Source organism: Trichosurus vulpecula, chromosome 6, assembly GCF_011100635.1.
Source record: "Trichosurus vulpecula isolate mTriVul1 chromosome 6, mTriVul1.pri, whole genome shotgun sequence".
NCBI lineage: Eukaryota > Metazoa > Chordata > Mammalia > Diprotodontia > Phalangeridae > Trichosurus > Trichosurus vulpecula.
Window position 1 is genome coordinate 76,735,567 of NC_050578.1, and position 288,358 is coordinate 77,023,924.

Here is a 288,358-nt window from a genome sequence, read left to right on the forward strand (position 1 = left end):
TCTCTTCTCTAGCTTGAAAAAAGTATCACACACATAATACTTATTATTGCTTTTCTTTTTGAATTCACTATTTTATTCTGGACGCCAAAAGAAAAAAAATTTCAAGCTTCAAACCCATGAGCATTTTCCATGTGCAAATTAAATCGCCAAAGGAGAATTGTCTATAAAGCTGTGAATCTTTATTCTATACCATTTGCTTTTTAAAAGAAGTTTATCATAAAGTACTTTCAAAACTGTCCTGATTAGCTTTGATTTCTTCTGATTTTTCTTTTCTCCTCTAGGAACTTTAAAAAAAATTTCAGTGTCCTTCCCTTCCCTTCCCTTCCCTGCCCTTTCTTTCCTTCCTTCCTTCCTTCCTTCCTATCTTTCTTTTTTCTTTCTTTCTTTCTTTCTTTCTTTCTTTCTTTCTTTCTTTCTTTCTTTCTTTCTTTCTTTCTTTCTTTCTTTCTTTCTTTCTTTCTCTTTCTTTCTTTCTTTCTTTCTTTCTTTCTTTCTCTCTTTCCTTCCTTCCTTCCTTCCTTCCTTCCTTCCTTCCTTCCTTCCTTCCTTCCTTCCTTCCTTCCTTCCTTTCTCTCTCTCTCTCTCTCTCTTTCTTTCTTTCTTTCTCACTATTTCCTTCCCCTGAAGAAAAACAGGAAAAAGAAGCCCTTGAAATACATAAACATAGTCAAGCAAAACAAACCTACACAAAGACCATGTCCAAAAATATTTCCATTTGCACTCTGAGTTCCTTCTCTGGCAGTAGGTGAATAACGCTTCATCATTGTCCTTTGGAGATGTGGTTATTGCATTGATCAGAATTCTTAAGTCTTTCAAAGTTGCTTTCTTTACAATATTGTTGTCCATATATAAATCATTCTCCTGGCTCTGGTCACTTCACTTTGCATCGGTTCATACTCCTTGGGATTCTCTGAAATTGTCTCTTTTGCCAATCCTCAAGTCACAATATTCCATTACATTCATATGCCACTTGTTCATCCATTCCTTAACCGATGGGCACTCCTTTTCTCACCTAATCCTCTTGTTAAGATTCAGAAATTTAGTTTTTCTTTCATAGGTGTGTGAAAAGAGTGCTAAATTTGCTGTCAAAGGACTCAAGTTTGACTCTCAGGTCTGCCACTTATGACCTCTCTTCTCTGGGCCTCAGGTTCCTCATCTATAAATAAAATGAAGGTGTTGGACTAGATGACCTCTGAGGTCCTTTTAAGTTATAAATCCATGATCTCATTGATTCTACAAACTCTGGGTATTTGGGGGGAGGGATGGTATGGGAGAGTATAGAAAAGACAGTTTATCTGTTCTGTAAAAAAGGTTCCATATCCATCAAGAATGTCTCAGTTATTTCTAACTTTCCATTTTAGCGACATTCTTGGTTTTGAGGTTGAAGAATTTAGGGGTAATTTAGGGGACTGTTTGAGAGAAAAATAAATAAAGAGCAACCCTTTAATCCAAGAGACACAAGCTGCTGTTCATTCCATAGGCACATTCTTGTCTTTATTGTCAGTAAAGCTTCTTAAAATGTCAGCAAGTGAAGAATCCCACTTAATACTGGTAGATCATTCTAGGCTAATAAACTTGGAAGTATCGATCCATTAGACACCACTGGCAAACACAGCAAGAACAAAGGTCAACTGAAAGGTTATTTTGTGGGACTTTAATCTTCTGCTGGTGATCAGTGACTGTTCTAAACAAGGATGCTGATTGTAAGCTGACCAAAAAAGGTGACAGCTTAAATTTCCTTGGCTGGTGTATAGTCTGTTGAAAGGAAGAAAATAAAAACAGTAGAAGCAAACACAGCCAAATATATCAGATCATAAAGAAGAAAACCTTGTTACCAGTTCAATTTATAAGAGAAACAAAAAGTTTTCCTAAGATTTCCCAAGGAATCTGAGTATCAGTGCCTTATGCTCAGAGCTTGTTTTCTGTACTTTCAGCTCCTAAGAATGTCAGTATGGAAGGCATTTGTTTTTCTGGAATGGTTATGAGCTTAGGAATAAGGGAACAAGTATTTATTAAGTGCCTACTATGTGGTGGGCATTGTGCTAAATGCTTTACAAGTATTATTTCATTTGATTCTCACAACCCTGTGAAGTAGGTAGTTTTATCCCTTCACAAGTTCCCATCACAGTTTCAGTATATCAAGGGTTGGCATAAGAAATTAAATGGGAATTTTTTGAGTTCTGTAGAAGCTGCACCCATGACTAAATACTTAACCCAAATTTTACAATAAGGTATTGTAAACACCCAGTAAAGAGAAAGAAAAAATTCAGACTTCTTCTCTTGTACAAGTAAAGGGCCAAAAATTTTTATGCAGATTTTCCCTAGATGTGGAAGGGATAACTGTACTATTATGATCTCTGTTTTACAGTTGGGGAAATTGAGGCAGACACGTTCAGTGACCTACCCAGTGTCACAAAGCTAGTAAGTATCTGAGGCTAGATTTGAACTCAGATTTTCCTGGTTCTAGGCATAGGAACCAGAAACATAAACTGGGCAAAAGCTTTAAGGGATAATGAATATAGCATACTCTTTGGAAGATGTTTCTTTGGTATCACCAAATTAGGAAATTCTTGTATCATAGGGGGAAGGAAGAGAGGGGAAAGAAACTGTAATTCCACATATGTATTTTGTGGAGTGTGACATTCTGGTCCCTCAAAAATCCTATGTAGTGGTTATCATAATGATGAGCTTAAGAAATGCTTGTTGAATGGAACTCTAAAATCATATATATCAAATTTGTTCATTAATCAGCCTTTCACAGTTTTCTCCTATACCCACCTTGGAGAAATATCTATTTTGAAAAAATAATGGCATAATATCCCTTTCCTGACAAATACTCCAGTGAGGTAGCTCTGAAGTGTAATACCATGCCCTAAGAAACATCAAATAACTCCGAGTAATCCAGAAGGCTTTTATTGGGGTCATTGGCACAAACATCCATCAACTGGGTGTATTTGCTAAAAGAATTCAGAATATGGGGACTGAAGAGTGTAGCTTTCCGAAACAAAGGACCATTTTCCTCTCCTAAAAATGGGTAACTGTTAGATTGATCAGGAGAGTTAATGTCAAGAGGACACATAATCCAAGTGAAGGTGATGTAAGATGGAAACAATGTAAACCAAAGCTAAGCAACAGGAGAGCAGGGATTCTTGGATTGTTATCTTGCCAGAGGTATGAGAAAGACTGTGGAGTTTTCACTGGTATACATTCAGAATGAAACAGTACATACAGGTGACAATAATTAGGTGCCTTGACTTTACGGGGTGCTGATAGGGGATCTAGTAGAAATTAGCTCCAGGCACTCCTCACTCTTCCAGACTAGGGCTTAGGCTCCTCCACCCCTCTTCTTCCCCCAATCCCCCCCCCAAAATTCCCTTTCTGAAAAAACACCTCTCAGCTCCAGGCCTCATCTCATATGCTCCATGGGTTTAGCTGACACTGTTGTTATTGGGTTGTTTCAGTTGTGGCTGACTTTTTGTAATCCCATTTGGTTTTTTGGGGTCAAAGATACTGGAGTGGTTTGCCATTTCTATCTCCAGCTCATTTTACAGATGAGGAAACTGAGGCAAACAGAGTTAATGACTTGTCCAGGGTCACACACCTAGTAAGTGTCTGAGACTGGATTTGAACTCGTGAAGATGAGTCTTCTTGATTCCAATCCCAGTTCTCTATCCACTAGCTGATAAAGCAGAACATATAAAAGTGGGAAAGGGCATAGGTATGACTGAAGAGGTAGTTTGCCAATAAGATGTGCCAATTTTCTTTGAAAAAAATGAAGGGTCCACAAAGCAGGAAAAATCAATATTTTATCATCTCCCGCTCCCTTCCTCCCCACTCCCATTTATCTTTTCTAAAGAAAAGAAAAAACTATGGTCACTTTCTCTGAAAGCTGGCATTTTCTCAAATTGGTAAGATGCAAAATTAATTTGTAGTTTTAAGAGCTGTTTATTACTTCTCCAATCATATGAAGTCAACTTGACTGACTCCATGCAGTTTGAACAATACTGACCTTTCACAGCATGGCTGGGGGCTTCCTACAGCCTTCCTGGTCTGTATAAATTATAGAGAAACTGTAGCATTCAATTCGGTTCAGGGCTTCTTCCCTAAACTAATTCTGACTGCAAAATTGGATTTTAGCCCTTAAACTCTCCCTGAGTCTCCACTTTCCAAGAAGAAATCAATAAACTAACCTCCTCACCCTTACCCACTTTTTCTTTGGTTAAACAGATGTCAAATCTGAGCCAAGGGAAATCCTAACCGGCACACAAAGCACATGACTACCAGGGATGCTTCAAAGACTTAAGTTGGGATACTGTGCTCTCAAAGGGTTAGTTGTGGCCAAACTAAAATCAATTCAGTGATAGGATAACAGGATTCTTTTTCACACTATCACCGGGGGCAAAAGGCTTTCAATTTGTTTGACTTTTAAACAGCCTATGGGGAGTAAACAGAATTACCCTCTATGCATAAAATGGGAATGATGATAATAATGAGGTTAGTTTGGAAGACTAAGTCTTTATAGGGCATAAGAGAGGCTACTAGGTGGTGCCACAGTGCACAGAGAGCTGGGCCTAGAGTTAGGAAGACTCATCTTCTTGAGTTCAAATCTGGCCTCGAACCTTTCCTAGTTGTGTGACCCCAGGTGAGTCACTTAACCCTGTTTGCCCCAGTTTCCTTATCTGTAAAATGAGCTGGAGAAGGAAATGGCAAACCACTCCAGTGTCTCTGCCAAGAAAACCCCAAAAGGGGTCATGAAGAGTTGGACACAACTGAACAACAACAATCAGGTATAAGACGTAATGATGAATGTCCTTTGCAGACAAGAAGCTGGGTTTATTTTTAATTTGTTTTGGTTGAGTTTCTTGAAGGTAAGTAGGGAAGTGGGGCTGCCAAGGAATATACCTGGTCCCTACAGATATGATAACAGATCGGCCACAGTTTGATATTCATAAAAGAGAGGCAATCTGGAATAGAAGAGAGGGATGTCTTTGATATCCCAAAGAGCTGGGCTCAAGTCCAGCCATTGCCTGAGTGAATTTGGGCAAACTGGGAGTTTAGTCAGTGCCCCTAGGCAACTCTCTCTCTCTGAAAAAAGATAATCTGCAGTTAGGGGTTAGCAAACTGCATCTTTTTTTAAAAAAATATTTATTTTTATTTTTAGTTTACAACAGACGGTTCTACATAATTTTGAGTTCCAGATTTTCTCCCCTCCCTCCCCCCTCCCTCCCCAAGATGGCATGGAATCTCATATAACTACCACGAATGACTTTGCATTGAATTAATTTATACACTAGTCAAGTTGCGGAGAAGAATTATGACCAATGGAATGAATAATGAGAAAGAAGAAACAGAACCAGAAAAAAAAAAAAAGAACAACCCAAAAACAAAAACAAAAGAGAAGAGAAAAAGGTGAGCATGAAGTGTGCCTCAATCTGCATTCAAACTTCATAGTTCTTTCTCTGAATGTAGATAGCATTCTCCATCATGAGTCCTTTGGAGTTGTGCCTGCACCTTGTGCTGCTGAGAAGAGCGAAGTCTGTCAGGGTTTGTCCTCACAGAATCCATATATCTGTGGTTGTGTACAGTGTTCTCCTGGCTCTGCTCCACTCACTCAGCATTATGTCATGTAGGTTTTTCCAGGTTGTTATGAAGTTCGTATCATCCCCATTTCTTATGGCACAATAGCATTCCATTACCTTCACATACCACAGTTTGTTCAGCCATTCCCCAATTGATGGGCATCCCTTTGATTTCCAGTTCTTGGCTACCACAAAAAGAGCCACTATAAATATCCTTGTACATATGGGTCCTTTTCCCGCTTGTGTGATTTCTTTGGGATACAACCCTAGAAGTGGTATTGCTGGGTCAAAGGGTACGGACATTTTTATAGCCCTTTGGGCATAGTTCCAAATTGCTCTCCAAAATGGCTGGATCAGCTCACAACTCCACCAGCAATGTAACAATGTTCCAATTTTCCCACATCCTTTCCAGCATTTATCATTTTCCTGTTTTGTTATTTTAACCAATCTGACAGGAGAGATGTGGTATCTAAGAGTTGTTTTGATTTGCATTTCTCTAATCAGTAGGGATTTCGAGCATTTTTTTCATATGCCTATAGATAGCTTTAATTTCTTCCTCTGAAAACTGCCTGTTCATATCCTTTGACCATTTCTCAATTGGGGAATGGCTTGTATTCCTATATATTTGGCTCAGTTCCCTGTATATTTTGGAAATGAGACCTTTATCAGAGATACTAGTTGTAAAGATTTTCTCCCAATTTTCTGCTTCCCTCCTAATTTTTGTTGCATTGGCTTTTTTTGTACAAAAACATTTCAATTTAACATAATAAAAATTATCCATTTTGCATTTTGTAATGCTTTCTCTCTCTTGTTGGGTCATGAATTCTTTTCTTTTCCATAAATCTGATAAGTAAACTATTCCTTGCTTTCCCAAATTGCTTGTAGTATCAGCCTTTACTCCTAAATCATGAATCCATTTTGACTTTATTTTGGTGTATGGTGCAAGATATTGGTCTATGCCCAGTTTCTGTCCTACCATTTTCCAATTTTCCCAACAGTTTTTGTGAAATAGTGAATTATTAGCCCAGAAGCTGGCCTCTTTGGGTTTATCAAAGAGTAGATTGCTATAGTTGTTGACTTCTCCATCTTGTATTCCTATCCTATTCCACTGATCCACACCTCTGTTTCTTAGCCAGTACCAGGTAGTTTTGATGACTGCTGCTCTGTAGTACAGTTTAATATCTGGTATGGCTAGGCCACCTTCTCTAGCATTTCTTTTCATTAATACCCTAGATATTCTAGACCTCTTGTTTTTCCAGATGAATTTTGTTATAATTTTGTCCAGCTCAGTAAAATAATTTTTTGGTAGTTTGATTGGTATGGCACTGAATAGATAGATTAATTTAGGTAAAATTGACATTTTTATTATATTAGCTCGGCCTAACCATGAGCAACTGACATTTTTCCATTTATTCGGATCTGACTTTATTCGTGTGAAAAGTGTTTCATAGTTAAGTTCATATAGGCCCTGGGTTTGTCTTGGCAAATAGACTCCCAAATATTTTATAGTGTCTACAGTAACTTTGAATGGAATTTCTCTTTCTATCTCCTGCTGTTGGGCTTTGTCAGTAACGTATAGGAATGCTGAGGATTTATGTGGGTTTATTTTATATCCTGCAACTTTGCTAAAGTTGTTTATTATTTCAAGTAGTTTTTTACTTGATTCTCTAGGATTCTCTAAATAAATCATCATATCATCTGCAAAAAGTGATAATTTAGTTTCTTCTTTTCCTATTCTAATTTCTTCAATTTCTTTTTCTTCTCTTATTGCTACAGCTAACGTTTCTAGTACCAAATTGAATAGTAGGGGTGATAACGGACATCCTTGTTTCACCCCTGATCTTATTGGGAATGCATCTAGCTTATCCCCATTACAAATAATGCTTGTTGATGGTTTTAGGTAGATGCTATTTATAATTTTAAGGAAGGTTCCATTTATTCCTATGCTTTCTAGTGTTTTTAATAGGAATGGGTGTTGTATTTTGTCAAAGGCTTTTTCTGCGTCTATTGAGATGATCATACGGTTTCTGCTAGTTTTGTTGTTGATATGGTCAATTATGCTAATAGTTTTCCTAATATTGAACCAGCCTTGCATTCCTGGAATAAATCCTACCTGGTCATAGTGTATTATTCTCGTGATGAGTTGCTGCAATCTTTTGCTAATATTTTATTTAAAATTTTTGCATCAATATTCATTAGGGAATTGGTCTATAATATTCTTTCTCTGTTTTGACTCTACCTGGTTTGGGTATTAGTACCATATTTGTGTCATAAAAAGAATTTGGTAGGACTCCTTCTTCACCTATTTTCCCAAATAGTCTACAAAGTATTGGAATTAGTTGTTCTTTAAATGTTTGATAGAATTCACATGTAAAACCATCTGGCCCTGGAGATTTTTTCCTAGGGAGTTCACTGATGGCATGCTCAATTTCTTTTTCTGAGATGGGGTTATTTAGAAATTTTGCTTCCTTTTCTGTTAACCTGGGCAGTTTATGTTTTTGTAGATATTCATCCATATCTCTAAGGTTGTCAAATTTATGGGCATACAATTGGGCAAAATAATTCCTAATCATTGTTTTGATTTCCTCTTCATTAGAGGAAATTGAGGTTTTTAAAGACAACCCAGGATTTGCCCTGGCCAGCTTCTGAACAGTCTCGTGTTAGAAGATGGTAGTCACTCATCCTTTTCATTTTTGATACTGGTAATTTGATTTTCTTCTTTCTCTTTTTTAATTAAATTGACCAAAGGTTTGTCAATTTTATTGGTTTTTTCATAAAACCAGCTCTTTGTTTTATTTATTAATTCAATAGTTTTCTTGGTTTCAATTTTATTAATCTCTCATTTGATTTTCAGAATTTCTAATTTGGTATTTAATTGGGGATTTTCAATTTGCTCTTTTTCTAGCTTTTTCAGCTGTATGCCCAGATCATTTATCTCCTTTTTCCCTATTTTATTCATGTAAGCGTTTAGGGATATAAAACTTCCCCTAAGAACTGCTTTTGCTGCATCCCATAAGTTTTGGTATGTTGTTTCATTATTGTCATTCTCTTGAATGAAGTTATTAATTGTTTCTCTGATTTGTTCTTTGGCTCACTCATTCTTTAGAATTAGATTATTTAGTTTCCAATTAGTTTTTAGCTTATTTTTCCATGGATCTTTATTAAAAATGATTCTTATTGCATCATGATCTGAAAAGGATGCTTCGACTACTTCTGCCTTTCTGCCCTGGATTGTGAGGTTTTTATGCCCTAGTACATGGTCAATTTTTGAGTATGTGCCATGTACTGCTGAGAAGAAAGTATATTCCTTTTTATCCCCATTCAGTTTTCTCCAGAGGTCTATCATATCTACCTTTTCTAAAATTCTGTTTATCTCCTTAACTTTTTTCTTATTCATTTTGAGGTTAGATTTATCAAGTTCAGAAAGGGGGAGGTTGAGGTCTCCCAATATTATAGTTTTGCTGTCTATTTCTTCCTGTAACTCCCTTAACCTCTCCTCTAAGAATTTGTATGCCTTACCACTTGGTGCATATATGTTAAGCAATGATATTGCTTCATTGTTTATGGTTCCTTTTAGCAGGATATAATGTCCTTCCTTATCTCTTTTAATTAAATCTATCTTTACTTTTGCTTTGTCTGAGATTAGGATTGCTACACCTGCTTTTTTTACTTTAGCTGAGGCGCAATATATTTTACTCCAGCCTTTTACCTTTACCCTGTGTGTATCCCCTGTTTCAAATGTGTTTCTTGTAAACAGCATATTGTAGGATTATGGTTTTTAATCCATTCTGCTATCCGCTTCTGTTTTATGAGAGAGTTCATCCCCTTCATGTTTAGAGTTATGATTTCTATCTGTGTCTTTTTCTCCATCCTATTTCCCTGTTTATGCTTTTATTTCTCCCTTTCCCCTTCTCCTCCTCAACAAAGTTTTGCTTTTGACCGCCACCTTCCTCAGCTTACCCTCCCTCTTTATTCACCTCCCTTATCTTACCGTTTCCCACTTGCTACTTCTCCCCTCCCTTCTGACCACCCCCGTCCCTTTTTTTCCCCCTTCCCCTCCTACTTCCCATAGGTCAAGTTAGATTTCTAAACTTATCAGGGTATGTTATTCCCTTCTTGAACCAGATCAGATGACAGTGATGCTCAAATACTGCTCTTCTCCCTCCCTTCTTTCCCTCTACTATAATATGTTTTTGTGCCTCTTCATTTGGTGTAATTTACCCTTTTCTACTACCTCTTTTCTCATAGCCCTCCCTTTACATCTCTTACTTATGTTTTTTATCTTTACATCAGTTAAATTATACAGGCATTCACAATCTATGTGTATCCCTTTCAATTTTCATAATAGCTGTACCATTCTCAAGACTGACATATATATGTATATATATAAAACATACATATGATGATATAATCCCACATAAAGATACAGACAACCTGCCCTTATTGGTTAATAAGGTTTGTGGGGTTTTCCCCCCTGGTTACCTTTTTATGTCTCTCTTGAATTTTGTATTTGGAGATCAAATTTTCCATTGAGTTCTGGCCTTTTCATCAGGAAGGTCTGGAATTCCCTTATTTCATTGAATGTCCATCACCTTGCCTGAAAAATTATGCTTAGTTTTGCTGGGTAGTTGATCCTTGGTTGTAGTCCCAGCTCTTTTGCCCTTTGGAATATTATATTCCAATTTCTCCTGTCTTTTAATGTGGAAGCTGAGAGATCCTGCGTGATCCTTACTGTACTTCCACAATATTTGAATTGCTTCTTTTTGGCTGCTTGCAGTATTTTCTCCTTTAGTTTATAGTTCTGAAATTTGGCTATAATATTTCTTGGTGTTTTCAGTTTGGGATCTCTTTCAGGGGGTGATCGGTGAATTCTTTCAAAGACTATTTTGCCCCCTGGTTCTAGGACCTCTGGGCAGTTGTCTTTGATAATTTCTTCGAAGATACTGTCAAGGCTCATTTTTCAATCGTGGATTTCCGGTAGACCAATAACTCTTAAATTGTCTCTCCTGGATCTATTTTCCAGGCCAGTTGTTTTCCCAATCAGATATTTCACATTTTTTTTTTCTATTTTTTCATTCTTTACATTTTGCTTTACTACTTCTTGGTGCCTCATAGATTCATTAGCTTCCACTTGCTCAACTCTAATTTTTAATGAGTTAGTGTTTTCATTTTGCTTTTGAGTCTCCTTTTCCAATTGGTTGATTTTGCCTCTCAGGGTGTCATTTTCTCTCTCTAGATTCTGAATCTCTGTAGCCATTTTGCCAATCTTATCCTTTACGGACTTGATTTCATCAGTGGATTTTTTTTTTCCATTTTTTCCATTTTTTTCCATTTTTTTCTTTTAGTTCCCTAATTTGGTTTTTAAAATCCTCCTTAAGCTCTTCCAGCAATGCTTTTGGGGCTGGAGACCAGTTCATATTACCTGTTGAGGTATCCGATGTATCTACAGTGTCATTGCTGTCCTCTTCCATATTTGTATTTTGATCCTGCCTGTCTCCATAAAAAGAATCTATTTTCCTCGTTTTTTTTGGGTTCTTCTTCATGTTTGTTGGTTTGCCTTTTCTGGGCTTTACAACAAATTTCTGCCTTTGGGGCTCAGGGCTCTCTGTTCCAGCTTTCTTATTCTGGGGATTGTGAGTCTAGAATTATAGCCTTCAGTTTCCTGAGGTGTGGGGGAGGGGTCTGGCTCCCTGACTTCTCACTCCCTATGGGTGCTCTCCAGCAGTGTTGCTTTTCAGCAATGGTCTCAGCTGTTTGTTGTTTGAGCTGATATCTAGCACTTCCCCTGGGGGAGCAAGATTACGTCTGGGCTTCTGGTGTTGACCCCTGCCAACTCTGCCCCTCTGGGACTGATGAACTTCTACTATTTGACCACTGAAGCCCCACTTATTTCTCCTCTGTTCCAGCGTTCTTTTTTTTTTTCCTGAGGAATTCTCTGGGTGAGGGGGGAGGGATTAGAGCCCTTTACCTGGCCATTATGTCTCCCGGAAGCTCAAGAAGCTGCGTTCCATTCCTTCGGGCTGCAAGCCTCAGGGCTCGGTGTTTCCCAGCCGGTGGCATTGCGCTGCCTCTCCTTGCTTCCACAGACTGCTGTCCTGTGTTGGGAGGCCTGGGGATCTCTGCCAGTTTCGGGTGCCCAGATTTCTCCCAGCTTGTCTCCCACGTGGATTTCCTGGTCGGCTGCTTCTTCTTTGGTCTGGAGCAGCTCCGCACACCGAGCATTCTCCAAGCCTACAGATTCGTGCCTTCAGCCTTTCAGACTCTCCCGGCTTGGAAATTTGCCCCACTCAGACTGCTCGCGGTTTCTGACTCTCTCAAATCTGCTCAAATTCACTTTTTTATAAGAATCTGACAGACCTTGTGAGAGAGCTCCAGTAAGACGCTGCCTTCATGCAGCCATCTTGGCTCCGCCAGCAAATTACATCTTTTTATTGTTGTTATTCAGTTGTTTTCAGCCCTGCCTGACTCTTTGTGACTCCATTTGGGGTTTTCTTGGCAAGGATACTGGAGTGATTAACCATTTCATTCTCCAGCTCATTTTACAGGTGAGGAAACTGAGGCAGACAGGGTTAAGTGCCACACAGCTAGTAAGTATCTGAGGACAGATTTGAACTCAAGAAGATGAGTCTAACTGAGTCCAGTCCTGGAGTTCTGTCCACTGGGCCACCTATTTATACTTTTAAATAAAGTTTTATTGTATTTAAAAATGTAAAAATCTCTCTTAGCCATCTGGGTGGTTGAAAATACAGCTGGCAAGGTTCAAGGTGTAGTTTAACACCCAGTGTCTACAGAGAAGCTGCTGACCTGTATCATCTGTGGTGGCAGTTTCAACACAGATAAAAACATAGGTGAAGAGCAGTCACTCCCCAATCCCTTTCAAAGAATGCCCAGAAGAGGTTTTAACTCATAGCAATGTATTCGATAATGAGTGAGAGCTCATGTTTGAGTGTTATGAGAATAGCCACTGCAGTCAAGACCAACATAGACTTCGCAATGAGATAATGGTTCAGGAAAGCTCCCCAGAGAAGGGAAGGAGGTCTGAGGTCTTTATGACCTTTGCATCCACTATGGACTCATTGTATGCTTTTAGGTGAAATTATGGTCAAGAGGAGGGGACAATTGCAGCACCCTTTTCTGAGGTGGTAAGACAATAGTTAATATAGTGGTCAATCTAGAGTGGGCAGCTAGGTGGCAGTGCATAGCGCCAGGCCTAGAGTCAGGAAGATTCATCCTTCTGAGTTCAAATCTGGCCTCAGAAGCTTACTAGCTGTATGATCCTGGGCAAGTCACTTCATTGTGTTTGCCTCAGTTCTCTCATCTGTCAAGTGAGCTGAAGGAGGAAATGGCAAACCACTTCAGTACCTTTGCTAAGAAAACCCCAAATGGGGTCATGGAGAGTCAGACATGAATTATCAACAACAAACAATCTAGAGTAAAAGCAATAAGAAATTCCCCTTTCCCAAAAAGTCATACCTGGTGTTATATTGCTTCCCTCAGTGAGATGTATAAAAAGGGGAAATTTTTTTTTCTTGGAAGCTCCTTTTTTTTTTTCTTTGTAACATGGGGCCCTTTGAGGGCATTCACTGCTGCAGCTAAAAGAGCCTACTGCTTATCTTTGAGTCCCACCTCTGACTACATCTGGGACCAGGATGAGTGAATACCATCTTCTAACACGAGACTGTTCAGAAGCTGGCCAGGCAAATCCTGGGTTGTCTTTAAAAACCTCAACCTCAAGCACACTCAAGATTAAGGGGAATTGAGCTGGAGAGAAATGAATTTGGAGAACACAAATATCAATTTAACCTTTCCCCAGATACAGGAAAAGCTTCAGTTGCTCCTTTAACTACACATTGAAAGGTAATTCCTAATTCAGAGCATGTGTAATAAAAAAAAAGTTCAGGTCATCTTGGTCATTCTCTGCTCTACCCTATGTCACCTATCTGTTAATTATTGAGGTGTGAAGAATGGAGAAAATTGGCTTGTTGTGATATTGGTTCATAATAGGAATCTCTCATTTTAAACTCTTACTTTAGGAGTGCATGTAAGTCCTTCAGACTTGTTTATTTTCCTCTTTAGAAACCACTTTCCCAATGATCAACATACAGATCTATGGAACAGAGGAAAGAGAACTGGGTTGTTAAGTGTCAGTGAGCGAAAAACAAACAAACAAGCAAACAAAAACCAACAACCTGGTCAACCTCTGTCCTGTGCCTCTGTTGGACTGGCTTCTCTTTACTTTCTTTGGTCACCAGGCATACCTAGAAACAAAACACCGTTAAGAAAAGTTGCACCAATCAAGGGGAAAGAACGTTGTTCAGTCGTGTCTGACTCTGTGACCCAATTTGGAGTTTTCTTGGTAAAAGGTATTGGAGAGGTTTTCCATTTCCTTCCCCAGCTCATTTGACAGATGAGGAAACTGAGGCAAACAGGATTAAGTGACTTGTCCAGGATCACCCAGCTAGTAAGTGAGGTCACATTAGAACTCAGGGCTGCCTCCAAGGCCAGCACTTTATCCACTGCACCACCTAGCTGGGTGAGATCTTTCCATGGAATCTTAGGAGGAAAAGTTGTCTGTCATGGAGATGGGCATTCCAATAAACATTAGCATTGCCCAGAGTTTCATAGTACTACAAAGCGATTGGGTAACTTTTATATTATTACCATATGGGATAAAAACTATCACGACTCAACTTGAGCCTTCCCTCAGCATCTGTGGTCTTTTCACTCTGGGACATCCCTCTGGATGCTGGTCCCCTTCTCCCACTGGTAGGTTCCTTCTAGTGTCTCCATTTTGGAAATGAGCCTAGGCTAGCCTGGCAGTGCTTCTGACTCTGAAATTTGTCACCATGCACCCAATATGAGTATACCTCTACCCTTTTCAGCATTGTCTTCCTCTATTAAGAATGTAAGCAACTTGAGTGCAGGGATTGTCTTTTTACTTGTAGTTATATCCCTAGCACTTAGCACAGTGACAGGCACATAAGTGCTTAATAAATACTTGTTATCTGAGACAGACAGGAAGAGTAACTCCCTGAAGATGAAAATTGGAAGGTAGCTCAACAGTGAACAAACGTGTCTTCAATGAAACCACCTGTTACTGAAATATCAGGTCACGCTTCCATGGTAATGATGGAGGAAATGGAGGCATGCTTTTTCCCCTGTCAATTTTTGGTGATGGAATAGGAGTGTAAAAGCAGAGAGAGGGTGAATATAGGCATGAATGAAGGAGATCTTTTTCTAACTAATGGTTCCTAAGAGTAAATCAACCAAAACTTGATATTATAAGCTTTTCCCCCCTTAAACTTCCTGGCATATTAGTAAAACCTGTATAACAATTAAAATTTTAAGTTTGAATTGGTTACTTATTTCAAGCAATACTTAATACAGCAAAATTCCTTTACCACAAAAGAATTAGGAAAAACTGTTGGGTGATCACAAGAGAAGTCTTTTTAAGGTAATTTCAAAATTCATTCACTATGGGATATTTTGCACTTAGAAATTTAAAAAAATCAGCAGGATTTACTGGACTATTAAAAAAGAGGCTGGATTATTTAGAAAATTTTCTTTAATGAATAGAAACCTAGGAAAAACAAGTTATGAATTAGTGTTGGCATTTCTGCCCCAACAACACCGCTGAACTTTAAGATGGATAGAAAGAATTGGACATTGAGAGGATGCCCATCAATTGGGGAATGGCTGAACAAGTTGTGGTATATAAACGTAATGGAATACTATTGTTCCAGTAGAAATGGTGAGCCCGTGGATTTCAGAAAAACCTGGAAAGACTTGCATGAACTGATGCTGAGTGAAGTGAGCAGAACCAGGAGAACATTGTACACAGTAACAACAACATTGTACAATGACTGACTGTTAAACTTAGCTCTTCTGAGCAATACAATGATCTAAGACAAGGCTGTCCAACCTTGGGTTATTTTAGGGCTGCATTAAAATAATTATTTGAGGGCCTCACCCAGAATAAAAAATACAGTATACTAATTGTTCATTTGTAGTCTTACCTTAGTTAGGTTTAACAAGTGCTATGAAAAGTCATGGTACTTCTAAAAGTTTTTATTGAAACAATAGACAATATATTTTGATTTGACATTTTAGTGAGAGCTCTGCAGTAGCTTGGCTTCATTTACTAAAGCATTTATGTCAATTTCTATGCTTGTAGGCAGGCCATATAAAATCGCACTGCGGGCTGCATGCAGCCCACGGGCCGTATTTTGGACAGCCCTGATCTAAGACAGTACCAAAAGACTCATGATGGAAAATGCTATCCACATTCAGAGAAAGAACTATGGAGTCTAAATGCAGATTGAAGCAGACTATTTTCTCTTTTATTTCTGTTTTTTCTTTCTCATGGTTTTCCCTTTGATTCTTCTTTCACAACATGACCAATGTGAAAATTTGTTTAATATGATCATACATGTATAGCCTACATCAGATTGCATGCTGCCTTGGGGAGGAGGAAAGGGGGAAAATTTAGAACTCAATATCTTATAGAAGTGAATGTTAAAACTAAAAATATATATTTTTTAAAAGATGGCTAGCCAGAAGCCCATGCCCACCCTTTCCCAGCAAAACATGCAGTGGATTTTCTGGAGTCTTCCTCCTGTAATTTCACTTGGATGTTCAAGTTATCTTTACTCTTTTTAAACTATGCAGTTTTTCTATTAAACACTCATATCATCAACTTAATGTCTATGGCAGGAGCTTTTTGCATGTAATTTCATAGAACTGAATAACAATAGAAACTAGTATTTATACAGTACCTACTATGTGCCAGGCACTGTGTTGTGCTTTACAAATATTATCTCACTTGATCCTTCCAACCCTGCAAAGTAGTAGTTATCATTCCCACTTTACAGATAAGGAAACAGTCAGAGGTGAAGTGAGTTGGCTAGGGTCCTACAGCTAGAAAAGTGTCTGATGCCACATTTGAACTTAGGTCTTCTTAATTCCAGATCCAGCCCTCTATAAACCACCTAGCTCTACTTTCAATTCATATACTTCAAAAACATTAAAGGCCCATTCAGTTTTAAGTCTATGACTATGAAAATAATGGTTACCTTGTGGGGAAAAAGTCTTAATGTCATTTTTTTTTAACATCAAAAATTGCACAGAGTGGAAACTTCCAAGTGCAAATCAATACATTTCGGTGACCTTTGAGTTTTTGTTTTATTAAAGTTTCAGGTGGATGCATGTGTCCGGGAGCAAAAAAAAAAAAAAAAAGTGATTGTCTTGTTTTAGAGTCCAAAGATCATGACACTTTTTTAATGAATGGAATACTATCAAGAATTTAAAAATATCACCACTTAATCCCCTCCCCCCCCCATCTCAAATAAATTAATTTAACTCTTTCAGCTCTCTCACTTCTAACCTGTGTCCAGTGATGCTTTACTTCTGGGCAACCTGGAAAATATGGTAAGGCACAGAAGCAAGGCCAAAACCGTGTCTGGTGGGCCACCAAATATGAAAGGCTTCAGCAAATGAGCAGCTGACCCAAGGAAAGTAAATCTAAAACAATGACTGTGCATTACCCCACAGTACTAATTATAGCTAGCATTTATATAGTGCTTTAAGGTTTGCTAACATTATTTTACTTTTTCATCAAAGCAACCTAGGGAGGTGGTGCTGTTATTATCCATATTTTACAGATGAGGAAACTAAGGCATCAAGGCCCTGGGTCACATAGTTAGTGTCTGAGGCCACATTTGAACTCAGGGCTTCCTGACTCCAGCTGTATTCATGGTAACACCTAGCTAGATAGTCCTCCAATGGAGTAATCTTGCCAACCTAGTTATTACTAATTGATTTAAGTAGGTTAAATTTATATTATTATAATTATATATTTACATATATAAATTAAATTATAAAAACAAATTTAATTAATTTAATTAAGTAGGTAGTTAATATCTTTTACTTGATTCAGTGGTAAATTCACTAAAAATGCTGGGGTGGCCAGAAGGTCTTGGTCCTTTCGCTTTATTTCCATCTTTTCTTGATTATGTCAATGGCATGACACTGTTGGGAGTATGAAATATCCTCTCTAAAAAAGACAATGAAAATAAAATTCTCTGACATAAGGAAGGGATGTCAGAAAAATGTTGCTGGAAGGTTCCACCATTTTAGAAAAAAGCAAACAAAAAAGCCTCCTTAAAACATTGTGCAAACTTCATTTGGGAGTTAAAACCAATAAACACCAGAACACCAAATTGTCAGGTCGTAGACATTCCAGGAGTGTGCTGGTAAATGTTTAACAACTGGCTCTTCCTCCCATGACACTTTAACATTTTCTTCATCACTTTACAGTGAAGTCTAGACAATCAACGGAATAAAATGAAACCCTACCATGCTGATTTCTGAGATGTAAATGCTTGGACTGAAAATTTAACACTAGGTCCTTTTAAGCCATTTTGAGCTGGTTCCAGCATGCTCCTGATTTGACTCCAGGACCTGAACTAGGGATCGGGATAGTTCTCCACTTTGAATTGGCTAGGGAAATGATCTCATTTCCATTTTGAATTTGCCTCCTCCTTTAACAAACTGTGGCTGTAACCTGTGCGACTAGAATGAATATTAGGAATTGATGAGATAATAGGTTAGGAACTGGACCTTAAGTGGTTAGGGAACTCCCAGTGAGGAACTTCCCTCCACCAGGACAGATCCACACATTCTCTCATTTAGAGTTGCCTTGAACGGTGCTGTCAGATTTAAATAGAAACTGATCCCTGGGGGCGGCATATTGACTTAAGAAAACCACACACTCATGTTGTATTTTAATTTATTTTTGTTAAGCACTTCCCAATTACATTTTAACATGGTTTTGGTGGTGCAGCTCTTGTGGCTGAGTTTGACACCACTCAGAACTGAAGTGACTTCCCGAGGAAACTGGTGTCAAATGTGGGACTCAGACCCAGGGCTTCTTGGCTCTGATGCCAGCTCTATCATGACACGGTGAAGAGATGGCAGCCTGCGAACATTTTCTACTCAGGGTAGCCGAAGCAGAAACAGAATTTTTTCCTTGCCACTGTGTCCCTTAGATCACTTAAAACAAAGAGACACAGAGAGACAGAGACAGAAGAAAGAGGAGAGAGACAGAGACAAAAAGGGAGGAGAGATAGAGAGAAGGGGAAGAAAGTATCAGAGACAGACAGAGGCAGAGACAGAAGAGATTAGAGACAGAGAGAGAGAAGAGAGACAAAAATGGGAGCAGGGAAGGGAGGGGCAAGGAGAGAGAAAAACGGAGAGACAGAGAGAGTGACAGGTTGGGTAGGGAGACAGAGTACAATGGAGAGAGAGACTGGGAGAGGCAGAGACAGAAGAGATAGAAGAGAGACAAAGACAGGGAGAGATAGAGAGGGGGTGAGAGACAGAGACAGAGAGATAGAGAGACAGATAGACAAAGATGGGGATTGGGGGGAAGACAGAGAGAGAGACAGAAAAAGAAGAGACAGAGACAGAAAGGGAGAGAGGAGAGAGTGGGAAAGATAGAGAGAGAGAGAGGTTGGGGGAGGAAGCACAAATTCCCATGCTGGTACAATGATCTTTGGGCTTTTTTGTCTCATTAAAGATTTTTCTCAAAGGCATCACTTCAACAGAATTTGCTGTGTCCATCATAGAGTCAAGTAACTGATTAGCATATAAACAAACATTTACACATCCTCATTCATTTAAAAAATATAAATAGCGACAATGTTTAGGGCTTTTCCCCCTTTCTCTTCATATTTTTTAGAAGACTTTATGTTACAGATCCTTCTTTATTGCATAACTCTACTCTAATAGATAGGGCACTTTGCCCAGGAGAAGGCAGACCAGGACACATTCCTGACAGTGAAACTTATTTAATGTTGACCCAGTCTGGTTAAAAACTAAAGAATCAACCACCCTTTCACCAACCCGAGTTTCATTACTTTTCTTCCTATCATGGAAAAACAGAAAGGGTTATATTTTGGGCAGCTTTGAGAAGAGAAAAAAACAACCAAACAAACCTAGAGTTGTGTATTTTTTCTGTTGTTACCTTCCCCTCCCTCCATCAAAAAATGCCAAAACCCCACAATTTTTTTTAGCAGACTATAATTTGAAAACTGATCAGTTTAAATAATTTTGAGAATAAAGAGAGTTTTTCATTGGGTCTTCTAGGAGAGGCTAAAGTGAAGAGGTCAGTGCTGGAAGCACGCTTCTGAATGTACAGCCCTCGGTTGGGGTCGCCTTGGCTTCGGGAGGTGGAAGGACCGCTGGGTCCCTGGCTGTGGAGAGGAAGTCCCTGGGAAGACTTTCCAACAAACAGCTAAGCTGCTCTTGGCCAAGTTTGATCTTGTCGTCCAATTTCCGCTGCTCGATGAGGAGCGTCGACTTCATCTTCACAAAATGTTGGTAGTCTTGGAGTTGCTCATCGGTGAGGTAATTGGCCAAGATGTCTAAGACCACACGCTCTCTACGGTCCAGGTTCTCTTTGAGCTCACGAGCATCTTCGTGCTGGCCAGCCAACACCTTTTTCTTCTCATTTAGAGAGCTCTGCCACATCAAAAGAAGTGTATTAATGAATAGGGCAAGAAACAGTAAGGAAGGAGCAACTTTAAATGTCCTATGAGAATGCTGAGGCAGAGTTGTACAGGAGTCACTTTTCATATAAGCAACAATACCTATAAAGTACCTGAAAAGCATCCCACAAAAGCCTGGCTTGTTAATATTATACCTGCCAAGCTAGGTGGCACTTGAGACAAAGTACCAGGCCTGAAGACAGGAAGGCAAGTCACTTAACCTGTTTGCCTCAGTTTCCTCAATTGTCAAATGGAGATAATAAATAGTACCCACTTCCCAGGGTTGTTGTGAGGATCAAATTAGATAACATTTATGCTGTGCTTAGCATAGTGCCTGGCATATTGTAGGCTCTATAGAAATGCCAGGCTATCATCATCCTCAATTACTAATATATTTATTAATTTTATAGGATACCTACAATTTATTTGTTGTTATACCAATAATTTTTACTAACTTAGAAAGAATCATAAAATATAAACCACAGTAGTGAATATAGTAAATCACAATTAATAATAAATATATTAATCACACCACAAAGTATCATAATATATTATACGTACTTATAATAAAATAATGTTAATAAATTAATGATAAATCATAATTAATGATGGTGATGATGATAAACCTTGTTCATTAGGAAGCCTCCTTTTAGGCATCCACCAGCTTCAGTCTGAGGAGGCCATTTGAAGTCAGTTGAAGCTATGACATCTTAGCACTTTTTCTTGGGGAGAAGACCTAAAGGTCTTGCTAATTAACAACTGTGATAAGATGACTGAATTATCCAGAATTGCCTTCTCTCTCATCTCTGAACCTTGCATGAGGGCTTTGCAAAGACAGAACAGAAGAGAAGCAGATCCCAGAATGAAAGTTCATATATTCTGGTTAGGATCTGTGACTTCATTGATGTAGGGAATAGAGAGTGATGAAGCTTCCTCTATGGAAGCCAATCAGCAGACTCTCTCCAAAAGTTGCCCAGCCTGGGGGCACTGAGTGGTTATTGTCTATTATATAGCTTATTAAATCATGCTGCCTTCTTACCAAATTCTTTGGTTTACTAACCAAACTTTGAATATTTTTTGAACAAATTATTTCTTATATTTTTGAGACCTAAAAAGTTCATCTTGTCTATTCCTTCTCCTCCCCACCAAAAAGACATTATCTATATTCTTTCAATTATTTTGCATAGCACAGAGTAGTGGATCTCAAATTTTCTGATCTCTGGACTCTTCCAATCTTAAAAATTATTATTTAATTACTAGGAATTATAAATATTAATATTACACAGTGTATTTATGCCATAATTTATAATTAATGCTAATAAATAAAATTATTAAAAAATTTAAAAATAACTTGTTTCTGTGAGTTATATCTATCTATATTATGTTAGAAATTTATCATTATCATTATGGGGCAGCTAGGTGGTGCAGTGCACAGAGCACTGACCCTGGAGTCAGGAGGACTCGAGTTCAAATCCGACCTCAGACACCTGTCTGTGTGTCTTTGGGCAAGTCACTTAACCCCAATTGCCTTGCCTTCTCCCCTCAAAAAAACCCCAAACAAACAAGAATCTTAGCATTATTTCAAAACAATGCTGATCTTGTGGACCAACCACTGAAAGGTACTCAGGGACTCCCAGACTATACCTTGAGAACTACTGGGACAGAGAATAAAATAACACAAATTGTGGGATGATCAGTGAACTTTTCTAGATGAGATGTGTGATTTATTATTGGCCATAACAAAGGATGAATGTGAAGGATTCAAAGAACCCTGGGAAAACTTGCAGAGGGAACAGAACCAGGAAACCAAAACCACTCAGGCCAATTCTCAGCCCCTGGAGGTCCTATCTTTTCTGAGGTCCACTCAAGTTATCTTAGGAGGACAACTACTTTACCCCCTTATTTTTGCTGTTTTACGGTCGTTTTGTGGCAATTTTCTGTCCGTTTTCGGAGGAAATCTGGAGAGCCTGGAAATTTCTGACCTATTCTGCCATCTTCCCAGAAGGTCCCCTGCTTCAAAACCACAATGACCACAATGTAATGGAAGGGAAGAAGAAATGGAATAAGCATTTATAGAGCGCCAATTGTGTGCCAGGTGCTGTACTCATCACTTTTTGCAAATATTATCTCATTTGAGCTTCCCAACAACTCTGGGAGGTTGGGGTTATTATTATTCTCATTTTACAGCTGAGGAAACTGAGGCAAACTTTTCTAGAGATACAAATCTAGTGTCTGAAGCCAAATTTGAACTCAGGTCTTCCTGATTCCAGGCTCAGTGCTCCATTCATTAAACCACCAATTTTCCTAAAGAACAACATCCCCCCCCCCCAAAAAAAAGAAACAACATTGTGTAGGACCAAAGAAGAAAAAAAGAAATGTACGTTCCTCCCTTTGTTTGCAAAGGTGCTTGCCAGTGTCCAGCACATAGTAAGTGCTTCATAAATGCTCAATGACTAGGGAATTATGAGTGTAGAACATTGCATACACTTCCAGACTCAGTTGATGTCTTGGTTAGTTTTGCTGACCTGCTTTATTTCATATTTCTTTTATGTTACAAGGGATGGCTCACTTGGCAGTTGAGTGAGGAGGGCACAATTAGAAAGTGAGGTGATATAATAATAATAATGATAGCTGGCACCTTTATAATGCTTTACATTTTTGCAAGGTAGTTTATATACACTATTTCATTTCGTCCTCAAAACTACCCTAAAAATCGGTGTGTGTGTGTGTGTGTGTGTGTGTGTGTGTGTGTGTGTGTGTGTGTTTTTGAGGCAATTGGACTTGTGACTTGCCCAGGGTCACACAAGGTAGCAAGTATCTGAGGCTGGATTTGAACTCAGTTCCTCCTGGCTCCAGGGCTGGTGCTCTATCCACTGTATCACTGAGCTGCCCCAGTAGAAGTTATTTAAGAGCCCCATTTTTAAAGATGGGGAAATTGAAGGGCCAAGAGGTTAAATGATATGCCCCCACAGTTAGTAAGTTTTTGAAGCAAGATTAAAACTCAGGTCTTCCTGACTCCAAATTTAATACTCAATCTACTGTGTGACCTAGCTGCCTAAAAAGAAAAGATTGATAAAAAAATTTTTTTCTTTAAATTAAGGTATCGGACAATGCCATTACAAAATCAAGGCAGGCTAATTTTCCTAAGTTTAGCATTTGTTTTAGGGATATTAGGGAGGTAGCAGGAAAACCCTGTGGGAACCTTGCCCTTCAGTCAAGTAAGATGAGGAAGGGCCTGGCATTTTTGAATGGCCAAAGTTCTATTCCTGGAAAAGTTTGGAATGTCTGTGTTAAACACCAAGCTTTCTCTTTTTGTCTTGCTCCTAGGAACACAGAAAGCTAATTGTATGAAGGGTGATAAAATCGAATTTTCAAAAATTAGAACATGTGTTCAAAAATAGCTAGCACTGATACAGCACTTTAAGGTTTGCAAAACAGTATGTGTGTGTGTGTGTGTGTGTGTGTGTGTGTGTGTGTGTCCGTTTGAACCTCATAACACCCCTGTGAGGTAGGCACTGTTATTATTCCCAGTTTATGGATGCAGAAACTAAAGCACTTTCTAGTTCTCTTCATTATCTCTTCCAAAAGTGCCAGAGAGAGAGATGGGGGTGTGGGGGGGGGGGAGGGGAAGAGGAAGGAAGAGAGAGAGAGAGAGAGAGAGAGAGAGAGAAAGACATTATATGAAAGTAAGTGGGGGGTGGGAGGAAAAGCCCAGTATGGTGTGTTTATATCCCAGTAGATTTATTAAGAACCTTTAATAGGATTTGGCCCAATGTGTGATATACCAAGGGATGGTTTTAATTTATAATTTAAAGTTTAATCAGAGGGGTAAAAAAAGATTTTTGACATTTAGGAGAAAAATTCTTTGCAAAAGTTAAAATAGAAACAAACCCATCCAAAGGTTACAAAGATCTACTCAAGCATACACACATTCACATGGGGTTCCCTGAAGATTAATTAATGCCTCCCTGTCCCAAATCCCCCAGATCTTTTCCCTAAAGACTTTATCTAATATTTAGAGAAAAACGAAAACAGGAATATTTTAGAACAAATCAAGAAAACAATTCTAAAACAGTATCAGCAACTTAGACCATGAACTTGAAAAGTGAGACCCTTCAAAACACCCTTGATATTTAAATTTAACCCATCATCTATTTCATTCTCCTCTTTTCAAATGTGATAGCCATTTTGTAACCCAGATCAAGATGGCTTCTTTATACGACTCCCACAAATGGGACATCTCTATAGCAGCTGAACAAGTGGGTGGAGGGAGGAGAAAGATTTGGAAGGAAGGAGAAAAACACTCTTCTCAGGAATGTCCCTTAGGAGTGGTGAACAGGGGAGCATCCTCGTCTCCCAGGTGTTCACAGGGATAGTGAAATCGATCTAGGTTAGCAATCTGGTGTGTGTATTTAAGCCTCTGGATTTCTTTTCAAATGAAAGTTTTCCTTTGGGAAGAAACAAGAAAGGATTTTGAAAAGATTATGTGGGAATCATTCTACACTCCTCCCCATTTGCCACGTTGACTCCCTTTATGTCTAGCTGAAGGAAAGATGTTGGAAATATTTGGGGGAGGAAGGATAAAGAGAGGCCCTGAAAATAATGTTTTCATCCTATACCTGTAATCCCAGTTGTTTGGCATCTGATAATCATAATAAGTGACATTCATACTAGTCTTTAAAGTTTACAAATTGGTGCACCCTTTTGGTCCCTGATACCAGGGAGGTGGAGGCTGGTGGATTGCTTGAATTCAGGAGTTCTGAGCAGAAGTAAGGATAAAGGCAAATGGATGGTCACACTAAATCTAGGACCAATGTGGTGAGCCCTAGGGAGCAGTGGGCCACCAAGCTGTTTAAGGAGGGGTGAGCGATAGGTTAGGATGTGTAGCAAGTCAAAATTTTGGAGCTAATTTGTTGTGGGATCAGGCCTCTGAGTGGCTGCTGCATTTCTAGACTGGGTGAGTTAGGGAGACCTAGTCTCAAAATAAAAAGGGTCATGTTTGGTAGCCTTGGACAGCTTCTAAGTTTTCCCTGCTCCTAAGTTGGCCCTAAACTGCTCTGAGCTCAAAATATGTAGCAGCATGTACTGATATTTTGCAAATTTTCTAAAGTTAAAAATAAAATGTAACTTAAAAAATCTTCACAACAGGAAGAAGACTCTTGTCGTAGACATATAGGAAATTCAGGGACATACCATTTATAATCACTATGCCATGCCCTATTTGTTTAATTAAAAAAATTTAATTTACGGAATAAAACAAGCATTTCTGTATATAGTACAATAAAGAAGATGATTGTACACAAAACTGCAGATCTACTATGCACAATTTGCTATTTCTTTTAAATATGCAACAAAAATACTATGTACATTTTTTTTCTTTAACCGCAACTTTGAATTCTAGTCCAAGTGACAATATTAGTTTGCTGTGTAATGTTGGATAATTCATGTCCCCTTTACAGATCCCAATTTCGTCATCTGGAAAATGGACAATCACCAATGTCCTTTCTAGCTTTAACAGTCTATGATTCTAAGACAGAAAGGGCACAAGGTTCCCTTCTGGGTGCCGTGCTGGAATGGCACATGCTTCTGGCTTCAATGGAGCATGATGAGCGTGATGGCAGAGTTTGGGCAGGCTGCTAGGAGACCCCCCCAAACAGTAAGAGGCTTCCCAAGATGTCAGATTTGGGGCTTATTGTTCAAATTAGTCCTTTACTGGAGTACCTGCCCCAGCTTTCTTGCAACGAATGCAACAAGGGCCCAAAATCAGATTCTCCATTCCAATACCCCCTTCTTTCCTTTCTCCCATGGTGCATTTCCACTCACTGAGAAGCAGCCAACCCATCTTTCCAGATGGAAGCCATATACCCTGACAGTTTCCATCCTGAAAACTTTCTTTTTTTTTAATGATCAATACCCAAAATAATACATTTTGGGGAGAGGCAGGGGGTGGGGTAATGAGGAAGGGCCACCTAGATCCTCAACACTTTCTTTTCTAAGTACTTCCTGGGCCAGCAGTTCTATAGATACGCCTCAGTCTGTGTGACACACATTTGGATCCTTCTCTTTTATAGGCACATACCCTGTCTCCTCAATATGCTTGAGGGTTAGGGAGCAGGTCTTAAGATAACCCAATTATTCTGTGAACTCCTTGAGAGCAAGGACTGTTCTTTGCCTTTCTTTGTATCCCCAGCATAGGCTTAATAAATGTGTGTTGATCTGACTTTTGCATAGGTGATAGGTACACAGCAGGCACTCCATAAATGCTCAATTGATGAGTTAGGATACTTACCCGCTCTTCACTATCAGCATCTTCACCCAGGCCACTGAGGACATTTTCTACTCGGGCCAACCGTCCTGAGAGGGAAAGCAAGAGGTTCACAACCTTGTCCAGGTCTCCTACGAACATCTTGTATTTGTCAAATTCATTGGGTTTGCAGAGTTTGCTGATCAAAACTTCGACCTCTTCCCCAAGGGCATTGTTGAGCTTGATGTCCATCAGCAAACTTTCCTTCGCTTCTTTCAGGGACTCCAGTTTAAGCCGAAGGCTTCCGATGAGTTTTGCCTGTAATGATAATGGAGTAAACACATAGGGATGTTAAAATCCAGAGCAAAAGGTAGGCTGGTGCCAGGCTTGGATGCCCTCTCCATGCCAACCCAAATTCCACACTGCCAAGGATCAGTTCAAGAGAGAGGCTGTGCATAATGAATGGGAAAGAACTGGACCCGGATTCAAATCTCAACTCTTCTGAGCAACCATAGCAAAATATCTCATTTTATGCTCACAGTAACCCTGTGAGTTAAGAACTATGAGTATTCCCATGTTACAAATGAGGAAAATGAGGTAAACAGAGTTAAATGACTCACCTAAGGTGACATAGCTAGTAAATGTCTGGATTTGAACTTAAGTTGTCCTGACTTCATGTCTGGTGCTCTATCCACTGAGCCATCTTGCAATCTCTTTTAGCCTCCCTGGTCTTGCTTCTTTGTCTATAAAATGAGATGTCTGATTCTGGAGAGCAATTTGGAACTATGCTCAAAGGGCTATAAAAATGTGCACGCCCTTTGACTCAGCAATACCACTTCTAGGGCTGTATCCCAGAGAGATCACACAAGTGGGAAATGGACCAGTCTGTACAAAAATACTTATAGCAGCTCTTCTTGTGGTGGCAAAGAATTGGAAATCAAGGGGATGCCAATCAATTGGAGAATGGCTAAACAAGTTGTGGTATATGAATGTGATGGAATACGATTGTGCTATAAGAAATGAGGAGCAGACAGACTTCATTACAACCTGGAATGACTTAACATGATCTGATGCTGAGTGAAGACAGCAGAACCAAGAAAACATTATACATGATTACGATATCTGTGATGACTAACTTTGATAGACTTGGCTGTCCTCAGCAATACAAGGCTCAAAGACAGCTTCAAAAGACTCATGATGGAAAAAGCTATGCACACCTAGAGAAAGAATTACAGAGTCTGAATGCATATTGAGGCAAACTATTTGCTCTCTTTTTTCCCCTTCTTTTTTGGTTTCACTTCTTCTTTCTCATGTTTCATTCCATTGGTTATGATTCTTCTTTACAACTGGACTATTATGCAAATAATTTCAATGTAAAGGCATATGTAGAACCTATAACGCCTTCTGGGGGCGGGGGAAGGAAAGCGGGGAATTTGGAAATCAAAAACTTGTGGAACTGAGTGTTGTAAACTAAAAATAAAAAATAAATTTACATTAAAAAAATAAAATGAGATGGCTGGATTGGCTGCCCTAAGGTTTTCTTCAGCTCTAAATCTAATGGTCATAGCCATTCACCTGTATCCTTGAATGAACTTGGGTTGGGTACTATGGGCTGTGTGGAACACATGATTTAAGGGACTCAGTACCTTTCCTTGAACAGTTTATCATTTAGCACACGAAACAACTACAGAATAAAATAAGGAAGTATATGGGATGGTTCTAGAGGAGGTGAGATATAGGGATGGATGACCTCTAAAAAGACTTCTTTTAATAGTATTTTATTTTTTTCTAATAACATGTACAGACAATTTTCAACATTCATTTTTTGATAAAGTCACTTAGGCCCTAGACCTATTATTTGTGGCCCAGTGAAGAACTTAGAAGATTGAGAAAAGTGAATGTCTCAGTTTCTTCCATTTCTACTTCCACTGGTACTCCTTTTATTCCAAATGTATTAGGATAAATAGGTATTAGTGGCCACCGTTAAAGAAAAGATGAAAGAGGATGAAAACTGCTGGAGCATCCGTGGAAATAGATGCCACCTCAATGATTAGAAATTTCATCAGGGAGGGCAGCAAGACCAGGCTATAGAATCCAATCATGTGACTCATTTCATGCCTTGCAGGGATGCCTGTGGCAGGTGTATTATTATTAGATCAAGAGCTGGAAGGGAGCTTTAGAGGTCATTTGGTCATCATCCCACCTCTTCCCTGCCTGTCTTTGCCCAAAATGTTTTCTACTTCCTCTTCCTTTCTACATTTACCAGTGGTACCACCCAATACAACATCAATCCTTACATGCTGCCTTATTTTGTTCTCTAGCTACTTTGTATTCTTCCCCAACTACATTGTATCTTCAAGGGATGAAACTGTCCTCTAATTTATGTATTCCCCAAAGCACCTAATCATTGAATAGACTTGGGGTTAGTGTTCTTAAAGGAGATATATATTAAAACTCTCTCCTATCATTAAAAGCGCATTTGGATATATAAAGGTTGAATTCTTTCTCACTACCTACCTCTCTACCTACACGGGTGGGTCAAGAGATCTAGCAACAGGTGCCCAGTATATTGGATGGACCCTTTGTGTAGGATTGATGGGAGGGCATGGACTATGGATTCACAGGACAAGAAGGCCTAAACAGATCACAAACCTTAAAGAGGTCACTCACATTGCTGAGATCACAAAGCCAAAATATTGAAATACCTACTTACCTATTCTAGGGGGAATAACATCCTGTTCCTTCTTTGAAGAAACAGAAACAGGCAGTTATTGTTAAAATCAAAGGAACTGTCCTATGTGACTGCCATCTGTATCACTACCTTATCACCTCCAAGATCAAATATCAGCTCATGTGTTTGGTATTTAAATCTCTTCACAATTTGTCCCACTCCTGCCTTTCCAATTTTACACCTGACTCCTCCCCACTCCAACTATTCTTCAGTCCAGCTATACTGAATTTGAATTAGGAATTTCCCCCTTCCTTTTTAAAGGCAGTCCTCTCTCCCTATAACGAATTTTATTTGATCTACTTTAATGAAACCCTATTCCCACAGGATCTCCTTTATCCCTCCATCAGATCTCTCCATCCCTGTGTGTAAACCTTTTCTTTAGTTTTAGAGTTTTGTTTAAGATCTTGGTTTATTTTAATTAGTTACCTAATTCTTTGACTCCCAAGAAATCCTCAAATGGGGTCATAAAGAGTTGGAATGAACTATTCTCCTCTTCCTCTCCACTCATTTTCCACCTCTGAAAATCCTTCTCTTCCTTCAAGGACCAATCCAGTTGCCATTTACATAACTACCTGTGCTCCCCCCACAGGTAAAAGGGATTTCTTCCTTCTCATGTTCATAAAACCACTTTGGACCTGTCCTTTGTACTGACCACTCTGCCTTATAGCATAGCTTTTGCACACATCTTTCCCCTCGAATTAGGTTGAGAGGACACTTTGTGTCTTATTCAATTTTTTTGTATCCTAGGACAGTGCCTTGTCGAGAAAGACTTAATACATGTCTGTTGGAACTTAATTCAAAGGTACATTTTCCAAGTAAATATCAAACTAGGGGAGGGGGCAAAAGGCAACAGGTAAACTGCCATCCTGGCATTTTAAGGCAGGCAACCCAACTTGAAAAGTCGATCTGAAGGCCCAGTTTACAAGAGACTTGGATAAAAAATGCTGAGGGTGGGGGAAGGAATTTGGTAAATTGGCTCTACTAGCCCCACATAGAACTGTTTTTATTTTTATCTTTTAAAAATTTATTTTATTTTTAATTTATGGAATAAAACAAGCATTTCCATAGCACAATATAATAATAAAAAAAAAGATTGACCATGAAACTGCAAATCTACTATGTACAACATACTATTCCTTATATATGTATGTATATAAAATGTATATATGTGTATATTTATACAACAAAGTTAATATGTAAATGGCTTTTTTTCTCTCCCCCCCCACTCTTGCCCTAGAGATGGCCACCATTAGACACAAATAGGTATATATACATAAAGTTATTCTATACATATTTCTATTTATCAGTTCTAGAATTGTTTGAAAAGAGAAGACCATATGAGTCTAACACATGCTTGGAAATGCCACATTTCCAATAAATGAATATGGGAGCCACATCCTGACAAAAACATCCAAACAGACCTTTAAGGGAGACTGCTCAGGAAGCAGCCTTGCCCCAGGAATATGCCATGCTGTGGGTGTGCTGTGATGTAGGTGTTAGAAAAAGGGTAAAATTAACACTCTCTAGGAGGAGACTATGTCATCCTAACCATGGAATCAGCTGAAGAGCTGCCAGCACTCACTGCTGGAGGGGGAAATAGCAGAGCACGTTCTTGACAGGACAGACCAGCCTAGAGACACCTCTGCCCATAGAGATAAATGGAGCTGTCTAAGAGAGAAACAGATAAGCTTGAGAGGGCTAGAAGTATGGGGGGTGGGGGTGGGGGAGAGTAGGGGGAGTTGCTGAGGGCAATAGACTCCTATTAGAGGAATCCGTGTCTCTGGAAAAATCACCAATAACCTGTACCCAAGAGGGAGCCAAAACTTTACAATGGATTCCCTCAGAGTGTTGGTGTCTGAGCCATGCAAGGACAGATGGCAGCCTCTGTGGGGCAGGGGGCTCACAGAAGGCATTTCACTGGGAGCTTTCCAGCTTAGGGATGGGAGTGTGGGTGAGCACCCTGACCTTGAGAATGATGACACAAACGTTTCCTATTGAACATTTATGCATGACCTTGATGAATGGATATTTACACAGGAAGAGAAATCCCATGACCAACATTTTCAGTTTTTGCTGCTTTGAACGTTCATGAGGGTCTGGGTTGGGAGATTTTGTAGGGTTAGACAGCTATGTATTCCTATAAAGAAGTACCTTCTGATAATTAGCAATTTGCAGAACCCAGTTCTAATTGTTGGCGGAGGGTGGCTTTAAGATACAAAAATCAACTGAGATTGTCTTGCACATGGTAATAAATGACATTTATATATAGCTCTAAACTTTATAAAGTCTCATTTGTAGGTAATGCAGTTATAATTATCCCCATTTTACAGATAAGGAAACTGAGGATCTGAGTTTAAGTGACTTGTCCATGGTCACACAGCTAGTGAGTACCTAGGCAAGTTTGGGACCTAGGTCTTCCAGCCTCCAAGCCAAGTACTTATCCCTTAAAACATATTTTTTTTTTAACAAAAAAGCTGTTGACTTTGTTCAATTAAGAAGAACCTTGGGGCTTTTTTGGACCTGCTAAATATTTTATTTCATATCTTAGATTTAATCTGCTGCAAGGGGGCCTTCTTCCTTAGAAAGGGACATGCATGTTGTTGTTATGTCTGACTCTCCATGACCCCATTTGGGGTTTTCTTGGCAAAGATACTGGAATGCTTTGCCATTTCCTTCTCCAGCTCATTTTTCAGATGAGGAAACTGAGGCAAACAGGATTAAGTGACTTTCCCAGGGTTACACAGCTGGTAATTGTCTGAGGTCAGATTTGAACTTAGGAAGGTGAGTCATCCTAACTCCAGGCTCAGCCCTCTCTCCACTGCACCACCTAGCTTCCTGGTGATGCCATCTATCTCTTAAGAGCATAAATACTTCAAGTCCTGATTCCCCAACGGTTTTTTTTTAAAATACACTGTGACACTTAGCTGCCCTTAGAAAGGGACCTTTTACTTTAAATGGCCAATGTGGCTACCCAGAAGTCTCATCATATAATATGAGTACCCTTGTCTAGTGAAGCCAACAGACCTCTTTTCAGAATGTTTTAAAATGAATAAAATAAAACACATGGGATTACAGAGGAAATCAGTGATACTATATTGCAGATATTAAAAGTATTTTTTTTTTAAATCCGAAGGCCCCAAGTTAAGAACTGTTATTCTACCAGAGGGTGTGGATTCAAATCCCACCTTTGGTCCTCAATTTTCTCATCTCTACAATGGGTGGATTGGACTAGCTGACCTTTGAGGTTCCTTCCAGTCTAGAAGGAAGCACCTTTGATCTTTTGTCACACTGAAGTTGGGCAGACTGACTATGGAACTGGTGTCAGGCCAGCCACTGCCAAAGTACCAGCCTAGGCTTGGGGATGCTTGTCATTAGCCAAGTAATGGCTGATTTAAGAGACAAAGGCTGTCTGCTGTGTGTGGAGGAGTAAGAACCTGCCCTGGTAAAGTCCTGGAGTAACATCTCGTTAGTGAGAAGTATTGGTTGTGTCACTGCCTCATCTCCACGCTCCAGTTTCCCCTCCACACAGCTGTCATAGTGATCTTCTGGTCTGACCAGCACAGTCTGACCATGTCCCATCTCCCCTGTCTGCTATCCTGCCCCATTCAATAAACTCCAGTGGCTCCCTATAACATCCAGAATCAAATATAAAATCTCTTTTGGGCTATCCACATCCAGAGAAAGAATTATGGAATCTGAATGCAGATTGAAGCAATTGCTCTCTCTCTCTTTTTTATCTTTTTTTTTTCTTTTTGGTTTTGTTACATCTTTCTTATGGTTCATTTCACTGGTTATAATTCTTCTTTATAACTTGATTATTGGGACAATAAGTTTAATGTGAAGGTACATGTAGAACCTATATCAGATTACATGCTGTCTTGGGAGAGGAGGGGGGAAGGGGAGAAAATTTGGAACTCAAAAACTTGTGGAACTGAGTGTTGTAAACAAAAAAAAAATTAATTAATAAATAGAAAAGGAAAAAAAATCTCTTTTGGCCAAAACCCGGCCCCTTCCTACCTTTCCAGTCTTCTTACAACTTACTCCCCACTACATTTAGTTTTGCAATCCAGGGACACTGGATGGTTTAGGTTTCATCTCCTGACTCCTAGCAGTTTCACTGGCAGTGCCCCATGCCTGGAATGCCCTCTCTTCTCATCTCTGCCTCCTTGCTCCCTTCAAGCCTCAGCTGAAGTCCCACCTCTGCAAACAAGCCTTTCCCAGTTCTCCTTATTCTTAGCGCCTTTTCTCTGAGATGATCTACAATTTATCCAGCATGTATCTTATTTGCATGTTGTCTCCCACATTAGATTGGAAGCTCCTTGAGAGCAGGGACTGTTTTTTTGTTTGTTTTCCTTTGTAGCCCCGTCATTCAGTGCAATGCTAAGCATAAATGCTTGTTGACTGACTAACTGGCCACATTCTTTGGTGTAAAGCAGGGGATACCCAGCTCTGAACTTACCTTCTTTTCATTGACATCTAGTTGGTCATCATCCTCATTTCCCTCTGCAGGCATGGATTTGAGCTTGTTCAGAAGCTCTGCCTTGGGTGCAGACACGTTATAGTAGGCAGGACAGTTGATCAACATTCCCACTCTTTCTTTCTCTATGCTCCTAAATCACAAAGAATAAATGCAATATGAACACAACTATGAAACACTTCTCACACAAATAAAGTCAGATCTAAATAAATGGAATAACATCAGTTGCTGAACTAATATAATAAAAATGACAATTTTACCTAAATTAATTTACTTATTCAGTGCCATACTAATCGAACTACCAAAATTTTATCTTACAGAGCTGGATAAAATGATAACAAAATTCATCTGGAAGAACAAAAAGTGCAGAACATAAAGGGAATTAATGAAAAGAAATGCTAGGGAAGGTGGCCTAGCCATACTAGGTATCAAATTGTACTATAATGCAGCAGTCACCAAAACTACCTGGTACTGGCTAAGAAACAGAGTGGTTGATCAGTGGAATAGCTTAGGTACACAAGACACAGAAGTCAATGACTATAGCAATCTACTCTTTGATAAACCAAAAGAATCCAACTTCTGGGCTAAGAATTCACTATTCCGCAAAAACTGCTGGGAAAATTGGAAAATGGTAGGGCAGAAACCAGACATAGACCAATATCTTACCCCATATGCCAAAATAAAGTCAAAATGGGTTCATGATTTAGAAATAAAGGCTGATACTATAAGCAATTTGGGAGAGCAGGGAATAGTTTGCCTATCAGATCTATGGGAAAGGGAAGAATTCATGACCCAACAAGAGATAGAGAGCATTACAAAATGGATAATTTTGATTATGTTAAACTGAAAAGTTTTTGTATAAACAAAAAGATTAGGCAGGAAGCAGAAAATTGGGAGAAAATCTTTACAACCAATGTCTCTGATAAAGGCCTCATCTCTAAAATATACAGGGAACTGAGCCAAATTTATAGGAATAAAAGCCATTCCCCAACGGAGAAATGGTCAAAGGATATGAACAGGCAGTTTTCAGAGGAAGAAATTAAAGCTATCTATAGGCACACGAAAAAATGCTCTAAATCACTATTGATTAGAGAAATGCAAATCAAAACAACTCTGAGGTACCACATCTCTCCGGTCAGATTGGCTAACATGACAAAATAGGAAAATGATAAATGCTGGAGAGGATGTGGAAAAATTGGAACATTAATACATTGTTGGTGGAGTTTTGAACAGATCCAGCCATTTTGGAGAGCAGTTTAGAACTATGCCCAAAGGGCTATAAAAATGTGCAAACACTAGGATGTTCAAAGATGCTATCTTAATATCCATGACCCTCATTTTTGGGCTGACACAAACAAGGTTAAGTGACCTACCCAAAGTCACATGGCCAATGAGTGATAGAACTGACTTTAGAACCCTGAATAGTTTCCAGGGCTTATTCCATCATACTATTTGCTTTTTCCCTTTGCATGGAACATTAGGCTGGATGGGACTCACAAGTCTTGACTACCCATCACTTATTACTGAAGACTGGACTAGTCATTTACATTCATAAAATCATGGAATTTTTCAGGGCTGAAAGAGTTTGCAGAAATCATTCAATTCAGTCATTTGATAGATGGATAAAGTGAGGCCCAAAGAAATTAAGTCACTTGCCCAAGGACAATTGCAAAGCTAGAACTTGAATCCAGGTCTATTGTCTCCAAGATTGCCTCATTCTAAGCAACCCTGACAAATGGCTAGTGTTTGTGGATCAGCATGGCCTCTCCTGAAGATAGAGTTCATCAGTGATGCTGAATTGTCCAAACTTTGGAGAGAGCAATCTAGAAGAGTATAATAAGAGCTCGCAAGGTATTCATATTCAACATTGGTATTTATTTTTAATATTTAATTTATTTATATTTTATATATTTTGTTATATATTTTATTTATCTATGTTTTTATTTATATATATTTAATGCCAACTATGGGCAATTAAATTTAGTCCTTTAGTTTTCTGATCCTATTTTAGGGAATAGACCCTCAAGGGAATAACCACCCCAAAGGGGAAAAAAGGTAATCAAGTTCTTTGCTTTATTTTCTCCTTCTGTAGCAAGGATAAACATAAGTCCTTTCTATCTTACAGAGCAGTTGAGAGGACATATGAAGCAACTGATACTGGAGTAGTTTGATATTTCTGTCTCTAGTGTATCTCCCTTTTACAGATGAACAGAGGCAAATAGGGGTTAAGTAATTTGTCTAGGGTCACACAGCTAGTAAGTTTCTGAGGTCGCATTTGAACTCAGATCTTTCTGACTCCAGGTCCACCTACTTGCCCCTAAGTTAGATACTTTTGGATAAATATGACTTCATTAGTCTTTTATATTATTGAAGGCCTATTTCATAATTTGTCCTTGAAAGGCCTTCTAGTTAATTCCCTTGTATTTATGCTGAACCAGGCCAAATTGACACAGATACCACTTAGCATGGCACATAGTGTTTAATATACTAGCTATTTTGTTAAATAGCATTTTTTGTTGAAAAGAGGAGAAAATGAACTCACACCCATCTGGTCTAGTTAAATTAAATTTTAAACCCAGGTTTTCAGATATTTTATGTGACTGAATATGGTAGATTCTGATTTTTTGATGTTTATAGAAGTTTATGTGGAAACATACAAAGTAAAATGCTTCCATCCACCAGTAGGTGGCGCATGCCAGCCTTTTGCAAATTTCATAGTCTCAAGTCCTTGAAACACAAAAATGCACTAAAATTTCATTTGGGTTGGTAAAATCAAAGTATGTCCTTACTAATTCACAAAATTGAAATTTTTACGGGGAAACTCCTTTAAAGGGACTTCTTTTAAAATAAAAATGTCCTTTCCGGTAAATTCTTCACATTGATAGTCATCATTATAGCAGTATAGGCTATATTTCAGAAGTCCTAAAAATGGGTAAATTTCTAAAGGATCACAATTATTTGGTTGCCCAAAACAATGTCTTTCTGTTTTAACCAAGTTCTTTGAGTTACTGGATAAGAGGACAAAATGGTGGTTATACAGGCTTAGCTCGAACAACTGCTTTCCCACCCCAACAGTAGCTGGTACTCCAAAATTATCTTGCATTTACTTTGTATGGCTATATCTATCCATCCATCCATTCATCTACCTACCTATCTATAAAAATTAATAAATACTCCCACCTTTAGTGAGTGGCATGTAGGTCTGCTATAACTAGCTAGTGTGTATCTGGGAAACAGTCTATTCTGTGGTCACAGAACAGAGGTGAACTCCCTGGCTATTATTAGGATGAAATCTATGACTGTCCATGTTCTAACTAGCATTTATAAGCTCATACAAAGCCAAATAGCCTTAGAAATAAGACATAGCTCTTTTCCAAGGGATTCATATTTCAGGGAGGGGGTAGATGGCTTTCTGAAGTTTCTTTTCACTCAAAGACTCTAATTATTTCCCTTTCAAAATGCTATTATTTCTGTTTGTCATTTAGAATGAATTAGAAATTTCTAATAAGCCAGCTCACATTTGAATAAAAGACTATCTGCTTTTATTTAGTCTGAAATGTTTGCTAGATTTGTGAAACTACTTGCTGCTAAGTACCTAGCATGTCAAGCGACATCATTTTCATTGAAAGATTAAAAAAGAAGAAAAAAACATTTTAAATTCCTAGTGCAATAAAACAGTAATGAAAGAAAACAGACAACAGAACATCTCATTATCTTGGAAGACTGGATTGATCTAAGTAAAAGAAACCAAAAGACTAAAAAATGAAAAGCAGGAGGTGTCAACATGATTGCTGGTAATGGGTTATGATGGGGTGCTGTGGCTCACTGTCTAATGCTGCAAAAGCACCTCATCAGCCGCATCAGTTTGCTCTCATTCAGAACTTCCAGATTTTCAGGATGAGAAAACACCTACATGATCAACTTGACCTTCCCCCAACTCTTTGGAGAAAACCATTGGTCTGTCTTTATTCCTTCCCTTCCTTTACCCATACACTGAAATTCTTAATCTAAGCCTTTGGTACCTCTTTCTTTCTGAACCCATCTGAAACTTTCTATCATGCCTTCCTTTTCCAGGAAACTCATCATTGGCAAATCTCACCATGCTGCAAGATTGAATCTGCCCCAAACTGACATCTTATCAGTATCCTCAGCCCTTATGACAGAGCCCTGAGCCTCTGGGGTGCTCACAGCAGTCTTCTCTCCATTTCCCACCAGCTACACTGCTCGGGACTTCACCACCATGGAGATGCTTTCTCTTGCCTTCCAACCCTACCTCCTGCCCTCCCTTCCTCTCTTCTTTTTTATGTTATCTTGCCCCATTAGATGGTAAGCTCCTTGAGGGCAGGGACTGTTTTGTTTTTATTTGTATCTGCATCCCTAGCACAGTGCCTGGCACATAGTAGGTGCTTAATGCATTTTTGTTGACTGACCCTGCATAGAGGAGGGGTGAACTCCCCATAGCTGTGGTGGAGCTGGCCTATGAAATGGATTCTTGGTTCCCAAAGGTAGCAGATCTAGGGAAGCTAAATCTGTCTCTTTCGTACCTTCACCTTTTTTTTTTTTTCCCTTTTTAAACTGGATTTAAGGCTCAATGATGGCAGGGACTGTCTTTTATTCTACTGCTGTGATTGATAAATGTTTGTTGAATGAATGAATCTAACAATACTTGGAGAAAATCTCCCAAGGACAAAATATCATTATGGTATTTGGGCAAGGAAGATGTCTGTGCTTGTAAGATCTGGGCCAGGCACATATTGATTGATTCTAGGGTCTAGGCCAACCATGTACCAATTTTCTCAAGAAACTGGAGTTTATTTGTAAGATCATAGGGTCCTAGCACATCATGCTGTCCAATTCTCCTCATTCCATCGATTAAAAACCCAAGTCCTGGCCCCAAATTCAGTTCTCTTTTCACTATGCTGCTCTCTTTTTTGTCAAAGGTACTACCAAAATTCCCATTTTTCAGATGAGGAAAATGAAGTTGAAAAAAGTGAAATTATTTGCTCGAGGTTACCCAGCTGGCGTAAGAGGCCCAATGTGGATAGAGGTCTTCCTGACCTTGAAGTCTACTACTTTATCCATCAGGCCATTTCTTTCCAGCATGCTTAGTCAATGGGTAAACTGTAAATCTAATGCTTAGTGGGGACTTACCTACTCCCTTCAGATACTGGGAAGCTGGCATTTCTCTGTATTGCCTTCCTCTGTGCATTGCTTTCCTTCAGGAAGCTCGGGCCCTGTGGAAACAAACCTTCCATCAGGTCCATGGTAGTCTTCATTCTGGAGTCTGGATCCAGAATACTTGCTAGGGATTTGTCTTGGTGAACAATCTGCTTAGCCAGAGTCTCTCTCCTGATGTCCTCTGGAGTCTTCTCAGGGCCAGAGCTGCCCTTTTCCAATTCCTCAGTTAGGTTGCCCGGCTTCTGGATGAGACTTTGGGCCTGGGTGGGAAGCATCTGCTCTGGGCTAGACTGCTCCCCAAGAGTTCCAGTTGTCTGGTGTTGAGCATCAGGAGTGGATAATAAGCTTGTCTGCTTAGCTCCTGGAACCTTGATGAAAAGGCTGGGTCTGGAAGCTGGGGTTGGGCTGCTCCTTTGAGAATCTGCAATCGTCAGCTTGGACAATCTGATGGAATTGCTGCAGGAAACCAAAGAGATAAATGGTGAAGGAAGAGGTGAGGGCAAGTGGCTATGAGAAGGTGGAATCTTTCATGGAAACGTTGAGAAGGGACAAGGAGAGGATCCCTAGAGGGCAGAGCTATGACAATTGGGTACAGGGAAGTAACAGAGAAATCAATTTCTCCTCAACATAGAGGAAGAATTTCAGACTTCACAATTGGATCTCTCCTCAAATGGAATGAGCTGATGTAAGTTCCCCACCTTAACCCACACCCTTTCCCCCCTCCCCTGACAAGTGTAGCCCCAACCAGATTAAAATGTAATTGGGAAATATTTAACAAAATAAGTAAAAATAAAAAACAAAACAGATAATGGTAATTTGTGGTTTTCTAAGTCAACATATGGTCTGTAGAAATCCTCTTCCATTTGAATTTGACATCACTTCACTAGGATCTGGAAGTTTATTAAAAAAAAAATTTTATACCAACTCTGAGGTTTCCTAAGCTTCTAGGATCAGGGCTGTTTGTTTTGATGAATTAATCAGCACAGGCTTTCTAACCACGGCCTTGCTACTTTAAATATTTTGATAACTTTTTAATCAGTTTTCTTTGTAATTCCACGTGTTTCATTTAAAATACAAAATCCTGTTTTCGTAAAACATTCTTTCTGAAAAGGGGTGTTAGATTGCCCAAAGGGTCCATGATATACCAAACAGATGAAGAAGCTATATGAAGCTAGCTGCTCAGATGACTGACTTTATTGCCTTAGGGCACTCCAAACTCCAAAACTCATTTTCCTCCTCAGTAGATAAGTTGCAAACTACCTAAAGGAAGTTAAGTAATCTTCCCCAAGCTGTGTCCATGAGAATATAGTTGTAGCCTTCTTGCCTCTCAATTTCCAGGACTCTTAGTCCGGTTAAACTAATGAGTGGTAGTTGAGTCAATCTACTGTTAATGGATTCATACTGGGCTTGGTTCTTATTTCAACTAGATCACCCGCCCAAAGAAAGAGAAATCACTCCATGGACTGTTTTTCTCTGATCTGTCCCTCTCTACAATCAGCAAGCTCTTGGGAAGAGTGGAGTTGGGTCAGTCTTTGGAAAGATTCCATGGGCAAAGAGTGGGACAACCCTAATGGCATCTCCCAATTTAGTACATTCTCCTCCAAATTAGGCTATCTTGTGGGCACTAGAAGGAACATTGACATGAGTTAAGACTCTGAGGAGGGCTTCACACAGTGTGGAAAATTTGTCCTAACCAGAACTCTCCTCACCTGGTATAGGTCTCTTCATAAGGCTCATTGCTCGGGGTCCCCAATACTTCATATGTAATTGGGGGAGGAGGAGGAGGAAACTCTTCCAGGTTGCCCCCCGGTACCTTCAGGTCCATTGGAGGAGGTGAAGGAGGTGGTGGTGGTGGAGGTAACATGGACAGAATTTTGGAAGTGGGACTGGAAGTGGAAATGGGTCTTGAATCCTGCACAAACACCTCATCATCACCTTCTTCCTGAGGGGATGGAACAGCCTGAAAGGCTGACTCAGATATTCTGAGGGAGGCCTTTCCAGGACTGTTGAAGAGTCCTAGGGGATTGTTGGGGTTGGATGTGGTGCTTAGGCTGGGCAGACTCTGACGTTGCTGATAGTGCTTCTGACTCAGTGCCCCATAAGATGAAGACTGTTCCAATGAGTTGTCATCTCTGAGTGAGTGGGCCCATTTCACTCGAGGGGGAGGAGGCCTCTGAGGTAGAGGGCCCTTGTTTTTCTTCATTCCATTTTCAGCTAAACTCTCACGGCAGTTGTCCTCAACATCTCTTGGACTCTGGGGCTGTGTCAGGATGTGACCATTACTTCGGAGGACAGCTACAGGTGTGTCCATTGGGGAAGGCTGCCTCCCAACCAAGACATCTCTTTCAGCATGTGGGTAAGGCTGGGGAGAGTAGGTAGAGTTGGCCCCAGAGGTCTGAGGTGATTTAAAGGAGTTAAGCTGTGAAGATTTTGTGTCTATGAAAGGACCTTGCCTTCCTGCTGGTGGTGGCCCAAAGGCTGGAGATCTGCTAGTAGGCCTCTGAGATTCTAGGGTCCTGGAAGATTCCATGAGAACAGGTGATCCATTTGGTACTTTGTGAGACCCTGGGTGATGTGTAAGGGATGCCACCTCTTCATAGCTTCTTTCTGAATAATTGAACTGCCTGGTGAGAGATAAGAGCACAGAATCAGCAAATGTGAAATGAGGAGACAAGAGCTGAGCAAAGGATGTACCTCACAGATGACCAATAGCATCCAATGGGTTAAGAAATCTCAGAGAAATGGCACCATTTCCTCTAATCTCTCCTAGCAAGTCAGCTATCTTTGCAAAGCCAGTTCAAAGATAAGCAACAGATAGTACAGAAGAACAGGCTGAGGAGGCATTTTCTATTAGGTCAGAAACAGCACTTGAGGTGATTCTGAGGATAAGCTACTAAGGAGAGAAGTAGAAAAATGACCCAGCTAACTCTTAGCAGGGTTTTAGAAAGTAGCTCTTTGGCCAAGAGCAGAGAATGGAACCATTTGGTGATTCCTCTTCAAATTACATATATGCATGCACGGGGTGTGTGTGTGTGTGTATGTGTATGTGTGTGTGTGTGTGTGTGTGTGTGTGTGTGTGTGTTTGTATCTATATATCACCCATATTGTTCATTGAGAAGGAAGGCTTGGATAGGAAAATATTTGTGTGGGCTGCTTAATTTAGAGCATTTATTTACAAGATTCTATTAAGTCCTTAACATTCTTATTCTAATATGAAGAAGCGAATTTTTGGTCTTTAGAAATGTATCATTGAAAGGTATTTGGCTGTGTGTGTGTGTGTGTGTGTGTGTGTGTGTGTGTGTGTAGGATTGAACTGGGAAAGGTCCAGGATAAGAGTGAGAGACAGAGAGAGAGAGAGAGAGCAAGAGAGCATGTGCTCCTAAATTGCTGTCTCTTCCAAAGTGTGATTTATGCCTGGGGTCTCAGATTCTAAGGAGGGAGCTATCAATGCTTTTTTATAACTTTCAAGGGCAGAGAGAAAGTGAGTGACAGGGTCACCTGCCATCTCACCAGCATAACCTATCGTACAACCAGCATTATTCAAAGTGGGAGATGCTCTGGGAATGAACAATTTCTTCTCTTTTACTGCTTATGGGACTTTGAATACTATAAAAAATGACTACTTTGAATAGTACTTTTGAATATTATCTCTCTTCCCATTTCTTCTTAAGCATGTTTCTCTGGGATGAGAAATACTTTCAATCTGAAAATGTGATTTAATGTCATTTTCCTTCGAGGCCTTTGAATTTGCAATTAATTTGGCTCTTACCTTTCTTACTGTTTTCTGAAAAGGATATGGGGAGATTTCATAATTTTGATAAATAATCTGAGAGACATTCCCCTCATTTTATAGTCTGGTTTTAAAAATCCAATTAATATTTTTTGGTTTTTATTTTTGGGAAGATTTATTTTTCTTTTGAATTTTTTTCCAATGTCCTATAGCTAATTCCTCTATAAGAATCAACGTACTGCATTTCTATGATGAATATAGATTTAAAGATCAGCTATTCAATGCTGCTAATAATGCAGTATGATTTTTAAAAAAAAAACCAGCCCTATATGGCTATGCTAGTGATAGTGAGTTTAATGTAGTGGCATAATTAGATCTGAATTACATTAATGTGGCTCTCCAAAAGTAAAAAAGGTGGCAAAGGTTCCCTTAAAGAGGTAGAGAATAATTACTTCTGGAAAATATGAGTAAGGAGCAGGTAATATATGGTGATTTGTAGAAGGAGTTATTTTATACTAAAATGCAGTATAGGAGTTAATACCAAGATTGGAGAGGAGAAAGGTTCCAGTAAATTCACAGATTGGAATGGCAAATTCCCTAAGGGTAGTAGAGTATCTCAGTGAATCCGAAGACAATGAGAATTTGATATTTACATACTTCGCTGGGAACTTCCAACAAAATGTAGGGTCTTTCCCCAATGAGTAGGTCTAGATTAGAGGAATAAGCAATGATCTTTAAAAATTATCAGATGCCAAACATGAATAATGCAAAAAGAGGCAAGAAGAAATACCATAAGAAGCCTCCAACTATATGCGATCTGGGCTTGTTTTTTTCTTCTTGTTTTTAAATACCATTGGTTGTCTACACATTTGTACGTATGAGCTCTGACAGATCAGGTGTTAAAAGCAAACCTCCTAAATCAATTTAATATTCTCTTTCATTGGATCCTTATTGAGTGAGAATAGCTTGTGTATTCCTACTGGTGGGTTTGAAAATTTACGCTAGAGGCTGAGTATGCTTTGTGGATGGTCTTTATTTTTGGACTGCCATCTTATCCCTCCTCTGACACAGATCCTCAGAGCTTTCCATACCTAACCTAGTTTTTAAAGTTAGATTTCTCCAGCAGGATAGTAATTGAAATTGCAATCTGATGTTTAATGATGCAGATCTTTTAATTAACTTCATTATGCTACTTGTATCCTGAGGCTTCTTAGATGTACCAGTTTAAAACAGGCAAAAAAAACCAAACACTAACATTAATCTTTCAGACATCCAGTCTAAGAAATGATAAATACAAAAATTTCAGGGAAGCATGAGAAGATTTATATGAATGGGCATAACGTCAAGTAGGTAGAATCAAGAAAACAATATACACAATGACTATAACAAAGAAAGTGCAAATTACAAAAATTCAGATATCCTGAAGATGTCAAAGACAGAGGAAAAAGACTGATAGTCACAAAAACACTTAGGCGATTAAAAAAATATGTATACCTTTGAGCATTTTCACTGGTTGAACCCCATGCCTGGAATTTTCTCCTTCCTCCTCTCTGCCTCCTGGCTTCCTTCAAGTCTCAGCTAGAATCCCACTTTCTGCAAGAAGCCTTTCACTTAATGTTAATACTGTCCTTCTGTTATCATCTCCATCTTCTCCTATCTATATCTTGTTCGTACATAGTTGCTTGCATGTTTTATTACCCATAGGACTGTAAGCTCCTTGGGTGAAGGGACTTTTTTCTTTTTGTCCCTAGTGCTTAGTCCAGCGCCTCACACATAGTAGGTGTTTAGTAAATTCCTGTGGACTAACTGCAATGATCAATCATGACTCCAGAAATTTGATGATGATAAATAATGGTTTCCACCTCTTGGCTTGAAGGTAATGGACTAGAGGGAGAGAATGAGTCAGCTAGGTGGTGCGGTAGATATGGTTCCAGACTAAAGATGAGCTCAATTTAAATCTAATTTCAGACACTTACTAGCTAAGGGACCCTAGGCAAGTTACTTGAACTCTGCCTGCCTCAGAGGATAATACAAACAGCCCCTACCTTTCATGGCAGTAAGGATAAAATGATATATATTTTTTAAGTACCATGTAAATACTAGCTACTATATTTTCAGACACAGCCAATGTGTGAATTTGTTTTTGTTTGACCATATTTATCTGTTACTAGGGAGGACGTCTGTTGGGTTGCTGGGTAGTGATAATGGTGGTGAAAAGAAAGAATAGAATGTCAATAGAATATTTGAAAATCCACCTAAGAGAACAGACATTCAGAAAAGGTGAGAGAAAGCAGGGCCGTTTTGTTATTATCATGTTATACTTAACAAACAAAAAACTCAGATAAATGCTCTTATAACTTAATATATACTCCTCCCTTTCTGTTCTTTGTATTTTGAAATGTTCAGGTTTGTTGATGTCTGTCTAGATCATAGTAAATTTTTTTTTAAAGAAACGAGGGTTATGCAAAATAAGATATTAAGAATTTTTAAATGAAGATTCGGCCTAATAAATTTATTATTTTATATTATCTATTATATAGATCTATTACATAGATCTATGACCTATTATTTTATATGATCATTTTAGTCTACTGCGTTTGTTCTTTACTACTGAGAAAAAATTTTAAATGCTTATTTTTGAAAGTGTCAAACAGCTTGGGCCAGAACTTTTCCTTGGTGATTACTCAGAATCTAGAGAAGGAAAAATAAAATTTTCATAATGGCCCATAATGGCACCTCTTGCATGCTATCAAAACGTCAAGGAGCCTGAGACCTGGAAGGATTTTTGTAGGTCAAGGAGTCTAGCCCTTGACTCCAGACAAGACGACCCTGAAATCATCTTTTTTTCCCTCGCTTCTCATTCTCCACCTCACCTCTTGTGGATCCCGAGAGACTCTCAGAGAAAGGGCTGAGCCTTCACCACGGAGGAAAGATTAGCTAGCACATGCCTCGCCCTAAGTACTGCAGCCGGAAAGACAGCTTTGAGATGAAATTAATCCTGGTAAAGGCAGCAAGAAGAATCTTGGAATGCTGCTCTTGGCAGACTAGCAGGTAATATGATAACATACTTCCTGTTGGAGTGCATTGCAGAAAAGACGAATACAAACTGGTTAAGGGAATAATGGCTGTTTGAAATATGGAACACAACTGTGGAATTTGGATATAAACCAAGAATAGAAGTGGCAAGAGGATTTTAATTAAGTAGCATGGAAATAAGGAAGGAAACAAACATTTATTAAGCACCTACTATATGGGAGGCACTCTGCTAAGTGATTTACAGACATTATGTCATTTGATCCTTAAAATCTGGCAGGTAGGTGTTATTATTATCCTCATTTTTTACAAATGGTGAAACTGAGGCAGGCAGAGGTTAAATGTCTTGCCTAGGGTCAGAGAGCTAGTAAGTGCCAGAGGCCAGATTTGAACTCAGGTCTTTCTGACTCTAGACCTGGTGCTCTCTCTATCCATTACGTCACCTAGCTGGCTCCCTGTGGCAGCACACGCCTGTTGTTGTTTGTCCTTCGTTCTCAAAGAGGACCATGACATCAGGGAGGTGATGCCATGACTTGCAAGTGAATTGGATTTAAGTGCAGGAGGGCTTTGCAAAGTCACCAGCCTCATTTTCTCCTGTGGAGCCATCCTGGTCCAGTGGCAAATCCCAGTTACAGGGGGAGACTGAAGCTAGAGGATGTCTGGAGTGGGGCAAAGTCAACGTCTACATTTAATTCAATATTAGTATGGCGAGCCACCAGGGTGCCTTAAGAGGGATGAGCCAGCCCAAATCATTAATGGAGCAAATCAAAGCTGCCATGTTGATCTGAGCAGTACCAGGCTTCTGCATTTCCCTCCTGGTTCAGATATGGACAAATTCCTTAACTTCTCAATGCCTCAAGCAACAATTTGAAACTCAGCTGACCTGCACCAAATTTCCATACCAACACTATCACAAGTTCAGACCGAAAGCCAAACAAAATCAGAGCTGGACCACATGGGCTGGCTCTGTTCTACAACACCAGAACACTACACAGGCAAATAAATTCCCTTCGGAAAAAAAAAGTAAATTCTCTTTGGAAATTTCTACTTAAAACATTATTTCTTTCCTTTAGGAAAAATCTCAAATATTCAGGGCTCATCTAGCTGTCTGTTATGCCTCCCTTCCAAGAATGGAGGTAGCTAGGTGGCGCCATAGTGCACAGAGTGCTGGGCCTAGAGTCAGGAAGACCTGAGCTCAAATATGACCTCCGATACTGGCTGTGTGATCTTGGGCAAGGCATTTAACCAGTTTACCTTAATTCACCGGAGACCTTAATCCACCGGAGAAGGAAATGGCAAACAATTCCAGTATTTTGCCAAGAAAACCCCAAGGACAGTATAGGCATGCTATGGTCCATACAATCACGAAGAGTTGCACGTGACTAAATGACTAAACAACAACAAAGACCCTGGGAAAGTCACTTAACCTTGATTGCCTCAGTCTCCCCAACTGTAAAATGGGGTTCAGTTGTGAGAATTAAATGAGGTAATATTCTAAAGAGCTTAGTACAGTGTCCTGTATATAGTAGGTGCTTAATAAATGCTTATCGTTTTCTTCCTTCTGTTAAAGGATAGCAATTTGGTAATTTGATAGCAAATTCCTCGAAAAACAAAACAACAATCTGCAAACAATATTAACAGATGCTTATTCTCTTCCCTTTTCTCATCAAAGGATCTTTAATAGTTAATTCTTTGAAAAACAAGGCCACATCCTCCAAACTCCATTATTCTAGGATTCTAGAAATTCTGCCTCTGGGGTAATTTTCCATTTCTAATTTTCCCATTCCAGTGTCTCATTTTATGGACTAGCTTATGAAGGGTTTCTTCTCACCCGATTTCCTTCAGTGTGATTTGATACTCTTGGCATAAAGTCAGTGAGTATGTAAGGCTTTCTTAGGCTAGACTGGAGAATAGGAACCTGCTCTGCCATCAGGACTCTGACCTCAAGGAAGGGAAAAAGCATTTATTAAGTGCCTACTTTGTCAGGCATTGTGCTAAGCTAATTACAAGTATTATGTCCAGGTTGATCCCCTAAAAACAAATTTTCTTCTAATGGTATCCTACTCAAAACCTAATGTGTAATTACTCATAGAAGAAGCATATTAAAAAGGCAAAAAGGAAAAGTACACATTTGTTTAAACAAGTTCAGGCGACACACTGGCTATTGTGTATAATACTGGCAAAATTCATGGATCCCATCTCATTTGGTTATAGAAGAAAAGTGAGAGAGAAAGACGGGGTGGGGGGGGGGAGGAGAGAGAGAGAGACAGAAAGACAGACAGACAGACAGACAAAGACAGGGGAGAGGGAGGGAGGAAATAAGGGAGATGGAGGAAGAGGGAGAGAGACAGAGACAGAGACAGAGAAGTGAGAATACCAACAGCTGCCCCGCAAGGAAAGGAGGCTGCAGAAAGAAATGTGCATACCTGGGTCCAGCCGCGCAGGAAGGAGCCTTTCCCAGAAGGCTGTAGTCAGTGTTTCCCCTAAGAAGCATATCCTAGAACACAGAAGAATCCCAGCATCACTGACCACCCAGAGGTTCCTTCACAGAGCAAGGTCGTTCCTTAGGAAGAGCCTGTACTAATATCCTGACTGCCAAACCACTGAGCTGAGTTAGTTGTGAAGTTCAGCTCAAATTTTAACCAGGATCTTTTGTTTTTTGATGCCTTTATGCTCTAAGATAATCTAAATGTCTGAAGAAGTAGAAGGGAAAGATGGGAGACAGGTGGGAGAGGCAGGTAACACAGATGTATTTTAAAATAAGCAAAACCTCTCAAATGAAGTAAGTTGGATCCAGTTTAGCAAAGTTAGGAGGGTTTTGGCCTGATCATCAGAGTGAAGGAAATTTCTTTTGGGGGATTCCCCATCCATTATCATTGCCCTTCAGTAACATGGTAAGAGACTTTAGACACCATTAAGCCCAACCCCTCCCCACCCCAATCTTTTTTTTACAAATAAGGAAACTGAGACACAGATTGGTTAAGTGGTTCGTCTAAGGTCACACAGCTAGTGAGTATCTGAGGTAAGATTCGAACTCAGTCCTTCCTGCCTCCAGGTCCAGTGCCTTTTCCACTGTACCACACTGCAGAGCTTGTTCATCAGGTGTATTTAGATGTCAGTATTTTGAAAACAGCGTGATTCGGTGCTTGGAATCAGGCTTGATTATAAGGATGTAAGGAAATATCATCCTTGTCTTTGACTTTGCTGAGATGAAAGTCATATAATGATTCCTCCTTTTCCCACCTCAAAACTTCTTTATTTACACATTACTGCACTTTCCTCATTAACTTTGGCCAAACTTCTGAAAAGTGGCTGAATCTTCAAAAGCTGAGAAAATTCTACTTAATTACTAATACTTACACTCAGGGAGGTACAGATTCATGGGGCTTAAAATTAAATTAGCATCCAGAAATGTGGACCACCCACTCCCTAATTTTAATTGACAGGCGGCTTCTGTGAGGTCTTATAACACACTCTTTATAACACAAGGGGCAGCTTGGCAGCACAGTGGATAAGGTATAGGGCCTAGAGTCAGGAAGACGTGAGTTCAAAACCAGCCATAGATGCTCCCTAGCTACGTGACCCCGGGCAAGTCACTTAACTTCCGTTTGCCTCAGTTTCCTCATCTGTAAAATAAGCTGGAGAAGGCAATGGAAAACCACTCCAGTATCTTTGCCAAGAAAACCCCAAATGGGGACATGAAGAGTTGGACATGACTGAAAAATGACAAAACAAAAATGACAATTTTAATGGTAATATGTGTCCCTTAGACTCTTCATAAAAACTTTAATGAAATGATGTCAAAGAAGCCCCTGGCCTAGCGGATTAGACTTATAATCAATGTACTGTGAATAAATAAGATAGTCATGTTGAAGAACACATTCTGCTTTTAAATATATTAGCCATGAGCAGAGGATCTGATAAAAGTGAATTTGAGGCTGGATCTCTCATGGTTTGGAGAATTCATAGAAGGGAGTATAGGTATCATATAAGTTCTTAAATATCCAGATACAATTACTGGTATGGGAATTGAGCTCTTTTTGGAAGAGAGAGTTGAATCAAAGTAGAATCTTTCATTAAAAATGACTTTTTTTCTGGCTATATATTCATGAAGTCATAATTTAAATGATATTGCCTTACTGAAGAGAGGCCAAAATATTGCTATCTTTGGCATCTGTGCCCGTGTTGTCCCTATGATGTCTATTCCTGGGTCTCTGGTTGAAGTTAGGAGGAATTTGGAGTCGTAAGATCTAAGTGTAACTCCTCTCTCTCTGCATACATCTGGGTTTCAACTTCCTCAATTATAAGATGATGGTGTTGGGTTGGATGACTTATAAGGTACCTTTCAGCTCTAAATCTATGATCTTTGTAAAAATAAATTTTATTTTTCTGTATGAAAAGTAAATGGGGGAGCAAAGTGAGAGAGGAAAGTGAGTTCACTAGCAGTTTATTCAACACAATCACTACACTTTCCCATGGGCATAGAGAGAGGTAGGGTTGTACATACCTGACATTTCTCATCTGAGATGGGGGATGACCTGGACCTTGAATGGAAAGGGACAGTCAGAACATCTGACCTGTCTAGCAGATCTTCGGCTGACTTGGACTTTCCTGCCCCCCTGGTTGTGGTTGCCAAGGCCAATCTCTTCTCATGGGCCCAGGTCACTTTCTGTGGATGACTGGGCTGGCTGCTGGCCTCTCCAAGCCAATCTGTCCTCGCTGGCTCCCTCTTGGGATGCCAGTGCCTTTCAGCATGGAGGAGGCTGCTGGCGAAGGAGCTACTTCGATCTCGTGGCACGCCTCGTGTCTCTAGGCTGCTTCTGTCCACATTTCTCATAAACTCTGTGGGCAGGGTGGCAGACCCTCTTCTGGGGAATGGGCTTTGCTCCTGTAAGGAATTCATACTTGGGGCTGTGGCGAGGCTGTGGCTCTCCCTTCCATGACTGGCCAAAGGGGATGGCCTCTTTCCGGTTTTGCGTTGAATGTAGTCAGCCAGGGCAGTCTGCTGTAACTGCTTCAATTCAGGCCTGGAGAGGTTAAGGGTGGAGCAAGCTTTCCCCTCCCTCTCGAAGATACGGCGCCTGTCTGCCACAGTGTTCTCTGGGAAGCCAAAGGGCAAGTCCTTCCTCTGTGGATAGCAGGCCAGTGGCTCTCCTGCCCCAGATACCCCCACTTCATTCATCTTCTCAGGCTCTGAATAGGAACGCTTCTTTTGTTCAGCAGTCAGTCGCTTCCGTCCTCCAACCCGGGCCACCAGGGCTGTGGAGTCTTCCCTGGGTGGGCTCCCCTCAGCTGGAGTGATGCTATGGCGCTCCTTGGGGATATGAGGTGAAGCAGGCATTGCTGTTATTTCTGGGCTCCTCAGCCCCAAGTGGGCAGAGGCTGGCCTCTGCCTTGCCCCCCGCCTTGACTGGGATGCTACAGGGGTACTCAGATCAAGATCCCGGCGTCGGAATGATGTGGCTCCCAGGACGCGTGACTGAGCATCCTTGATACTGTTCCGATAGGCCTGGTTTAAGGGGACCTCCAGAAGTGGTGATTCAGGACTATGAGGTCTATCTTCTCTCCACAGGGTTTCCTCCTCTGCCTTGTTGGAAAGCTGGAAGGTGCTCTGGCTGCGCTGGAGGACAGAAGCACTTCTCAGTGGCTTGGCCTCTGGGTATGCGGGTCCATAGCCACCATTTCCAACCCTCCTCAGTTGATGCTCAGCTAGATGCCAGGAAACCCCTTCAGGTTTTTTCTTACTCTCTTTGACCAGGTTCTCCCTGAGGCTTAGAGAACCAGTGGATGGACCTGGTTCCAGGAAACTTATTTCACTCTGGGTATCTTCAAGGCTGATCATGGAGCTTCTACTACTGGGTGTCTGTTCCAGCTTATTGGCCCTGTACATGTAGCTGCTCACGCTCGAGGGTCTCCGGGTCCCTTGTTCACGTTGCTCAAATTTACTGACCTTCTCCAACACAGAGCAGTGGGGTTTCCCATAATGGGAGGTCGGGAGGGCATTGCCTGAACTACGCCGCCTCTGGTTGGAAGCCTGCCCGTGGGTCTCATTCCTTGGTTCGGAATTATGGAAAGGTGGCCCTGTGGTTCCTCCCTCAGATCTTTCATGGGAAGCTTGCCCGTCTGAATGGTCCCATCCTTCAAGAGCTGCCTTTTTGGGCTCTTGCTCTATTTTACTCCTGTTGATCAGACAGGCTGGTCGACTGTCAGGGTTTCCCTCCAGAGGTCCCATTTGTATCTCCAGACTGTCTCGCCTTCTGGTGCTTTCAGAAAGAGTCTGGAGAGATAAAAGATTTGAACTTGTTTGACTAGTAGTGCGCCATGAGTCTTCAGCGAGGTCTTCTCTTTCTGGTCTTGGTTGTGGGCGGGCATTTTGAGACTCCTGGAATTCAGCCCTCCTGGGCTCAGAGGGTCTGGAAAGTGGCTTGCCTTCATTGACTTCCTGAGCCTGGATCTGCAGGGCCTGTGGGATGTGATGACTGGAGTTCTGCATGTTGTCACGTGTGCTTTCTCTCCCATTGGGGAGCATACGGTTGCCTTCCAAAATCCTTGGCTCATCTTTCCTCAGGGAGTTGCCCCTGAGGTTCTCAGGTTCTGATATGAAATGCGGTTTATATGGGGAAAACTTGCCTGTGGTTTCTGGCTTCTCCACCAGGGAGGGCGAGATATACTCTGGGGCCTGGTAGAAGATGGTGGCAGAATTCCTGGGGCCATTCTGATTGCCATTCTCAAGAGTCGCCATGTTCTCACAAGTGCTCATTGAGGAAGTATAACCATGTTCCTTGGCAAGTGCTGGGTATAGCGTCCCATTGCTGTTCACAGAAGGCTGGGGCATCTGGGCAAAGTGTGGTTCAGGTGAAGGTACAGGGTAGATGCTGGTAGGTAGCAGTGGCTGGCCTGCTTGAGTTGCTTTGATATAGTTTTGTTTGGGCTTCACTGGGGGACTATTCTCTGGACTCTTCTCCAGGAGAGTATGTAAATGTTCTTCTGGAAATGAAGTCTTTAGGGATCCAGGGAAGCTTGATTGGGGCCGGCCATACCTGTTGTGCTCAAAGCTAGACCAGGAGCTGGGCCTCTCATAATGCCTGAGAACTGCAAAGCTACCGCTCCGAGTTGGGGGCATGGGGGCACCCACTTTGTGGGGTAGGTTGTTGGAGTTTGTCTCATGGGAACTGTAGTATTGTTGGTTCCAAGACAGCAGTGGCATCCTACCACCTCTGGGATGACCAGGCCACCTGTCATAGTCCTGCCCATGCACTGATTCCTGGGATTCTCCACTAGGGACAAGCAATGCCGAAGAGTTCACCTCATACTCTGCTGAGATGCCTCGCCTGTTATCATAGACCGTCTTGACATAGCGGATGTCAGCCTGTCTCATCCCTTCCAATAGGCTGCCTTGGGCAGGTGTTGTGGCCACCGTGTCAGAACAGTCCTGGGCAGAGAGGCTGGTGGGGGGATACTCGAGGATGCTGGAGCTGGTGGAGAAGGAACTATAAGCAGAGTCTCTCTTGTTATGGAGGTGGGTAAGCTGGTCGATGCTACTGGTGGACTTGGCAGGGGAGAGGAGGTGGCATGGGGGGTAGCTCCCACTGTGGTCCAAACTCTCCATGCTTCCCTGGGAGCTGTACTGATCAGGGCTCCTTCTTGGATAAGTGTGGCTATAGTTAGAGACATCGCTTGTAGAAGAGCTGGAAGGGAAAAGAGAGGAAAGCAATTAGTAACACAGGAGATTTATGATTTAGCAGACTCAGAAGCCAACTCTCAAAGAGACTCTTTGGAGCAGGTAGGTGGCACAGTAGATAGAGCATTGGCCCTGGAGTCAGGAAGACCTGAGTTCAAATCTGGCCTCAGACATTTACTAGCAAGCCACTTTCCAGACCCTCTGAGCCCAGGAGGGCTGAATTCCAGCTAGTAAATATCCCTGGGCAAGTCACTTAAGCCCAATTGCCTCAAAAAAAACAAACAAACCCAACAACAATACCAGACAAAACAAAGATACTCTTTAATGTATATTTTTTGAATTGACTAGCCCATAGAAATCTTTCCTTATTGAGATAAGTGGTACAGGAAGTGGTAAAGGTACAGAAAAGAGTCAAAGGTACCTGGATGACCCCTGTCTCATCTTCTGTGAGTTATTTGCACTTAATCAAACTTTACTTAAAAAGGACTCATAACTCATACTGAGTGAAGTGAGCAGAACCAGGAGAACACTGTACACAGTAACAGCAACATTGTAGAAAGCCCAACTTTGATTGACTTCCCTCTTCTCAGCAATGCAAGGATCTAAAACAATTCCAAAAGATTCATGATGGAAAATGCCAACCACATCCAGAGAAAGAAACTATATGGAATCTGAATGTAGATCAAAGCATACTATGCTCTCCCTCTCTTTTTAAAAAATTTTTTTTTCTCGTAGTTTTTCCCTTTTGTTGATTCTTCTTTCACAACATGACTAGTGTAGAATGTAAGCTTCTTTAGGGAAGGGACTATTTTGGTTTTGTCCATTGCCTAGTGAAATACCAGGCATACAGTAGGTGTTTAATAAATGCTTGCTAAATTATTGAATCTTTGCATTGGGTCTTCACTTTGAAGCCCCTGGAAAGCACTTATATACTCATGACATACACAGTGTGGCATCAACTCTCATTTAAAGCGTTTTGGACATAGTTGTTTGCATATTGTCTCCTCTATCAGACTGTGAGTTCCTTGAGAGTAAGTACTGTTTTTTCTTTCCTTTTTTTATAGCCCCAGAACTTAACACAGTTCCTGAAACATAGTAGGTGCTTAATAAATGTTTATTGACTAACTGACCTGACAGAGGGAGTATTAAAGGATAATTTCAGTGAAATCCCAAGCATAACATAGCTTGAAGGCACTCAGCTTTCCAGTCTGAAGGTGTATTCTTCTCCCTATTGTCTTTAACATCCTGTCCTCCAACCCCCACTGCACCTTCCTCACCCCTTCCCCTTTCCAAAATCCCGGAGCCAGGGCTAGGGCTTGGCAAAGAAAGGATGATGAGCCTCCATTGACATGGCAGCTAGACCACTAGATGCCACTGGTGTGCCTTGGAAATGTGCCTGGCAAACACATACAGCTGAACCAGTCCTGGTGGCTGGGTTCCAAGCAGGCTAGGATGTGGCCACCTGCCAGAATTGCCGTTGCTATCATAGAAAGCCTTCGGCATGAAATGAATGGATTACAGGATGATTTGTGTGGGGTGATGGAAGAGAACATAGATTTCTACTGTAGCTTTTGAGGTAATGTGAGCCTTTCTTTCTCTAACCCCATCCCTCATGGTGCTTTTGAGCTGACAAGTTGTATCAAGAAAAGCTGTTCTAGAAATGGATAGGCAGCTCGAATGAGAAGGGGCAGAGGTGATGGGGAAAGTGGGGACAGGCACTCTTGTCAAATCATCTCCAGATTTTGGGGAAAAAGGAAAATGTGAAAAATTCCCCTCATGTAGAGCTGTGCCTTTCCTTTCCTTCTAACCAATCTGTAAAGGAAAAAAGTTGCACCAGGTCAGTTCTTAACTCGGGGTTCACAGATCCCCCCAGGAGTCCATGGATAGACTTCAGGAGATCCATGAGTGCGGATAGTAGAAAAATGACAAACTTATTTTGACTAGCCTCTAACTGCAATTTAGCATTTCCTTCAATAATTCAAAAATATTATTCTGGGAAGGGGTCCCTAATTTTTACCAGACTGCTAAAGAGGTCAATCACTAGATGAACTAGATTCAATTACTAGGATGAACTAGATTCAAGTCCAGTCTCTGATACATAGAAATCACTTAACCTCTCACTGCCCCAGGAATCTCCTAAAGACTGTAAGATATAGAACAGAATTATTCACATCTGTGGTGGCAGACAAGTTCCTTCAGGGACAATGGGGAAGGTGATGGATAGGAGGAGGAAATAGGGATGGCAAGGAGGGAACATTGTAAATTCTATTTTCCTGCTAACCAAAGGATACCCTGATAGACTGAATTCTCTCAACTGATTGAACAGTTTTTGGTCTTGGCTCCCATTTGAGACAAACAGGGAGGTGTGGGTGTATATTCAGTGCTCAACAAATACATTAGCTGAGGTATACCCCTAGCTTATGGCAGTTTTATGATTCTCATTTATCTGGGTAGCTTACGTGTCTGTTTACATTCCCTTTGTTCACAAACAAAAACCAAAAAATATTCCCTTTGAACTCCCATCTCTGGAATTTTAGGAAAGACCCCCTCCAGCCTTTGAGTCAGGCCCCCTGGACAATCAGACAACTAACTGATTCTAGAGTTCTCTCAGGTGACAAGTTTGTAGGTCAGAAGGAGTTCTGAGTCAGCTCTCTCTAATGATTTTGGGAGCTGGAGCTTGGTCCTCTCCTAAGTGACAAACAGATTAAAAAAATATTTTATGAAGAGGAGAGAGGAACAAAGAATGTTAGGGGGTAGGGAGTAGGAAGCTAAATCATCTTTAAACAAAATCACAGACAAACAAAAACCTCAAAGATAGCAACTGTTAACCTTTGGAAATCTCCCGCTGGACCCCATCACCCATGGAGGACTGTCAGAAATCATCATGATTTTACTTACAGACACTCATCAAAATGACTGTACTCCAAATGGGCAAGGCTTCCCTGCTGGCTTGGCCCTTTATTTTATGTGGGAATTTGGATTTATTTCTCTTTGGGAGGTGGCCAGTTGCAGAAGCAACAGAGATAAGGAATGTTGGCTTGCATTAAGCGTATCTTAGCAAGGAGGTTGGCATGGTTCTTGGATCACCCCTTTTCATGCCTTGCTCCCCCCTCTCCCAGAAGAACATGTGTTCAGTCCATCTTCTGCAGCTTCAGTTTTAAACTTGCTGGAAACTGGAATTGTCTTCTTATTGTATTTTTTTAAAATATTGCCATTAATATGACTAACGTGAAAATATGTTTAATATGAATGTATATGTATAGCCAATACCTAATTGCATACCATCTTGGGGGGAAAATTTAGAACTCAAAATCTTATGGAAGTGAATGATGAAAACTAAAAATAAATAAATTTTAAAAAATAAATAAAATATTGCCATTTAAAAAATCTACTAAAGTTCCTTTAAATTCAACAAATACTTAGAGACCTGTTCCATGCAAGGCCTGGTGCCAGGTTCTGGAAAGAGCTAGATGATGGTTTGGTAGAGAATGAAGTGGTAGCCATGTCAGGAGAAAGGTTTTCTACTCCAACATGGACTCCTGACTTGCTATGTGACAAACCTGGATAAAAGGCTTTTTTGTTAATTCAGTGGGAAAACATTTTTTATGCAAGTACAAATCAGGGAACAATTCAAGGTTTGTCTCTCTGGCTTTAGAGTCCTTTGTTAATAGCTTTGGGAAACTCATTTAATCGAAGAGGAAGAATCGTTCAGTGGTTAGAATGCTGGACCTGGAGTAAGGAAGACCTCTGTTCAAATCCCATCTCAGATACTTACTGGGTTTGTAACCATGGGCAAGATACTTAGTTTTTCTAAGCTTCATTCTCTGTTGTTTTTGTTCACCTTAGCTCTGTAAGATGACTTCCAGATGTAAATCTATGAGCCAATGTCTCTTCCTTCGCTTTTCCTAATTATTCAATAGTCTCGCTAGTAGCATCTGGCACATAGTAGGTGCTTAAATATTTGCTGCCTGACATAAAAAAAGAAAACCTAGCGTAGGATCCTGACTTATATTAGTAGGCCAACTACAAAGTAGGCAATGACTTGAAAAGTAGGGACATGAGAAAGGGAGAGAAGAAAAAACAAGAAATAGATGAAGGAGGATGTCTGTGCAGAGGGGAAAAAAGCAAAGATTAAAAAAAACATTCTAATAAAAAATGAGTGTACTTTTTACTCTAGCAGGCAAAGCATCTGTAATTTTCTCTTGGAAATAAAGAAGAAAGATGTCTTTACTATAAGCCAAAATTTGGTAGCACTCCCCTCAGCAAAAAGGCTTTGGCAGGGAGGAAAGTTCCTGTTTGTTTTTCTTTCTAGTATAGTTGTTCTTTCTAGAATAGTTTTAAAATGGTTTAATAGAGAAACAGCCAATCTGAAAATGTATAGATTCTGCAAATGAGCAGGCAGAGACTGGAATGATTCTGGATTCCCTGCCTCCTACTCTAGGGAGAGGTTTAACATCAATTTCTGCTCATGTATTAAGTTTTGGGGAGGGAGGGATTGGAGGAAGGAAAGTGACAAGAAGGATGATTTAATCCTCAGGGTTCATAAAGAAAGTATAATCTTAATTTTTTTAATTTTATTTTTTCCCAATACATGTAAAGCCAATTTCTAACATTCATTTAAAAAAATTTTTTTGGAGTTCCAAATTTTTTCCCTTCCTCCCTGAGACTCTAAGCAATTTGGACATATGTGGTCAATCATATAATACGTATTTCCATATTAATCATGTTGTAAAAGAAGAAATAGATCATGAGGAAAAAAAAGAAGAAAAAATGGAAGTAGTATGCTTAGATCTGCATTCAAATGCCATCAGTTCTTCCTCTGGGTGTGGATAGCATTGAGGAAGTATAATCTTATGGAAGACAGAAAAGGCCACAGGCTGGGAATGATGGAGAAAGGGAGACTAGGAGAGAAGACTAGAAAGGAAGTTTCCTTTCTGAAAACATCAATCTTAAGAACTGGGAACATCATGGGGAGAGAAATCAACCCTGTTGTCATTCTTTGTGTCTACTCAAGTCACAGCTGAGGTGCCCGCTACATACCTGGAATGATAATTTTGGTGCCAAGGAGTACCAATCGTGCCCTGAGATATTTGCATCATGCTGGCATCAGTCTGGTCCTTTCCAGATGTGGCTGAATGCCAGGAATGTGGTCGGCTCACAGATTCACTGCACCTGGAGAGAAAGATGGAAATGGCACCCTTCAATGTAGCAACATCTATAACACAGACTCTTCATGAAGGCTAACACATGAATTTCGAAGTTGAAGCTGGCATATTTTCGTGTGTCTCAAAGCAACAAGTATATACTTATAAAGGCTCTAGAGAATATTTCTACCAGTCATTCTCTTATTGCTCCTGCTCATAAGATCTTCGAATGGCCAAGCTGCCCTAAAGTTGTCGTTGCTATCATCATTAATCATTATATCTCACTTGGCTTCAATTGTTTCAAGGACAAAATATGTGAGATAACATTTGCTTCTTCTCAATCTCCTGGCCAGTCCTAGGAAGATGAATTATTGTCTACAGAGAGGTTGAGTCCCTCCTTTCTGCTGGATAAATAAAAATGTTATCATCATTTGAAATTACTGGCAAGAATCAGGCAAGGGTAAGCAGCTAGTTGAGCACCAGGCTTCTTTTCTCCTTGGGCTAATGAGAATAGATCTCATTCTGGTCCTCTGGTTTGCAAAACTGCCCTTTAACTGATTTTAACTTTGGACCATCTAAAATTAAAGAAAAAAAACCACTAACAAAACAACAAAGGGAGAAAATAGGCATGGCTGTAGCTGTAGACTGAAATGCAGAAGAATGAGTATGGTGAATGATGCTATGCCAGGCTGTTCATCTCTCTGAAACTCTGCCATCTGGACATCTTGGATGTGGAACTCTGGCAGTTTTCTTGGTCTACCCCCTGGACACTGGATGCCTCTGTGAATCTTTTGCTAATGACACTTATGTTGTGCCTGTTTGTGTCTCCCAAAGATAAGATTTTCTGCTTTTATATTTTTTTTTAACTTGTACCTCCACATTCCCTTTGGTAGAGTGACCTTGCTCTCATGTTTAGACCACCAGCCTTAAATGAAATCCAACTGGCCTCTTAATAATAAGCTGGTATTTTAATCGTGCTTTATGATTTATAGAACTTTTCTTACATAAAGTGCTTCTTTATGATTTAGACAACTGTATTAAGAAATAGAAAACAAAAATAGATGTGACAAACATGAAAAAGGGAGATCCTCAGAGAAAAGACATGCACTCGAAATAAAGATGCGGAACTATCATATTTCCCAGGATTTAAATAACATGTGAGTAACATTAAGGACTCTGAAGTTGATTGATGGGAAATCTTTAGTACCTGGAAGTGTTTTGTGACTATAAGACAATTATATATTGCCTAGTTGTAATCAAACTAATAGAAATGTCAGTTTTGGTTTCTTATTATAAGATAAAGGTGAGTCATGTGACAGAAGATACCTTGGTTTGGATTGGTAGGTAGCTCAGATGAGGAAAAAAAAACCAAGTAGATTTCTGAATGGGTCTGACAAAGAGTGTGACTAAATTAACTTTGAGGAAAGTGAGGTTGGGAGGGGGAGGTGCTATGCCCACCAGACTGTGTACCCATTCTCATTTGCTCTTCACAACTATACCATAAGGTAGCTAGAGGCAGGATAATTATTTCTATTTTACAAATGGCTAAGCTGAGACTCAGGGCAACTCAATAACTTGTCCACAGTTACACAATTAGTAAATGGCAAAGATGAGAATTGTAATCAGCTCTTCTGACTGTAAAGGTAGTGTTCCTCTAAAAAAAATTTTGGAGGCGGAGCCAAGATGGCAGCTGGAAAGCAGGGACTTGCTTAAGCTCGCCCCCAGGTCCCTCCAAACACCTATAAAAATGGCTCTGAACAAATTCTAGAGCTGCAGAACCCATGAAATAGCAGAGGGAAGCAGGGCTCCAGCCCAGGACAGCCTGGAGGGTTGCTGGGTAAGGTCTATGGCACGGAGCTGGGAACAGAGCAGAGCCCAGCATGCAGCTCCAGGAACAATCAGACCAGGAGCCAGGCAAAACAGGCCATAGGGCCCTGAATCATTTAGCTGTGTCAGTTACCAGACTTCTCAACCTGCAAATGCCAAAGACAACAGAGAAGGTTAGTGGGAAAAGCTGCTGGGACAGAGTAAAAGGAGTTTGTGGTTGGCCACTGGGGCCGGCAGAGGTGGTGCAGCTCTGAGGCTGCTTCCAGAGCTACAGCTGCAGTTGCTTAGAGCCCCAGGACCACCTGGTGGGAGGAATTAAGCGGTGGACTAGAGCAGGAGTGCAAAGCCTGTTTTGCCCCGCATGGATCTGGGCCACAATCCTGGTTGGCAGTTCTTGGGGGAGAAGAAGCGCTGGTGTGGCAGAGCTTGCTGTGTAGAAGTAGCTCTGAAAACAGCAGCGCATCCCCTCAAGCTTGGGACAAAGTACAGTCATACCCCAACAAAAAGCTCAAGGGTCAAGTAGTTGGCTGGGAACATCAACAGGCAGTGAAAATGGTCTGAGATTCAGATTCAGACTTTGGAATCTTCTTTTGGTGACAAAGAAGACCAAAACATACAGCCATAAGAAGTCAACAAAGTCAAAGAGCCTACATCAAAAGGCTCCAAGAAAAATATGAATTGGTCTCAGGCCATGGAAGAGCTCAAAAAGGATTTGGTAAAGCAAGTAAGAGAAGTAGAGGAAAAATTGGCAAGAGAAATGAGAGTGATACGAGAAAACCATGAAAAACAAGTCAAAGACTTGCTAAGGGAGACCCAAAAAATACTGAAGAAAATAACACCTTAAAAAATGGACTAACTCAAATGGCAAAAGAGCTCCAAAATGCCAATGAGGAGAAGAATGCCTTGAAAGGCAGAATTAGCCAAATGGAAAAGGAGGTCCAAAAGACCACTGAAGAAAACATTACCTTAAAAATTAGATTGGAGCAAATGGAAACTAGTGACTTTATGAGAAATCAAGATATTATGAAACAGAACCAAAGGAATGAAAAAATGGAAGACAACGTGAAATATCTCATTGGAAAAACCACTGACATAGAAAATAGATCCAGGAGAGAAAATTTAAAAATTATTGGACTACCTGAAAGCCATGATCAAAAAAAGAGCCTAGGTATCTTCTTTCAAGAAATTATCAAGCAGAACTGCCCTGATATTCTGGAGCCAGAGCGTAAAATAGAAATTGAAAGAATCCACTGATTGCCTCCTGAAAAAGATCCCCAAAAGAAAACTCCTAGGAATATTGTCACCAAATTCCAGAGCTCCCAGATCAAGGAGAAAATACTGCAAGCAGCCAGAAAGAAACAATTTGAGTAATGTGGAAACAATCAGGATAACACAAGATCTAACAGCTCCTACATTACGGGATTGAAGGGCTTGGAATACGATATTCTGGAGGTCAATGGAGCTAGGATTAAAACCAAGAATCACCTACCCAGCAAAACTGAGTATCATCAAGGCAAAATATGGATTTTCAATACAATAAAGGACTTCCAAGCTTTCTCAGTGAAAAGACCAGAGCTGAATAGAAAATTTGACTTTCAAATACAAGAATCAAGAGAAGCATAAAAAGGTAAACAAGAAAGAGAAATCATAAGGGACTTACTAAAGCTGAACTGTTTTGTTTACATTCCTACATGGAAAGATGATGTGTGTAATTCATGAGACCTCAGTATTAGGGTAGCTGAAGGGAATACACACACACACACACACACACACATATACAGAGGGCACAGGGTGAGTTGAATATGAAGGCATGATATCTAAAAAAATAAAATCAAATTAAGGGATTAGAGAGGAATATATTGAGAGAGGGAGAAAGGGAGAGATAGAATAGGGTAAATTATCTCACATAAAAGTGGCAAGAAGAAGCAATTCTTTTGGAAGGGAAGAGGGGGCAGGTGAGGGGCAATGAGTGAATCTTGCTCTCATCGGATTTGACTTGAGGAGGGAATAACAGGCACACTCAATTAGGTATCTTACCTCACAGGAGAGGAGGAAGGGGATAAAAAAGGGGGAATGACAGAAGGGAGGGCAGATAGGCGGAGGAGGTAATCAAAAGCAAATACTTTCGAAAAGGGACAGGGTCAAGGGAGAAAATTGAACAAAGGGGGACAGAACAGGAAGGAGCAAGATATAGTTTGTCTTTCACAACATGAGTACTGTGGAAGGGTTTTACATAATGATTCATGTGTGATCTATTTTGAATTGCTTGTCTTCTAAGGGAGGGTGGGTGGGGAGGGAAGAGGGCAGAGAATTTGGAACACAAAGTTTTAAAAGCAGATGTTCAAAAAAAGTTGCTTTTGCATGCAACTGGGAAACAAGATATACAGGCAATGGGGCATAGAAATCTATCTTGCCCTACAAGAAAGTAAGGGAAAAGGGGATGGGGGAGTGGGGTGACAGAAGGGAAGGCTGAAGAATGGGGCAATCAGAATATATGCCATCTTGGAGTGGGGGGGGAGGGTAGAAATGGGGAGAAAATTTGTAATTCAAAATCTCGTGGAAATCAATGCTGAAAACTAAAAATATTAAATAAATAATAAAATTAAAAAAGAATTTTAATCACAAAGTTTACAAATCTGGCTTGTTCTACTCCTTCCCACCCTAGTTCTAAAAGAGTGGGAAATGGATGATTACCTTAGGGTAAAGTTTAGGGAGCTTCTCTAATGCTTGCTGAATAATAATAGCTAGTATTTATATTTTGCTTTAAGGTTTTCAAAAGTCTATATCTATCCTTCCATTCTCAAAACAGCTCTGTGAGTAGATGACTATTCTCATCTTACAAGTGAGGAAACTGAGGCATAAAGTAAGTGACTTGCCTGGGTTTACACAGACAGTAAGTGACTGGTATTGGTGTCGGAAGACTCTGATCTTTTTGGATCGAGGTCCAGTCCTCTATCCACTGCAGCACCTAGCTGCCTCATGTGAAGAGCAACTCTATAGATTTCCACATATTGAACCCGGAGAAGATTTTGCCTTGTCAACTGCATGTTTAAGACTCATGTCCCCCCCAAGTCTTTTCTTAGAATAACTTCCCCTGGCCTTGCTTCTATGTTCAGATCTCAAACCTCACCTGACTCTGTGGGTATACTTACACTCTATGCCCTCTTTTCCTAGTCTAACCTGTTCGGTTCCACCTCAATCCAAGCCTCAGTTCTGACAAGAGGGAACTGAGGACCAGGGATAGATATCACAGAAGTGAGCACTGAAAGATTATTTGATCTTTTAAATTTGTGCCAAGCTCACTGAGTAACATGAGATTATACCCTGACGTCAACTGTACAAAGTTGAACCTAGAGATTGCCTCATTAACTCAGTAAAATTTTGTTTATGTACTCATACTGACCATGTGTGCTCAATTAGGGCACCCACGGGGAAAAGAGATGGCTTAAGAAAAGGAAATGGACAAATTTAAGAACCTAGGACCAGTCTCTGGAGGAGAAATATTCCTACTTTTAACCCTGGGGTGGTGAGAGAAGAAAGTTATGTTGTTTCTGATAGTAGCACAATAGTGGGCGAGTCCTCTGTTTCAAGAGAGGCTGCTCAAGGTTAGGGCATCTTGTTTTGTTTACAGTGGAGTGGACTGTTTACTTAAGAAAGAATTTGAATAAGGGTATAATACAGAGGATCAAAGAATATAAAATGAACAATTTTGATTATATAAAGATCTATATATACAAAAATGTTTTTAGCAGATCTTTTCATAGTAACCTCAAACTGGAAGCTAACATTCTTACCTACCGGAGAATGGCTACACAATTTGTCATATGAATATAATGGAGTACTACATAGAAATGGCATAGTTGTAGAGAAAATTAAGAATAACTATGATCTGAGGCAGAGTGAAGTTAGTAGAACTAGGAAAACAATGTACCCAATGACAATAGCATTAAAGAGAAAAACAACACTGAAAGACTTTAGAACTCTGATAAGATAAATCATGCTACCCTTCTTCAGCCAGACAGGTGTTGGAATTAAAATTTAGATTAAAAGCAAGCATATTTGGACATGAGCAATGTAAGAATTATGTAGTCTGGAGAGGGAGTGCACTAGCAATGGGATGAGAGAGGTGAGAAGCAGGAAAGGAGTAGCAGATTTGGGCATAGACACTTTGATAGGATCTAGGGTGGAAACTAGCCAGACAATGAAGGGCTAAGCTAGGTTAAGAGTAACCTAGTTTAGGGATTTGGGCATAGCAATAATGAAAGGTTTATGGCCTCAGGCAAATGCCTCATCTAGTGGGAAGATTCAAGGGAAGTTCAAGGGGGCTCCCACAATCTAAACCCCATCAGTCCTGCAGCTGCCATCCTACTCCAGTGCTACTGGTGGACCTATGAATTGGCACAACCATTATGGAAGGCATTTGGAATTAACACTCCAAAGAGACTACACTGTGTACCCTCCAACCTAGAGATACCAGAAGGTAGCATTTGAGGTGAATCTTAAAAGAAAACAAAGAAAAGGCAAAGGTGAAGAAGGAGAATCAGAAACATTCATTGCAAAAAAAATGGAGATGGGAAATGGGAGTGTTGTTAGAGGAACACTCCAAAAATACGAGGTACACTGGATCTCTGACCTCAAAGAGTTTATGTTAACATTCCTTTGGGGGAGAAAACATGGACAAACAGGAACTGATCTATGTTGGCAAAGGGAGTTTCCTCATTGAAACTTCTCTATACCAATGACACTAGTGGTCCAGTTCCAAATTCCTTTGTGATGTTCCTTGTGAAGATCTGACCATATCACTCCCCTACTTAATAAATCTCAATGTCTTCTTACTGTACAATGTATCCCATTACTTTTAACATGCCATAATTCATTCAACCATTCCCCAGCTGATAGGCATCCCTTCAGTTTCCAATTCTTTACCTCCGCAAAAGGAGCTGATATAAATATTTTTGTACAGACAGGTCCTTTTCTTCTTTCTTTGATTAACTAGGGTTTTGACAGAGTTGTGGTATCTCTAGGTTGGAGGGTACACAGTGTAGTCTCTTTGGAGTGTTAATTCCAAATGCCTTCCATAATGGTTGTGCCAATTCATAGGTCCACCAGTAGCACTGGAGTAGGATGGCAGCTGCAGGACTGATGGGGTTTAGATTGTGGGAGCCCCCTTGAACTTCCCTTGAATCTTCCCACTAGATGAGGCATTTGCCTGAGGCCATAAACCTTTCATTATTGCTATGCCCAAATCCCTAAACTAGGTTACTCTTAACCTAGCTTAGCCCTTCATTGTCTGGCTAGTTTCCACCCTAGATCCTATCAAAGTGTCTATGCCCAAATCTGCTATCCTTAAACTAGCCTATCCCTAGTCTGTTATTTCCAGGTAGGCTTCAGCTACTTCCCACCTTGAATTCTATTCCTGGAGTCTGACATCTAGTTACCCCAGTCCCATCAAGCTCCTCTTTAGACTCCTCCTCAAGACCCTCCCTAAACCTCTCCTCTCATCACCCCAGGACCTCTCTAGATCCCTCCCACAATCTTTGTGTATATAAATTTCATCTTGCCTCTATGAAGGCGCTCATATTCCATCTCTCAGATGGAATCTGGCCCGCTTGTGAAAAATGAGCATCACAAATAGTGAGACTTCTTAAGAAAACCCATTATGGCAAATCTGTAATAAACTTTGTTTTTCTCTTTGGCTGTAAGAAAGCTTGAGTCGAATTCATTTGAGCAGGACCCGGCATGTTGATATTTTGGGGTCTCGAGCACCCCTAAAAATATGATTCCCTGACCTCAACAGGACCATAGCCTCTTAGCCTGTGAACTGAGTCTCAGATCCCACCTTTTGGGAAAATGTACAAGTGTTACAGCCCTGTTCTTTGCCCCAGGGTTGAATTTGAGTTGTCCTCTTCTAGGTTAGTCTGACACTGAGGGTGGCTCCTGAGCCTGAGGGTTGAATCTTTAGTTTCAGATTCCTCCCACCTCAGGTGATCACCAACCAGTTCTGAGACTCTGTTCCCCTGGGGGCTGAGTTCGAGATCCCAGTCCTGCTATTTTGTTGGAGTCTGGCTCTGTCCTGTCCTGTGGAAGAACTATGTGCTTGTGGTTCAAATTTGTGATCCTGAGCTTGAAAGATGACCCGGTGTGGTTTGTCCTTAGATTTTTATCACCACTTGGTCTCTGACACTTGTCAGAGATCTTTGGTTGTAGTTTTCAGAGAAGCCGGGCTGCAATGCTTCCTCTAACTCTGCCATCTTGGCTGGTCTCTGGCTTGGTCTTCCAACCTCATTATACATTATTCCCCTTGGGGTACTTGACAACATAGCCTTCCTACCTTTTATTTTGTATTTTTGTGCATGCTTGTTCTGCACACCTGTCTCCTATGATAAAAGGTAAATTTCTTGAGAGTACAGATGATTTCATTCTTTCTATTTGTATTTCTAGTCCTAGCATGGTATCTGGCACATGGTAGATGATTACTAAAATACTTGCTGATTGATTGAAGAATTACACATGCCTTCAGATTTTGTGATATCTTGAATTTTTAGAATAAGGACATCTTTTCTACAGCACATTATACTGAGTATATTAAGAAAAACCAGAGTATGATCCATTCTCTTCCTCTATTCCATATTCTCTCTTTCTCCCTCCACTCTTCCTTTCTCTTCCTCCCTTCTTTTTTCTCTCTCAACAATCTAAATTTTCCCTCTACACAAAATTTGAACACACCCTTTTTTTTTCTGTTCTGTACCACAAAACAAGGAAGCCAAGACTACACAATAGGTGAGGTTGATGAAACTAAGATTGTTAATGGACAAAATGTTGCCCTGTCTGGACCTTCATTAGATTTACTGTTAGAACACGGTGACATTTGGGGATATTTTTGTTATACCTGTATCTTGGCAATTTCAATTGAACTCAGCTATCTACAGAGTACTTAGTACATTTCTTCCACCATGCTAGATGAGATCTGTGACACAAAAATAATACATGACCTAGCCCTTTCTTTCAAGGATGTCCTAATTTTGTTGGGAATAGACTCACTCATACAAAACAAGGAACAGGGCAAGACCATTTAAAATTATTGCCAAAGTGAAGAAGGTCAAAGGTCACGGTACATCAAATATAAGAGGTAACCAAGCGAGGAAGTGACTGGTCTTGCCCGGATCTAGCCTAAAGTCTTTCTAAAGGAAGAAACTTGAGGTGGGGTGATGACATGTTGATAGAAAAAGGCAAATAATGCTTGAAAAATGAACATGCTAGAATGAACATTCCTTTCCTTTAGACAGAACTTGAGTCTAAAGCTATGACCAAGCTGAGCATATTAAAAGCATGCTGACCTTTAACTGGCTAATGAGTACCCAGGAGGATTGGCCCAAGATGGCTAACATCACCAAATATAAGTGGGGTGATCCAGGACACCACTGTTTAAGTGTAAGTTGGGGTTAGCAGAACAATCTAACCATTTTCCAGCGTATGTTATACAATCTGCTTCCGTTTGGCCTTCATGTGGTCAAGGATAGCCTCCTGCTCAGGCTCACGGCCATGCAAAATGAAATCTGATGTGAACTCTGTAAATTAACATTACAGTCATTCAGTAAGTATTCGTTGAACACCCACCATTGGAACAGCATTGAAGTTGGCCATTTGTGTGATAATAAAAGAAAACTGTCTTCTATGGAATATTATCTTTGGGCATGAACCAATGGGGTACTTTACGAGCCAGTGACACTGGCCTCTGCTGTTCCTCAAACTAGACACTCTGTCTCTCCACTCTGAACATTCTCATCGCCTGCCCTCTGTGGCTGGAATACTCTCCCACCTCAGCTCCACATCCTGGCTTCTTTCAAGATTCAGCTCGTACCCCATCTTTTGCAAGAAGCTTTCTCCAATATCCCTTAATACTAGTGCCTTCCTTCCAAAATTACCTTGATTTTACCCTGCATATATCTTGTTTGTGCATAGTTGCTTGCATGTTGTCTTCCCCATTAGACTGTAAGCTCCATGACAGCAGGGACTGATTTTGCCTGTTTTTGTGTCCCTAGTGGACTGGCACATACCAAGTGTTTAATAAAGCTTTTTTTACTTGACTTGACTCAGGGATTACTTGGTATGTTAGCCTGGGTGACAGTGTCCGATAATCCCTTTTTATCCAAATGGGGATAGGGCTTTAGGGGACACGTTAGCAAGCTAAGGGTGGGGAGGCCTTGGCTTGGATTGGGCTGAAGGGCCTCTACTGTCTCTAGGCTGGATTTCACAGTATAATCTTATTATATTGTGATTATAATATTGCGTTATATATGGTATATATAATATATGCAATATTACATACACTACTGTATGATATATAGTATATTATACTACGATTAGTATAATAATATTATATTGTGATTATAGTAGATTATTATATAATCTACTCTGATAGATGGCTTATTGATCATGTTATCAATCCCTTGTCTCAGGAGCTACAAGGAAAGGGGAGAGGGTATCATCACCATTTGTTCAACTAGTAAGACAACTGGCTTTGTGCCTATTTTCCTACCATCCGTAGAGATCTTATTTGTAGCATGTGTAGAATTTGCCCCATCATTGATCTCCCACTCATTCACAAGTTGGTCTTCCCACAGTTATATATTGGACTGCTTTGTCTGAAGACTAATTGTCCTCTAGACATTGATCCTGGGGCTTGGTAACATATGGGGGTGGTAGTGGTGGTGAAGTACAGATCTATTCTATCAAACCCATTTAACTTTAGGAATTTCACCCACTCCCTTTCAGAATCTGAATTGGTAATTCACCTTTCTGAAGGCAGGTATGCATATCCCCTCCCAGAGCTACTTTAAAAGGGTTAGAAGGAGGTCTCTATGTGAAGCATATAATGGATTAAACTAGCTTAGCAATAGTAAGTCCTAGAGAGCTCCCTAAGCCCAAGGAACTCTACTGCAGAAAGAGGCTTCCATGTTAGTTCCAATGGACCATGCTTTCAGTAGCTATCCTGCTCTAGTGACTCATCAGGTTACTGGCTGAATTTCTCTTGTGATGTCCTAGTTCCTTCATGGTGAGAGGCTACCCAGTCTCTGCTACCTCTGTAAGAGAAATCACTCTCCTTGCATAATGTAGGACTTATATTAGAATGAAATTAATCACTCATAGGTCAATGAACAGTTTAACGAAAGGAGGTTTACTTAGCTATAGCACAGAAAGGATACTCAACAAGAATAAGGCACTTAGCTTGGGCAGACACCTTCTCCCCTCCACCACATACACTGGTTCCATATGGGAACATAAATGGTCAGCAAGGGTGGAATACGCTGATGAATTTAGGTTTGAACATCTGCCAAGGCTGAAGGATCCCCAACTCCACATGGGTGGGGAACTTTCATGTGTTTAAGTGACCAGGGCTCCCCAGAGACATGACTCGAAGTCACCAGGAAGCTGTGTCAACACTTTCGTGTAACTTGAGTGATAGGACAATCAATTCTTAGGGATGGATTTTTGCCTTTTAGGGAAAGAATAAGCACAACCTATGTGGCAGGCAGGGATTGGTTGGAGCACGGCATTGGAAGATAACGTTTTATCACAGATGGGAAGTTCTCTAGAACAAAATTCTGAAGACATACAAAGAAAAACAATTCCAATAAAGAAGAAATGGAATGGTTGTCTAAAGAGACCTGTGTGGGTAAACTAGGAATCCACCATCCAACCAACTGACATTTAAAAGACACAACTTCAGAAATGGAAACATGGGTAAATAATAGAAAACAAATATAAAAGTGTAGTGAAAAAATAGTTTGAGGAGGGGCAGTTAGGTGGTGCAGTGAATAAAGCACTGGCACTGTATTCAGGAGGATCTGAGTTCAAATCTGTCCTCAGACACTTATTATCCGTGTAACCCTGGGCAAGTCACTTATGTCCTGACTGCCTCCAAAAAAAAAAAAAGTAGCATCAGGACTGCTGAAGCTCAGAATGAGCCAGTGAAGGAAACCTTTTAAAAATTATATTGGAGAAAAGAAAAGCAACAAATAAGCGTAAATAAAAACAATTAATTGGAGCAATTGGAATGAGGGTTGATAACTGAGAAGTCAGATCTAATCAACTTTCACTTTATTTCTGTTTTCCTTTCTGAAAATTCTCTTTGGGTTGGAAAAGCAAGTACAGAAATGGCTGACAGGGCTTGGAAAATACAAGTATATTAAGAAAGAATAAACTGTACATGATAAATGACATCTTAGATTACTGAAAAGAACTAGAAAAAGTGAGTGTTGAGTCATTGTCAGTGACCAGTTGAAATTTTTAGAGAACAGAAGAGTTATTGTGAGATCAGAGAAGGGGAAATTCTCTAGTGTTCAAAAAAGAGAAGATAAAAATGGTTTGAACCCTAGAGGGTAAGCTTAATGCAATTCCTATTAAAAAAAAAATCTAAAACATTATCTAAAGGGATGGTTAGTGAACAGCTAGAAAAGGAAAGTCTCAAACCTCTGGTTAAGATGGCAGTATTAAGGTGACAGAGGAGCCCAGCTTATCCAAACATACTCCAGAAAATATCTGAAAAGGGTCCTAGGTTGGTTGGTTGGTTGTTTGTTGTCCTCATTCTCCAAGAGGAACAAAATGACATCACTATGTTGGGTTCAAGGTACAGTGTGTTGACTGTGTTGTTTGCTCTTCATTCTTGAAGAGGACCATGACATCAGGGAGGTGATACCATTACTTGCAAGTGAATCGAATTTAAGTGAGGGAGGCTATGAAAAGTCACGAGCCTCACTTTCTCCTCTGGAGCCACCTGGGTCCAATGGCCAGATGTAGAACAGGATGACTGGACATGTCCCTCATCTGACTGTGAAGGATCAGACCACTACAAGCTTGGAATGTTCTTCCACAGGTTGAGCAGAAACATTTGGAGTAGAGTTGTCTCTAAATCTGCACATCTCAAATTTCTTTTGAGCTACTGCAGTTTTGCTTTGCTCATAGAGCACAGAGATTTCTTTGATGTGGGCATGCCATACTGGGTTGTCCTGTGCTAGTGTCTTCCACATCTCCCAATCAATTCCAAAGTTCTTCAGAGAGACCTTGAGAGTGTCCTTGTATTGTTACCTCTGGCCTCTGGGTGAGTACTTGTCTTATGTGAGTTAATAGAAGTAGAACAAATAGAAAGCACATGAGAAAAGCTTCTAAGGCCCATTTAGAATGGCACCAAGGGAAGTGAGCAGAGGCTGGGAGAAAGGATACTCCTGGGAGCTGAGGATGAATTCAGATAAATAGACCTGAAGCCTGAGAACACTGGCAGAGAGCTGCTCCAGTGAAGCCACTCCAGTGAAGAGGCCAAAAGGCTGTGGGCGGTGGGAGTCATATCTGAAGCCAGCAGGTATTCTGAGTGAGGATGGCTCTAGGGATGCCACAAGGTAGTGTGAGCTCCTGTATGCAAGGTCTGAAGCCAGATCCCAATCTTGGCCTGGCAGAACAGAAGTAGGGGACAGAGCCAGTCCCCATAAACTCTCTATAGAGAGACAGTCACTGGCTGTGCACGTCACTGGTATTAACAGAAGAGTTAACTCAGAGACAAGGTACCTGCTGTGGTGTGAGTTAGAAAATGCATGATCTCTACCACTCAAAGGCAGCCTGTCAGGGCTACATCAAGGAATGGAACCAAGTTCTGATTGGAGATTTTGCAAAAAAGATAGAAACAGGTAGAGACTGAGACAAAAGCCAGGGACTGAGGCAGAGGGTGGGAACTCGCAGGAGCCAAGATATCTATGATGGCAGCAGCCACAGCATCCAGGCAACAGATGGGACAAGATGCAACAGGGTTTGGTCAAACCATTCAAAAGTGCTGAAGGGGATGGAGCCTGACACAAAGTCTCAAAGCAAGAACCAAGACTGGAAACACAAATAAACAGGAGAAACTTAAAACACAGTGAACATATCCTATGAGTTGAGAAGTGCAAGAAGTAAACCCAGAAGAATGTAATGCCAGGACAAGTACAAAGTCTCAGGGGAAAAATGTCTCAGTTACAAAAACTACAAAAGTGGCTGGAAGTAGTGGGGAGGAAAAAAGTAATTGGTAGAAAATGAAGAACTCATGGAAAAACAAGGAGCATGGCACAGCCCAGAATAGAGGGTGAATATCTTACCCAAGTAGTAGACTCCCTGGAATGATGCAAACCCAACTCAATTCATCAAAGACAGTTACACTGAAAACAACTGAACAACAACCATGATGTGCCTTCCCCCTCCTACATGTCTGGGGTTGAGGAAGACAGAGCACACCACATTCTCCCACTGCTACATAAATCCACAAAGGGTCTCTCCTCTGAAGATTTTATGGGAACACAAAGACCAATTTACAGATTAGCATTTTTAAAAAAATGCTAGCAAAGATAATGAAATTTTTCCAAACAAATGAAAAAAAGTGGATCTTGCAAGTCAGAGGCCTGGTGTCCTTTGTGATTTTTTGAAACCAACCACATTTACCAAATATTTTCTCTACTCTTTCACCAATCTACTTTATTTGAAACAACATCAGTTGCTTCCCTCCCCTTAACTTCTTTCTCTTCTTTTCTTCAGTGGAAAAATGATTATTGCTATAAGGAAGGGTTTCAGCTACAGAGAGAGGACCATCATGGAAGCCAAGCATATATTAAACACTAGAAGCCAGACACAATGACTTGGATACATATATTAAGCAGAAAGAAAGGCAGTCTCTGACCTCAAAAAACTTACATTGTAATGGACAAAGAAAACACACAGAAACAAGCAGAAAAAGTAGGGGCTATGATTATTCACGAAAATAAACCATTTCAATTCAGTTGAAACCTGAATAAAACATTCAGTCCTGGTAGTGAAAATTTGAAAACCCGGGAGTTGTTTAGAGTTGTGCAGCAGGAAGAGTTCTCACTGGCTTTAGAGTCAGAGGACCTGGGTTCAAATCCAGCCTCTTATACTGCTTTAACCTTGGATAATATGGTTCCCTTCTCTTGGCTTTGGTTTTCTCATCTGTCAAATGAAAGGCTTGGACCAGAGGGGTCCCTTCCAGCTCTCAATCTGTGATGAAGAATAGAAATTGTAGGTCTATAAGAGCAAGATTTCCATGGAAGAATTTAAAAAAAAATTTGAAACACACACTCATATATACATATACATTTATATGTACATACACACATACATACATATATATATATATATATATATGCCTGTCATTATAGTGCTGGGAAAGAACTCTAATGAGCATTAAAAGAATGCTTCCTCATTTACTTTCAAGTGAACAAACACCAAGCAAAAACTGGAAAAACCAGCCTCCGACCACTGCAGATATCCCTGAAGCTCTTATGCTTGGTAATCGAGTATACTTCCTTTTGAGAAGTAAAAGCATCCTTAGCTGGATGTGTAAAAAATAAATGGGTTTCTTACTTTGGGCTGCCTATAAACTTGAAAGAACTATCCCTGATATCACCTTCTTGTGAATATGGGGAGAGATAAAGACAAGGATGACCTCAAAGTTCGATTTAGTAAAAGCAACAGTGTGAGAAAGCAGTTCATGGGATTTGGAGCACAAAGGGACCTGGGAGATGATCTAGCCCAAAGCACTCTCATTTGCCCAGATGAGATCCCAAGGGCTGGGAGGTGGCTCATCTGAAGTCTCCCCGGTAACAAGGAGCAGAGCCAGGGGTCCTGACTCCAGCTCTAGACTCCCTAATACATCACAATCTGGAGTTGGTATCTAGTTTCAAGGTTCAACAAGACAGACTATTCCTTTCTCTTACAAATTTTGAGATGGTATCTCAGCTAGATTCCCTTTATTTCTACTGTAGGTGGCCATGCAGGCAGAAGGACTCGGTGACCTATGCAACAGCCTGGCACCTGTGAGAAACAAGATGATGGTTGGCTCCTCTCGGATTCCTCAGGGAAACTGTGCCAAAGTCTCTAAGGGAAATGGTAAAGTAAACATCAGACACTAAATTCAACTCCTAAAGCACAGGACAGGATTTACATGGGAGGTTCTGTTCTTAAGAGGGGAGCAAGGAAGGATAACTGCTTCCTAAGCAGCCTCACCTGAGCTGAATGTGCTAGCCTTAGGATGGATTGGAGAGAAGCTTGTCCCCAGCTGTCCCTTGAAGCTTGTCCAGTACTGGTTCTAGCTCTCAGTGCAGGAGAATGCTCAGAATCAATCCTCCCCAGGAAGGGTTAATCAGATGCTTGATGAGCCCACTCAGTGAAAAACAAAAATGTGCATCCTCTATTCTTATGGAGACAGAAGGGTCAGTCCAGGGGGGAAAGGAAAATCTCTGGTTAGCAAAAAGTCTGACAGGAAAAGCAGAAAATTGCTTTCAATGTGTTCCCCGGGCTAGGACCATAACGCCTCCACACACAAAAATGTCACTGTCTGAGGAAGTCTTCGGCTGGGGTTTTAAAAGCTTCCAACAGAGTTGGGGAGGCAAGTCTCAGGCCCCTAATGAGAAAATTCTATGAGCTGTGTCTCTCTCTTTCTGCTTCTACTTGTTGGGGGGTGCTTATACTTTGTCTGGGTAACACAGGAACCTAGAGGTTTAAAGGGAATTTTGTATTTCCCCTCCAACTAAGACTGACAATTTGGAATTCTCCTGAGGCATTGGTCTCCAGTAAGTAAGCTCACATCTTTCAGAAGCCAGTGTACCTGATGGTTTCCAGAAGGGTGCTAGATCTGTTGCCAAGGCCAGCAGGGCTACCTGAGCCACCTTTGATGACTGCTATAATCTTATGCTATATTTCCACGTTTCTCCTTGAAGGCAGGAACTGTTTTGTGCCCCTTGCACCAAGTCTGCGGCCTTGGCAGTCAGCGAGGATTGGGCCTCCCTCAGTGTTCTGGAATATTTATCAGTAAGCTATTATACCCTCCTATTGATTTGCTGGGTTGGCCCTGGGAGCTTTGGATTCTGAAATCTTGCAGTTTTGTAAGAGATCTTGCAGAGACTTTGGAAATAAAGACAATGGCGATATGGCAAGGGGAGAGAGGGTACTAGTTGGTGCAGTGAACGGAGTACCCAGCTTGGAGTCAGGGAGACCTGAATTCAAACAATTCACACCAAAGTTAAAACAAGCAAAGGAAGAATACAGCTTTGCTCCCAAGAAAGACAGTTAGTTGGTATGGTTAGATGGCCTGGAGTCTGGAAGATCTGAGTTCAAATCTAGCCTCAGACACTTACTAGCTGTGTGACCCTGGGCAAGTCATTTCACCCTGTTCTCAGTTTCTCCATCTAGGGACAATAACAGCTCCTACTTCCCAGGGTGTTTCTGAGGATCAAATAAGATGATATTTATAAAGTGCCTGGTAAATAGGCACTAAATAAATGCTAGCTATTAAAATTGTAATTATTATTATTAGATGAAGTAAATACACTTCACAAGTCACAGTTCATCATCTGTAAAGTAAAGTGGTTGGACAAGACAACTTATAAGAACCCTTCTAATTTAAAATCTATGACTCCTTTAACTTTTTTCTTTTTTTGGCAAGGCAATCTAAATTTTTTTGGGGGGTGATGCACCAGGATTAAGTGACTTGCCCAGGTTCACACAGCTATTAAGTGTCACATGTCTGAGGCTGGATTTGAACTCAGGTCCTCCTGACTCTAGGGCCAGTGCTCTATCCACTGTGCCACCTCACTGCCCCATCCTCTAACTTTTATTATCATGTTAAGTGTCTTTTGGGGGGGGGGCAGGGCAATTGGGGTTAAGTGACTTGCCCAAGGTCACACACCTAGTACATGTGTCAAGTGTCTGAGGCTGGATTTGAACTCAGGTCCTCCTGACTCCAGGGTTGGTGCTCTACTCACGGCACCACCTAGCTGCCCCCATGTTAAGTATTTTAAGACACACTATTAGCTGGAGGATACTGTTCAAAACTTGTCAATATTCTATTTTTTGTTGAGTGTGTGCATGCATGAATGTACATACAACCTGTATATTTTACTCTAAATTGGGTTGGATACAATCCTTTACAGTTTCTTCAGATCTGAAGTCATGCTAAATGGTTCTTACAAAGACTCGAAATGACTAAGTCTCACCTAGATGCTGAAAGGGGCAGCTAGAATGGTGGTGGTCCAGTGGATAGAGTTGGACCTGGAATCAGGATGGCCTGAGTTCACATCTGGCCCCAGACACTTAACTTACCAGCTATGTGACCCTGAGCAAGTCACTTAACCCTCTGCCTCTGTTTCCTTATATAAAATGAGCTGAAGAAAGAAATGGCAAACCATTCCAGTATCTTTGCTAAGCAAACCCCACTTGGGGTCACAATGAGTCAAACACGACCTGAATGAAAGTAAGCCACTGGTACACAAATTATAACTCTGATAACCTTCATCCAATAGTTATTCTACAAATATCTGAGAAAATTTTTTAAAGTCACAGATTGAGTTTAGTCCATGGAAACTCTGAAGAGCAAAACATTCTATCCTTCCTAGGAGATGGCCATTTCCCTCTTTGGACACATCATAGCAGCATTCTTAAGGAGCCTTCATTGTGCAGGACTTAAATTTTCTTCAGTAGGCAAGGAAATATAAACCCACTTTCCAAGCTAAACTTGGAAGTGTGAACATGGATTATTTTTAGGGTGGACATATGCTATATTCCCAGAAGACGATTACATCATGTCCGTCCTGACAATGCAGAGAGCGACATCTTGGGTAATGATCGGTACCACCAACAGGGATACAAGGTGAGCTATCTGTGGAGGCAGGAAGGCAGCATTTAGGCTTATAGAAGCACTTGGATAGCTCCTGGTACCAGCTACATCTGGTTCTCCCTCTGCCTTCTATAACTTTGCACAGTTATAAGGTATTTCCTCTCAACTTCTCCTCCCCTTCCTCAACCTACCTACCCCCCAGTTTTTGTTTTTGTACCTAGCCCCCAGGATCACAGCGGGAAGGGCTAAGATCCTGCCCATGCACACAAATACAAAAACTCCTAAGGAGGACAAGACTAGGGGCATTCTAATATAACTCCTAAATGGCCTCCAATTCTTCAGTGGGGAAGAATAGCACCTTAGGACTGAATTAAGCATGGGAAGGAACCTTAGGTGCCACCTAATGCAACTTCTAAATTGACAGAGAAAGACAAAGACCCAGGTGGTTTTGAAGACTTGCCCGTGGCCACACAGTAATTGTCAGAGGTTGGATCTAACTCCAAATCTAGAAGTCCACCAATGATACCATGATTCCTTTCCACATCAGTCCACTTGTGGTCTGTATCTGATCTCAGGAAGAAGACAGATGGACTAATTACTATTTCTGCAGAGAGGTCATTGGAACCACTCAAAGTTCATTCACTCAGAATGTAGGGGTAGCTATGGATCATATACATGAGCAGGTCATTGCTGTTCCCACTTTGACTATGAGTACACCTCAATGCTCAGTAACAGGTGATCTAATGTACTAGACAAACATACATGTGACTTTATATACAACAGCAGGCACTATTTTGTCTCCTATTCTGTAAGCAAATGTCATTTTGTGGCCTGACATTCATCAGCCCTGCTCAAAGTTTCTCTTATTATGACTCAGAAACATGTAGGGCTCACCTAGACATTGATAGTACTCAAATTATAGCTCTGATGGATCTTCATCCAGTAGTTATCCTATAAATATTTGAGAAAAGTTGTTAAAGTCACAGAATCATGAGAAGTAACCTTAGGTCAGTCAGCCTTGGTTCCAGGCCAAAACCCACTTGGTCACTGTATGGACCCAGATTGACTTAGAGTGAATATTAATAGGAATTCACATTTTTGTTTTAGCCAGAAACCCTGAGGGTCTTCCCCTCCAGGTTTAATTTTTTTTTCTCCTAGACTAAGTTAAAGAGGCCATTCTTTGCCTCATTTTTTACCTAGTCTTAATCACTGAATGAGCACTGCCCTAGTCAAACTGAGACCTGCTAAAGGTCAAGGTCTTCCACTTCATCTATGGCCATCTCTAGTCTTTCTGAAGTGTATCTGGCCACTGGACCCAGATAGCTCTGGGGGAGAAAGTGAGGCTTGTGACTTTGCGCAGCCCTCTCTCACTTAAATCCAATTCACTTGCATGTCATGGCATCACCTCCATGATGTCAATGGTCCTCTTCAAGAAGGAAGGACAAACAACAACAACCCTGTTAAACCTTTACTATTTGTTAGGCTCTGTCCTTTCTGTCAAAGAGCTCCCATTCTAAAGAGGAGGCTAACATACAAACAACTTATACACATATAAGATATATCCAAAGGCCAAGGAAGACAGATGATTTGCTCAAGGTCACACAAGTCCCACTCCATCTAAAAGTTTTTCCATGATAGTCACTTCCCATCATTGCCCTTTTCAGAGCTGACCAAGACATACCCTGATTTTAAATGTTGGGATCTAGTGGGATTTTATACCCAAACACCCATGTGCCTCTGACATGACTCCAGCTGTCTCTGGCTGGCTGTTACTCAGAGAACAAGAGGGGTGGAATGTGACATTGGATGGGGCTCTGGCTTCTTCAGGGCCCCTCTCTCATTCTTTCTTGTCTGCTTCAATTTCATGGTACTGTTCCCAAAGGGAAATGGAAAGCAGAGAATGGGAAAGCTGGAGACCTCTGCACTGGAAACTTTTGGTCTCTTTTTCAGCAAGAAATTGCCATTTAAATTTCCTCTTTGCTAAAAGGTCCAGGATATTTCTCAGTGCATGGGAAAAGAGGCAGCCCAAGTGTCTGCCTTTCCATCACTCACTGCCTTGCTTGTATGTTGCCCTTGGTTGTCATGGCCAAAAAATTCACTACTGAGTGGTTGTTTCAGTAAGCATCTAGGTGATGAAATGGGGAGTATTGGATTTGAAATCAGGAATCCTGCTTTGGATACTTTTAGCATTGTGGGCTTAGGCAAGTCACATGACCTCTCTCAGCCTCAGTTTCATCACATGTAAGATGGGAATAATAATAATAGGGTCTACCTCACCTTCTTGAGAAGATCAAATGGTAACAGAGGTGACAAATGTAAAACGCTTTGTAAATCTTATAACTCCTTATATAAATGCTACCACTATTCTCCATTATTACTACTATTCTGCCAGTGATGAGCTAGGTGGGTCCTGGGAAAGCTGACAGTTGGCTGCTGGGACCACATTACAAACTTGTGTGGCAGAGTCTACCAGGGCTTATGAACCACTGCCATAGCCTTCAAAGACCAGGGGTCATCTCCATGCCATGACAGGGCACTTGAAAGGGACCAAGAAAACAGTCCAGCTGATAAAGACAGTTGGCAGGTAGGTGGAGAGATAAGAATGGGGAATGATACTGCAGGTGGAAATGTGATAACATAGCACTTCAGAAGCAATACCAAGTATTAAATAAACACAATATTTTTATAAGTAAGAACACCTTGATAAAGAGTAAGCCCTTATTCAATTTCTAATACAGTTTGATTGGAGGGTGAAAAGGAATGTAATGAACTGTGAAGAGTGTGGTTGTGGGTCCAAGGTTTAAACCTGACTTTTCTCCAGGTTTAATTCAAACATGACTTTGATTCTCCCCAGCTGCTAATGCCTCCCCATTAAAATGACCCCATTTACCTGTATATGCCATCTCTGAAGATAGAATGTAAGCTTCTCCAGGGCAGATACTGTTTCATTTTTGTTTTTGTATTCTAGTGGCTAACATAATGTCTGGCACAGTGGAGCTCAATTAATGCTTCATGGTTGATAGTAGAATTTCATGCATCAGCACAAAGGACTTGCTAATTGTACAGGAACCTATGGGCGATTCCCTGGGGAAGGGTTAGGGACTGTGCGTGCAGGGCGCATAGTGAGGGGGCTGAGCAACGGAAGGCTGCTGGCCATAGGGGAACTATGCCTTCTGCAGACCAGAAGGAGAGGCCCATGAGAGACAGGTTAGCAGGTTTCCTTACATGTGGAAGCAATCGCAGCATCCTGATGAGACCAGTTTCCCTATATCCATGTCTTTCCTGTGCCTTCCAAGGAGGTGGGCAGGGAGGGCAAGTCAGCTCACCTGAGTACCCAAGGGATGTACCTGTGTCTCTGTTCCCCTTGGAACAGTGGTAGCCATTAGTTGCCAATGTTGCCTAGTCTGTCTGAGCTTTGGAAACAGTAGGTATGCACGAGGCCCTGAGCACCAATGCCACCCAGGGGAATATACATGTGCAGGCTGACCACAGCCCCAACTACATCTCAATTGAGGAATCCTATTCCCCTTAAAGCAATGACTCTAGCAGAGGTCCTGGGCTCTTGACAAATGAACAGAAAGTCTACTAAAACTAGAAGGATCAGAGGATTATAGACCTAATACAAACCCCTCATGTTACAGATGAGGGAACTGAATTGAATTCTCAGAGAAGGGGGCTCTATCCCCTGCACCACCTAGCTGCTGAGTAGAGTAGTACTTGCATATAATTTATAAATAAAAAAATGTATTGGGGGCACATGCTCAAAAATGTTTTACTGAAAGGGGTGCATGACTAAAAAAGTTTGGAGATCACTGGAATAAATAGAATGTTAAAGCTGGAAGGGCCTTTGAGAGATTAAATAATCTCAAATAAATACTAAAATAATAATAATAATCTCAAATATTTCTTGTTACAGATGAGAAGAGTGAGATCTAGAGAGTTGGAGAGATGTGCCCACAGAGGCATAAGAAGTTAAGGACACAGTCAAGACTAGAGCCCAGGTTTTCTGATCCCCAGTTCGGTGCAGAAAGTTCCAACTACAGCATTGCCCTGGTCCAGAAAACACCTGCAATGGCTCTGTATTCAATGTAACAAGCACAAATTTCTGCCTGGCACCATGTATCAACACTGCCAATGCTGTTAATGAAAAAGCCTGGCACATCCCTTCCTTGGGGCTCTGCATTCTGGTGATGACTCCATCACATATCAAGAGAATCATGCCGGGGGCTGGAATAGTTTGAAGTGAGTAGTGAATGGGGCCAGTAGGGTGAGTGGGATTGGCAGGGTATTGTTGAGGAGGAATGAATGAGTGGGCTACCAAGTGTCCGCCATTTTGGAGGACTCAGTTGTCATTCCTTAAGTGGGTAGTTTTTTCTTGCCTTTATAAAGAGTGAGGGAAGGAAAAGGGTGGTGATGGGAGAGAATTTGGAACTGAAAATAAAATAGAATTTAGCCTGCGGGGGGAGGGAGGAGGAAGTCAGAAGCATTACCTCAGCACTTATGTTTTCCTGATTATTGAACCTGTAGTCACTGCAGGAGGAACTGAGTGGCTGAGTGGCATTTATCTTGCATCTTTCAAAAATGTAATCTTTTCATTTGCAGAGAGTAAAGCGGTTTGTAACTGGATTTTATAGTTCATATGGAATTTAAGGCATGGCCTAAAATAAGTACTTCGGACTTCTTCCTACTCGTTTGCACTTTCATTTAGGGAAGGAAGAATTAGTGGTGTCACCAATTTTCAGTGGAGAAGTCTATGACTCTCTTAACACTAAATGGAACTGGGAATTCATTTCTTTCTTCCACCCCTTGTCCTCTAGCCCAACTTTCAAAATTCTGTTAATGGCACCATTGCTTTCTTAGGCACTTGGGAGCAAAATCTTCAGCTTCCCACTTGAACTCCACATGGGATCAGTTTCTAAATTATTTTTATTTCTGTCTCTCCTGCCTTAATTATCCCTTTTTAAAAATTCTATCTTATTTTTATTGATAGCTTGTTTTTTATATTATCATTTCTGAATAGCTCTTGCCTCCCCATTAAGCCAACCCTTCATAATAAAATTAAAAGCCGTATCAACTTTGAGAATCTATTTGATAGTCCATACTCAAAATCCCCCATCCTCGACTCTTCTCTGAGCCAGGTTTGAGCATCCTGATCATATAACACTTGGGCATTTTATCTTTTTTTGTTTTCTTCCGTAAGTCATTATGTATCTTGTTTTTCTGATTCTGCTACTTTACTTTGTAACAGTTAGAGGAGAAATCATAGGATCATAGATCAGGAAGGAACCTCCCAGGCCACTAAGTCCAAACCCCTCAAGCTCAGGGAGGGGCAGGATTTTGCCAAAGGTTATCCAGGCAGCAAGGTCAGTGGCAGGAACAGGAAACGTTCCGTTTCTATATCTTTATTAGTCTGTTTGCTTGTTGTCCTTTGTTCTTAAAGAGGACCAAAATGACATCACTATGCTAGAGTGAAGGCACAGTATGGGCAGCTAGAGGGCTCCACAGTGCATAAAGCACTGGGCTTGGGGTCAGGAAGACTCACCTTCCTGAGATCAAATCTGGTCTCAGACACTTCCAGCTGTGTGACCCTGGACAAGTCACTATTTGTTTAACGACTCAATCGTGCCATCTACTACGTTTCCAATTCTCTACAATGAAAAGGGCTGCTTCACGGGTCGTCTATATGCCTAACAACGGGATGTCCACTCCCCACCCCCTTACAAAAGTATAAAACTGTTCTGATTTTTTAGTATAATTAGACCAATTCACAGCTCAGCCGTCACTTGAGTACCTTTCTTTCCTCAGTCCCTCCAGCAGCAATAATACATTTTGCACATCATTGCCAGAGAAATCTTTCATGTCAATTGACCTCTTCAGTAGCTCTTCACTGCTGAATCAATAAAGTTCAAAACTAAATCCTGTCATTTTTGCTTCCACATCATCTTTCTTCTATGTCCCTTGTCTGTGCTCACACAGCCACTCTCTTATCAAGACACCCATTATTTCTCCCTTGGACTACTCCAAGAAACTTCTCACTGGTCTTCTATGCCAAGTCTCTTCCCACTCTCTTCCAAGTGCCACCCAGGTGACAAAGTAATTTTCCTAAAGTGAACATCAAGCCCTCTCCTTAATTCAGTAATAAACTCCAGTGCCTTCCTATTACCCTTAGAATCAAATATAAACTCTACTCTTTGGCATTTAAATCCCATCGTATCTTTCCAACCTCCCTATACTTTGCTCCCCAGGATCCAGCTACACTGGTCGTCTTGGTGTTCTTCCCACACGATCCTCTATCTCTTGATTCCTTTAAAACTCTCAGTTCAAATCTAACTTTCTGCGGGACACCTTTACTAGCCTCCTCCTCCCCTATCCTCCTTTCTTTCTAAGATTCCATTTACACCATATATGCCTTCTGATTTCCTTAAATCCCATCTTCTGCAAGAAGCCTTCACTCTGAGATTATCTCAAATTTATCTTGCCTCTCTCCAATGTACCTCACTATTTCTATGTTGCTTCCCCCATTTGAATATAAGCTCTTTCTGAATTTGTACCCTTAGTGCTAACATGGGGTCTTATATAAAGCAAAGACGTGATAAATGCTTTATAATAGACTGACACTGTGCAACCCCCCCCATCCCTATGTGTATTGCCTTATCTCACCTACTAAATTGTGAGCTACAAGTCTTAGGTATCTCCTTAGTCTCCGATGTACAAACACATCAATATTTTCAGAGTTAGGACGACAAAATATAAACTTCTCCCATCTTTCCTCAGACACCTATTAATTTTCTGCTATTTTCTATTGGGAAATACCTGTGTTTTCTGTTTAGACCATCAACTATATGAAAATCAATGCTCAGATCTGGAGTTCAAGACCATGTTTCAAGCCACAAATAACAGCTTATGACATAGTGAAATAGGTCATCTGACTTGTCTCAATGACTGACCTGGATTGCCACACTGTTGGTTCAGCTGACTGATCCAAGATCAATTGTTAAGATAATCTACATACAGTAACTGTATGGGTTACATGGTCCTGGTGGCTGGGATTGACAGTGATCTTTGGGCTCTATTACTTGGTTTAAGAAACACATTTAATTTTAGTGATTAAGGCAAACACATATGAAGTTCTAGTATAGATCACTTCAGTTCAATGAGAGAAATCATACAACCTTTCTGTAAAATGAGGAGTGTAGCTAAATGATCTCTAAGCAGGTGTTTTTAAGCTGGGATCTGTGCACTTTTAATTTCCTTAATCTTAGTGCCTTCCCTTTGTGGACTTTTTCCATTTTATCCTATCTATATCTGGTTGGTTCATAGTCATTGGATTGGCATCTCCCCTTTCTTTGTATTCATAGGGCTTTGCACATAGTAATGTTTGTTGAGTTGACTTATTGGACATTGGCTTTCTTATACCCTCAGAATTCTGGACTCTTTAATTCCATGGCCAGTATTCTGACCCCATTTCCTGCTCATTTTCTCTACCAATCGGTTAATGTGGTCCTCTTTCCTGGGGTGCACCAATAATATCTCTTTGGGTTTCTTACCTGTTTCTCAAAATCGGTTGAACTCTTCCATCTGTCGCTATCCTGTGCTGGATGTCGGGGGTGAAAGACCCTGAACTGCAAGGAGGAGAAACTTCAGGCTTCTGGTCTGCATCAGCATTCCTGGCAAAAGGAGAGAAACAAAAGCCTATGTAAATGCGGAGAATAGGACAAAGGAGCAACATGTATTTGTTTTAAGCACATACATTGAAATTTGCTATATGTTGCACAGAAGAAAAAACCATTGCTTTTGGAATTACGATCTTCCTCCTCCTTCCCAAATCACTAACAATTTGAAGAATCAATTGCACTTCTATGCTCCCAAAGAGATCAGAGAAAGAAGAAAAGGACCCACATGTATAAAAATATTTACAGCAGGGGGCAGCTAGGTGGCGCAGTGAGTAGAGCACCGGCCCTGGAGTCAGGACCTGAGTTCAAATCTGGCCTTGGACACTTGACACATTTACTAGCTGTGTGACCTTAGGCAAGTCACTTAACCACAATTGCCCTGGCTCCCCCCTCCAAAAACAAACAAACAAAAAAATATTTACAGCAGCTCTTTTTGTGATAGCAGAGAACTAGAAACAAAGAGGAAGCCCATCCATCGTGGAATGGCTGAAATAATTAGAGTATGTGAATATAATGGAATGCAAATGTGTTGTAAGTAATGAAAGAGATGGTTTCAGAAAAACTTGGGAAGACTTTTATGAACTGATGCAAAGTGAACAGAATCAGAACAATTTATATAATAGCAAAAAGAACTTTCAGATTTGATCAATGAAATGCCAACCACAGGAGAACCAAAGATAGTGTGCTACCCACTTCCTGACAGAGAAGTTACTAACTTAAAATACAGGTTTTTTTTTCATCCTAGGTCAATATCACTGCTTTATTCTTTTGTTTATTGTGGACATAATTTCAATATCATTAGTGAAAATTTTCTTAATTTGTATATATCCTTTGTCTAAATTTTATGTAGCCTTTTTAAAAAAATAATAACTAATTCTCCTATATACAATTTTGGGCACTATTAAATATAACCAAAATCTAAGTTTGAATCTGAAGTTTGCCATTTTTTCTGTCATTTTCATTTTTTCAAACACTGTCAAATATGGCCAATATGGGTGGGGATTTGTTTTAAATGAATGTTAGTTAAGTCATATATAATATATATGTTACAAGGACTTCCACCTCCCTTGGGGATGGGAGGGAGAAGAGCACTAAGGAGAGGGTAGTTTGAAGAAAAAAAAAGGAGAGAAAGAAAAAGTATCACTGAAGCATTTAAAATGCTCAGGGGAGAACAGAGGAAAGACCAGAAGGATCAATGATAAACAGTACAGCTCTGGAGGTTACATAGACAATCCTCTTTTCTGTTCTACTATATATATGGAAATGTCCGGTTTTTTTTTAAGTTCAGAATATTTTCAAAAAATACTTAAAATTTATTCTATGTTCTTAAAAGAAAATAGAGATCAGAGGTTTCACATGCCTCCCTTTTTCTGTTCTACTTTACATGTAGAAAATTTTTGTGTTATCTTCAGAATTAAAAAAAAACATAAATAAAAGATGTCAATAGCTCCCTTTTCTACTCCTTGTTCTTAGAGAAAAGTGTGGAGGTAACAATGTTTTTCCCTCAAAAGAGCAAATCACAGATCCCTAACCCAGAAGACAGAGAAATTAGTTATTCCTTAGAGGGTGGTTCACCTGTGATTTAGCATTTATATAAATAAATGTAAAACCAATTTCACTAACCCAAGCAACCAGACCTGTTACTGAGTAATAACAGACAAATCTGAATTTCTTAAAACCAGACTATGCTTCATTTTTTTTTTCTTTTTTGGTGAGGCAATTGGAATTAAGTGAGTTGCCCAGGGTCACAGAGCTAGTAAGTATCAAGTGTCTGAGGTGGGATTTGAACTCAGGTCCTCCTGACTGCAGGGCCAGTGCTCTATCCACTGCACCTCCTAGCTGTCCCATGTTTTATCTTTACTATTTAATATTGCACTAACCAGCTCTGTTGATCATTGCTTTCCTTTTTTTTTCCTCCCTTATTCTTTTTTCTCTTTCATTCTTTTTTCCTTATTCACTTTTCTCCTTTCTCTTTCCTTCTCTTTTATCTTTCTCCCTCCCTTCCTTTACTCCTTCTACCTCTCCTCACTTCTCTCCTAAAACTTTCCTCCCTGTCACTCGATGCCCTTTCTCTCTCCCCTGCTTCTTGCACCCATTCCTGCTGGTTACACCCAAGGAAAGCTAAAACCCGGAGGCAATGTATGATGGATCTTTGTTCTTTTCAATAGGGCCGAGCCCAGAAATCACTGCCAATTCTTGGGGTGAGCTACTTCAGACTGTTCAGATTCCAATGCTGTAGGACACAAGCCTTCTTAGCATCTATTTAAACCTACCCTTCCACCATTCCAGGGTGACACTTTTCTTCCATGTTTCCAACAGATCAGGCAAAGAATCTTAAGCTCCTCATGGCCAATGGGAACGAATGCATTTCCACCCACTTTATAGGATGGTGCAGAGCCAGCATTCCCAGATGCCCTGGTTGGGCTCCTAATGGACCTGGCCCTGATGGTCACCTCACATCCTCCTCTGACTTGGCCTTAGCCCAGGGAAGCATTTCCTGTTTCTGTCCTCATGGACTTTTCTATGGCTCTGAGTGCTAACAGCAAGTATTGTTACATAAACAGTGCCATGAGGAGGGGACGTGAATGGGGGCCCCTCCTCTTCCATGGATGCTATGGCTGAGAGGAGCTAGAAGATTGTGGGATAGCCCTTCATACTAACTCCTTCTCCATCTCTTTTAAATATTTATAGGCAAAGAGAATGGAAGTGGACACTTTCTTGAATGCAGTATTCCATTTAACATGGAGGGATATGAAGTATTGTAAAGGTACCAGGGATGCCAGAAACACTCTGAGAATGAAGTAATCTCCAAAGTAGATTATTGGGTCAGTCATGTTTCTCTTGAACTTCCTATTCACTCCCTCCCCGCCTAATCGGTATAATATTTGGGGATAAGAGGACTGGTAACCTGGGTACTTACTTCATCATGGTTTCACTGTCTTTTGCCACCTGGCTCTGGCTACCCTGATCCTACTTAGTAGCCAGCACCCAAAGAAGACCCTGAGCCTGGAGCCCGTGTTTCTTGTTCATAATGGCACTAACAAGTCTATTTGGCTTTTTATTCACATGTTCATTTAAGCAAGAACAATCAACCTTTTATGCACAGATGTGATATGAGGGTGGGCACTTGAGGGGATGTACATCAAGCATTTCTTTTTATGAGCACACTTTCTTTCAAAGGGTTTCTGAATACACTTTGAAGAATTTTAGGGAGATCAATGAAACCATTTAAAGAAGAAATGCTCCAATGGATTATTTTCTTCCAGTTTTTATTACCCAATGTTCACCTGGGTAGAATTTCTCTACAGAGATGAACTAAATTCATCCCCAAACCATTTGTAGATGAAATTGGAAGGACAACAAAGAAACATTACATGAAACAGATCTGTTAATGTTTTTATAGTGCTAGTTAATGTCTAGGAAGGGAAAACAGCTAGATTGCCTGGTGGATAGAGCGCTGGACCTGGAGTTAGGAAGACCTGAATTCAAATGCAGCCTCATATACCAGCTTTATGACCCTGGGAAAGTCACCGAATCTTTATCTGCCTCAGTGTCCTAACTTGTAAAATTGGAATAACAATAGTATCTACTTCCCAGGCTTGTTGTGAGGATCAAATGAGATAATATGTGTAAAGCTCTTAATTGCCTCCTCCCTTCCCCTAATTACAAAGATTCAATACGGTCATTACAAATTCATCATGTCATAGAGAGGGGGGAGAGGACAAGGGAGGGATCTTTAGAGGGGAGAATGAGGGAATAGGTAAAAATAGGTAAATAGGGGGGTAAACAGGTAAGAATGGGGTATAGAAGGGTGTTTAGATTAATGGGAATGGGAGGCTAGGGGAGGGATCCTTGAAGGGGGGTAGGCAAGTAATAGGAGGGCAATGTAACGGGCGGAAGTAAAGTAGAGGAGGAAGGAGAGATAGGAAACAAGAGATATGCACAAACATAAAAACAAAGAACAGGAGTAGAGTATGTTTGGGAAAGTATATGTCTATATACGCATGTATATATGTATAAGTGTATGTATGTATCTGCATGTGTATGCATATATCGAGAAACATACCTAAACTATATTGTACCTTCTGGGGTCTGGGGGGAGGGAAAAAAGAACAAAGTTAGAAAGTGCACAGCAGAGAACAAAAGAAAACACAAGAAAGTGAAGAAAAGATGGATAGTTCTCAACACAAGGGTGTATTATTTATCATACAGGCTTTCCTGAAATGAAAATTTGTTGTTACATATTTGGAATCCTCTCGTGTTCTGCTATGCACATGACATGCTTTTTTTTCTTTCTTACTTTGTATTTAAGTTTCAGATATGTTTTTGTTTCTTTTTTCTATTCTGTATTTGTGTTCTGGTAAAGAAAAAAAAATCATCATGCCAGACTAAACAGGCTTCATTTTTTGGCCAGGTAGATCAAGAAAATTATTATTGTTGTTATTGTCATCATCATCGTTTGCAGAGTGCTTTCCAAATATTAATTCATTTTATCCTAATAACTTTGGGAAGTAGGTTCTATTATTATCTCCATTTTGTAGATGAGGAAAATGAGGCAGACATAGATTTACAACACACAGCTAAATGAGGCTCTATTTGAATACAGGTATTCTTGATTTAATTTACTTAGATTTTATCTAAGCATTTGACGAAGTCTCTCAAACTATTCTTCCAGGAAAGATGAGAGGGTGGTGGATGAGACAGATGACAGTACAGTTAGGTGGAGTCAGAATTGGTAGAATGGCCAGCTCCATTACTCAGCCATTAGTCACTGTGAGCTTGGAAAGAGGACTCTTACAGACCACCCCCAAGCTTCTCTGAGGCTTTATAATTTCTTATCAATGACTAGGATAAAGGAGAGTATAGATGGTGATCTAAAAGCTTATAGTTGAAGGCAGGTCCCCTAAGAATCTTCCTTGCAAAGATTTTTTTTTAATATATTTTAATTTTTTCCCCAAATACATGTTAAAACAAATTTTAAACATTAAAAAAGTTTTGAGTTCCAAATTCTATCCCCACCCTTTTTAAAGGGCACCAGAAGAAGCAAGAATCAATAAAACCACCATAAACGTCCTCTATCTAGTCTAAGACTGTACAATAATAAAAGTAGTAAAAGCTAATAATTATGGAGCACTTTTTAATGTTTGCAAAGTGCTTTACATATTTGAGCCTTCCAACAATCCTGTGAAGCAGATGCTAAATTAGCCTTTCCCAGGGGCTCATAGCTATTAAATTTGAGTCAGAATTCAAACTCAGGTCCTCCTGATTTCAACTCTAGGACTCTTTCAACACTGCTTCCCCACCCTTGCTAAGACAAGTCCAGGTGTTCTGGTCAGGATCACGTGAAGGGGGCCAAACACACACCTCAAATCACACACTCACATGCCACATCACCCAACCTCCCTGGCTACACACAAGAATTCTTCCAACAAAGCAAAGCTGTTTCAAAGACTCTCGGGGTCATTTCATTTTTAGGTTATCTCAAACCAGGGAACACTTTCAAAAGCTCCCGGATTGTACTTTGACTAAAACAAGCAAACCAAAAAATGCAATTGAAAAATGAGAATAGCTGTTTAGTGCCTGCTTTTTCACTATCAAATCTTTATTAAAACATGTCTTTTGTATATCTCTTTTATGAAAACAGGAGAAGGGAATAGGTGAACTCACAATTTTTTTTTGAGACAAAAATATAAATAACAAAAGTAATACCACATAGTTGTTTGTATCTTTCCCCTTTCTTAAATGTTTAAGGAATGAGGAAGCCAGATTATCCAACTGGATCTATTAACCTCTCTACTGAATTAGTAACCACATTCATTCATGATCTTTTGTTTTTCCTTTAAGTTTTCATGGAACTCCTGAAAACTAACCTTGTTTATTTTGCCTGTTAGCTGCAGCTAAAGTCGTTTTAAGTTAAAGAATTTTAATAGTTAATTTAAAAAATTACCAGATGCATCGGTCTTAGTATCATCTCCACTTCTAAACAGATTGAGGGAAAGAAAAGAGAAAGACCTAAAGTGCTGTATTATTATGCATAATTTAATCCCCCAGCCTGTATTAAAAAGGCCAGCCCAGATTCCTTAAATGCCTGACTGACTTCTCTACATCTAAAATGCTTTCTACTTTGTCCACTACAGATAAATAAGACATGAATTGTTTTGCTTGACTACACTTATTTAAAAGGGGAGAGTGTGTGTGTGAGGGAAGTTAGTCAGTCTATATACATCAGGCACCTACTATGTGCCAGGCACTTTGCTAAGCATAGTGGGGATACGAAAAGACACTCCCTACCTTCAAGGAGCTGACAATCGAAATGCGGGAGACAACTTGCAACAAATGTGCACAAACAAGCTACATACAGGATAAATTGGAAATAATTCAATAATTAACAGAAGGAAGGCATTAGAATCAAGAGGGGTTGGGAAAGGCTTCTTGTAAAAGATGAGGTTTTAGTTGAGACTTTAAGATAAGGTCTGTGTCGATGGATCCAAGACTATGTGGTGGGGAATAAAGGACAGGTAGAAGGGGGCTAGACTATGAGGGCATCTCAATGCAAGATTTTTTTATTTGGAGGCAACAGGGAGTCACTGTAGTTTATTGAGTAGGGGGGGTGACATGGGCACCTGCACTTTAGGAAAATCCTTTTGGTGGCTGAAAATGGAGGATGCATTGGAGTAGGGCAGACAGACCCATCAGCAGCTACTGTAATAGTCCAGGTGTCAGGTGATGAGGGACTGCACCAGGAGGGGGTGGCAATGTCTGAGGAGAAAGGGGGCATATTTAAAAGATGTTGCAGAGGTGAAATAGACAGGTCTTAGAAAAATACTGGATATGGGGGGTGATGGATGGCGAGGAATCCAGGATGACTCCTGGATTGTGAGATTGGGAGTAGTGACACAGATAAAAAAAAAAAGAAAAGACTATCAGTAAAACACTCTAAAAAATAAACAGAAGCAATAAAAGGCTCCAAATTGGACACAAACATGGCAATTGTATTGCTGTTTTAAATTTTAATATACAATGAAAAAAAGCCCAATAGTAGAGTTGGACGTGATCTTGGAAATCACTGAATTCAACCCCTTTTTACAAATGAAGAAACTGAAGCCCAGGGAAGTTAAGTGACTTGACTAAGGTCACACAGTAAATGGCAATTAGGATGTGAACCCCCTACCTCAGACTTCACATTTAATGTCGTTTCCTCCATGCCACTGGACCTCTCAATTGATATGAAATCTTTTTTTTTGTTCTTTGTATAACAAAATTTTCATGTTTATTGATAATAGGCAGCTAGCTGGCATATTGAATAGAGTGCTAGATTTGGAGTCAGGAAGACTGGAGTTCAAATCGAACCTCAGACACGTATTACCTGTGTGACCCTGGACAAGTCACTTCACCCTGTTTGCCTCATTTCTTCATCTGTAAAATGAGCTAGAGAAAGAAATAACAAACCACTCCAGTATCTTTGCCAAGAAATCTCCAAATGGGGTCACCAAGAGTCAGACATGACTGAAAAATGACTTAGAACAAAAATGTTCTTAATAAAGATAAATTTTTTAAAAATACATATATGCATTTATATAAATACAATATACATGTATACATGTGTAAATATGCATATATGTATAAAAATATAAATAAATACATATGTGTACCTGTAAATCTCTCTCTGTATATATATCTGTAAATATAAACACACTTGTAAGTATATTACACATTAAACACATTAAAATAAACACATTAAAATGGTTTGAGCCCAAAATACTTCTTTATGGTCTTAGAGTAGCTTATGGTTTAATTTAGCCTATAAAACCAAGTAGGATTTTTCCTGCCTGTTACCAATTATGTTAGTCCAATAAGGAATTTTAAAAACCTGGAGTGAGGATTATAAAGGGGGTTGATTGATTGTCTGTGTGGGAATAAAGCCCTCAACTCAGGGCTCAAGAGGAAGGGATAGTTAGTTGGGGCAGGGGTGATTGACTGGGCTCTTTCCCCTAGGAAAGAAGATTGAGCTTGGTGGGGGGAAGGTGGGAGGCTGATGAAAGGGTTTACAAAAGACCTTGGGAAAGAGAACAGGAATTTGCAGTGGGAGGCTGTCAGATTCCTCTCCAGAGCCCAGCCTGGGCAGTGACTTCACCCAGGAAGACAGATGGCTGGCACAGCATGTAGGAGCTGCTCATGTGCAAGCCAGAGGACCAGGAGGCTGGGTTTTGTTCCTTGGTTGAATGGTGCTCAGTCACTAAGTGTGGGTCCTACAGTAGAAATTATAGGTGATGTCTGAAGAGACAGACAGATGTGACTCGATAGAAATAAGGACAATCTGATGTGCCTACAAATAAGTCTTCCTCCTCCCCTGCCCCCCCCCCCCGCCAAAACAGACCAACTTTCATATATTTATGGATTCTCCCTCTGAACCTATCCTTCTAATCTTCAAACTCCAGATCTTAGAACATGACCCTCAAAACACCCTGTCATGATAATTAGCTCATTTTGAGCATAGGAACCTAATGTACATTTAGGGGTCCATGTGGTTCCCTCTTCTATATTTCAGGTAGTTTCTACTGAATAAAAAGTTATGAATACCATTGCTTTGCACTTGGAAAATTTCTAACCTTAATAGACAAAGGTTTAGTTCTTCCTCTTAATTTCCATTTATTTATCTCTTGTTAACTCCTGACCACTTTATGCTTGTGGGGAAATTCCAGTTACCAAAAAGGTTTGGGTAAAGAACAGCAGAATACACTTAATGTCTGGGGATAGACAGTCATGGGGAGGGGAAGTCCAGGAAAGAGCAGACCTATTCTTGAACTGTCCGAAATTCTGGAGGAGGGACATATGATTGGAACGATAGAACTCTGGGCTTGGAGACAGGAAGATGCAAGTTCAAATCTGGCTTTAGACATTTACTTGTGACCCTGCGCAAGTCACTTTACCTGCTTGCCTCAGTTTCCTCAACTGTAAAATGAAGATAATAATAACAGCACCAACCTCGAGGGTTGTTGTGAGGCTCAAATGAGATAATATCTGTAAAATGCTTAGCACAGTACCTGGCACCCAGTAGATGCCATATCCTTAGTCCCTTTCTTTCCCTAGTGCCAGTTTTTGCTCCGGGGTGCCTATAGAACCAATGGAATGTTCTTCTTTCCCTTCTCTGCTATGGCTCAGTCCTTCCTCCTCTTTCTCCTTTTCTCCTTTTTCTGCCATTTGTCCCCGGGCTGCCAATTCTTTTCTGCTCAGTTCCAGATGTCCCCATTCTTTTCTCTCGGCAACCAGAGCTTGGAAATCTCTCCAGGGTTCTGAATTAGCTCCTCCCTCCTTCTTTATATAAGCTCCTTAGGGCATAACCAGGGCCCTCACCCAGTCTGAACAGACTTCCTGTAGCACTTGGTTGAAATGTCTTTGATTGACGTAGTGAAAAACTGAGATATATTCTCACCTGATAAATATACTGGGACTGAGTGTCATTACACTAACTTAGATGGGAGGTAGGGGTGGGATGGGGTGGGGTGATTATATTGGCCTATTCAATAATTTTTACCCTTATACCCTGCTATCAAATTTGCATGTAAACTGAAGGAAAAACGACAAATTACCAATCTATAGAAATTTTAGCCAATACATTAAAATAATAACAGTAATAAAGCTAGAAAGGTCCTTTGAGGTTAGGACAAACCCTTAATTTTAAAAAGAAGTCCAATAGCAATCCTTCTGTCCACTAAGATAAGTCTGAGATACACTTACTCCTTGGTAATGGGCTAAGAAAACACATAGCCCTAACACCAGAACATCTGGGCCATATGATCATTCCCCTTCCTTCCTCCTTCACTCACCAAGGCTGCCCAGACATTATGGACAGGAAAAGCCATGGATAGAGATGCCTTTTCTCCCATAAGTCTGCGAGCCCTGGAGAGCAGAGACTGTCTTTGTCTTTCTTTATATCCCCAGCACATAGCCAGGCACAGAGTTAGTCATTTAATAAATGACTATTGATTGGCCGACTTCTCTTTCTGACACAGGTCACACTATCTGGGTGGAAACAGCTAGGAGCGAGAGCCCTATTTCCTCCAGCTTCCCACATTATACCTCACTGTCCTTCCATTTTTTAGACTGAACACTACCTCCCCTCCCCACAACTCCTATCCCAGCAGGAGGGAACCCAGCATCCCCATTAACCTGGACCCTCAGGCTCACTCCCAGCTTTGCAATGGTAATGGGCTAGGCTCCTCCAGGCCTACCTTTTCCCCAAATTTCCAATCCCCTTCATCATTTTAGCTACACTTACATACATTTCTTTTATGTAAACAAATATTTCTTGTATCTTGATTTTGCTTCACCCCTAGAAACCTAAGGTCAATCATGAAGGCCTGTATAAAATCCTTTATTTGTGCAGAGAAAAGGGGAATGGAAGAAGCCAGAGGATAGCTGGAAATGTACAATATTTAAATTAGGTCACAGAGCTAAATCATGTCTCCAAATGTTCGGCATTTTCCTAGCTGAGGGTTTTGCACAACTGTAATTTTATTAATATATTTTCATTTTATAGAAACTCCATAAAAGAGCAGAGAAAGGGCCATGTGGACCAGAGGGTCATTTATATTGCCACAAGGCTAAAAGTGAGCTAACTGTTATGAGATCCTGTGACTAATTCTCCAGAGGAAGGGCAAGGAGGAGAGAGAAGAGAATAAGAATAAACACTTAATTAGCGCTTATTATAGACCAGGCGCTGACTGTGCTAAGCACTTTACAAATATTATCTAATTTGATGCTTGCAAAGACCCTGCACAGTAAATGCTCTTATCATCCCCATTTTAGAGTTGATGAAACTGAGACAGAGGGTTGCAACCAAAGAAAAGATGATACCTTAGACCCACCCACCCCTTACCCCACCCCTTACCCCACCCCAGAAGGAGATACGCTCAAGTCTGGAAAACATTTGGTTCTGTCTCTTTCCAGAGGGCAGGAGGGAGCAGAAAGGACCAAGTATCATCTGGCCAACTCTATACTCTGATGGCAGCCACATGGGTCTTCCCTGCCCCCACCCCCCCATACACAAGATTTCCCCCAGAGCAAAGAAAAAAAAAAGAATTTAAGTCCTTGAGAAGGAGATTTTTTTGGAAGTATTTTTAAGGATGACAATGATGATGATAACAACTAGCATGCATATAGTTTTTTTTTACAGGTACATTTGTTGTTCAGATTTTGCAGCCCACAGGTGGCACAGTTCATAGAGCACTGGGCTTGGAATCAAAAACACCCATTTTCCTGAGTTCAAATCTGGCCTCAGATACTTACTAGCTGTGTGACCCTGGGCAAATCATTTAACCCTGTTTGCCTCAGTTTCCTCATCCGTAAAATTAGCTGTAGAAGGAAATGGCAAACCACTCTAGTATCCTTGACAAGAAAACCCCAAATGGGGTCACAAAGAATCAGACATGACTGAAAAACAACTTAACAACAAATCTAACTACTACCAAACCAAACCAAACCAAACCAAAAACTAGCAGGTGAGGAACAGTTAAGTAAGGAGTCTTAGGTTTCACTTTGGATTCTCTATCAGCTGCTTGAGGGTGCTCCCCTGATCACATTTTTAGGGCAATCAAATCACCTCAAGCAAAGAAAGGGGACCTCATAGCTAACAACACTGAAATCTGCTGGAAAGAGCACTAAACTAGGAGTTAGGAGTGCTGGGTTCTAATTTCACCTATGTGAAATGTGGCTTTGACTAAATCACTTCATACCCTCTGGGCAACATTTTACTCTCACATAAAAAAAGAGTTGGACTAGATTTCTCTCTAACGTTCTTTCCAGTTCTAAAATTCAATGATTACATATATGACCTCAAACAAAACACAGCCTATATCTTTTTTAACTGTTACAACTTAACGTGATGACAATAATGATGGTGATGATCATAATGAGCTCACGGCATTTAGCTCTCAATATATTTTTAGCCTATTTGATCTGGCCTGGGATAGCTATAACCAGAGTCAAGTAACCTCCAACTCCTTTCAAACCTGCCAAATTAATATCATGCCACTATCAGCTCAAGGACACCTGGGTAAGCAACCCAACCAATGTCTTCACTCTCACCTAAGGAGAGCTAGATGACTTTGCTAGTAAGCTAGTCTTTAAATTTACTTTGTATACATTCTGTTTTTTTTTTTAACTTACATACATATTATATCTGCTGGATAGAGTACAAATTTCTTGAGGACAGGGACAATTCGTTTTTTTAACCTCCAGCACCTATAAGTGACACAGTGGATAGAGATCCAGCCCTGGAGTCAGGAGAACAGAGTTCAAATCCCAACTCAGACACTCACTAGCTGTGTGACCCTGGGCAAGTCACTTAAGCCTATTTGCCTCAATTTCCTCATCTGTAAAGTGATCTGGAAAAGGAAACAGCAAACCACTCCAATACTTTTGCCAAGAAAACCCTGAATGGGGTCACAGAAAGTCTGACATAACTGAAACAAGTCAACACCACCACCACCTACATAGTAAGTATTTCATAAATGGTTGAATTGAACATTCTCCATCTAATGAATACTTGGCATTCTAGTGGGAGAAAAAAAGTGACTAAGTAAGATGAACCACAACCCAAATTCCTGAGCTATCCTAGCTCCCACATTCACAAGATATGTGGTTTTCTGACCCTCAGAAAACATGACAGGATTCTCAGGGCACCAACATTCACCAGGTACATGATTTTCTGATCCTTGATCCTCTCTTCTGTATGATAAGGATGGAAATATTTATGTAACTGGTGGGTTTCACTGTGGATTAGGGGCAGAATTGGTTTAGCTGGTCCAAGAGCCTACCTGTGGGACTGGGGCAGAGCTGAATTATCCTCAAGCCTTTTCTTCCTGGGCGGGAGGTTTAAGGTGTGACCTTTTTTATAGTCTCTAGTTCTCCCAACCCCTTTCTCTAAAGGAGATTTACTCAGACACACCCAGTCATATCAATTAGGTCACTTTTAAATTAGAGACAATATCATGCCCTCAGGCACAAATAGGGATTCATGTTTTTTTTTTTTAACTAATATCAGACAGAAAGTTATTAATGCAACCATAAGAGCTCGGAGTCCCCAGTTAGGAAAATTCTCAACATTCAGACACAGGTTTCCCTCTCGACTCTAATTAAAATTTTTGTCTATCTCTAGCTAACCCCTGGCTTCTTTCTTTTGGAAGCAAAAATCAGGATCGAGGAAATATTTAGGTAAAAGAAGCAAGCAATGTATACTACAGGGGCTATTAGCTAAAAGGCAAAGGGAGGGAAGTTGGGGAAAGAGCAGACCTTTTTCCAGGACATCCCTCATGGCCAGGACCTTCAGGCTGAGTCTTCAGCTCCAAGAGGTCTGCAGGGGCCAGCAGGCAGTCCTCCATCTCTCTCCCCTTTCCTCTAGGAGGTAGGCTTTCCTTTCACTTTCTCCCTTCCAGCTTGGTGGTGTTACCAATTCTTTCTAGCCAAGTTCATTAAGTCTTGAAAGCAACTAGTGAAATTGTCTCCTCCTGGCTGCTGCAGATCAAAGTCCCAACTCCTTCCTCTTAATCTAAATCTCAGAGGCTATACAGTCCTCTCTAAGCACTCCCGAGCATGACTCAAGTCTGCCTTCGGGCCTTAAAGATCACAATAGTCACAAATCCCTCTTTGGGGCTGAAAGGGAATGAATTGCTGGTGCCTGAGAACTACAGATTTCAGGCTGACTCTCAGTTCCTTATCCCCTATGACAATTACACTAGCAATCCACCAACAAGGATTGATCAGGCTCCTACTATGTGGTAAACTCAACGTTGTGAGGGAAATACTGTGTAACCCCTAAAGCACTATAGAAATGTGAGTGATTACTAGCAATACTTCAGCACTGCCATATTGTTCTTGGTCTCCAGAAATGCATTTTGTACAGGATTGGTGCATGGAAAGAAAAGCTGGAAACGGAAGGGCACCTAGTATATGTCAGAAGCCAAGCGAGGAAAACTGACTTTAACACTCATATTCTCTCCTCTCTATTTAAAAAAAAATCCCCACAAATCAGAGAAAAAAGAAATTTAAATATAAATATGGAAAATAGGTACTTATCCATGACGGAAAACACAAAACGGAGCGAAATTAATAAGTATTTCTACAGCACCTACTATGTGCCAGGCACTTTGATGAGCACTTTACAAATATTATCTCATAACAACCCAGGGAGGGAGATGCTACTATTATTCCCATCTTAGAGTTTAGGCACAGACAAGTGAAGTGACTTGCCTAGGGTCACACAACTAATAGGTGTCTTAGCCCAAATTTGAATTCAGGTCTTCCTCACTCCAGGTTGAGGATTCTACCCATCATGCCAACAACTGCCTCTAAAACAACAGACATTTAAGTTGGGAATCAATAAATATTTTCCTAGCTTCTGCCAATATGAAGAATGTTGGCGAAGGTGTTGTTGTAGGTTTCGATACAAGGATGGACAAGACAGTCCCTGCCTTCCAGAAACACACCATCTTCTTAGGGAGATACAACATACACCCATGAAAAAATATGCACATAGTATTAAGAAATGTGGTTCATGTGAGAAAGGCAGATAATACAGTGCTCAAGCAGACTGATAATTATTTCCTTATGCCATTTTTCAAGCTAAAGAAAAGCCTTCTGAAAACCTTCATAATAAATGGTGCCCACTAGTAGGAACAGGAAGAGAAAAAACATTTATATATTGCTTCATATAGGCCAAGAACTGTGCAAAACTTTTTTTTTAACAAATATCTCATTTGGTCCTCACAATAACCCTAGGGTTGGGGAGAGAAGGAGACAATTCAGAACTCAATTTTTAAAAAAAATGTTGAATATATATAAAAAATTTCAAGTACTATATACAATCTGCCCTAAAACTCCTAAACTAAAAGAAAGACCCAAATTACTGACATATAAAGCTTCTGTGGTGCTACTGACAGAGGGAAACAGAAGGCAAAGTGTGGATTCAGCAAACAAATTCTAGAAACTCCTAACAGTACTAGTATTGATGATGAGATATTTGATATAGTGGAGGATGGAAAGGTGAAGCAGGAATCAATAACCTATTCCTACTCCACTGGCTCAATTGTATGAAAAGGGTGAACTTCTTCTGTTGAAGGATTGGATATTATTAAGGACATAAAAGAAATGGTGAAAATAGAGGAAAACAAATACAAGAAAGATTTAATGACAGTGGAATCATTCATGAGTCAATGGCGGGATGAGGACCAGAAAAAGAAAAATGTTTCTTGGTCTGTTAATTTCCTATGGATGTACTTCATGAGATCAGTTAGTCAATAGATATTCATTAAGCTCCTACTATGTGTAGGGACTGTGCTAAGCACTGAGGTTATAAATTGGCAAAAGACAGGCTCTGCCCGCAAGGAGCTTATAGTCTATTGGGGGAGAAAACATGAAAACAACCATGTAAAAACATGCTATAGACAGATAAATAGGAAATCATCAACAGAGGGAAGGCACTAGACTTAAGAGGGGTCAGGGAAACCTTCTTAGAGGCAGAGATGCTAGCTGAGACAAGAAGGAAGCTGGGAGGCTGAGATGAGCACTCCAGGCATAGGGAATAGCCAGAGAGAATGCCCAGAAACCAGAGACTGAATATTTTGTTCATGGAATAGCAGAGATATTAAATGTCTATATTAATTTTTTCCACCTCAAAATGAGATGCTTTTAACATCTCCAAATTCAATTAAAAATTAATGTTAAAAAAGGCAGGGTAGGTGGGGTTTGAATCTTGAACAAAGGATTCTGGTAGGTATTGGCTGGGTATGGGTACTGGCTTATCCAAAGAGTTACCCAACTATGGAGTACGATCACTGTCCATTGATCTTTCCTTTTAAGAAAGGAGTCCCAATAATCAAAGAAGATGAGAACCCCTCTTAATTCCCAACTTTTTCTTTCCCTATTTTAACTACTTCCTCTTTATCTTGTATATAGCTTGCTTTGTATATATGTTGTCTCCCCATTAGATAGTAAGCTCCTTGAGGGCAGGGGTTGTCTTTTGCCTTTTTTTTTTGTATTCCCCCCTGCTTAGCACAGTGCCTGGCACATAGTAGGCACTTAATATTGATTGATTAAATTATGTGAGGAGTTCTTATTCTAATGTTCCCTCTCCCACTGACAGCCTGGAAATATAGAAGAGATTGTGCCCTTAGGGAATATGGATTATTTTTTTTTGCTAATCTGTTTCTGGTACTAGATAGCAAGTAGCATCAGAAGGAAAAGAAATAAGCATTTATTAAGTACCTACTCTAAGTGCATTTCAAAAATATGATCTCATTTGATCTTCACATCTCTGGGTGGTAGGTGCTATGATTATTCCCATTTTACAGATGGGGAAACCGAGGTAGATCAACATGAAGTAACTTGTCCAAGATCAGACAACTTCTAAGTGTCTGAGGCTGGATTTGAACTCAGGCCTCCCTGACTCCAGACTCAGCACTCTCAATACCTCCACTGGCTGCTCAAAAGAGTAGCAGCTTATGAGAAATGATGAGTAGGAGGACTTCAGAAAAACCTAGAAAGATGTATATGAACTGATGCTGAGTGAGGGGAGCAGAACCAGGAGAACATTCTTCACAGTAACAGCCACATTGTATGATGACTGATTTTGATAGACTTGGCTCTTCTCAGCAATGCAAGGTGCTAAGACAACTCTAAAAGGCTCATGATGGAAAATGCCATCCACATTCAGAAAAAGAATTACAGAATCTAAAAGCAGATCGAAGCATACTATTTGCTCTCTCTTTTTTGTTTTGTTTTGTTTCTTCTTTCTCATGGTTCATTCCATTGATTATAATTCTTCTTTGCAACATGACTAACGTGAAAATATGTTTAATGTGAATGTATATGTAGAGCCTATATCAGATTGCATGCTGTCTTGGGGAGGTGGGAGGGGAAGGAGGGGGAGAAAATTTGGAACTCAAAAGCTTGTAGAACCGAATGTTGTAAACTAAAAATAAATAAATAAAAATTTTAAAAAAGAGTAGCAGCTTTATGGGGAAGCCACCAGCAGCTGTAGCAGGAATTTAATGGAATAGCAAATGAAATCCACTGGGTGACAGGAAAACTATCCAATGGAATTCTTATCAGCTCCCATGGAGGTAATAACCATTTCTATGCTGATGACTCTCATATCTACCTTTCCTTTCCCAACATCACATCTCCAATTGCCTTTCAGGTATCTCAAAATGTGTCCAGTGGACATCTTAATCTCAATATGTCAAAATGGAATTCATTCTTATTCCCCTTGAACTCTCCTCCACCCTATCTATCTTCCCTATTACTCTGGAGAGCAATACCATCCTCACTATCTAGGAGTCATCCTGCACTCCTCACTAGCTCTTACCTGCCACGCCCTTCCTCATCTATCAATTTCACCAGTGCAATATCTCTTTCCTCTGAAATTGCTACCACTCTAGTGTGGACCCTTATCACCTCATTCCTGGATAACTGTAATAGCCAGTGGGTCTGCCTACCTCCAGCTTCTCCCCATTCTAGTCCATACTTCATTCAGCCACTAAAGTGATTTTCCTAAAACGCAGGTCCAAATGCATCACTATCCCACCCCCACACAATCAATAAACAGTGGCTTCCTATTGCTTCCAGGAGCAAACACGAAATGCTATTTACCACTCAAAACCCTTCCTCACCTAGCCCTCTCCTACCTTTCCAACCTTACTTACTCCCCAACACATACTCTTCGAGCCAGTGACACTGACCTCCTGGCTGTTTGATAACCAAGATACTCCACCTCTCATCTCCCAATTTTCTCTGCCTGACACTTTTCTTATGACTACTCACCTCCTGGGCATCCTTTAAGTCCCAATTAAAATGCTTCTTTCTACACAAAACCTTCCCCAACCCCTCTTAATTCCCAACTTTTTCTTTCCCTATTTTAATTACTTCCTCTTTATCTTGTATATATATATATATATATATATATATATATATATATAGAGCTTGCTTTGTATATTTGTCATCTCCTCATTAGATAGTAAGCTCCTTGAGGGTAGGGGGTTGTCTTTTGCCTTTTTTTTTTTGTATCCTGCCCTGCTTAGCACCGGGCCTGACACATAGTAGGCACTTAAGAAGAGATTGTGCCTTTGGGGCATATGGATTGTTTTTCTTTGCTACTCTGTTTCTGGTACTAGGTAGCAGGGATATAGGGTGAACTAGGAGTAAGGAAGTAAGGAGAAGATCTGAGTTCAAATCCCACCTTAACCACCTCTGTGCTACGTGACCCTAGGGACTTATAAATCACTCAAATTCTCTGGGCTACAGTTTCCTGGAATCAATAACCTCCAAAGTTCCTTCTAGCTCCAATTCTATGATCTTATAAACATTTTTTTTTGCTTTGAATTAATTTATAATCTGACTTAATCCAACATACGGAGATACAGTTATCCCTTCCACATCATGACTTTCCCTGTCATGGTTTCAATATATCATGGGTTGGCATAAGAAACTAAATGGGAATTTTGGGGAAGTTTTACTGAAGCCACAGAGAACACTCGAAGCCAGCACATGACACAGGGCCTAGGACCAAATACTTAGCCCAAATTTTACAGTAAGGTATGGAAACATCCAATAAAAGAAAAAGAAAAAAAATCTTCTCTGGTATGAGGGGAGGGCCAAAAAATTTTACGTGGATTTTCCAGATCATGGGGGCACCAGGTCTCTAACCGCTACAACATGGAAGGGATAACTGTATATTGGGGGTGGGGGGAGGGGGTTTAAAGCTATGAATTTCAAGGAGGAGAGAGCATCGTGAATTGTAGTTGAGAAGCCCAGGTTATACTGATAAGCATTTTGGTGATTGGACGTCATATAACATTTTGCTTACATCTCTGAGATGTACAGGCTATCCTGTATTAGTTATTTGTGTATGTCTCACTCTTCCCCCGCCCCCATCTAATCCCTAATCACCACATCCCATCAGATAGCATGCTTTATAGGGACAAGGACTATAACTACCTAAATTTTGTATCTTCACCTAATAAATGGCACCACGTGCTACACTTAATAGGTGTGTAAAATACGTTCAATTAAATCATTAAAATATATTTTTTTTTCCAGTGGTACAACCCAATACAACAGTGTTACTGTTCAGTTGTTTCAGTGGTGTATGAGACTCTTCCTGACCACATTTGGGGTGTTCTTGGCAAAGATACTGGAGTGGTTTGCCGTTTCCTTCTCCAGCTCATTTGACAGATGAGGAAACTGAGGCAAACAGGGTTAAGTGGCTTGCCCAGGGTCACACAACTAATAAGTGTCTATGGCTGGATTTGAACTCAGGAAGTGAGTGAGTCTTCCTGACTCCAGGCCTGGCATTTTATCCACTGTACCACCTAGCTGCCCCAAATACAACAGAGATCTTATGTAAAACATAGCATTTACTTCTCAATAGAGGCATCTGGTCTCCTGATTATGAGCCAGGTGGGCACAGCTGGGTGTGGGCATATTCCTATGCTTTCATGGGTGGAAGGCTTTTGTCTAGAGATATTTTTTTTTTCTGGAGACACTTTCCCCTTTCTCAGTATTAGAGGTACTTATAACCCTGGGGATGGAAAAAGTGAAAAAAATCTGCATTTGGTGACAACTTCCAGAACATGGTGGGGTTGGTTCCTCTGATTCCTTGGAGTCCTTTCCAGCTCAGCCCCTGAGTAAGGGTTACCCCTAATACAGACAGTCTCTGAGGCAGAAAAGCTTTGCCATACTCTATGGGCAAGGGAAGTGAAGCCCTTTGGCTCAGCAGACATCTCAGCTTTCAGCACTTTCCCAATGCCATTCTCTGGGAGCTGGGTTTGGCCCTCCCATTTACATGCAACAAATCGCTGCTGTCCTGTACCTACCTGCAACAGCGGCAATGAACATTAAAACTCTAAATGGAGATTTTCTTTCATTTGGGGGGAAAATGGGTTCCTTGCTAAACTTGGCACTAACTAAAGAATCTTAGAGAAAATGAATACACTCTGTTGTTTGTGAGGGAAGCCTAATCCTTCCTTACTTTGCCCAAGAGGCTTACTGGGATTTAGAAAGATGCTCACACCAACTTTTTTTTCAGCTTGTGCCAACTTCATTTGTGGCCACAATATCCAAGCTTCGTTCTGCATTTTAGGGTAGATAATGGGCATTCCATGCTCTTTAAATACCTCCACATTTAAGCTTAAATGTCTCTGACCTTTGCCATCTCTCTCAGCTAGGGCCTTCTGTCTCCCATGCTTTTATCCAGCTGTTGGCTCTCAATCCCTGTTAGAAGCTGCTTAGTTTAAGAAAGACAAAATGCAAAAATGCAAGCATTACGTTGAAAAAGCAATACTCTGCAGCTTCTAGAACACTTTTTCTAGGTGCTTAGAATTATTAATAATATGCAAAGTGTTTTTACTTTTTTCCTGACATTCTGCCATGTGCCATCATTCCCTCTATCTGGCTTTAAATTGGGTTAATTTGATTAAATTTTTGACATTTTAAAACTGCCTCAAAATTCAGTGGACTCTCTGGATCTATAAATAAACATTTTAAACATAGAACAGGTTTGATTTTATGACAAGAACTAGTCTTAGGGAGTTGGGAAAGATAATCAATCTCTTCAATTGACTACATCACTCTCAAAAGTCATTGGCCCACCTTAGATTAGAACACTACCAGTTTCTCTCTTTCTGCACGCACGCGTGCGCACACACACACACAAGATATACATACCTGTTGCCAGAGGAACAGCAACAGACAGATTACCTGAGGCCCCATTTCAACACCAGAACTAAATAACTCCACACAGCAAGCCTGGCACATTCCCATAACGGCAGGCGACTTGGCAGAGTGTACCCAGCTCAGTGAATACTTCTCCCCCTCCCACATAAAAATGAAAGTATTTATACAGATCGTTAAACATGCCCAGCCATCCTCTGAATAGATTCTACCTTAAAGGCCAATCTCTGAAAAAGCAGCACTGTGTTCTAGAAATCAACAAGCTGGCATTTCTGAGGAAAAGGCTCAAAGGGAATTCCAAAGATTCAAGGGGCAGCAGTGAATAGAATACTGGACTGGGAGTTAGGAAGTTCAGTTCAGTCATTTTTCTGTCACATCCAACACTTTGTGACCCCATATGGGGTTTTCTTGGCAGAGATACTAGAGGGGTTGCCATTTCCTTCTCATTCCAGCTAATTTTACAGACCAGGAAACTGAGGCAAATGGAATTAAGTGACTTGCCCAGGACCACACAGCTAGTGTCTGATGCTAGATTTGAATCCAGGAAGATGGGTCTTCCTGACTCCAGGCCTGGGACTCTATCTGCTGTGCCACCTAGCTGTTCCAGGGTGTTAGGGAGAACTGAGTTCAAATCTGGCCTTAGACACTAGCTGTATAACCCTCCACAAGTCACTTAACCTCTATCTGCCTCAGTTTTCCTAACTGTAAGACGTGTAGCACTTACTCTCCAGGGGATTTTTGTGAGGAGAAAATGAGATATTTGTAAAAGTGCTTTGCAAATCTTAAAATAATATGTTAAATGCCATCAATATTAATGGAATTAGAATTATTCAGACCTAGGGATTAAATATAGCTCCCTTCAAAATTGTCTCATACATATGTAATAGTCTGATGACACAATTAGAAAGGACCTCTGAGCTCAACTGATCTGTCTCACACTTGAAAAAAAATCTCCTTTATAATATTCCCATGATAAATAGTCATCTAAGCTCTATTTAATAACATCTATTGACCAGAAACCCACTGACTCCAAGGACAGTTGATCTCACCTTTATGTAACTTTAAAATAGAATTCATCACTTTACCATTTCTGCCGTCTTTCTAGACCCCTACATTTGCATCCTCAGAGTCGTCTTCCATTCTTTCCTTTCTGTCACCCCCATATCCAATTAGTTGCCAAGTCTTGTTGATTCTATACACACACTACCTTTCATATCCATCCCCTTCTCTCTCCTCATACTTCCTCTCCTCTAGTTTGGGCTCTCATCACTTTTTGTCCAGGTCACTGATATGGATGGCCTCCTAACTCTCCCTGAGTCTCTAACTTCTTGAACTCATCCGTCACATAATTACCCTCAATTTTTTTCCCCCTACTCCACAGGTTTATATCTCTCATTTAGTCAAAAACCATCCTATAGCCTCTGCACTCTGGCTCCTGCTTACCTTACCTTTCCAAACTTATTTGTTTCTTGGCCTCAGCTTCCTCATCTGTAAAATGGGGAAATGACAGCCCCTCTCTCATAGGACTGTGGCGAGGCTTATATGACTCAGTATATGAAAATGGCCTGCAGGGTTCACTCCCATTATATTTGTATAGTTTCCTTCAGTAAGAAAGCTTGAATTCAATAGAAGTCAACAGAATATTTCAACTGGAAAACAAGATAATAAAATGTGATTCAGGATTTTCTCATAATAGCCACTGCTGAATTCCAGAATGTCAGATGGCTAGCTGCAAAGCAAAGCCTCCAAACCCCTCAGGTCAAACCTTAAGTCATCATTGCTTCTCTTCACTACATTCCAGCAAAACTGCCTTATCAACTTGTTCCTTAGCTCTGACTTCAATCTCCCATTTCCACCTCTTCCAAAATGTACTGCTTCCTCATTTCTACCTCTTAAAAATCTTTAGTTCCTCTCAGACTTACCTCAGCTACCACTTCTTCAAGAAGCCTTTCTTGAATTGCATCGTAATAATATTATGCCTTTGGGACACAGTGAAGGGGGAACCCAAGGAGGCAAGCATCCAACTTGGTGTGTATTGTTAGGCCTGGCTTAAACATTCATCTGAGGAGTTAAAGATGGAGAAGTGTGGGCATCATCTCTGACATAGGGAAGATATCTTAAATGCTACCAGATTGTCAATGCTACTGAAGACCGTTTGCTTAGATTTAGAATCTATTTCAGGTTTCATGTCTTCTATAGATTTGTCACTAAGTCCAAACATATTATGTCTGTTCTGTCAACCCATCCTCTGTTCGATGGTGTGATTAGCACCGAGAGGTCCTTCGTGACCAACCAAACAGGAGAAAAGATCACAAATAGGAGTTAAAGAACTACCTTGCCTCATCACTGACTCTATTGGCCACTCTAGCAGGCTCCTTGACTACACTGTTTGAAACATAACTAGCTCACATTGTACAATGATCTATTCATGATTGACTTAGCTCTTCTTAGCAATACAATGATCCAAGGCAATTCCAAAGGACTCGTGATGGAAAATGCTCTCCACATCCAGAGAAAGAACTGATGGAGTCCGAATGCAGATTGAAGCATACTGTTTTCACTTTATTTTTTTTCATGTTTTTCCCCCTTTTGTTCTGCTTCTTCTTTTACAAAATGATTAATATGGAAATATATTTCACATGATTGCACATATATAACCTATACCAAATTGCTTATCATCTTAGGGAGGGGGAAGGGAAGGGAGGGAGATAGAAAATTTGTAACTCAAAATTTTATTTTTTCTCCAATTACGTATAAAAAACTCAAAATTGTATTAAAAATATATGTTAAAAATTTTCCTTACATGTAATTGGAAAAATAAAATGCTATGTCAAACAAACAAAAAGAAATACAACTACCTTGGAGACAGAAATAAATAAAGGGGAATAAGTATTCTATAGTAACTGCTAAGTAGCAGGTACTATGCTAAGCACTTTACCAATATTATCTCATTTAATCCTGAAGTGGGGGGCGGGGAGATACTATTATTATTCCCATTTTACAACTGAGGAAACTGAGGAAAACAGAAGTTAAGTGATTTGTCTAAGGTCATGCAGCCAATAAGTATCTAAGGCTTAGTTTGAATTAAGGCCTCCTTGTGCTACCTAGGAGAGGAGAAAGGAAGACAGAGTCATGCCACTCTATGTTTTCCTTCTCTCTATATCCCCAAGGTGCATAGCACGGGAAGGCTACAGAACCAAAGACAAAGAGAAGGGACTAGACTATACCTGTGTTTGATGAGTCTAGCTAGGGATGAATGGCTTCCAGCTCCAGCAAGACCATGCCCAGTAGTGAAAGAAAGTATGTCAAAGACTGGCATTTGATTTTCATCTGGTTAAGGCAGGATGTTGTGAGTCAGCCTAGTGTCAATAGGGGTACACATACATGGCTATAATGTTAGAAAATTGAGCCATGTCAAAATTACTGCTTGGCCAATGACATTTGCATATCACTGAACTATGTCATTGCAAACAGCCCGTTGGCTGGATTAAGAGGAACAAGAGAGAGCACAGGAGATGGAACCTCAGACTTGTGGCAAGGAAGAATCAAGTTCAGATCCAGCTTTACACACTCATTAACTCTGTGACTACGGACAACGTTTTGACCTCAATTTCTTTGTCTACAAAATGTGGACAGTCATAATAGTACCTAACTCAGCCACTGACTAGGCAGCAAAGTGGTGCAGTGGATAGAGTCAGGACGACTCAAGTTCAAATCCAGTCTCAGACATTTCCTAGCCCTGGGCAACTCATGTCACCCTGTTTGCCTCAGTTTCTTCATCTGCAAAATGAGCTGGAGAAGGAAATGGCAAACCACTCCAGTATCCTTGCCAAGAAAACCTTAAATGGGGTCATAAAAAGTCAGGCATGACTGAAATGACTGAACATCAGCACTAGCAGAGCTGTTGTGGGGGGCAAATGATAACACATGCAAAGTGCTATTTCAATTCATTCCCCTCCCTCTCTCCCTTTCTTTTTTTACTTTCCTTCCTTTCCATTTCTACCTTCTTTTCTTATAAGGTTCCATGAAACAAATGTGGCACCATCTATTTCTAGTCATTAATCCAGGCTTATGACTCAGGGTTCTTTAGGATTTTAGTAGAAAATTTGTCTAGGAATTTGGGGCTAGATAAATACAAAGCAACAGGACTTCCTTTCATTTTAACACCTGATGGGTCTAAAGCAGTCTCTTCACTTCCTCCAAGAAAACAATCTATAGTAATAGCTTTTTCCATGTTCTATAATTTCCACATCATTCTTACTCTGAGGATGTGATCGACTTACTCAGTGGGCTAACTGATAAAGACGCCAAAGAAGTGCCAAACTCTTATGCCTAGCGAACTGAGAATGAAATCCTATTATGCAGCCCCTGTTGTCCATATTTGTTACTTTTATTTAGAATGACTGGTTTCTTAATTGGGTGGGGGGTGGGGTGGTGTGGGAGATGAGAAGAGTACACAGAGAATGCTCAGGAGAGAAAGAGATATAAGCCCATCAGGCTGAAGTTATGGGAAGTTGTGGGAAGAGTCTGCCACATTAACTACCACATCCCTTGTCTGTCCCCCAGGACTAAGGTGGAAAGTCCATTAACCACTGGAGATCACAATTCATAAAGCAAGTTCGCAAACTAAGAATTTCATTCCTCACGTTTAAACTGCTATCTTAATGGTGGTCAAAGCCACCACTGGGATGACTGCAGGTTATCTGACATTGGAGTGTGACTAGGCTGCATTTATTTCCCTGTACTTTCCCCCAGGCTATCTCACAACCCCTACCTCCCAGGACTGTTGTGAGGATCAAATGAAATAATAATTGTAAAGCCTTTAGTACAGTGCTTGGTACACATGTAAATGTTAGTTGTTGTTTTCACCTTGAGATCTTCAACTAGCCCCAAGCTGCTACGACACCTCTTTGGTTCATTCTGCTCCCTGGCCACCATTCCTTGGGGCCCATCACCCATTATGCCCCCTTTCTGGTGCCCAGTCCTACTATGCCATCAGGATTTTCTTGATACTAGAGTAATAACTACATAAGTGACTTGTGAAGATCATCATCAATGGAATTCCAAGGCTTTCCTGCGTGCTCTTCCCTGTCTGGCCCCTTGTTGTTCTCCCCGTATTGGGAGACCTTGTGTCCTATGATCAATATTTCCCATTTCTCCCAACATAGTGTTGTCCTGGAGTCTCTCACCCCATGTAGCCCAAGGTTTGTGGTCCTCCCACCTGTTACCAGCATTGCAAGTGAGCTGGTGGAGGGACGGCCCTCTGCTGCATGCTGTGTACACAGAGGGAGATGTGAATCCTGAATGTCTGAGACATTGCTGAGTGTGACTCTGTGTGTGTGTGTGTGTGTGTGTGTGTGTGCGCGTGTGAAGGAGTGGGGAGAAGAAAGGAGGGGAAAGGAGAGGAGGGAGAGGGAGATGGAGGTGTGCGCGCGTGTGAAAGAGAGAGAGAGAGAGAGAGGGAGAGAGGGAGAGAGAGAGAGAGAGAGAGAGAGAGAGAGAGAGAGAGAGAGAGAGAGAGAGAGAGAGAGAATGGTCATGCATTGGAAACCTATCCCTTGACTTTCAAAACTTTCAACCCTAGACTGGTAAGTGTGGACCTCCTGGGGTGAAATACTTCACTCTTGAGATCTCCCTTGATGTTCTCTCTTAAAGAGTCTGCAGCCAAATAAATTGAATCCCTTACACAGGTGCACATTGTCCTATTTAGCATTCTCTCAGTCATTGAGGAATCACATCTCCTTCCAAATTCATACCATGCAACAGAGGGTTGTCCCTTCCCTACTTCACTGAGAATGGATATAACACTAATTATAAGACTCGATATTTTAATAAAGAGTTATTTTACTTTACTTTCACTGCAAGTCCAGCAAGGTTGATCTGACCAGAGTTCTTACCATGATACACTTGGCTTATTTACTTATGCATCATCCTTGCCAGATAGGCTGGCCTAAAGAACAGCTCTTTGATGCTGTAGAAAGATGTGACTTTGCATGTAGAAAGATGTGGCTTCTGATTGATGGAGTAAATGGAGAAGAGAAAAGCAGAATTCAAGAGAGGCAGAGAAGTAGAGAGAAGGCTTGGATATTGAATGGTAAATGGGTCACTTCCTCAGGCCACAGGCATTTTGGAAAATTCCCCTGAAGACGACCTCTGATCCTTGGCACCTCCACCCCAGAGAAGGCTAAGAAGAGATTGCTTGGGTGAAATTATTCTCAAGCTACGATTTTATCTTGCTTTCAATTCCCAAATATATATTTATAAATAGATACATATACTCATATTGCATGTTACATGTACAAAATATAAATTGAATAAAGATAAGATGAAAATGAAATAAAAATACTTATTCTAAGTATGAATGGTAGAAAAATCCTTTTTCTGTCACTAAAAGATTTTTATAATGTTTTAGTAAGAGCAATTTGATTGAATATGCTTTAAAATATCTGATTCATTGTTATTCAGTCATGTCCCACTGTTTGAGAACCCATTTGGGGTTTTCTTGGCAAACATACTGGAGTGCTTTGCCATTCTCTTTTCCAGCTCATCTTGTAGATGAGGAAACTGAGGCAAACAGTTGAGTGACTTGCCCAGGGTCATACTGCTAGTAAATGTCTGAGGCTGGATTTGAACTCAGGTCTTCCTGACTCCAGACCATATGCTCTGTCTGCTGAGCCACCTAGCTGCCCTTGATTAATTTGATTAATACAGTGACTCAAAGGTCTGGTTTTAAGTTCTGTATATTTTGATTATTGATTTTAAGCTGTCAGAGATGAAAAGGGTACATCACAAAAAATGCTGATTCAAATGGAAGGAGTGTATCATTGGTGGTACTTACAAAGGAATATACACTTATTAAGCACCTACAATATTACAAGGTACCATGCTAATCACTATTTCACAACAACTCTGTGAGGTAGGAGCTATTACTATGCCCATTTTACAGATGGGGAAACTGAAGCTGAGAAAGGTTAAGTGATTTTCCCAGAGTCACACAGCTAGTAAGAGTCTGAGAATGGATGCGAATTCAGGTTTTTAGGATTGCATGGCCAGCATACTTACTGTATCATGAGGCTACCACAGAAGGTGGCATATAGTAAGTACTTCATAAATGTTTCTATCCATGCATCTAGTATGTACATCTCTTTACCACTTTATCTACTATTTTACAATCCTATCCACAAAGTATGTATGCAAAGATTTCTGCCGAAATTCAGCTGGTGAATTTCCTCTGAGTGCTAACTAAAATCTCCCTTCCCTGGAAGGTCTTCACATTGGACCATAACCTCCTTGAAGGCGGGTCTTAACTCACTTTTGTCTTTGAATCGCCAGGGCACACAATGTTTTTTCATTCATACGTACACGTTCCTCAATCTAAAGGTGCTGCATTTTTATGTTGCTGTTTTTTAAACAAAAGGATTCAAGCCCACTGAAATTCTCATTGGTAGATATTTAAACAAGTTAAAAAATTATTTCTAAGTTTTTAAAGCATGCAGAGATGGGTTTTTATAGGTATATTCAACAACAACAAAAAACTTAGCTTTAAAGTGTCTTTCTAATAATGATAGCTAATATCTCACATGGGGCAGGTTTACTGTAAAGAGTGGAAGCAAATCTGTATTTCAAATAATCTTGATAATTTCAAAGGCTTTTGGTCAACTTCTTTGTTTTGTTTTGTTTTTTGTTTGTTTGTTTTTGTTTTTCTTGGAGGGGAGAAGGCACAGCAATTGGGGTTAAGTGACTGGCCCAAGGTCACACAGCTAGTAAGTGTGTCAAGGGTCTGAGGCTGGATTTGAACTCAGGTCCTCCTGACTCCAGGGCTGGTGCTCTACTCACTGCAACTTCTTGTCAGATCTACTTGGATCGTCACTGCTTTTAACTCCTAATGGGGCTGATAAATAGCTCATGCTAGGAGTGGGAGATGAGTAAGCTCGATCTTTTCTTGTTGGTTTCTTCTGCTCACATTATATCTTCCATCTATGGATTCCTTTTCAGGAATCCATTTAAGGCACTTGTCCATTTTGTGAGGACTACTTTATAAATCCACTTAATGGCGTGCACAGTAAATGTCACAGGTTTCCATGTGCATAAAACGCAAACAAAAGAGTGTGTACATACAACTCTGTTTATCTCTTAGCTTCATGGAATTTTCACACTTTTCTTGGGGATACTTCCTGTACCCTATGTGACATGTGCCCATCTGGCATACAGACTGTGTTAGTGTGAATTTATATGGTATAAATTCATAAAGTTTAGTTTCTTTCTTTTTTAGATATGATAAATATAAATAGAAGTGCTAATAAAGTCTCTTAATTGAAGGTCCATTCTGATTCTGGTCAGCCTTCTATGATTCTATGTTTAAAAGAGTAGAGTATATAGGGTTTCTTCCTTCAGTAGCACCCCTTGCCCCTTTAATATTAACTTTCTCTTAATTTATATAATTATGGAATATAATACATATAAATATAAAAATATAATTTTAAATAAAGATAATAACAAATACAATTATAATACAAAGTGATGGACATATCTTGTGGTTATATTGTCTTATGATAGCAAGGTGGCATAGTGGATAGAACAATGGATCTTCAGTTAGAAAGATCTGAGTTTCAAATATGGCATGACACACTTACTAGCTATGGGTTGTTGTTGTAAGTATCAAGTGAGGTAATATTTGTAAAGCACTCTGCCAATCTTAAAGTGCTATATAAATGCTAGCCATAATGATGATGATGATGATGATGATGATGATGATGATGATGATGATGACGATGATGAAGACATTTCTTTGTCTTTTGAAGCATGATTGTTGGGTCCCTATGGATTCATCACTTACCTTTTTTCATACCATAGGGTTTACATTATATTTACCTTGTGACTGCCAAGGAAGGTGTTAAATCTCCCTTGACGATGGAAGCTGACCTTTGGTAGGAATTCTCTAAATAGCAACTTGAATTCTTTCCTCCCAAAAGAGTGATCTTTACTCTAGATAGACCGAGGGAGCTCTCTGCCTACTTTTTACACATTTGGAGAACAAATGCCTAACTCAGGGCCAGCAGTCACTTTCACTTCTTCATTTTTTTTTGGCCTAATTTTTGGCTAGAGAAGTAGCCTAATCCTTCTCCTTCTTCTAAACAGTACTGCACCTAACATGTCCTAAAATATGGGTGATTACTTTAATCTTAAGATTTTCAGGGAAGTAGATTCTCTATAACCTGACTTTGAAAACTGCTTTATCGCCCCAAAAGTTATGAAATTCTTACGTAGAAACTAATCAAGGATGTGAAACTTACATATCGATCTATCAAAGGATCTCCGAAACGAAGTATAAGTCAAATATGACAGCATGATTTTTAGCTCCTTATCATTAATGGAAGAAAGATGTGTTGACAAGACATGGTATGTAAACAGGAACCATTTGCCATGAACAGATGTGGAAAGTTGACTTAGGAGAAATGGCCCCAATAAATTCTGTTTCAGTCCATGAACAGTGGACATAACTTGTTGGCTACAAAATTAAAAATATTTTCCCAATGTACATTTTTAAATTTTACCTCTTAGTAGAAGTTTATGGCAATAAAAGACACCATCTAGAAATATAAACAAATGTTCCCATAGCTGTGAAATGTATTTCAAAAAATACAAAAGGTTTTATTTGGAAATAACCCTTAAGGTAAGTTAATTAAAGAGTATTATCAGAGACAAATAAAAACCCATTTATCTGGGTCTTTATTGTGGGGCAATTTGTGTGTGACCAATGCTATCTCTTACAGATTAGTTATTCCTTCATTTATCCTTTTAAAAATCAAGCCTTAAAGAATTAGGACTAGGAAATACATGTCCTACAGAGAGGAATATACATTTTTAAAGGCTCTCTGCTAATGATTAATTGTCATATCATTAACAGATACCACTACAACTACTTTATGCCAATTATCCAAAATGATGTTTGTTAAATGAATGTTCAATCCACATGTGAGGACTTTATTTTTATAAAGTTCAAAAAGTTATATTACTCGATTAAATTAAAATTTTTAACCTAACTCTAGTTAGATGAAATAAATAATAATTTCTGCATTTAAAGCAGGTCAGGCGATTTGTCATAGCAGGTTGAAAACAGGTCTCAGAGTCAGGAAGTCCTGCCTCTGGACACACATAGACTGTGTAACCTCAAGCAAATCACTTAAAACTCTCACCATGTCCTTATAACTCCAACACTACATGTTGCAGAACAGTTACTATTTTGCATTGATGAAGAGTTTCTTTGCCTGGTCTCCTCATGAATTGACTGATCAAGAAGAGAGTAGGATGGATTGGCTTGGGGAAACTGTGTATTCCTCATAATGGCCTGTAGCTTTTTCCTGAAGGCCCAACTTGTTAAGGATATCTATGAATGATGCATTATAGCCATGAATCATGGAATGCCACAGTCTCTGAAAAATTGAAATTATGGGTAATCTAAAATACATGGTGACCATGACTGTAGTATGTTACCAACTGAGAAATGTACAAGAGTAATATAACAGATATCAGAGACAGTATATCTGGAAACCAAGCATAACCGGTGGATAACCAGTCTTCTCCCTGGCTTCCATGCAATGTCAAGTGAAGCAGAAGACCCCCTGATAGTTTAAGTGGACCCTCTGTAGAGAATTTACAAGAAAACATGGACAAAAGCCTCACAGGATAAGAAGGCCTATGTGAAACTGTATTAAGCATCATCTAACATACCAACTTAGGGGCTCCTCTCCAATATTACAGAACCTTTTGGATGAGGTCTATGATCGCTGAAGAGTTCAGTCAAAATGATCTACACAAGAAAAACCTGTTCAAGAAATCTCCATGTCCCTTTTTCATGTTGGAGTGGGATATAACTGTTGCATCTCTCCATTGAATGCTATGGTACAAAAAATCTACATCAGGGATTCTTCCTGTGTCCCAGACACCTTTGGCTGTCTGGTGAAGTCTATGGATCCCTTCTCAGAGTGATGTTTTTAAACGTAGAAAATAAAACACCAAGGATTACAAAGAAAGCCAATTATATTGAAATCAAATTATCAAAATATTTTAAAAACAATTTAACAGATCCTAGGTTAAAGATACCCCTGGTGAAATAAAATTAAATCACTTCATTTCATTTAATTAATTTTCCTTCATTTATTTTCTACATTTAGCTGTAAAAACTCTCTCTAAAAATCTCATGCAATTTACCAGAAAATATGTAGTGGACATAATAACTCACTATACTGAAGTATAGATTCATCTTTTCCCCACAGAAAATACAGGGAAGATGACAGAAGGCAATGATTTGGTATTAGTTAAAAAACAGAGACTGATCAATGGAACAGATTAGGTACATGACATACAGAAATAAACAACAACTAGTAGCCTAGTATCCAAAGATAATAGTAACAGCTAACATTTGGATAGAACTTTAAGGTTTGTGGAGCACTTTACAAATATTAGCACATTTAATTCACATCACAACCCTTTGAAGCAGGTGCTATCATTGTCTTTGATTTAAAGATGAAGAAATTGAGGCTGGCAGGTTAAGTGACTTGCCCACATTTGCAGAGCTGATGATTGTTTTAGGCTGGATTTGAATTCAGGTCTTCTGGACTCTGAGTCAAGCATTCTAACAACTGTGCCACCTAGCTATTGAAGGACTCCTAATTCAACAAAAATTTCTGGAGAAGACTGGAAAGCAATCTGACAGAAATTAAGTTTAAAGCAACACCTCACACCATATACCAAGATAAATTACAAACATATATATCACTTCGGCTTTAAAAACTTTCTGTCACAACAACTTAGAGAAGGAAAGAAGAATTTACCTTTCAGATCTATGGATAGGGGAATGTTAAGGACCAAACAAGGGATAGAAAAGATCACAGAAGATAAAATAGACAATTTGGATTACACAAAATGTAAACATTTTTGCATAAACAAAACTAATACATCTTAGAAGAGAAGAGAAACAGTAAACGGGGGGGGGGGAACTTTTTCAACAAGTTTTCTCTGATAAGGGTCTCATTTCTGGGGTTTATAAGGAACTGATAGAAAGGTGCAAAACTAAGAGCCATTCCCCCACTAATAAACAGTAAAAGGGAATGCATATGCAGATTTTGAGGGAAGAAATCCAAGATATCAGCAGTCATACAAAAAAAATGCTCCAAACAGCTAATAGAGAAACACATTAAAATAACCCAGTGTTGCCACCTACCACCCATAAGATATGGAAAGATGACAGCAAAAAGAAAAATAAATGCTGAAGGAGCTTTGGGAAAATAGGTACATTAATGTACTGTTAGTAGAGATACAAATTGGTCTGGCCATTCTGGAAGATAATTTTTGAACTACATCCCCAAAGATACTGAACTGCATGCCCTTTGGCTGAGAGATACCACTAAGTTTATATCCCAAAGAGATCAAGGATAGGGGAAAAAAAGGACATAAAGAACTGCAATCTAAAAGGCACTGACCATCAAATGGGGAATGGCTAAACAAATTGTAGTATATTAATTTAGAATTTATTTGTATCATAAAAAATGATGAAGGGGAGATTTCAGAGAAACCTTGAAAGACTTGTATAACTGATGCATAGTGGAGTAGAATCAGAAGAAAAATTAAAACAACAATCCTGTAAAAATAAGCAACTTCAGAAGACTCAAGAATGCTGATACAATGATCCATTGTGATCCCAGTGTACCAATGACAAAAAAGTCTGTTTGCCTCTTGACAGAGAAAAGATAGACTCAAGGTAAAGAATAAGATACATATTTTCGGAGAGCCCAATGTGGAAATTTGTTTTACTAGTACTGAGTTTGGCTTTTCAAAAATAATTCGGTGGGGGGAGAAGTGGGAGAGAGAGAAAATGCTTGTCCACTGAAACTAATAAAACTAAAAAAGAAGGAATTCTAAGTCAAAATGCATGTTCATGTAGACTAACTTATTAAAACTAAAATATTGAATCATGACTTTCTTTAAAAATGTTAATGCTGTTAACAATAATCAGTTATTAGTTCTCTTTCTGCTGGCACGGCATAATCTAACAGAAGTCTCTGTGACAGAGAGAGGTACAGGCCTGTCGGGTGCCCTCAGAATCCCTTAGTTCATGGTCGTAAGGAGACCAAGGCACATAGATGTGTTAACAATGAAAATCTAGCCCTGGTGAACATTTCATGTTCATAGCCTGGTTAGAAAGTTAAGTTCTCCGATCAAATGACTAGTATTCACTTATTGTATGAAAGCAGATGGGCATGGGAGTCAGGCCCGCTTTCCAATCTTCCACTGCCAATTCAGGGGCAGCTTAGATCCCTTTCAATCACTAAGGACTGGGGATGCTTTGGGAGTGGAGAAAGAATCAAACCCACTGGGCACAAGAACGGGAGAAGAAAATCATTCTCAAAGCAGTAACACTTACCAATCTCCAGTCTCCCTTGAGCTGGAACCTTCACCAGCTATGTCTGGGGGAAAAGCAAAACTCTTCCAGAAGCCCAAGTTCAAAACTTTGCCCCTCCAAAAACGGTGGGAAGAGAAATCGAGCGAGCTGAGCGCTTCCCCAAGATGAGTGAGGTTCCCCTGGCTCCAGTTTTCCCTCCTGGCAGTGGAGGCTCAAAGCCCGGACAGCTCCAGAAGCCGGAGCAGCGTGTCCTCTGAGCTCCTGACAGTAGTGATTAATTTCATCCCGCGCCTGGGAGAGAGGCGGGTCCGGCAACTGAACAGCGGCCCAGGTGGACAGCACCAGTCACGAGACTTCCCGGCACTATCTCCAAGAGCCTTCCGCAACTGCAGATAGAGTAGGCAACGTTCCCTCCTCCTCTTCCTCTTCCTCCTCCTCCTCCTCCTTCAGCTCTCCCACTCTTCTCCCTCCCCCCCCTCCCGCCCCCGCCTTCTTTCCCTCTACCCAGGTAATCCCACAGGCAACCTCTCTGATTGGCTCCAAGATCCTCGGCCCTCATTTGCATTTCAATGGCAACCAGGGTTTCCGAAAGTTTGAAAATGGATTCTAACTCAGCCTAGTCAGGCTCCGCTCTTTCTCTTCTCTCTTCTTAACTCCCCTCCTCTTGTCATCTAGTTCCAGAGGATGCCCACCCACTCATGCACACACACACACACACACACACACACACACGCGCACACACACACACACACCTCCCAGCCACTGAGTGCCTCAATACATTTTTCAGCTTTCTCCTTTTTTCTTTTTTGTTTTGGAAAAAAAAAACTAATGGACACGAAACTTTTAAGAAATTTCAGCTCAGGTTTCGCTTCCAAACAATATATAATTGATGAAATGAGGCATAAATAACATAAGGTAAAAAGTTCACAGCTTAAAAAAAGAGATCACATTACAAGAAAAATAATCATCTTTCCCTGCAAATGTTCTCTCTTCCCCATAAGTCAACCAGGGAGATCCGGGTCGATGCTGACGAGCTAGGGCCGATTAAAACCTCTTCAGTTGTTCTTGGCTGGCATTGTGTCTGACTAGACAGGCACATTATTATCCCTTCCCCCCACCCCCTACCCCTTGCTGTTCTTTGCTTGCATTGTCTGATTAGATGTGCACATTATTATTACAAATGTTAAGATGATAATCTTCTGATTATCAGCAAAATCTTGGGCTTCAAGCAATACAGAAATGCACACCAACACAACCCCCAGCTTCTCTTCTACCACCTTTTCTATAGGAAAGTGTTACTGACCCTTCTTTACATTTTTACCTTTTCCAAAACTCTTCCCGATTAGCATACCTCAGTGGAGTTAAGACTTTTCCTTGGAGATCTTGTTTCTTAATTGCTTTCAGTTGTCATTCCTCCAGAGATTAAAACAACAGTTTGAAACTAGCTTTCCTCACTCACTCCCCTCTCCTCCCCCAAGTGGAATCTCTCCAGCTAAATTTCCAGGTATTTGCAAAAAAAAGGCTCCATATATGAAAATATGCTGCTACTTAGGAATTAAAAGACTCAGCTAATCAGCAGTCAAATTCATTCCATCTACTTGGATGTGCCCTTTGTTACAGAATGCCCTAATGTGGGAGCATAACAGAAGGGAGTAACAACTGATGTGACCTCCCTTACCCAGACCTGACGAGATTTCTTATTTAACAGGGCATTTTGCCCCTTAGGCAAAACACAGCTGCATTTTCTTTTAAGAACAGTTGGTCCTGGACTCACACACATACACCCCAGTGATGGTGTACACATATGCTCCATCACCAGGAATGTGCGGTTTCCAGTGAAGGATCTACCCTTTGGGGAATCTCCCTTTCCAAGCCGTCTTGCAGAGTGTTCAGAATTCAAACCCACCAGTGGCTATCAGTACATAGCTTACTTTGCTGCACATTTCCACACCAAGAAACTGAGTCAGTGGGAATATTGTTAGCAGAATCAAGCTCAAACTGCATTTTTAGGTTTTCTTTATCTTAATTTTCTATGTGTTCAAAGAAATAGTAAGGCTCAACTGAAATTCCTTACAGGTGGAAGGAATCATAATATTACTGTTTGGAATGTTAATTTAGACAGGGATCAAAAACCTTTGGGTACAAAACAAGTCACCTACATGATCTGGATTTATCCAAGATACTGGTGCGATTCATCATTGCAGTCAGAGGCTTTCAGGTGTGCTTAGAATTCTGAAAGAATTTTCATTTTACATATGGGAAATAAAGTACTTAACAGATGTTTGTAAAAGGCAAAAAATTAAGTGATACAGGGATTTAAGGAATAAAAACAAATTATGTCTTTGGTTCTCACAACAATCCTGTCAAGGAGGTTCTATTATTTTCCTCATTTTAAAGAGAACAAAATTGAGGCCAAGAAAAGTAATATCATGCCCAAGAACACAAAAGCATAAATATGAGATGAGATTTGAACCTATTCTTCCTAGCAAATCCAGCAGTCTGTCCTGTGGGACAAGATTAATGGTATCAAACATCAGAGAGAGAGTCAGGAAATAGCAGCTGAAATGAGTTGTCGTTGGACATGGTACTTCCCTTGGCCCTCTGTAAAACTTGGATGAAGATGTTACTTGTTACTGTTATTAAATTGTAAACTCGCTGAGGGCAGGGACTGTCTTTTGCCTCTTTTTATATCCCCAACATTTAGAACTGAGCATGGCATACAATATATACATAATTGTAGATTTTTTTGATTGGTTGACTGTTACTCCTTCCCAGGACTTCCATAATAAGGATCATGAAACATTTTACCAAGATAAAGTGTTTGCTACACAAATGCTAAGCAGCTGCCACTTTGAAAAATTTTCTGTACTTGTAAAAACTTTCCAATCCCTGAGTCATAATTGCTCTTGGAATTGTACTTTAGATTAGAAACTGGATATTCATTTTAGGTTCATTCACTCAAGCAACATTTATTGTTTTCAGTCATTATTCAGTGGTATCTGACTCTTTGTGACCTCATTTGGGGTTTTCTTGGCAAAGATACAGGAAGGGTTTTCCTCACTCACTCCTCTCTCCTCCCCTAAATGGAATCTCCTGTGCTAAATTTCCAGGCATTTGCAAAAAAGGCTCACATATATGAAAATATGTCTCTACTTGCCATTTCCTTCTCCAGCTCATTTTGCAGATGAGGAAACTGAGGCAAATAGGGTGAAGGGACTTTCCCAGATTCATATAGCTAGTAAGTGTCTGAGGCCAGATTTGTACTCAGGAATATGAGTGTTCCTGACTCCAGGCCCTATCCACTCACTCAATCAACATTCATTAAGCATCTACTATGTGTGAGGCACTACAGGGGATACCAAAGAAAGACAAAAGACAATTCCTGCACTCAAGGAATTTATAATCTATTAGGAAAGATGAACCAACATATACAAAGCAAGCTATATACAGGAGAAATGGGAAATAATTAATAGTAGGAAGGCAGTAGAAATGGAAACAAATATATGAATCAAGGAAACCCTAAAGCAAGTGACATTGAGAAAAGGCATTTTATTATATAATGGGGATAATCAGAGAGTTCCCCTAATATGCTGAACTAGGCCATCTCTCATGTACTTTGAGTCCCTGAATGGAGGAGGTAGAGAGGAATTTGTCAAGGATGGATGGCAATTGGACCAGGTTTGTTTCTTTCCCTGAGCACAAGACTAAGAAACTGGTTCCATTGCTGCTCTAATGAACAGAACCTCAGGAGTGGCTCAGTCAGGCAGGTTGAAGGTGAAATTGAAATCTGTTCTGCAGTTGTCTTTACCTCCAGGGGAGTATAATTGGGGTGAAGCGTTATTGTTTTATGTTTTAAGTATCTGTTAATGTGTTTGTAGCAGTCACTGGTCTTCTAAGCATTTCTTTTGTGGTAGAGGAAATAAATAGCTGTCCTATACCTAATACTTGCCTTAAGAACCTTTTCTAGTTAGAACCTTCTCTGTTAACTGAGTGCTGAGTCAGTCCCTCTTGTGGTGAGGAGGCCCTAAACATGAGCCATATTTACAATTTGTTTTAGATCCTTTTCCTGGATCTCTAGGATTGGGATACATAATGAACCTGAGAGAGGTGAAAGAGAAATCTGACTCTCCCCTTTAGGGAAGAGTCATTTCTTGGATTGAACCTCTTCCATATAAGTCCACAGTAAAAGCTCCTTTTTTTGTGAGGGCCTTTTCTGGGACCTCTGAGGTTAAATCAACCTTAAATGTTTAATCCTTTCTGGGGAACATAACATATGTTCAGGTAATTTCTGAATTTATCAATTTCTTTTTTAAATCAGCAGCCTCTTTGTCCTCTTGTCAGATCAGTTCAGACCTCAATTTGGAATCACTTGTTTCTGCAGTGATCCATTGGAGTTATGGGGTATTCTCTGTGTTGTAAGAATCCCTGGAGAAATTTTGTCTGGAATACCATTTGGAATGTCACATGCATTACCAGTTCTGGTGGAGAAAGCTACATGCTGGAGAGCTCTGTAGGGAGAATTTTTTCACCCAGGATATTTTGGTTTCTCACCAGAGAATGAGAGGGTAACTTCTGGCCAACACCAAATCCTGAAAACCCTGGTAAGAGAGGCCCCTCTGCTCTAGGAGGTTATCTGTGATTAGACTTTCTCTCTGATAGAAGAAGCCTGTTTTTTAACCTTCCTTTCCTTTCTTTTCTTGTATTTGTTGTTTAATTTTAATTTTGTTCTTTTCTTTAGGTTGGGACAGGTTCAAATGGAGACTAATGAGAATTTTGTGAAATTTTTTTGTTTGTTGAATTTGTACAACTTTATAATTGGGATAATTATAATCTCCAGGCCCACTAGCTATGTTAGAGCTTTAGTTTGCAGAGTGTCTAACAACTGTGCTGAATGTATTACTTGGGACTCTTTGCATTGCACTTAGAAGGCCTTCAACAATTGTTACATGTGGACTTTGTTGTGATTCTTTAGTGGAAGGCACTGGGGGAAGCATTTGAAAGGACAATGGTTGAGTCATTCCAAATCCCCAAGGAACTTTCTAAGGTTGGGGATATGGACCTATGTGTCAAGTATATGCCAAAGGACAGTAAATATTTAACTCTGGAGAGAATGCAACATAGCAGGGGAGAAATCAGGGAAGTATCCTGGATTTATTGGACTGGGATACTTCCCATGGAGATGGGCATGCACTCTGGCTTGACAGTGATAGAGCTGTGGTCTTGTTCAGTGCTAAAGGATACAATAATCCCTTTTTGGTCCCCAGATCTGGGGAATTATGTCAAAGGTGACTGGTGATCCAGGAAGTGTCACAGACTTAGCAGCCTATAAAAAGAGAGGAAAACACTTGGCCTTTCTTTTCCTTTCTTGAATGTTCCACTGCGGACTTTACAAGCTCTCATGTGAATATCTAGTAACAATGGGAGGAGATTTTTCTCTCTCTCTTTCCTTCCTCTTCTCCCAGCAGTAATGGTGGCTATGACTTGAACACCAGACAGCAAAAGCATGTGCTTGCCTAGGTGAACCTGAGACTGGACCTCCCATTTCTGTATTCCTCTTCTGTTTTGAGTTTCATTCTCTGAGCTCAAATCACTGAACAAAAATCCTGAGAAATGGATGGATGGTAATCTCATGCATCTGAGATGTCAGAAATGCCTGAGTCAGTGCTAGGTGTCATGGAGGTGGTGCCTCCTGTGACTATCTGATTTCTCAGCAGACATGACAACCATTGCTTGGACCATTGCATCCTGAAACCTGTGCCTTGTTAGGTGTTGGGAAATACAGATCTAAGATGAAAGTAGAATGTCAAATAGGGACTATCCTTATCTTCTGGGAGAATATAATAGATGTGATGGGTTACTGATTTAAGTATTTGTTAGTGGGGAAAAAGTATTAAGTTAATGAGGAAAGCTAGGTGTCATAGTGGATAGAGCATTGGGCTTAGAGTCAGAAAGACTCATCTTTAGTTCAAATCTGATCTCAGTCACTTATTAGCTGTGTGACCCTGGGCAAGTCACTTTACTCTGTTTGCTTCAGTCTCCTCATCTGTAAAATGAGCGGGAGAAGGAAGTGGCAAATGGCTCCAGTATCTTTGCCAAGAAAACCCCAAAATAGGGGTCACTAAGATTCAGACACAATAATGCAACAAATTGGTTAATGAATACTCAGCAGTCATCCATATTTCAAGCATTTCGTTTGTGGTAGAGGAAATAAATTACTGTCCTATACCTTATATCTACTTTGAATTTTGAGAATCTAGGCTAGAAAGGACCCTGTTAATAATTTCTCTTAGAAGAGGCTGTATACACAAGGGACACTTAAACTTTGTTAGAGAGATTTTCCCCTACAACTCCATGGTGGGAGCATACAGAGCCAGAGTTGAAGAAAAGATTTATGCCCTCTGTTTAGAGTCAGGCCATCCCTCTTGATCCCTGAACTAGGAGCCAACTTTAGCAATCATCTATTCCAACCCCTTGTTTTTTATGCATAAGAAAATGGGCGGGGGGGGGGGTGTGGAGCCAAGATGGTGGCTGGAAAGCAGGGACTAGCATGAGCTCCACACCAAGCCCCTCCAAAAACCTATAAAAATGGCTCTGAACCAATTCTAGAACTGCAGAACCCACAAAACAGCAGAGGGAAACAGGGCTCCAGCCCAGGACAGCCTGGATGGTCTCTGGGTGAGGTCTATCCCGCACGGAGCTGGGAGCAGAGCAGAGCCCAGCGTGAGCAGCACAGACCAACCAGACCAGGAGCCAGGCAGAGTGTGCCCTAGCGCCCTGAATCAGTGATCTGTGGCAGTTACCAGACTTCTCAACCCACAAACACCAAAGACAGCGGAGAAGGTTAGTGGGAAAAGCTGCAGGAGTGGAAGGAGTTTGTGGTTGGGCCACAGCCCGGGGCAGCGGAGGTAGGGCAGCTACAGAAGTATAGCTGCAGTTGCTTCTGGCCCCAGGCCCACCTGGTGGGAGGAAGTAAGTGGTGGATCAGAGCAGGAGTGAAGAGCCTGCTGAAGATCTAAGTCCAGTCCGGGTTGGGGGTTCTTGGGGAAGGAGGAGTGCTGGTGTGGCAGAGCTGGCGCAACCCCCCAGGCGTGGAACATAGTTCTCTAAACTCTACAAGCAGTCATACCCCACTGAAAAACTCAAAGGTCAAGTTAGTTGGCTGGGAATATGGCCAGGCAGCAAAAACGCACCCAGATTCAGTCTCAGACTTTGGATTCTTTCTTTGGTGACAAAGAAGACCAAAACATACAGCCAGAAGAAGTTTAAAAAGTCGAAGAGCCTACAACAAAAGCCTCCAAGAAAAACATGAACTGGCCCCAGGCCATGGAAGAGCTCAAAAAGGATATGGAAAAGCAAGTTAGAGAAGTAGAGGAAAAATTGGGAAGAGAAATGAGAAGGATGCGAGAAAACCATGAAAAACAAGTCAATGACTTGCTAAAGGAGACCCAAAAAAATACTGAAAAATATACTGAAGAAAACAACACCTTAAAGAATAGACTAACTCAAATGGCAAAAGAGCTCCAAAAAGCCAATGAGGAGAAGAATGCCTTGAAAGGCAGAATTAGCCAAATGGAAAAGGAGGTCTAAAAGACCACTGAAGAAAATACTATCTTAAAAATTAGATTGGAGCAAGTGGAAGCTAGTGACTTTATGAGAAATCAAGATATTATAAAACAGAACCAAAGGAATGAAAAAAATGGAAGACAATGTGAACTATCTCATTGGAAAAACCACTGACCTGGAAAATAGATCCAGGAGAGATAATTTAAAAATTATTGGACTACCTGAAAGCCATGATCAAAGAAAGAGCCTAGATATCATCTTTCAAGAAATTATCAAGGAGAACTGCCCTGATATTCTAGAGCCACAGGGCAAAATAGAAATTGAAAGAATCCACCGATCGCCTCCTCAAATAGATCCCAAAAAGAAATCTCCTAGGAATATTGTCACCAAATTCCAGAGCTCCCAGATCAAAGAGAAAATATTGCAAGTATCCAGAATTTGAGTATTGTGGAAACATCAGATCAAAGAGAAAATATTGCAAGTATCCAGAATTTGAGTATTGTGGAAACATAATCAGAATAATCCAAGATCTGGCAGCTTCTACATTAAGAGATCGAAGGGCTTGGAATACGATATTCCGGAGGTCAATGGAGCTAGGATTAAAACCAAGAATCACCTACCCAGCAAAACTGAGTATCATGCTCCAAGGCAAAATACGGATTTTCAATAAAATAGAGGACTTTCAAGCTTTCTCAATGAAAAGACCAGAGCTGAATAGAAAATTTGACTTTCAAACACAAGAATCAAGAGAAGCATGAAAAGGTAATCAAGAAAAAGAACAAGAAAAAGAAATTGCAAGAAAATAGAGGCCCGGAGAGGTTGTGATTTGCCCAAGTTTAATAGGCAGTAAGTAGAAGAGGCAGGATTTGAACTCAAGTCCTTTGAATTCAAATCTAGTGATCTTTCAATAGCACGAGGTAGCCTCTATCCCAGTCATGCCTTGGCTTTGAGTTGAGTTGCTCAATCATTACAAGTTTTCATTAAGACAATGTCCTGTCTTTTAAGAATTCAATCAGTGGGGGCACATCTCCACATTTGAAAAATATAAAAATATAAAGCTTCTTTTGTTCTGCCATTTACCAATGCAACGTTATGTTGGTAGTATGAAGGGAGGTGATTCTGGAAGAAACAGAAAATGGACCAAGAAGGTTGAAAAAAGAATCAACATAATAAGAGTTTACATTTACAAATTACTTTAAGGTTCAGAAGTGATCCACATATATTATTATATTTAATTCTCAAAATTCCATGTTGTAGAGGCTATTCTCAAACCCATTTCACAGATTAAGAAACTGAGGCTCAGAGAGAGGTCAAGCTATTTGCCCGGGATCATACAGCTAGCAATAGCCTGAAGTGGAATCTTGGCCTTCCAGACTCTAAGGACAGTTAGTGCTGATTCCACTGGGCCAGGCTGCCTCAGAGTTGCAAGGGCACTTTGGATATCAGTGGACCACTGCACATATCCCCCAAATTTAACCTTGGTCCCTTTTCATTTCAATAGAGACAAATGTAACATCTCATGCAGAAAATTTAAATGGCGGTATAATAATAATGTTATTTGCGGTTGTTGTGGTGAAAAAGAAATTATAACTTTGCCATTAATGCATCGATATGATGATGGTTCTAAACTTTAGTGATCCTGGGCTTCAAAAAGCAAGACAAGTAGTCCTGTGTGCCCCGGCCAGCACATGGAGCTTTCCCAGCCTGTGAGAACCTTGCAAAGGTTGCCCGCCATTGGCACAGAACCCAGAGTCATGGCCTTGCCAGCCGGGGCATTTGAGCAGCCCTCAGTGCAGGGGACATGATTGCTATGGCTGAAATTGTTAGAAATATTCGCTTCCCCCGTAATTACAAGGTCTTGGAGAAACTTGTGGCTACCAGTAGCTTTTTCAATCAAAGGGCTCAAGAAATGAAGGACTCCTTTAGCGTGACTTCAAATTCTAGGTTCAATAATTATTGGGTGTCACAGGACTTTAAAAGGTAACCTGTCATAAGCAGTACACTCTAGGTCAACTCAGTGTTTATAAATTTCCCTCATTATAAATTGTACAGGCTTGTAATATGGACTGTATATGACAGCCATAAAACGACTTTATTATATTAAAAAAGATACTGTTTCTAAAGCTCTTTGCCAACCTCAAAGGGTTATATAATTGCTAGCAATTATTATTATTATTATTATTTCTATAACTCCAAATTGAGGCAGCTCCATGGCCCTGGGGTAGGTAGCTATGTGACCCTGGGAAAGTCACTTTACTTCTGCCCGACTCAGTTTCTTTAACTACAAACTCAACAACTCAAGGTTGTTGTGGGGAGCCAATATTTGGAATTTACATGACCTAGTACCTAAGCACATAGTAGGCATTTTTAAATGCATAAAATAAAATACACAGGACTACCAAGGAAATAAATTATATGTTGAAATTCATTTAGAATATGTATACACACAAACATGTATGTTTGCATATATGTATGTGTGTATATACATGTACACATATATGTATATACACACATACACACCAACATGGACCCCAGGGTAAGAACCCCAGCTTTAGACTTTGATATCAATCGTATCTCTTTGACTAATGCCAACATTCTCCAGAGAGGCAGGTCAATAAATGAACAAAAATGCAGAATGCGTTCCCTGGAGGTATGAATTGTCAGAGCCAGGGTATAAATTATAGGTACCATACACTCGTGAAATTATAAGGACATTTTAAAAATGTATTTTAATTTATGCTATACGTTATACAATCTCTAATGAAACAAACATTGCATTTGTCATAAAATAGCACAGTATACCTTCGCATCACAAAGAGTGATATCACAGAAGAACTAGTAAATACTAGAGAAGATACTTAACATACACTTTAAAAAAAACCCACTGAATGGAACTCCAAAATAGAAATTTGAATCAGAGAAATGCCATTTGATATCACTAAGTCTTCTTCCAGCTGGTGATTACGGCATCAGAAAAGCCCATAACTATTTCGGACATCTCACAGCTACTTAGGCTCATTCACATTTTAAGCCTTTGCCTATCCCTTCTAACAATAGTTTTTCCCCTGCAGTCTCTCAGAATGCCCCCAATTCTCAGAACTGCCACCCCTTAGGCCTCTCTCCTCATTTAAGGCAACCTCAACAGCCAGCAGCCGATTAATTCTGACAAAGACGACTCAGTGTTTGCTATTGTTCTTTGTGTTTTCCACAAGGCCAAGAATCCCAAGTAACTGGCCTTTTATACAACTTGACTATTACCCAGAAAGCTGTAGAGGATCTTGTGATAGGGCCCAGAAGAGAGGGACAGGACGGCTAGGCAGAGAGGATTGCATTCACCGTCAAGAGACCATAGGTTCCGTGTAGTTACAGCACTAGACTTGGAGCAAGCTAGTTTCCCTAGAGGACTTTTTTTAAAGTCCTCTATTTTAAAGAAGACTGAATAAGATGAATATTTCAAGACATTTCTAAGAAAGCTGTCAAGTTCACAAGAGCAAGACAAAAGAAGAAGAAAGAGGGAGAAGGAGGAACGGAATAAGTATTTATTAAATGCCTACTATGTGCCAGGCACCATTCTAAGCATTTTACAAATACTCTCTCATTTGATTCCCACAACAACTCTATGATACAGGTGCCACAATCTCCATTTTATAGCTGGGAAAACTTAGGCAATCAGAGGTAAAGTGATTTGTGCAGGGTCAAACAGCTACAGTGTGTAAGGTTGGATTTGAACTCAGATCTTTCCAAGTCCACAGTGAGTCATCCTAGCCATTGTACCACCTAGCTCTGGGTTGAGGAACCTTCTAGGTCCTCAAGTGTGGCCCTTTGACTAAATCCAAACTTATGATTCAGGTTCCCCACCCCTGACCTAGCTCATGCTAAATGCTGGTAACAGAGAAAAATGGAATAAAATAGAAAAGAAAGGATCCAAAAAAGGAAAAAAAAAAATAAAGGGAGAAAGGAAGAAAAAAGGGGGCAGGAAAGAACCTATGTTTTAGAAGAAGTTTGGTAGGTGACCCTATTAGGAAGATTTGCTTGCAATTATAAACAAACTATTTCACAGCCATATGCTTGCTCTCCTCACATCTGCATTTATAAGTGGATAAAGCAAAATACAGTGAGTGATTATCAGTAGTATTTGTACAACATTGTGTATCACAAGCAGTTTGCTTGCCATAGACCAGGTGTTCATAATCAGGGTGTATTAACTTGTTTTTTAAAAATATTTTGAGAACTGTATTTCAATATAACTGATTTCCTTTGTAATATTATGTATTTTATTTGATGTATTTAAAAACATGATTCTGAGACAGGGTCCAAAGGCTTTGCAGAACTGCCAGAGGAATCCATGACACACAAAAACGGTTAAGAACCTATGCCGTTGACAGAAAGAAAACTTTTTGGAATGAGGAAATTTACAAGCCAGATGTGAGATTTCCAGGTATCAAGAGCCGGGGAGTGCTGGCCTGTGTTTAGTAACTAATTCTCTAAAAACAAAAGACACACTTTAAACTTTAATCTGCATCACTAAATTTTCTCCATCAATTTTGTGAAGCTAAACAATCAAACAATTAATGAAGCACTGATTTGTAGAATTGTAAATGCTCACACTGAAAATTTAACAATTGGTTCTGGAGAGCTTGTGAGAGGTGGGTCCAGCACACTCCTGAAAGTGGCAACACATAGGAAATATACACAGCACTTGTAACCGTAGGGGAGTCAGGAAGAGCTGAGCTCAAATCCAGCTTCAGACATTTACTAGCTGTGTGACCCTCGGTAAGTCACCTCAATCTGTGTCTGCCTCAAATATAAAAACGGGGATAATAACAGCACCTACCTTGCAGGGTAGTTGTAAGAATCAAAGGAAGTGTAAAGCACTTAGCATAGTGCCTCAACATATAGAAAGCATTACATAAATATTAGCCATTATGATTATTTTTTTTAATGATTCCTAATTATAGATGGGATAGGGGCAACCCACATTTGCCATTGTTTTATACCTTGTGAGCCTTTGTTTGTATTGGGGTTGAGGCTCCGTGGCAGGGTGGCCCATTAGATAGAGCAGTGGAGGGGGATCGGGAAGAATGGAATTCAAATCTATTTAGACACTTACTAGCTGTGTGAACCTGAATAAGTCACTTACCCCTTCTCAGACTCAGTTCCTGGTCTGTAAAATGAAGATAATAATAGTACCTACCTCATAGGATTGTTGTGAAGATAAAATAAGATAATCAAATAAATTAACATATGTAAATGACTCAGCAAATGTCAACAAGCTATTGTCTCTCTTTCTTCTTTCTTTTTTCCATCCTTTCTTCTCCCCCTTTTCTCTTCCTTCCTTCCTTCCTTTTTCTCTGTCTTGTTCTCTTTCATTTTGGTAAAAGCCTAGACTTGCGTGATAAATTCTGATATTCCTAGAGTTAACCCTTGGGTGGGAACAAAATGATGTGAATCTTTTGTTCTAGAGGGAAGCCCTGGGGTGGGGCACAAGTCCGTCAAGCAGGCAAACAATAATCGTTTATTAACCTAACTACTTACTAAGTTCCAGGGACTCTGCTAAGTTTTAAAAAAAAGGCAAAAATAGTCCTGATCCTCAGGGAATTTACTTCCAATGGACAAGACAACATGCAAATATAGCTGTAGTTTTAAGCTACAGAGAGAGTAAATAGAATATAATTATAGATGGGAAGGCACTAACAGCAGAGGATACGGAGAAAGATCTGCTGCTAAAGGAAGGAGAAATTTAAACTGAATTTCGAAGAGAGTTGGGGAAGTTCAGCGGCAGAGGTAAGTTAGCAGGGCATTCCAGGCAAGGGGGACAGCCAGTACAAAGGGAAGATGTGAGCTGAATGGGGCAAGTGAGAAACAGCCGGTACACCAGATAACCTGGATGACAGAGTATTTAGAGAATAAAGGGTAAAAAGACTAAAAATATTCACTGACATTAACTTTAGCGCTCTGTTTAGCAGAGCATATGGCCTTTGGGAGCAAGGGTTCACCAATGTCATCAATAGCAGTCTGCAATAAATTTATGTCTCGAGTTCTCTGCCCCAAATCCACCATGAATATGAAAATAGTTTCTCTATTGCTAGTTCCAGTATCCTTTTTGTGTCTTGCTAGATGACGTTAAATCACTTTGGGTCTTTCAAAGCTCATTGGTTGTTTTTTTAATCATAGTAAAAATATAATTTCTAATTGCAATTTTTTTCTTGGTAATGGGAGACTGGACAAAGAGAAAGCCCAGTCCTTATGATACGAGTAGTGTAGTTTGCCTGATTCGATGACCCACATGGACTTTCAAGCATGCACAGATATGACTGTTTCCTGTCTGATTAACAAGTGGGGAAAAAAAGGAGCCTCTTTGATTTGACTACTGAGCCAGAACTGAGCAGAATCACAAAAGACTCCTAGGAGGGCTCTCTTTCCTGGTGGTGATCAAGGAAAGAACCTCCATAAGCATCTGGAAGGGGGAGAAGGTAGTGAGTACCATAGCCAATCCACAGCCTAGCTGCCTATCCCCGCACCCAGGCTTATGCACATGGTGCCACTATTTCTTTGTCTTTTCTACTCTTTTGTGAAAGAGTATTAAAAATAAAGGTGAAGCTAGATCACACAGTGGATGGAGTGCTTGGCCTGGAGTCAGGAAGACCTGAGTTCAAATCCAACACCAGATACTTACTAGCTGTGTAACCCTGGGTGAGTCACTTCACCCTGCTTGCCTCAGTTTCCTCATTTGTAAAATGAGCTGGAGAAGGAAATGGCAAACCAGTGTCTTTGCCAAGAAAACCCCAAATGGGGTCATGAAGAGTCGGACATGCCTGAATAAACAGCACAGTATCTTGCACATAGTAAGCACTAGATTTATTATTATTGCTGCAGGGGTTAAGATAGCTTGCAAGACCCTAAGGTTGTAGGTTGGCCATTTTTCCCTATGGCTTGGATTCTTTTCTTCCAGAGATTTTCCTATAAAGCCTCTACTGTGTATTTTCATTCTTATCAACAGAGCCCTGAAAACCAACCACTGTCTCCCCTGGGGAGAGGCAGTGTAGCCTGATGTCAATAGCCCTGGACTGGGGGTCAGGAGACTTGTGTTCTAGCTGCAGCTCTGCCAAGGTGGTACCTTTGAACAAGTAATTTGACCTCTTTGAACCTCAGCTGTCCGAGTTTAGAAAACAAAGGACATGGACAGGACGATCTGTTTACAGATGATGACCTTACAAAAGCAAGGTCCCAAAAGACTTTCAAATGGTTCTATGAGAGGACACATTTTTTTTTCTTTTTGTCTGATACTTCTTATCCTACTTTGATGTCCTGCAGCTTTTCAGTTAGAAGGAATGGCACAGAGGCCAGTAGAGACTTGAATGAATGTTTTGCTTGTTTTTTTATAAGACAATCAATCTTCTTTACTATCTTAATTTTAAAAATTACCTAATTTCCATTCAGAAGCCTCTTATTTCCCTCATTCTCAATCCTCTCTCTATCCTCTTCCCCAACTTCTATTTCCTTCCCCCATTCATGTACCAAGAACCAAGAACAAATCAACTCTGCCATTGTTCCTGGATGGGGTGTGCCAGTCTACTCCTCCATGACTCCACACCCCATTCCAGTAACTTTCCAGACCAAAGTGTACCTCCCAGATTAACACTTCCCCAAGTGTGCTGTTTCTCCAAAATAAGCTCCCTGAGGGCAAGGACTGCTTTTGCTTGTGTATTTGTATTCCTTGCACTGAGCATAATGCTTATTCCATGGCTTTCTATGGAATTTAATAAATTTAAAACATCTTAAAGCATTTAATAAATGCTTTCTTCATTAGTTCAATAACTTATGCCATGTTCACTCCTTGCACTCCTGGCTCTGCTCTTGACTTCTCTACCATGTCCTAGCAGCCTTCTAACCTTGAAAGATACTTCCTTAACAGCTTCCTTCTCACTCTGGAAGATTCTCTTGCCTCTGTGCCCCACTTCCCCCCTCCTGCTCTCCCTACCCCCCTTCCTGCTCCTCTGCCTAGGTTCGTTATAGAACTTCCATTTTGGGAAAGTGCCCAAGTCAGCCATGTTTCCTTCTTTCACTCCTCATCTCTAGATTTCTCTTCCATGCCTCTATGTGGGTACTTTCTCTCTTTCTCCCCCACCTCAATACTTTTTAGCTTCCTTTCGCTTGTTATATGTCTCTATTAGAATGTAAAATCTCTGAGGGCAGGAATTGCCCTTCTTGCTTTATTTGTATTCTAGCACTTAGCAGAATACCTGCTCCCTCTCTCTGTCTCTGTGTCTCTGTCTCTGTCTCTCTCTCCCCTTTATTGTGTGGTGAGATGTGATGAATATGAAGCATCAGAGAAACGTAGGAAGATCTGTATGAACCAAAGCAGAACTAAAGGAACAATATATACAATGACTACAGAAATGTAAATAAAAAGGATCACTAAAAGGAAGCTGGATTCTGAGTAACTGAAAAACCAGTACTGCTTTCAGAAGTATACTTCCCACTTTATGGCAGAGTGGAAGGGACTACTGATACAGAGTGGTGTATACACTGTTAAATATGGACACTGTAGTATTTTTACTTAATTGCATTTCTTTGTTGCAAGGGAAGATTTAATGGGGGGGGGGTTGTAGTGGGGAGGGTACTTCAAGAAATGACTGTAAATGAGATGTAAAAAGAAAAGATATTAATAAAACCCTTCTTAATAAAATTCTATTCTAAAATTGCCACCACCATCTTACTTAGAATTCAAAATTAAAAAGGTATAACCCTTGGTGGTAAATATTTGTTGATTGATTTCTTGGAGGCTGAAACAGTAGTGCCATTAGCCATCTGCTTCTGTATTTGACATTTAGACTGTCCTGTAGTTGGTGCTTCACTGGGTAAGAATAACGGGGAGAAAGAGGGTCATAGAGCTACGGCACTCTTTGATGTTTGGCCATTTTTAATCAGCAACAAACATTTCTCCGTTTGAGATGGCAAGTGTCCCAAATCTATTTGGTTTGATCCTCATAGACACCCTGAAAGACAGTGCCATCTTGGTGGTAATGAGATCTGTAGCCAAGATAGGCACGGTAAGCTTGGAAGGCTTACAGGCCTGGTTGCCTTGTGTTAGAAGGTTTCTGCAATCTAGAATGCAGGGCTGTTTTAACATGCTGTGTATAAAGCCCAGAGCAGCAACTATGTTTTAGGAGGCACTTACTTAGCCAAGGTATTTTTTAATGATGCTATCCTTTAGGGCTTAATTTTTTTTAAGCCCCAGGTCCTTAGTGCTTGTGTTTTAGTTATGAGTTTTATTTGCAGGAGTCCCCTGGAGCTCTTTAAAATGAAATACAGAGCCTCTTAACTTATAAATAAATAGACTTTTGCAATCTCAACACGTGGAAAGATCTCTATCTTACGATGGAAAACTTCAGTTCTTTATAAAGGAATTCACTAGCCTCCCCACTCCCCTAAACAAGAAATTATTGGGAAGACTCAAATCCCCAGTCACCCCACCAAAGTAAGGCCTGCCATAACAACCAAAAATCCATTTTCCTTCCACTGGGGAGTTTGAATATCAACTAGGCACTAACTCCCCAGGAATTTCCCACATAGCTCACTCCAGCCCCAGGATGAATAAGCACTAGTGCCCGTACCTTGATCTGCTGAATAGATCTGGGTTCCCCAGTCCCAGCCCCAATCAATGCCCAGTCTTGCCTGGCCCAGATAAGAACCCCATACAAATCCTCTGGGCTTCGCTGGTTTGGGGACCCTATTTTGGCAGGAATTCCAACAGAGCTGACCTGTTTCCATTCTCTTTGAGTGTGTCTTCTTATTGTATTTCCCCTCAATAAAGATGATATGTTTTGCTTTAGGAAATATAATTAGTACAATTTCCTTGGGCTGTAACATTTCAGTGCAGCAGATGGAAGGAGACTAGCATGGTCTCAACATTCTTGTTTGCTGCCATGGCGCCAGATTTCTGGTACTACTGGAGGATTTAGAGCACAGGTAGGGGCCTGAGTTTAAGCTCCTAATAGGTCTGTTAATGACAAGGTCCTCATCAGTTTGCCAGAAGTAGAACCTAGAAATAATTTTAAATGCACACTTGAATGACAATGACTTCCAAGGCCATTTCTGCAGGCCATTAACAAAGTGTTTATATCCTCAGAATGGATACACAGTCTATTTTCTGATTCTCTACCATGCTAACACAACTCTCTCTGTCTCTCTCTCTGTCTCTGTCTCTCTCTCTGTCTCTATCTGTCTCTCTGTCTCTCTCTCTGTCTCTCTCCCTTTCACTCTCTCTTTCCTTCTTCCCCTTGTCTTTCAATACACACATAGGGATATGTAGAAGGGGTCTCACTATACCTGTACTGTCAGTATTATCATAATAATAATGATAGCAATAATGAATATATTGCCTTACAATTTACAGAGTGCTTTTTAAAAAACAGTCTTTGAGGGAGGTAGTAGAAGGGTTATACTATACCCATTTTAAAGAAGAAGTTGAGGTTCAGAGAGATAAAGACCTGCCCCAGGTGACATAGCTAGTAAGTGGTGGAGCCAACGTTTGAATCCAGGTCCTCTGTTTCTAAGGCAGTGCTCTCCATTGCACCCTGCAGAATCAGAACATTCTCTTTTTATAAAATATGCTGATACTGTGGACATTTTTCTGAGGATTTTTGAACAAAAGAATTTTGATACAGGGTCAAAACCATGGCCCATAAGGCCCAGTGTTCCAGCTGGAGTGCAAAGATATAGCTTGTTAGAGGGTTGCATCAGTCTCCCTAATGTCTTAAAGATAAAGGGCTTTGACAATCATTCTAGTTTTCCCCAATTTTCCTTCTCTTCCTTCTGTCTACTCATCTGTAAAATAAAGGAGATGGAATAAATGACTTCAAAGATCCTTTCTAAACCTCCAATGGTATATAAATTATTATGGACCTGTCATTTGCGAATTAATCTAAGCTTTTTATTTCTAAAGCTTATTATGTTTTCTTTAAATTTTTGTCAATTAACAAAAATCTATTTTTCCTTCCATCCTCCTGCTTTCCCCTTAGAAAAGAAAAAAGGAAAATGAAAACCCTTGCAACAAATATGTACAGTCAAGCAAATTCCAACATTGGCCATGTCCTAAACTGTAAGTCTTATTCTGAATCTATAACCTCTCTGTTGGGAGGTAGGTGGGTAGCATTCTTCATTACCAGTCCTTAAGATGCAGAATATTCTTGATAACTCTCTGAGTCATAGGTTAAAGAGCTGATGTTTACTTGTCTTAATAATGGAAATTAACCATGGTACTGAATTGTTTGTTGTCTATGGTATAAAGTGGGATCATGCTTCTTTTTATTTGTCCTAAACTTACTGCCCCCGAAGGTACCCCCCTAGTCCTAGTATAATGAGATTTCTTTAGCAAGTGAACACCTGGACATGGGCAGTTCAGGATGGGTCAACATCAAGAGCTAGGCTAATGAAGCAAAGGACACGAATGACATCCTGGAGGAATAGTTCACATAAATGGAGGGCATACAGTAATTATGAATTCTAAGCATAACACTGAGATCAGAGCAGGTTGGTAGGCCATGATAGAGAATATGGGTATGGTTTTGAGAAAATGTTGGTGAGTCTGGGTTGATGAGCATCCAGAGAGCCTCAATGGTGGAGGGCTACAGGAAGAAGTGCGGCTAGTGTGTATGGCCCAAAGGTTGACCTCTTAAAGGCTAAGCTGGGCAGGAGGGCACAGAGAGGAATAGAATCTGAGTGACCAGGAAGTGATCAGGATTCTAAATTTAAGCCTAACACTAGGAGACAGGGAGAGGGCAAAGTTCAATCTAGGATACTGACAACAGAATGTGGGGATCAGAATGAGGTGTGTGGATCCATAGCACACAGCTCCACAGAAGAATGACAAACCCAAGATGGGACTTATTAACAAATAGCTTTCCCAATGGGGGTAGTTAAAGGGCAACAGGGCCAGCAGGTATACGTTACAGGGAGGCAGGCATCTGTCGTTGCTGGGAATTATTGCAGATGGCTGGGTCCTCAACGTAACCCACCATACCACACACACACACACACACACACACACACACACACACACACAGACTCTACAGTAGTTCTAACACCTTCATGATTTCATATGAGTTTTTGTAGATTTTGTTTTGGTCCACAAAAAAATTGGATAATATGTATTCTTGTTAGTAGATAGTAAAAGCATATTTGAATTGTTTCGTTTTTGACAAAGAAACATTTTCTTTTCCTCTCCCTGTGTCTCTGGAATATTAACTAGTGCAAAGAATGCTTATCTGTTCTTGATACACAGAAATGAACAGATCTGAGTAGAATCCAAAAGGCCTGTCAAAAGAAGTTGACTAGAGTCTATTATTTATTATATCCCTAGTTCTTTATTAGTGTCCCTGGTGTTCTCTCCAGTGCAAAGTGAGTGTCCCATAGAAATTGGTTAAGGAGAAAAATCGGTGAGAAACCTAGGCATGCAGGGAGCTGTATGTGGGCACACAGATCTCAAAGGTTCCTACTTTCTTTTCCTCTGTCCTTGAAAGTGACTTCCAGTGAGTCATTCCTCCTCTCTCCAAGTTGTCAGGAACAGGGGAGTAGATACCTGTGGAACAGACAACCTCTGCTGGCCAATTGTTGCTACTGCCACTGTGCCACCTCAGAGACACCTGGGGAGCTGACCATCCCTGCTGGCCTCATGCCGGATGCAGGCACTAAACTGCCCCAGAATAAACTAGGAGCAGGGAAGGCAGAGATGGGACAGATTTTAGGGATTTAGAAGGGCAGGGGCAGACACCCCAGATGGAAATGAGAACAGGAGGGGGTAATTTTACCTTATTCTGTTTGGTCACACTTAGTTTGGCCATATGGGGGTTGCATGGGTGATATAAATCTAGAACAAGGTTCTGAACCTCGTCATGGATCAAACCCCTTCTCATCACAATGATTTAAATGCAGAAAAGAAAAATATTTAGAATTACAAAGGAAACCAACTATGTTGAAATAGTTTTGAAAATATCTATTTTAGGTACTCATGGAACCCAGGTAAGAATTCCCTCATATGGAAGGTCAGTTGACTAAAGGCAATTTCCCAGATTCGAAGTGGGGCAAGCCAATCAAGTTTCTTCAAGTCTCATATTTCAGAGCAGTATGTCATTTTGTTTTCATATTCCTGAATCGATATCATAACGAGGGCAGCACCCAGTGCCATGAGGTATGAGAGCTCCGAAAGTGGGGATAGAGTAGGCTAGATGTTCTCTAATGAACAATGACGACATGGCAACATTTGGAACAATGGATACAACCTAATGGGACGACTTGTCTGGGGGACCGAAAGAAGCCAAATTATTTTATTATACACCTTTACTGGCTTACAGAAAGTGGGACACCCACCCCACCACACACACCCAGCCTTGATCCATTGGCACATTAGCAAACCCTCCCTCAGATTTCACTAAAGTAGTTCCAAACCATATAAGTAAGACGATCAGTTGAATGAAATAGGAGACTAATGCTTTCTTCACTGTTGAGGAGGGAAGATTTTTAGGTGGGTGGGAGAGAGAAAATTGCCTCTGGAAATAAGGTCTGTGAAATAAGGAAGGATAGTTTTTCTTCATTGAAAGAACTCATAGCAACTCCCCCACACTCTCTATGAAATGGGGGAGAGGGATGATAAGTTGCTAAAAGGAAATTATCAAGGACATTAATTCTTGCTTCCTGTCTTGGGAGGGGGAGAAAAATAAAGGAGAAAGAAAAGGGAAGAGAAATAAATACAAACAAGACATCCTGTTCACAGGAAATAGCCTTGTTTCTCAGACATTAAGTTTGCTTTTTAATGGACACAACAAGGTCACAGGCTTCACAGTCAGTAGAGTCAGTGTTGCAAAATTCTTTCAAAGGGCCTACAAAAAAAAGAAGTGAATTCAGGTGAAAGAAAAAAAAACTCGTTCAGCAATTGAAAGGGTTTTCTCTCCATCTAGTAAAAGAAATAAAAATGTCCATATTTATCCTTAGTAAACACACAAGTGAAAAGGAAGGAAAGGTGGGAAGAGTATTGGGAATAACAAGAAGAAGAAGTAAAAAGAAGTAAAAACTCCTCTGGTCAGTATAAAATCTGAGAGAAAAAGATAAGGGGGACCTGTAGCTTCTCTCCACTGCGAAACAAAGGCTGTATGAATGTAATGGGATACCATTGTGCTGTAACAAATGAGAAAAGAAATGGTTTCAGAGAAACCTAAGAAGATTTGTGAGAAATGAACAGAAGCAGGAGAATAATCTGTATTGTCACAACAATATTGTAAAGAAAAACAAAGACTCAAGAGCGCTGACCATTGCAATGACCAACCATGTCTCCAGAGGACCCAGGATAAATCATGTTTCATACCTCTTGACTGAAAGGTGACAGACTCGAGATAAAGAATGAAACATACAATTTTGGATGTGGCCAATGTGAGAATTTGTTTTGCTTGATTGTGTGTATTTGTTATAGGGGTTTTGGTTTTTTTTTCCTTTTTTTCCCCCAATGATGAGGGGAAAGTTAATTAAAATTTAAAAAACACAATAAAGAAAACATTTTGAACTACTGATCAGCATTCTTTTCTAAGTAGCCTAGCATGATGGAGAAAGAAGAGGCTTGCAGTTCCCATTAACTTACCACCTTAAGTCAGAACACTTTGATTCCAACACATGTGCAAGTGTTTACACACACTCACACACACACACACACACACACACAGACACACACACAGAGTTTGCTGGATCTAAAGGCCACCTACAATAAATGATGGACAAGCATAAAGCTGTTTACCAAAATCAAGTTGTTTAAAACACCCACATCTCTCCCCCTTAGTCCTTCTCCTTCCCTTATCTCTTATCCATCTGGCAGACTGTGCTATTCATTGGCCAACTGAAATTTAATTTGGAGGAGAGGTTGATTTTGGATTTAGTTTAGTCTTTCTTTTTGAGCGTGATGGCGTTGCTGTTGATCAATGCTGGAAGCAGCAAACTTTGTCTTCATTTGTATTCGTTTTATTCCAGCCAAACTGAGGAGAGAAGTTTCATTCTAAAACCTGATGAGGCAGGCTCTCTCTTTGTGGGAAGGACATTTTCTCACCAACTAACAAGCAACTGCTGATGTTTTAATAAAAAAAATGAAGGTGGTTTTTCTCTGAGGACTAAATAATTATATTTAGGAAACTTTTTACCTACTTGGAATTGTCCTTATCAATCACAATCAGAGGATGATGGCTGTACTTAGCCAACAGGACAGTAATAAAGGACTATTGGCCTTTATTTAAAATTATGTATTTTTCATTATATTATATATGATATATATAATATTATATATATATATATTTATAAAGGACTACGAGCCCACCAAAACAATATGTTCTTAATAGAATAAAGACGTGAATGAAGGAGAATATAGGGTTATGCTTGTCATCATTCTCTCCCTATTTAACTTGATATTTACAAATCCCTTTGAGCTAAAGGAGCTCAACTCTCGACAGAGGATGGAGCCCATTCCTACAGCTATAGGAAGGAAAGAAAATAAGCATTTATTTAACACCTACAATATGCCAAGCACTATACTAAGCACTTTAAGAATATTATGTTATTTGATCCTAAGAATGACCCTGGGGGTAGGTGCTGGCATCATTCCATTTAACAGTTGAGAAAACTGAGGTAAACATGTTAAGTGACTTGCCCAGGGTCACACAGCCAGTAAGTGTATGAGTCAGCATTTGAACTTCTATCCATGATTCTACCAGTTGCCTGTAGAAAAATCAGGGTCTATCAACAAAGGCAAAACTGGAAACCAACTCTTCATTTTCACTGCCCATATCCATAGGCAACATTCCCTTCCCTTAAGTGTGTCTCCTCTTAAGTTTGTTACTTAAGTAACAAAAGCTATTTCCTCCCCAGTATTGCTACAAACTTTCAATTCAGCTCAGGCTCAAGTTACATGGTTCAACACCCACTATGTGCACAGTCACATGATAGGTCTTACCTGGTGAAGTTATGGTGGCTCATTTCTGGGCTGCCCGTGCTAGCTTCAGATTTAATTGAGACGTTAGGAAGTAAAACCCTCCATTTGTGTAGTGAGCTTCGTTCTATTTATTTAACGAAGCAGGCAGAGCATTACAGGAAACGTTCTCTCAGCCTGTATAAGAATTTCAATAATTCCATATATTTTCAGAATGCAAAGGTCACCTCTGCTATGGGAGGCACAGATTCCCAGAATGCATGGTGCTGGATATTAGGCTGGGGGAAACATCCAGAGGCTAGGCATGTATGTGTAGGATTGTGATTGATTCATGGGGATTTCTGGAGAGAAGAAAGAAGACAGAAGAGAGGAGGCGTTTCGGAGGAGTAGATTTGATCTCCAGCTTGAGAGAAACATGTTGAGCAACTTTTTTCCTGTTCAGAGGACAGACTATGCAGGAAGACTATGAGAAGCATAATTTGGAGAGAGACTGCAGGAGAAGGGCTGCACCTTCTGGATGTAAGCTTCCTGCCCTTCTGGGTCTGAGTCCCTTCAACCACATGTGTATGAGGTCATCAATGGTTTTGCAACAGTAGTATCATTCCCCCGCTCCCCACCACCCCCACCCCTGGTCAGTGAGGCTAAGTGACTTGCCCAAAGTCACATAGCTAGTAAGTGTCTGAGGTTGGATTTGAATCCAGGGCCTCCTGACTGCAGGGCTGGAGCTCTATCCACTATACCACCTAGCTGCCCCCAGCAGTATATATTTATGTATATATGTATGTAGGTATGTGTATACACACACACACACACACATATTTAAATGATAAACAACAAATCCCAGAAAAGGTCTGAAATCTCTAAGATTCTTTGGGTGTGGCTAATTCAGAAGTGAATCCCCTCTGGATCAGTGTTCATATCTTGTGGGGATAGCTGTAATAGGAACTCTGAAGGACTGCCACTTATCTGTTTACTGCCTCAGTCTACCTTCCAGCCAATCCGAGACTTTCATCCACCATCTCTCCTCTTACTCTTTCAGTACCCCTCCAAAAACAGTGATGTTGTCAAGATACATTAACTCTTTCAGGTAGTTCAGGTCTCCAGTTACTTTCTCCATCAGTGCAGACATTGGAAAGTGGCAGGTGCCCCCAAGATACCTTGGGACACATGCTAAAATTGGAAAAATCCAGCTGCACAAATACAGACAGTCTTCTTGCCTTCCTAAGACATAGGAATCCTATACTATCTACTATGCAAGTCCAAGGCCAGGGACTACTAGCTGCCTAGCAGACAGTCAAGAGCACTTTGTGCCTGGGGCTTAGTCCACTTTAATTCCTTTCTTCAAAGTGCAGTGCACGCACGCGCGCGCGCGTGTGCGCGCGCGCGCACACACACACACACACACACACACACACACACACACACACACCCCTCTGTCTTTTTCAAGTATCATCCTAACAGCTGTGGATCTTATGATTATCAGCATTTCTGTGAGAGTGTTTCTAAAGCCTTCCATCGTAGGAATCAAAGGAATATTCTCAGAATGTTTGGGAATTGGCATGTTGGATTCTACGGCTTGTGTCTCAGACATATCCTACAGTCTCTATAGGGAGTTAGAACATGCCTGTCCTCTTGCTAGCATCATCTCCTCAACCAATCTCTCTGCTCATGTGGTACTGCATTCACCTGAGGCAGGGGCTGAAACTTCAGGTCTCCGCTCACTGACACCTCTGACCTCTATCCTTCTGTAAGTCTCTGTACACTCAAAGTGCAGGAATATTGAGTCTCCGCTTGTTGCTTGCAGTATCCTGCTAGTATTTGGAAAAGGCTGGAATTGGTTCCAAGTAGTGGCAACATTCCAGTGAATGTTGGTAGACATACCAGCTCCACAGGGTTGATTTTCCTGTTGATATCAATAACTTCCTCGGGGAATCTCAAGTTCACCTCATGTATCCCAGGTATGCATAGTCTTTTCTTAAAAACAGATTTCTATTCGTAGCTTTTTTTTAATTTCATAAACCTCCCTTTGCATTTTTTCCTCTCTCCTCTTCCAAAAAGCCATCTCTTATAAGAAAGAATTTAAAGGCAGCAAGTTGATGCAGTGGATAGAGCACTAGACCTAGATGCAGGAAGACCTGAGTTCAAATCTAGCCTCAGATGCTTATGGGCTGTGTGATTCTAAGCAAGTCACCTAACTTTTCTCAGCCTTGGTTTTCTCATCTGTAAAGTGGGAACCATAATAGCACCTACCTCCCAAGGTTGTTAGGAGGATGAAATAAGATTTGTAAGAAACTTTGCAAACCTTAAAGCATTGTACAAATGCTAGCTATCATTATTATTAGTTATTAAAAAGAAAAGAAAAAGAGGAAGGGGAAAAATTCGGCAAAAACAATCAATACAAAGTAACAACCGACATATGTAATGTTCTATACCTAGGGACCTCCTCTCACTCCCGTCATTACTTATGAAAAGGACCAGGGGGAGGTTATTCTCATTCCTTTTCTTTGGGGCCAAGCTGGTTCTCGATAACTTTGCAACGTTCATTATTGTCTTGTGCTGGTTGCTATTTCCTTTTAGATTGTTTTAGTCATTGTGTATGTTGTTTTTCTGGCTCTGCTTCCTTCATTCTGTTGTCAGTTCATGTATATAGTTATATACTTCTTCATAGTTATCACATTTGTTGTTTATTGTCTCTTTTGCTACATGGCACAGTGGATAGATTTCTGGACCTAGAGTCAGGAAGATGTGACTTCAAATCCAGCCTTAGACACTTACTGGCTATTTGACCTGGGGCAAGTCACTTAATTGCTGTCTGCCTCAGTTTCCCCAAGTGTAAAAAATTAGCACCTCCTTAGGTTGTTGTAAGGATCAAATTAGCTATTTGTAAAGTACTTTGCAAACTTTAAAGTGCTATGTAGATGTCAGCTATTAATGTGAAAATGTTTTACTTGACTTTATATTTATCATGCATACTATATTTCTTGCCTTCTCAATGAATGGGAGAAGGATGGGAGGGAGGAAGAAAATTCAGAACTGAAAATAAAAATGTTTTTAAAAATAATAAAATTTTAAAGATAGATGCTATCTACTACTATTACTACTACTACTACTACTACTACTACTACTACTACTACTACTACTACTACTGTAGTAGTAGTAGTAACATAGAAGTTCTCTGAGAATTGAGCACAGTCCTCCCCCTTTCCCCCCAGAGGAATTGGAGTTCTCCTAAACATCAAATGTGCATTCTGGGAATGTGGACCTTCCAAAGCAAGGGCTGCACTTATTTATTTCCTTTAAAATTTTTTTTTGAGGCAATTGGAGTTAAATGACTTGCCCAGGGTCACACAACTAGTGAGTGTCAAGTGTCTCGTCTGAGGCCAGATTTGAACTCAGGTCCTCCTGACTTCAGGACTGGTGATCTATTCACTGCACTATTTAGCTGCCCCTGCTACACTTATTTTTGAGAAACTGGAAGGTCATTGCAAGCCTGAACTCACTCTTCTTCACAGCAGCCTGACCACAGCAGAAGAAGGAAGTGTTTTTACTTTCATTGTAAAGCTGTGACATGGTGACCAGATCATACAACCACAAGATGAACGCCGTCATAGTCGAAATGAGCTAAACTAAACTGCTTAGTACACTATCTCGGTCAATTCCATTGCTTTCTCTTCCTTCTAGGATTAAATACAAATGTCTCTTCTTGACATTTAAAGCTCTTCACAACTGGTTTCTACAGTGATTATACATTCCCCCCCTTCACTCACTCTATGCCCTAGTCCACAGGACCTTTGCGTTCATGACATCATCTCTAATCCCTGTGCCTTTCCATTGGCTATTCCTCAGGCTCACAATGCCCTCATTCCTCCTTCTCACCTCCACTTAGAATTCCTAGCTGCCTTCAATTTCTCATCAAATGCTACTTCCTTCATGAGTCCTTTTTTGATTTCCCCAGCCTATTCACACCCTTCCCCACCAACGTATTAACTTTCTATATACTCATAGGTTCTTAGATTTGGAGCTGTTAGGGACCTTAGAAGTCATCACATCCAAAAATCTAATTTCACAGAAGTCTCAGAGTAAACTGAGGCAGACAGAGGTTAAGTGACTTGTTCAGGGTCACACAGCTAGGAAGCATCTGAGACTGGATTTAAACAAGAGTCTTCTTCTTCATTCTGAGTTCCAACACTCTATCCAGTCACTTTACCATGTTCTTGTTCAGTCGTTTTTCACTTGTGTCTGACTCTCTGTGACCCCATTTGGGGGTCTTTTCTTGGCAAAGACTCTGGAGTGGTTTGCTATTTCCTTCTCCAGCCCATTTTACAGATGAGAAACCTGAGGCAAACAGGGTGAAGTGACTTGCCCAGGGCCACACAGCTAGTACGTGTCTGAGGCAAGATTTGAATTCAGGAAGAGGAGTCTTTCTGACTCCAACCTTAGCACTCTATCCACTGTACCACCATAATGCCTTGCTAATTTTTTCCTTGATAAAATTAGTGTCACAGTAGATAAAGTATAGAACATAGAGCCAAAAAACCCTAGGTTTAAGTTTCTGAATCTGATACTTATTAACTATGTGACCCAGGGCAAATCCCAACTATAAAATGAGGAGGTTGGACTATATGGCCTCTGGTGTCCTTTATAGCTCTAAATCTATGATCCTATGAATATAAACTCTTCAACAAAGGGACCATTTCATTTTTGGTTTTGTATTTCCAGCACTAAAGACAGGGCCTGGCACACAGTAGGTACCTAATTAATGCTTATTGTTTGATTGATAGACTAGAATGATTCCTATTTTGGCTTCTGGAAGGATCTGGAAGAATGCAGTACAGTGGCTCTTGTACCAAGACATCTAGGTGAATCTGCCCTAAACCCTAGCTTCAGAAAACATAAAGTAATCTTTGTGAAAGACTTTAGAGACGCTTTCTTAAGTTAACCACCTAGAATGTTGGTACTTCAACACAAGGGGCATCCAACAAGATCATTTATTTTCCTAGTAGTCAGTAGAGCCCTATGAGTTGAGCAGGTTATGTCATGTTTTGTGGCCAAACAGTTAGTTAGGCTATCTTAAGGCCCTGAAATGTGACTTCAGCGCTGATGCAGTGAAATTTACCTGGGAGCTGGTATCAGTGTGCATGGATAGGGCATGGGGTCAGAATATCATAACTAAGCAAAAAATTAGATACACAGAGCAAAATGGAGTGGGAGGGGAGGAGAAGAGAGGGAAAGGCAGGAGGGGAAGGGAGAGAGATTTTGCTGTGTACATGTCAAAAAAACACCCACATTGATAAACAAAGTTTCATTGGATGGGATTACCAAAGCATATACAAATGTGTGCTTAACAGAATAGACAGAGGGATAATTTGAATGCCACTGTGGTTATTCCTAAGAGCCACATCCCTAAAGGTAAAGATTTAAGCCTATCTTTGCTTTAACATCTTATCTGCCTCCTCCAAACGGTGCCATCCCCTAGACATGGGGCATACTAGAAATGTGGAAAAATAGCAGGGCAAGACAGGAAGTGAATATTCTCCTATGTCCTTGGGAAATTAGAATGATATCAACTTAATAACCTAATAAAGACAGTAAGGAAATAAAGCCATAAGTGTCCTAGAATATCTCAGAGTTTCTGGCAAACACATAGCAAAAAAAATCGGAGGCAGTCTTAGGCCTGGGACATTGCTTTGAAATTACTCAGGCACTGAGGCAGGGAGCTTTACCCAGGAGGTTTCAAGGACAAACCATATGGACCACATCCAATTTCAGTCACGCCCTTCTGGCCCTATCCTTCTTTTGTTCACTGAGTTCAAATCTCCCAACCTCCTGGCACACCTTCCTAAATGCTTCACACCTGGCCAATCAATATGAATACAACCCACAGTCTGAAATGGGGAGCAGGAGTGGCTTCTGAGATAATGGACCCAGGTACATTTTTTTTCAGAGTGGTCTCTTAGAAAATCTCTCTGGAGATTTTCTCCCATGCCTGGAGAAACCTTAGATATATGGCTACCTGAATTATTTTGCTGTTCCCTAAAAGACCTTCAGTTTCCCTGGAAGCACTCAGGCTGATAAGATATTGAATACAGATCAAGTTTCATTTAATCCAAAACAAAAACACAGAATAAGGTCATGCTGGAGCTCTTGGACCAGCCAACCAATCAATTAACCAATAAGCATTTTAAAAATACTTACTAAGTACCTGGAAGGGCAGATAGGTGGTGAAGTGGATAGAGCACTTGGCCTGGAGACAGGAAGTCTCACCCTCCTGAGTTCAAGTCTGGCCTCAGATACTTACTGGCTGTGTGATCCTGGGCAAATCATTTGACCCAGTTTCCCTCAGTTCCTCATCTGTAAAATGAGCTGGGGAAAGAAATGGCAAGCCACTCCAGTATCTTTGCGAAGAAAATCCCAAATGGAGTCATGAGAGTCAGATATAAACTGAAATGGCTGAACAACAAAGTGCCAGGAAGTGTGTTACATGCTGGAGAATTTAAGACAAAAATAATTTATGCCCTCAAGGATCTTACATTCTAATGGAAGAGGTAACATGTAAATAAATCAGTACATACAAAATATACAAAGTATGTGGAAGGTCACCTGAGAGAGCGCAGGGGAGCAGGAAGGGCCTTCTGGAGTAGGTGGGTTTTAGGCTGAGGAAGCCAGAGAAATAGACAGACAGACAGACAGACAGAACTGGGAAACATCTTCATAGAACCCATGGGAGATAATGAGCTAATCAAGTGAAAGGGTCAAGAAAACATCTCAGAACAGAATACTGGGGGGACACACATATCAAGTGGATGAAAGAGAGGTCAGAGAGATAGAAGGAGAAACCAGAGAACACAGTTTTACAGCCACCCAGAACAGAGAGTGTATCAGAGATCTTTAGCAACATTCCCTCCTTATCCCAAGAACTCATTCAGACCTTTAATGCCTCACAGTGTGGCTTGGGGTTATTAGGGAGTTCACCTGGACATCTGGTACTCACAGTACTAGGGTTAAACGTGGGTGGTTCTCTGGCACAGATGTTTCCCTTCTGCACTGATCTTTCTAGTACTAGCATAGGAAAGGTACAGACTTTCACTTCCCCCATTGGGGTCCAGTCAGTGTTTCAACATCTCTAGCTGAAATCCACTCCTTGTACTTTCTCTTCCTGCATCAATTTCCCTAGTACTTGAAGAGAAATGTCCCTAGGTTCACTCCTTCTTGTCATGGTTCTTTTGCTACATTATTTTATATTCTGGGAAAGAAGGTACAATAAATAAACAAGTAAATAAACAGATGCATGTTACCAGATACCAACATTAGGGAGATAAGATTTTCAGAAATCATTAACAGTTCACACCCAGTACACATTTAATGAGTAGACAGGAGTACAGATTAGTTCTCAGCTGAGTAAATAGATGAGGTGGCCAGATCATACACTATCTAACTGCATAAACTCTCTGATCTTGACTTGGGATCACAGGACACTATTATGTGGGTCTTCAGCACATACTTATTGTTAAGAAGTCTTTGACAGTCACAGGAACACAGATGAGATATGATGAGGCCTTGGCTTTATACAAGGGAACAAAGAAATGCCTTCCATCTAAACCATATTTTTAATGAAACCTAGAAAGGAAAGCAATATTTTTTTTTAATTTGGAGTGGGTGAGGAGAGTTTTTCAATGTAGGGACATTAGAAAAAGTGGAAAAAGTATTGGCCTGGGAATCAGGAGACCAGGGATCTTGTCTCAGCTTTGCCACTTGTAGATATTTACATGACTTGTGGCATGTCTTTGAACTCAAGATCAGGAAAGACTGATGAGATGCTCATTGATTACCTTCCTAACTGTAAGATTCCATGATTCTGTAGTCTCTAGACAATTTCCCTGAGGGAAAAGGTTGAATCTCTGGGCTTCTGAGAATGAAGGGAGAAAACTTAAATAGTATCAGGCATCAGAGACATGTTCTCTTAAGATTAAAAACCTGAATCCTTCCTTTTCCATTAGTTCTAAGCCACCAGAAAATAACTATCCAATCATTGGCCATCTTAGATTAGCCATTTGGGAAATGTTGATCTCAATGCTGAAGAAGAATCCACATTCCATTAATAACTTTCTCCTAATCCCATCAAGGCCACTAGAGCTTTATGGTACCTTAAGCCAGGGAACTGTCATGCAATTTACCCTTAGGAGTCACTCCCAGGGAGGGGCAAAAACAGAGAGCAGACTATGAGGGCAGTATAGCTTGCAATTCATCAATCAGTTCTAAGATCCACCAGTGACCAATAAAAATCCATCCAAGCTTGGATGATTCAACTTAACCTGTGTACAAATTTCTTGCAGTTAAAACCCCTAGTTGTCTGCCTGATGGAAGTGTAGAAACTCAACTGTGGTAAAACATTTTGATATCCTCAAATAGAGATAGAGATACATAAATGCAAAGAGCATCAAATGCTAGAATAATAGAAGAGAAGCTTACTGAGAACCCAGTGGTCCAGCTGTTTAGGAGAAGCCTCGGATCCCTAAGCTTGGTCAGCACAGCGGATGATAAAAGATAGTGCTGGTTCCTTTGTCTAGTTTGGATTTTTCTATTTTGGGGCTGTTATTTTATTAGTATAGGGAACTTCTGGGTGAAAACTTTTTTTTTTTTTTTTACCAATATGTGTCAACAACTTATCTAAAATTTGTAGTCTTGGAGAGTTGTCTAGGGGGGACTAAGGGGTCAAGTGACTTGTCCATGGTCGGGAAGCTAAGTGCGCAAGTAACAGAAATAGGATTTGAATTCAGGTCTTCTTGACTTAAAAATACTGTCTCTCTACTGTTTTCTTTATGAACATGTAAACTTCCAGCAAAATCTTATCAATTAAGAGAGTTTGTTCACATAAAAGGGCAAGGCTGAGAATCCGGAAGTTATAAAGTTTGAGCAGATATTGTAAGTGAGGACTGACAAAAACAGCAATGGTTAGTATTTATATCAGGCCTTAAGGTTTTACAAAATACTTTACAAATATTATTTCACTTGATTTTCACAGTAACCCTAAGAGATAGGTGTATTTTTTTGTTTTTTGTTTTTTGGAGGGGAGAAGGGAGAGGCGATTGGGGTTAAGTGACTTGCCCAAGGTCATACAGCTAGTAAGTATGTCAAAATGTCTGAGGTCAAATTTGAACTCAGGTCCTCCTGTCTCCAGGGCCTGTGCTCTGATAGGTGCTATTTTTAACTCCATTTTACAGATGAGAAAGGAGAAATGTCTGAATTGGGATTCAAACTTAGGTCTTCCAGTGTTCTATCCAATATGCCACCGGAATTAATACATTCTGTTTTTGCTTCACACCAATACTTCCAAGATAACAATTGCAACTTGAGGACTTTCCGTACATCCCTTCCCCATAGATTATCTGCTTCTTGAACATTGCTGTTCTTTGTTTTCATTCTTAAACAGATGCCTGTTTGCAATTTTGTTTCTATCCTTTAGATTTCCATCCACACAGTTCTTGGTGCCCCATCACTTGTGGTTTCGAATGCTAGTCAGACATTCAGCAGCATTCTGAACCTGGGTTTTTGGAATTCTTTGTCTACTGGAAAACTGAATCCAAATGTACGGTGTTGTCAAGTTTGGAGGCTGATTATTCTCTTTAGAAAATGCTAATCCACATTTTTTTCTTTGATTCAATTCTATTTCAGTTTACACAAAACTTTCCAGTAATTTGTCTATACTGTGAGTGATTGACTATAAAATAGGATGCAGCCAACAAACTCTGAATGTGTATTTCTAAAGGTTACCCTTGAACTAACACATTTCACCAAGATGACCATAACAACTCCAGGCCTTAAACAAAAATACTTTAAATTTATAGAGAAAACCAAATTAGAATAAATCTATCTAGAAACAGTCCAGAAACACTCCTCTATACATTCACAAATTGATATCTCTGTTACTTGGCTTCCCCTAAGGTGAATGCATCACAAAATAAAGGACAGGGTTGTCTAGTCTGGGTGGAAGGGGTGGGGGAATGAAATAATGAGTGCTTCTATGTGCCTCAAGGTAAAATCCATTTCTTAAAATGTCTTATTTCTCTAGAAGGAAATATAACAATTGAAATGGGGACAAAAGGAATATTTGCTTTGGGACAGATTCAAGTTAAGAAAAAAATTTAAAAACTATCTAACTTTGTGTTCAATGATGAGTTCTCAAAGGAGTTGGCAGGTGAAAACCCCAGCCAAACTAATTCAAAACTATCATGTGAGTAAAGTTCATTCTCCTCACTTCTTCCTCTCTTCTCTGCTTTCTCAGGTATGCAGTGCTCACATGGTATCATTACTCCTTAAGTGTATGATAAACTAATTTATACTATGGTGTTAATGGCTCAAATGTTATGGCTCACAAGGTTTTATTTATTTATTATTATTGTTTGATCCAAAAGCATGAATTATAAAGGCTGAAATTTTTGAGTTTTATCATTTGAGAAAATTGATATGAGGACTTATTTCTCCCATTTGACTACTTTCCTTTGTATCTGAGGGCATTGATTTTGTCTGTGCAGAAATTTTTCAGTTTGTGTAATTCAAGATATCCTATCATTTGTATTCTTTCTCTTCTTTCTTAGGTTAAGAAAATATCACTTAATTATAGCTGTGACAGAATATAAGATCTGTTTCTTGTCTATTTTTTAAAAAAAAATATAATCTTTAATGTTATATCAATTTTAGAATGTATTGTGGAGTATGCTATAAGTTGCTATTCTAAGCCTAATTTTCGTCAAACTACTTTCCCAATTTCCCCATACTTTTTTTAACCAAATAAGGAGTTCCTTGATAAGTAATTCATGTTTTCCAATCTATTGGACACTGGGTTATTGAGTTCCATTGTTTCTGATTCTCCTTTATTTAGTCTGTTCCATTGATCTCTCCCTCTATTTTTTCAGCCAATATCAGATGGTTTTGATTACTGCTGCTTTATAATACAGTCTGAGCTTTTCCTCATTTCCCTTGATAGTCTAGGTCTTTTGTTTTTCCAAATATATTTTCTTATTATTTTATCAAGTTCTGTAAAGTATCCCTTTGATAATATAATTGGAACAGCATTAGATTTTATCATTTGAGTGGAATTTATACTGTTGGTCAACAGGGTCTTCTCTGCGCTCATATGATATTCTATTAGTGATGGAGGACTCATAAGGCAGGCACAAGCACTAACTCTGATGTGTTTATTAAATTCCAGAAGCTAGTATGCCGAGTTCTGCCTCAGGGGAGAGCAGGGTAGTTATATATGACACTGATGTGGATTTTAAACTAACTGAAACTAATCCCTCCTTCAAAGTAACCAGTAGTCCATGGGGCAGTGAGGACTCTGGAAAGGTAGATAGAGCTCCCATGTCCTTCTGGACTTTGATTTCACCATGGCTTTGCCACATAGGTAATGGGTGGAGATGGTTTTCTGTGCTTGGGTTGACCTCTGATGGCCTTTGAAAGGGAAATCCCTGACATCCGTTGCTTGTGTTTGTATAATGCTTTACAATTCAAGTACATTCCTCACAATGACCCTTTGAAGTAGGTATTTTTATCCATAAGGAAAAGGAATCTTAGAAAGGTTAAGTGATAAGTCAAAGGTCGCATAGACCTTTGTTACTCTGGTCTTAGGCATCCAAATCCATATTCTTTCCACTATTCATGGCTTCTCAGAATAAATGAATATTCATAAAGTTTGTTCCAGACACATTCAAAGCATGATAACTTACTTTTGGCTATGATGGTAATATGAAAGGGGACACGAAGTCCAGCTCTCCCGTATGGAGCCCAGCAAATCTATGACAAAGACCTCTGAAGGAACAATGATAAAGGGAATAGAAAAGAAAGAGAAGGAAACTCCTCCATCCATGAAAACAATGGTAGAGGAAAGGAAAAGAACTGTATACAGCCATGCCAGGAAAACCAGAGCAACCTCAGGGGAACAGAGAACCCGAAAGAGATGGGGAGAGGAGCCAACCTAGGGAAGCCAGAGTGAGTTCCCACAGACAGGCCAGATGTCAGCCAATGGTTCCAATGGGGTGTCACAAATCAGGATAAGGGGTGTGAGTGCTAGCAACTGGGGACTTGAAGCCAGATGCCATTTGGGGCCAGAAAGAACCACCTACCATAGGTCACTGTAGAGTGAGACAGGGACAGGATGTGTACTCTTTAAGTACTTGGAGCCAGAGTATTTGTTGGTATTTATTCTCTTTGTATTTATTTTGTGTATACTTCTATGTGTCTATATTGTTTCCCCTGTATAAATGTAAGCTTCTTGCAAATAGCAATTTTTCATTAAACACATCTTTATTCCCAGCACCAAGCATAGTGCCTGGCACATAGCAGGTGATCAATAAATGCTTGTTGATGGATTGAAGAAGCATCACTGGAGTCCCTCAAAGCCATGGTTAATTTTTTAAAAAAATTAGATACCATATTTCAAGCAATCATCAACTAATCATAACAAGCATTTGTTTAGCTTTCACTATGTGCCAGGCACTATGCTAAGATACAAAGAAAGACCAAAAAAAAATTCCTACATTCAAAAAGCTTCCATTCTAATGCAGAAGATAACATGTAAATAAATAGGCATATATAAGACACATACAGAGAAGATGGAAGCTAACCTTGGAGGGGAAGACTCTAGTAGTCAGGAAGCCAGTAGAAGCCTCCTAGAGAAGGTGGTTGCTAGGTGGTGAAGTGGATAGAATACCAGATGGGGAGTTAGGAAGACCTGAGTTCAAATATAGCCTCAGACACTTAGTAGCTGTGTGACCCTAGGCAAGTCACTTAACTTCATTTACCTCAGTTTCCTCATCTGGAAAATGAGCCGGAGAAGGAAATGGCAAACCAGTCCACTATCTTTGCCAAGGAAACCCCAAATGGGGTTATAAAGAGTTGGACAAAATTGAAACTACAGAACAATAACAACAGAAAAAAAATGGCATTTGAACTGAGACCTGAAGGAAGCCAGAGATCCAAAGAGGCAGAGGTGAGGAGAGAAAGCCTTCTAGGCAGGGGAGATAGCCAGCGCAAGTGTAAGGGGATGGGAGATGGAGGTCATGTGTGAGTTTTTACAAAAGAAAACTGCCAAAATCTGTTAGAACAGAGGGCAAAGGGAAAATAGAAATAATTTACAGGTCACTTCCTAAAAGAAACCTTAAACTCCAGAGTTTCCAGGTCAAAGAAAAATATTACAAGCCTCCAGAAAGAAACCACAGTCAGCATCACATAAGCCTATGCCACAACTATTATAAAGGAGAGAAAATCTTGAAACAGAGTATTAAAAAGGGTAAAAGATCAAGGCTTATAATGAAGGATAACTTGACTTTCAAAACTGATTCTATGAGGAAGGGCGAGAATTGATCTTTAATAGAATAAAGGACTTCCAAGCATGGCTCTTAAAAAGACAAACGATGAATGCAAATGTTGACATGCAAACATCAGAGTCAACAGAAACCTAGAAAAGTAAATATATTGACCAAAAAGAAGGGGTGCTAAATGGTTCAAGTAGGGAGAGAAGAGACAAATGTCCTTTCAAAGTTCTAATTATTCAAAAGTCATAAAGGGAATAAATAGAGATAAACATAGGACCTGGGTGTGGTTTGGTTCTGCTTTCTTAGTTTAAGAGAAGAAAGAAAAGGGGAGGTATAGGGAATACAATAGGATAGAAATGAGGAAGGGGGAAGAACCCATTACAGAGCATGTCATAGAAAACTAAACTCAACAAGGAAACAGGGAGACAAAATTCACCTGGAAGAACAAAAGGTCATTAATCTCAAGGAAAATAATGAAACAAAAAGTGGGAACAAAAGGGGTAATGCAGTACCGGATCTCTAACTACATTATAAAGCAGTAATCATCAGAACTGTTTTGTACTGGTTAGCAAACGGAAAGGCTGATTTGATTCTGTAGCAAAAATGATCTGATACAGAAGATTAAGAAGCCATCAAGGATGGTAACATAGGATTTCCAAACCAAAGGACTACAACTACTTGGAATTCACAATCTGACAAGTTTGCTAGAGAAGCTGAAAAGTAGTCTGGCAGAAAGTATGTTCAGAATTAGTAACACAATACGCTCTAAACGCATGAATGATCTCAGCATAAAACATTGATAAATTAGAGGCACAGGAAAGGAGTTACCCTTAATAACTGTGGCTATAAGAAAATTTTGTTGCCAAACAAGTGATAAAGAGAATTACAGGAGATAAAGTAAACAATGTGGAGCACATAGAATAAAAAAGTTTTTTCCTCCATAAATAAAATCAATATTAGAATTAAAAGTGAAACTATAAACTGGGGAAAATGTCCTTTTGGTAAATTTCTCAGTAAATTTAGTAAATTTCTTTTAGATGAATAATTTTTAAAATCAACATATGAGAACAGAAGGAAATTCAGAAGGAAATAACCAACAAAGCAGTGTTGGAACTACTTCACTGAAATGTTCAAGAAAAGAAATTGTTCATAGTGGACTTTCAGATGGACTCTTTCTGTTCTTTGTATAAGGAAATGTTCATGTCATTTTGTTGCTGATCAAAATTATAACAATAATAAGGAAAATTTTGAAAAAATTAATAAAATTATTATTATAAGAGATAAGTTGGCATCAACAAACAATAATACTAACTTTTCTTACTGGGCCATTAACTCCTGAAGGGAAAATGAATAGAATTTGCAGAATGGGGGTGGGGCAAGTCATATTTTATATTTAATCCTCGAATAGCTGTCCCACTGTCAATAATGTAGTTCTCTCTATATGCATGGTACAAAGGGGATTGCAAATTCCCTAGCTGTTTCCAAAAACAGCATGTTAAATGCAGTTGGAATGGAAGAATTTTAATTCTCTAAGCTAAGTTTTACAAAGCTGCTCCATTGGCTACATACCCTTCTTGGTTTTGACATTGTGAGAGCATTTGCTTTCATGTATTTGAGTTGAATTTAGTGAATTGACACTCTTCCATTCCAAGGTTCATGGATTAGTAGCTTCTTGGCACCCACTGACCATAGATTCTTAAGGCTGAATGAGATTTTGAGAAATCCTCTATTCTATGCTAAACTATGCATATATGCATATTTTCTACTCATATAAGGATTTCTTCCATTATAAGGATTGTGTCTATTATAACCATAATCATATCATCTATTTATCTATCTATCTGTCTATCTATCTATCTATCTATCTATCTATGTAGCTGTCTATCTATCTATACATACAGTGTGTATATATATATATACACACACACACACACACACACAATACATACATATATATATATGTATATATATATGTATATATATGAGGACAGCTAGTTGGTATAGTGGATAGAGTGCCAGCCCTGGAGTCAAGAGAACCTGAGTTCAAGTTTGACCCCTGACACTAGCCGTATGACTCTGGGCAAGTCACTTAACCCTGTTTACGTGAGTTTCCTCATCTGTAAAATGAGTTGGAGAAGGAAATGGCAAACCAGTCCAGTATCTTTGCCAAGATAACCCCAAAAGGAGTCACAGATAGTCAGACATGACTGAAACAACCAAAGAGTAACAACAATAACAAATGTATGTGTATATGTACGTTATCCTTCTAGAGCCACAGCTAAATAAACACCCTAAGAGTATCTATTTTGACGTTTTAAATCTCTAGAGGGATGCCTCAATTTCCACCATCATCTATTCTAATTCAAAGAAATCTAGACTTGAGAATTCTCTCTATCCTAATTTCCTCACATTCACTTTATACCCATCTTCTTGCTCTCATCAGAGATGAAGAAAAGTTGTGTGTCAAAACTCTATTTCTCAGAATCACAGAATTTTAGAGTTGGATAGCACCACAGTGACCATCTAGTTCAACCTACACTGGGAAAGAAGCCCCACAAGATACCCATTGAGTTTCTCACCTAGAAGTCCACTCCTTGTGCTGAAGCAACCAATTCAACTTTCAGACAGCAGTAAAAGTTAGGAAGCTTTTGCTGACATCTCACCTAAATCAGCTCTTTGCAGCTTCCATCTACTGCTCCTAGTTCTTCCCTCTGGGATCAAACAAGGCTTTATAGATGCCCCAAGTTGTTAATCCTTCTCATAACTATTATTTCTCCCCTTTGGAACACCTTTTCATGACTGCAGGGTTTCTGTAGGATTGCAACCAGTATAATAAGCCTGACAATTTGAATCCACCTAGGCTCACTCAATATTTCAGTTTTTTTTGTTTCCCCATCCTCCCAGGCTGGAGGACTAATAGCAAAAGGTCTGACTTTCCCCAGACTCAACTATCCCTAGCCTAATGTACTCCAAGAAGACCAGGTCACTTCTAATACTATGCCAGTGGAGTCCTCTTGGGAAATACTGGATGGTTTGGGTGGTACTGGATATAAGAATTTAACAATAGCATTTATATATGCTTTAATGTTTGCAAAGTGCTTTATATATGTTGACTCATTTGACTTGGACAGATCTAAGTATACCCAAACCTCCTCCAAGAGGATTACCAAATTCCTGGGAAGTTTACAGAAATGATCCAGTCTGGGGAGGATGGATGCCCAGAATAGAGCAAACATTACTTTTGTATGTACAGTTAAGCAAAGGATTTTTTTTGTTTGTTTGTGGGTCATACAGGTTTTTCCATCAGAATGGTGCAGATAGGTCCCTTCTTTAATTAATATGACAGACTGCTGGATGTCATTGTGTAAACATATAAGTGGAGTCTAAATGAGACGTAACAGATTCTTAGTTGATTATTTCTGTTAAAGCAAATCTAAGCACATACTTTGTCTAAGGCTTCGGTGATGCAAAAATATAGTAGATGTGGTATGTGTCCTGCTCTCAAGGGGGTAGGTGTGCGTGGGGGGGTGTGGAGGCACACAAATAATAAGGATATAAAAGAAAATGAGAAGTACAAAGCAGAAAGCCAGCAAAGTGATGTGATGAATTTGGAGAGAGATAGTGAGAGAGAGAGAGAGAGAGACTAAGAGAGAAAGAGAGAATATATCACTTTCATTAGGAGGCAGAAAGGATTGGAAAAAGCTTGATGGAGGAGGACTTTAGTGGATGATCCAGTACTGATTAATGTGAGTACTCCCTCCAAAGGTTCCAGTTGAGGCTCATTCACATCTTCTTATTCTGGCTAATCCTTGTCTGTGTCCATCCATCGATCTTTCATAAACAATCTGCCAAATGCATTAAGAAGCCTTCTTCTGGTATTTTTTTTTAACATTTTGTGAATACCAGTGCAGCACTCAGGCTGTCTGTCATCCTAACTCTTTCTCATTTATGTCTCTTTTCCATAATGGAAAAAGAATTTTTAATCCCTCTCTGTGGCATCTGAGTTTAATACAGTCCTGCCTCTATCCAAAGCATTTCTACATCTGGTATGTGGTAGCCATATTTGAAAGACTGTGCTTAAAAAAAAAAAAAACAACTTTAAACAGGGTGCTTGAAGACAATGAGGAAAAGAACCAGGGAATAAAATTAATAACAGAAATAACTGCTCCCCCCTCCAATCTGAATGCTTCTTTGTGACAAAGGAAAACAATTGAGCAAAAGCATATTCTCATGGTAAATACATAGGACCATCTCCTAGCAGCTTCTTTCTGGTTTCCCAGGAGGAGAGAAAAATGTTCCATGATCACTTCTCAGGGATCTTTGCAGGGTTTTCATTTATTCAGAGTTCAGCTTTCTTTTCCTGATCTTTTCATTTATGGAGTACACACTATTATACTGTGGTTTGGGTTTCGCTTACATCTCTCTATCGGTCCATACAAATCTCCACATCATTGCCAATTTCAAGATGTGAGGGTAATCTTGGAGCTGTTCTCATTTGAATTTCTCTTACTGTTAGTGATTCAGAACATGTTTTCATGTGGTCATTTGTAGTTTGCACTGCTTTTGAAACCATTCATGTCTTTTGACCAATTGTCTATTAATTTTTTAAAATATTTAACTTTTTGATTTTTTTTGAGGGGGGAAGGCAGGGCAATTGGGGTTAAGTGACTTGCCCAAGGTCATACACCTAGTAAGTGTGTCAAACGTCTGAGGCCACATTTGAACTCAGGTCCTCCTGACTCCAGGGCCAGTACTCTACTCACTGCGCCACCTGACTGCCCCCTAAAATATTTAACTTTTTGGTTACATTTTAAGTTCCAAACTGTCTCCCTCTCTCCTTCCCCACCCTCCACTAAGAAGGCCACCATTTGACACAGATTTGTAAACATATGTAAAACCATACTACGTATACTTCTATTTGTCAGTTCTTTCTCTGAAGGTGGATAGCATCTTCCTTCACAGGTCCTTTGTAGCTGATTTGAGTATTTAAAATTCTCAAAAAAATTGGTCATTCACAGTTATTCTTCAAACAATATTGCTGTTACTGTACATAATACTGTATACTGTATATAATACAGAATAATGGTTCAGCTCATTTCACTTTTCATTATTTCATGCAAGTCTTTCCTTGTTTTTCTAAAAATGAACCAGCTCATCATTTCTTACAGCAAGGGGGAATGCCTTTTGGTTTTCTTTTTGGAGGCAATTGGGGTTAAGTGATTCACCCAGGGTTACAAAGCTAATAAGTGTCTGAAGCCAGATTTGAACTTGGCTCCTCCTGACTCCTGGGCTTATGCGCTATCCACTCCACCACCTAGCTGCCCCTTGGGGAATGCTTTTTCTATTATATGTGGTCTCTCTGTCTCAGTCCTATCCTTTCTCCCATCTCTCCTCCACACAGCTGCCAATTTCTTTCTAAATGATTTTTCTAAAGCATAGCCTTGACCACTGAATCACTCCTTTACTCAATGACCTTCAGGGACTGTCTTTTACCTCTAGAATCAACTACAAACTTCCCTGTTAGGCTCTGAAAGCCTTTCACAAACTGGCTCCCAGCCATTGTGCATCACTTCCCTTCATGCGCTCCACATTCCAGCCAAGCTGGCCGTCTCAATGTTCCTCACATACAACATTCCATCTGCCACCTCAGAGCTTTTATATAGCCTCTCCCCATGCCTGGAATGCAATCCCTCCTCACCTCCCACCTCTTACAGGCCTTTAGTTTCCTTCAAAGCTCAGCTCAAAAGCCACCTGCAACATGAGGCCTTTCCTGGTCCCTCTACCTCCTAATAGGGTTTTCTCCCCAAAATTATTTTATGAAAAACGATATGCAAACATTTTATGTATATGTATCAGTTCAGTTGTTTTTCAGTTGTGTCCAATTCTTTATGACCTCATTTGGGGTTTTCCTGGCAAAGATTCTGGAGTGGTTTGCCATTTCTTTCATTTTACAGTTGAGGAACCCAAGGCAAACAGGGTTAAATGACTTGCCCAGAGTCATACAGTTAGTAAGTGTCTGAAGCAGAATTTGAACTCAGGAAGATGAGTCTTCCTGATTCCAAGCCCAGTGCTCTATCCACTGTACCACTTAGCTGCCCTTTGTATAGGTATACATTTATATTATATGTATAATTTTTATATTATGCATGTAAATATGTAATACATACAGTATTACATGTATACATTTCTCTCCCCATAGGATGGTATATCTTTAAGGCCAGAGTTAAAAATAGGAATTGATTCTCAGGTAAGGAAGCCCCTTCTACCATGCAGATTGGGGCCTTCTCATATGTCAGAGTCAGGACCTAAATTGAGATCTTCCTGGTGTGGGGGCCAGCTCTCTGGCCACAACACCACACTGCCTCTCTTTAGGGCTGGGATTATTTCAATTCCATCTGTTTCCCTACTACCCAGCGCACACTCTGGCACATACGTCTGGCACTATTAGGTTCTTGATAATTGCTTTATCAATACTTGTGTCATGGACATCGCTTTATGCATATTATGATGAGACAGCTGGGTGGGGGCAGCAGATATGGTGTTGGATGGGAAGTCAGAAAGACCCAATTTCAAATCTGACCTCAGACACTTACTAGCCGTGTGATGTTGGACAAGTCACTTAAGACTGCTTGTACTTTAGTTTCCTTACCTGTAAAGTGTGGGTAATGATAGCATCGACCTCTGAGGGTCGTGAGGATAAAATGAAATAATATTCCCAAAGTGATTTGCCAACCTGAAGGTGCTATGTGAATGCTCGTTATTATTATCATTAATTATTATAATTACACTTTAGAGTCCTTTTGATTTGAAGGTAGCATACCATTTGAACAAACAGACCAATGAATTTCCCTTTAAAAAAGAAAAAGAGAACTGTTAGATTACAAACTTTTTTGAGGGCAGAGAGTGTATCTATGTTTATAATAGTACTAGCCAGATGTGGTGGCACACATCTGTAGATCTAGCTGCCAGGGAGGCTAATGCTGTTGGTTTGTACAAACTTGGGAATTCTGAGCCGCAGCACGGCAGGTTGATGGTGATAATGATGAAAACTAACATTTGTTAAACATCTACTATATTCCAGGCACTGTGCTAAGAGCTTTACAAATATCTCATTGGACCTTCATAACCACCCTGGGAGCAGGTACTCTTTTTACCCCAATTTTACAGATGAGAAAACTGAGGCAGACAAGTTAATTGACTTGTCCAGGGTCACAGAGTTTGTAAGAGTCTGAGGTCGTATTTGGATTCTGATCTCCTCATCTCCAGGTCCAGTATTCTATCTCACTATACCACCCAACTGCCCGCACTAAGTCTGGTACCAGTATGCTGAACCCTGGGGAATAGGAGGCGGTCCAGTGGAGGGGCAAAATGGCCAGGTCAGAAATGGAGCAGGTCAAAGCTCCAGAGCCAATCAGTAGTGGATTAGGCTTGTGCATGGGTTCAGGACGTCCAGTCTGGAAAGACAGGGAGATTCTATCTCCAAAATAATAATAATAATAATAATAATAATAATAATAATAATGAAAAATAGAAATAATAATAAATATATTTCTATTATTACACATAACATATAGAAGTATTTATAATGTACAAATAATAAAAATAAAAATAGAAAAATAATAGAAAGAATCATTTCCCAAGTATTTTAAGTAAAGCACTGTGCATATATCATCTTACTTCATGTTCACAGCAACCTTTTAAGGTAGATGATCTCACTATCCTCATTTTTAGAGATGAGGAGGGAGGGAGGGGGAGAGGGAAAAAGGATTCTTACTATTCCATGCAGGTACTATCCTAGTAAGAGGTGTCTTTATTCTAAGGCTAACAAGAGAATGGAACAAGACTTAATCAGCGCCCATTATGCTTAGTCTTACAAATATGCTCTCATTTGATCCTCATAACAATCTTGAGATAGGTACTTTTTATCCCCATTTTACAGCTGAAGAAACTGAGATAGACAGATATTAATTGACTTGCCCAGGGTCATACAGCTACTAAGTGTTTAAAGCTGGATTTGAACTGTCTCCAGGGCCAGCACCACCTAGCTGCCCCAATGATTATTTCATAGGGTTCATTTCAATGAATCTGGAACACATTTGTGCGCCAGGACATTAAATGGAAATAAAGGTTGTGAAAACACACAAAGGCATGTATGGAATAATTTAAGTTTCTTGTTTCATTTCCTTTCTGATTTCAGCACCTGGTCTCTCTGGTATGGGAAAAAAGAGGCATTAGGAAGGAGGAGAATGAGTCCTATGCTATCCCTTGTCAATTCTTCAGGCTCTTAGTCTTGTCATGTGTCTCCGCCTGTAATCATCTCTGAATTTCCTAATGATGAAACACGCTCCTGCTGCCAAACAGGCTTCAACGACCTTCTCTGTCACACTCTTAAACTATCACCTGAAAAAAATGAATCCTACTTTTTCACATATGGGTTTATTAGGGGCTCTCAAGTACAGATTTAGGGGGGCAGGAAGTTTGAAAGGGGAAGGAGTAATCCAGGAGAGAAGTAGTATCAGCATGTTCTGTATCAGTAAGCATCAGTAAGCCAATTACCACTGCCATGATTCAAGCTGCTTCCCTTAGCCCAAATTTTAGTCACCACTCACTCGACTGAGATGAAAAAGTAATAGAACTTAATCTCCCACTCAACTTTGAATGGCCTGTAATTTAATATCAATGTTAATGAATAAGGTCCACATTATTCCATCATTCCACAAGCATTCACTGAGACTATTTTCATGTCTATCACCGTGATGGCAATCAAAGGGTCAGGGTTACCTATTTAAAGGATCCGGGCTTAGTGGAAGAACAGAGGGGATTTGGCCCCTCCAGCTTAACCTGCAGGTGGTAAGAACACATTTCAGAACTACACAGAATGACCTATTGAAGAAGTGGCTATACCCTTCCTCCCCTTTCCAGCCCAATCAGGCAAGTTTTATATGTGTCAAGCTATTAAAGTTTGCACTAAGACTTCTGGGACAGTATTTATAAACTGGTATAATATTATAATAGTGATGCAGGAAGGAGCTGGTGCCATGGAAATTATGCTAAACTGGGGAGTCAGGAGACCTGAGTCTCCATCTCAGCTCTACCCATGTGACCTTGTGCCTCTTTGGGGTTCACTTTTCTCGTATTTGAAATGAAGAGAGATGGAGTCAATGTCCTCTAAAGCTAATAGTCCAGCAGAAAGCTTTTAAAAATCCATGGACTTTCTTTAGGAGCGAATCCATTTTTAAAAATATTTTTTACCAACACAGTCTAAACTTATCAGTGTCACTGTCATGGCATACCTAATGTTAATACTTAATCATTAGAGCCCCTAGCATCTGATAAAACTCAGGACCCATTTTTCCTTCCTTCCTTCCTTCCTTCCTTCCTTCCTTTCTTCATCTCTTCCTTCCTTCTTTTTTCTCTTTGTTTCTTTCTTTTTCTCCTTTCTTCCTTCATCCCTTCCTTCCTTTCTTTCCTTCTTTCCTTCTTTCTTTCTTTCTTTCTTTCTTTCTTTCTTTCTTTCTTTCTTTCTTTCTTTCTTTCTTTCTTTCTTTCTTTCTCTCTTTCTTTCTTTCTTTTTTTCTTTCTTTCTTCCTGCAGTCCCTTTTCTTTCTTTTTCTTTTTTTTGTTATCTAGACCTGTGATTTTATGGATGTTGGAAAGTCCTGGTGAGAAGCCTCCCTCCACTGTACAGATAAGCTACTGTTGTGTAAAACAATCCTCATCTGGTTCACATAGCTCTTATGTGCAGAAGAAAGAGTTGAACCTTTTCCTTTAAGGGCTGACTCCTGTTGGACTCTGTCCACTTTACCGTATTGCATTTGCCTTCAAATGCCAATTTTATAGGTCACACTTGACATTTATCACAAATGAGGCCACCCTTGCAACCTTGCTGCAACCCTGAGGTGACCATCTGGAATGTTTGTGCAGTAGGGGATCTTATTTTCCAGCCATTTTTTTTAGGGTGGGCTAATTGCTTTCACACTCAAGGCGCATTGCCTTGGGCTAAGTCTCCACTCCTAGAAATATCAGTGTTCTTTCTCTAGCTAAGGGTCAGATTTCAATGCTTCTCAAAGGACAACTATAAAACCTAGACTTCCGCCATCTTCAGGGCAACAACCCAGCAAAACGGATGGATTCCCAAGGTTTATTAAAAAACAAACAAACAAAACCCAACCCTTCTGAACCTATCTCAAGCCCTGGTTTTAGTCCTAAGTCAGTAAAGACACAGAGTTACTTTAAGAAAGTTTAAATGCTACTCTACTTTAGCACTAAAGGTCTAGGTCCCCACTAGTCCAGGGCTAGAGAAGACAAAAAGTCCCATTTACTAAATTAATGATCATCCCAAATTTTCAATGTTATCTAGGCAGGGGTAGGGGTTGTAAGAGCAACTATGTAAGGAAGATATTTCTTCCCTTGTACCAAGGGTGTGGCACTGTTTGGCTTCAGTAATTAGTCCATTTATAAGTTAAACAAACAAAACTCCAGCACCAGCCTCCTCTCAGGTTTCGTGACTCCTTGCCAACCACCCACCCAGCTAACTAACAGCTACGTGGCAAGCCTGCCACCCATTGATATGCTGGTATGGCAGGAAGCCCAGCTCTTGCCCCAACGTAGGAACTGCCAGCTTTCTCATATACTGCTGGATGGTTATAATAATCTCCATTAAGCAGTGAATTATTGACCCAACCTATTATTATGATTGCCCTAGGTCATCCCCTAAGGATTGTTATCATAGGCATTACAGGTATTTCAAATGCTAGTTTAACCTGGGAATAATTGGAGAGGCAGGGGAGGTGGGAGAGTGAAAAGGTTCTTAACCTTTTTTTGTGTATTGGAACCCATTGGCCATCTGGTGAGGAAAGCCTAGAGACTCCTCAGAATAATGTTTTGAATGCATAAAATAAAGTACTTAAAATTACAAAGTAAACCAATTATACTAAAGTTCAACTGTCAAAATATTTTTTAAATGAACCAAATTCACGGAACCCTGAAATTTACCCATGAGTCCCATGGACCCCAGGTTAAGAACCTTTGCCTTGGACATTACTGTTTTCTTTTCCTTTTATCATATCCAATGGATTCCTTGAAGCAGTTAATCCAGTTTTTGGGGAAAGGCCAGATTATCCTTTAATGACAATGCCTCAAAGATACACAGCACCTGTCTCCCAATGAGTTCAAAGGACTTCATACAAAACACCTTACTGCTTTTTATAATATCTGTGACCCAAGCTAAGTGTAGCTTTCATTGTACCATTTTTTAGTGAAGAATGGCATAAGGTTGAGTTTTGCTTTCTCTTGGCATCTGGGATGGGAGGAGCAGCTTTCCTATTTGATTTGGAGATGATTTGCTTTAATTAACTCTGCTTTTTTTTTTTTAGTCCCATCTGCTCCCAAGAATCATCTGAATTTTTTAATGGCAGTCTCAATGCCCTTTGATCCATATTTCAGTCTTTCAAAATAGCACCCATTAATTGAACTGGAAAGAACCACCTTGAGGGGGGGAAACACCAAGGCAAAACCACATCATACACATTTCAAAGTCAGTTGTGGGCTTGAGGGGACAAGTGAGGTAGGTAGGTCCAGTCTTCATTTCAGGGAGTCCATTATCATGTGATTGTAATCCCATCAAGGAAGATGCTTTTGGCCATTAATGACCACTACACTGTTTACTCCAGTATTTTATATGTGTTAATTTCTATTTTGTTAATGCTGGAGAGGAAGTTCCCTATAGCAATCAATGTAAGGTCCCCACTTCCTATGCAAGTTATAGTTTTAGAAAGATGTCAGGAACACTGAGGTGCTAGTGACCTGCACAAAGTCAGGCTGGACTTGAATCCAGGTCTTCCTCCCTCTGAAGTGGTCTCTCTGTCTCCTACACCATGCTGCTTTCCCTCTCTGAGCTTGCACATAATAGGTATTTAATAAATGTTGAAGGAAAGACCACATCAAACTGGTATAGAGTGAAGGGAGCAGAACCAGGACAATGATTTATACAATGACAATGACAGCATTATAAAGACAAACAACTCTGAAAGATGTTAGAGCTCTGAGAGATGCAATGGCCAATTACAAGTCCAGAGGACAGCTGCTGAAGCTTGCTACCCACTTCTTGATGGGATATGATGGACTCAAGATGCAGAATGAGACATATATTTGGGGCATGGCCAACGACGGAATTTGCTTTACTTGTGCACATTTGTTACGAGGGTTTTCTTTTTGTTGTTGTTTGATGGGGGAGCAGTGAGAGGGAGAGAAGATAAATGCTCAAAAATTGGGAAAAAATCAAATAAAAATTTTAAATATTGAACAGTTGTTTGATTTTAATGTTATGTGTCCCTACTGCATAGTAGGCATACTGATTGGCTGAAAAATCGTTCTGCCTTTAGATTTTGTTCGTCATTTCCCATTCATAACTGATCTGCATAGTGATTTAAAGTTTGCAAAGTACAACAGTCAGTAACTAAGAGGCAGAACTAATTAGGACAGTTTGTGCCATATTTCCTTGTTTTAGAGCATACTCTTCTATACAAAACCTAATTTGTTGCTTTTTTGGGAAAATTATACTGGAAACACCCAAGGTATTATTCCATCCTTCCCCTCAGATGATGTTATCCCAGCAATAAATTCTACAGGGATGTCCGGGGAGGTGCTCAAGGCCTGTAAACACATGGACATGGTTTCTAATCAAAGGGAACTTTTCAGAGCAAACCCTTCCTATTATGTTTCTTCTAAGGTTACGGTGACTGGTTTGGAGACTGGACCTAAATCTTCTAGTGATGAAAGAAAATGAAACCCACCAAAGCTCTCTTGAAGATATTTCTGGGAATAAGTTCCTACAGGTACTTCTTCTTTGTTAACAATGATTTCTTTGTCCAATTGAATCAGATAGTTTTTCCATACACGGGGTTAAGAATTTCAGGTGCCGGGTCAGAGCCCCTGACTCCCTAAGGTTTTTCCCACACTCCTTTAAGCCAGGGGCTACATAAAATAGTGAAAGAAGGCTTGTTTCTGAATGTATATATCACTTCTGTAAGTGCTAGAATCATTAGAGCCAACTAGCTACCCCAAGGGATCATTGATCTAAAATGCTCTAGTTGGGTATTTCATTAATAGCAAATAATAAAACCTTTCTTCCAAGCAGCCTAGAAGCCTGGTCCTTCATTGTTCACTAATCGTATAGTAGTAGACTGTTCAGATCATTCCTACAATTCCCAATTATATTTTTTGTTTTCTTCAATTGTTTCAGTTGTGTCTGACTCTTCATAACCCCATTTAGGGGTTTTCTTGGTGGAGATACTGGAGTGGTTTGCTGTTTCCTTCTCCAGCTCATTTTACAGATGAGGAAACTGAGGCAAATAGGGTTGAGTGACTTGTCCAGGGTCATCCAGCTAGTAAGTGTCTGAAGCCAGATTTGAACTCAGGAAGAGGAGTCTTCCTGACTCCAGGTCTGGTGCTCTAGCTGTTCTGTTACTTAACTTCTCTCAGCCTCAGTTTCCTCATCTGCAAAGTTGGGACAACAAAGGCACCTATTTCACAGAGTCATCATGAGGATCAAATGAAGTAGCAGATGTGAAGTGCTATGTAAATCTTAAAGTGCTATACAAATGCTAGCTATCATTTGTTGTTCAGTCATTAAGTTGTACCCAGCCCTTTGTGACCCCGTATGGGGTTTTCTTGGCAAAGATACTGGAGTGGTTTGCCATTTTCTTCTCCAAGCTATCACCACCACTACCACCATCATCATTTTTGTTGTTGTTATCATTATTTGAGTACTTACTTGAATGAAATCACAGAACCATAAGAAAACTAAGGTATTAACAAACACTTGCCTTATTTTCTCTTTGAGAAGGGAAATCCCTCAAAGACAAAGGCCATCTACTTCCTGTACTCCCTTTGAACATCCCCCTTCCTTCTCCCACCCTGAGTTAGCAGCTCTGTGCTAAACATGAAAGTGCTCAGTAAATATTGCGTTGATTAATGCTACAAGAAAACAGTAGTGGCATCTTCTCTCCTTTTAATAACTAATCATGGCTGTCCTGGGCTTTCTTCTCCATAACCACTCAAAACCATAATGCTAGTTCTAAATCTGTTTGAGATTTCAGTTTTAAAAATGATCAGTGGCAGGCTTTGTCCTCCATGTTTTCATCAGCCCCTCCCTGGAGGATGTTTCCATTCACCCTCCAGTTTGTTTCACATCTGTCCATCTATTTATTTAGGGCAGAGACAATATTCCAGTTCTACGTTTGGCAGGGAGCCAATGTCACAAGGACATTCTAGAAATGATAACAGTAGCCACAGAAAGAGTATCATAATGATGGCAATAAATTCATTCTTATACTTGGTATGCTTTCACAACATCAGGTGCTCTTAATCATGCATCCATGGAGCACCACTGGAGGGGGTTTGAGGATAGATATTTGGGAGAAGGGAGAATGAATGTGGATGGTAAAAAAATTAAATCTTTATTTTTTACTGTCACCTAAGTGAAATTTGGCATTTTCTTCAATTATGAATATAGACAACAAATCTCTATGCTGCATTCTATTTAGTTCTTCCTGAATTCAAGGGTAGGAAGTATGTGGCATACTCCAGCCATAGGGTGTCCAAGACTAGAAAAGTCCAAGGAGTCTAGAAGCAGCCATTTCCTTAGGCAGGCTTATTCAGAAAGTAGGTATGGGGTTGGTGTTTCTTTTTTGTCACAAAGCTGGTGTTTTCTTCTTGGGACCTCCTTAGGGTGTGACCTTCCAAGACTCCCCACATACTTTTCCTTGATTCTATCTCCATAAAAAGTACACAAAGGCTGTCTCCCTTTAGGCACACAGGTGCATGTTTACTTGGCTTAACTGCGGAAACTCTTCTTCCTGTGAATGGGTGGTTCTGGGAGGGGTGAGAAAGGAATCCATTAGGCTCAGTGTGTCAGTCTCAAGGGGAGAGGAACCAGTAACTGCAACACATGGACCATATCTGTGTCTGGTGAACGCAGCATCAAACTGGATGGAGCCAGGGGGTTGGTGTCTCATTTCAGATCTTATTCTCTTGCCCTGCCTTTCAGGCAATTTTTAAGGAACCATGGGGTGATTTTTAAAGGAAAATTTTCCCAACAGTTAGACCTAGCCAGATATAAAATGGGCTGCAGGAGCCTGATGGGAGTCATGTATAAGAGTAATAATTCCCCATCAGTAGAGTTTTTTAAGTGAAAGCTTAGATGAGTCCTTGTTGGGCATGTAATTGGCAGATTCATTAGTCTGTTTTGACATTTAAAGTCCTTCATAACCTGGCTTCTTTATACTTTTCTAGTCTTCTTACATCTTCCTCCCCCTGCCCTTGCCCCACCCCCTGCCCCAGTGTACTCTGAGTTCCAATGATGCTGGCCTCCTTCCTGTTCCCTAGAATAAAACTCACCATCACTCAATTCTGCATTTTCACTGGCTTTCCCCCTTGCTTGGCATGCTCTCTCTCCTCATCCCTGCCCTCTGGCTTCCCTCAACTCCCAGCTAAAATCCCACTAAGAAACCTTGTCTGGTCCCTCTTAATCCTTGTCTCTATCACCTCCAATCTATCCTCATTTGTATATAGTTATTAGAATGTTGTGTTTTGCCCCTCTCCATTGGACTATGAGCCTCTCACATAATTATTGGCACAAGTCGGCACTTAAATGCTTGTTGACTTGGTTTTGACATGGTGGGGGTTGGGCTTCCAAGGTCCTTTGTTTTCTTTGCCCATGGTCCAACTAGATTTTGCCTTAATGCCCCCCATTTAAAACTAAGGCAACAATGACAAAAAGTTCAGGGATGGCACAATGAGGTCATCCTCATAAGGAGTAATGAGTAGTTTGGAAGCGATGTGCTAGCTACTAAGTATTATAACGAAGAAAAGGGAAAATTTCATTTTACCATCTCTTGATTGTTCTAATTCCAAGGCCCCAGCTTCCATGCTTATGTGCTTTTGGCACATTACCTTCATGGAAGAGATCTGGACAATTTGTGAGCCTTGTTACAGCAAGTCTGGAATGCCATCTTTAGAATGGATCTGGCACACAAGAAAACACCTGTGAGCTGGAGTTGGCTACTAACCAACCCAATGTTAAGTGGATACAGAGAACAACTGTATTGGAGAATATCCCATCCAAGAAAGACTCCCCACCCCCAACCCTTTCCCCTAATGCCGAGTTACAGAACTGGAATTCAATTATACACCAGCTTTAAGAAACAACAGACACTGAACTCCAATAAAAATCTGAGCCTTTGTATTCCAGAATACTCAGAATCAGAAAACCAAGTAATTTAAAGGACACCAGCCTAGCGCCTAAGCAAGGATGTTTCCCTCCAGAACCTCCCCAAAAGAATGCATAACTCTGTGGGTGTGCGCCACTCTAAAAGAAAAACGCTCCCACACTGTCTGGAAGGTGACGACAAGACATCAGGGACTTACACGATAAAGGGGCTCAAACCTGAACCAACTGCATTCACCCAATCAGAACAGGGAGTCTCAAACCCAGAGAATCTATAACTACCACTGCTCTCATGCTGCAACTTTTGAATCCAAATTGAGAATTTCTTATTTTAAAAGAAAGTAACCGGGATGGAAATAGGCAGACTTTGCTTTGGAAAAGGCTGTCTGGGCTAAAAATAAACATGAGGTCTGTCCAAGGTGACACTAAATGCCTCATTTAATCCTTGGGCATTCAGTTCTAAGGAGAATTGTTAGCATTCCCAGTAAAAACTAAATGGAAAGCTGAGTAATGGTCGTTTGCCTCTGCCCTGGTTCTCCTTCTGAAACCTTTTGGAATCCTTACTAATCCCCCTTCCACCAGAATGTCAGACTTACACATTCCTCCGCCTTCCCCTGATCTGGGATCCAAGTCTGGACAGCACCAAAGCCAGGCAGTCTTCTTTACCTAGTGCCATATCTAGGTCAGGCCGGCAACAAGAGGCAGTTGAGTGATCAAGAGGAAAGTGGCCCCAAGCAAAGCGGAAGAGACTCTTACTCATCCTACACAACCTTGGTGCTGGCAGTGATTAGGAAAACAAAAATCTACAGGGAACGAACACCACCCCTTGGCCTTGCCTCATCGCCAATTTGCAGTAACAGGTAGTGAGTGAGTGCCATGAGCCTAAAAGGGAAAGCTGAAAAATAACCGAGTATGGAGGAAGCCACTCTTGATTGGCTCCTCCATTTCAGCATGGGCTCTGTCCAAATAAAACATCCAATACTGGAGTGGAGGGATCATGTCTGAATCATTCTGCCTGCCATCTTATGTGTAGTATGATGCATTCTGGTTGGTTTGGTTTGATGCCTAGTGAATCTCCCTGGGCTAGATCCAGGAGGCTTTCTTTATTGGGAGGTTGGCCATGAGTGTCCGAGCTGGATCATAGATTTAGAGCTGGAAGGCACCTCAGAGGCTGTCTAGTCCAACCACTCATTTGAGAGAGGAAGAAACTGAGGCCTGAAGAAATTAAGTACCTTGCTACAGGGAGCATCAAAGCAGGGAATACATGACCTTTAGCAATGCACCATACTGCTTAATGCGGATTACAAGTATACCTTCAGAAATCCCCAAAGGGTCTGGATTTTGCTCATTTCAAGGGTATTTTTCTTGATGTAAAAGATTCCCAATTGGGGGTAGGAGAATAATTAACCTTTCTTCCTCACCTCTCTGAGCCAATTTTGATTCTATGCAGTCATGTGCCTATCACTTCAAAGTAGGACTAGCAGTTTAATTGTCTTTCATTCTTATTCTGGAAGAGATGTCAAGGCAGTTAAAGATCTCACATAGGACATCAGATTTGGGTGACTTATCCAAGTCAGAAACTGGGGTCTAAAGTCTATATTTCTAGATCTAATATTGTGGGGATCTGGAGCATAACCAAAACAAAAGGGCAGAGGGCATATAGAAGTCATCTTTGCCTCCTCACCAATGTTTATTTTAGTCCCTTACCCTCATTTTAGAGATTTTATTACTAGCCCAGATCCATATTTCTACCTCTATTCTCTCTCCTGTCCCTTTGGACATCTCAAGCTGGATGTCCTATAGAAATCTCAAATTCAACATGTCTAAAATAGAACTCATGTCTTCTCACCTTCTCTCCCTTCCCAAATCCTTTCCTCTTCCCAACTACCTTATTACTGTCAAGGGCAATACCATCTTCCCAGTGGCCCAGGCTTAAACTTTGGCATCATTCTAAATTCCTTATTCATTTACCCCATATATCCATTCTATCATCAAAATTACCTTCACAACATCTCTTGTATGCATTTCCTTATATTCATACACAGCCTACTTCCAGTCCTCATCACCTCTCACCAGGATTATTGCCATAGTGTTCTAACCCATCTCCCTGACCAATTCTCTTCCCACTCCAATCCATCCTCCACTCAACTGCCAAGTACATTTTTCTAAAGCATACAACTATGTCACCTCACTCCTGAATAAGCCCCGGTGGCTCCCTATTACTTCCAGGATTAAGCATAAATTCCCTTGTTAACATTAAAGTTCTTCTTGGTCTGTTCCTTTTCTTCCATGCCAAGCTCCTTATACTTTACTCTCATCTACATACTCCGCATTCCACCAACTAGCCCACTGGCAGTTCCTCAAACATACAGCTCCATCTCTTTTCTCAGTGCATTGTCTACCCCCTCACCTCCATCTCCTAGTTCCCTTGACTTCCTTCAATAATCAGCTCAAATCTCACCAACTCCAGGTCTTTCCTGCCCTGCCTCCACCTGTGGATGCCTTCCTTTCTCAAAGAACTTTCTGTTTTTTCTGACTACAACTCACATCTACTTGGTCATCTACATGTCATCTCTCCCACTGGGAAAGCAGGGACTGTGTTTTTGCCTCTTTGTGTCCCCAGCACTTCTCACCAATGCCTGGAACATAGTATATCCTTAATAGGTTTTGACGTGACTTGGCCTGGCAGATGCAAGCTCAGAAGGAAAAATAGAGGGAGAGTTTTCAAGAACAAACCTTGCTGCTGAAATTCATTCCCTCTTCAGTACCATTCCTACGTGATGCAAGATGACTCCTCTTCCTTAATGTGTTGTTTCTTTTGTTGTGATGGAGTATGTTGTGCTGTAAGAAATGACAAAGGAGATGGTTTCAGAAAAACCTGGGAAGACTTATATTAGCTGATATAAAGTGAAATGGGCAGAACCAGGAGAATTGTTCACAGCAACAGCAATTTTGTAATGATGACCAATTGTGAAAGACTCTGCTACTCTGATCAATAAATGATCCATGACAATTCCAAAGTGTTCATGATGAAAACTACTATCCATCTCCAGAGATAGAAGTGGTCAACTTTGACTACAGATTGAAATGCTTCAACACTTTCCACTTTATTTTTCTTGCATTTTTTCCCCATAACATGGCTAATGTAGAAATATATTTTATATGACTTCATAGGTATAATGGGTATTGTATTTCTTGACTTCTTGACAGGTGGGGGACAGGGGAGGAAAGAAGAGGATTTAGAATTTAAATAATAAAATCAAAGGGGAAAATATATGTGGTTTCTTTTAGTATTTAATTTAGTATTTAATTCGGATAGGAATGAGAAGAGTCTGAATCCAATGTCATTCATGTCAGGAAGTTAAAGTGGGGAGACATCTCTGTACTGAGAACCAGGGTCATGTGGCCAGGGTGCATCCTAGGCAACTGGATTTGAACCCGATCTTCTTCACTGTGAGGACAGCTTTCTAACCACTATACCACACCTGCTTCTCTGGAGGATTCTTAGTGAAATTACTGAATAGTTTATTCCAATACCTGTGCTCCAAGGATCCTGAAATAATGGTCCTGAAAATACTTGAAACATAATAAAACCCTTGTGATGTAATGGGTGACAGAACTGGACTTGAAGGAAGGATAACCTGAGCTCAAATTCAGCCTCAGACACTTACTAGCCATGTGACCCTGGTCTGGTCACTTGACATTTGTCTGCCTCTGGTGATAACAGATCCTACCTCTGAGGATCAAATGAGATAACATGTGTAGTGCATGATAGGTTTTAAGGCACTATATAAATGTAATTATTGTTATTGGTTTACCTGTAAGTTCTTCAGAAACAGTGTTATAGAGAGTCAAAGTCCAACAGGTGCTTTGGGCATTTTTATATTCAGTTGGTGTTAGTGAAAAGGATAAGATGGGCAGGACTAAAGCCAGGGATCCTTTATTTGCCCACAGAACAAGTTCAGCAGAAGCAGGTGACCTGGAAAAACATCTTAGGTCTCTGCCTTGACAGTCCACTCCACCCATGGCCCAAATTTGCAGTCACGGTCCTGGTTTCAGTGATGCCATTCTTGGGTAATAGAGTTCAGTACCATTTACCTACTTTGTCTGAAGCCTAGCTATTATAGAAACCTAGATTCAATTAATACCTTCAGGGCCTAAACCCAAGCTTTGAGAGGGGAAGAAGCATCTGTAAAAGATGTACTAAGCCAAGTTCTCTGCACACAACCATAGACAGGAACTAACAGATTGGAAGGATGCTATTGATTTCCGAAACCATTCTGCACTTTGCTCTCAGAATAGCATCTACGTCCACACCAGCTCTAGAGAATTATAAAGAAAGTACTACCTCTTACACAGGACTGTCTCAAGTCTCCCCCATTGCAGCCTATTCTTCACATTGCTACCAAAATAAGTTTCCTTAAGCATAGTTCTGACCATGTGACTCCTCTATTCAACCAACTCCCGTGGCTTCCTGTTGCTGCTAGGATAAAATACAAACTCCTCTGGTTGGCTTTGAAAGCCCTATGCATTGTGGCCTCAATGACTCTGATACCCTATGAGCCAGCCAAACTGGCCTCTCTCTGTCTCTGTCTCTGTTTCTGTCTCTCTGTCTGTCTGTCTGTCTCTCTCTCTCTCTGTCTCTCTCTCCTTCTTATCCCCCACCTCACAGAGTCCCTCTCTCCCTTTAAGATACAGATTAGGCCCCATCTCTCACATGAAACCTTTCCCCACCTCACCACCTCCCCCAACTGCTAGCACTCTCCCTCCTAAACTACTTTGTGTGCGCGTGTGTGTGTATTCGCATTTATCCACTTTATATTTCTCTTTTAAAAATTTCTACATTTTATATGCAATCGACTCCAAATTAGAATTGATCGTGTGATACGGGAGACACTGGCACAGGACCGCCCAGCATGGTGTACCCGTATCAAAAAAGGCGCTGTGCTCTGTGAGTGAAGCAGAATTGCAGTCGCTCAAAAGAAACATGAGATGCACAAATTTAGAGACATCTCTACCCCAAATATGGACTATTTGTGCCCCACCTGGGGTAGAGCATTCCGAGCTCATCTTGGTCTGAGCAGCCACAGTCAAACACGCTGTACCTTGACTCCAAAATGAGATGCCATTTTGGTCCTCTTCCGGAATGAAGGACAATGACTATTTTATACATACTTATTCCCCCCACCCCATTAGAATGTAAGCTTCCTGTGAATAGGGATTTTTCATTCTTTGCACTTGTATCCCCATCACCTAGAGTAGTTCCTGACACAGAGAAGACATTCAATAAAGACACAGATTGTCTGATTTATTAACTAAAAAGAAAATGCTTTTTCATTACCTAAAATGAGCTAGAGTTCCTTTTATTATCTTCCTTCTGTACACATGATGGGATGCTTTGCTGTCTTTCTCAATTACAAAGATGGACCTATCTTTTATTCCATTATCAATGGAAGGACCAAATCCCTCAGTTTCCCCAGGTCCCATTATTAGAAGATAATGATTTGCAAGCACGAGTGGTTTTACTAATATACCTGGTAGAGCAGGTGGCTGCTTGGTTTCCTTCAAAGGTCTGCTTACATCCCTTTCCCAGTCACAAACTCCTAGTGCCTCCCTCTAAATTTCCTTTAATTAGTTTCTATTAATTAATTACTTCATATATACTAACAAGGGTAAGAAGAGTGTGAGCTCTTTGAGGGCAGGAACTCTGTTTTTGTTTGTGTATCCCCAGCTCCTGGAACACAGTAAGCACTTCATGAACGTTTGATTAAATTAAGTTCCTATTGGCATCATCCTTTGGTGTACAAATAGACATAGATACTTCTCATAGTGGTATTCCCCACTTACTGTAGCTTTCATAGGAATGCATAAATCATAGAAAAGACCTTCCATGGGGACCAGGGATGAACAAACAATTTGTGATTTGTAATCAATAACGGGTAAATGAGATTTCCTGAGCACATCGGCAAAGTGGTTTTCAAGGAGAATGGTGATGAAGTAAGAACCTACATTGAGTTTCCAATAATTTTTAAAAATATTTAATTTATTTATTTTCAATTTTCAATATTCATTTCTGTAAGTTTTAAATTTTCTCTCCCTTCCTCCCCAAGATGACGTGCAATCTGATATGTGCTCTACACTCCAATGAACTTTTAAGCCACTGTATAACATTATTCTTAACAGAATTGCAAAGCTGGCTCAGGGGTCAGTCACTTTAAGCCATAGCCAGGCTCGAATGCTCCCTATAAAATCCTCAGCAAGCAGGTTCTGAGTCATCGCTGGAAGAATTCTAGAATTCTTCTAGAATGCACACCTCTCTGGGCAGCCCATGCCCATTCCACTGTGATTACAATTTCCCAGCTTGGGTTCTCCTTTGGAGCCTAATAGCTGAGAACAGAGAGGTGGCTGTTTAACAACTAGGTGTGGGTATTTGTGTGTTTGCCATGAGGTAAAAATAGCTGGGTGATACCTGATACAGGTGTCACGTGGCAGGTAAAATGGCAGGATAATAAGGTACATTTAGAAACTTTATACTCTTTACTGAAGAAAGCAAGCTTCCAGTAAAAAGAGGGAAAGCATCACACTGCCCTGTTTAATGAGCTATAATTGTATTCAACAACCAAATAAAATTGTGTGGACCTGGCTTTCTCATGCTGGGTGGGAAGACGTCTTGCAAACTCTTTCTGAAGTCTAGAGGGTGCTCAGGACAGGTCTAGCACCCTGGTCGGGAGATCTGTGGGATAAACATGGGTCTAAAAGGGAACTTTAAAAGCTAAACATTGGTGTTAGGGTCCCAGGATATTATTAGGATATACCTGGCCCTAGGACAAGGGTCTCACACATGGCACCCTGGGGTTTTGTTGTGAGCTCAAGACAGTCCTGAAGTGTTGGGCTCTATGAGCAATGCGGAATTGCAGTAGCTCAAAAAGAAACATGAGATGCACAGATTTAGAGCCATCTCCACTGCAGATGTTCATACGGACTATTTGTGCCTGACCTGTGTTGGAGCATTCCCAGCTATGGTCAGCCATAGCCGGACACATAGCACCTTGATTCCAACATAGTGCGGTCATTTTAGGCCTCTTTGAGAACCAAGGACAACAACCAACCAAATATGTTTTCTGGTCTGTTAATGCAGCTGGTCTCCTGACTTTAGGAAGATATGAAGGGTCTCGAGGAATTGAGATTGACAGATTATCTCTGGATTATTAGAAGAGATGCAGAAGTCCTAGGCAGGATGGAAGACAAACTCAGGAAACTCAAGAAAAAAGATAGAACCAGTAGCAAGAGGCCAACAAATAGAAGAACATGAAGCTGAGGAGGAGAAACACAAGCAATAGGAAGAGGGGCCCCTGGATTTATGGGGGCATTCAAGACTCATCCCCCGGAGGATCAATCTACACTAATCCTCTATAAATCATAAATCAGCAGCAGCATCCCAGACTCCATGGAATGAACGGATTCTCAGGTGGGGTTGAATATGAAGAACCATGTAACTGGCCACAGGACAGGAGGATGCCAAGGACTGGTGAGGGGCAACAGAGGGAGACAGATATATAAGGGCCTGCCATGGATACCTGAGGAATATTTTCCTCTTTTTAACATATGGGTTCTTAACCTGGAGCCTGTACACTTGTATATGTTTTTAAATATTTTGATAACTGTTATTTTAATATAATTGGTTTCCTTCTCAATTATATGTATTTTATTTTATGAATTTAACAACTATTTTTTAATAAAGGCTCTCCTTCAACTGACAAAGGGGTCCATGGGACAAAAAGTTAAGAATCTGTGCCTAGAGCTTACATTCTGGTTATGATGGAGGACATCTCAAACTTCCATAAGCACACTTCACATCTGCATAGGACATCCTGTGTTGAAGAGGAAGCTTGAAGGCCAGATTCCATTCTGCCTACCCAGCTCATCAGTTACAGAAATGACTACTGATTTCCTTTCTGCTCAGGATCATGGTGTTAGCACTGGACTCTTAAAAGGCACCCTACCTGGTGAGCTTACTACCTTGCTCATTCTGACTTTACTATTTTCATTCAGCTAGACTCTTATATTCAAATAGCACTGTTATCTTGTACTCCCCGCTCTCTCACTTTTCCATCCTAGTTCAGGTCTTAATTAGTACCAGTTCATTTTTCAACTTGTTGCCAGGTTAGTTTCTCTCTCTCTCTCTCTCTCTCACACACACACACACACACACACACCCTCCAGGCACTTAATGTTCCAGCTACCCTGGAGTACTCTCTTATCCCCTTTCCCCAACATAAAGCAAACAAACCCATGCCTTGTGCTTTCCTGGGCCCATACCTACTGTCCCTGCTGTCTTTTAGGCCTGAAAATAGCCTCCTTCCTCCCTCTGCCTATTGAATTCCTAACTTAATTAGGAATTTCTAACTTCATTAATTTAATTAATTAAAACTTAACTGATTTCTTTCATGAAGGCTTCCCTGATACTCCAGAAAAAGTATTGACCTTTTCCCCCATGAGACTCATGAAGCCACTATGGATGCAATGGATGGAGAGCTGCACCTGGAGTCAGGAAGACTCCACACTTACTAGCTGTGTGAACCTGGGCAAATCTCTCAATCTCTGTCTCAATTTCTTCAACTGTAAAATGGGGGATAATAATAGCAACTGCCTCCCAGGTTTGTTGTGAGGATCAAATGAGATAATATCTGTAAAGTTCCTGGCACATAGTAGATGCTTAATAAATGCTTGTTCCCTTCATTTCCTCCTACAAAAGCACCTTTTTCTTTTCACTTTTGAAATCAACTGACAACTCAATAAACATTTATTAAGCACTTACTATATGTCAGACATTGTACTAAGTGCTGGGGGATGCACAAAGAGGCAAAAGACATTCCCTGCCCTAAATCCACCATAATATACAAAATCAGTGGATTCATCATCCCCTTCTACTGGACAACAAGCTCCATGAGATCAAAGATTGCATTTGTATATGGCCCAGAACCTAGTATGGAGTAGTTGTTGGATAAAAGTTCATGAACTGACGTGTTCAAGAAGAGACTAGAAGACAAAGCTGTCTTGGAGGGGGTTCCTGCGCAAAGTGGAAGCCATCTTGTTCAAACATGGCCTTGAAGACCCTTCCAACTCAAAGATTCTATAATTCTACAGTGGAGCAACGGATATAAAATTGCTGTTTAAAAATTAAGAAGTTAACTCTTCTCTTGACAATGTTGCTGACTGTTGAGAAAACCCTGACGAAGAGGAAGTTTTGGGAGAAGACAAGAGGACTGATTTTGACGGAAGATGGAAGGGTTCTATTGGCGTTCTCCTGGAAAGATCACTGGACCCAGAATCAGGTTCTGATAGACTGTGTGACTTAGTGTGTGCAAATCACTTTATCACTCCAGGCCTCAGTTTTGTCCTCTGTAAAATGAGTGGGTTTGATCAGATGACCTCTACTTTCCTTCCTGTGCTAATATCTTATGACTGTATTCCTAGCAATGCAACTAACTATGGAAACCAGTCCAAGTTGAATCTACAATCCCTATGGAGAATGGTGTTCCTCCATACGGAAATATGAGCATGAGGGCAATAATATGAAAAAAGAGAAGAGTTCTATCTGCTGTCAGGAAGGGCTTATCAAGTTCTTAGAAAGTCTGAAATGTGGGCTGTTGCAAAACTCAATACCGGCCATATGGTTCTGTATCCTTCTATCTCCCAGCAAAATCAGTCCCTGAAAAAAATAAAAGAAAGGTAACAGACACAAATCCAGATGAAATATGAAGGAAGCCTGCTCTGAATCATTTTGGAATCTGGGATTGCTTTCTCCTTTTGCAGCACTGCAAATGGAGAACTTAAAATTTCATAAATTATAAACCTGATAAACCTAATGACTCTTCCAAATCCTCTAGCCAGTCATTAACTGCGAGGAAGTGATCATTACTGTTTAATTATAAGATGAAACTCATATTGTTGGGAAATGTTAAAAGCTATCTGATTGACTTGGATCCCTGGGACTAATTCTACAGGCAGGCCTTGCACATGCCAATTAAAGTTGAGGCACCCATCATAAAAGGCTGTGCTCTTTGCTGTCATTTTCACATCAGAGCAACAAAAACAAGGCCCGTCTGAGGCATTTCCTGGGCACGAATGACTGTTTGATCTTTCTAGCTCTAGGATACTAATTCCTCCTGGTTGATCCTCAGGATATGGCTCATCTTTTCATTCAGGTCAGATGCAAAACCCAAGAACAGGGCCTAAGGACCACAAGGGGCTCTCTGTCCATCAAGGATAAACATGGCCAAGTTACCAGATTCCCTTAGTGCAAATTCAGAAGCATTTGGATTCCTACTTTTCAATTCGTAAGAAATGCAAAGGATTCTTGCATTGGATGTCCCATAGAACTCAATATGACCAAAACTGTACTAATTTTCCAATAGCTCCGTATCATCCCTATAGGATGAAATAGAAAATACATAAATATATTATGTTAATAAATTATATAAATTATTATATAAACACATAAATTATATTATACAAATATTTTGTAGAAATGTATAATATATACATATATTGTATAAATATAATATATACATATATTACATAAATATGACATATACATATATTATATAATATATACATATATTACATAAATATGATATATACATATATTACATAAATATAATATATACACTTATTACATAAAGACACACAAATATAAATATAATACACATATATAAATATAATATACACATATTATATAAACATAATGTATACATATTATAGAAATATAATATACACATATTATAGAAATAAAATATGTACATATATTATGTAAATATGTTATAACTATGATACATATAATATGAAATATAAAAATTTAAAATCCTCTGGCTTTTAAAGCCCTTCACAATCTAGCACCTTCTTACTTTTTCTGATATTTACTCTGCCCCAGCCTTGCTGTTCATCCCACAGTACACTATCTTCCCCCTCTCTGTGCCTTTTCACTGCTGTCCCTGCTTGGGACACTCTCTTCCTGTGACCGCTTCTTAGTCTTCCCCAGCTTTGTTTAAGATTCAGCTCCAATTCCGCCTTCTGCAGTCCTGTCCCGGGACTCCATCCTGCTTCTCTCACTCCCCACTGCTAGTGCCTTCCCCCTTCTACACAGCACATGTGCATGTACACAGTTATTTTCATGTTGTCTCCTCCTTTAGACTCTAAGCTCCTTGAGGACAGGGACTGTCTTTTGCCTTTCTTTGTGTCCTCAGTGCTTAGCACAGTGCCTGACACATAGAAGGTGCTTAATAAATGTTTGTTGACTGAGAAAGGGAGGAAACCTATGTAGTGGTATACAGAAAAGTAGTTCTATGGTCTCTTGGTTCTGTTGTTCAGTTGTTTTCAGTAGCGTCTGACTCTCTGTGCCCCATTTGGAGTTTTCTTGGCAGAGATACAGGAAGAGTTTGCTATTTCCTTCTCCAACTTATCTTACAGATGAGAAAACTGAGGCAAACAGGGTTAAGTGACTTGCCCAAGAACACACAGCTGGTAAAGGTCTGAGTCCGGATTTGAACTCAAGAAGATGATGAGTATTCCGGACTTCAGGCCTAGTGTTCTATACACTGTGTCACCTAGCTGCTCCTGGTTCTTCCAGGATTCAAGTTTTGTGGAACAGGAATAAGGGATCCGAGAGGGAATGTTTTCCACTCCCACTTCTCAATTCAAGGCAACAGACATTAAATACCTACTGCTTTTCATTATATTTTGCACTTTCACATGTTTCTACTGAAAAAAAATCTGCTTTTGACTTCTCTTTTCTTCTGCCAGTGGGATGTAGAGCAGCCAAAAAGGCAAAGGCCATGAAACACAGCATTTAGGGGTTTCCAAATGCATGAACATCAACGAGCCTCCATGAAACAGTTCACGTTTAGTAGCTTGGTTACACAAATGGGTACCTGAGTCACAACAAAATTCGTCTGCTCCCCGCACCCAGGCTAAGATTTAGGAATCTCTCTAGTACTATATAAAGCTAAATCCCATACTCAAATTCCTAGATGCACAGCTAGGTTCAATTTCTGAAATGGTCACATGTATTTGTATTCAGGTTTGTCAATTATGTAAAATATGGTGATTGGCTCCAGGCCAAAGGAAACATGGAAGGCAAATTCGAATAATCAATCACTTTAGGGAGGGTGCGTGTGCGTGTGTGCGCGCGTGCGTGCGTGCGTGCGTGCGTGTGTGTGTATGTATGTATGAGAGAGAGTGAGAGATTACATTTCATAGGCAGAGACAAATTATTTTCAATAGTGTATTTTATTTATTTTATTGTTCTTCTCTCTTTTAGATAATTGAAAGCTGACTTTCCCAGAATGCATTGTGACAGTAGTTTTAATACCTTTACTCAAATTAGTCAGCATTTATTCAGCTCATTGTGATTTGAGGGTATCAGTGATTGTATTTGTAAATTAACCAGAACAGGATTAGGTTTAAGTTGTCTATATTAGTTAATGCTGTTAGAATAAGTCATGATTGATTAATCTACCATATATTGATGATTATATTAATTGTATTTCACTCATACTGTGTCAGTTAGACATATGCTAAGGATTTATTAATACCCACCCCTTGCCAGCACTGTTTTTGAAATAAGGTTCATGTGCTGCAAATAGTACCCCCTGGCCCTTATGAATCACTACTGTCCACTTGCTTGTGACCTTTGCCTCAAACCCACAACTTCCTGGGACCCTTGGATACTGCTGGTTAAACACTAGGGTCTTATGATTTGTGGAAGGCCCTATTATGTTGTTGAAAAGGTCTTTTGACCTTTGACAAACCCCTGCTGGGATGACCTGGAGTTGATGACCTGTGGGAGGCCCGTTGACAAAGTGGTTATGATTGATGGGCACTTCCGTTAGCCAACCACAAGATTCCCCCACTTCTGTAATTGACAGATCAGTGAATTGTAATCCTCCTATTTCTACTGCTCTACCAAGTGTATAAACGTAGCTAGCACCCAAAGGGAAGGGTCCTTGCCTGGGAGAAAGGTCTTTTTGTTGTTATTGTTGTTGTTCAGTTGTGCCCAACTCCCCGTGACACCCTTGGGGTTTTCTTGGTAAATATACTGGAGTGGTTTGCCATTTCCTTCTCCAGCTCATTTTACAGTTGAGGAAACTGAGTCGAAGTGTCTTGCCAGGATCACACAGCTAGTAAATGTTGGGGGCTGGATTTGAACTCATAAAGATGAGTCTTCCTGATTCTCAGCCCAGTGCTCTATCTACTGCACCACCTAGTTGTACAGGGACATCTTAGACTCAATTAATTAGGGGCCACTGGACTCCCTAGTAAATTGGTTGATCATGCTTGGATCTCTGTCTCCCTGACTTTTGTCACTGACTTTTGTAATTTTGTTGCCCATAGAACTTTACCGTTTTCTTTCTGAATAGTTCCTGGATTATTAGGAATTATGTCTTACATGACTCTAAATTACATTTTATTATTGATTCTAAGAAAATTCAAAGAATAGAGCATTTATATACAGTGTAGAGGCCATAACACAGATTCCACAGGGCTCAATTATACACATTGGACAGAGAAGTCATGCTCTGAACACTCTGAAATTTGTGTAGCTTAGAAATAGGAATCTCAGTTATAGGGTTCAGTCTTTTAAAATTGTTCTCCAGGACTCAGAATATTCTAATTTGTATCATACTTGAGTATATGTTAGAAAGTTCGTACTAAGTTCCTGGAAGTCAAGAACTACGTCTTCCATCTTTATGCCATCTACAAGGTCTAACATAACTCACTTCATGTAGGAGGCATTTGGTACATTTTTGTGGAAGGAATAGATGACCTCAAAATGAAACGAGGGCTAATGTAATTCATCTTCATTCAATAAATATTTTATCAAAAACATTTGAAGTTGAAACAAGAAAGTACTCTACTTCTAACTTCCCGTTCAAATGAGAGAACTATCATTTTTGTTTGTTTGTTTAATTACCACTCAGGGGAAATAAACGCTTTCCATTGATGCCCAGTTTCCTCTTACTCATGAACTAAGAGACAAGGATGGCATGGTGGATAGAGCATTGGACTGAGACTTGGAGTCTTCAAATCCCACCTCCAATACTCAACGTATCATCCACAACAAGTCACTTAGTTTTCATGTGCCTCAGCTTTCCCATTAGTATAATGACTCGGTCGTACTCAATGGCCTCTATGGTTCCTCCCAATTCTGTCTATAATCTAATGATCTTAATATGGAGTAGCACTTCAAATTTGTCTCATGTTCACAAAGAGCCACTTTTGGTTTTTCCCTTTTGGATCACTGCCAAACCCCAGTGCTTGCCACAAGGAGATGGAAGGGAGGGTACAGTGGGAAGAATTTGGGACCCAGACCGGGGAAGCCCTGAATTTGAATTTTGCTTCCTATAGTTATTAGCTCTGTTGACTAATGGCAAGACACTAAAATCTCTTTGAGCTTCAGCTTCTTCATGCATAAAACAAGAATAATAAAACCTATAGTACCACCCTCATAGAGTGCTTGTTATGCTGAGTTATAAAGCATAGTTTAAGTGTTAGCTTTTACAATAAAGGGACATAAGGGTTGCCATTCATTGCTAACAGATGGAAGACGTCTCCCTAGATATCTGATTTGGATTGGCTGAAACTAAAAATGCTTCCTGGCCTTTGCCATCTTTCCTTTTTGTCTTTCCAATTAAATTGTTAAACACCTAGGTTTAATTCCACATATTTAATAGTACCATTTTGGGGCAGTTGATAAAATGATGAAAACAATTTGTGCTGGCAGAACAAGTCTAAATTTGCTCACCAAGCAAAGAAAACAAACTCTTAAAATGTCAGGTAGTTAGATGGAAATCACCGGAAATCATCTTCTAGGGATTCACAGTTGCATCTTGGAGTGGGATTGGGGGCAGCTTGGTGACTACTACTCTTTCTTAGGTCCCTGGAAAAATTTTTTGCCCAGTCTACAGGTCATTAAGAATTTCATCAGTTTCCCCCTGGGCTGATGCCAATCTAGTACTGGAATTTCCAAGAGGGCTTCATACCTGTTTATACAATCACAAAGACATGAGGGAGCTGATTTGTATCACAGTCCTGTCCCTTTTACACATGGGAGTTTAGAATTCTGTAGTGGTTACTAAAGGTATTGAAGATCACCCTAATTTAAGGAGAAGAGCTCCTCTGCTGTAAAACATCACCTAAATCATCACACCTTTATTTGACGGGCAAATTAGCTTATGTATCATATATACTTCAAAGGAAGTCTTGCTGTGTAATTCAGTATAGGTTTTTAAATGATCATATGTCAGAGTAGTGAGGCAGCTAGGTGGCACAGTGTATAGACTACAGGGTCTTAAGTTAGGAAAACTCTTTCCCGAGTTCAAACCGAGGCTCAGACACTTACTAGCTTTGTGACCACTTCAGCTTGTTTGCTTCAGCTTCCTCATCTGTAAAAGGAGCTAGAGAAGGAAATGGCAAACCACTCTAATATCTTTACAAAAAAAAAACCCCAAAAGGGTCACAAAGACTCAGATATGACTGAAAAATGACTAAACAACATGTCAGAGTTAGAAGGCAGTTAGGTATTTCACTGGATAGAGCACTAGACCTGGAGTCAGAAAGATCTGAGTTCAAATCCAGTCTCAGACACTTACTAGCTATGTGACTCTGGGCAAGTAACTTGACCAGTTTGTCTTAATCCACTTAATCCACTCCAGTATCCTTGCCAAGAAACCCTATGGACATTATTGGAATGCTATGGTCCACCAGGTTATGAAGAATCACATATGACTGAACAACTATGTCAGAAAATAAGGTCATTTGAAAGGAGATGAGTCAATGGCAAATTATCTGGTCCCAATGGTAGGTTCCCATTTTGTTGTAAAGATCATACATTAAGAGGCTGACATTAATTTCTTATCTCCAAAGGCTTTCTTCTGGATTCTCTTTGTCCATAGAAAATATCAATAAAACTTTTATAAAAGAAGAATAAAGAACCCACCCTTATGAACGCATGGTAATCTTGGTTCTCCATAAATTTATTCACTCTTAGGACACTGAAAACAGGCATCTTCCTTTAAAAGCCTTATACTTCCTAGTAAAGGAAAGCACAGGTATGATCATATTAAATGCCTCCCTATTCAATAAGCTCCAGTGGCTCCGTATCACCTCCAGGATCAAATATAAAATCTTCTGTTTGGATTTATAAGTTTATCATAACCAGGCTCCTTTCTACTTGTCCAGTTTTCTTTCACCTTCCTCCCCTCCACATACTCTGATCTAAGGATGTTGTCTTCCTTGCTAGTCTTTGCACAAGACATTCCACTTATTTCCTAATGCTGGTTTGTTTTTTTTTTTTACTGGCTGTCATCCCTACCTGGAATTCCCTCTTCCCTCCTCATCTCCACCTCCTGGCTTCCTTCAGGTCTCAGGTAAAATCCTGTCCCAACCACCACTAATGCTAATACATTCCCTCTGAGTTGAGACCTAATTTATCCTGTCTATATCTTGTTTGTACATGGTCCTTTGTTATGTAGATCACACCCCTGAGATCAGTTATTTTATTTTTTTGCCTTTCTTTGTATCCCCAATGCCTGGACCATAATAAGTGCTTAATAAATGCTTGTTGACTTGACTTCCATTTTCATTTATTGAATACTAAACTAGGTGAGGTGATTTACAGATTAAAGTATTGAGCAGTTTAAATTAAATTTGACTATAGAAGCAGTTTAACCTAATTATAGCATTATAGAAGGGATGTCAGAGGCCATCCCACCTAAACCTCATTTTACAGGTGAGAAAACTGAAGCTCAGAGAGGTGAAAGCCCAAGATCACGTAAGAGGTAGAGCTGGGATTTGAATCCAAGTTCTCTGACTCCAAAGCCAATATACTTTCTACCTTAACATGCTGCCTCTTTGTCAACTGCAAGATGGCAAGGCTTAATCTTCCCCAGAGAAGAGACAGTAAGCTCTACACAAGAAGGGTGATTCTGATCCAGAAAAAAGGAGCTTGAGTTAGGTCAGAATCAATGGAGTTGAACTCTTAGAGCTCCTCCTGCAGGCTCATGAGTAGAAGGTATTTGACATGGAAATATGAGGAATAGACTTGAATAAAGAAAGTGTGATGAAGACTAGATTGTTGAGTTCTGAGGGGATATGTAAAGGAACCTAGCCTTCTTTTAGTAGCTAGGTGGTGCTGCAGGGGATAGTGCTGGACCTGGAGTCAGGAAGACTTATCTCCCTGAGTTGAAATGTGGTCTCAGACACTCACTAGCTGTGTGACCCTGGGCAAGTCACTTCACCCTGTTTGTCTCAGTTTCCTCATTTGTAAAATGATCTGGAAAAGGAAATGGCAAACCGCTTCAGTATCTTTGCCAAGAAAATCCCAAATGAGGTCACAAAGAATCCAACATGACTGAAACAACTGAATGACAACAAAACCTTCTTCTGTGTCCACCACAGTCCTCTCATGGTTTAACATAGGAGGGCTTCAGATGATGTCCCTTTGCTAGAGGACGCAGAAGGAATAGCTGCATATAGCCCAATTTGACAATCATGGGGGGAGGGGGCGGGGGTCCTTTTGAGAATAGTCTTGTGACAGCCTAAAATTCTAACAGGCAGACTTTGAAACATTTATAAAATCAGCAGAGAGTAAAAACAGAAATTTAAGGAGACCATGGAAGAAAGAAAAGTCATTAATGGAGTAAGTAGTCTTTCCAGGGACATTTGGCAACTAAATGGTATGCTCGTTTTTGCTAGCTCAATAGATCTTTAATTTTATTAACACAGACTACAACTTCTCCATGTCGTTGGCAAATACTTTTCCTTGGTTGCATTTGCAAAAAGAGAGAGAGAGAGAGAGAAAGAAAGAAAGAAAAGAAAAGGAAGGAAGAAAAAAGAGAAGAGAGAATGAAAGAAAAAAAGGAAGGAAGGAAAGAAGGAAGAAAGGAAGGATGCAAAAGAAAGAAGAGAGAAAGAAAGAAGAAAATCATCATCTACTGACTAACTTTGTGGGGACGAAAGTCACTATTAATATCTGCAAACATAGAGACCAAAATAATCTCTTTCAATTCATTCTGTTCAAGCATCTGCTGCAGCAAAAACAAAACCCCAAATCCTAGAGAGCCCTACCTTTGTCCCATGCCATCTAACAGGGCATACTCCTTAGTGCCATAAAAAAAGACCTCCTGGATTTGACATCCCAAATGACTAAGCTTTATATTAACAAGAACTACCAACTCCTGCTATGTTTTTCATGGATGCAAAAAGGTTTTTTGCTCATGAAACAGAAAGGAAAGTCAGTCCCTTTTCCTTTTTTCCCCATATCACTGTGTTCCTTTGAGTTTTAGCACATTCCCTTCTTTTTGGGGGGCCAGAACTTAGCTTAGCCCCCGAAGCAAAAGTTCTCAGGGTTTTAAAATATAGAGAGCCAAAGGAGAAAGAATGAAGCCAAAAGAACAGTGACAGCCAAGATTTGTTCACTGTTTTTTTCCCATCTGAATTCACCCAGCTGTCATGTCACAAAGCAGGGAAGCGTTCAGAACTTGGAGGAAGGTTGGTTGAATGGAGATGCTATCAAGTGTTTCTATGGCACCTATCACCAAACCACCTAGCTCCCTTGACTGAAATACTTGGATTGTAAATGTCAAAATGAGGGCAAGGAATAAGTTCCCTGAAAGATTATGTTTCTCTTAATAGCATGCATAGCTTTTTTTCATGCTTTCTCCACCTTCTTCCCCTGCTGGCTCAAGGTCATTAAAAGATCCAAAGTTCAATTACCTGAGATAATGGGGAGGATGTGAGCAATTTAAATACATAATCCCTCAAACTCACTTTAGCCAACAAAATCTCCCCTGCCCCAGAACTGCTTACAAGAAGCTGATCTGATTTTCAACTTCTCTCTTTTGCCTTGTCTCTAGCATATGCTGCAGTATACTCTAAGAATTATATGTATGCTTTATACTCTAGGTATGCTCTGAATATACTCTGTACCAGGTGTGGGGAACCTGTGGCCTCGAGGACCTAGGGGGCCATATGTGGCCTCGAGGCTGCAATCCAACTAGCAAAAGGTCCAAAAGCAGATGAGAGAAGGGAGGATGAAAATTGCTGGACCAGTATGATCTTGGCTAACTAGTCTCCAAGTAATACTTTGTCACTTATCGAAATCTTAATAGGTCCTTCACAAATGGGCAATCTTATCATTAAAAAAATTCTATTGAGGCAGCTAGGTGGCTCAGTGAGTAGAGCACCAGCCCTGGAGTCAGGAGGAGATGAGTTCAAATGCAGCCTCAGACACTGGACACACTTACTAGGTGTGTGACCTTGGGCAAGTCACTTAACCCCAATTGCCTTGCCCTTCCCCCTCCAAAAAAAATTATATTGTTATCAATAATAACCACTCAAATTTATATAGATCTTTAAGGTTTACAAAGTAAAGTAAATAGACAAATATTGCTATTCCCATTTTACAGATGGGGATATTATGTTTCAGAGAGGTCAAAATTATGAGTTTAACATGGGGCTAGTGATGGTCAGGATTCAAACTTAGATCCTCTTTCATCCTCTTTCTGTGATCTCTTTATTGCAAAAATGCTGCCCCATCTCTCATCTATCTATGTATCCATCCATCTAACTCTAAATTGCCAAATCTAAAAGGCCTTTTTCTCAGCCCTTATCCTTCCTGATCTCTCTGCAGCCTTTAACAGTGTCATCCACTCTCTTGATACCTTCTCTTGGTTTCTATGACACCATTTTCTCCTGGTTCTTCTCCTCTCTGACAATTTTTTTTTCAGTCTTCTTTGCTTGATCTTCATCCAGGTTGCATCCCCAAAGCATGGGTACAACCATACCCTCAAATTCTGTCCTGGGCCCATTTTTCTTCTCTTTCTATATGATTTCACTTGGTGATCTCATCATCTCCCATGAATTCAATTATCATCTCTATGAAAATGATTCTCTGGTATCTTTGTCTAGCCCTGACCTCTCTCCTGATTTCCAGGCTTGCATTTCCAACTGTCTACTACTAGTCATATTGAATTGGATGTCCCAGTCATCTTAAATTCAAAATATCCAAAAGTAAAATCATAATCTTTTACCCCAAACTCTGCCTTCTGAACCTCCCTATTCCAGGGTACCACCATCCTTCCAGTTACACAGACTTGCAACCTAGGTGTCGTTCTTGACCAGTCATACTTTATCACACCCCCATATCCAATATATTGACAAGTCATATCAATTTTACCTTCAAATCATTTCTCGTATATGCCCCTTATGTCCTCTGACACTGTCACCACCCTGGTACAGGCCCTCATCACCTCACACCCGGGGCTATTACAACAGCTACTGGTGGGCTGGCCTGCTTCAAGTTTTTCCCCATTCCAATCTACTCAGCTATCAAAGTGATCTTCTTAAGCACAGATCTTATCATGTCACACCCTCTACCATCCTACTCAATAAACCAGTGAAACCCTATTACCTCCAGGACTGAATATAAATCCTCTTTTTATAAAATCCAATTTTAAAGCCCTTCACAACCTGGCTCCTTTCTACATTTCTAATCTTCTCACACGTCCTCCCTTCCTCTCTCCTTAACTGGATTGCTCCAATCTGCAATCTAGTGGCACTGTTTTTATTGTGGCTTGGTCATTTCAGTCATGTCCAAGTCTTTGTGACACCATTTAGGGTTTAGATACTGGAGTGGTTTGCCATTTTCTTCTCCAGCTCATTTGACAGATGAGGAAACTGAGGCAAACAGGATTAAATGACTTGACCAGGATCCCATAGCTAGTAAGTATCTGAGGCTAGATTTGAACTCAGGAAGGTGAGTCTTCCTGACTCATGCCTGGCACTCTATTCACTGCAGCACCACCTAGCTGCCCAAGGCTTGCTATTCTTCAATCTACTCTATCAATAGGAATTTTCACTGGTTGGCCCCCATGCCTAAAATTATCCCTTCTCATCTCTGCCTTCTGGTTTCCTTCACATGTCAGTTAAAGTCCTACCTTCTGCAAAGACCCTTTGCTATTCCTCCATAATCTTGGTGCCTTGTCTCTGAGATTATTTCCAATTTGTCCTGTGTATACCTTGTTTGTACGTGGTTCTTTGCTTGTTGTATCCCCCATTAACCCCTGAAGAACAGAGACTTTCTCTTACCTTTCTTGCTATCTTCAGTATCTTGGTATGCTTAGCACATAGTAGGTGCTTAATAAATTCTTTTTTACTTATCTCCTATTAAGTTATACCCAGTGACTGTTTTAAACATTTCCCACTTTCATCAGATTCCTCAACCTCATTCTCACCTACGTTCCTCCCAGAAGATTATTTTTCCTCTCTTACTTTACTAAGGAAACTGAGACCTCCCACATAGTGTCCCTCAAATACCTTCCTCCCACCTCAAAACCTCCTAAATCACACTCCCAGTTTGGGACTCCCAGGGGACCAGTTTGAGTAACCCCAGGTTTAAATTACTCTGAAGCTTTATACCACTAAGTCTATATCTTAAAAGCCCCTGCTGGTGGTTTTTTTCCCTTTTGTGTCAGCCAGAGGCTCAAATCAAAAGATTGACTGAATTAGTACAGAAAGATTTACCTCCCAACTCATCTTACTGTATACGAATTAAACTTGGGGAACACTCTCACACAAATACTTCCTTAGAAGGGAAGATGAGCAAATACAGGATAATGAATGAGGGGCTCAAGTATGTAAGGAATACATGTGGATTCTCCAGGATCTCTAATATCCCTGTACTACTCCTTTCTAGGTGACACATATTGGCTGGACACAGACTGGCTCTGTTGAACACAATGGGGCTGCTCTCTGCAGGGCACATTTCTCCTCTGGTTGGTCATAATTTCCATCACCTCCAGCTTCTAGGTGAGCTGAAATTCTTGGCTAGGGCACTGCTAAGCTCTTTCTCTTAAAGAACCAAAATCTTTTTCATATGACCAGTGGAAAGTCTTTCTATTTCTCTGAGCTTTTTCTCTGAGTGGCAGGATCTCAGGCACCAAGTTCTTTCTCTTCGAATCTCTTTCTATATATAAGGTTGTGAATCTTTGCATTCCCCTCTCAGGCTATATGCATGCATGTATCGCAAATGGCTATGAGCTTCTGCTGCAGGATGTCATTGCTGATGGTGGTAAGGAAGGAAATCCTCTCCACCAGCTGATGGGACAAGTGAGTCCCCAAGAGCTGAGAGCACTCAGCTGATTGCTGAGTCTCAACTGACTCAACCAGGTTAGGGTCAGGTCCTTGTTTAAAAACTCATTCTCTCCAGTGAAGTTAGAAAAAGCTCCAAGGTCATCTGTGTCCCTGGATAAGTAGTCCATTATTTCAACCAGTGGCTCAGCCTAATACTTGACCTTTAGGCAAATGTGGCTACTCAAAGGCTGAAAAAGGTACACCCTTCCACCAGAATGTCCCCATTGCCCGACTCCTTTAATTTCCTCAAGTAGACAGGGGGACTCAATGGAGTAACCCGCCCTCCCACATGTATTGTCACCTTCCCTTTTCCTCAGTCTCAAGAGGAAGAATGTTACTCCTCACCACAGTCAACAAATATTTATTTAGACCCTACTATATGTCAAGCATTGTGCCAAGCACACATAACCTCATTCAAATCTGTCTTGAGCTAATTTACTTCTGTCTACTCTATCTTGTTCATCCATTTCCACTTTCTCTTGGGTCTTCAATCTCTTATTCTCCATTAACCCATTTCCATTTTGCCTACAAACATGCTCAGATTATTCCTAAAACTACTTTCCCTCAGGGAGCTGTTCCCTGGAATTTTCCAGCTGGAAGTCCTTTTGATACCTAAAACTCAACATGTCCCAAAATGAACTTAACTTCCCTGCTAAACCTGCTTGTCCCTATTTCTATTACTGGAATCACCATCCTTCCAGGCACTCAGACTTAAAATCTCTGTTCTTACCTTTGATCTTGCTCTTGCTTCTACTTCCCATATCCAATTAATTGCTAAGCTCTTTTCCAGCCTATTTTTACAATATCTCCAGCATCTTTTCCTTTTTAGTCCTACCAATACCACCCTAACTTAACTACCCCATTTTTCCCAGTATAATGTGGGGCAGGGACTATTTTGATTTTTATTTGGTCTTAGTATCCCTAGTACGTAACATGAGGTGTCCCCCAGACTGACTAGTGCTTTGCAATCAATAGGACAGCTGGGTAGCATGGTGGATAGAGTGCCAGGTCTAGGGTCAGAAGAATTATCTTCCTGAGTTCAAATCTGGCCTCAGCTGTGTGACCCTGGGCAAGTCACTTAACCCTGTTTGCCTCAGTTTCCTCATTTCTAAAATGATCTGGAGAAGGAAGTGGCAAACCCCTACAGTATCTTTGCCAAGAAAACTTCAAGTGGGGTTAAGAAGAGTCAAACAAAACTGAAAAATGATGAAATAACAACAACGGCATTTGTAAAACTCAAATTTGTCACTGGAAGCACACGCAGCAATTCTTATAAACCTTACAGCTTCTGTGTGAAGGAGAAGAAGAAAACATGAAGGATTTTGGAAGACTTTGGAATTGTGAAGATAGGCAGAGAAGGGGAAGAATGGGAGGATTTGAGAAACCGAAGAAGAGTCCTTTAGGAGGAAGAGGATGAGAAGGGCTCAAGAAGAAGGTAGTTGAAATCAGGGGTGTTGCGAAGCTCAGATGAGATAATGGAAGCCAAGTACTTTTTTTAAAAGCATTTATTTATTTGCTTTTATTTTTTTTTGAGAGGGGAGGCAGGGCAATTAGAGTTAAGTGACTTGCCCAAGATCACACAGCTAGTAAGTTTGTCAAGTGTCTGAAGCTAGATTGGAACTCAGGTCCTCATGACTCCAGGGCTGGTGCACTACTCACTGCACCACCTAGCTGTCCCAGAAGCCAAGCACTTTGCAAATCATAAAGCACTACATAGATACCTGCTGTTGTCATAGTTGTTTTTGTTGTTCTACAGTTACCAGGGTTCCAGTCTGGTGATGACTTCATTCCCTGAACCTTCATTACTGAGCCACTGATGAGGTCAAGCAAACATTTATAGAGCAATACGGTGTGTGCTGGTAAATGTTTAACAACCAGGTTGGAATGGGTGGGGGGGAAGGGGAGAAAATCTGAGTACATACACTTTCAACTTGTATTTATTATGAACACTTTCTCAAGTCTACACAACTAACAGTGCAGCAAGTGAGCCCCATTTGTCAACTTTCGAGGCATAAATACTCACGATGAAAATACAACAATCAGCTTGCATCAGGTTAGAGCTGGTTCCAGCACGGCCCCAATTGTAATGTAATATGAACAATTAGTAAGAAAAGGGAAAAGAAATTGTTCTTTAAAGGTGCTGAAGCAGTGCTAACCAGGTAAGAAAGAAAAGTAGGACAATTCCAGACTTGAAGAGACCCACAAGTAATCTGCCTGAGAGGCTCTCTGAGAGAGAGATCCAAATAAGAATGACAAAGGCTGAGAGTCTTATTTCAGGTAAGTATGGAGATCAGGGAAAATCAGTGGCAACCTGTATATAGTATGCAATTAAAAAAAGGTTAATAATGGCTTTTGTTTATACATCACACAAATTTTTGGACAAGCCAGATCCCTGTCCTGAAACTGAGCCTTTCATTAATAGAAGAAAGTTAAGCAAAAGCAACTGATATAGTGACTATATCTGCCAATATAGGTACCATTCTGCCCTTACAGTCTCTGCCTTTTGGGGGAGAGAACAGTGGTATGTTTTATTATCTATATCCTCTAGGTCCATTTTTGCTTTTTTAGTTATAGAGGGAGCAATGTTTGTCTTTCCACTGTGGTCAAGGGACTTCTCTCTATACTCAAAGATCAGGATGGTTTTTCTTTTAGAAGAGAGAGAAGATAAAGAGACTAGAGGAACACCTGGTTGCTCTCCAGGTTATCAGGGATATGAGTGACAATGAAGAGCTCCTTGAAAATGATAAAAGAGAGTACATATTCATATGATATATTTATACAGTGCATGAATAATAAGAGTAGAGATGCTGAAAAGGAAATAAATCCAAGAAAAGACCCAGTAATCAAGCCAATGGTGTCAGATATCTATATACAAATGTATGGAGTATAGATAAAAAACAGCAAGATAAATTAGAGAGTCTAGCACTCAGAAGAAAATTTGTCCTCAGCACTATGGTGGGTTGAGATCCATTACTGGAATGTAGCTCAGGAAGTGCAGGTCATATGCCAACGGAACAGAATAGACTGGAAGTGGAGGTTGGTTAAGTAACATTGCACATCAGGAAATGATCATGTGGGGGCAGCTAGGTGGCGCTGTGGAGAGAACAGCCACTTTGGAGTCAGGAGGACCTGAGTTCAAATGTGACCTCGGACACTTGACACTTACTAGGTGTGTGACCCTGGGCAAGTCACTTGACACCTATTGCCTTGCCTCCCCCACCCCCAAATACTCATATGAAAAAAATCTCAGAAGCAGAATGAAGAAGCGTGTTGGAGACACCTGGGTAAGGACAAACTGAAGCAGTGGTAGTTATGAAAGTATATTGACAGGCCATCTTTTCAAGAAAGAGGAAACAGAAGACGAGTTTTGGAAACATAAACCTTGCACTGAGGTATGACACAGTCATGATAAGAATCTTTGATTATCTTGATGTCTGTTAGAACTTTCTTGTGAAAAAGATGGAAATATTCAGTGCAGTTGGATCCAGGAATGTTGGAATGGATAGATACTAAAGTAATCATTAAATAATTCAGTGACAGCTTGAAAGGAGGTGGCCAGTGGAATGCCTCAAGAATCTGCTTGGCCCTGGGTAGTTCAACATTTACGCCAATAACTTGGATAAAGGCACAGATACTATCCTTATCAATTTTGCAGATGGATGACAGAGTCAGAATACAGAAAGATCTTGACAGGCTAGAATTCTGTGCCAAGTCTAATAAAGTTAAATTTAATAGTGAAAAATGTAGTTCTTATATTTGCATTAAAGAAAAAAAACTTTACAAGTACAAGAGAATTTGAGGAAAATTTAAGCTACATATAAGGAAACAACTTTCTAGTGATGTTCTATCCAGACACACACACACACACACACACACACACAAAAGGCTCGTGGAAAACCTGGCTATTCTCCAGGGTCTCAGGGAGAATGAAGTATTCCTTTGAAAGCATTCCTTTGAAAAATAAAGGCTTCAATGTAAAAACTGAGTCTGGTAGTAGGGAGTCCTTCCTCAATGGATCTGTCCAAGCCTTGTCAATTACATTGTAGAGTAGAATGTGGCCTCAGTTTGCCACAAGATTAGAGAAGATGGCTTCTGAAGACTCTGTTAACCCCCAGACTCTTGAAATGGGGTTCTAAAGTCTGAACTAAGCACAGTCGACAAGCCAGTCAGTTTCCCTTCTACTCCAAGGTGTTAGCTGCCAACCAAGCAAATAGAAGGGGTCATTGTAATTGATCAATCAAATCAATCAACAATCATTAATTAAGCACCTCTTACATAACTTAAGTCACTGTGCAAAGCTCCAGGGCCAAGAAAGGCAAAACAACACAGCCTTTGCCTTCAAGGAGCTTATGTTCTAATGGGAGGAATAACATGTACTTCAGTAGATACTTTCACACCAAAAACAAAGTAGAAGGAACTTAAACTAAAATGGGGAGATACCAGCAGCTCGGAGGACCAGAAAGACCTCCTGTAAAAGGTGTCTTTTTAGTCAAATCTTGAAGGAAGCCAGGAAAACAAGAGAGGAAGTATATTAATGAAAGTATGTTTTATATTATAGTACCACTTGACTTCCCTATGTCTTTCTGTGGCTGGAGGATCATAGAATCTACAGGTGAATGATACTTTATAGGCTGTCTAGTCCTACTCTCCCATGTTGCAGATGAGGAGACCGAGTCCCAGAGAGGTGACTTGTCCAAGGACACTTGGGGAGTGAGCAGATGAGCTAGGATTCAAACTGAGATTCTCTGACTTCAGATCCTTAGGTGATCACTAAGGTCCCTCTAACACTCATTTTCTAATTTTGAGAAAAATTATCATGCTTAAGAAACAGGACTATCATCGGAACTTAGAATAGCTTCTAAAGCCGGTTTGCTGGAGAACTCTGACCTAGCTAAAGCATCACTTCACAGATCTGGATTATGGAATTGCAGATTCAGTGCTAGAAGGAGCCTTATAAATCACCGAGGGCAACCTCTGCATCTTAGAGATGTCAGGAGCGAAACATCAATCAGGACTGTGGAGACAACCAAAAGGCAAAATTTGATGCTGTCGAAATGGAAAACAAGAGTTGCTTCAGATCTCCAAAGCATGGAGAATTGACTTAAGTAATAATATTGACTTAATTATTATTCCTTGCCTTTTGAATAACCAAAGCCCTGTGGTAGGACTTGGGCAGCAAAAAGTATGCACTCGTATGTGCAATGCTAGGAATCTTTCACTAGGAAATTGAAAACCACACAGTGCCATTATTTCTCTCTTGGGCTGATGTGTTTAAGTGTCGTGTGGAGTTTAAAGGCTATATTTTTCGGGGACCATCGAAGCCCCTCTGTGCAGTCAGTGAAAGAGATTGATAGAGGCGCTGGTTAAGTCTAAGGCTTCCCTTTTGATCTTTCCTCCCTTGTGAAGTCCATTCCTTTATACCAACTGGACACCAAGAATATAGCAAAAATCAGTTTATCTTTATTTAAAGGCAAACCCCCTAATGAAAGTACATAGCAAATAAAGAATGCTTAGATAGAGCATGGGAAACTCTTGAGGGTAATTTTGCCAGTTGGACAAGCAACAAGGAGGGAGGGGAAAGAGAATAATGTCACAATGTTACATAATAGGGCCAACAGGTACACATCCAAGGAAACAGCAAATCCTGTGTTGGCAGATCACTCTTTAAGTAGGTCTGTGGGCCAGAGAAAGCTCCAAATGCTCAACATAATGTGTAGTTTAACCAACGGACCTTCTTTCCTGTTTAGCACGAACCTTCTTTCCTGTTTAGCACGGACCTTCCTTACTGACGCTCACTGCTGGTACCCACGATCGTTGTCCTAGCTGGAGAAAACTACACTTCCCATCAGCCTCTTTGCTGGTAAGGGGCTACACTGCCATATCGTAAGTCTGCACATTTTCTGCAATTTATAATCTGAGGGAGTTAAGTATCTTGCCCAGGGTAACAGAGACAGCATCCCAGAATTGAGACATGAACCCAGGTTACTTCTCTATCCATTATGCCACAGTGCCTTTTAATTTAAAACTTTTGCAAATATGGTGAGCCTAATCATATGGGCATCATAGTACATTGGAAATGATGTTGGTTTTTGGAGAAAGTGCCTGAAATGGACAGATCTGGGTTCTGATCCTGGCTCTGACTTTATACGTATGATGACCCCTCTTGAGACCTCGGTGTCTTCATCATCTGTACAGTGAGGAAATTGGACTAACTTGTGTCTCAGGGGCACAATCCTGAATCGGATCCTTTACTCTGATATACCATATTATACATATGTACATACAGTAATTTGGATAAACATATGCACCATCCCTTGGCATTTCCAAAACTATTAGATTGCTGAAGATGTATGTCTCCTGGGTAGGACAGAAATCACCTAGGATTCCTTTCTTTGACCATGCTTCTGCAGAGTCATGCTGGCCCATGGCTGAGGGGGCTGGATCCTACTGACAAAGCTAGGTTCTTCCATCTTAAATGGGCATCAAAAGGCGAAGAAACTGTGAGAGCAGTGGCTTTTAGAAAATGTGCCAGGAGGCGAACATATCAAAGAGATGTGGGGAGAGCTGCCTCAGTGGGGTGGGAGTGGGTACAAGCCAGGAGAGCCATGGAGAGTGAATATCATTGAAAAGAAGAGAGGAGATGAGGGAGGGGAGAATGTAGAGAGAGGAGAAGCAAGAGGAGAGAAAAGAGGGAGAGGAGACAGATGAAGAAGAGGGGAAAAAAGACAGAGGAGAGAGAAAAAGGAGAAAGGAGAGAGGAGAGGGGGGAAAGGAGAGAGAAGGAAGAGGAGAGGGAAGAGAGAGAAGAGAAGAGGGGGAGAGAAGAAAAGTGAGAGGAGAGAGAAGAGGGGAGGGAGAGAAGAGACAGGAGAGTAGGGAGAGGGGAGACAGGAAGGAAAATGAGCGGGAAGGACAGAAGGAGAGGGAAAGGGAGAGGGAGATGGAGAGAGAGAGAGGAAACACACAGAGAGAGACAGAAAAACAGACAGACAGACAGACAGACAGAGAATGGAAGCTGAAAACATCTTAATATTATTGTGAAAATAGCTTTGACCCTGTGAGCCCCCTGAAAAGGTCTCAAATCTTTGTATCACACTTTGAGAATTGCTGCTCTAACAGAAGAATTGAGGGAACTCCTGAAGAGACAATCATTCTCAGGGGGAGGAGTCAAAGGGATGTCTAGGAAAGAGCAGCTTTGCCCACAAAAGGTTTGGGGAGGGGTATGAGTGCCAATCCTAACACCCTGCATAGCCTGGCAGTAGACTACCACCAGCACCTCGCTGCTAGATTTCTAATGGTTGATTAATTTCCATATTTCCACTTTCAAGTAATTTTTCTCCTTGTCATTCTTAAGCAAGACTAACTTTAAAAACTATTGATGAAAAATAACTCTCTATCTAACTGACAGTGTAAAGGTACATGCTACCTACTTTTTGGCATGTTAATAATTGCCATTCGAAATTCTCATGCCCCCAACTCACCCTTAGAAACCTTCACAACACAACAGAACTGAAAGCCTTCAGAAATAATTCAGACCAAAGCAAATGTTCATGTTTTGTCTCCCAGGAAACTCAGAAACTTTCCAAGAATGAAGTTATGGGAGCGAAGTAGGCATAGGGTAAGCCATAAGCCTGTAGGGCCTTGTCTTTTAGAGATAGCAATTCAATGTTAAAGAACAAGACAAGGGCAGGCAGCATGCAGGAAAACCAGTTCTATCAGCAAAACCCTGATTACAAACAGGTGGCTCCAACCAGAGACGACAGAAGGGCAGTAAGCTGAGAATAGCCAAATCCAGAACTATGTGCACATCGTTTTTCATTCTGGCATTTTAATGAGAAATAAAAGGAGATTTTTCCCCTGCCAAGGAAAAATGTGAAGTTTTTATGATTTTATTTATGTCTTACACATAACAGGTAAGTTCTTTATACAGTGCACTTGAGATCTCTGGCTATATTTTTTCTAAATTTGTTTTAAGACGCTCAGCAACAAAACAATTTAAGACTAAAAATTCAAGTGGACGTCCATGAATTGCAAAGGTTCGAGGGCTGGAGTTTACCCCAGGTACCAGGAGAGAGAAAATGCTGAAGTCATTCAGTCATGTTTCATCTAAGTATTTAGGGAATAATGGATTCTTCTGCTTTTTTTAATGAAGACTTCATCTCAAATTCCAAGTCTAATTTCATCCCTCAGGTCTTCAGACTGCTCCACACCATTGAAACACACTTTTCGTATAAAACTGGCATCTCTGAAGCTAAAATGCCTTGTGTACATGCATTTCTTGGTGGAAAATGCCATGTTTGTTATTTGAAACAAGAAGGCCTCTCTTCTCTAATCTGCCACTTAATAACTTAGAAGGACCTGATTTTCTTTCTTTTTTGAAGGGAATAAAGTTGGGGAAAGAGTGAAGACAGCTTCATTCAACTTTGCTGAGAGAATATTATATTATGTGTATATATTATCTTATATAATATACAAGATTTAAATCAGGGAACATTTTTTTCTTCCTATACTATTTTGGCAATTTATATTCCAACTAGGAACGCAATTTCACAAAACTGCCAAATAACCACGCAGACAGACTTGCCCAGCAAAGTAATGTTTTTCAATCTGACTCAAGCATATGATGGAATCTTATATCATAAAAGCTATTTGTGCCCTAAGTGAACTCACATACCTCCTAAAGGTGGCATATTGAATGATATAGGAAGGGATGTGTTGGCAAATGTTTAAACAAGTTCTCTGGGGAAATAAATGCTTGGACATATGTTTCTGGTTAAGTTTAATGTTTATGTTTGCATTTAGATTTAAGATGCTGGCTAGCTCTGTGATCATGGGCAAGATACCAGACCCCTTTTGCCTCAGTATCCGCAACTGCAAAATGAGCTAGAGAAGGAAATCACTCCAGTATCTTTGCCAAGAAATTCCTGAACAGGGTCACAAAGACTTGGGTACAACTGAAAATGACTGAACAAAAATAATTGCATTATTAACATTCTTTCCACCACTATTAAGTCTAGACAAAAAAAAAACCCCACAAATAAATCAAGCCCAGATTTGTAGTGTTTGCTAATTTGCTCACACTGAAAATTTAACAATCAGCTCTTCAGTTCAAGCTGGCTTCAGCATATCCCTGGATCGAAATGATAAATTTAGACCACTGACAGCTGGCAATTTTCCTCTTTGATATTTACTGCAATGGGACAGTAGTGTGTCATGCATATAGCTCCCCTCCTCATTCAATGCAATATTTATTTTGAGAGCAAAATGTTCTCAAACATCAATAAAAGAAGTCAGAGACAGAGACACTGAGTAGACCTTATGAGCAGCACAGCCCTTTAAAAGATGCACATATATCAATAAAATGGCAAACAGATGACCCATAAAACAAGGTCCCACTAATGCCTTCCTAGACTTTCTTTTTTTTTCCTAGACTTTCTTTTCAGGAGCATTCATGAGCTGAAAAATTGAAACTATCACTTTCAAGAGCACATTGATTTTTTTAAAGAAGATTACTCAGACCTTTTAGATGGCTATAACATTTAATAACTGACTGAGAGAGAATATGGAAGGAATAATGCCCATTTGTTTTTAACCCTCATCACTGCTAAGCAATTTAAGCAGAAGGTTACATACTTTAGTCAATAAAGCTTGCTTTTCTCTAGTCATTTTTATCCTGTTGGCTCTTGGGTAAAGGTCAGAGAAGACTTTTGGGATCATACTTTTGTCTTTATTCAAGCCAGATTCTCATGGAACTTAAGTGAATGTTGTGAGAATGACTTTTTGCCTGAAAATCCTAGCCTCCATGCAGGTGACGCAATCTACAGCCTAACCTTTGAGAAGCTTTGATAAGGACACTGTTGTGGATGGTTAATCATTTACAATGTCATGACCTACACATCTGAGCCCAAATTTGCTGGTCCATTTGTTGAGAATGTCCTCTTACTGAGAAAGGCCAGTGTATTGACATTCCAGTAAGACATTTGGTTCCAGGTAAAAGAATGTAATAGGATTTAAAGGAATCATCACCCCCATGGGCAGCTAAAGAGCAGACATAGTTAAGAGTAGGCCAAGTCATGATAAATCCTATTCCCTTTCCAAATTATGGTGGAAGCAGGAAATATTTCATTAGCATGGTGCAATGGCATAGAGTATTCACTTCATAAATAAATGCTTGCTTAACTTGAATTTTACCCCAAGGTGATCAGGGTAGAAAGCTTCTTATTCATAAACCCCAACAATTTATTCAAGAAATGTAAAAAAAAAAACTAGATTTTTCTAGAGTTTTCCCTTAAAGTAACCAGACTGAAATGTTAAATAAGTAAACCATTGGATGAATATACCCTGATGAAAGTTTCCCACTGGTTCTCCTCTTTTCCCCAACCTCTGGTGTTACCCTTCCCCCAGGGAGGTCCTGAGACCACTGAGACTCACTAAGGCTCTTTCCTCTGCAGAAAGTAAGAATTCCTCACAGACATCAAGTATATCAGCAGGCCAGCCATCTGATCTGAGTGAATGCTCTGGCTCAAGTCAGAGTTCTTAGGCATCTAACTCTACCACCTCTAAAGTTCAGAAGGAAGAGAAGAAACCTATTTTATTAAAACTTTTGCATCAGTCCTTTTGATGCTTTAAAAATAAATTAGTTTTTCCCAAGTCAGAGAAGGAAAATAATTTTATTTTCTCTGTTGCAGATGACTTTTCCAGCAGCCAGCTTTTGTCATCAGGTACAATACCCAATGACCCCCAATAGTCTTGTATTTTTCAGGACACATTGGATACAGAATTGGTTTTGCAGTCAGGAAGACCTAGGCATAAGTCTTGCCTCTGATGTGTGCTGATGGTCACAGTAGCCATGAGAGGAATAAAACCAGCTGAGAAGTACTGAGAAGAACTTTGTATTAAGTCTTCTAAAAGGTCACCTTAGAAAACTTTAGATTTGGACTTAAAAAGTTTTAGAAGGAAAATTATAAATAGCCACAAAAGAAAGGTTCTGTTATGGATTGTTGGATGACTTCCCTAGCACCAAACTGCCCACTTTGGTCCACCAGGTACCTTTCTAAGATCAGTGTCCATGGTTCCTGCTCACCTGAGGAGGCAAAGATCTGAGAAGGGGTAGCAGGGATGAAGTCAAGGCCAAGGATATCATCTCTACCCAGCATTGCTAAGTGTCTTCTTGAGGCTAATCCAAGCTTCAAGATAACTTACATGGCTCAGAGACACAAAGAAGTAAAAGGAATAGACTCACCCTAAACTATGACAGGCCCAAGGGGGTTTCTCATCCAGGACAGTTAAAAAGGAAAGTCCTGATCAACCCCTGGGAGGAGGGATGAGGGACAGTTGTCTACCCTAGCTAGGTGTGAGTGCAGACCTACTGGAAAGGCTGAAAATGTATTAATCAATACATCATGGCTCAAAAGTTCCATAAAAGAATGGTAGCATCCTCTTCAAGGAAGAGGCATCATGGTCAGAAGAGGTGGGTTTGAGTCTGAGCTTTGCCTCTGTAAGTTGATTATCTTTGTAGAAGGGACCCTTTTAATTTCTTTTGGAAAGCCCTAAATATGAGCCGTTCTTAAGCTTTAAGATATTTTCCCCAGAGTTTCCAGACCTATGTGACCTTGCTTAACCTCTTTTAGGTACAGTTTCCTTTTCTATTAAAGGAGAGAGTTTGGACAAAAACCAAGGGTTTTTAAACCTAGGGTCTGTAGGTCCCCAAGAGATCCATGGATAGATTTTGGTGGTGGGGGGGGGAGGTCTGTGGACTTGGATGGGGGAAAAATACATCTTTATTTTCACTAACCTCTAACTGAATTACAAATGTAGGCAACAAACTTTATTCTGAGAAGGGGTCCATAGGCTTCACCAGACTGCCAAAGGGTATGTATACACACACAAAAGTTAAGAACCATTATAAGTTCCTCTATTAGACTGTAAGCTCCTTGAGGGTGGGGACTGTCTTTTGCCTCTTTTTGTATTCCCAGCACTTAGCACAGTGCCTGACATAAAGTATTCTCTTAATAAATGTTTATTAATTGATTTGTTGATCACTGAACTCCTGGACTAGATGACTTTGAAGGTCCCTTCCAATTCTTAATCTATATAATCCTATGAAGAAGCCCTGGTACCAAACAGCAGCTCAAACAGATAACAGCAACAATCGGAGACAGAATGGAACATATCTGAATGGCTGCCAGGGGACAGGAGCATTAGACATTAAACATGTTAAGCATGAATTGGCTGAGAAGTGTTTTCTCTCCTACCAGCATGTGAATCTCTGGGAGACTGTACTTTTTTGCATATTGGGGTACAAAATAAGTTTTCCTCCATTATTTGCTTTCCTATTTTGTCCTAATTAAAAGATTTGTTATTTAATTTATGGTTCCAGACTGGTCTGTTGGTAGAGAATGCAATACATGAAATGTACTGCTAGCTACCTCAAGAACTTCTGGGTTCCTTCACCACAAATTGTTGGATGAAAAGATAACAAGAGAATGAACCATGTATGCCAGGCTGGCCAGAAGACACAGACCTTGTATAAGTTGCTCTGACAGCAAATCTGGAGTGAAAATGAAATGCCTGATAATGCTTTAAGTATTTGTCAGCTTGTACTTATGAGTCTTGTATGCTTTAAGCATTATTTTTTTGTGATGATAAATAGCTGTCCCATATCTGATCTATTTTGAACATTGATTATCTTTGTAAAAGGAACCTTATGGATTCCTTTTGGAATACCCTAAACATGAACCATTCTTAAGCTTTGTTTAAGAGGATTTTCCCTAGAATCCCCAGACAGCCAGGGAATACAAGGTCAGCCTGACTACTCTCTATGGGGATTCCCAATACAACAGCAGGGAAATGGGCATCCTTGCTTAACTTCTGTATTTATTGGAAAACCTTCTAGAATCTCCTTGTTGCAGATATATAATATAACAAACATATAATAGAATGTATAATGCTAAGTTTTTTTATTTATTTTATTGTATTCAAAAAGTTCTTTTATGACTATGTAGGGTTTTTAGCATTAGAGTCTTATAACTGGTCAAAGGAATTTTCTGCATTTATTGAATTAATTATGTGGGTTTGGGTGGTTTGGTTTTGAATGTGATTATGTTGTTTTCCTAATATTGAACTATCCCTGCTATAAATCCATCTGGATGATATCAAATGGGATTTGGGATAAATTGCTGGAGTATTTTGGCAAGAATTTTGTTTCAAACTGTTGAGTTGTTATTCACTTATGATAGTGACCTATAATGTCTTTAGTTTGCTCTTCCTTGGTTGAAGAATTAGGACTATATTTGTCTTGTAATCCAATAAGAATAATTTTTATAGTGTAGGTGTTAAATTGTTTTTTAATGATCTGATAGACTTCTTTAAGTGGCTCAGTGGCTCAATGGATGGAATGCAGGTCTGGAGTCAGGAAGACACATTTTCCAGAGTTCAAATTCAGCCTTAGAAACTCATGAGCTGCGTGACCCTGGACAAGTCTCTTAACCTTTTTTGCCTCAGTTTCCTCATCTGTAAAAGGAGCTGGAAAAGGAAGTGCAAACCACTCCAGTATCTTTGCCAAGAAAACCCCAAATGGGGTCATGGAGAGTTGGACATGACTGAAACAACTGAACGACAACAGAGTTCTTTAAATCCAGCTGGACCAGTTTTCTTTTTTTAGTAGTTCCTCCAGTCAGTTCAATCTCCTTTTTTGAAATAGTATTGCTTAAGAGAGTTATTTGGTGATCTGTTAACTGAGGCATTTTATATTTTTTGTAGATAATCCTCTACTTAAAAAATTCCCCATTTTCTTGGCATGATGATCTGCAGTAGGTTGTGATTAATCTTTTATTTCTTCTAGGTGTGCTTTCATCTTGCTCATTTTTTATTTCACTAATTTGATTTTCCTTCTTTTTCTTTAATCTGATTGGCTATTCATTTTATTAGTCTTTTTTTTTTTTGAAGATCTACCTTTCATTTTTATCAGTTCTGTAGTCTTTTGTTTTTCTAATTTATCTACTCAGGCTCTAATTTTCAAATTTCCTCATCTGCATATTTTGTATTTGTTAGCTTTCTAATTTTTAATTGCATGTTTAGTTTGTTAATTTTCTCTTTTCATTTTGCTAATGTATGTTTTTCAAAATATCATTTTTCCCCTCAATAAACAGCTTTGGCTGAATCCCAGAAATTTTGGTACACTTGCTGTATGGTCATCATCATTGCCATTCACGTAGCTGTTACTATGATTTGTTCTCTAACCCACTCATTGCTCAGCATTTTAAAAAAATGAAATCCTCATTTATAACACCATCTTTGGCTTGGGCTTTCTGAATTGATTACAGTTATCCCTTCCACTTCTCAACTTTCCCCATTGTGGTTTCCATATACCACAGGTCAACATCAGAACTGAAATGGGAATTTTTGGGCAGTTTTGCAGAAGCTACAGAGGACATGCAAAGGCCAGCAGATGACATAGCTATCTCTTCCATATCATGACTTTCCCCATTGTGGTTTCAATATATTGCAGGTCAGCATAAGAAATTAAATGTGAATTTTTGGGGAGTTTTGTAGAAGCTGCAAATGACATGTGAAGGCCAACAGATGACCCAGAGCTTATGACCATATGCTTAACCCAAATTTTACAATAAGGTACTATAAACACCCCATAAAAGAAATTTAGACTTCTTCTGTAGTACAAAAGGAGAGCCAAAAAATTTAAGTGATTTTCCAGATCACAGGGGCACCGCACACCAACCCCATGATGTGGAAGGGATAATGTACTGGATTGATTGAGATATGGTTTATCCCAGGACACCACAATACCCTCCTTCAGTGTGTTTTTTTTTTTTTTGTGGCTTCCCTCATAGAAAATTAATTTCAAATAAATTCTAGGTATGGTTTCCAAGCAGCTGGATGATGATTTGCCTTCACCTTCAAACAGGATCTGTAATCCCCAAGATAAGTGGGGAGAGGCACAAAAGCTGCATGCCTTTCCCAGTTCCCCTTAAACGGAAATGCATATTGAGTTACAGCATCAGTTGGCAAGAATCACTCACTTCAAACCAGGACTGAACTTCCTCAGGGGTTCTGTTCCGCATCCTTCCTATCTGAAAATCAGATGCAAATAACCACCACCTTATTGCAAATGACTTGATGTCACCGATTTCAAAGCCAATGCTTCAGATCAGAATTATGCAAAGGAACTCATGTTTAGGGAAAGGCAAAACTTCAAAAGATTCCGCACTCCAAGAAGAGGGCTAGGCAGTGCTCTCAGTCTCTTTGATCAGATTAAAATGACTCATCATCCATATTTCTCTCCACCTTTTTTTTTCTCTCCCCCAGATTCTTCAGCTCTTTATGTGTTCTCTGAGCAGCATCAGCCTCTTCCAAGGGACACCCAGGCATGAGACAACCTGTATTCTTGTGGAAGACAATGGGACCACATGTCTGTAGCTGGAAAGGGCCTTATAGGCATTTCAGTGCAACCCCCTCATTCTATGGAGGAGGAAATTGAGCAAGCATTTATTCAGTACCTGCTATGTACCATGTAAGCACTTTACATTTGAGAAAACAAAGATCTTTCATGAACAAAAGAAAAGCCGCATTCCTACTTCACCTACCTAGTTTTTAGGAACTTAGTCTTAGTGAGCTATCTGAGGTCCTATGAGGTTAAGTGACTTGCCCAGGCTCTCACAGCCAATATGTGGCAGAAATGGGACTGGCACTCAGGTCTTAGAATTCTTGAGATAGAATTTCTATCCAACTAGGTGATTCAGTGAATAGGGTACTAGCTTGAAGTCAGGAAGAACTGAGTTCAAACCTAGTGGTGCGATTCTGGGTAAGGCATTTAATCTGTTTGCCTCAGTTTCCTCAACTGTAAAATGGATATATAATAACTGCATCTACCTCACAGGTTTGTTTTGAGGATCAAATGAGGTAATATTTGTAAAGCACTTAGCAATAGTGCCCAGAGGTACTATGCAAATACTTATTCCCTTTTCTTTTCCCTACCCCTACTACTTCACATTGCCACTCCTCAATGAAATTCTGTGGGATATCATCGGTCCCTAGACTAAAATCTACCTAGCCCACCTCGAAGTTCTGTACAGAGCATTGAAGTCATGGGAACTGGCCACTTCCTGGGAAGCAGGGATATGACTCTTCCTTTGACCCTTTACATATAGTGGGCTCCCAACAAATACCGTCAACGGATTCTTCAGGTTCTGGTTTGGATATTTCCATTACAGCATCCTTGTTGGGATCCCTCATCCTTACCAACAAGTCTCTGACAGAGGCAAATAGTTGTTGAAGGTGAGAGTCAACTCTCATGTGGCTTTGACTGAAGCCTGGGTCTCACTTTGCCAAATTTGGAATCAATTCAGCCAGTGTATTAAATGCAAAGGCCATTTTGGGGTATTTTACTTAAGTAACAGGGGAAAGGTTGAAATTAAGAGCATGGAGATATTCTTAACTTGACTCCGAAGGAGTAGCATTTTAATAGAACTGTCAACACTCCATTGTAAACATTTCATGCAGATTACACACGTTAATAAACCCTAACAGAGTCTGGCATGGAGTGCATAATTGGGTTCCTAAAGGGAGAGAGGAATCTACGACTTCTAGATTTGATTCTTTGCTGCTTCTTTATTATACCCACCCTAACTTGGCTAGTTGTCCGTTTAAAGGCAGCTAGATGGTGCAGTGGATAGAGCTCTGGCCCTAGAGTCAGGAAGACCTCCAGCCTGATACAGTAGCTGTATGACCCTGGGCAAGTCACCTAACTCTGTTTGCCTCAGTTTCTTCATCTGTAAAATGAGCTGGAGAAGGAAATGGCAAACCGCTCCAGTATCTTTGCCAAGAAAACCCCAAATGGGGTCACAAAGAGTTGGACATAACTGAAAGTACTAAACAACAACCCACCCATAAACTGGACACTCAATTGATCAACAAACTTTTATTAAGTACCTACTATGTGGCATACACTCTGCTAGTTAATACAGACACGATGGTATAAATGAAGAGCTTACATAATATTGACTAAAATTAATTAATTATAGCATACTTATATATATATGCATATATATATATATATGGAATGCTTTACAATTTACCAAATGTTTTTGCATATATTATACCACTTTGTTCTTGCAACAATCCTGAGGCAGCTGGGGCAGCAATATTATGTCTATTTTGCAGATGAAGAACCTGAATATTATTGTATAGTGTGGGTATGTCATTGACATGAGTATTTCCCTCACCCTTCTCTGTCTCTGGACTGATACACTTACTCACTCCAACTGGCAGTTTTGGGGAAGGATCATGGGTTCCTGGATGGGAGTGACTATGTGCTTACAACTAACTCTCATGGTTGTGGGGTTTGGTAAGGTTATAGGCAGAAGGAAACTATGTTTCCATTATTCACAACTGTAGCTCCTGAGCCCCCATAGGAAGACATTCCATTATCAGCCATGGAAATACCATTAACTCTTAATCATAAAATATTTATTAAACAGAATGTAAAGCAAGAATAATAACAGGCACCTCTTCTCCCCATTAACTTGGGTCCCACAAGTGCACACAGTGTCCATGGGAATGCCTGGGTGCAAACTCACAGAAACCTGTCAGGAAAGTTTACAAGTAAGGAAACTATATGCCCAGGCAACTTACAACTCTTGTTTCTTTAGGGAACACTCTATACCAAAAATCACCAGCTGGGTGGGACCTCTTCTCTGCTGACTACTCTACTGAAACTGTTCCTTGGCTTAAGTGTAAGGAATTATTTTGCTCTTTTGGCAAAAGCAGTTCCCATAAGCCGAGGATCTTCAGAGCTACCCAGGTAATTCTCTTGGCTGGGTTCTGGGAGGGTCCCTTCCTCATGCCATAGTCATGGGCAAAGAAGACAAAACCTAGAAATGTTTTTCCTATCTTGAGCCTAGGAAGCAGTAAAGAAAAGGCAGATGAGCCTCTCTTTTCCCATACCACCTCTATAAGGAGGAGAGGACCATTCTTTACTCTAATTAGCTCCTATCAGCAATACTTTTCTTCCAAAAGCAAAGTTTTCCCTCTATTCACCTCAGCTCTCAGTAGCAGATGAAAAGCCTGCAGTGGTAATCTAGATTGACTCAGGACTATCTCCTGGTAATTTAAGTCCAGTCCTGAAACATAATGACACACCTGTAGGTCATTCACCAGTTAACAAAAGGAGGTTTATTTAGCCCCTGCATAAAAAGGAACCAGAACAATGATATACAACATTGAGATTAGGCAGATACACAGCCCCTCAGCTCTATATGGACATGAGTCTGGTCAGCTTGGCAGGGTGTGGTGACTCATGTGACCTTGGGACATCTGCCAACTTGGAAAGTTCCTGATTCCACATATGCCCTTAGGTAACAAGATGACATTTCAGGATTGTCTGTGGCCACCAGGATACTGAGCTAACAGACATGAACCTTAGACCCTTGGTGAATCAAGACTTTGGAACAGTTTCTTTGTATTTTAGGAAAGGAATAAGCTTAACCTAAATGGTTGAGGAGAGGAATTCTCTGGAATATATCAATACCACTACAAACTGTCTTCTTCCAAGCAGCTCACCAAAGGCAAGGTAGGATCTGATCTCTTCTCTCAGCTTTTAGTTCAGAAATAGGCAATATACAATTGACCCATAGCCACCAAAAAGTTAAAGAGTTATCAGGTTTCCCAGCTATCAGCCTCAATGTCCTCATATTAGTCATGGGTAATATAATTCCTGGGAAATAAGACACTGCAGCCATCTTTACCCAAACAAAGTACTTTTATCTTTTTTCTCTCAGGTTCATTTAGAACTTTCTGTGTTTTCTGCTCCTTTCTACAAATAAAATTATCCAAATCTGAAAGGGGCAGGGCCTTACAATTACTAAACTAATTTTTGGAAAATTAAAAAAGTTAATAGCAGCAATTTATGATAGAAACTTAAAACCATAAAACAATGGTCTGGAGTAAATGCTTTAGGCTTAACTGCATTTATAAGAGCTCCTGGTTGCCCTGTGAGTCATCGGCAAATAATATTTATTGGGGGAATTAAACTTATTAGTCTATAAACTACTACACTTCCAGTTTGACTGGGCAAACTGTGTGCATCCTGTGCTGGGCATAGCATCTTGCCATTTCTTTGACCTTTTATAAGGTCAAAGCTGAGAGCTTATAAAGCAATTGGCTGGGCCTGAGACCATCTTCTTATCTCTACACTCTCTCTGTGAGCTCAATTCCCATGGGTTCATTTGTGATTTCTATGCAGATGATTTCCAGATTTATATATCCAGCCCTAATCTCTCCTCAACTCTGGCACCCCCTTGCCTATTACCTGCTGTATATCTCCAGGATGCCCTATTGGTATTACTAGAAACTCAACATGTCCAAAATGGGATTCTCTGATCCCATCTTTTGCCTCCAAATGGCTATGTCTATTGAAGGTACAGTCATCCACCTCAAAGTTATTCTTGACTCCCTCCTTCCTACTTCAACAGGATCTGTTGACAAGCCTAATACTGCTCATTCTACCCTGATTACACCTTTCTCCTTGTCTTCTTCAATCCCTCCCCACAATGTGACCACCCTGCTTTAGGCCCTCAATGCTTCTAGAGTAGATGACTGCAGTAGCCTCCTATTATGATCTCTCCCCATTCCAATACTTCTTCCATAAAACTTTTCCTAAGGCACGTTCTGTGTCATCTCAATAATTTTCAATGCCCCCCCCCACCCAGTCTTTAGGATAAAATACAAACTTCTAAAGGTCTACTCAATCTGGATCCCATCTCTCTTTCTAGACACTTCAAGTCATCAGAAGACTTCCCTTCATATGCTCTATGCTGCAAGCAGACTGGCCTGGACATTCTTCCCTGAACTCAGCAGTCCATCCCCACAGTTTCAAGCCCTGCCCTTTGACTGAATCCAAACTTCACAGAACAAAGCCCCTTAATAAAAAGATTTGTTCCATAAAACTTGGACTCAAAGGGCTGCACCCAAGGACCTAGAGTGCCACATGTAGCCTTGAGGTCACAGGTTCCCTACCCATGGGTTACACATTTGAGAAATGCAAGAAAGCTAGCTCCGGACAACCACCATATTGCTGGGAAGGAGGTGATGATGTTTTAAGACCGAAAATGTACCCATGAGAGTTTCTTCGTTTGAAAATATTTTAGGGTAAGTGGCTAGACCTCTGGCCCTGGAGTCAGGAGGACTTAAGTTAAAATCTGGCCTCAGATAAGTGTGACCCCCGGCAAGTCACTTAACCTCAATTGCCTCAAAAAATAAAAATAAGAAAATGCTTGAAATGGGTCCAGGTTCAATGGATACAGGATTCAGAATGAATTCCAAGGATTATCTTGTATGGTTAAAAGCCATGGGGTTGGGTGAGGAAGCTTATTATTGATATCTGACCTAATATCCCAGAAACCCGGAAAACTGGGATCAGCAGGACTCCCTCTAGGGACACTAGCTGCTTTCTGGGTGTGATTTCCTTGTCCTCTAGCCCTCCTCTGAAGGCCAAGTCTAAGAGAATAACTCAGGTACATGAAGTACCTATGTATGCTGGGCTAGATTTTCCCCACCCTCATCCCTTCGATGGTACCTTAGCTTTTATTCTATAATCTAGGGAGCCCAGTCCCCAAGATTTGATTTGTCATGAGGATAAAGTTCTAGCTTCACTACTTTGGATGAAACTTCCTGGTGCCCTCAGGCCATATTGAACAGGCTTCTAGTTCACAAGGCCCACCCCAGTGATGCTGGGGCCCTTCAGATTGGGTGGAAGTCTCGAAATGAATCAAATACCACATCCTATCCTGCTGAGCCAATGAATTCCCATATGGAAACGAGGGAAGTCATATTTAGTCAAGCTTTGGGCTTCATCCCTTCCACCCTAGGACTAAGTAAACTTCCTTCCATTAACTCTTGAATGACCTATGAGTGTTTAATTTCATTTCAATGTTTGACTGAAACCACCATGGCACTGGTGGCATGACCTGGCCTGGCTCAGCCCACCGTACTACTAATCAATCAATCAGTCCTCAAGGATATCATTCAAAGGCCAGCCAGTACCCAGGGAAGATGAGCTGATTTCCCTAATAAGGCAACATCCAAGTTATCCTTTTTAACGATGAGTTAACTTTGTTAACAGCATCTCACACAAAGGCTTTACCATAACACAAAGATGAGTGTTTAATAGATTCATCCTCTGTAACTAACTTTCCATAGCTAAACTCCAATTTTCCCAAGAGTTAGCACTAATTATTTAAGGTCTGCCTTTATATTAAAAAGGCCTATTGCATCTCTAAGAAACACAAAACCAAACCCCCACACTCATTACTCATAGCGATCAGGTCTAATGCTGTTCTTGCAGGAAGCTCTATACTTTGTTTTCAGCTTTACAGATGAAAATCCAAAGCATGGGGCTGTACAGCCAGGAAACATGAAAGGGAAATGTAGATAGCATAGGTAAAGAAGCAAGTAAAAGTCCCAGAATGAAGAAAATAGGTTTTATTCATCAGCAGGTGTTTTCATTCCCCATAAGCCTCCACAATAGAAACAGAATTAGGAAGCAAAATGAATACCACTCCCTCCTTTGTTTGTCCCTGGCCTGGGAATCTTTTTACATTCAAATGAATATCTGTCAAACTAATTAAGAGAAGATCCAATGCTTTCATTTTCCGCTCATTAGAGAATAGCTTTCTGGTCATAAATTCCTGACGGAGTTGGAGGGAAGGGGTCCCCAGGCTTTCCCGATCTCCACTTGGACTTGCTTATCGCTCAGGTGACAGCACACAAGAGATTAAATTAAATGTTAAAATAGAAAAGTACATGAGATTCAGTGATTGACACACTTATTCAGTGCAACTGGGAAAATATGAGAAATAGTCATTTGTATCTAAAAAGCATGTTTTCTTTAATAAGCTCATAATGTTTTACAGATGGTATTTCCAAGATATCCCAAATCACTCTGTGAGGTTAACATTTTAGACCCATATTGAAAAATTTTAAACTGAGTCTTAGCAATTTTCCATCTTAAAAGGGTCATGCATTGGTAGTATAGACAAACATTTTCTTTGTATCTCTAGCGCTTCTATTAAGTTTTAATATATGCTTGTTGATTGATTGGTAAAATCTAGGATTCCCAGACTTTTAACTGCACTGCACTATACACTAGGAAGTTAATAAATGGTTTTGAAATAAATGGTTTGAAATATACTGTGTTGTGCCTGGCACAGAAGTTTGGAAAATTGAATTGAAAAATTATGACAATGTCATCAAGGCCATTATTTTTTGACACACCAGTGTGTCATCTTGTTTTGTGGTCCATCATCCCTCAACATGCTAGAGATGACCAAATTTACCATCAGTGGCTCTTAATAGCAGATTTTATTATACAAATATGCATAATTTGTAAATTCTTGTGTATTTCCTCATGTTTTCAACTGCATGAATTTTTATGCCATTGCAAAATAATTTTTTCACATCCCAACAATTTAAATAGACAGATATAAGTTTCTTTTTCTTGTTACATGTATTTTTATCGGTTGTTGCTTCATTAATTTGAATTCTCATTTTTATTATCATTTCCTCATATATATTTTCTAATGAGATAATGTATGTAACATGCTTTGCAAACATTAAGGCATTATCATAAATGCTGCTGTTGTTCAGTCATTTCAATCATGTCTGACTCTTCATGACCCCATTTGGGGTTTTCTTGGCAAAGAGACTGGAGTAGTTTGCCATTTCCTTCTCCAGCTCATTTAATGGATGAGGAAACTGAGGCAAATAGGGTTAAGTGACTTGCCCAGAGTCACCCACCTACTAAGTGTCTGAGGCTGGATCTGAATTCATAAAGATGAATCTTCCTGATTCCAAGCCCAGCGCTCTATTCACTGCACCACCTAGCTGCCTCATCACAAATGCTAGGTACTATTATTGTGCATTAATTATGATTATATTTCAGCTTTACCTAACTTAGAGAAAAGTCCTATTCTAGGTTTACCTACTTTTTGATATTATACATCTATTTCATTTAGTTAAATCAATCAATAAGCATGGATTAGGGATACAAAGAAAGTAAAAAACAGGGTCCCTACCCTCAAGAAACTTACATTCTTTTTTTTTTTGGAGGCAATTGGGGTTAAGTGACTTGCCTAGGGTCACACACCTAGTAAGAGTCTGAGGCCAAATATGAACTCAGGTCCTCTTTCCTCCAGGGTCAGTGCTCTATCCACCATGCCACCTACCTGCCCCAGAAATTCACATTCTCAAGAGGGAGACAATATGCAAGCAACTACATACCCATATGATCTATCCAGTGTAAATGGGAAGTAATCCAAGAGGGAAGGTACTAGCCATTTAAAATATGGTTGGACTTTTGGACTGCCAAACTCACATCTAGTTTACGATGCCCATAAAATTAAAATACTACCTTCCTTGAGTTTTGTTTGCTTCTGCTGAATGAAAGTTAAGAATCATATTTTTTTCCTTGACTGAATGTCATTTGGTTATGTCTCCAGCTCCTCTGGACTTCACTAATAAAGCCTCTATTTTAAAACAGTTTTAATTACTATTTTAAATTAATTGAAATGAAATGTCACCTTGCTACATATTGTTAGTAAAACTATCCTTATTTTTTCTCCCATTTAATTTCTGACTTTATGGAAGCTCAGCTCAGATGTCATTTCCTCCATGAAGCCTTTTCTTGAGATTCTTGTTATTAATGCCCTCTCCTGCCTCGAAGTGCCTTGTGTTTACTTATCTCAACTCCCTCCAACTCAATAGAATGTAAACTCCTCAAAGGAAAGGAATATTTAATGTTTTTCTATTTCTGTCTCTAGTGCTTAGCAGACTGTCTTATACATAGGAGGTAGGTACTGAATTAAATAAGGCAAAATTTTAAATATTATTCTTTAGTTTTCCTTCCACATATCCCCAAATGGATGTATTTATGGGACCTTTTGTTTATTTGGAAAGAAATCTGCTAGCAATACTTGTAAACTACAGTGTCCAATGTGAGTTTACTTTATCCCAGAATATTTCAATTCACCCAGAGATATTAAATTTTTATCAGATAATTGAATTTTATGGCCTTCAGAGTCAAATCCTCTGGGTAGTCAAATCCTTTCATTTTGCAATCTTCTGCATTTCTTCACTAATACCCTGTACCTTTGTAAATTATAGTCTTAGAGACTTTGGGGTACAGGGTAGAGGAGAGGAACTGAGAGTGAGTTGTCCATGGTTCTATAACTAGTAGACTGTGAGCCTCACTTTTCTCTACTCCAAGCTGGTCCTCTATCCACAAGACTCTTAACTAGGCACATGGCATATGAAAAAAAATGATAGTTTCCCTGTACTCAGAGAACTTTTATCTAATATAGGACATAAAACATGTATACAAATTCTCATAATATGCAGGTAGTTTGTGAAAGTGTAATGGATGCTACAAAATTCTCTGTGAGGCCAAGAGACAGAAAGATGTCTTCACAGAGATTCCACTTGATCGAGTTTTTGAAGTAGGGGCAGAAATCATTCACAGAACTAGGAGGAAATAACATTTAAGTTGAATGAAATTGTGGCCAAAGGCCATGTAGAGGAGAAAGGAAGTGGGTCAGGTAAAGTATAGGGCATGTGGTAGTTGAGATAAAAATGAAAAAAAGGTGGGGTCAAACTGTAGAGTTCTTTGAATGCCAGGTGAAGGAATTCTTAGACTTTATTCAGTGGGCAAAGGGGAAATCGTTAAAGGTTTCTGAGCAGGGGATGATAAAGTCAGAGCAATGCTTTATTCCTCTAATTATTTTTATATCAATGCTATCCAAAAGTCATGCATCTCTAACATTCTCAGGGTCATTCCTTAGTTGGATGGTATTCAAACATTTTAACAAGGAAATGAAGTTTTCACATACCAGTATGAACCAACACACCTTTGTTGAAATAGCTACCCGGTAACTCAGATATTGAATGGAATAGAAGGTGTATACCAAAATTAAGTAATTAAACTTAAAATTGTCTTTACCAAGAAGAAAACTTGGGACTGGCTATAGAATGTTAATTAAAAAAAAAACCTAAAACCAAACTATAGGAACCTGATTTCATATAATAGACTAAATCCATCCTGCTTTGTGACTAAAACATCAGTGACTTCACATAAATATAGCTAACTACCAGTATTCTTTGCTGTATAATCATCTATCCAATACTCATTATTATCACCTGGAAGTAATAAGGCAAATAGCATTCACTTTCCAGACAAACAAAGGTTTGGCTGCTGCATAGAATAGGAATGGTATGTGGTCAAATTGAAGAAAGAAAACAGATAGGCATTAGTTATAGAGAGGTCTCTCAGCTTATCCTAGAAAATCACCTTTTGACAAGAACAGCAGAAAACTGGAAGGATGGAGACTCAAGGTAGAAAACATCCACTTCTTGCTTGCCATAACCATGAATTAAATTTATTGCAGGTGAGTCTGTTTTTTTAAGTGTCCATGTTGGAAATAGAATATTAGCAACACTATGATTACTAACAATAACACTTTGACTTTGACATAGAACAACCTTCACTCAATCAACAAGCATCTATTAGGCACCTATGTGCCATAGATACAAAAGCAAAATTGAAATAGAGCCTGCTCTCTAGGAGCTTCCATTCTATTGGAGGAGACAACAAGTACATAAAGAAAAAGAGTACAGGCTCTGAAGAGACTATGCCAACTCACACAAATGAGTCAGGTCTCTAGGGCACAAATACTATACCTCTCTTCAGGTTTGTAGGAGTAAACCCAGAGGGCTAACGGGTGTATCTTTTCTAGTGCTATCACTCATAAGCTCTCATTGGTGCACCTCTCTCTATGGTTATCTGTTGATAATCAGTTAGTCAGCCAGACTTAATTAGTATTTAGAAAGGAGTATTTACTACAGGGTATATAATAAGAGAGAACAGTGTTACAAAAACCTGGAGAGGACAGAGTATCTAGGAGGGTAGGGTAGTCCTGAAAGTGTCAAATCCTGCAGAAAGATTAAAAAGGATGATGATTAAGAAAAGGTTATCAGATTTAGCAAACAAAAGATACTAGTAACTTGTGAAGTATGGTTTCAGTTGATTCAGAAACCAGATTGCATAGTTAAGAAGTGAAAGGGAGAAGTAGATACATCGCGTTTTCCTAGGAATCACTCTACCTCTTTGAGATTCAGTTTCCTGAAAATGAAAATGAAAAGATTGGTCTAGAGGACCTCTGAGTTTCCTTTACTATGATCCTAATTATATCTCTTAATCTGTGATACTAATTATATCTCTTATTATGTATATGACCCAGGTGAGAGTTACACAGGAAGGGCAGACATGGATGCATTGTAATCTGCACTATTAATGAGAATATCCCTATCATGAAATCACAGATCCATTGGAGCATTCTCTGCACTATACTTGACTCAATGTAGCCAAGATGGCATTACATCATTTACTCTTTCAAGGCAACCAGACAATAGTCTTGGTTTATACTGAGCTTGATTCATAGTGACCTAAAATTCCTGATTTTGTTTTTCTGCGTATGAACTGAAATTAAGCCAGGGGTCCCATCTACTATGCTTTTAAAGTTGACTCTTGGTGCCTAAGTGTAGAGCCTTGCACAATTCCCTATTGGATTGAATCTTGTTGCAAACAACCTTGATTGGCTGAGTTTTGATCAAATCATCCAAAATGACCAGCTTGCTGCACAATCCTCAAATAACAATCTAAGAGTACCAGTGGTACCTGCAAAGAAGCTAACAGCAGCTATTTCTTGCCCTCCATAGCTTGAGGTAAATCATACTAGTTGTCAGAAAGAACAGTAACATGACCATTTTCTTGCTGAGACAGACCAGTGTTAGATGACCACCTGTTGTTTCAAGGCAGTTCTCATCTTCTCCAGAACCACTACATGCTTATCACTTTTCATTGATATTTTTGGGCTCTGTCTCCTCAAATCAAAACAGTCACCCAAATGGATGGCTGATTTTATACATTACTGTTGGAAATAGTGAAGCTTCCTGTCTCCATTTCCATCTCTTCCCCAAAGCAAAAAATAATTTAAAAATAATTTAGAAAACCCATACTTTTCCTGTTCTCTTACTTCATTTGATTCTCATGATATTTCCAAATATGTTACTTAAGTATCTCCACCCCACCTCAGGCAGATTCAGTGGTTTCCTGAAGAGCAGCCTAACAGTGCCAGATGTTGCATACACAAAGGGAGAGATGATTTTGGATTGGAAAAGAGACCACATAGGGAGAAAAGTGAAATTTGAGAGAGATAAGAGGCAAGGTACAGATTTTGAATGGTCTGGAGCTACAGGTATCTGGGCAAAGTTGCCACCTGAACATGTCCTTTTATTCCCAGTCTCTGTACCCTATGAGACAGCTAAAAGTGGATTTCTCTTGTGAGATCCTTTCTCACCTTGGTTGAGCAGAGATTTGATCCTATTCCCAACTCTTGTGTCTTCCACTGTCCAATGTAATACATATAGATTCCCTAGTTGTGGTTTTACAACTTGCTTTGGTAAATATGTTTGCTTGTTATCTATAATTCTCTGTAAATAATAAGCATTTGGTGGAAGGGAAGCTAAGCTGTCAAAGACTGAGCTGTTATCTTCCCCTTTGTAGAGAACATGGAAAATGAATTTTATCCTGAACCTCCAAAAGGACATTATACAAATATTTGACATAGGATAGATTAATATGATTCTATCTATGCTCCTCATGGAGATAGGAGAATGAAGGAGTGACACCCAGCCACAGCCCAACTCCTGATCCCAGTAAAGGAATAAATCAGCCTCCCCAGGGTGGGCCAAGTCCCAGATTGGGTCTACCTACAAATGTTACACAATTACAGACCAAATCCCGGAGCAGATCTATCTATAACTCTAGTGGCAGGGGCTAATTCAGGATTTATTTTCAAACTTTTCCTGGTTCTCCAGACATATAGTGGTCCCACCCCAGATCAGGAGGAAATTGTATGATATAGTTTGCTGAAGTGACATTGGCACAGTGGCTACATAATTATTGGGAAACTGACAGGAATAAATCCTCACTGAGGACTGTTGACTGATGCTGATAAGAATATTACAGTCATTTTATGGCCACACTGGGGATTCTTTCAGGGATAATGGGCAAAACATGAATGAAGAATTGTTCTACTTTGTGAAAAAAAGCTTGGGAAGCACTGAGCCCTCCAGATCAATTGGGGATCCCAGAGATGTTTAAATTCCACAACATGTGAGGAATGGAAAAAGTGTCTAAAGAAGAAACTCACTTCAGTATATAAATGGAATTTGAAATATGCCCAAGGAAGAAAGCATACAAACCATGACGGATGACAAAAGTGGGTTCAGAAATTTTATCTGAAAGGTAGGACCTCAGGAAACCCCTGAAAGAGTTTTAGTCAATGGTTGGAGTTCATATGCCTTACCTATAGTGGCAATATGGTAGACAAAGCCTAGAATGTTTATTGGCTGTTGATGTTTGTACAAAAGAACTGAGGTGGATCAGCATGTACCATCTTGTGAATTTAAGATATCCTAAACTGGCTACTGTACATCCAGTCATTTTCATGTTGGACACGTACAGTTTATATTATCAGATATGCATGGCAGATGATGAAAAAATGGATTTTTTCTGTCTGATGGGATGATATCAAATGGAGTCCAGAGTCCAAAGAATTTCTGGCCCCCTACTAACCCATGTTACACACTTAGGGATCAAATCCCAGAGCAGAGCTATCTACTATAAACTCAGTCCTCATTTATGTTACGTATGGCAATGAATTCAGGATTTTATTTTTTTTTCACACTTACCCTGGTTCTCCAAGCATGAAGTGGTCCCACCCTAGAACAGGAGGTAAGTGCATGATAAGTCAACAGATCACAGAAAGAATGGTTAGTGACATGAAGTTCTTGGAATATCTGTAACCTCTCATTCTAATTGGAAAGGCATTGGAAGAGCTTAAGTAAAGACTAATGATGTTATTGGATTAGGAAGAGGCCCCTCTTCTAATTGACAAGTGTCAAATCTGCAGTCATGTAGTAATGGGTCATATGGCTTCTCAGGAAGTGGTAAGAACCTGGGAAGATAGAAATGCTTCTTACTTGGGCATGGCTGAAGAACTGAAAGCTAACGACTTTCCTAGGAGCCAGTGGCTACTACAGCAAGCCTGCTTGGCAATGCCAACGAGCTGTTGTGTACTGCCCATGACCTCTGTATTTAATCTATTCTAGGCAACTATGTTATGCTATACTTTTTTCCTCTGTACTCATATGCAATCTTTGGGTTTTCTATAATGCAAACAGTTGAAATTTGTGTCCCAGGCACTCTGTATGTAGCCGAGTTCATGTTAATGATATTATATATAAATCAATGAATGTTTCATGGGCACCAAGGCCCTCTGCTCTTTTCTCTCTCTTGGGGAGTTCCCACAAGCTCCCATGGATTTCTATCATCTCTCTATGAATCTGAATATCCATCCCTCCTTAGCTGCAGCTTAGCTCAGGACCCTCTCATCTCTCATCTAGATTATTGCAACATCCTTCTAATCAGTTTTCCTGTTTCAAGTATCCTCCCATTCTTCCAGTTCATTCTCCAGAGTGGTTTTTCTTAAGAGTATATATTCAATAAACTCCAATGGCTCCCTATTGCCCATAGGATAAAATACAAATATCTTTGTATGACTGTTGAAGTAATTCACAACTATATCCTAATTTATCTTTCCAGGTGACTACAATCTACAAACCAACCATACTGGCCTTCTCTCTGTTCCTCACACATGACAATCCATCTTCCATCTCTGGACCTTTGCACCGACCATCCCCTATGCCTGGAATGCCCTCCCTCCTTCCTGCAGCCTCACAGAATCCTTCTTTTCTCTTGCACAAGAAACTATTTTCTACTGGAAGCTTTTCTGACCACTCAACCAATTGCTAATGCCTTTCCTACTAACCTACCTTGTTTTTACCTACTTTGTATTTATATTTATTTGTATTGATTCTCTTTATATTTATGTCTTCTATACTTCTATATATTATCTCCCTACTTCATTGAAAGTAGGGTTTGTTTGTATATGCAATGCCTAATGAAGCATCTAGCATATAATATTTAATAAACATTCATTGATTAATTTATTGCATAATTTTACTGGGTGGAAGAGAGTAAATCACTTTACTGTTATTTATGAAGGTAAATAAGAATAACGCATTTTAAATTTCTGCCTCTTCTGACATGATACATTTCATTCTGTTTTTTTTTGCTTCTCATCCATCTTCTTTTTTTCTTCCCTTTTTTGGGAGGCAATCTGGGTGAAATGACTTGCCCAGGGTCACACAGCTAGTATGTCTCTGAAGCTGCATTTGAATTCAAGTCCTCCTTACTCCAGGGCCAGTGCTGTAGCCACTGAACCACCTAGCTGCCCTTCTCATCTATCTTTTTTAAAAAATTCTCTTTCACTCTCTCATACTTCTTACTCAACACCAATGACACAAGTTGGTAGAACCACAGCTCTCAAATATTATTATAATAAATCACTAAGCATTTATTAGGTGCTTACTATGTGCCAGGCTCTGGGCTAAGCAATTATATTTTTATCTTCCATGGGAATTCCATCCTTATCCTGTCTGGCTCTACTTACTGGTACACCCATTTCTGGCAACATTTATTTGCTTTATGCTTTCACCAACCTCTCCCATTCATTCTCTCCATGAAACCTAATCAACTCCTTTAAAATAAATGGAATGCACCCAACTTTCTGTTCTTCCAACCAAGTCCAGCCACTTACGTGAGTCTCTAGGTTTAGAATGCGGAAAACTATTCATGATAAACATAATTAATTTTTAAAAAAACCACCTTAGCAACCTGAATATATAAGGCATTGACACAACCAGCCTATCCTGATTCCACTTAAGGGGTGGTTCAAAGAGATGGAGAATTATTAGAAGGCAGGAAAATCACATGGAAAAAGGAATAACAATTAATGAAATGCAAATAACAATTTTGAGACAAAAAACGTTAAAATCCAATGTTAGGATGTAAAGAACTACAATTCTATACATTGCTAGTGGCCTCAAAATGGTTTGGTGAGGTTTTTTTTTGTTTGTTTGTTTGGGTTTTTTTTGGGGGGGGGGAGAATAATCTGGCAATACATATCTGAAGCTACAAAACTGTTCAAACCCTTTGACCTATTAATTTCATTAGAGGCAATATAGCCCTAGTGGGGATGGAGAGAAAGGAAGGATGACAAACTGAAGAAATATGAAAAAGATTTTTAAAAAACCATTTTAACAAGCTGTTTGAATGGAACCACCACAATAATAATGGAACCATCATGAATAATGGGGCCACCATACTTGTACCCTAACACCATAGTTCCTGAGGTGTTTACAGAGGTAGAAATTATACTAAAGTGAACAAACACAGGAAAAACATCCAGATTAGACCAAGTATATCTAGAGATCTGGACTAGTGGCAACACAATTGTCAGGGCATTGAGTGACCAATACACAAGGTATCTGAAAGAGGGGCAATATCTTCAACCTCATTAATATAAAAAGAAGGGACCAAGAGGATATCAGTAACTCTTGACTACTCTCTCTATACAAAGTCTTTAGTAAAGTCATCTGTATGTGAACTGAGAGCATTCTCATTGAGGAAATGGTCGAGAACAAGCAGGCTTTCACAAAAAATATTCAACAATAGCCATACATATTACCTCCCAACTTATTTAAAGATGTAGAGGACACACCTTCTTATTGTTTGTGGACTACAAAAAAGTATTTGACTTGGCAGAAGAAAATGCCACCCTTGAGTGGAAAAAAATATCATACTCCAGAGCCTATGCATAAAAAGAAAAATCAGTCAAACGGTAAGCCACTCCAATGGTGTAAGGGTTCCAGGTCCAAGAGTTCCAGTTTGAGTTGGAGCTCAGTCCCTCTGAAGGAACAGTTCATGGGTATGGAAGGAAAGAGGGGCCAAAGGTAAATGTAGATATATTGGAGATAAGCCCTATCCATGATAAGGAAAGAAGGTAAGAAGGATGAAAAGGAAAGAGAGAAAGAGAAGGAGGCAGGGAAAGGTGAAAGGGGAACAGAGGGAAAGAAGGAAAAAAGAAAAGGAGGAGGGAAGGAAAGAAGCATTTATTAAGTGCCTACTATGTGACAGATACTGTGCAATATCTCTTTTGATCCTCAAGACAACCCTGGGAGGAAGGTGCTATTATTATCTCCACTTTACAGATAAGGAAACTGAGATCTGAGTCTAGATTTGAATTCAGTTCTTCCTGCCTCCAGGTCCAGTGCTTTATCCTTGACACCACCTAGCTACTTCTAGGAGATAGGAACCAAGTCCTCAGTAGTGTGCTTTTTAAAAATAAAGACTTTTCACCTTTTTCAGACAGCTAAGTGGGTACAGTTGGACAGCTAGGTGGCACAATGGATAGAGTGCTGGGACTGGAATCAGGAAGATCTGAGTTCAAATTTTACTTACTAGCTACTTTCCTTTACTAGCTGGGCAAGTCACTTAACCCTGTTTGCCTCATTTTCCTCATCTGTAAAATGGGCTGGAGAAGGAAATGGCAAACCACTCCAGTATCTTTGCCAAGGAAACCCCCAAATGAGGTCATGAAGAGTCAGACATGACTGAACAACAAAAATTTGTACCTTTTTGGGAAATCTCACCCCTAGAATTCAGAGAAATGCCTAGGAATAACCTCTAACATTTTAATATTAATAAAATTCAGGTTCAAACCCTTTCCCCCATTATCATTTCTGAAATCAGGTCTTTTTTACTCCTTCTGAGTCAAGGGTCTCCATTCTTTAGGAGGCCAGATGAGCCCTTCATTAGATTAGTCCAAATTAGGCCCCAGGTATCTCCCTCACCACCAAGATTTGATTTTAACATTGAAAGGCTGCAAAGTGAGTGATGCAGATTGTGCTGAGGACCACTGGTAAAAGGCATTCAAGTTAGATTCAATGGATTAGGAATCATACCTGAAGGGAGGTCATTTGTATTCCATGTCTTCCGGGGTCCACCTCCAACCTGCCCTCCCCCCTTCCCCCAGGCCTCAGGCAGCCACCCCTTCTATAACCACTCCAAGCAACATGACTTATCTGTAAAATCAGAAGGCATACAGTATAGACACAATAGCTGGTAATGACTCACAAGAACTCTTAGTAGACCCTGTCTTTGCCTCGAATTTATTCCACTCTATAATTTCTTGAGGGTATGTTGGCTGGAACATTATTGAACCATGTGAATCTTTCTTTCTCTCCCAAACCTACTTGGGCATTTTTTTATAGCCCTTCTCTGAACTTTTACCTTGCTACAGCTTATTGACAGGATTCAGTAGTTTTCCTCTCCATCATTTATTTTGGTGCCAAACCTTTGCTTGGACCTTTCTAGAAGGATTATTTTTCTTTGCTCAATGAATTTTATGTAATTCTATTCTCTACATCCAGATCCTGAGCAGTATGATATTAGTAAGATATTAAGGTTTTAAGGAGTTTTCCCTAAGCCTGTTTTAGAAAGTAATTTCTCTCTGAATCAGAAGGGAGTGATGATTAGCTGAGCAAATTAGACACACCCTGACAGATAAAAGTACAGAGCCTGGAGGCAAGAAGGTCTGAGTTCAAATTCAGCCTCAGACTCTAGCTGTGTGGTCCTGAGTAAGCCACTTCACTTCACTCAGCCTCAGTTTTTCCTCAACTGGAAAACAGGGATAAAGTAGCACCCACCACTTACTAGCTGTTTGACCCTGGTCAAGTCATTTAACTCTGTTTGCCTCAGTTTCCTCAACTGTAAAATGAACTGGAGAAGGGAATGGCAAACTACTCCAGTATCTTTGCCAAGAAAATCCCAGATGGGGTCACAAAGAGTTGGTCATGACTGAAAAATGATTGGACAACAATAACAAAGCCCCCCACGCCCCCACCTCACAGGGTTGTCGTAAGGATCAAATGAGATGTTTGCAAAGCACTTAGCACAGAGTATGGCACATAGCAGGTGCTTCATAAATGTTTGTTCCCTTCTCTTCCATGGAGGTTTTTAAATAGGTAAGACCTGGGGAGTAAGACCCCTGCAAGAGGAAATAAAAGAGTTTCTCCCTCCTCCCCCACCCGTCTACCTCCCATCAACCATGGTGCCTAGAAACTGATTAACTAGCCTGGAAGGAAATACCTTTTCCAGCAGATGGGAAGTCCCTTTGAGGGAATTTGAGACCCAGACTGAGAGAGAGAATCATCTGAGGAAGGAAGCCACTTCAACTAGTCCTGAAGATAGTCTAGAGAGAGGACTGTTAAAGAAAGGATTTCTAAGTCCAGTAGTTCCAAAGTTGCAAGTTGCCTTGGCACTCTTACTATAAGTTTGTGTCTGTTCTTTCATAGACTCCTTGTGTATTCATGGGAGGGTGCTCTCCAGGTTTCTGTGGAGAAATACTTTGTAGTTACCCTTTTCTACTATGCCATCTTGGTAAATGCCTATGCTAAGAGCTAATTGAGTTTAATGGCTGACTTCTAAAGGGAACACACTAGTGGGGGCTTGAATGGATACTCTTTAAACACAAAGTAGCAGCCACCCCCAGGGACCCCAAATGTGACTTGGGAGTAGCCCAGAAGTAGTGCTACATTAGCCAATTTAAATTTAGCAGCTGTGGCATTACAGTACAAGGAAACAAACTAAAAATCGGAGCATAGTCCCATCAGCATAAAAAAGAAGATGGAGTGAAGGTGACAGTATTAATTCATATATTCAATACTAGTAAAATTTTAATTGACTTTTAAAATATAAAATAGGTTCCCTCCCACCCCCACCCCCAATGAACCTTCCTGTGGACTTGCCCCATTTTGGAGACCACTGATTTAGTCCAATCTGATGCTGGAATAATCTCCATACTATCCCTGATGTATGATCCTCTAGCTTCTACTTGAACAGTTCAGTGACAAGAGACCCAGCACTTTAAGAGACACCTTATTCTTTTGCTGGCCAGCTCTAATTCTTAGAACTAACTTCCTTATTTTGAACAAAAGTCTTTCTCCCTGTAATATCCAAACCACCCTTTAGCCTTAGTTTTGCTTTTACAAAAAATATAGAATACCTCTTATCCCTCTCCCTAAAGACAGGGGACTTCAAATATTTTGAGGAAAGAGTTCTGACTCTGGTGTCAGAGGCCCTGGCTTCCTATCTCACTTCTGTGCTTACTACCTATGTGGCCTTGAGTAAGTTATGACCTCCCTGGGCCTTGTTTTCCTCATACATAAAAGGGATGGGGAACCTACTGCCTCAAGTCCACATGTGGCCCTCTAGGTCCTCAAGTGTGACTCTTTGACTGAATCCAAACTTTGTTCTGTGAAGTTTGGATTCAGTCAAAGGGCCGCACTTGAGGACCTAGAGGGCCACATGTGGCCTCAAGGCCACAGGTTCCCTACTTCTGGGCTAGATGGCTTTGAAGGTCCCTTCCAGTGCTAGACCTATTATTCCCTCATTTCTAAGCACAGGGGAACCTAATCTTCTCCCCAGATACACCCAACAGCCTTCAAGATCTTCCCCCATCCCCATGACTCTATGACAATTTCTTTTCAAACATCCTGACAAATGTTAATTTTATGTGGCACGTGTATATGTGTGTGCGAGTGCATGCGTGCGTGCGTGCGTGTGTGTGTGTGTGTGTGTGTGTGTGTGTGTGTGTGTGTGTGTTTGTGTCGTGATGGTGGTGGGAATTCCCAACATCTATGAACTTATGTGCCATATCCTTAGCCTTGGCCAGCCTTTCCAAGACTGGTTATGCCTCTGGAAAATGGGAAGAAGGAGAAAAGAACTCTTTGTTCACATTTATGTTCTCACATGGCTATTCTTGTGAAGAGAAAAAGAGAATTGATAGCTTTGAAACTCAAAGCATGGGGACATTGTGAAACCACATGAATCCAATGGAATGCAGGAGAACTCTTGTAGCTGTAATGTGAACTCAGATGTGTTGATGAACACTGACATGGAGAAAATATGAATGAATGAAAGAAAAATCTGAATAAATGAAAAACTCTTATTAAGCACCAGGGAGACATAAGTAATCAAACAAGACAGTCCTTGACCTCAAGAAGTTTATATTATAGTGGAGAAGACAATACTTAAAGCCAAACTAAGAAGAAGATATGCTCATGAACAAGAGGCATTGTTTGGAAAGTACCAAGAAATGAAAATGAAGGCTTGGTTCCAGGAGAGATATGGAGAAAAGTTCCCAGTAAGTCTCAGGATCCCAGGGGAAGAGTTCTGGTTCCAGTGGGAGAGGGATGAGGAGGACAGTTGGAGTACATGGTTGGCAACTTTCATAATGAAGTGAGGATTTAATCCTAATGAGGCTGTTTTAAATAAACCATTCTTTCACTACTTACATACAAGGCAAATAGTCTGGACTGGTTTAGAGTATCATTTTAATAGGGTCAATTCCCACAAGGACAATTAGATTTAAACAAAAAAAAATTCTCTTTTAGGAACAGAGACTACAGTGTAGAACTAAACCATTTACAACATGAATGTCCTTGACTAGTCATGAGGACTAGAGGTAGAGAGTTGAGCTATGTATGATCCTATGGTTAATATAATACGCTTCAATTCAAATCTGTTCTTGATATTGGAACAAGCAATGTACTCAGCTACTTATCTTACTGGTGGTGGTTCAGCATTATCTTTCTGTATCAGAGAAAGAACACAACTGTGCAATAGTTTTATGTCTGGATATAAAATTGTGCACACAAACCTAGGATCCAGAATTATATCTTAGAATTATACCTTTCTGGAAATTTGACAGATTTCCATACTATTGTTTTGGACAAGAAGGAGAGATATGGGATAGAAGATAACACAGTTAACTGAATTCAGAACTAAATGAATTGCCAGAGCCCAGAGAAGTGAAAGCATTAAGGCACGATGGGGGGTCAGCTGGAGGGAGGTCTCCAATGTGGTGCTGCCTGCTCCAGGGATCTGGGGTTGTCCCTGTGCTCCTTGCCATTTGTAATCAATTCTTGGGATAAAAACGTGGATAATAAACTGGCCAAATTTGCCCACGATGCAAGTATAAGAACACTGATGAACTAGATACCTGAGCCAATTGCAAAGAGACCTTGATAGGCTAGAACGTTGGGTCAAATCTAATAAGAGCCATGGGTCAAATCTAGTAAAAGCCAATGAACAGAGATAAATGTAATTTTGAACACTGGTTAAAAAATTTGGTTTTGTAAGTATTGAGTCAAATAGATGTTCAAGTCTTTACTTATAAGTCCATTATGAGTAATCAGTGAAATGTGGCACCAAAAAAAGCTGATGCAACCTCAGGACAGCAGCAAGAAAAGGTCTGCAGAATGACAGAGGTGAAAGTCCCAGAGCACTCCTCTTTGGTCATACAATGGCTGGAGTACCAGTATTCAGTTCTGGCCGCAGCATTTTGTTTTATTTTTGCCTTCAAAGAGTTTACAATTTAATGAATTAGATTGGAATAAATCTTATGGCACTGTAATATTCCATTACATTCATATATTTTAATTTATTCAGCCCTCCCTAGTTAATAGGCACCCCATTAGTTTAAGTTATTTGATAGCACAACAAGAGCAGCTACAAACATTTTTGCATGTCAGTCAATAAGCATTTATAAAGCATCTGCTGCATGCCAGGCACTGTGCTAAGTAGGAGGGATACAAAGAAAGACAAAAGACAGTCCCTGCCCAGGAGGAGTTCACAATCAAAAGTAGGAGACAATATACAAAAAATATGTACGGACAAGTGACATGCAGGATAAATAAGAAATAATCAACAGAGGGAAGGTACTAGAATTTAGAGAAATTGAGAAAAGTTTCCTTTAGAATGTAGGATTTTAGCTGGGACTTGAAGGAAGTCAGGAGGGTATTTCAGGTACGAGGGACAGCCATCAAAGGGGAGAGAGGGAGTGTCTTGTTAATGGAAAAGCAAGAGTGGCCACAGGATTTGAAGAAGGAAGTTGATAAGCTGGAGAATGTGCCAAAGGAGAGCAGCCAGAAAGGGTAATATGATAGTGATTTTCAAATATGGTGATGGTGGTGGAGGGCTACTGTAGGAAAATGTTTAAGCTTGGCCCCAGAAGTCAGAACTAAAAGCATTGAAAAACTAAAAGTAATGGATGAAAGTTAGAGAAATACTCAGGATAAGGAAAAAACAAACAAGTATCCTAAAAACTGTGTTCACTCATTTTCAGTCATGCCTGACTCTTTATAATGCTATTTAGGGTTTTCTTGGCAAAGATACTGGAGTGGTTTGCCATTTCCTTCTCCAGCTCTTTTTTTTTTTTTTTACAAATGAGGAAACTGAGTCAAACAAGTTAAGTGACTTGCCAAGGGTCACACAGCGAGCGTCTAAGGCTGGATTTGAACTTAGGAAGATGGGTCTTTTTGACTCCAGACAGACCCAGCACTCTACCCAGTGTGCCACCTAGCTGCCCTCCCTGTCTAACAACTAGAACTATATAAAAGTGGAATAGGTTTCCTTCAGAGGTAGTGGTCTCTTCCTCATCCTCAGGTAATTCTTAGTAGGGGAAGTGACCCAGCCTGGTTAATAGGAGTACAGGTAACATGTCAACATCTCAAGTAATACCCATGAATTCTGCTTTGTAATTGTTGTCAAAAAAAAAAACAAAATGAAAACCAGTATTTGGTCTTTGGGCTCTACCCCAGAGGGAAGAGCCTCAGATGGTCTGTTCCATGGTCTGTCCTTTAATTTAGCTCTGCAAATAAAGGCGAGGCAGAGAGAGGTGAAGCCATGGAATGAGCATGGGTGAGCTCACTTCCGGAGATATTTAGCAGATACTAAGGCCATATCCCAAGTTTGGTGGGTGGAAGAGACAACCGCACAATCAGGGTTGGAGTAAGCTAACATCCAGCATGAACTCAAGTCATGTGAGGGCTATTCCAATGTGTGCTTGGTGAATGAGACAATCATACCATTTGGGGCAGAAGAAGCTAGCGGTCAGTCAATAAACATTGAGGAAACACCGATTATGTCCCAAGCACTGTGCTAAATGCCAGAGATACAAAGCAAAGGTAAAAGGCAGTGCCTGCCCTTAAGGAGTTCATAGTTTAATGAGGAAGACTACAACTTGGAAGTAATTGATAGCCGGAAGGCATTAGAATGAAGAAGGATTGAGAATGGCTTCCCATAGATCAGGGCTGTTCAATCTTAGGTTTTTATTGAAACAATAGACAATATATTTTGATTTGTCTTTTTAGCGAGAGGTATGTGGTAGCTGGGCTTTGCTTACTAAAGCATTTATGTAAATTTCTATGCTTTGTAGGCAGGCCTACAGCACTGCCGCACGTAGTTGGTGGGCTGCATTTTGGACAGCCCTGCCATAGATGGTGGGATTTTAATTGGGACAGAATGATCCATTTCAGACTGTTTTACAGAACTCCAATGAGCAGTTTTCAAAGAGGCTAAGGCAGAGTAACCCCTAGGTGACCATACTGAATCACATAAATCTTCTCTCACTGGAAGTTTGAGGAGGGGACAGTAAGAGGGGTTCTCTTGGGTCATGATCAGTAGAGTCAGCGAGAGGTATCTCAGGATGACTGGGCGGGGTGCTATCTGGGGGAAAATACTGGTCCGAGACCTAGACTCCTGAGTCACGTAAAAGGCCAGGGACGTAGATTCTAGAGGGCTGAGAGCACAGCTCAGCCGAATCTGAAACCATGTTAGGGGATAGGATAGAAAGGCAGCTTATTTCGTTAGCTCATCGAATCTGGATGCTTTCCTTTTACAGGTGAAGAGACTGAGGCTCAGAGGTCTAGTGACCTGGCCAGGATTATGTGAGTACTAGCCAAGGCAAGGACCAAACACAGGCCAACTCTCAAAGTCCAAAATCAGTATTCTTCCTCCTTTTGCCCCAGACCAGGCAGGTGGCAGCTAGGTAGGTAAGATACTCTGGCCTCACAGCTGGTGATGAAGACCAAGACAAATGATAAGCAGCCTAGTAAGCTGGGAAACTGCCTTTTTCTCTGATACTCTAACTCCAGTCTCCCATCTCCCCTAGCCAATCCAACCTATTGTATGTTTCCTTCTGGTGTTTCAGAGCAAATCCCTTTAAATCACTTCTCCTAGCATGGAAATGAGAAGAGAATTTATAATTTTCATATTAATCAATATGATATGTGTAATGAATATACTAATAATTTGGTTTTCTGAAGAGTTGCCTCTCTAGCTTGTGAGACAGATTCACAATGCAGCTTGAACTAATCAATCAAACTTTGATAAAGCTCACAGTCACTGGCATCCTTCTGCCTGTGTACCTGAAGTGAAGCGAATCAATCACTGTAGAACCTCTTCCGGGCACAGAACTTTGGTCTTGTGACCCACTGAGTAATGGCCCCCAAGGACTTGAGCAATATTTCTAGGAATTAGTTAGTTCATCCTGTTTGCCTCTGTTTCCTCATCTGTAAAAATGAGCTGGAGAAGGAAATGGCAAACCATTCTAGTATCTTTGTGAAGAAAACCCCAAATAGGGTTACAGAAAGTCAGACATGAATGAAAATGACTGAATAACAACAAGCTAGAGGAAGCAACCAAAAACCTGATGTGTATTGACACAAGCAGAAACCTGGGTTGCTATTGTGGCTGTTTGTCCTTCATTCTTGAAGAGGATCAATGACATTGGGAAAGTGATGTCTTGACTTGCAAGTGAATTGGATTTAAGTGGTGATAAACAAGTAAATGGGGCTGGGGGAATAAGGATGCCCTCTTGCTACTGTGAAGCCCCAGGACCAATGGGTCAATTTAACTTCCACTGAGTATGACACAACAGCCACAAAAACTAGCTTGATGAAGACTTTTTTTTTGAAGCCACACGTGGTCCCAAATGACATGGCGCCACCTTATAGAACAGTAATTATGAGTAGAGGGCTATATTATTACAGTATCTTCTCTCTTGGAAACTTACCATACTCATATAACAAGGCACGAGACTAGAGGGCTAGTAACCTAGGTCCTCAGACTCCAAATCTAGGATTTTTTCCCTCTACTGGGCTGCCCCAGACCAGGCAGATGGAATCTAGGCAGGAGGGAACTAATGGATAGCACTTTGGAATCAGGACCTGAGTTCAGATCCCATCCCTGATAGATATTGACTGTGACTGGACAAGCACCTCAACCTCATCATGCCTCAGGCAACTCTAAGAGTTTCTAACTAGCTATTCTCCATAGGTAAAGGGAGTTTCCTCATTGGGAGGTAGGTATCTGATGAAATCATAGGCTCAGATAAAATAAATAAATGAAAATAGAACTCATTAGACCTTGGTTTTCTGAAACAATAGCTATAACTCCCCTCCCCCCACCTTACTACCCAAGCCTGTTTTTTTTTCTTGAAGTATAACATTACACATATTCAATGTGTTTCTGTTGGAGCACACTTACTGACACAGGAAAATCAGTCTGTCTGCGGTTCATTTCACTAACTAAACAGTCACATTTATAAAGCTTGCATTATTATAGAGAAGAAAAAATAACCCTACTGCTGACTTGAGGAAGAACATTCAAATACCAGGACAAGCATTCCTTAGCTGTGTTTTCCAATTGTTTGCTCCATAGTTTGGGGGGGGGGACTTTTTTTCCCCTAAGAAGGTCAGGGAGAGGGGAAGGAAAACCTTCAAACTGTGGACAAATTATGCATTTAAAAGGGTGGGGGATGCCTTGGGAGGGGGTGCATGGAGAGAAGGAGGAAGGTTTTTCTCCCTTAAATGTTCATCACTTTGTAGAAAGAATACCAACTCTGTCCTGTTTATTCATGAGCACTTATGTGAGTGTGTGTGTGTATGAGTGTGTGTGTGTGTGTCTGTGTGTGTGTTTTAAATAACATTCTTGAAAAGTGGTTGCTATGAAACTCCCTAGTATACAACAGATGGCAGCAAGAGCTATTCTCAGCATTGGGCTCTGAAGCCCTCCACTCAAGCATACCATTAACATTCCTCAAATACCTTCCAGATTCAATGCAGGCCCAGCTTGGCTGCAGACTAGCTTCACACTGGCAGCCCCTTCTCTGGCCTTTTACCATTTCGGGGCTCAACACAGCTCGCATTGAAATTTGTTATAAATTAATGACTTGGCCACTCTTGGGGAAAGACTTTCAGAAGAATCTGCTTCCTCTTTTCAACTGTCTTTTTTTTTAGACAGACAAATTTTACCATCAAAATGGCATCCCCTTGTATCCTTAGAAACAAAAAAAATTTAGTGCTTATCTGGTTTAATTGTTTTAATGGAGTCTCTTCCATCTCCCAGGATAGTGAAGGAAAGAAGAAACTGCCGAATTGTCAGCTTCCTTTTCTTCCAAGAAAACAGGGACCATTTGGTAACTTATTTCAGAAGTTCCGTTGCATAGTCAGTCAGATGACCATGCATCCCAGATTTTGTGAAGACAAAGGAATAATTCCTTTGACCAACCACATGTTCTCATTTGGGGTTCAGACAACGTCGTTACTTTAATATCTAGTCTAGTGGAAGAGTAAGTTGAAAGTACCTGGGTTCTCATGGGTTACCTCCATGCTAATTTGGCAAGTCATTTTGGATCATAGGATGATCACAGACATAGAAGGTACCTTAGTGGCCATCTGGTCCAACCTGCTCATTTTACAAATGATAAAACTGAGTCCCAGAAGTTAAATAAGTAGTCCAAAGTCACATAGGTAGTATCAAAGGTGACATTTGAATGCAAGTGTTCTGATTTCAGAGTCAGAGTTCTATTCACTACATCAGGTTGCCTCTTGATTTAAAAACTTTGTTGTGCCTTCCACTTTTTCCAAACTAGGGTAATGACTAACCTATATCCCATTATCATGGTAGAGAAGACAGGAGAAATTTTCATGACAGTCTTCTCTCCTGGTTCTCCTTCTGCACATTGGACTGCTTCTTCTCAGCCTACTTTGCTGCTGCTTCATTGAGGTCATGCCCATTAACCATGCACATCTCCCTAGCCTCTGTGTTTTCTATTTTCCTTCCATTCTATCTCAATTGAGAATCTCATTAGTTTTCATATATCCAGTTCTCATCACCTTGCATATGATTCCCACAACTATATCTCCATCCATTATCTCTTTCCTGAGTTCCAATCTCACATCACCAACCAACTGTCTCGTTGGATGTCTTCAACTGGATATTTTTTAGGTATCACAAGTTCAACATGATTAAAACAGAACTCATCTTTCCCCAAACTCTCCCCTTCCCCCAATGTTCCTCTCACTTCTAAAGGCATTACCACCACCACCACCACTACCCCCAATCACCCAAGTTCATCACCTCGCTGATATCCTTGACCACCCCCCTAGGGTAGTCACAAGGACAGTACAAGTCTTGTCATTTCTTCCTTTATAAAATTGTCTCAATAGGACCCCTTCTGGCTGACACAGGCTAGAAGACAAAGCTCTAATCACCTCACACCTGAACTACTGAAGTATTTATGGTTAGACCCTCTAACCTCAAGCTCTTCTCCACCCCAATCCATCCTCTACTCAGCTGTCAAAGTGATCCTGCTAAAGTATGGGTGTAACCATATCGTGCCCCTCCCACCAACTCAATAAACTCTGGTGGCTCCTCTTTATCCCCAAGATCAAATATAAAATCTTCTGGCATGTAAAGGCCTTCACAACCTAACCCCTTCCTACTTTGCCAGTCTTCTTACATTATTCTTCCTCACATACTCTGAGATTCAGTGGCCAGGGTCTCCTTGCTGTTCCTCACACATGGCAATCCATCTTACAACTCTGAGAGTTGTTTTGAGGTTTTTTTTTTTGAGCCAATGGTGGGTAAGTGACTTGCCCAGCTAGTAAGTGTCTGAGGCTGGATTTGAACTCAGGTCCTCCTGACTCCAGGTCCAGTGCTCTATTCACTATGGCGCCACCTAGCTGCCCTGTTTTTACTAGTTGTTCCTTATATCTCTAATGCTCTCCATCATCACTCCTGACTCCTGGCTTCCTTCAAAGCTTAGCTCAAATTCCATCTTCTGCAGCAAATCTGTCTCAGTTCCCTTCTTCCCCTTTCCTCTAAGATTACCTTCTATTTATATACAATATACATGAATGTATATGTGTGTGTATCATATATAACATGTGATATGATATGTATATGTCATCTCTCTATATATGTATGCGTGTGTGCATCTTATATCTGTACGTGCATAATTTTTTGCATCATTTTAGTGTGGGAGCTCATTGAGGGCAAGGACCATATTTTTGTCTTTCTTTGTATTTCCAGGGCTTAGCACAGGGCCCGTCATATAATAAGCAGTTAACAAGTGCTTATAGAGTGGAATTAATGAGGCATGGATTATTAAAAACTCAAAGCACAAAATACACAAGTAAGTAAAGGTAAGTCTTCCCACCTACATCAAAAAGGAAAAGTCCACTAAAGAGCCTGAATTATTCAGGCCAGGTTGAATAATTGTCTTGGTCACAATTTGTGCACTGAGGTGATCAAAGAGAATTGCTAGAAACTTTTGGTGGCTGAGGGCTCTAGTGGAACATTTAGGACATTTCGATGTTTTAAAAAATGTGGCCAACACGTGACTCTAAACAGTCAGCTACTCAAGGTGTGGTCATTGAAATTTTATCCCCAAGGCTCTCTCTAAAACATTAATAATACCCGAGTGCAATTGACAAAACATTTTTCATATATAGTATTTCATTGGATTATCACAACGACCTCCTCACATACTACTTTTCCCATTACAGAACAAAAAAACAAGGTTAGGTTGCTTGCCCAAGGTCAGAAATCTGTAAGTGGTAGGGCTTAATACACATGATTCCAAGACCAATGCATTTCCAACTGTACTATAATGATTTTATACTAAGTCTTTCACTAGGGAAAATTCACAAATTAGTGCTGAGAGAACACCAATCCCATAATACAAGTTTCAGCTCACAATTTTGATTAAAAGAATTCTGAGAATATCACAAATCAAATGCTAGCCAATTTTTTTTGGGGGGGAAGGGATGGGGAATGGGGGATGGGGAAGGCAATCAGGGTAAGGTGACTTGCCCAGGGTGATACAGCTAGTAAGTATTTGAGGTCACATTTGAACTCAGGTCCTTCTGACTCCAGGGTCAGCGGTCTATCACCACTTAGTTGCTCCTGCAAACCAATATTCTCACTATTCCCCCTCCCCCAGTTTGATTTTCATTGTCAAGTATAGTCAAATAATCCCCCAAACATAGAAGTGACACTCATCAAATCTAGTATCTCATTATCACCCTCCAGTCATATCTATCTAGCTATGTAGGTGTTCCCATCTCAAATCACCAGCATATCCTAAAATTTCTTCTAGGTTTTCTGGCAATATTGGTAGGGCTCTAGGAATTAGATTTAGAATAAAATCCTAGCAGGAAGTATAGGTTCACTCTGGCAAACCAGCTCAGTAAATTCGTCATAAACCAGGGTGAAGAGGTTACTACTGTATTAGATGCCTTCACTTAAATATCATCTGTTACATGCAGAGTAATCTTTATTATTTATTCCCATAAGAGAAGGTTCACTAATAGCTTTCTCCACTTTTCAAAGAAAGTAGAGTTTTACTAGATTGTCAGTATTACATGTAGACACTGGGTAGGATCAGTATTATCTATATCCCAGAAAGGCTGGTTAAAATTGGACCCCTTCTAGTGTGCATTTTGTAATAAGACAGAACCCTTTCAATTTAAAGCAGTGCTAATATTATATATAAGTTTAAGTTAGCCTGATATTTTCTTGGCATATATAAATTTCATAAAAATTCATATTATTTTATGCATAAGTGAATTAAGGCAGCATATTCATCAGCATGGAGGACTCCTGATATACAAGCTTCCTCTAATGACATGAATTATACGTCTGTGACTTAATACAGTGTGTTATATGATTGGCATGATGGAGTGGTTATTTACCCGTCAAAGAAGAAGAGAGAAAGAAATAAGGACGAGAAAGAGAGAAAAAGAAGAGGAGGAGAAAGAAGAACAGAAGAAGAAGAAGAAGAGGGAGGAAGAGAGAAAAAAGAAGAGAAGGAGGAGAAAAAGGAAGAGAAGGAGGGGAAGGATGAGAAGGAGGAGGAGGAAGAGGAGGGAGGAAGAGGATGAAGAGGAGGAGGGGAAGAAGAAGGAAGAGAAGGATGAAGAGAAAGTAGAGGAAGAGAAGGTGGAGAAGAAGAGGAGGAGAAGGAGGATGAAGAGAAGGAGAAAGAGGAAGAGAATACTATATTTCATCATAAAATTGACACAGATTTTATGCCAATTTTTTTTTGTAAAAAAGTGGGGTGTGACCATTATGTGAAGCTTTTAATTAAAAAAATTTTTTGTGCTGGTATTACTTAAAAGTCACTTATTACTAAACTATATCACTGGCAGATGAACTGTACTGTACAATTTAGCTAGCCGGGGGGAAAATGCAAGTCTTACCATATCACCCGACTTACTCATGACAGCTTTACCTGCCTACCCACTTCCCTTGCACCTTTGTCTCTTCATTGGGTTGAATTACAATACTGTTAGGACTGAATGCTCTAAACAAACCACAGAAGTCTACTTTCGGGAATATAGTGGCTATGTGTGTGCACTGAGAATTCTAGGCTCGAGGCTCACAATGCACAAGAGATAAATGCAGATCCATATGCTGCAGGTGAATACATTGCTGCTCTGTTTACCTTTCAATTGGCTTGATGAACAGAATCCTACCATGTGATGATTATGCAACGAAAGGTTACAAACCAATTTTGGACCTAAAAAACAGGATGTGATGATTATGCCTGGCTACAATTACGCGGTTGTGATTAAGAAGAAGGAGGAGGAGGAGGAGGAGGAGGAGGAGAAGTAGAGGAGGAAAAGGAGAAGGAGGAGAGGAGGAGGAAATATATTTATGCCCAATCTAGAGTAGTAAAAGTTGCAGCCACAAGCCAACATTGCACCAGGTAAAGGACTTATAAAATAGCATTGGTAAACTGAAATACTCAGATCTCCCACTTAATGCCTCAACTCTAGCTCAACCCAATGTGCTGGCTGCAGCCAGTCCAACCAACTTCACAGGTTTGGATTCCAAGGTCCAGCTGTTGGAACCAGGAAGTGTCTACCTAAGGGATTCAGTTTAACCTTCCCCCTACTGCTGCCCCAGCCTGTAAAGAAGAAAAACTTCTGGTTGAGATGGCAATGGGAAAGATCACAGAGCAACCCAGCTTTCCCACAAACACCCCCATAAATATCCACAAGGGCCCAAGAAAAGCCGATGATAAAGAAACCTGTAGGTACAGTTCATCCACACAGAACTTCACTAAAAAGATGGCCAGCAGCCAGAAGAAACAGAGAGAGGTCGAACCAGGAAAGCCATTGCCAGGTCTGGTAAACAAACTTAGAGCTTGAGGGTTCTGGGAGGAGGATCACACTGGGGAAACCAGGACAAACATGTAGGGTAAATGAGCCCAGAGCCAGCCAGCACTTTGAGCAAGAATATTCCAAGGGGGTCATGAGTCAGAGCAAGCTGTGGCAATCAGGGCCTGAAGCCAGATCTTGACCCATTAGGGCAGAAATTGGGGTATGTGTGTGGATCTCATCCCCATCGGTTCCTGCAGGGGGAGACAGGGCCCACCTATGCTATTCTCAGAACACTGGGAGCCTTAGAAAGAAACAGGGCCAAGGCAATACCTGGATACCCAGGTTGTGGAGTCAGCAAGAGGCCTTAGGCCAGTGTATTTTACAGCATCACCCTCAAGCCTGTCAGGGCTAGCCATGGCAGGCAATAAAATCTTAAAGCAAGAAATGAATGTTAGCTTTTAATATTATTTAATGTTATGAAAAATTTGAATATCACTGACACATTAATAACAAAAACAACGTCATAGGATTATATTAATGGATGGAAAAAGTTTTATCTAAATACATCATTTATGCCCGAAACATTAAAAAGAATAGGAATAAGCAGGCATTTCCTTAATATGGTAAATAGTATCCATTTTAAAATCAAGAGTTACTGGGCACACATGTACAAAAATATTTATAGCAGCTCTTTTTGTGGTGGCAAGGAATTGGAAATTGAGGGGATGCCCATCAATTGGGGAATGGCTGAATAAGTTGTAGTATATGCATGCAATGGAATACTATTGTGCCATAAGAAATGACGAGCAGGCAGATTTCAGAAAAACCTGGAAAGACGCACATGAACTGATACTGAGTGAAGTCAGCAGAACCAGGAAAACGCTGTACACAGGAACAGCCACATTCATGTGATGACCAACTTTGATTGACTTAGCTCTTCTCAGCAATACAATGAGACAATTCCAAAAGACTCATGATGGAAAATGCGATCTGCATCTAGAGAAAGAACTATGGAGTCTGAATGCAGATTGAAGCATAGCATTTTCTCTTTTTGTTTTTTTCTTTTTCATTTTATTCTGATTCTTCTTTCACAACATGACCAATGTGGAAATATGTTTAATGTAATTGTACATGTATAGCTTATATCAGATTGCTTGCTATCTTGGGGAGGGAGAAGGGGAAGGAGGAAGGGAGTAAAAAATTTGGAACTCAAAAATCTTGTAAGGCAATGTTGAAAACTATTTGTTACTGGTTAAAAAAAAAAGAAAACTATGCTTAGTTTCGATCATTGTCTCCAGCTGACAACATGGAAACATTGGGTTCCAGATATGTGGTGACTCAGCTCTGAGAGGACTTTGAGATTTAGTATAATGTAGAAAACCTTGAGTAGTCCCTTGGTCTTCCCCCTCCACTCCCTTCCTCTATCCAACTGCTAAGACAGCAATATGGAAGAAGGATATAGCATGAGTAAAAAAGAGTTTCTGGCTTGGGTTATTTGACTGGACTCTCATGTGGTAAGTAGGGTGTTCTCTCCCCCATATCACTACCATTTCCACATGCAATGTGGATTCAGCTAGATGAATTTGTGCCTGAGCTCCCAGTTGCTTTTTCCATTGCATGTTTCTTTTCCTTAGAACATCAGACTTAACATGGGGTAGTCCTTCTGAGTTTAAAAAAAAAAACAACTCTGGAGGTCCTGGATACAAGAAGAGGTGCCATTGGTTGTAGAAGTGGCAGAGTTCAGGTTTGTAATGGAGAAATAAGTGAAAGTGAAATGCAAAATAACTAGTTAGCAATTCTGCAGAATAGTTCGAATTCTAATGAGCTTTAAGTATCAAGTATTGTAACAGCAGGTACAAGTTACTAAACCTTGTTTAAGTCATTAAACTCACTTAATGTCATTCTGTTAAATGCAACCTGTGAGTCTGATATTTAGTATTTCTTTTGTGCGTAGGGATAAATTGCCCTCCCACACCTCACTCATATTGTACATAGTACCTTGAATAGCTTTTTACTGCTCTCCTCCCTGCTTTTGGGGAAAACTTTAGATATGAGCCATAATCTAGTGAGCTATAAATGAAATCTTTCCTGAGGAGCAAGGGTGGGGATCTAATGAGTTACTGAATGTGAGAATAAAGAGCTTGGTTTTCTCTTATTAACCACTGGGCTCCTGAATTCTGTACCCAGTCCAAACTATATACCAGGCATAATACCCCAGCTTCCATGAGTCCAGAAGCAGTTTCTCAAGATTAAACTAGTAAGGGAAGGAGAAAGGGACGTAGACCTAGAGTTAGGATATTTGAATTTGGGAGGGAGGAGTTATGGTAACACTGGGAGGTAGGACTAATCTTCTTCACTTAGGATACTCAGTTCTTGCCACATACTTTCCATTTCCCAATGGTACCTTCATAAATGGATATTTCTAAAAGTGTGGTTCAGTTGAAAAAGACCCTAACAGAAACAAAACAAAAAGTAAAATAAATACAAAAACAAAGGGAAATGAAAATGAAGTGAGATCTGTAAATATAACATAGAAATAGAACAGGAGGAAGGTCAATATGATACGCTAGTCTAGAGGCTTAACCTTAATGAGGGACAAAGAGAAAATTAAAAAGGAAAGAGTAAGGTATACTTTGGGAATGGGAGAACAGAATTCAGAACAGATTAGAAGGGGATAGAAAAAAGGAGGAGGCCAAAGTAAACAAAATTTTCCTGGAAAAGGGTAACATAAAAGAATTCTACTTAAGCTAAGAGTTCAGAGAAGATGAGAAGGAAAAATTTTAACCATGCTTAACTGGAACATACTTATCATGTCTCTATCCAGATAAGAAAGTAAAGGGTAAAAAATTAGAGGAATAATTAAAAATAAACTCAACAAATTTATGATAGGGCAGGAGAAAGGATCCTATGGAAATAGACTGACATTAATGTCATATAAATAAAACAAATAGCAGGGGTGAAGAGTTGACTTAAAAGATGAAGGGGATAAAAAATAAATCATACAATAACCAAACATGAGATAGAGAGGCTCATGGGGGGTTAAAATGTAGAATTTTGATTACATTAAATTAAAAATCAATACAAAAGAAAAATTATGAAAAATGCAACCTAAATTACATATTGTGATGCATTGATATCTATCAGTAGGTAAGTGTGTATATGGGTCAATCACTTATCCCACTCCGTTTAAACTAACAACATACTCTAGACCTGATATCTTCATCAGGTAACAACATCTCTACTGAATCAAACAAAAGCATTAAATGAATTTATGTTCTGTCATTCTTTGTGGGTCTTCTATAAAATAGCAAGCAAACTGGAACCCAATAATCAAGTGTTTGGAAACTAGATGAAAGAATAGTTCTAGCCAAGCTTCTGAGAGGGACTAGACACATTGAAGAAAGGAATCTTCAGGACTCTAAAAAGAGCCCAGCAGAAAACTATTTCATACCTAAGGGGAATATCATGAAAGCCTTATGAAGGGAAGAAAAGAGTTTCTAACAAAACCACTTATGGGAGGTGTGAGTTACCCTCTTTGTTTCTTTTACTGGAAGCCTTCCCCATACCCCTATTAGTGCTAATGTCTTCCCTTTATTTATTTCCTATTTATTCTGTATTCAGCTTGCTTTGTATATATATGTGTGTTTGCATGCTGTCTCCCTCATTAGAGGGCAGGGACTGTTATCTGCTTCTTTTTGTATCCCCAGTGCTAATCAAATGCCTGGCACATAGGAAGTACTTAATAAATATCTATTGATTAATCCATTGATTGATATTTGATCTCAGTTTGAACCCACTTTCCTCTGGACCCTGTCTATACTTGTGAGAGAATGTGCCCCCGGCATAGGGGGGATATTTGTGCGAATTATTCTTACCAGACAATCTTAGTAAATATCTGCTTCTAGAAGCTAATTAAGTCTGGCTGGCAAATTTATATCAGCTGATAATCACTTATGTGCTAATGCAAAAAACACTTCACCCCACCCCAACCCCTAGATCTTTAGGTTCTCCTATAACCCTGAAGGCAGAAGTAACAGCTACCCTCTGGGGACCCAGCCTGTGAGTAGAGGTTGGTATAATATTCCCAGAGTATGTGCTACGAATAGATGCAGAACAACTTTTGAACCCCCTAAAACATAGGGGAAAAAGGCTCATTTCACAAAATGATAGAAGTTTGTATCAAAACCCCAAAGCTAGCCTTATTTACAAGAGAGGAACATTAAAAAGTTTGCCAATAAATATAGGGGCAAAACAAGAATGCCTCTTAGTGCACTATGATTTGGTGATACTAGCAACAGAAAGCAGAAAGACATTAAAGGCATAATAAACATCAGCAAAGAGGAAACAAAGCTATCCCCATTTGCAGATGACATGATGGTTTACTTAGAAAATTCCAGAAAATCACCAAAAATCTAACTAAAAGATAGCCTTTGCTAAATAACAGTGTACCAAATAACTCTACAAAAAGTTGTCAAAATGCCCATAAAGCACTAATAAAAATAGAAAAATAACTACAAAAATATCTGCATAACAGCTTACTAAAATACACTCAAGATTTACACAAATGGGTTTTTAAATAATTTACAGGAATAAAAGAGATGGAAAATCAATAGGGCTATATAGTATCCATGTTTAAACTATGTTAATATAATAAAAATTACAAAAAATTAATTTATAGATTTAGTGCTGTACCAAACCACTAACTAGTTACTTTGTAGAATGAGACAAAATAACAAGCTTAATTTGGAGGAACCAAAAGTTTAGAATCTTTTAATATAAACGGACATAGAGTACTATATTTTAATGCTGTAGTCACAAAGACTATTTGGTGTTCACAGAAAAGAGAAAAGTTGATCATACTAGGTAAGCAAAAATAAAAAATAAATTCAACTTAGTGTCCAAACAGTTGATAGCTAAAACCCCAAGCAATCTCCCTGGGAAAGAATTCAGGAAGTGCTATTGGTGGGGGGTTGGGGGAACAAAAAACAAACCAGAAAGCAATTTGGTATAAACTAGATTTAAACCAATATCCTAAGTCAAACACTACAATAATCTCAAAATGGATACATAACTCAAATATAAAAGGTCACATTATTTTTTTTTTAATGGAAAGGAAATAGGTAGAGATATCTTTCTAAACTCTTGTGAAGGAGAATATTCTTTCTTTTTTCCTATTTTGAGAGGCAATTGGGGTTATTAAGTGACTTGCCCAGGGTCACACAGCTAGTAAATGTATGAGGTCAAATTCGAATTCAGGTCCTCCTGACTCCAGAATATTCTTAATCAAACAAGGGAGAAGGTATATGACACAAATTGAAATACATTTTGGACATGAAATTGATTTAGCAGGAACAAAATCAATGCTGCTAAGAAAGGAAACTGTACTAAGGGTGTAACTTCTTCATATTATATTTCTTTGATAATATCCCAGATATATAGGGAATTAACAAATTCCCTATAGATAATGAATGGTTCTCATAGGGATGAGTAAATGGTTTTCCAAAGAATTGTATGCCATTAATAACCATATAAAGGTTACTCTAACTCACTAATGAGAGAAATGCAAATCAAAACAACTCTTAGTTTTCTCCTCACACAGAGGAAATTTGCAAAGATGACAAAAGATGAGAAGAAGAGGCTAGAAGAAAATAGGTATGTTGATCCACTATCAGTGGAGTTCTGAATTGATTCATCTATTCTCAAAAACAATTTGGAATCATGAAAAAAGAAAATAAGTGACTAAAATGTTCATACCCTTTGACTTAGGTCCCATATATAACAAAATATTCACAATGTAATGTTTGATTGTAACAAAGAACTGGAAACAAAGTGTGTGTCCATCAACATAGGAATACTTAAACAACCTGTGCCACATGGACATAATGAAATGTTACTGCATTGTAAGAAATGAATATGAAGAATTCAGAAAAGCATAGGAAGATTTATATTAACTGATGCAGAGTAAAGTAAGCAGAACCAGGAAAACAATATACATCACTAAGACAATCGGAATGAAAAGCATAATTAAATGAAACTAATTTTAATAACCAAGCATGGCTCAGAAGAGATGAGAAAATGTCCTTCCTTTTGAGAACCATAGTTGTGATGATACTTGCCAAGTTCTTTGCACGGTTTCTGGCACACAGTCGAAACTTAATGAATGCTTGTTTCCTTCCTCTGTGGAATGTTATACGTGAGGTCAGATATGGTTGATTCATTTGTTGGTTTTCTTGAACGTAAAATAATGTTTTTTTTCATTACAAGGGAAAGCTTCCTGAGCAGGGGAGGGGGAAGGAGGTATACTGAGAAATCAGTATGATGTAGAAGCAGAAGATACTAATAAAATTTAAAAGGAGAACATGTTTATGACTTAGCAGAAAAATTCTAGGGATCTACTTGAGACACAAAGAAATTCAACTAAGATCACCTAGCTATCAAGCGGCAGAAGCTTTGAACCAGGTCTTCCTGAATGAGCCCAACACATTGCCCATTAATGACAGCCCTTATACTAAGTTAAAATTACTTCTATCAGTGTGCCTGTGAGGACGGTTCCAATTTTGGCAGTACTTTCCTTCATTAATTCACACTTACCACCCTCCCAGCATCAGAAATGTTACCTTGTCTTAGTGCATTCACAGATAGTTTGAGTATTTTCGAATATTTAAAAATGAATTCAAAATGAATTACAAAAATATTTGATTTTTTTCCCTCCTAACATGGAAAAGTCTCAGAATTTGGCCATGAACATAAGTTACCTGACACTCTTAAGTGTCATGGTTTCTCTTGGTTTTGAATGCTTCTTGTTTCCTTTTGGGCACCCTCTCTCTCTACCTGCTTTTCTCAAACCTGTTTGTTACTTAGATTGTTGAAACACCTTCACTTCAACAAATTGAGCGCCCTTGTTAGCAACCTAGTGGACAAGGGAATATTCCACCTCAGTGCTGCTAATGGAGTCGTTAAAGGACTAGCACCTGCTTACATAAAGTTTTCATTTTTTAAAATCTCTAATATAATTTTCTTCTTTTCTATTACTCCAAAAAAAACCAGCAATAAAAGATCAATGTTAGTTTTGGTCTTTTACTGAGTCCTAGAATTACAAGCATGCTGACAATAGGCCAAGAAAAAAGGCAGGAGAGGGTAGGTTTAAACGTCCAGTATGTCAGTTACTCACAAGGGAAATGAAATCAGAACGGCGCGCAGGCTTAATCAGAAACCTGGCTTAACATTCGCCAGCAACTGAAATTCAGGTGTCCGCATTCAGTATCCAAACTTTTTCCATGCTACAGAATGGTAGCCAAGTGGCCTCGCTCCTCCCCCAGAGGAATTCACACTGAAATTCACCTAAAAAAATGCTCCATCCCATAAAAGCTGCTGAAAAGGAAAGGCAAGATGTGGCTTTGAAAAGAAGTTCGAAATGTTCGGAAAGGGCAACCAATAGTCTGCTAAACAGAGGCTCAGGTTCTTAGCACAGATTTGATGTCTGACTCAGCTTAATCACTATGAATTAGAAGTAAAGGTCCTTACGGTTTCTTTTGCGCTTCTAATCACAGCGGATCACAAATGAGATTTCTTGCAGTAAGTGCCCCGCCTGCCTTGAAGGTTAACAGAATTTTCATACTCCTCTCCTTCCTGAAATATGTACACCTTGACGTGTTCCTTTTCCAAGTGTGACAGACTATCCGAAAAAAGTCGGGGGTTTCATTAAAAGTGCACAGATCTAAGCCCTTCTCTAGCGCCCCACCCCCCATCCCCGTGCCCCTGCTTCCTCAACACTGCTTGTTCTTTCTATCACGATAAAAGTCGAAATTAGGCCACATTGAAATAGCTACTTTAAAAATGAACTTACCTTAAGGAAGCCTACGGAAGACAAAGCATCTGAGACTTTTCAATCTCGTGGTTCATGTGCTGGACAGAGAAACTTGACACCGCCGGCTGAATCAGACACATGGAGGGGGCGCCCAGGGATTCGGGGACCTTGGACTAGCTACGCCCTTCAGCCCTGGGAAACTGGGAAACCAGAGGCCAGCAGGGAGAATGAGCAAGCACAGGTGACTTACAACACCAGGCACCTCAGGGCTGAGCCTTCAGGCAAACAACTGCTTGGATTAGCCAAGTACAAAAGGCAGTTCACATTAGTGCCCTCCTACCAGCCAATAGGCAGCTGGTCTGAGGGACAGCAGCAAAAACCCTGGTGGACAAGGAAATAAACTAAGTGGGGGAAAAAAGAAAAGAAAAGAAAAGAGGCGAATAGCTGTCTGCTGTGACTGTGTGCATGTGGGCCCCCTCATGGGCATTCTGGACTCCAGAAACAGGAGAGAAGTTCTTTTCTAGACTGGATGTTGTAAGGAAGGTCGGTTATGTTGGGTAGATTCTCTCTTACTTCTCCTGCAACCGCAACAGCTCTATTGTTGCTTACTTCTCGAAAAACTAATTCGCATGCTTTGAAAAAAATCAAAATGAAGGTAAGGAAAAAAAAAATAGGTTAAATGGAGATCCGGATCTTTAACCCCTGAGTACCTAGGCACTCAGGCTCCCTTCCCCACTTAGCTTCTTTGCAGCTAAATAAGCTGAATTTTTAATTAGCCAATGTTTCCTCAGACAACACTTTGATTTAACAATCAAAAAAATGAGCCCATGAAAGGGGAAAAAAATTCTACCTAGCTTCACTCACTGTCTTGAAGCAAAGAAACTTACTTGAGGAGAAAGCACCACTGACTTAGACGAATCTAATTTTTCTGTCCTCAGGGATTTTATTCCTTTAAGTAATTAAATTATAGGTCTGATCCCAAAATAATGATAATAATAGTCGACATCTATATAGTACTAAAACCTGACTTTTAAAGGACATTCAAAACATTGAAGTAGTGTAGCACCTGCACACTCTTGTGGACATAACTATAACATCTATACTGTACTGCATTCCGTTCAAGTCCTCATTTCCATCTCTCATCAGAGGCCTGGAAAGTGCAGTCCTTTGCATCTGGACCAATAAGTGCCACCTGACTGAAATTCTGGCTTTGCCCCAGACGGTAGGGGTCAGCTTAGCAGTCACCACAGCCACAAAGATAGAGAAAAAAGGAATAGTAACATCCACAGAGAAAAAAAATGAAATTGAGAATGAAAATACCTCTGAAAATGTATGCTTGTCTAATAAATGCAGTTTTACCAACTCACAGCTGGAATGTGAATGGGGGACAAAAATAGCCTCCTCGCATGATTTGCAGAAGGCTGAAAGGGAGAGCTTAAAAACAAAGAAATATTTGAGTGGGGAGGGGAAAGAAGAAATTGCAGTACATAAGCACATGCCAAATTAGGCAGCATACTGAAGTGACAATAGGTTTATTTCCTAAATAGAGTGACCCAGAAAGCTAGCTTCTATTCAAGACACTCACAAAGTTGGGGAAATTCTTTTAGTCAAGAATGCTACTGTGTTTTAAAGGAGAAACTGGTTTTATTTAAGGACTGTTTCTTTATCAACCACAAATGCTGCTTCTCCAGAATGTCCCATTTGAATTGTGGGGCTATTTCTTATTCCTACAATGAGTGACATCCAAGAAAAGTAATTTGGAGACAGATGTGTTCCTTTGAGGGAGTAAAGGTAATGTAAAGGAGTGGGGGGGAGTAGATAACCTTAGAGGAAAGTGTGTCAGATATCACTGAGAGTGGCTCAGCAATCACATTGGCCAGTTCTTTTAGGACTTAAGAATCTGAGCCAGGTGACTCAAATTCATCAAGGGCAGCTAGGTGTTCCCTTATTATCTCACTTATCTTGGGTATCAGCTCCCTGTTAGTCATTTTTTGTGCTGTTAGTCTCCAGTCTAAAGGTCATTCTCCTTCCCAGAGAAAAGATTGGTTCTTTACAAAGTCATCTCTTCAACTTTTTCTGGAATTCTGAATTCACACCACACATGGATACTTTTTTTTTCTTTTGGGCTAATTGAATTGCACTTCCTTCTGTACCATACTGCAGCCAGCAAGTCAGAGTTCAAGAGCAGCTGGGTCAGGGTTGTCCCCCTTGCAAGTGTCAGATCTAACACTCTGCTGCTGCTGCTGACAGTCAACATTCCATTTCCACACTACACGTTGACAAAAGGTGATGTTTGAGATTCGTTTCTCACAGCTGGCCATATAAAATGGGAATGACCAACCATCCCCCTCACTAGCAGAGGCAAGCATTCATTCTGGTCTGAGGAGTTAAGTTAGCTCATTGAAATACTTCATATTCCTTCCAGTATGGCAGCTGTCCCACATAGTAATCCAATCCTGTCCAAATTGGGAGACTCATGATGATATCTTCAGGTACTTGCTGTCTGAATGCTGTGTACATTCTATCTGTCCTCATGGATGCTATGTAAGGTCAGGAAAATTATAGCATAAGTATAAAATATAGAAACAATCAAAAGAGCCAAGCATTCACCAGACAGAGGCATTTCATAATTATCTCATGGGCAAGCCAATCCTAATTAGCAGAGAGACACTTCTGTTCGCAGAATCACAGACTGAAAGTTGAGGGGGGATCTCAGTGGCCATCCAACCCAAAGCATAAACCCATTATGACTTAGGCAACAAGTGTCATCCAGCCTCTGCTTAAAGGCCTCTGAGACAGGGAAATCTCCAGCTCAGGGGGAAATCCATTACACTTTTGGACAACTCTGTTAGTTCTTCTGGACATCCACATTAATCTGGCCTCTTTGGGGTTTCTACCTATTGTTCCTGGTACTTCCCTCTAGGGCCAAAGTCTAGTTCCTTCTCCATGGGACAGTCTTTAATACTTTAAGAAAGCTAGCATGCCCCCTTTAGTCTTTTCAAGGTTAAACATGTTCAGTTCCTTCAACAAGCTTTATATGACATGGACTGAAGGCCTCTTACCATCCTGGTTGCCTTCCTCTGGATGCTCTCTGGCAATGTGCATTCTTAAATCGTGGTATCCAGAACTGACCACAACACTCCAAATGAAGACTGAAGAGGCCAGAGTACGGTGGGATTGCCACCTCCCTGTCCCTGGAAGCTATGTTTCTCTTTAATGCAGCCCCAAATCTCATTGTTGGGGTTTTTTTTGGACTTTCTGACTCCTACTGATTTGCAGCCCATTAGAACCCCCAAATATTTTTCAGAACAACTGGTGTCTATCCATGATTCCCCCCTCTTATACTTGCAAAGTAGAATTATTTTGTACCCAAGTGCAAGACTTTACAATTGTTTTGTACCCAAGTGTAAGACTTTACACTGTTTATACCGTTCCTATTACATTTTGTCTTATTAGATTGAGCCCAATGCTAACCTCTCAAGATCCTATTGGTCATTCAATATGTCATTCATAGCTTATTTTCTTCAGCAAACTTGCCTTCATCCAAGTCATTTATAATAACATTAAACACCACAGGGTCAAGCACAGATCCCTGGATTACTCCATTGTTGACCACTTACCAAGTTGACATGAAACCACTAACAAGTACTCTTTGAATCTAGGCATCTAACCAATTTGAAATTGATCTAATTGTATTATTGTCTAGTCATACTTTTCCATGAGAATAGTATAACCGACATATTTTCTCAAAAGCTAACCATCTCTGTAACAATCCATTCTAGAATTTTCCCGGAAATCAAAGTCAAACTCACTGGTCTAGGATTTGTAGAATTTGCTCTTTTCTCTTTTGAAAAGCAGATTTGCTTTACTCCAATCTTATGGTACCTTTACTGTTTTCCCATGACCTTTCAAATGTCACCAACAGCCATCACATCTGCCATTCTTTCAGGACTTGAATCCATCTGATCCAGTTGTCATCAAAGGCAGCTTAGGTCCTCTCTTGCAATCAATTTATCTTGAGCATCAACTCCTGGAAAATCATTTTTGTTCTGTCATTTCCAGTAAAAAAAAAAAGTCATTTTCCTTTGAAGGGAAAACAGAAAGAAATAAAAATAGAGCAGCTCTTCCTTCTCTCTGTTCTTAGTTATTCTTGTCCCATCCACCTTGAACAAAGTTTATATTTTTTCTTTGAGCCTTTTTCTCTCATCATAGCCTAAAAGCAAGCAAGCAAACAAACAAAAACAAGCCTTTTTTTTTTTGTCCTCAACTTCATTCAGTTCTGAGCCTTAGCACTCTTCACCATCTTTTTACAGGACTGGGCCATGTTCTTATATTCATTTTCTATTGCCTGACCTAGGCTCCATCTTACACACATACTCAGAAACAATGTCTCAAAAGTCTTAGAGCAACTGGGATCCTCTGTGTGTGTGTGTGTGTGTGTGTGTGTGTGTGAATGAATAAATGAATAAAACATTTATTAGGCTCTCACTACATGCAAATTAGGGTGCTAAGAAAAATAAAGACAATTCCAGCTCTCAAGGATCTTATGTTGTAATGGAGGAGACTATATATGTGTGTGTGTGTGTGTACACATATACACATATATGTATGTATATGACATATTATGTCAATGTATATATGTATAAGGAAGGTTTCATCAAATCAGATGGAAAGCAGGCATATATTGCTGACAACCAGCTGTCCAAAAAAGTACTGGGACACACTATTAAGTTTAATCTGCATTATTAATATTTTCTCCATCACTTTCTTAAGTCTAGACAATCAACAACACAATAAATCAAACCCTGATTTGTAGCCTGGGCTGATTTTCTGAGGTAAGAAGGCTCACTCTGAGGATTTAGCTATGGCTCATTGAGCCAGCTTAGGGGAAAGTAGCAAAACATTGCTAATGCTTCTTCTTTACTGTCATTTCCATTGATAAAATCCTATCCATTTTAGACGTTGAAGCATTTGACAATGCCAAGGTCTCTAAAGTCAATAACTGTTTTTTTCTGGTTCTTCCATAGATATGGCTGCAGTTCCAAAGGAGCAGTTGGCAGATTGCATCTCCTTGGGGACTGCTGCCAAGAATGATAGCTGTAGGCAATGGGATGGAAGCTTGACTATTCCAAAGAGACTAGACTTCAGAGCCCAGGATTGTTTATATCAGGGTAGGAGGGGAGATGGTGGTCAAGGTGGTGGTGGTTTAACATGGCTGGCCCATGATCCTTCGGGATGCCCTGCTATATATACTTTAAAGTGAGTTCCTTAGTCATCCACCTTAGTCTCTACTGACAAATCCTCTATTTCCCCCTGGAGTTATTTCCTTTTATGTATTTAGAATTTCACTTTTGTGTATCTCCCATCCCCCTGGGCTGACTTTCCCTGAAGCATTTTACTTTCTCCCTGCCCCCCTTCACTCCCTCCCAGTTCCTACCAATCTTTCTTCTGAATCCTTTGAAATCTGTTTTCCTGAAAGGAAAGAATTTGATTTGCTAATCCGATCTCAAATTACACTGGGAGCTGAAAGAAGAAACCAGGAGATATTTAATTTGAATGCAATAATCATTTTAAAGCATCAGCAATGAAGAGTTTCCTTTAAATAGTAGGTATGACTTTGAAGGGAAAAAATCCAGAGTAATGCCCAGCTTAGTATAAATCAGCATTGGTAAATCTACATTTTAAAAGGTTTTGTTTTAAAGTAGTTTGTATTTTTTTTGGTATGGCAAAAAGGATTGTAATGAAAAAATTTCAACCAGGAAACCCCCAAACAGAAATAATGCTGTATAGACAGTAGCAGACTCGAACCTAAATGGAACCTGTAATAATAATAATGATTTAAAAAATCGAGTATACCCCGCCTTTTAAAAAGAAGACCTTGGATTTTATTGGTAGGTTCAGGAAGTTCTGCATCCCATATGTAGAGAGACAAGTCTTAAAGAGTTGCCTAGGGCACCGAGAGATAGGACTCATAGCCAAGCCTCCCTGCCTGAAGGCCAGCTGTCAATCCAGTAATTTGTTTTTCTAGTATACCAGAAAGCCCTTAAATTAAGGTGCACAAACCCTATTGTTTTTAAACTAAATTGTGTGATAGGATATCAGTTTCTATTCATTACTGATAGTTTGAATATTAATTTTTGGAAAAAAAACCTTTATTTTTAGAAGGTTTTTCTTTACAGAGTTCAATGCATTTTGTAGGTATTATAGCATTTGGGAATTCCTTCCAATTCTCCTGAAAATAGTGACTGATTAAATGGACTCATTTGATAAACATGGATACCAATAACTGATCTCTTGTTCCTATGGTTCTTCACAGTTGTTGTTGTTTTGAATCCTTCATTTTACGAAAGGACTAATGACATCATGGGGTGATGTTTTGACTTGCCCATGAATTGGGTTTAAGTGAGGCAGAGTTGCACAAAGTCAGCAGCCTCACTCCTTCCAAAGTCATTGAAGTCGCTCTGTGGCAGGATAAAAATCCAGACAACCGGCAATGGCCCTGGATGCAGTGGATGACTTTGGTGTCTTCAATGTCTGACTAAGCTCTAAATGCTCCACAGCACCTGCTTCAGCTGCCTTCATGTTCATTGGATCAAATTGTTCTCTTCTACCTATTCTGTCCATGCTTGGGATGAACATCCCCCTAACTCATTGACAGATTTGAGGGCTGCCAGTTACCCTCAACTTGGGTTAGCCCATCCTCTGAGGTGGTTTTACTGGGATGTGATCACTGCTCATGCTACAGCTTCTTGGAGCCACAGGTGAGAGCTGGGTGATTGGTTGGACACCAAAGGTGAATGAGCAGCCTTGAAAAGGTCTAAGCAAGCCCTCACACCAGAGGTGCTAATCTTCTCTTAACACACCATATACCACAGTAATCTTGTGAAAGCAGCATAAATCTTATCCTTCCTCCACCCCCCACCCCAGAAGGAAACAGGTTCAGAGAAGAAAAATACCTTAAATTCACACACAACTAATAAGTGTCAGAGTTAGGATTAAAATTCAGGGCTCTTTTTCAATATATGCCACTCTGCTAGGTATTAAGGAAGATATGAAAATAAAAAGCTGTAAGTACCTGCTCTGCAGGAATTTACAATCTATTAGATTTTCCTGGAAAGGGTTGAGAGGGGCCCTTGTCTCATAATCACACAGGGTATCTACCATAGTTCATGGAGAATCTTCTGCAAGCTGGAGGAGGCTTAACATTGTAGGCTAAACATTATGAATGATGAGAAATGCAACTTATTGAAAGGGAAAGATTTAAGTGGGAAGTCTTAAGACCTGGGAGATTCTTGGTTAGAGGTAAACTAGGTCCAGATAAAAGCTTTTTTGTCAGTCATCAGATTAAAAACTAAAAGGAATTTATTGACATGAAACTCGGGTTCTTTGCTATTTCTCTGGCAGTCTCAATTCTTGGTTGTCTTCCATTTAGCAGAAAAGCTAATTTGGTGCTTTAGGCACCAAATCAGGAAAGCTACCTTTCTCTCTAACTAGGTTTTGTTAAAGACTCATATTCTCTCCCAGATACTCCAAATTAAACTAAAGAAGTGTGTCTACATCACCCTCTGGCGGTTGGACCACCCCAATAAGGTAAAACTCTAATGTGAAATAAGCCAGAGATCAGCTTTTACTCCATGGAAATGAGATTTGGATGAGAGTCCCACTCCTTGTGTCAGGACAACATTTCATTCGTTAAAAATCCTTTAAAGCAAGGTACACAAATTTAGTTCAGAGCAAGCTTTCTTCCACCGTTACTTAAAATCAGTTCAACATACAACAGTGGATGAATCAATGCAACTGGATTCTTTGTTTCTAGGTAAAACCCTCCTTCCTCACTCAACTCTGTTTTGTTCTTTCTTTGCTCGTTCAAATCCTGCCTTTGTCTCTTAACTACTTGTGTGACCTTGGGCAAGGGACTTGGCTTCCCAGGTCCACATTTTCCTTCTGGGGAGGGGAGAAGGAAACTTCTAGCCTTAGATCTAGGACCCAATGATCTCATTCCTATCAAGAATCCTAAATATTTTCACATAAACTCTAGAACTTCAGTGTGGAAATCCTTGTCTGCTTCCTATAAATATTCTAGGTCTCTGCCATCCTTAATTACACATAACACCTTTTATACAACATACCCACATAACACTTTTTACACAAAAGCCCCTTTTACACATGGGCCTCCCATCCTAGCTAAACAAGGTTCAAGATGGAGCCACATCCTTTCAGAATAATAGTTTATGAGTCCCCACCAAGTGATTACTTTCTCTTGTCAGCCAGGGGACATGATAACAGCAAAAGCAAAAGCAAAAAAAAAAAACTGAGTAACTTAGTAAGAAATGTTGAAATAGAACACTCTACCCCTAAACCTTATGGGTACTTATGGGGCAGCTAGGTGGCACAGGGATAGAATGCCCTCCCTAGAGTCAAGATGTCTCATCTTCCTGAGTTTGAATCTGGTCTCAGACACTTACTAGCTCTGTGACCCTGGGCAAGTCACTTAACCCTATTTCCTGCAGTTTCTTCATATGTAAAATGAGCTGGAGAAGGAAATGGCAAAGCACTCCAGTATCTCTGCCAAGAAAACCCCAAATGGGATCATGAAGAGTTGGACACAACTGAAAAACAACTGGACAACAACAGATTGGGTTGAAAGCCTGCTTCCAAGAGATTGAGATGGTAGGGTTGATCATGGTCAAAATGTCACACTCCCAGAGGGGTTCAAGGACACAAGTCATGGGTTTGTGCTGGACAAGCAGAAGGAAAATGGCTTCTTCTGAGACTGGAGCAAAGGAAGAGAGATGGAGGAAGAGGAATAGACATTGCAAGGTAATGGATATGGGATAAAAGCAAGCTTATGATGTAATGTCTTAATTTTCTGAGTCAAATAAGAAGGAATGTCCTCCTTGGAGAGGATGGGGGAAGATCCTGGTTGGTACTGGAGGCTTGAATAGCCACTGTGGCTAGTGTAAGTCATTGAAGAATAAAAAGATTACTTTACAGCAGTGAGAGCCCAGTTGAGATTAGATAACAAAATGATATGGGAACTAATAACCACAGCTGTGTAAATTTTTGGTAACTCAAGTCATAGTTGGGAGGGGGCAGGGTTGAGCAGTGATGGGACAAAGAGTCAAGGGAATCAAGGCTAGAGAACATTATGTTGTTCAACTGGTTAACTGAGGGTCAAGATTTCAAAAAGAAGAAAGCAAGGCCAAAGCAAAGGGAAGTCTGAGAAAGGAGGGTTCAGGGCTTTGAATAGAAGGCCTGCTAAGGACATAGAACAGATTTAGGAAGAATAAGGAGAGATAGATGAAAGATGATAATCAAACAACATTGTACTAATTTCATTGAATCCCATAGTACTATATGAAATTGTCCTAGCCAACAACTTAGGGAAAACAAAGTGGATGAAAAATATATATTGCCTACAGTTATACAGCTGAGTGGGTAACTCATTGAATTAAAGGTTCTGCTTATGGACAATGAGGTTGGTTCAGAATTGACTGTTGACCTGGACTGCTGCCATAGTTTTTTGTTTAGTCTCCCTGCCTCAAGTTTCTCCTCACTCCTGCCCGTCCTCCACTCAGCTGTCAAATTGAACCTTCTAAAGCACAGGTCACCTCACCCTTATTGATAACCTCCTGTGGCTCCCTATCATCTGAAGGATCAAATATAAAATTTTCTGTTTGGCATTCGAAGTCCTTCAAAACCTGATCTGCTACTATCTTTGCAGGCTTCTTACACCAACATACTCTGTAATCCAGTACCACTGGCCTCTTTGTTGTTGGTCAAACATAAGACACTCCATTTCCCAACTTCATTGTCTATTCCTCCTTACCTGAACTCTCTCCTTCATCTCCATCTCCTGGTCTTTTTGGCTTCCTTCAAGTCCCAGCTAAAATCCCTTCTACAAGAAGCCTTTTCTAATTCCCCTTTAATATTAACACTTTCTCTTGGTTGATTATCTTGTATATATATTGTTTATACATAGTCGGTTATATGTTGCCCCTCCCCCTGCCCCAGATTAGAGTGAGGTCCTTAGGACTTTTTTTGGTTTTGGTTTTTGCCTTTCTTTGTATCCTCTACACTTAGCATAGTGCCTGGTTGATAATAGACATTTAATAAATGCCTGTTGATTGACTGAATACAATGATATTAGGCTGAATCTCATCTGGAAAATTATGTTGTGTTTTCAGTGATCTCAACCAAATTCCTAGTTGCCCCCCTGAATGAAAACTTAACATGAATTAGACTCTTGGTTATATAATATGGCTAAGAATCACACAAAATCATGATCTCATAAGAAAAAAAAATACAAACAACCCAAACATCAAGAAAAAGATGCATGCTTCATAATTTTAAGTAGGCTACAGGACATTTCCAATATTGGGAAGTGGCCTGAAAGGCTTTATTAAGGACATGTATGACAAGAAAAGGAGACGTGTCAATCATGGATTAAGATTATATATATATATATATATATATATATACATATATCACTTGGCACAGTACCTGGAACATAGTAGGTACTATGGAAATGCTTATTCCCTTCCATTCCCTTTCATGAAATCAGAATGAAACATAACAGTCTGAATGCTACCCCATGAAATTAATAGAATCAGAGAAAGGGTTTTAGCATCTACAGAGGAATTGTAGAAAGATGAGAGAGACAGAGAGAGAGAGAGAGAGAGAGAGAGAGAGAGAGAGAGAGAGAAAGAGACAGAAGGAGAGAGAAAGAGAGACAGAGAGAGACAGAGAGACACAGAGAGACACAGAGAGACACAGAGAGAATGCCTACGGTTTAGGGGTATTTGTCCAATAACAAATTTGAGTTTTACAAATACTACTGTTGTTTAGTTGACTCTTTGTGACCCCATTTGGGGTTTTCTTGGCAAAGACACTGGAGTAGTTTGCCATTTCTTTCTCCAGTTCATTTTATAGATAAAGAAACTGAGGCAAACACGGTGAAGTGATTTACCCAGGGTCACACAGCTATTTAGTGTCTGAGGCCATATTTGAACTCACCAAGAAGAATCTTTCTGACTCCAGGCCTGGCTTTCTATCTATTGCATGACCTAGCTGTCCTTTGACCCAATCTTGTCTACAGTAATTCAGGGTTAGGGGCTGATAAGGTGTGAGCAGGGAAAGAGTCAAGGGAATCAAGGATAGAGAACAGTATGTAATTGAACTGGTTAACCAGAGGTCAAGAGAGCTAAGAGAAGTGCTCTTGTTAAGGCTACCATGCTTACTAAATGCAACGGCCTTTTTTCATTCCCTATCCTTCTTATCTTCTTTCTAGCTTTTGATGTAGCCTCCACCTGGATATGCTCTTGTCTATGAGTTTCCATGACTCTACTCTCTCCCAGTAATCCCTCCTACCTGTCTGACATTTCTTCTCAGTATTATTTGTAGAATCAATTTTTATGTCCCTAAAGATCTCTCTGGGAAGAAGCAGTCTCTTCTCTCTCTCCACTATTCCTCATGAATTACATCACTTCTCAGGATTTCAGTTATCATTTCTAAGTAGATGACTCCCCAAACTGTATATCCAAACCCCCTCTCCTAATCTCTGTTCATCATCACCAACTGCTTGCAGGGTATCTCCCGCTCAGTGTCCCAGAGGCATCTCAAACTCAACATATCCAAAATGGAATTTACTATCTTTTCCACTAAACTCACCTCTCCTCCAAATTCCCTATTTCTGAGGGCATCACTATCTTCCCAGTCATCCCAAACCTTGATCTTGGAGTTTTCTTTAGCTCTTCACATACCTCCACCCTACATTTTCAGTCAGTTGCCTAGTTGTGTCAAATCTACCTTCACAACCCATCTCATCTCCATCCCCTTCTCAACCCTTACACGGCCACCCCTCCCATATTTGGGTCCTCATCACCTATTGCCCAGAATCTTGCAATGACCTCCTAAACAGTCTCCCTGCCTCTAATTTCTTCCCTCACCAATCCATTCTCCATAGATCTGGCAAAAATAAAACAAAACAAGACCAAAAAAAAAACCCCAACCCCTTCTTAAAATACAGTTCTTGACATGTCACTCACATGTTCAAGATCATTCAATGACTTCCTTGGCCTCTAGGATAAAATTAAAACTCCTTTAGTTGACATTAAAGGCTCTTTATATTTTGGCTACAGCCTGCCTTTCCAGATTTATTTTGTTTCTCCCTTTCACATGGTCTGTTTCCAGGCAAACTGATCTACTTGATACCCAAATTCAGAATTCTATCTTCTGCCTCCAAATATTTGTTCTTCCCATGCCTGGAATGTACTACCTGCTTACTGCGACTTCCTAACATCTTTGTCTTCTTTCTTCTGTTTAAAAAAAGTCAATTTATTTTCAGTTCCAAATTCTCTCCTCTCTTCCTCCCTCTCCCTTACACATTGAGAAGGTAGGAAAAATAGACCTCATTACAAGTATGCATAGCCATGCAAAACAAATTTCCATATTAGCCGTAAGAGAAAGAGGGAGAAAAGGAAAGAAAGAAAGGAAGGAAAAAAGGAAGGAAGGAAGAAGGAAGGAGGGAAGGAGGGAGGGAGGGAAGAAGAAGAAAGAAGGAAGGAAAGAAGAAACAAAGAAGGAAGGAAGGAAGAAAAGAAGAAAATATGCTTCAATCTGCACTCTAAGTCCATCAATTTTCTATCTGGAGGTAGATAACATGTTTCTTCATGAGTCCTTTGGCTGGTCATTGTGTTGATGAGTTTCTACTTCTTTCAAAGTTGATTATCTTTACAATATTGCCGTTACTGTATAAATTGTTCTGGTTCTACTCACTTCACTCTGCATCAATTCATGCAAGTCTTCCCACATTCAGATACTTGTTCATATATTTGCTAATTGTGGGGCATCTCCTCAGTTTCTAATTCTTTGCCACCACAAAAAGAGTTGCTATAAACATTTTTGTACCTGTGGGTCCTTTTCCTCTTTCTTTCATTGTTTTGGGGTATAGACCTAGTACGTATCACTGGGTCAAAGAGCATATACAGTTTTTTAGCTTTTTGGGAATCATTCTAAATTGTTTTCCACTGTGACTGGTTCAGTTCCACCAACATTAGTGTGCCCATTTCCTCATATCCTTTCTATCATTTATCATTTACATTTTTTGTCATCTTAGACAATCTGATGGATGTGAGGTGGTACCTCAGAGTTGTTTTAATGTGTATTTCTCTAATTATTAGTGACAGAGCATTTTTTGCGTATGGCTTTTGATAGCTCTGATTTCTTCCTCTGAAAACTGCCTAGTCATATCTTTTGACCATTTACCAGTTGGGTGAATGCCTTTTATTCCTGTAAATTTGACTCAGTATGAGACCTTTAGCAGAGAAACTTGCTGCAAAGATGCCCACCCCCACCCCCGCCCAGTTTCCTGCTTTTCTTCTAATTTTATCTGTATTGGTTTTGTTTATGCAAAATCCTTTGAATGTTATATAAACAGAATTATCTATTTTAGCTCCTGTGAGCCTCTCTAGCTCTTCTTTGCTCATGAACTTTTCACTTATCTATACATCTGTTGGGTAATTTCTTCATTGCTCCACTAACTTTCTTACGGCATCACCATTTACATCTAAGTCATGTACCCATTTTGAACTTATTTTGGTATACATTGCTAGATGTTGGTCTATGCCTAATTTCTGACACATTGCTTTCCAGTTTCCTCAAAAGTTTTTGTCAAATGGTGAGTTCTTGCCCCAGTAACCGGGACCTTTGGATTTATCAAATACAGCATTACCGTACTTATTTACTTCTGTTTATTGTGTACCTAATGTGTTCCACTCATCAATTTCTCTATTTCTTACCCATTATGAAATTGTTTTGATGATTATAGCTTTGTAGTAGAGTATGAGGCCTGGTGCTGCTGGGCCCCCTTCCTTCCCCTTTTTTTCCCATTGGTTTCCTTGAGATTCTTAACCTTGCGCTCCTCTACATGAACTTTGTTATAATTTTTCTAGCTCTTACTCTCCATATCTTTTGTTCAATAGGGTGACTGTAAAAATATGATCTGCTACCGAAAATTGTTTTAAAAACCCTTTCCATTCCCTTCTTATATTTTCATCACAGATATCCTTAATACATAATCATTCTCATCAATATTTTAAACATATGTCAGTTGCTGCTGATGTCTTTCAGCCACTTTATTAAAAGTATTTTCTGTACACGCATATTCTTTTTGAATCTTCACATCTTAGAAATATCTTGAAAATTATCCCGAGTGCCTTTGAAGTTGCATAGTTTTCTGTTTGAGCAAATCCAGATGTTTTTCCTAGTTTTGTCTAAGTATGTGCCATTAACACTTTCTCATACAAAGTATGGAATTGAGAGTCCAAATTTGGTGTCCATCAATGAGACCAGATCACTGTAAAAAAATCTCAACAGAGCTGACTCATGCCATATCTATTTCTAGTTATCTGTCTATTCATCTAGAAGTGTTCTCTGGATAATCTGGTTTAGCCCAATTTAGCACCAAGCTTTCAGCAAGCCTGTTTGCTCCTCAAATTCTTTCCCTGTTTTATTATGTGTTATAATACTGATCATAATCTTCTATCATCCACCTTCATAATGTTCTATAAATGAGATAATATTTTAATCCAATTTTCCCCTTCATTCCTGTGTCTCTCCACTTGGCAAGGAGATCAAACCTTGGCTAGTAAAGATGGTTCTTTAACTCTTTTGGCATACTCCCAATGGTTCCTATTACTTGCTTAAGAAATGACAATAATGATTTCCTTTGCTCTTGTCTATTTATCTTTTTCCAAAACAACTTGTTTAAACAGGATAGATCAGAGCTATTGCAATCACACGTAGTGCCTTCATCTCCATCTATCTCACAAACTTTAAGGTGCCAGATACATGGGTTCTTTTAATTTGCCATTGATCTTGACCTTCACCTAACCAATTGATGAACTGAGGGCACACGGCTGATTCTGAAGTGACTTCTATGTCTGTAAATAGTAAGTTCCTCAATGCTACAATATAATCAAGTTTTTATGATGTCTTTTGGTCCTCATATCTTCCAATATTTTTCTTCAAGAAAGTGTTAATGATGTGTGTTTATGAGGCTTCTGAGTAGTCTATAGACCTGTTAGTCTCTTTCATTTCTTGATCCCAAATAATATTTTCCAACAGTTTTTTCTTTCCCCCATCTTCCTCTTCATCCTTCTTCATATCAAAATCATCAAATACTGAAGTATATGTTGGCTTGCTTTTTGACAGTTTTAACAAATTCTTTATGGAATTTATCTTTCTTCATCCTCATTGATATATCTTGTTGCCTTTGAGTGAAAGATGAAACTAACTTGGCCAAGTCCTTTATTTGTTTCTTAGAGTTATATTTAACAACAACTTAGATCTCTTCTGTTTTCTAGCAAGAATGTCAGTAGGAATATTGCTCAGTTGTATGTGAACTTGACTACTGGATGAGGATTGATATTAAGAGTTCTGTTAATGTTGTGGATGATTTAAGATAAAAATGTTAAAAGGGGCATGTGGCATAGTAGAGAGTTGGTCTCAGAGTCAGGAAGAACTATGTTTACGTCTTGCCTTGGACGCGTACTGAATGTGTGATTCTGTACAAATAACAACCTCTTAATACCCTAGACCAGGGGTGGGGAGCCTGCGGCCTCGAGGCTACATGTGGCCTTCTAGGTCCTTCACAGAAGTTTGGATTTAGCCATACTTGAGGACCTAGAGGGCCACATGTGACCTTGAGGCTGCAGGCTCCCCACCCCTTTGGCTCTAGACAATTCTCTAAGATTATACATTACAAACAAGTTGCTAATCTGCTTCAGTTGAAGGAGTTTTCTGTGCCAATGAAACACAGATCTCACTTTTAACCAAAAACATATAAGAATTATGTGTTTCTTAGCAATCCCTGTCCCATGTTCCACTACTTCTCAGTCCTTTCCGGGCTGCACTCTTGACTCTCTACCCACACTTTGTCTATAATGTGTCCAAATCCTCTCTAACTGGAAGCTCATTTTAGCCCTGAATATCACACCTTGGAAACATTCTCTATGCCTTCAGTCTGTGCCTCTGATTGGCTGGTTCCTCCCAGAACCTCCATATTAAGGAAGAAACCCAGATGACTCATTCCTATCCAGGCTGCAATCTTGACCCCTCTCAGACTTTCTCTACAAAGCCATCATTCAGAGACCTTCATTTCCACTCCCCTACTGCTAGCTTCCTTTTATGTGTTGCCAGTCCCCATTAGAATGTAAGCTCCTTGAGGGCAGGGATATTCCACTTGTATTTTTGGTGATTAGCACAGTGTCTGGCACATAGTAAGTGCTTAATAAATACTTGTTGACTTGACCTGCTGCCACCTGATCACTGCAAAAAGGGAAAAGAAAACACAGATGATTAAGGGAAATACTGCATTTTTGTTCATTTCCTGGATCATCATGGGCAAGGAATTCATTGCCTAGTGGCCAGTATTCTAGTGTTATGCCTCTCCATACATAACTAGGTTAGTCTGTCACCCCACCTTTTGTGGGCATGTTCTCCCAGAATATTTTTTATTCAGTTTATTGGCATTAGGACTTTTTCCTGTAAGTTTAAAAGATCTTGTTTTCTATAGATAAATCAGGTAAAGATGTCATGATATAGTGGACAGAGTTGGCCTTAGAGTCAGGAAGACTTGAGCTCAAGTTCCACCTGTGAGACATACTAGCCATGTGACTCTGGGCATGTCAATTATAGCAATGCTTCCAGTCCAATACCTTCAGCCATCATTCTGGGAAGCAGCTTCCCACTCCTCCCTTCCCAAGGAGCTGCAGTCTGGCAGCTGCTCCTGCAGGTGCTAAGTTCTTGCCACTGAAATCCTTGGCATTGTCAAATGGTTCAACACCAGAAGCTGATATGATTTTGCACATGTGCAGATCACCTAAGATGGAAGCACCCATGAAAGAGATACCAGGGAACCTGCCTCTGAGAGGCATTCTGAGTTCCCCTACCATATGGGTGGGAGTAGCCTCTTTTTATTGGCTATGGAGCTGGAACCAGCTGTATCTTTAAAATTAACAGACTGAAGGTTTGGAAATCAAAGGGATGCCCATCAATTAAGGAATAGTAAAACAAGTTGTGGTATATCCACTACTTGGTCTATTTCCAAAGATGATTAGGGAAAAAGGAAAAGAATCAGCTCTCTTTGTGGTGGCAAAGGACTAAAAATTGTGGAGCTGGCCATCAACCGGGGAATGGCTAAGCAAGTTGTGGTGTATGATGTGATGGAATACTACTGTGCTTTAAGAAGTGATGAGCTTGATGATCTTAGAAAAACATGGAAGGACTTGCATGAAATAATGAAGAGTGAAATGAGCAGAAGCAAGAGAATATTGTATACAGTAACAGCAATATTATTTGAAGAATAACTTTGAGAGAATTAGTTATTTTGTCTACTATAAATATCCAGATTAACTACAAAGGATATATGAAAAAAGATGCTATCTGCATCCAGAGAAAGAACTGATAAATAGAAGTATGTATAGAATAATTTTACACATATATATGTATGCATATTTGTGTCTAATGGTAGCCATGGAGGTAAGGAAAAAAAAGAAAACATCTACAGGATAATTTTGTTATATATTTGAAAGGAATAGCAAGTTGTGCATAGTAGATATGCAGTTTCATGTGCAATTGTCTTTTTTATTGTGTTATGTCAGGGAAATGCTTATTTTATTCCATGAACTAAAAATAAAATTAAAAAAAAAAAAGAAAGAAATGATGAGGAGGATGGTTTCAGAAAAACCTGAAAAGACTCATATAAACTGATTCAAAGTGAAGTGAGCAGAACCAGGAAAACTCTTTATGTAGTAACAACAACATCGTAACACTATTCATCTGTTCTGATCAAGACATCAAGACAGGGGGCGGAGCCAAGATGGCGGCTGGAAAGCAGGGACCAGCCTGAGCTCCCTGCCGAGCCCCTCCAAAAACCTATAAAAAATGGCTCTGAACCAACTCTAGAACGGCAGAACCCACAGAACAGCAGAGGGAAGCAGGGCTCCAGCCCAGGACAGCCTGGATGGTCTCTGGGTGAGGTCTATCCCACACGGAGCTGGGAGCTGGGAACGGAGTGGAGCAGAGCCCAGCCTGAGCGACTTGGACCATCCAGACCAGAAGCCGGGCGGAGGGGGCCCTAGCGCCCTGATTCAGTGAGCTGCGGCAGTTACGAGACTTCTCAACCCACAAACACCAAAGACTGCTGAGAAGGTTAGTGGGAAAAGCTGCGGGAGTGGAAGGAGTTCACGGTTCGGCTTCCAGCCCCTGGGACAGCGGAGGTGGGGCAGGTACGGCTGCTGCTGCTTCTGGCGCCAGGCCCACCTGCTGGGAGGAATTAAGTGGCAGATCAGAGCAGGGGTGCACAGCCTGACGAAGATCTGAGCCCAGTTCGGGTTGGGGGTCCTTGGGGAAGGAGCAGTGCTGGTGCGGCAGAGCTGGCACCTCCCCCCCAAACGTGGAACATAGAACTCTGTAGTCTACAAGCAGTCATACCCCACTGAAAAACTCAAAGGTCAAGTTAGTTGGCTGGGATTATGGCCAGGCAGCGAAAATGCACCGAGATTCAGTCTCAGACTCTGCATTCTTTCTTTGCTGACAAAGAAGACCAAAACATACAGATGGAAGAAATTAATAAAGTCAAAGAGCCTACAACAGATACCTCCAAGAAAAACATGAACTGGTCCCAGGCCATGGAAGAGCTCAAAAAGGATTTGGAAAAGCAAGTTAGAGAAGTAGAGGAAAAATTGGGAAGAGAAATGAGAAGGATGCGAGAAAACCATGAAAAACAAGTCAATGACTTGCTAAAGGAGACCCAAAAAAATACTGAAAAATACACTGAAGAAAACAACACCTTAAAAAACAGATTAACTCAAATGGCAAAAGAGCTCCAAAAAGCCAATGAGGAGAAGAATGCCTTGAAAGGCAGAATTAGCCAAATGGAAAAGGAGGTCCAAAAGACCACTGAAGAAAATACTACTTTAAAAATTAGATTGGAGAAAGTGGAAGCTAGTGACTTTATGAGAAACCAGGATATTATAAAACAGAACCAAAGGAATGAAAAAATGGAAGACAATGTGAAATATCTCCTTGGAAAAACCAGTGACCTGGAAAATAGATCCAGGAGAGATAATTTAAAAATTATTGGACTACCTGAAAGCCATGATCAAAAAAAGAGCCTAGATATCATCTTTCAAGAAATTATGAAGGAGAACTGCCCTGATATTCTAGAGCCACAGGGCAAAATAGAAATTGAAAGAATCCATCGATCGCCTCCTCAAATAGATCCAAAAAAGAAATCTCCTAGGAATATTGTCGCCAAATTCCAGAGCTCCCAGATCAAGGAGAAAATACTGCAAGCAGCCAGAAAGAAACAATTTGAGTATTGTGGAAACCCAATCAGAATAACCCAGGATCTGGCAGCTTCTACATTAAGAGATCGAAGGGCTTGGAATGCGATATTCCGGAGGTCAATGGAGCTAGGATTAAAACCTAGAATCACCTACCCAGCAAAACTGAGTATCATGTTCCAAGGCAAAATATGGATTTTCAATAAAATAGAGGACTTTCAAGCTTTCTCAGTGAAAAGACCAGAACTGAATAGAAAATTTGACTTTCAAACATAAGAATCAAGAGAAGCATGAAAAGGTAATCAAGAAACGGAAATTGCAAGGGACTTACTAAAGGTGAACTGTTTTGTTTACATTCCTACATGGAAAGAGGACATGGATGATTCATGAGACCTCAGTATTAGGGTAGCTGAAGGGAATATGCATATATATATATATGTTTATGTATATATATATAAGTGAATGTGTATGTATGTATATATCTATGTGTATATATATGTGTGACACAGGGTGAGTTGAAGATGAAGGGAAGATATCTAAAAGAAATAAAATGAAATTAAGGGATGAGAGAGCATCATACTGAGAGAGGGAGATAGGGAGAGATAGAATGGGGTGGATTATCTCCCATAAAGGTGGCAAGAGGAAGCAGTTCTGTGGGAGGAGGGGAGAGGGCAGGTGAGGGGGGAATGAGTGAACCTTACGCTCATCAGATTTGGCCTGAGGAGGGAATACCATACATACTCAGTTGTGTATCTTACCCCACAGGAAAGAAGAGGGAGGAAGAAAAAAAAATAAAAGGGGGGGGATGATGGAGGGGAGGGCAGATGGGGGTGAAGGTAATCAAAAACAAACACTTTGGAAAGGGGACAGGGTCAAGGGAGAAAATTCAATAAAGTGGGATGGGTTGGGAAGGAGCAAAATGTAGTTAGTCTTTCACAACATGATTATTATGCAAGGGTTATACATAATGATACACATGTGGCCTAGGTTGAATTGCTCGACTTCTTAGGGAGGGTGGGTGGGAAGGGAAGAGGGGAGAGAATTTGGAACTCAAAGTTTTAAAATCAGATGTTCAAAAACAAACAAAAAAAAGTTTTTGCATGCAATTAAAAAATAAGATACACAGGCAATGGGACATTGAAATTTATCTTGCCCTACAAGAAAGGAAGGGAAAAGGGGATGAGAGGGGAGGGGGGTGATAGAGGGGAGTGCTGACTGGGGAACAGGGCAACCAGAATATACGCCATCTTGGAGTGGGGGGGGAGGGTAGAAATGGGGAGAAAATTTGTAATTCAAACTATTGTGAAAATCAATGCTGAAAACTAAATATGTCAAATAAATAAATTTAAATTAAAAAAAAAAGACATCAAGACAATTCCAAAGAATCCATCATAAAAAAATAATGCCATCTGCCTCCAAAGAGAGAATTGATTAATTCTGAGTGCAGATTGAAGTATACTTTTAAATTTTTCTTTATTTTTCTTGGGGTTTGTGTGTGTTTTCTTTTGCAATATGGCTAGTATAGAAATATGTCTTTCATGACTTCATATGTATGATCAATATTATATTGTTTGCCTTCTTAATTGGTAGGAGAGGGATTGGAAGGAGAGAGAGAATTTGGAACTCAAAATGTTTAAAAATGAATGTTAAAAATTTTTTACGTGGAATTGGGAAATATTTAACAAAACAAATGAAAATATATTTAAAAACTAACATCCCTCTCTCTCCAGTTGTGTCCAGGAGTGTAGGTCTTATACCTTGTACCAAGTAAGTTGAGTATGGAGGGAAGGATCCCTTTTCTCTTTCACCTTAGGTCCTATTGCCCCAAGAGAGATGGATTTGGGGTTTTGGACTGTTTCATTTGTCCTTTTCAATTCTAGGCATAGGAGTTTGGGGCATGGCAACCTTGGAGCCAGGATTCCAGGCTACATGTTGCTGCCAGACCATCAGACTTCCCTTAGAAGTCAGGATGCTGGGACATTGGGCCTTGGAAATTGGTGGGACTATGCTAGAGAGGAAGTGAGTTAAGCTTTTAATGTTTTTAGGGAGAAATATCCCCCCAGGTGCATAGAGGAATATTTGCATGTCTATTTTCATTAAATCTTTGAAGATCTCCCTTCAGGCTAGTGACTTTCTTCTGCTGATTATCTCTAATTTTTCCTCTCTCTAGCTTTTTGTCTTTTGTCTGTCTTTTTATCTGGTATAGTAGGAGCTTAATAAATGCTTATTGACTCACTAAATATTCCTTCATAAAAGTGAACCTGACTTTTAAGTGGCTAAATGGAACTTTGGTGCTTGAGATCCCTAAAATTGGGGGAACAGTATCAGTGCGGGCTTGAGCCAATGGTAGAAACTAGACAATCTCCCACCCCACTTAAGGATGCCAGAAAATCCTGGAGGATGAATGCAATGTAACACACCTGACTTTCATTTAGTTAGGGACCAGAGTAATAATCACTATTGCAACTTTATCAGTGGAAATGACATGAAAGAAGATGCATTACCATCTGCTTCACTGCTGCAACCTAAAGCCCCTGGGACCTTTCCATTTGACAGCTATGAAAACTTTCCCTGTGTATCATCTTCCCCCTTAGAAAGTGAGCTCTTTGAAAGCAGAGACTCTCTTTACTATTTTTGTCTCAGCACTTAGCATAGTGCTTTGCATATAATAATGCTTAACAAATGTTTTTCGTCTATCTATCTATCTATCCATCCATCCATCCATCCATCCATCCGTCCAACCATCCACCCATCCATCCATCTATTCATTCATTCATTCATTCATTCATTTATTCATTCATTCATTCATTTATAGTCACTTAACTGGTCAGTCCTAGGCAACTCTCTAAGACTAGAATGGATTTTTTTAAAAAGTAAAATTAGAGTAGGTTTTTATGTTAACTTCATCAAATAAGTCTATCATTTTTTCTCAAACTTCCATCAGTAAAAGAGGAAGGCAGTATTTTACTCTAATTTATGTATCTTTAAGCATACCTCCCCTTCCCCCAGCATTATCAGGAAGTCCATCCAAGCAGGCAGTTCTCCTTTATTGAAAATAACTGCTAAGATACAACTTCCCCCACATAACTGAGGGCCTCCATGTCACTAAACCTTAATCTTGATTTTTCTAAGTGTTGGTATCTAAAGGTATTTGAGCTGAAATGTAGACCCTTGGTGCCAGAATCAATGGAAAAAAGGCTTCACATTTTTGTCTGGTATTTAGAACATCTCATCCCCACCTCCATGGAAATTAGAGGAAGTCAAATGGGGATCATATGATGTTACAGAGAACAGGGCAGAGATGCTCCAGCCGATAAGTGGTAGACCAAAGCTGACTGCCTCCCTCAGATTTCAGAACCACAGATATCTCCCAGTCTTGCTCCTTAATGGTTTACATTTATCCCCATAGGTTGGTCGCTTTTGCAATGTGGGTGGTTGGGAGGGGGATGGGAAGGAAAATCTACTGGCAGTATTGTTGCAAATGTGGTCTCATTCATTTTAATGAGCTGCTTTCTTTCATCCATATCTCTTATAACGTTCATTGAATTGCTATTTGTCAGTTTTAAACTGTAAAGCATATTTGTGTGCTTGTAAAGATACTATGAAGTCCCCTGGGTCTTCTTTTTCTTATAGTATTTCTCCAATAACTCAAAGCACTTTATTTTAAATTGCTCACAAATGACACTAACTTAACTTCATAATACTCCTGGGCATAGCCTAATACTTCATAACATTCATGGTTTACAATTGAAGAAACAAAAATGTTTTAGGGAGACAATGTCTCTAGAGTTTGGAAGAGTCCACAGGAACCATTGGGTGGGAACACCTCCCACCCAATTTTACAAATGAGGAAACTGGGACCCAGGCAGGGTCCTTGCCCAAGGTCACACAATTAGTAAGGGTCAGAGACAAGACTTGAACTCATGTTCTCTGACTTCAGAGCCAGAGCCAGATCCTTACTAGACAAGTAATTTTGGGGGCAGCTAGGTGGTGCAGTGGATAGTGTATGGGGCTTGGAATCAGGAAGATGCATCTTTACGAGTTCAAATCCAGCCTCCAACACTAGCTGAATGACCCTAGGCAAGTCACTTAACCCTCTTTGCCTCAGTTTCCTCATCTGTAAAATGAGCTGGAGAAGGAAATGACAAACTACTCCAGTGTCTTTGCCAAGAAAACCCCAAGTGGGGTTATGAAGAGTCAGATACAACTGAACAACAATAAAGATGTACTGCAAAGCTCTGGTATCAATGGAGCATCCATTGGACTTGCTTTTTGGCTACATGTCTTAGTCAGTCAATAAATATTTATTAAGTGCCTGCTGCATGCCAGGCACCATGCTAAGTTGGGGGTACAAAGAAAAGCAAAAAATAGTATTTGCCCTCAAGTAGCTATGTCTTTAGGAGAAAATATTGAACAATGATGAGGTTGAGAATAATGGATCCCACAAGTAAACTGTTTCTAAACGTCAATCAAAATCCTATTTCTTTATTCTGGCTATGTGTATTAGCATAGGTTCTGGGATGAATGAAAACTGAGACAAGAGTCTAGGAGGAGAGTTTAACAAGCATTATTTTTCCTTTGGAATCCAATTGGGGGGGGTTGTGATTGTGGAAGAGCTTGTCTATTGGCATATACTTTTGTTCTCCATCTGACATGAAATAGGAAGGATACTCAAGAGGACAAATATGCCCAGATCTGGTAGCATGTTTACAAGAAAGGAAAATGCTAGAAATTTTTGCACACCCATGAAAATCTTTCTATCTCAACATAATTGTATGTTGATGCCACTTTCCGGCAATCTCCACATCATGCCTTCTGTTCTGGGACCATCATCCAACTCCCTTTTCACTGGAAACTTGGACTCTGCCTCTGGGTCCCCTGGCTCTGAGAGGTGAGTTTTTACCTTCTCTTTCTTGGGTCCAGGTCTCTACAAGACTTCCCAGTTGTCTCCTCAATATGTCATAGTGCCTACATTCTGCACCCCACCCCTTCACAGCACCCCTTGGAGTTGTCTTTCCCTCTTGGCATGTAAAGTTCTTGTGGGAAGAGAGCATATTATCTGTGTGTGTTTGTATACTTAGCACTTAGCACAGTGCCTAGCATATAGTGAGAGTTTAATAAATGCTTTATTTATCTGATGTTGAAAAGATGGGCGAGATAATGTCTGTAGAGTTCTTGGAGTGCCTTAAAACAATTGTATTGTGCAAGTCCAAAGTGTTCTTACTCAAGACTATTAATGGCATGTAGGACACTCAGTGATAGGGAGCTCAGAGTGCAAGATCACATGATTCTCCTGGAACAATCTATTTCGGACATTTGTGATTCAGGTCATTGCAACCTTCAATTTAAAGATTTTTTGGCATCAAGAGGGACAGACATCTTCTGTCCTTCCAACCCTCTCTTTCCCTTACTCATCTCACACTTATTCTTCACTTTCATCAGTGTTTTAGATTCTCAGATTCCTTCCTATTTCCCTTGTCTAAAATCTATGCTGCTCTTCTAGTGGCGTCAAAGAATTGGAAATCAAGGGGATGTCCATCGATTGGGGAATGACTGAACAAGTTGTGGTATATGATTGTGATGGAATACTATTGTGCTATAAGAAATGATGAGCAGGACACTCTCAGAAAAACATGGAAAGACATACATGAACTGATGCAGGGAAATGAGCAGAACCAGGAGAACATGCTATGGAGTAACAGCTATATTGTATGATGACCAACTGTGAATGACTTGCCTATTCTTAGCAATACAGTGATCCAAGACAATTCTGAAAGACATGATGAAAAATGCTATCCTCTCCAAAGAAAGAACTGGTGGAGTCTAAATGCAGACTGAAACATACTTTTTCTTTACTTTCTTTTTCTTTCTTTCTTTCTTTTCTTTTTTGGTCTGTGTTTTCTTTCCCAACATGACTAATGTAGAAATATGTTTTGCTTGAATACACATGTATACCCTATATCAAATTGCTTTCCTTCTCATTTGGGGGGCAAGGGGAGGGAGGGAGAGAATTTGGAACTAAAAATTTTTAAATGAATGCTAAAAATGTTTTAATATGGAATTGGGGGAAAATGAAATACTAAATTTTAAAAAATAAAATCTATGCTGGCCTCACTTTCTACTTTTCCCAGTCATCAAGACTAGATTGAGTAAGTGACTTCAATAACACCTTCTTCTTCACCCTTGAATCCTTTCCTCTTTTGATCACCTATGTTTCTCAACTCACGGTTACAATACCAACATTATTATAACAACAATATTATTATTGTTGTTACAGTAATAATTGTTACAACAATAATAACCCTCTCAAAACTCAATCTATCATCCTTGTAATGGTGGGGAAGAAATAAAATAGAAGGCATGGTGATGTACGGTACAGCTTGTATACCCCAAAACCCCTATGGGAAAGCCTGGAAAGAACCCCAAACATTGGCTAATGGTTTCTGGTGATATTGCTGTTTCATTTAGCACCCCAGTCAATGTGATCTGACTCATCTAATGGATCCAAGAAATATATGGGGTAATAGGGTTGCAAGTTGTCTCTACTTGAAACCATCCTGATGAAAAGTTGGCTATGGAGTCTTCTTCCTGAATTCAAATCCATTCTCAGACACTTACTAGCTTAGTGACCTGGGCAAATCACTTAACCCTGTTTGCCTCAGCTTCCTCATCGGTAAAATGAGCTGGAGAAGGAAATGGCAAACCACTCTAGTATCTTTGCCAAGAAAACCCCAAATAGGGTAATGAAGAGTTAGGCATGACTTTATGACTGAACAACAAATATAAAAATAAACAACTATTTCAAGAATGAATTTAATAAACAAAGAGTCTGTGAAAAGGAGTCATATGCCATAGGACTGGAGTCCTCCTTCCTCCTTCCCAACATCCATCTTTGTGTTCTGAAGTCCTCTCTGGACCTCACTTTTCTCATCTGTAAAAAGCAGGTATTGGTCTAGATGACTTTGAACTCTAAGTCTATGAGCCACTGATCTTTTTTTCCCTTTTCTTTTGATACCAATGACACACCTGCCCTCTATCACCCAATACATGCTAAGCACTGATGTCCCAAGCCTTTGGCTTCACTGAACAGATTTAGGCTCTTCCCACCTCCATCCATCAAACTTCAATATTCTCACACTTTTGCTCCTCCTTTTCTCTAATTACAGAAAAATTAGTAAGTCTATCAGCTACTCACTTAGCAGATCACCAGGATCTACTATCTCAGGTCTTTGCTCCAAGTAATCATCCCTTCTCATGAATGCATCTTCAGCCTTTTCCCTATCACTGGCTCCTTTCTATCTGCCCACAAATATTTCCAGGGTTATCCACAGAAACAAGCAGCAAACAACAAATAATGGCCTCCTCATGAAGTTACGGTGTACAATACATATGTTGTTGTTCAGTTGTGTCTGATTCTTCATGATCCTATTTGGGGTTTTCTTGACAAAGATGCTGGAGTGGTTTGCCATTTCCTTCTCCAGTTCATTTTATAGATGAGGAAACTGAGGCAAACAGGGTTAAGTGACTTGCCCTGGGTCACACAGACACACAGTAAGTGTCTGAGGCTGGATTTGAACTCAGGAAGAGGCAGGTCCCTGACTCCAGGCCCTGCGCACTATTCACTGCACTACCTAGCTGCCCCAAATAAATGAACAGACCTTTGATTTAGACTGGAAGGACCTTTAGAAATAGTCTAAGTCCAACCTCTATATTTTATAGATGAAGAAACTGAAGTGTAGGTTTGTTCAATAACTCCCCTAAGGTGATACAGGTGGGAAGTAGCCGAACTGAGATTCAAACTGAGGTCTTCTGAGCCCACACTCATAGACCTCATTCCCCTGAAGCAGGCTGTCTCACCAAAACTAACCCGACCTTCTTGTTGGTTTCAGTAAGACACACAACGCTTCATGGAAAGTGAATGGGATTCAGTGTCAGCTGAACAACAGGACACCTATTTGGTCTGCTGCCCCTCAGTGGCACCCAAACAGTGTGTGTGAGGTTCCTGGGTGCCCAGACCACACTCCTCAGGGTAGTACATTTCTTCTCAGTGAGAGCAAGCTTCACCTGCCTTCCTCAGTCTGCTATCAGCAGAGGAGATCTGTGAGTGGCGCCAGCCAGCAGTCATCTGAGAGGCTTAACAGACCTGAGCACAATAAAACCGGCTTTGAATCATAATTTCAAATGGTCAGAGCAGAAAACTTTCTTCCTTTCATTTTCTCCCTTCATCTTGGCCTTCAGCTGGAGAGAGTGTGAGCTGAAATCCACACATGCTTTTACTTTGCAAAGAAATGAGGCAGGAAACATCCAAACAGCAGCCCACTGCCAATGTCAGCACCCATGTTGGGCTTTCAGTAAAAATCAAAACAGAAACCTAGGCTGTGCTGATACAACTGTCAAGTCCTGAAATAAATCAAAGCCATGAGTTGAGGAATAAAGCATCTCTAATTGAGATAACAGGGTAGCAAGCCTGCCACTCTAGGGGATGTCCTTTGGATTTCCCAACCAAAGAGACCCATGACAACTTTTTTTAGTTTTGGTTGGGGGTGGGGGTCGGGTGGGAGACAGTAGTAGGTAGCAAAGGCTTGGTTGTAAGGCCCCAGTGGCCCTTGGCAGTCTGGGCAAGGAAAGCCACTTCATTCTGGCTGTTTTGCCTTTTATGCCATGAATCCCAGTGGAAGGGGGCAAGGACACCAGAAGCTGAGATCCAGCTTGAGCTGGGCTCCCCACAAAGCAACATCCATGAGTGGGGGGAACCCAAGGTGTGGTTCAGCTCAACCTACTCAAGAATAAATGTCTTGGGGCAGCCATGTGGTGTAGTGGATGGAGCACCAGCCCTGGAGCCAGGAGGACTTGAGTTCAGATCCCACCTCAGACACTTACTAGCTGCGTGACCCTAGGCAAGTCACTTAACACCCCATTGCCTCCAAAAACAACAACAAAAAAAGAATAAATATCTTAAGAGTAGAAATGTAAGGACATAACTGAAATTCTGACATCACAAAAATCATTTAAGGGAGTGGCAGTCCATATTACATTTGGTATTAATGACTTCTGTGATTATATTAACAATTTTCTGTCACAACAAAGCAATTCAGAGTGAAAAATTTAGCCATCCAACCCACTATAGTCTACACAAGCCCAATCAAACAATTTGACCAAATTTGCTAAACTGTCCCCTTTTTTTTCAACACCCCTTCCTTCCCCAACAGGACTAACTTCATTGAACTGTGGTTTTTGCATTCCATAGCTAGGCTAAATATCCAGCTTGCCCAAATCAGTTCTTGTGTAATCATTAAGGCAGTCAATTAGATCCTGAGGGAATATGTCAGCTCTTAGGCTTAAGGGTCCACCCCCATCCCGATTAAGCTAGACTTAAAGTGTGAACCAATGAGAATCTTTTCCCCCTTTTTGTTGTAGCCAATCAGAGGTTGAGTGACTTGCCCAGTGTCACACAGCTAATAAGTGTCCAAGGTCAGATTTGAACTCAGGTCTTCCTGATTCCAGGGTCAGTGCTCGATCCACTGTGTCACCTAGCTGCCTCTAAGAATCTTAATAGAGACTGGACCTGTGATTTCACTGATATAAGGAGCTCCTTGTACCATGAAATTTAATAGTCTCAGAGTTTCTGAGAGGTTAAATTGCTTGGTCAGGGTCATATGACCAATATATCAGAGGCAAAATTTGAACACAGGTCTTCCTAATTCCAAGGCCAGCTCTCTATCCGCTATAAGGGCTGCCTCTTAATATTTTTAAGAGAAGCTAAAAATAAGATGAACAAAGCCCGTAATCAGTTAAGCTCTGTCTGCCTCATTTTCCTCATTTCCTGTGAAAAGGGGGTGATAGTAACACCTATCTCACAAGGTTGTTGTGAGAATCAACTGAGATAGCACTTAGTGCAGTGTCTGGCACATAGTAGGTGCTTAATAAATGCCTGTTCCCTTCCCCTTGCCCATCAGATACATCTTTGTTGTTTTGGTGAGTATTTGATAAAGGTGGGTAGAGCTGTGGCATTTATTTTTCTATTATCTGTAAGACTATACAATAAAATTGTTGTGTTCTCATTGCAAAAGTTGATAAAACTCGGGGGTGTTTGGAGAAAAATTGAAGAATATAGTTTGCTAAGAGCAAAGAATACGATCAGGAAATAGGATTAGAAGTATATCAAAGTGTGTGACCTGCTTGAGATTATTGGGTGGAAGAATCTGAACCAAATGTGAGGAATTTATTTCAGCATAGCATGTACAATTTTGTCGAGGGTAATTCTTTCTTTCTTTGATTGTTTTTTGACCAGATCTGTGGTTTCTTTGGTGAGGAACTTCTACTGACAGAAATCAAGACCTTTTCTGAACCTAATCATTTTAGAACTTTCAGAGGGACACTGAAAAGTAAAATGCCTTGCCTAGGGTCACTTGGCCAAGTTGTATCAGAAGTAGGATTTGAACCTGGTCTTCCTGACTCCAAGGTCAGCTCAGGACACCATGTTACCTCATACTCAAATGTTTGAATGGTTCTCATCTATTCAGGAGTTCTCCCCTACAATGCAGATTGTAACCCATCCATGCGTGTGTCACTTATCCATTATCTACTGTGAGTTTACTACGGAGGGTTCACCTACTATGCTAGAGGTCTTCCTCAGTTTCTCCTAATGTCACAAGGGCAGGTACCAGTGGGCCACCCTGGCTGTCCATTTGTCATCCCTTGTTCTCACAGTGTGAGCATAGATTTTTCTTCTAATGATGAAGAAATTCACTATATAGAGCACATTCTCCAACACCTCACCAAAACTTAATGAAATATAGGAAAACCCAACTCTGACAACAAATATGAGAAAATTGAGCATTTCCTATTTGAGTTGACTTTCGCAGTAAACTGCAAAGTCTTCATGCTCTTCTTCATCAGATCCCAGAATTTCCTCTTTGGGTTCTGGTGGTGCTAGTTCTGGTAGAGGTGGGGGGCAGGGGGTGCAGAGGGAGTGTTTGGTTGAAACTCTAGCTTTTTCAGCTGTTTCTCACCATTTGGTCCTTGCTTTGGGGTCTGAATGGCCAGCACTTTCTGGGAGTTCATCCAGCTCAGAGAAGGGGCAGTGATGAGGCGCCAGAGCAAGAGCCGGAGCCAAAGCTGAAACCTATCTTTTTATTTTTCTTACTGCCATATAGTTCCTTGATGACTTCTCTTTACTCCCATTCTTCTTTGAAGGTCCTTGTTGGTTATGTATAAGAGTCTGCTCTCACATATCATTTACTTCTCCCTTACTCATCTTTAGTTCTTTGGAGGCAATAGTGTTCCATGTCTCACTGTCATAAAGGACTGTGGGCGAAATGTTAATATTAAAAAGACGGGTCTTTCCTTTCATGGGAAGCTGGGGGTTGGGGGAGGGGGTGGTGCATTTCAGTACAGCAGCTTTACATTTTCCCAAAAGCATTCCAGCCCATTCTCTTCTTCCTGTTCAACTCTGGTCCCAGTTAGTTGTCCATAGTATTGTCTGTCCCATTCCGCTAGTGGATACAATGTTGAGCTTGGAGTCAGGGAGACCTGAGTTCAAATCTGGCCTCAGACACTTACTAGCTTTGTTACCCTGGGCAAGTCACTGAACCCCCTCTGCCTCAGTTTCCTCAGCTGTAAAATGAGCTTGAGAAGGAAATGGCAAACTGCTCCAGTATCTTTGCCAATAAAACCCTAAAAGGGATCACAAAGAGTTGGGCATGATTGAAAACAACTAAATAACAACAGTAACAACACTGTCCATTCCATTCCAGGGATCTCCATTCAAGTATATGTTAAAATCTGTCCATAGACATTTTTCATCCATTTGTTCTTTCCTGTGTGGATAGTCAGAACCAACTCCTTTGAGTGATTACGAATCTCTTGCAATATCTTTGGGCTTGATATGATGAATACAATGTCTTTTGCCAACAGGGGTGTCCAGAGGACCTCATCAAGTATAGAACATTTCCTTTGAACTGGACTTTGCCCAGGATCTCTTCCCCCACAGTGGGGAATAGGAACTTTGGTGAGCATACGTATCTTCCTATTTTATGCTTTGCCTGAAGTATATTATCAGATGACGATTAAACTGGATTATTTCTGTTTTTACATCTTCCATAGAATCTTACATGTAAGAATGGTACACAACTTGTTGTGAAAGCCTATAAGGTGGTGCTTTGTTCTACTGAATCAAATACTTCTTTCTAATCAAACATGAGCACAATGGGATCTTATATTCTTTATGTCTTTCTGTTAATTGTGAGATGATAATGATGTGGTCCATACTGCTAGTGAATGCCTGCTTGTTCCTTATTAACACCCTCCTCATGGATGGACCCAATTCACATAGAGATGACTCATAAAGATTTTGTATATATGGGAGAATAATTATTAATAGTCTTTTAATTAACTTTTTTTAAACTAATAAGATCTGAGATATTTCCCTGCCTTTCATATCTTCTCTTCTAGATGCCTTTTATGTTTGTCCCAGAAGCCCCTCATAATGTTGCCTCCAGCGGGGATCTCTATTACAGTGATGGAGTATGAGGTGCTTGTTGCATTATTGAAATGAATCTTTCTGAGCCTGTAAAAGGGACATTAAGATATTTTTTATTATCTGGTCTACACCCTGAGGACCATGAAGCTTGCACTCCCTGTCTCACACAGCTATTGATGAAATGAGAGGATGGTTAAATGCTATATAACCACAATAGCTGACATTTATACTGCAGTCTAACAAGACCTTTCTTCTGCATTATGTCATTCTATCCTCAATACAACCTTGTGACCTTCAGGAGAACCAGTGCTATCTCCTTCATTTTCTAGATAAGGACAGTACAGCTCAGAGTAATTTAGCAACTTGGTCTAGTTCACATAAGTGGGACTGGAAATCGGGAAACTGAGATACTTGATTCTGAGATCACAGAAGAGCTGCAAAGGAATTTTTTTCTTATGCCAGTGCCTTCTCACCACGTCCCTTCATTCCATTATAACACATTGCGATTCTCTACTACTGACTCTATTATTAAGCCACCAGCCTTGGCTCCCCAGGCCTGCTTCTTCACTGTCTCATACTCACCTCACCAGGTTGCTTGCCCCGATACATTATGTAGATATGTTTGTTTGTTTGCTTTTTAAAAAGAATTTGTAAATACTCTTTTATTTTTTCCAATTACATGTCAAGATAGTTTTCAACGTTCATTTTTTATAAGATTTTAAGTTCCAAATTTTTCTCCCTCCTCTCCTCCCCAAAATGGCAAGCAATCTGATATAGGTTATACATGTGCAATCATGCTAAACATATTTCTAAATTAGTCATGATGTGAAAAAAGAAACAGAACAAAAGGGGAAAACCACAAAAAAACAAACAAAAAGGGAAAATAGTATGCTTCAATTGAGACTCCATAGCTCTTTCTCTAGATGTAGATAGCATTTTCCATCATGAGTCTTTTGGAATTGTCTTGGATCATTGTATTGCTGAGAAGAGCCAAGTCTATCAAAGTTGGTCACTGCACAACATTGCTGTTGATGTAGGTACATTTGAAAATGAAACTTGCTTATCCTCATCTTCATTCTACTGTCCAATTTTAGACAGTTAATTTATTCGGCATGTGGTTTGAGTGCATAGAATTTTCCTACTCATTTAGAGTGGCTCAAGGGTGTCTGTTTACTGCTTATGCAAGAATTTTATATTGCTCTTATGAAAACTCTAGTGGATAGAGCCCTGAATCTGAGCTCTGGAGCTCAGGAAGATCTGAGTTCAAATCTGGCTTCAAATACTCATAGGTGTGTGACTCCAGGACAGTCACTTAATTGCTGCCTGACTCAGTTTCTTCATCTGTAAAATGGGTATTATAATACTACCTACTACCCAAGGCTGTTGTGAGGATAAAATAAGATAATATTTGTAAAATAAGCAATCCAAGAAGTAATTTTAAAGTATTCTCTGGTGTCTTCCAAGTATATTTTTTGGAATTCACTATCATTGTTTTCATTATATCACACATAGCTTTGTAAATAATTTTTTGTTGTTCAATATGTCTGACTCTGTGTGATCCCATGGGGTTTTCTTGGCCAACATACTGGAGTAGTTTGCCATTTCCTTCTCCAATGGGTCTCCATTTTATAGATGAGGAACTGAGGCAAATAGGGGTTAAGTGATTTGCCCAGGGTCACACAGTTTCTGAGGCCAGATTTGAACTCAGGTCCTCCTGACTTCAGGGCCGGGTCTCTAACTACTGCACTACCTCTCTCATCCTAATGGAAAAAGAAGAAAGGATCTTCTGCAGCTAGAGTGACTTCACCCTCGTGCCCTCATGACAACTATTGGAATTGCTGATCAATTATATAAAAAATATAAGCAGCTAGGTGGTACAACAGAAAGAACTCGGGGCCTAGAGTCAGGAAAAACTGGGTTCAAATCTGGCTTTAGCTGCTTATTAGCTGTGTGACCTTGAGCAAATCACTTAACCTCTATCTGCCTCTGCTTCCTTGTCTGTAAAATAATAATAGTATTAATATAATATTAACGCCAACCAATATAATAATAGTACCAACCTTTCAGGGTTGTCGTGAGGATCGAATGACATATTTGATTTTTTAAATAGTATTTTATTTTTTGTAATTATATGCAAAGACAATTTTTCAAACAACATATTTAGAAAGCCCTTTGTAAGTCTTAGTTTATTTGTCTGAAATAAAGGCCTACTGGCCCATAGAAGAGATGGCTTGCTAATGTGCCAGGATCTCCCTTGTATGAAAACAGCTTTCTAGAGGTTGCATGTGTAGCAGATAAATGGCTGTCCTAGGGGTCGGGAAGACTTGACTCCAGCCTCAACCTCTTGCTTGCTGCATGGCGGGGCCAGTCCTCCTGATCGACATCTGGCCACTGGACCCAGATGCCTCTAGAGGAGAAAGTGACTTTGCACAGCCTTCCCTCACTCAAATCCAATTCACTTGCGTGTTATGGCATCACCTTCCTGGTGTCATAGTCCTCTTCAAGAGTGAAGGGCAAACGACAACAGTTGTGTGGCCTTGGGCAAGTTGCTTAAACCAGCCAAGCCTCTTCTCTGCTTTAAAATAGGGAAAATAATAGCATTTACTTCACAGGGTTGTTGTGAGGGCCAAGGGAGATACCATAGGTAAAATGTATTGAAAGGCCACATAAATGTCATATGTGTATGTTGGGTACCTAGCAGCCTGTTCTGATAATAATAACTACAATAATTGAGGAGGCAGGAGCCCTGGGTTCTAGTCCTCATTCTGTCATTCACCAACTCTTTGACCTTGGGCTTATGCTAGTCCTTAGTGGCCTCATCTGTTTGATAGGATCCCGATACTGTATTTGGCTTAAAGTAATGGCCAGACCAGATGGTCCCTAGAGGTCCATTCCAGCTCTAACGTGTTATGGGAATAAATGAAGTTGCTTTTATCCACCTCATTAAAATTGGTGAGTCTCATTGCATACTTCTCAGGAAATCTAATAATGGGCCACATTAATTTTCCATGGGAAGGAACAATCTAGTAGGAAATAAAATACCGTACTTCTATATTGTGCTATTCAAGCTTAGAGGTGTGTCAAAGCCAAAAATTGGCTTGAATACAGTCCCAGCTGGATTGAAATACCTCCTCAAAGCATACTGAACAAATTCATATTATGTCAGATCACTTGGCAGGGTTTCTAGGGGGTAAAGGTTGCTGCTGCCTTCCTCTATCGCTACTCCTGTTCTGAGCCAAGCCTGACACAGGCTGGTCTCATGGTTCAGGTTTGGGATTGGAAGGAAATGAGATACTTGTGGCCTATCTTGCATGTAATAAAAGAAACTAACTTAATATCATGGAGAGCATTTTCATCAAAGATAAAGCATTGATTTCATTGGGGACAGCTCCATTGGCTACCACTTGCCGTGATGACCCACCCAGTCAGAAGGTGTGTTGGCTCTCATGGCAGTAGAAGCTACATTAATAGCTGTTGAACCCTTAGTCCCCTGGACCAAATAAGTTTTAAGGATAATTTATTTGTTTTTTTAGGAAAAATTTGAATCTGTGGCATGGACCTCCTAGTCTTAGGTCCATGGGTCTCAACCAGATTAGTAGCAGATGCTGCTTTTTCTACATCTCCCTAACTGCTTGTATATACATGATTGTAGACATAGGGCAAGAAGGGCTGATAGAAAGCATGTGTTCCAACCCACTTGTTTTTCTCATTGAGGAAACCTGTAGGTATGAAGTAACCTATCTAAGGTCACACAGGTAGTAAGTAGCAGAACCGGGATTTGAACTTGTTTTCTTACTAGAAATCCAGTGGTCTTCCCTACTAATCCATGCTATAGCAAATATTTTGTAAGAAAGGCACCATGAATACTTAGAGGAAATGAAGAAAGAGATTAACTGTGAAATAAAGCCCAGAAGGAAAGAACTAGAAAGCAAATTGCAAGTAACAAACTCTCCGAAGACTAGAATGGACCAAACAGAAATCAATGACTCTGTGAGGCTGCAAGAAATACTAAAACAAAATTAAAAGATTAAAACAACAGATGGAAAAAATAAGATACATGATATCAAAAAGAATTGATCTGAACAACACATCAAGGAGAAATAATTAAGAATCTTTGGATTCCCCAAAACCAAGCCTAGACACTTCATTTTATGAAAGTACTATGTCATAGTGAGTGAAAGTACTGGTGTCATAGTCCTCTTCAAGAATGAAGGATAAACAACAACAGTTGTGTGGCCTTGGGCAAGTCGCTTAAACCAGCCAAGCCTCTTCTTTGCTTTAAAATAGGGAAAATAATAGCATTTACTTCACAGGGTTGTTATGAGGGCCAAGGGCTCAAGAGAGTGATTCGTCGATCAGTTGTGCCACACTCACAAGTGAATGTGATAGGAGGAATGCTTTGTAGCTATCACTTTAAGTTTGAGTTCAGTCTCCCCCAGGGACTGAGGTGGTAAAGAAGAGTGTGCCCTAGTTCAGAGGTCACGTTTTGAAGTAACCACTTCAATTTTGAGTCTTTTCTCCCCAAGGACCAAAAGTATAAATAAGAAAGTATCCCCTTTCCTCCCAGTTCAAGAGGGATGTTTGTGTACTTCAGGTCTTTTCAGCAAATATTCTTTCATAAAAGCTAATTGATATTAATTGGTTAGCAATGATATCAAGGAGATATGAACAGGTAAGTGGGGTGTTACTCACTGGTATCAAAGATATTAAGAAGACATAAACTGGTCAGGCGATATTGGGGGAAGATTCACTGGATGTGGGCTTGAGAGCAATAGTACTCAAAGATCACACCAATCCCTTGGGGTTACCCCTGTACCCTGAGGAGGAGATTGGCCTTCTTCTATGGATCCAACCAACCTAAATGAGTTTGGTTTGGGGATAAGTCCAGAGCCTCTATATAGCACACTAAGAGTTAATTTAAAAAAAAAAAAAGAAAGAAAAAAGAAGGAAGCAGTGACCTGTATTTAAAGACAGTTGATGGTGTAGGCAGCTCAGTGACACAGTTGACAGAGTGCCCAGCCTGGCAGGAAGACTCATCTTCCTGAGTTTAAATATGGCCACAGACACTTACTAGCTGTGTGGTCCTGGATGAGTCATTTACCCCTGTTTGCCTCAGTTTCCTCATCTGTAAAATGAACTGGCAAAGCAAATGGCAAACCACTCCAGTATTTCTGTCAAGAAAACTCCAAATGGGGTCCCAAAGAATTGGACATGACTGAAACAACTGAACAATAGCAACTGTGTGGGCAGGGCAAAGAAATAACCATAAAACTACTATAGATCAAGGTGGGGAAAATACACACTTTCTTGGGAGTGGATTATCCATCAAATCTAATTATTTAAGTGGAATACTCAGGCAGGGAACTAGATTTGAATGCTTGGCATTTTGTTTTGGCTTTAACTACCAGCTTGATGCCTTAGACAACTCCCTCCACACAGGTAAAATGGAGATACTATTACCTTCCCCGATGACTGCACAGAGTGGTTACAAGACTAAATGAGATAATAAATGAGAAAGCACTCTGAGTGCTGGGCATTATGGTTAATGATTTACTTCCTCACCCTTTCTTTATAGCAGAAACCAGGCTTTAAGCAATTTTGGTCTCAACAGAGTTCATGAGATCATAAACTCAGACCTGGAAAGAGCCTCAGAGGCCAGCTAGTCCAACCATTTTGCAGATGAGGAAATCAAAGTAGAGGAAGTTTAAATGATTTGTCCAAGGTCACACATATAGTCATTGTCAGAGGCAGAATCTAGACCCAGGTCCCTGATTCCAGAGTCACTGCCCTTCCTCCACTATGCCAGGCTGTGTCCCCACATTTACCTATCTATCTATCTGTCTATCTATCATCTCTCTCTCTCTCTCTCTCTTTCTCTCTCTCTCTCTCTCTCTCTCTTTCTCTCTCTCTCCCCATTTATTTATTGCCTCCAAATTCTGCCTTGTTTCCTACCCAACAAAGCACAGACATATTCCATAGCTTTTTAAGCATGTAAAAAACAACCCGGCACCCTAAATTTAGTTGTCTTTTGAATACCTGACTTATCCAACCAAATATAAGTGAAGTGTAGAGAAGAACCTGCAGAGATGAGGGCTGACAGACATGTGAGAGTATCCAAGAATGTCCAGCTACATTGTACACTCACAGTTCTGAATAGACATAGTTCTGGCAGCAGCATGCAAGCAATCATCCTAGCCAATTAGTGAGCAAGAAGTAAGCTCATCTTTTTCTATTTCTGTAAAAAGCCGAATCGACTTGTCAGAGAAGGCAGATTTGTCTCTCAAAGCGAAATAATAGCTAATATTTATCTAGTGCCTATTCTGGGCCAGGGACTGTGCTAAGTGCTTTATAATTATCATCTCATTTAATCTTCACAACAACCCTGGGAGGTAGATTCTATTATATCACCATTTTACAGATGAGGAAACTGAGGCAATTGAAGTTAAGTGAATTGCCCAGGGTCACACAGCTAGTAAGTGTTCGAGATCAGAATTGAACTCTTGTCTTCCTGATTTCAGGCTCAAATCTCTATCCATTGCACCACCTGGTAGTTTATTTCCAGAAGAATTTCAATTTTATTTACCTTGTTTAAAGTTAAGGGCAGACTTGACATTCAAATGGCTCTGGGTTGTGGAAGATAGAGGCAGAAAACAAAACTAATCTTAGCCCTAATTCTTTCCACTCAGTCAGTCAACAATCATTTATTAAATGCCTACTATATGGAGGAAGCAGCAGCTAGATGGCTCAGTGGATAGAACACTGGTCCTGGGGTCAGGAAAACCTGAGTTCAAATCCAGCCTTGGAAAATCCCTGGGCAAATCATTTAACCTTGTTTGCCTCAGTTTCCTCATCTGTAAAACGAACTGGAGAAGGAAAAGGCAAACCACTCCAGTGTCTATGCCAAAAAAACTCCATGAACAATATTGGTGTGCTATAGTCCAATTGCGTCACGAAGAGTCGAATCTGTACAACAACAATATGCTAGGTACCATATTAAGTGCTTGGGAAATAAAGAAAAGCTTCCCCTCCAAAACCCCAAAATAAAATTAAAGTAAATATAAAAATATATAAAAATATAAAATATAAAATATAAAAATATAAAAATAAAAGTACTGCTCTCAAGGAATGAACATTCTAATGGAATGTCTAATAAACACATGGTCTCTAGACACCTCCATAAAGATAAAGTTCATGGAACTCAACTACCTGTTGAATTGTTGCTATCTAAAGAACTGACTCATTCTTCTGGGCTAACAACAGACTTACACTGAGCAGCTTTTGGCTCTGGCCAAATTCAAGATCCATGTCACCATTCACACCCATGGCACAGGGGAAAATAAACAGTTAAATTCTGGGACAATTAAATTCTGAAAAAAAAAAACTGATTCAAAATCCAAGTGACATAGGAATGTCTACCTTCCCCTTTCCCTACACTCTACTCTGCTACCAGTACGTATCAGTGGGGGAAAAAAGACAAGATGTAGGTGATTTGGCACTCTCCTAGAATGGTC

The 288,358-nt window shown here is 40.1% G+C and overlaps 1 protein-coding gene across 2 annotated transcripts; it reads right to left on the bottom strand.

The window, feature by feature from the left end:
• Positions 1-18,772: 18,772 nt before the first annotated feature.
• Positions 18,773-142,197, bottom strand: SHROOM3 (shroom family member 3). 2 transcript variants are annotated; one of them, XM_036763019.1, is made up of 10 exons: positions 142,175-142,197; positions 84,369-84,488; positions 58,240-58,371; positions 50,026-53,206; positions 47,945-48,015; positions 40,465-41,379; positions 38,729-39,211; positions 33,560-33,710; positions 26,415-26,687; positions 18,773-20,099 (listed from the first exon to the last, which is right to left on the bottom strand). In XM_036763019.1, the coding sequence occupies exons 1-10, from the start codon at positions 142,195-142,197 to the stop codon at positions 19,731-19,733; spliced, it is 5,718 nt and encodes a 1,905-aa protein (XP_036618914.1). In that variant the 3' UTR covers positions 18,773-19,730. The 2 variants fall into 2 exon arrangements, with proteins under 2 accessions (XP_036618914.1, XP_036618915.1); XM_036763020.1 differs by lacking the exon at positions 142,175-142,197 and adding an exon at positions 118,645-118,664.
• Between the last annotated feature and the right edge of the window lie 146,161 nt (positions 142,198-288,358).

Excerpts from the sequence above, each read along its gene's own strand:
- SHROOM3 (XM_036763019.1), bottom strand. The coding sequence starts at position 142,197 with ATGAGCCACCATAACTTCACCAG. Across the intron at positions 58,372-84,368 it reads CAACCGATTTTGAGAAACAG|GTGCAGTGAATCTGTGAGCC; the intron begins GTAAGAAACCCA and ends CTTTCTCTCCAG. Across the intron at positions 20,100-26,414 it reads ATGCTGATAGTGAAGAGCGG|AGCTCTCTAAATGAGAAGAA; the intron begins GTAAGTATCCTA and ends TTGATGTGGCAG.